This window comes from Trichoderma aggressivum (genome assembly GCF_033847375.1).
Source record: "Trichoderma aggressivum f. europaeum strain CBS 100526 chromosome Unknown scaffold_044, whole genome shotgun sequence".
NCBI lineage: Eukaryota > Fungi > Ascomycota > Sordariomycetes > Hypocreales > Hypocreaceae > Trichoderma > Trichoderma aggressivum.
Genome location: NW_026946410.1, coordinates 1 through 279,663, shown reverse-complemented (window position 1 = coordinate 279,663; position 279,663 = coordinate 1). Strand labels below are relative to the sequence as shown.

Genomic DNA, 279,663 nt, shown 5'->3' with positions numbered 1-279,663 from the left:
AATAGCTATTAAGGCTAAATAAAAGCTAGTTAGTAAACTTAAGCTAAATAATAGTAATATTACTTACTTTTAAGAAGTCTACTTAGGCTTTGCCCTTTAGACTTAAAATAATATTATTAAAGAATATATCCTTACTATAGAACAGGTATAAATAAATAAAAATTTAAAATTTAAAAAAGCTTATATATAAAAGATCTTCTTTATATATTAAGTAAAAAGATTTTATAAGGATAAAACAGGGACCCACCTAACTAATGTATTAATTACGGAGGAGGCGTAAACTAGCACCTATGTATTATAACCCCCAGTAGTATATTATAAAGCGCTATTTAAAAAAACCTAGGATATATACTATTACTTTATCTCCTTTAATAAAAATATTAAAAAGGGCTTTAGATTATTTAATAACTTAGCCTAAGCTAAGCTATAGATCTTAAAACCTAAAATTATATAATATTAAAGATATAAAAGCTTCTATAACTAGTGCAACTACACTAGGACTAAGAGGTGCGCTAAGTGTGGCAAACTATTAGCCTTATATAATAATAATAATATAGTTAACTACCTATTACCTCCCTAATATACTAACTACCATGGCCTATATAAGTTAGACTTAATAAAATATTACACCTGCCTAATTATTAAAAATAAGATAGTAAAATATAAAAACCGCGGATAGCTTAAGAAAATAAAAAACTTAGAATAAAAAAAGTATAATAAGCTATACCCCTAAAAATAACTAGCCTTAGCTAAAGACCCGCCACCGTCTAAAAGAATAAACCTAGCCCCAGCCCTAGCCTTAGACCCAGCCCCGCCCCCCCCAGCTTTAACTAAAAAAATTAAAAAGCCTAACTTAGATAGTAGTTATTTTAATAAAATCTTTTACCTAAACTGCTTTATTATTAATATTAATAAAGATAAGGAAAAAGAAGAGGACCCTAAGAAAATAAGTTATTCCCTAGCGCGCTTTATAATTAAGGCCTACGGCAGAGATAACCAGGACCTTAACATAGGCAATATAGAAGTCGCAGCAGAAAATACCCTAGACAGCCCGCTCTAATAACAAAGCAGCCCTATTAAAGCTACTAAAAACACAAAGGCCTTAAAATCTTCTAAGTAAACATAGGGCGCTTAGGCCTAATATAGGACGTTGCCCTATTACTTATATAGGAAAAAGGCTTTAATATAATACTAATCTAGAAGCCCTACGCCTAGTAAAATAATAACGCTAGCTGCAAACTAATAAAAACACACCCTAGTTTTAATATATATAACCCCCTTAATAACTAAAAAGCTAGCTGCCCCTTAATCCTTACCTTTACTAAAATATCCCCTAACCTCCCTAGTAAATAACTCTTACCCCTAGGCCTTAAAAATAAATACATCTACTAGGTAAAAGTCTACAGGTATACTATAGTTAATATATATAAGTAAGCAGCTAAAGACACAGTAACCCCCACCCTTATTAAATAAGGCAGTCCCCCCCCTTATATAATTATAGTAGGCGACTTTAATATAGTTTATTAAATATAGTAACTAGGCTATAATAGTAATATAGCAGAAAGGGCTATTACTATATAAGTAAAGGAGTTTAACCTCCTCCCTTCCTTTATAAACTCCTTAACTAAAAACTTAAGTAAGTATATTAACCTAGTATTTACTAACTACTTAGTAATATCTAAAGTAAAACACTCCTTAAACATAGGCTTAAACTACTTTACTATAGTTATAACTCTCCCGGAGCTAGTTAAAATAACACCTAGGGCTAGCAAAAAGTATATCTTATTAAACTACTAGGAAAACTTTAAATAACTTATATAGTCCTTTACATAAACCCTCCTAAATATTAATCTTAAAAACTTAATAAAAGAAAACCTAAATAAGTATACTAAAGCCCTCTAAAACCTTTTTAGTAAAGTTATTAAGGTAGTAGGAAAAAAAAAATACTAAAATAAATATAGTGCCCCTTAGTAAATAAATAAATATAAAATAGTATATAAAGATCTCTGTTAAACCCACCCAGGGTTAGCCAAGGAGAAAGTAGCTAAGAAGATATTATATAATATAATCTATAGGGCTAAGAAAGCTTACTAAGATAAAATAATTACAGGGGCTACTATAACTAGGAATATTTAAACAGTAGTAAAATAGCAGAAAACTATAAATCACTTTTAGCCCCCCTTACTTATAAACAGAGAGAAAAGTATCTTAGACCCTACTAAATAAGTAACCTACTTTAGGGATAAGCTTCTTTAACGTAAGTTAGCTATAGAAAATATCCCTAACCCCTAGAAAGAAAACTTCCCCCTAAACTTAAATATTAAATAAAATACCTTAGTTTTTAAAAAGAAAGTAAAAAAGGCTATAACTAGCTTAGGTAACACAGCCCCTAGCGCAAACGGAATCTTAGTAGCCCTACTATAACTAACTTAGCTAGCGGTAAAAGACTATATTATAAATCTCTTTAAAGACTGCTTAATAATAAAATACTATCTTACCCCCTTCCGCAGCGCTAAGATTACTATTATCCCTAAACTAGGAAAACCTAAGAAAGCTTATACTATAGTAAAATATTACGATCTAATGTCTTATACTACCTGGAAGAAGATATATACCCTTAGAAGAACCATAGACCAACTACTAATTAGATTATATAATATTAAAGAGTAACCTAAATATTAGGGCGCTTTTATATAAGACTAACCCTTAGTAATAGTTAACTTAGGTTGCTTATAAAGATATAACTAAATATATAATTTAGCTAAAATACTTACTAAATAGTTTAAATAACTAGTTATTAATATAGTAATAAAATTAATCTTAGTATTTAACCTACTAGTTATATAATAAAATTACCTAACTTATACTCTACTGCTTTTATTAATATAAACTATAATTAGTTTATTACCTTAAGAACTATACTATATTATTTAATATAAACTAGTTTATTATATATTAATAACTTTTATTTAAATTAGTATTATATACTATTTAAGTAATAGAAAGTACTATAGCTTCTTAAATCCCTAAACTTACTATTACTTTTAAAAGCCTTACTATAGCTTTAAAGGAACTTTAAGTATAAAATAACTAATTAAAAAATAACCTAAAGTTAGCCTAGAATACTAAAGCTACTAAAATAATTAAACTTAAGTAATTAAAACCTTTTACTAAAAAAACTAATACTTTATAAACTTTTCTTAATTAACTTAAGGTTTATTATACTATTAATAATAAATAATTCTTAATTATTAAAAATAAAATTTTTTATACTTTTAACTATATAAAAGAAGCTGCGCTTAATTAGTTTAAACCTATTATAAAAAACTATATTAAAATTATAAATATATTCTATAATAATAAAACTACTTATATTTTTTTAAATTATATAAACTTTAAAATTATACTTTAGTTAGTTTTTAGAATAATTAATAAAAAATAGGTTACTAAATAAAAACTTAGGGATTTTTACTAAAAAGGGGCTATATTTAAGTATATTTTTTAGTTTATATAAATCTCCTTAAAGCTTAAATAAGGATATAAACCCTTAATAAAATACTTTTATAAAAAATTAAAGAAAGAAGTAAAGGATAAATTATATAAACTTAACTATCCTAATACTCTTTAAGAATATATAAATAAAGTTATTAAAATTAATAATAAGTAGTATAAGTGCTAAAAAAAGTATAAGGGGAAATTATAATCTTTTTTACTATATTACTATAAAGCTAACTAAGGTAAGAAATAATATAAAGAAATTACTTACGCTTATAAAATAAACCCTAAATAAATAAACCTTAATACTATTACTAAAAAAAAGAAATTCCTTTATTATAATTATAGTAAAAAAGGCTATATAGCTTAAAACTATTAATTTAAAAAAATTAATAAATTATAAGAATAACCTAGATAAATTATTAATACTATTTATAAATTTAAGTAACTATTAAATTAAAAATATAGTAATAATAGGATCTTTAACTTAAATATAGCTTAAGTTATAAAGAAACTTAAACTTAATAAACTAATATAAGCCCTAGTAGAGAAACTTACCTTAAGAAAGGCTAATAACCCTAAGAATATAATACCTATATATAATACTATACTTTTATTAAAAACTGCTAATATTATTATAATTAATATTATACTTTTATTATAAAATATATCTAAGATATAGTAATATATATAAATTTATATAATATTACTTATAGACCTTAATTAAATTAATATCCTTAAGGTATTTAAATTTATAATTAAAATCCTTAGGAAGAATAACCTTAAAATATAATAATAATTTATAAATTAAGAAAAAATATAATATAATATTTACTTTACTAAGGAATATAATTATAAAAACCTAGAATTATATATTAAGTTTTACTATAGAACTTATATAATTTTTAAAGTCTAGGAATAGTATACTTAATAATATAAATCCTTAAATTTTAAAAAATATAACTTAGTAAAATAATATTAATATTACTATTAAAATTATTATTATAATATATAGATTAAAAAGAAGTTATATAACTATAGTTATAATTTTTAAATTTATAAAGGATAAAGAAGTATAAATAATATTAAGGCTTATTATAAGTATAACCCTATAAGTATACTTATTTATAATTACCACTAGTATAAAATATATAATAAAAATCCTTAAGTATTATAAATATTATTATATATTAATAATATTAACTTTAAAAAGAAATAGTTAAAATAGTTTATAATTATTAATCTTAAGAATACTTATTATAAAATTTAGCTTAAAAAGAATAAAAAAACCCTAAAGGATAATAATTTTAAAAAAAAAAATAACCTTCTTAAGGAATTTATTAATATTATTATATAATTAATATAATTATTAAAATTTTTAATAAAAGTAATTATTAAAGGGTATAAACTTATAATATTTTTTAATAATAAAGCCTAAAGTAATTATATCTTACTTATACTTATATTTAAGCTATAACTATTATATAAAAATAAAGGTAATAAAAGCTATAATATATTTACTATAAATAATTAGAAGTTTAAATATAATAAAGGGATTATTAATACTAAGATATTTTTCCTTAATATTAAAATTTAAGGTAAAATAAAGAAAATTAATTTTAATATACTAAATATTTTAAAATTTAAAGCCTTATTAAAATATATATAGCTAAGGGAGAGTAACCCTTAGGTTAATTAAGAGATAAGCTAAGTAAATTAAGTAAATAACTTTAGTTTACTAAGGATATTAGAACCTAAATTATAATTATTTTAGAAAAAGTAATAAAAAGGTAGTATATTATTAGAAAACCTAAAGCTCCCTAAATTAGAAAATAGAAAATTTAAAATAAAAAAAGTTAAATTTAAAGCCCCTTAAGAAATACTATAATAATATTAAAATAAATAAAATAAAGTAAAATAATAAAAAATTTATAAAATAATTACTTTAATATAAATAAAACTCTAAAATCTTAATTAAGCTTTTTTAAAAGCTAAAAAGAAAGCTAACCTTAATCCTAAGGAATAGTATATAATAAAAGTCCTATAGTAATATTATAAATATAAAAAATTATATTAAAAAACCCTAGAAATAAGGCTATTAATATATTTAGAATAGGATTATAAGATTATATTAAAAAAAGGGACTACCCTAAAGTTTTATAAGATTTATAACCTTAGTAAATTTAAGTTTAAAATACTTAAGGAATAGATTAAAAAATAACTCTAGAAGAAATATATTTATATTTTTAATTTACTTATTAAATACTTTATTATTTTTATATTAAAGAAAAATAAGAAACTTTAACTAATTATTAACTATTACTAGCTTAATAATATTATTATTAAAAATAAAACCTTATTATTACTAATTAATAAGATTAAAAAATATTTTACTAAAATAAATTACTTTACTATGCTTAACTTAACTAAAGTATATAAACTTACTTATATAAAGGTAGAAGATAAATAAAAAACTACTTTTTAAATATAATATAGTTTTTATAAATACTTAGTTATATTATAAAAACTTATTAATACCTTTGTGTTATTTTAAAAATAAATTAATTATATACTAAAGGTATACTTAAATAACTTTATTATTATATATATTAATAATATTTTTATTTTTTTAAGGACCCTTAAAAAACACTAGAAGTATATTTATTAAGTATTATAAACCCTTTAAAATACTAATTTATTAGTTAACCCTAAGAAATATTAATTTTATATATAAAAAGTAGAATTCTTTAAATATATTATTACCCCTGGAGAAATCTAAATAAACTTTAAGAAAATTAAAGTTATTAAAAATTAAAAACCCTTAAATAATATTAAGGAAGTATAAAGCTTTTTAAAACTTATTAATTATTATTAATAGTTTATAAAAAACTTTACTAAGATTACTATATTATTAATAAATCTTACTAAAAAAAATTAAAAATTCCTATAAAGCCTTAATATTAATACTGCCTTTAAGTAACTTAAAAACGCTATAACTTTAGAACTAGTACTTACTATATTTAATTTTAATAAACTAATTATAATTAAAATAAATACCTTAGATTATACTATTAGTAAATAAATTAGTTAGCTAAATAAAAATAGTAAACTAAAACTTATTATATTTTTCTTTAAGAAATTATATAAACTAGCTTTATAATACCTTATTTATAATAAAGAATTTATAATTATTATTATTATATTTAAATACTAAAGATACTATTACCTTAGAAATATATATAAAATTAAGGTTTATACTAATTATAAAAATATTATATTCTTTATAATAACTTAATAATTATTTAAAAAATAAGTTAAATACTTTAAGTTCTTAGCTATATTTAATTATAAAATAATTTACTATAAAGGATTTAAGAATAGCTATACTAATACTTTTAGCTAAAGGCTTAATTATTTCTAAGAAATACTAGATTTTATTATATAAGTCCTATAACCTAATAAGTAAAAAGCCCTAGAGTAATAATAAATTAACCTTATTTTTAAAGTTAAAGAAGATAATTTACTTTTAATAGAAATTATAAAATATATTAAACTTTAGAAATAAAAGTAATTCCCTAAAGGTATTATAATAAAATTAAAATATCTTATACTTAATAATAAAATATAAGTATTTAAAAAATTATATAAAAAAGTAATTACTTATATTTATAAATATAAATTATATAGTTATAAAGGAATTACTAAAATTATATAATAAGTTTAATAATACTATAAGTTTAAAAAAATTAAGTAATAAGTAAAAAAAGTAGTTTTATACTATATTATATATAGTAAAATAAAGAATAGCTAATATTTACCTTATAGTAAATTATAATTATTACTTATACTAAATCTACCCTAGGAATTAGTTATATTTAACTATATTATATATTTATTATTATCTAAAGATTTAATTATAGGATTTAAATATAATAATATTTTTATTATTATTAATAAACTCTTTAAAAAAACTTATTTTATTTTTAATAAAAAAACTAGCTTAGTTAAAAACTAAGCTTATATTTATATAAAATATATAAAAAGTAAATATAAAATACTAAAAGAAATAATCTTTAATTAAGAATTTACTTATATATTATACTTTTAGTAAATACTTATAACTTACCTTAGAATAAATTATAAGCTTAGTACTACTTATTACCTATAGATTAATAAATAAATAAAGTAATTAAATTAAATTATTAAAGTATACTTAAGAAGTTATATTAACCTAGCTTAGGATAACTAAGTTATAAATTTATTAATAGCTTAACTATATTATAATAGTATTAAGTTAAAGTTAATAAAAGTAATACCCTTTTATATAAACTATAGCTTTACTTTATAAGTATATTAACCCCTAAAATAAAAACTATATATTAAAAAAGTAAAAATATATATAAAAAATATAAAGAAACTTTATAAAAAATTATAAGGATAACTTAAACTTATTTATAAATATATAAGTAAATATATAAATTAAAAAAAAATTAAAAAATTAAACTTTTAGGAGGGAGATATAATTTACCTACTTTACTATATATAAGGTAAAAAACTCCTTAATATTAAAATAAATAAGCTAAGTAATAAACTTAACTACTATAAGCTTAGGCTTTATAAAATTTTAAAGAAAATTAAGGAAGTAAATTATAAACTTAAGCTACTTAAATTTATTAAGTTATACTTTATTTTTTATATTTTATTATTAAAAAAAATATTAGTAAATAAAAATACTAAAGAAATTATTTATAATAAAATTACTATAAAAGTAATTAAAAAAAAATATAAAGTTAAAATAATTATTACTACTAGGCCTAGCCTTAATAAATAATAAGAATAGTATAAATACTTTATAAAATAAAAAAGCTATAATAAAAATAAAAATATATAAAAACTTATTAATAACCTTAACTACTTAAAGGTAATATTAAATAATTTCTTTATAAAAATAGGATTTAGAATAAAATAAATAAACTAAGAATACTAAATAAAAATAAAGCTAGCTAAGAAAATAATAAAAAAATATCTCCTACTAGCCCTAGAGGATTTAAACCTAATAACCCTAAATCTATACTTAAGGAAAACTAGTTAACGTTATTAAGTATATTTAATAAATAAATATCTTAAATAAAAAACTATTTAAAGATAATCTCTTAAGTAGTAATTTTATCTTAAGCGTTTAGCGCTTTAATACTATAATTAAATATTATATTACCCTACTCTTTAGTCTCTTATTTTAATTTATAAATATATTATAGTCTAGCTAGCGCTTTAGTTACTACTGCCTTAGCCTTTTTTTCCTAAGTAGCTAATTTTTTATAATCCTTTTATAAATAAATTACTAATAAAAATAAGCTATAATCTAAGGTTATTAAAAAAAAATACTTATAAAAAGTTACTATAATACCCCTATTATAACTTTTCTTCTTTAAAATATATTATTAATAATAAATAAATTTACTACTAAATTTATATTTACTTTTTTTCCCTATAGTAATATAATAAAAATAAAGTATTTTAATAACTTTTATAATAAATATTTAGTTAAATAAACTTTTTTAATTATTATTTACTTACTTATATTTTTCCTTAATAGAATAAGGAGTAGTATATGCCTAAATTTAAGAATAATACCTTACTAGTATTTTATTAATATAATAATATAATAAAATAATAAAAGGGGTAAGTTATAATATACTTTATAATAAAAATAATATAGGTTATATATAAATAGAAATATAACTACGCTAATATATAGCTATTATAACTAGCCTTAAGGATAAAACTAATAAGAGGGGGATATTATATTATAATCTAATATTTTATATTACTTAGAAAAAAGTATATACCCTTAAAAGAACTATAGACTAACTATTAATTAGATTATATAATATTAAAGGGTAACTTAAATATTAAGATACTTTTATATAAGACTAACCCTTAGTAATAGTTAACTTAGGTTACTTATAAAAATATAACTAAATATATAATTTAGCTAAAATACTTACTAAATAATTTAAATAGCTAGTTATTAATATAGTAATAAGATTAATCTTAGTATTTAACCTACTAGCTATGTAATAAAATTGCCTAATTTATACCCTACTGCCTCTGTTAATATAAACTACAACTAGTTTATTACCTTAAGAACTACGCTATACTATTTAGTATAAACCGGTCTGTTACACAAAAGGGTATAAACCTATCTCCCTCTTATCCTATATAAGGAAAGGGCTTAAAAGACTAATAGTTTAAAGAGTCTCCCTTCTTACTATAGAATATAAAATACTCCTGGAATAATACTTTAGCGCTTTTCCCAGGAGGTTAGCTATAAACTTAGTTACTTATATAATATATAACACAGAGGTAGTATTTATAAAAGGCCTAGTTATATTACTTCTTACACTAAATATAGCAGAAGCCTTTAATATTATTATATATAATAAACTAATTTTTTACCTAAGAATCTAAGGGTAGCCCCTCCTCTTTATTAAATAGGTTAAGTCCTTTATAAGTAATAGGAAGGCCTAAGTATAAAACAGCTATAGGATCACCCTTCTAAAAACAGAGCTAAAATACAGTACCCCCTAGGGATTACCTATCTCCTTTATTATCTTAATACTATATTTCTCCCCTATCCTATAGATTAATAACCTAAATAACTACTTTGGATATGCTAATAATATAGCTATTATAGCTATAAGTAAGTTTATAGCTAAAACCACTAGGAAACTTTAGTAGGAACTTAATAATACCCTTAAATAAGGTAAAGAAAATACAATTTTTTTTAACCTTAAGAAAGCTAAACTTATTTACTTTTACTATACTAAAGAATAGGACTATAATAATATAATTAACTTTAAAGGTATAACTATAGCCCCTAAACTAGCAGTCCGCTAGCTAGGAGTCTACTTTAACTCCAGACTATCCTTCAAAACCTATATAAAAACAATAACTAGCAGAGCTATAAAAGTAGCTAGTTTCCTAAAATTACTTAATAAAGTCTAAAAAAGCTCCCCCCCAGATACTATATCCTTAGCTGCCAAGGTATATATAGTATTAGTTACACTATATAGTGTAAATATCTAGTGGCCTAGGGAAACTAAAGTAAACTTAGACTTAACTAGGTAAGTCTCTACTAAAGTATAATTATTAATAAATAAAATAAATAAGGCCCTGTATAAGGCAGCTAGGGCTATACTACTAGTATAAAAAACAATAAACACTATAGTTATATATAAAGAGTTAGGGGTACCTATAGTAACCCTAGCTTTAGTATAAACTAAGCTATACACCTCTACTAAATACGCCAGCCTTAATAAAAACTATCTACTTAGTAGATAAATAAATAAAAAAAACCCTCCTAGGATCCCCCTAATAAAACTATAATATACTATAGCATTAGTTAGGTAAATAGTTAAACCCTTCTTATTTATTAAAAATAATAGAGTAGTACTCCTAGGACTTAATTACTAAGGGCTTTTTAAAAAAAAGGCTGTAGAAAAATATCTTAAGCTACTAAATAAACTACCTAGGAATATACTCTTAATATACTTAAATAGTTTATAAAATAAAAATAAAAACACTAACTAAGGAGTAGTTATATATTATAACTGCCACTTTACCTTAGCTAAAGAATATATCCCTAATATAAAGGTTTATAATACTAAGGTAATAGAAGCCTTTAAAGTAATAAAACTTATATAAAAATAAGTTAAAGTTAATTTAAATATAAAGGAAATTATACTTTTCCTTAATAATATAGTAGTTATTAATAGTATTTTAGGAAAAACCCTAGACTCCTCCTAAAGGGCTTATATAAGATTTTATAAAATTACCTAAGATATTTCCCCTTAGATTACTATCTGCGTTATATAGGTTCTAGGATATAAAGATATACATAGTAATAAATAAGCTAATAAGCTTATAAAGGAAAGGTTAGAATTTCCTAAAATATATAGTAGTATATTTATAATTATATATATTAAAAGATAAGCCTACGTAAAAAGAAGAAGAAAATAGGAGGATTACTAATATAAAAGTTAACTACCTTATTATAAGCGCTAAAGACTTTATGCACTAGGCTTACTACTAAAGCTATATATACTATGCCTAATCTTTTACTAACTACTAGTAAAGAGGTTAAAATATAGGAACTTTATAAAATACTATAAAAGGTTTAAATATAAAGCCTGCTTATAATATAAATATAATAAACTAAGAAAATATAACTACTTTATTAAATATTAAATAGTCTGCCCCTTTCTCCCTAAGGTCCTAGAGAAAAAGTACTTAATAGGCATTAGATATTTAGATTATTTACTAAAACCTAAAGAATATAAAAAATTTTAGAAATTAGTAGAGAATACTAGCTTATATAGCCCCCCCCCTCTAACCCCCTAGAATAATACCCCCTAGAATAACACCCCCTATAGATTAATAAACCCTTTTCCTTTATAAAGAAGATATATAGTAAACGCAGGATCTAACGCCAGGCGGCTCCTACCGACCTAGTGCCTAAAAGAGGACTTTGTAACTATTTACATAGTGGTCGTTAATAATAAAACAAACAAACAAACAAACAACATGATTAGGTTGCCAATGAGACATATATTTATACTTGTCAAGTTTAACTTTCGAGGCTTGTAATGTGGTAAACGTTGTCTCCGAAGCTGTGAATTGCCTAGTATTAACCTCCTGGCTCCGACAACGCATCATAGCGGCGGCACTGAGACATCCGCCCAGCCAGTATTCCATATTATGGTGCTGACATGCATACCATTAGATCTGCTAGTCAGTAGCCTTGCCCATTTCAGTCTCTGAAGGCTTGGCCCAATTACGGTGATCGTCTATCGAATTTTTCTATTGAAATGACGGCATGTCTTTAATCTCCGTTGATGAACATGCTGAATGAGTTTTATAGAGCGCTGACCTAAAGCATGGTCCAATTTCGTGGGTTTGTACCTGCAGCAAGCTCAAAAGATGTTTGCCGCACTACTCGAAAATAGCTTCTGCTAGAACGAGTCGTGCGCTCCTTTTCTAGGTATTTTCTCCCGAGTTATACCATAGTGTTAGAGCAAATTGGGTGCCACGGTTCCATTTTGGGAATCATGCTGGAATCAATGGTGTTGATGGTGCAGCAAGTGATTTTCATTGGCGGCAGAGTTGTGCCAGTGGCAAAAGAGTGGCCAAGTTTGGACACAGTTAAGTTGCCATACATTAGCGGGTATCGACCCATTGATGCTTAAAATCAAGAATCCCTTCATCAACCGCCTTCCAATGCCGTCTTTCAGGTTCACGTTAATCAATAATGAATCGCATCATCAACGAATGCTTTCTCATACAGATTTAATAACACGGAGCCATTGGGAACGCCGACAATTCCGCTGTTCCGTACTTCACACACTACGAGCTGACTAGTCTCTCAACCGTATCACAACATCGCTTGGTTTTTCTCACCGCAGGTATGAAGTATATGAAGAGTTGAACTCAGGACTATACTCAAATAGAGGCAACTCAGGAGGTTACTCCCATTCATAGAGAGCGCGCACTCTTTTGCGTCGTTGTAAGCTGTTGTAGTATGATCATGACGATGATAAAATTGCTTGACAAGGGTCAGGGGCATGCCGCGTACGGGCACTTTTGCTTCACAATACGAACAACGCTGTCAAAGTATTAGATTTTCTCGGCCATAGCAGAGAAGGCCGTATTTCCACTTAGTTCGTCACCGCTCACACAGTTTCGAGTTGACGTCCCCTGTTCGCTTCCTGGTTTCTCGAGAGCTATCGTTCAAAGTTCATCCACGGAGCATGGAAATCCCATGGAGAATGTATCGCTACCAGCGGCGGAACAGAGCATCCGTTCTCCTACCTAGGACGAACTGCCACCAAAGCCGGGCGTAATTCAGAAGCTATCAAAAAGGGGATCATGCGTGAATTTTAGTATCTCACCTAGAGACTCGGCTACGACACCAATGTATTTCGCCATATGCAACGAAATGTAGCCAATGTAACAGAAAATTTGGGGATGGAGAAAAAAAACGCGTTTTCAATGATATTCTTTGGAATCTTTCATATCCGTTGCTGTTGCTTTTGATGTGTATCGCGATGGTTCGCGCCCAAGTTTCTGGCGAGTCATTACTCGCCACTGTGCGTGATTGCAGCAACGGTAAGAATCAGGTTACATGCTATCGAACACATTGATGATCTGGTAGGAGTGAGTCTATCAGAACGAGCTCCCCTTTTCATATAATCGGCATAATGGAAGACGATGAAGATTCTTCTGGTCCAGTAGACACAATGCGTGAGCCTATCAAATCTTGTCAAGATTCCTCAATAATGATGGGCTGGATTTTACTTTCTTCTACAACGAGGACTTTGACATTTCCCATTGGCTCTTGAAAGATAAACACGGGGCATTCGTAGGGCGCAGAAGAAAATTTTATCAATAGCTAGGATGTCTCACTGGCGCCAGCTACGAGTAGTGGCAAGCCCTCTCTTCCCCCTTTTCAAATGAGAACAAGGAAAAGAACGAACATGTAACAATAATAATCATATGGCATTATATAAGGTATGTATACTTGCTTTTCAGTCTTCCTGACGCTGTATCAATATTCTTGACCGTGACATACAACAACACGCGCCTTCAAGGACAATGGATCCAGAGACGGCCTGGAACAGTGACTGCGCTAATTTATTCAGTAAAGACAATACGATACCACGGAAATGTATCCCCTAATCTCTGGAACAGCAAACCCACAAGTTCGACACACCCCTCTACCTTGAGCGAGTGACGTGTAGCATTCATGAAGACGCCACACAGCTCACAACATGTTAGCCGACGCGTAATTAGGTGAAATGTCGTAGGGGACACGCGAACATCTTCGGCCTCTCTACATTAGTATTTAGGCCAATGGCCAAAAAAGTTCCTTGAGGGACATTGGTAGAGATACATGAAGATGTACAGCACACGGTGCCCCTGCTCTGTAAAGATGCATTATGGTACGCAAGCTTATACAGATTTTTTTATGAAAGTTCATCGCGTCTAGACATTGATTACCATTGAAACACCATCTAGCTTGGCTCAGGAAGCAAAAATTCATATACCAAGATGCGATAGTGTTTTGTAAAAACATCATTTTCCGATTTTCAATCATGTTACATTCTATTGAAGCCAAGTCTGAGATGAAATTGCATAAGTCGTCGTGCGTCAGGGGGGTGAACCACGTTGTATCTTTGTATTTACCACAGATTCAGTGAGAGCTAACATGATGATTGTAGAGTTTGATATGCAGCATGCCTCCACAACGCCTTTGAAGCCATTGACGATGACGTTGATCCGTGGCCCGGCAGTTTGTTTTTTCAAATCTTTTACATGACCCTGATTGAAAGAGGCTTTCGTGACTGGACGATTGATATGCACTATTATTATGCCTATGGTCGGCTAACTTTTCGGGCAACGACGGCAAGTGTGTGGTTGGCTGTAGGGCGCGAATAGTTCCTTGTCATGACAAATCTCACTCCGCCTTCCCAATGAGAATAGTTTTGAAAGCACAGGTGTGTCATAAAGTCGGGGAGATCATTATTCTTAGCCGACGCGAGGCGTTGTTAGGCGTTGTTCAGGCGGGTGTGCGTTGGATCGGGCGTTGAATCAGGATACAGAAGAGCTCACATGCTGGGTCAGAAAGCAAACGCCGCCGGAGTGAGTTTTGGCGGGAGACTTTGACAAAAGAGGTTAAGCATCGACGTTGGCCAACCCCAGCTTGTCTGCAAAGAATTCGGCTGCCTTGCGATCCTTGACCGTCAGACTCCCCCTGGTACGAGGGCCAACTGGGCACCATCCCAAATCAGACGCTAGACAGTACCCTGTTGGGATGATTGAAACACACATGCGATTTGCTAGCTCAGGTGTTTGTAGGACATAAACTGGGTGTCGGTTCGCTAACCCTAAGGAATCGCTGCCACTCGTCTTGATGCTAGCATTAGCGTTACATGGCGTTATTGGGAGTACAGCCGGGATGATACTTGTAATACCGCTGAGCCTCTCTTCCTTTCCAGGATGTGCACCAAAAACGTTCAAGTGTGTGATGGCGGAGATCGAAGGAGAGCGAGAGCCGCCGCCCTAGGAGGTCCGACCCCTAATTCCGCTACTCAAGAGCGAACACGTGGATGCACTCATCTTTGTCAAATTGCAGTGCCCGTCCGAATACAATCTGATGTAACACTCTATGATTCAGTCATGAATCTTCTCTCACGGACGTTTCAATTGCATTTTCCTGGCCTTGTTGGATGCTTAATTCTGGTGAGGACGGAGAAGGTGGACAAGGCACTTGTGGTGACGAAGCTCCACATCAGCACTTTTATTTCAACAACAAACGACGATTGCTCTTTTTCTGCCATTCTTCGTATTACCTCGTCGCACCATATGTACTAATTATGGAAATAAAAATCCCCACCGACGGCTAGACTGCCATCATCGGGGATCTTGAAAGGGTTTTCCGTTGCTGGATTCTCTGTATCCGCAAACTTATCCGTCAGATGCAGCCAATCGACTGGACCATCAGCTAGCTGGTCCAGCCAGTTCATATCCTGATTTTGCCCCTGTACCGTGTTCCGACACATCCTCAGATACTGGACTGGAGTCACGCCAACAAACTTCTTAAAGACTCTATGAAAGTACCATTTCGAAACGTTGGCCTGCTTCGCCATCTGACTCAGGCTCAACTGGCTAGGGCCAGTGTTACTGACTGCCGCTCTCTCCCATTCCTGTAATAGTTCCCGAATCTTCTGAACGGCGGGGTCTTCTGGCATACAGCCATCGAGTTGCGGTTTACAGCGTTTGCAGGGGCGGAAACCTGCAATCTGTGCTTGCTGTCCCGTTACGAAGAATACCACATTGCAGCGGCGAGGGTGTCTTGATTTGCAAACCGGTCGACAGTAGACTTTGGTGCTGCGCACGGCAGTAACAAACATTCCATCAGCACGAATATCACGCTCCTGCACAGCCTGCCAGCGGGAATCGTCGTCTTCGAAGCTGGTTGAAGTCGTAGGCTGGAGACAGTCTGGCGAGTAGAAGATGTTTTCCATGGCCCTTAGCGGAACATCCAAAAAATTGTTTGAGAGCAATGGAAGAAAAGTAGAATTGACAGTTAATAGCCCTTGGACTTAGCTGCAAGTTGTAGAACGACTACTGGCAGATGGACGCCGGTGGGAGGGAAGCTACTTAGTTATATGCCGACCCCTTCTTTGACCAAGTTGGCAGCCCTGCAGTAAATCCAAATACGGCAACATAGCCCAAAACCGGGTCAGCGGCTAAGAGACCAAGAGCTTACGGGGCGGCACACAAGCGGCGAGGAAGTTTAATTGACATTTAATGGTAATTTGTCCACAATTTTGACAGTCTCCCATGTGAGCCCTACTAAACTACGATGGACTAATAAGCCTATCCGTCTCAGATCTCGGTGGTCAAAGATAGAGAAGCTAGTGTAGTAAGTCCTCATAGTTTTCGACCTTTACTGCCTTTACTACCTTTAACAAAAGCCATCTCTGCTATATTTACTGTCTTCCTTGCTGCCTTTATTACCTCTGCTATGTCTGTTGCTATCAAGTTTTGTCGGCGTAAAGCTCAGTCCATCATGATCGGTAAGGCAGGGCGCAGTGAAAGACCCAGTCTTGTTCTGTGCCTAAAATAGGAATTGTCAATCAAGTTTCATATGCCCTTCATGTCGCGAGGTTTGATTCAAATAGCGGAGAGAAGACACCCACTTGCTCAGTCATGTCTTTACAGAGTTGTATGCAGACACTATCCTACCGACATAAAATGTGGAGTGATACCCGATTTTGCGACAGATCAAGACGAACGGATATATACTTTTAGGCTAGTTGAGTCTATATATAATCGCATAGATGCATCATATATTTAGACTGAAACTCGTATACGAAATCAAGGATCTTTGCCATAACTTTGGCATCGGGAGTGCCAAGAGGTCAGTCAGATTTTTCGACATGGCCCCCTACCTTGAGCGAGATTTCTTAGCAAAAGCCAATCTATATCCCGACTTATACCAGATGACTGCCTGTCTATGTCAGTCTGCCCACTTTGTTGGGAGTTTCTGTAACCATCATATGGTCATAAGCGATATACTCTCCTCTGGATTAGTGTCGGCATCAGTGTTTTTCTGCCTCTTCCACATGATCATTAGATTCATGACATTATGATCATATTCAGCGTCTCTATACAACTATATGAAGGCTTTGTTCATTGTTCAGGATGGTCAATAACAAAAATAAAGACACATTATATTAGATCTAACCAGGTGGCCACGGGCGCGGACGCCTCCCTAGTGTCGATGTTCGTGGCCCTACCTACATTGAGTTGTCTAAATAGCAACCTCGAGCCTCTTAAAACTTTCCAAGGCTGAAAGACTATTTTCAGGGTTAATTTTGGCTGGTTAGACGAAACAGGCGACTCGAGCCTTATCGGAAGAATCCACGGCATGTGGACGCACAGGGCACGGCGTTTCCTGGGAACGGACTTTTGCAGGACAGTTGCCTCTTGCTTTTCATGCAACACTACTTCAATGGTGCTGATACGATACGTGGACGCATCCTGACGCTTCAAACACGGACCGGTGGTCAGCATCGTCATCCCCGATTAGGAATTTGCAACATGGCACCACATCCGCAGACAGGGTGTTTTTCCTTGAATTACTGGTATGTTTAGTCCAGGTATCGGATAAGATCAAAAGACGACTCAGGTATGCTTTAAACAGTTGTGACAGCTCTATCTGCGTCAGGAGACCAGCTCATGTCTCAGCAGTTCTGATGCGCAGCTAGGTGCATAGCCCCGCCTCCGCAGAGCCGCTTTAATTTCCATCTCTGCTCCTCCGCAATCAGATTTGGTGAATTCGCAAGGCTTTCCCACTGGCGTCTGTGAGTCATCCATAAGCAGGAATAGCGCTGAGTGGCGAAGGGGAAGACATTGTGAAGACTGAAGCGTTATATAAGGACAAAGATGCCGGAGCCTGGCACGACTAGACAATTAAAAGAGAGGGAGAATAAAATACAACCGCCTTGGAGAGTAGAGTAACCTCTTTAGAGTAATTTTAGCTGGGATGATCTATTGTAGAGTAAAATGTATCGTGGAGACGAAAAACAGTGATACGCGATTCGGACGAAGGGATTCGGACGAAACTATTCGGACGAAACAATCAGACGGAAAAAATACTTCCGAAAATAACAGTCAGCCAGCAACAAGACGGAACAACCGAGCTAAAGCACTTCCGGAGTAGTTATCTAAACGGCAGCCTAATTTCACGAGGCGGAACGTGCTGAGAGACAAAAACTATGTCCGCGGAGTAGGCCAACAACACAGGCCAGCACAGGCCAGCACAGGGGGCTCTTCGTCTTCGACGTGTATTTCGATCTAATAGACAGAAGTAATAATAGCAGATAAGGATTAAGGACTAGTAGGAATCGTATCTGACTACCTGAATACCAAGACTATGAGATATTAGAGCTATGCGGAAAGTATATCTTTTCCCATCCCTACGTCGTCTTAGAATGAAAGGGTTAAGGTGCTGGATAGATCAACACTATCTGACTTCTATTTCTAGAACGTGGTACTCCCTCCGCCCCCTATGCTAGAGTACCAAGGCAACAGATATCGCCAAATTCGTCAAAGGCTGGTCCCATCTATTCTTTTCCGCCTACGGAAATACATATCATCTAACACCCTCGCTCGCTCCGCAAATCATCCATTCGTATTACCCGTCACATCTCTGAAGTCAGCTAAGCCAATCACGATTCCCCGCCGGTGTCTAAACCGGGAAGACGGACATGCAGAAATTCTCCGGGCGTTAGTTACATTTAGTTCGGCAGTGTGTTCCCATGGACACTGATCGCCGGTAGGGGTGTGAGAGTCAGAAAATGGCAGGAGAAATCAGCCTTGGAGAGGCTGACTTTTTATAGCTGAGCTCTTATATGCGGCAGTGATTGCCCTTGGTAGACCATTACAACTCATCATGGTGTTTTGCATAATGATTGGGTGAAAATGAACAGGTGATGTCTGCTGCGGCTAGCAACACATTGAGAAAATTTCGGGATGTTCAATGCAGTACAGAAGAGCTGTATGAATAGATCCATTGCACTTCAATCACATTTTTCTCGCTCCGTGATATTGATGTGGTAAGCACCGTTGAGCTCTGATCATCAATTGACGCGAGAGTTACTTTTTAACCTTGTTTCTTCTTTCTCGATCTAGTAATCCAGTCGCTGTACATTGCAGTGTCAGCAATCACATGCATCTGTCTTGGGGAGTTGCCACTTCTTGGCAAAATCGTTAATTCCAACAGACAAATTAATGTTGCAAGGCAAAGTATTCCTTTGCGATAGAAATTCTTCTTGACAGGACGGAGTATTTCATCATGGCTAATAGAATCAATTGTCCAACAGATAAATGCCCCAGACATCTCCAAAGAGGACGAAGGCAAAGAGGAGCCTAACACGAACTACTTCAAGTATACGGACGCGAGATGGCAAAATGCCCAACACTCCCTGCTCTTCAAAGATCCGCAGTATAGAGGCGTCAGTGTGAGCCAGTGCAAGCCGATACACCAGGCAGCACTCGACGATGCAGAAAAAGAAGGCCGGATAAGCAACTATGGCTGCATTGGCAACTTTCCAGTCGACAAAGACATTGTGTGGGGAAAGTATCCGGGAAGAAGCAATTGCTATGTTGCGCGACAACAGCCACAGCCAATTCATCGCCAATGGAGGCCAAGGAAGCACTCAGTCAAAATATGTCAGAGCATTCATCATGGACAATTACATTAGATCAGGCATGCCGCATTATGTACATGTGCTTTATAATCCCGCATCACGACTCGCATACATCAATCGTAAACCCGAATTCTCCCGATCAAATAAACTTGACATGACCAAAGAACTTTGTAATATGGAAGCTCGCCTGGTCTGGCGGCGACCATCCGCCAAGAGTCTGGTTAGGATAAATCTCGGGGCTGACGACGGTTCGGAAGAAGTTCATCCTCCAAGATGTGCCCTTGGCCTTGCCGACGTCGACGTTGAAGATGCCCAGAGGGACGGTGACGGTGCTCTTCCAGGTCTTTGCGGGCTTGTTGAGGACCGTCTTTGCGCTGAAGCCGTCCGTGGCGGGATCCGAGATGAAGAAGTGGTCGAAGGGCGCGCCGACCGCGCGGTTCTTTGAGGGGTTGTAAACGAACGCCTGGTATGTGACGTTGTTGGGGTTGACCTCGAGCTCGACGTATGTCTGGGGGTCTTCGGTGCCCTTGTAGATGAAGGCCTCCATGACTTCGTACTCCCAGATGTCGTCGTTTGTGCCCTGCGAGGCGTTGAAGAAGTAGTTGACCTCGTCGTAGGCAATGAATGAGAGCTCGAGGCTCTTGTCCGTGTAGCACAGGTTGACCTGCGTGGGCGGGAAGGGCGTCAGGTCGGGCACTGACTTGCTGTAGCTAATTGTGCCCACACGAGGACATGCGGGCACATTGACGCTGGGAAGCTTGGTAGCTGAGGCCGTCGCGAGGAGGCCAGCAGCAGCGGTGAGAGTGAGAAAGTGATGATGCATCTTGGAGGTTTTCCTTGCCCTGTTGTTCTTGTTCTTGCGTTCTCCTTCTTGTCCTATCCCTCTAGCGCGGAGCTCTCTCTCTCTCTCTCCCTGTTCTGGGGGATTGGGGAGCTTCGTACTTATATCTGGATCGCGTCCGCGTCGCACAACAGCTTGTGGCAGACCAGAGCTTGCCATTTGCAGGCTTCAGCTGTGCTACTCATATGCAATGGCGGAGTGGATGTGACGTTACAAGATGGCCTTTAACCCGGCTAGGCATCTCAAAAGGACCAACTGTAATCGTTCTCGGCCGTTGCTCGCCGCCATACCTCGAGCTAAAATCAGCCACTTGCATTTTCCAGCAGCTGCATCGCGTGCGAAAGGAATTAATCCTTAACCTTGCTGCGCGTCGGAGTGGTTACCTGTTGTCGAATGAATCCCTGGACATGCGCAATGTATCCAATCGGATGCGGACGTTTGCTATGCAGGGCAAGGGACTGGGGAGGAGGAGGCGGCCCATATGATTATGCTGTGGGGATGCGTCACTACATGTGCGAATCAGGGCCCGGTCTATTTTGTACTCACTATCCCATGCATTATTGCAATACGAGTGACTCCTTCGGGCTCATCCATCCTGCGTAGGAATGCCGGGGATAGGCAATTGGAGTACAGCTTGTAAACTAAAGCTGTATGGAGGACACAGTACGGAGTATGTACCATTTCATGTGCTATTACCCCAACAATTGGAGAAATAATGCGGAGGAGTGCAAAGGGTGTAGTAGCGCGATGTGCGACTCAATATCGACCAGGGCATCTGTAATTATTGGCCGAAGAGATGGGATGTGAGGTAGCATTGACGATAGGATAGCGGCCTGAGCCCAATGGCTTCTAGTGTGTCAATACGCCAATCGCTGTTACATTGCATCTACGAGAAACACGCACGACAAGGGACGGGAGTCATCTTGGACGGTTTCAATATCCACTTTGTGGGCGCCGTCTTCGGCTCACTCGAAATCACATGAAGGGCGTTGAATCAATGTCCTCGGTCAATCGACACTTTGCAACACTTTAGATGGTGAATCAGTTCAGCATTCTACAGAATTTCTAACAAACAAAAGAGCTCTTGACATTCTAGAACCAATAGGCCCCGCCTATAGACGACCCTTTCGTCCATCTTCTGCGATCTTCAAGACGGGCTTCAGGTTGGTAGCTCGCTCCCAGACGCCGGGCAAGCCCTGCTCCTTGCTCTTCTTCTCCTCTCGCACAAACCACTCTTCAACGGACTTGATGCGATTGGGGTGAATCTCGTCCAGCAGGGCAAAGTCACGCTTGATGACACCGCGGTTCCCCGTGCGTGTGTACTTCCACATGTTCCAGAACCCGGTAAAGTTGTCTCGAATGTTCATTGTGCTCGGGTCTGAGAGATCAGCGTTGTAGCCGGCAGCAGTCTGCCCGGAGCCGAAGGGCCCTGATGTCCAGTACGTATCCAAGTCGACGTCAACATACTTTGCAGGATGGCCGGTGACCCCTGTGAACGCCTTGGCCATTTCGTGGTAATCCACAAGCTCAATGGCGACTTCGAGATCCAGGCCGTTGGAGCGATATTGGTGGTCAAACAGCCAGCGAACATAGTACTCGCAGTCGTCGAGATCAACGTGAGCCACGGCGCCTTGCCCAAGAGGCACCTTCCAAGTAACCACTCCGTCTTCGACCACGGGAGACATTGGCGTGCCCCTGCCGAGCGCCATTTGGATGTAGGGGCCGGTGGTGAAGATTGCGGCGCCCATCCGCTTGGCAATCTCGGGCTCCTTGTTTTGCTGGAGGATCCATTCGGCGATGCGGCCCTTTCCATCATCTATTTCACAGGTTAACGTCTAATTCGTCATCGCAATTAAGCAGAAAAATTATTTCACTAACAATGGCCGGTTCTGAACTTGGGATCAAATCCGCTCTTCTTGTACACGTAATCCAGGTTGCCATACACGAAAAACTTGATGCCTTCTTCCAGCGCAAGCTCGTATGATCGAATAGCCCAGAACATCTCAGTCTTCTCGCCGCTGTTGAACCCATCAATGTTCACAAAGGCATACTGGGCACCGCGAAATCCCTTGCGGAGATCGGCCTCGCTCGCGAAGCTGCCCTCGAGAGCTTCAACGTTTCCCAGGGAGAGGAGCAGCTTCGATCTGGCCGAGTTTGCGTCTCTGGTCAAGAATCGCACCGAATAGGCGCCATCCTTGACGAGACCGCGGACGACGGGAATGCCCTGGGCTCCTGTTCCGCCAACGACAAACACGAGAGGTGCCATCTTGGAATGAGGTCGAGTTGTGATGAGAGTTTGGGGAGTAGATGAACTGCGGGTATGTTTCGCAGTTGATCGTGTTTCTGGCTTCTTTACCTGCTCAGTCGCCGGAGAGCTGGATATTTATATCGGCCATTGCTTCCTCATCACATCTTCCATGGCCTTCGTTCTTTGATGCCGAGGCGCCAACTGATATCATATTACTGATCACAGAGTCACCTCGTCAGAACGCGCCCTGGAAAGCCCTCAATTGTTAGTATAAAGCGATGGCTTCCCGTGGCTTTGAGTCTATCTCCAGCCGGTGGGATGGCTGTTCAACCGGCATTCCGAAGCGATTCACAAAGAACGGGCTCCGAGGAGACGGCGCGACTAGGCCGAATTCGGTGCTCGATGCCTCGTTTTCTGGTACGATAGAGACATCTGAGGCGGAGATCAGTAATCAGTAATTCGGACTTGTTCGATTACTGATCATGCAGGGTCACCAATTGCCGTTTTATTGTGCAGGCACCGAATCGGCAAGATCTGCCTCCCTATTTGTAACAGCAGAAGCTCTATCTAGCGGGAATCATGCAGTAATCACCCCGACCGTCCGTTTCGAAGCATCTTCTTCCCAAAAGTATATACGGTAGAAATCGCCACGACCTTTCAGGCTTTGTCAACTGATGGCAAAGATTTTAAATCCACTGCATTTTGCTAATGGTGATGACGATGGGGGGCCACCACTTGACGGTGCAACGTCAAGCAGCCGAAAATAGACGAATTACGAAAGAGATCCGCGCCAGTGAGACTTTTATCTCCCCAGGTGTGCAGCGGATAGAAGTAGATGTAGAAGAGGGTCGGGTATGATGGAAGTCGATAGTTGAGGTACCGACAGGGGAAGATCAAATTTTCTCCATTGCATACTGGACGTTGCTTTTATACATGAAGACTTGCACCAACGCTTATTTTATGCACGGCTTAGTTGTGTAGGGAAACATGACAATGTGCGGGTGACAGTGTGAGCGGATGCAAAGCTCTCGAATGGAAAAAGAAAAGAGTTATGGCTTTAAGCTCTGGTGATCAATGAATGGCGATCGCGCGAAGTGGTTGAGATGTCCATGTCTGTAGCCGCAAGACGACTTTGTGACACGTTCCTGGAGGATGTAATTGTCACTTGCGTTGATTGGGCTTGCAACTGAAGTGAGAGGCCATTCAATGTAAAGAGACATTCGATACGAATTGCAACAAGGGAGTCTGTTGACTTATCTAATGGTCGTTATGTCGAACAATGAAGGTCTGCCTTGGTGAGAATGACGATGTTGTGGAGAGAACAGAGGCGATGCGAAGGGATATACTCTAGAGGACAAAGGCGGCAGGTATAGATATAAGCAAACGTACTAAGATGGTTGAACTTGACACTGGCTGAAGGTCATACTGTCTGGTGTTTTGAGTAAAATGGTGACGAGGGGCCCAGACACGCTCGAGAATTATGCAGGTTGCAACAGTCTTCGTCTGCACAAGCACCGGAATAATTATGGTTGCTTGGGATACGGGAGTCTGCACAGAGACACCACTCCAGATTTCGACGCCAGAATCAATCAGCCTGGTAATCTCATCATGACAAAGTGGAATTCTCTGTCAATATTGTAAGACAAGTGCTCCAGAAGTCTGTCCTGTGCTTCCCACCCCCATTGGGAGGTTGACGAAGCCGCCGTATCCGTCCATGGTGTGGAACCTTGGTCGTCAAACAATTCCCCTTCAGGCTTTCTGTATGCCGAAGAAAAAGTACAGTCTGGGCTTGAAGATGTTTCCAGAGCAAAGAGCACGTGTTGCACGTTTGCCCTGGAGCATGAACCAAAATCTGGGTGCCGTATTTGGGGCATCGACACCCTTGGCTTGGTGATATTGAGGGAGACAATGATCTGGGCCTATCTCCCCCAATTGGCGAACCTTTGGTAACACGTGCAAGAACCGCAAATTTGTCGGACGCCATCGCTCATTAGCCGCAAGACTTCCGAACCCGAGCGAATAGGACTACAGGTTCTTCCCCAGCTGTCAAGGTTATCCATAGCTGTTCAAGCACCCCTCGATGCCTCTCGGTAGAGAGGGTGCAAACTACACTACGGAAGACCGTAAATGTACACATGTGATGACAAAGGGACCTAAATGGCACCTTTCACTTCGTTTACGAGGAGGACCAGCAAAGAGACTTCAAAGACAAGGGTCGGACAGCAGATAATGGACAGAAGGATGTCAGCGAGAAAAGATTTGTGGATAAGAGTGCTGAGGAAAAGCTGTTTCAGTCAGAGACAGGGAACGAGGGAGAGATGACAATGGAGGAGGGAATTGTTATTAAAGGGAAGGTATGGGAGAGTTAAAAAATAAAGAAGAAACGCGGAGCATCGCGCGAGAGATGGAGACGTTGAGCATATGCAGGTGGCCCAAGTCTGAGAGGTAGTTCGTAGGATGTCGAGAAAAATGATCTCGGGGTAAGAGTCGCATCAATTACCATTGAACTTAGGCGCGCGGCATCTTCGGTTGGATGATCGTGCGGACGTAGACGGGATGTGGAGCAAGCTGCCTTGCGTCCAAGGTTGCTCAGAATTGGAATAAGATGACCGCTGACATTCATTGAACAAGATATATCTCATTATGTGAACAGTAGAGTCTCATGTGTCTAAACTCATATGTTGCACTACCACATGACCACAGACAGATAACATGTTTCTTTAACAGATATTTCCTAGCTGTTTTGAACGAGCTTGTTGTAATCCAACGATGAGCATTCTTTTGGCAGGTTTTGTAGAAGTATATTACCCAGGGAACATATGGTACTCTGGTACCTCAAGAGGTAGGCGCCTCTTTATCAGAAGATATGCCGGATGGTAAATTCATATTGTCAAATTGTGGATGTGGGGTCAGTAGAGGCAATAGTAGCTCCTACAACGGGCACTCAACAACTCATCGAGCAGAGCCACACAGGATTATTGGATCTAACAACATGTGGTGATGATCTCGGTGGAAGGCAGTGTCGTGCGATTTCTGAAGAGAGGGAGACGCAAAAGCACTAGGTGCTAATCAGGTTGATGATTACGTTTTCATGAGCGCCCAGACAAACCGTACGACGAATTGAATATGCGAAAGCCGAGTTGCGAGTGATAGTATCTTCGTCATATGCCAGTAAGAGGTCTGTAGTATGCAAAACTGTCTCTCTTTTCTATCGTTCATATAATTACATCACAGACTCCTTCAGAACTACTGATTCTATCATGATTGTATTACTATCACAAGGCGTGTTTCACTGCAAATATACTCCCAACGGGCATCGAGAGTATATTGCATTAGTGACTCCAGCGCAATACCAGTTACGATGATGATAAAGCGGTTTGTAATTTGGAGCTTTTTGCAGAACTAGACAAGGTGTTAAAGAACAAGACCGAGATCTCACACCGAAACCCTTTTGGAAAGAAATAACTTGTCCGTTTCGGAGGTTGATGGGTGTTATTTGAGAATAGAGCAAAGCTCCTCACAATAGTTCATGATTATAATCAAATGGATCATTCTCACCGGAAGGAATTGTTAGTCGAGTGGAATGATATTTAATCGCCAACAACCTCACTAATACAACCCTCGCCTGGTAGTGAGAGGGGTTTCAATTCCCGTCCTCGTCGTGACGCATAACTGACTCATTGGGCATTTTTTGGATGCCTGGTTGTTTCCTTTTTTTTTTTCGCAGCTTAATCTGCCTAGATGAATAAATACTAAGCTACTCATATAGCACATTTGGATAATCGACAACGGGGTCTTCGGCGAAAAAGTAGCTGGGGAGACTACGTGGAGATCTGATGTGATATGGTGCTGAAGCTAAGGCTCAAATCAAAGGGTGGGCTCTAACGCCAATGTGCTGTGTATCGTCAGCTGTCGAAATCAACAAGATATCATCCTAGATGAGAAAAGGATGAAAATAGGGTTTATTGATGCTGGTGACGATGGACGCCTTATATGACGGTGGACACAACGCCGGGTCCGATGTCGGCAGCAACCAGCGACGTGTATTAGGTGTCATAGATGAAAGTTTTATCTGATGTCCATTTAGAAGTTTACACAAAGGGCTCTCCCACTGGGCTTTGTCAACGAACCTAAGTTCGGCGCTCCAGGCCCCCAATCCTCCCACATTGGTAAAATGTATCTGCAGGTGGTAGTATCCATCGCTTTTTGCCCTGCTGATGAGTCCTTCGAGACAACCGAGAGATCGAGAGATCCTGGTTCATTCGACCAGCGCTGAATGGGAGTATGGACAACATGGCAAATGCCTTGTCCCAAACGACGCCAGGCTCCCCTTTCAAGAGGTCTCACTTCGCAGCCGAAACAAGTTTCCAGCCAATCCTTTCCGACTGACTCTTGTCCTTCAACTCACTACTGTCGAGACTTACTCAGGCAATCAAATACTAGGAACATGAAGAATATGCTATTGGGGTGTATCGCGGCTTGCTGGCTGCTGTGTCGCGTCCCAGATGAATATCCACGAAATTCCACGAACGAGTCAAGGGTAGCTCACTTGCATGGAAGCCATCCATCAATATGGCTATTCTGCGTTATGCGCAGTACTCAGAGCAGCACACGTATTTTAGGGTGATGAGACGACCCTCATAATGTGCAGTCAAAATCAGTCTTGCCTGCCTTTGTTCCTTTCTTTTAAACAACAGACACGAAGACCAATAAACTTACATCTTACTCTCCGCCAGTCTATCGCATATCATCTGGGATATCTCTTCTACACATTTAATTCTCAGCCATGAGTCAATGTCTAAACGGTCTCGCAACTCGCGCTCCTCCGCTGATCGCGTCGCCCACTTCAGTCATCGCACATGACATCATCTGAGAGCATTCTCAGACGATTAGATGGTGTGATATACGAATCAATCGCAATCAAACTTTAAAAAAAGAAATGGATTTAGGCGGTCATTGTGTTGTGTTCAACTTTTCGCGAAATGGAGGTTTCGTAGTCAAGTCGTTGAAGACATATGGCAACTCAACAGGAAAGCCTGGATGTGGCACAGCTGCCTGTGGCAGTACTATTACAAAATTGACAAATGGGGGACTCATATATGAAAGTTTCAAGTATGAAGAAGGACTGACTAGCTGAGCAAACTTTGTTAATTGTTCATAATGTGGTGGACAGCAAGGGCAACGAAAAAGGTACACTAATAATCGATGCCAACAACGCTGTTGGTGGTCAAGATCTTCTTCAAGGCAATCCGAGTACTCAGATTATATCTAAATAAGTGAAGAAAAAAGGAAATAGATCAATTGGCTTGATACCGTCATTTGCAAACCGAGTTGTGACAATTACATGCGCCTTATTTCATGAGTTTCTTGATTCTCTATTTTTCTTTCTCTTGACGTGGCTATCCAACATCCGCGCTCGCGATGATACAGAGAAACAGACATACCGACCTCTTATTGTTCCGTTCAAGACCGCTAGGCCTCATAATACTCGTAATCTTGAGATCCGTGTGCAGGAATGCTTCTGAAGCTTCTATATTTTATCCTCTTGTTGCACCATTCTATTTTTGGTATGAGTAGTCCAACAATAGTTCTCGCTTGTCATTCAACTGGCTCAGCTTAAAATATCTCTCACAGTTGTAGCTATGTCTGCATGTCAGCGATCTTGGAATAACACAGTTTACATGTGAATGGCGAACTTACCTCCAGCATGCTGTGCCCGTCGCTAACCTTTGACATCCGCGTACATACTCGCGGAGATCCTCATTGAATTTCTCGTCAGTTTTGCTCCAAGGAAGCCTAGCTTCCGCAGCCACACAAAGCTCATAATGCTCTTTAAAAAGACCAACAACTTTGTCTATGGCCTCTTCAATCGACAGGTTATAGGTGTTCATGAAAAGGAAGCAAAGGTTCTCAAGTTGCGAATCGCGCTGGAGACCGTTAATCAGCATATGCCTGTTTAGGAATAGGTCAATGCTTAGATCGGAATGTGGACCCACAAATTCTTTCTGGGAGCTTTGGATCTCGTTGACAAGAATCGTCAGTTTGGTACAGCCCAAAACAATCTCCTCCATGGCTTCATGCCTGCGAACCCACTCCGGGAGTTCAAATTCCATGGCGAATTCGTTTTGTGTGATAGATGGAATAACTCCTACGTCATCTGCGCGCATCTGGAAGTGATCCCAAGGATTTGGGAGGCGATCTGCCTCTCGTACATGCTGCTGGCCCCGGACACCATTACAGTAGTCGTGCAGCTCCTTTCTGAGGCGTTCGGTGGCAACAGGTCCAAGACCCTTTCTGAGATCTCTGAGAATAGGATAAAACATTTCCACAGTACCTCGGGAACCTGGTGGAGGTGTGTAGTTGGGATTGGGGCCGAGGCAGTCGTCGATACACTTGTTTGTCTCAGCGCAACACTGTAGCGTGCCTTCTCTGTCGTGGGTGAGCTCACCCCCAGTATCAATCTCTATTGGACAAAATCAGCGTCAAAAGCTTAGATATTATTAGCTAAAAAGTTTTGTACCGTCGTCCCAAAAGAATATCTGCATCAATGTTAGCTTGGTGTTATGAAGGTGTGATGAAATGGGACTGTATATCAATGCATACCCAGTAGAGAAACTGTGAAAGCACCAGCATCTTGTCCTTCTTGCAGTGAGGGTAGTAAACACCCGTTAGGAGGGTATAGTTGCCGCGGGCTCGATGTTTGGCTTTCTTCTCCTCTGCAACATTGACGCTTTGAATGCAAATCAGTATAAGATTGCCAATATGAATAACCCGAGACTCACGTTTTCAACCATTCGTCAATTTCCAAGTTGATTTCATCAATATCTGGTTGAAATTCGCTGATCCAGCCAGGCATAAGTGCAAGAATATCTGGCACGAGAACTTTTTTGTTCAAGGCTCTCTTTATGACCTCTTTACGTTCATCAAACACCTCAGGACTATCATTTTTTGTATGGTTGGTGCCAAGTGTGTGCTTCAAAGCAACATCACGTATAAAAAGGACAAGGCTCCTGAGTTGATCCATAGTATCGGGTTAGTCCAAATAATGCCGTCTTGTTCCAGGCGATGGCCTCTTGGATCCAGCTGTATTAGTAGGATAATTTACATTCTTTAAATCGGCTCTACGGATGTACGGACATCTCTTGAGCCAAGATCTTATCAAGCCAGCCTCCCTGATACAAATGTTACATGAACCATTGCCAATAGCCCCTCAAAGAAACGCATTAACGTTACGAGGCCCGAAGCCGTTCAAAAAAGCAAGTACATGTGTAACGATGACTCCATCAATATCTTACGATTTACGAGAACTCCATAATCACCGTGGAACCTCAGATTCATACGCCCGACAAGGCTAAAACGAGACGAAGGATGCTGCGGTGGGAGTGCAGTGGATCTTTGTGTTATACAAATTACGTGATGTGCGTGCATGCAACATGGAAAGCAAGGAACGAAAGATCCCATTCACAGATCCTTGCAAATCCGAGCACCATAGCAGATTACTTTGCCAAGTGCTTCTTAACCAAAAATAACTCTCAGCGTCCGAGATATTGATTGGCATATGCCGTTCTGGGAATGTTACACTACTAATTCCTAGCTGGATTGATATGCAGCAAGCATCGTGGATCGTTTCGTGTTTGAAGACTCTGACCGGATACTCAATAGCTCCCGTCATCCCCGGCAGCTAGTTCTTTTCCGCAAGGCCAGCTCCTTTCAGATAATCCATTGCTCAGATAATCCTTCGCTTACAAAAGCTGCAGAGATAATCTAGATACTACTTCTCGTGTTCATTAGTACAGCTAGTTCGGACCGTCTGGTGGGTTCGTTGTCAATCCCCGCGTATTGACTAACCTCTAATAGCAGCTGTAACCCCAGCGCCTGTGGCAAAGGCGCGATCGGGAAGATTCTCACATCAGCACTACCGCCATTCATCGAGCGTGCCCGTGTTGACATCGAAATCTTGGATCACTTGACAGCGCCTGCATATCCGTTTCTCTATAACTAGATACTGCAGCGTAAGTGGGGTTTGTAATAGACGGATAACTATGGAATGGAATGCTTGTCAGGTAACGCAATGCACCGTATGAAACAGAACATTATTACAATAAAGAGGCTTGCATTGGTTGAGTCAAACGTTTCATTCAAGCACAACTATGGAGCATATAAGCAATCCTCTAATCCTTCTTCGGCTCTAAAACTCCGAGGTGGAGTATCTCTTCCTTCGTAATGTCAAACTCCAGTGGCTTCAACTTGCGTGTCTGATCGAAATGCACGCTTCCGTATCGCAGATAGGCTGCAAATGTTCCTTCTATGTTGTCCTTATCATGGTGCTCTTCAGAATCCCAAAGGTCTGCCAAAAACGAATCCAAAGCTCCCGGCGGGCCGTGAGAGAGTTTCATCGTAGAAGTGTTGGCTAGTGCATCCTTGACAAAATCCTCTGCAGCTTGCCAAGTTTCATCCTTGACAACACCTTCGCCCACTCGTTGTTTTGTAAGGAGCTCAAATTGGCGTGTGCCAGACCAGCCCGTCACTTGCTGAAAGTAAAATGTTTCCTGGAGGGCCGAAGCCAGAAACATGTGCTTAGCATAGTATTCAGGACCGTTGAACCCATCTGATGGATCTATGATCTTCCTTAGACGCTCAAAAGCCATAAAGTGAGAGAGGTAGTCGCTGAAACCTTCCATCATTACACCAAGATCTGGACAGTTCATCTTGTCCACAGGTGGGCAGAGGAGAGGCAGATGCCTGAGAAGAGGAGATTTGTGGAAGCCATGAGAGTTTGTCTTCCCTTCCCAAAGTGCTTTATAGATATCATGCCAGCGCTTAATGAATGGGTTATTGCGTTTGGCCGCAATGAATCCATTGAGCATAGTGAGGCATTCAGGGCGTATCTCGATAACGAAACCAGCCATCTCATAAGGCGAAGCAGGGTCCTCAATCTCCTTCCAGCAGATGTCATCTATATGTCGAAACAAGAATGAGCCGGCGTCCATCCAAACACCGCCATATTTCCACAGCAGGGGAAGCCTGATAAGGTCTCCTTGGTGAGGGCCGACGTGAGGTCCATCCATAGTATTGGTATTAAACGCATCGGGGAAGTATGATTCCTCGACAAAGTGGTAGATGTTGGTCTCGGAATTGGGCACCCGGTCGAGAAGGTGTACTGTCCATTCTGGACCAAGACGGCGAACCCAATTGATGACATTCCGCTGAACCCATGGAGCCATTTTGCTGTAGCCAGAGTGCCAGAATGCCCAGACATTCTTATCTGACGTGACCGGATGTCGAAGTTGAAGCCATGCTGCAATCTCTTCATCTGAACGAAGGTCCAGCTTTTCGGCTGGTATGGGCTTCAGACCATCAGGGACCTCGGGTTTGATCCTGATAGTCTGTTGGGATATTTCTTCAGTTTTGGAAGGGGCCATTTCTTTTCGTCTTCTTCACGTCCCAGACTCAAGATGGACACAATGAATATGCACAAGAGCCTTGTATGGCAATAGCAGATAAGCAAGGATTGAGAAAACTCGAATGATGACGCCCCATCTTAAAGAACATGAGGTCGGAAGGCTGATGAAGCATATCCGTGTCTCCCAGAGACGGAAGGTGGCGATTTCACGCCAATGCATCTCGCGCTCTACCGTCATGCCGTGGTACAAAGACTAACAGAATTTAATTGATGACGATCGGGAGCGGCCGATGTTGAATACGAGAAAGTTCATTTAGTAAAAGAGGTAGGATTCAACGAAAGAAACATAGGATTCACTTCGATCACTCTTTCATTCTTGACACTGTGGTGTTGATAAGATAATGGTTAACTGGCGATGTCACGTTGCAGTGCGTCTGTAAGACAGAACGGCGTTTTCGAGTATATGCAGTAATTTGTAGACTCCGCCTACCCTTGTCGATCTTTGTTGCGCTTGCAGATTGCTTGGCTTTGCTCTAATGCCAATATTACCCTGCTACTCCCGAAAATGTTTTGACGATAACATATTGGACTCGTGTATACGAGTAGGCAGTTAGCTTGTTGGCTTAGTCTAAAAGGGAAACACGATAATGAGGTTTATTTTTCCCTTTCCAACGCTAGCCAATCAACTCTCCGATTGTCTTTCCATTGGGCCGTTAACCAATCAATGCATCTTCAATGGCTGATTGAACCGGACAGATCAACTTACACAGCCTAAACATAGGTTACGTTCCTCCTGCTTATGCATGCACGTACTGTTTCCCCATTGACGAAGTCCCATATCTGTCTTTCAGGCCCCTGCGAGGAACTAGTAATCTCGTGGGGTTTCCACCGTTGCATATAAGACGACTGAAGCTTACAATATTGGTCTAGTGTGTACCACGACGAATTGCTTCCCTCTTCGTGCTGACAGCTTGGTTCAACTTTCTTCAAAAGTTCATTCTGAGAAGGTCAAGCTGTTAACATGGCACTCTCAGAGTTGCTGGCGGACATGGAGTCACTTCCTACGCTGGCGTGGGTATCGCCTGCCCTAACAGCTGTTGCCGTCATACTCGTAGCTCTGTTTTCCGGTTACCGGAAATCCCCAAAAGGCTTCAATGTTCCCACGCTTGGTGAAGATTCTCAGATGCGATATGTACAAGAAGCCGACGTCCTTCTTCGAGAAGGATACGAAAAGGTAAGCTTATGGCAACAATTCAGATTGCTTCACCACTCCTAACGACTGGTTCAACATAGTTCAAAAATACCATTTTCCAAGTCCTTACACCGGATGGCCCAAGGCTTTTTCTACCAAGGAAGTTTGCCAATGAGTTGAAGCCATTCAAGCGGCATGAAGCGAGCGGAATGAAGGCTCTAGCTGACGTATGTCACATGTCTACACTCATACGTAAAGTCCACATGTCTAAACTAACAATCTAGCGTCTTCTTGGCCATTACACTACAATTGATCATGAAAGCGACGTGATGCTTGGAGCCATCAAAATTGATTTAAACAGAAACTTGGGCTTGTTTGTAGGTGATGTTGAACAAGAAGTTTCCCACTCCTTCAAGACACACTTCCCCTCTTGCGAAGGTATGTTCTTCTCAGCGCCCAGTCCATAATCTTCTCAATCTCACACAGGTTGCAGAATGGACCCCAGTTGATCTCCACGAGACACTACTTCGCGTTGTGGGTCAAGCTTCTGCTCGAATCTTTGTCGGTTATCCAATGTGCCGAAATGACGAGTGGCTTGAATGTAGCGCCAAGTTCGCATTGGATGTCATGACTGGTGGTGAAAAGTTAAAGCTGTGGCACCCATGGCTTCGCCCATTGGCTCAATACTGGATACCTGAGATGAGGCAGATCAGGGGTGACCATCAGCGCGCGCTTGATCTGTTAATGCCGGAATTGAAGAAGAGGGCTGCAGAAGTTAGAAAACCTGACGAGCCACCGCGCCAAGATATGATACAGTGGATGCAGCAGCGAGCTCAAAAGCTTGGAGACAAATCATTTGACTATAAGGAGTTGGCAAATCTACAAATGCTTACAGCAACAGCCGCCATTCACACTACCAGATTAGCCATCATTCATGCCCTGTACGACATTGCAGCCCGCCCTGAATACATAGCACCTTTGAGAGAAGAAATCCGGGAGGTTACCCGAGATACCAATGGTATTTTACAAAAACAGCACCTGACACAGATGAGAAAGCTTGACAGCTTCATGAAGGAGTCGCAAAGACATAGTCCCCCGTCCGTTGGTGAGCTTCCGCATTCACGAACAATTAACCTTTTTGCCAATGCTAACATAGGTTACAGCTACTTACCAGCGAAAGGCCATGATCCCAATTGATCTCTCTAACGGCTTTCACATCCCTAAAGGAACAATTGTGCAGTGTAATACCAACATTCTCGATGAAACGCCCGCTGCATGGGGCGAGGCACATGCGTTTGACGGTTTCAGATTTTACCGTCTACGAGAGAACCCAGAAGACACCAACAGGTTTCAGTTTGCGAGTCCATCATACGATAGCATGCAGTTTGGTTTCGGCAATGACGCATGCCCTGGTCGGTTCTTTGCCAGCAACCAGATCAAGATTATCCTGTCCTACATCCTTTCAAATTATGACATCAAATTTGAAGACTCGGTAAAGGAACGGCCAAAGAACTTTATGTTTGAAGTGAACGTAATGGCCGACCCTACGGTAAAGGTTTTGTTTAAGAAGCTATAGATAGGTAACTTCAATAATCCATAGTTGCAAATAAAACATACACAAAAATCAGGGGATGGTCATTCAACAGCCTAACGGTTACGTGAAATCTAGATGTCAGAAGAGGATGCATAAGAAGCGCAATTTATCTATTAAACTACTTGCTCATCTGAGTGTCTGCTGCAATCATGACAGCCTCCTACCATCGTTCCTTTCGTCTAGTATTTTGTGCTACTATCAGACCGATCTTCTACTATGAATGTTTTTATCTGATACTTGTGAATATCACGGTGAGATTGGAGATCCGGATAATATTCCTAATTATAGAGGAAAGCTAAGAGAGGCAATGGCTTCTTATTCATAGAGTAGTATCATATACATGAGAACATCATCATGTTCGCCTCAATGGAGTACTAATTAGAAAGGGCCCAGAACAACATATTACACATGATAGCCATTACATAAAAAAAATCGGTGAAGGGGCAGAATAAACGTGTAGCTGAAATTCCTTCCCCTTGACATTCCAAGAAGATATCAAGAGACTATTACTTTGTGTGATGAGACTAGTAGTCTTGTAGAGGACAGCATCTCAAACTATTGACAATCGCCGTCCATAATCTGCAGTCCCACCCTATACGATCTAAAGTTATCATTATGGAGTGGCATGCTGTGCTGCGCCCCGATTCATAGGGCTTAGAGCTGGTTCGTAAAACCGGAACAGACCTCAGCGGGAAGATGATCCTAGTTTAAGCGAAGCCAATCATTTTTTCACGATCTACTCCGTATCGGCATACGAGATATCCCCAGCAGCTATACGTCATAGCAATACGAACTTTTATGTCTCTTCCATACTCCGAACATCTACTATCAGAGCCGCGAGAAACCAAGTTATTTATACAAACAAAAGTTAGGACAATATCAATCGGCCACCCGTAAGCCTTGCGAAATTGCTTTATAGGAAAAAATATGACGGTCAAAATGGCTCTGCATATGTATTTATTACCATATCTACCTATGTACCGTATACCAGACCACCGCGTCGCTGCCTCTCCATCGAAGCATTGAACTCGTAAAATGCCAATCGCTAATTTTGACCAACGCAAATGCAGTATAAGTAAAATATACAAATTCTAGTGTAGTATAAGTTTAGAGAATGTGCGTAAGATCGCAGGCGATTATGTGGCTCTATCGGCCTTCTTTGTTCAGTGTGTCGAGTTGAGACTCCTGAGCCTCCTGAGCAACGGGCAAATAACTTCCCTTTTTGCTATGCGCATAACGGTCTTTGGCCCAACCGTATAGGGCACTTCCGCTTAGAATGAGAGCCATGCTGCCTGCACGATTGGCAGTGATTGGCTCTCCAAGAGTCACAACGGCGATGGCGCTTTGGGCCACGCCTCGTGCGGCTGTCACAATCATGTGAGTGGTTGGACTGGTAACTTCGATTTGCATGAATGTTGCTATCGTGAGCAAGAATCCGGCCACGCCAGTAAGCACTGCTGTGCCCAGGAACTGGTGAGCAGTGGCAGACACTTCAGGCGTGGCTGTCGAGCTGAAAAGAGCTGCAGTGGTTCCCAGTTCGCCAGACAAGACAAGCAGCGGCATGTAAAACCCGACGGCCATGACGTTGGACATCCAGACCATCTGCCACATTCCTTCGCTGCTCTTGCCGAGAAAACGCTTGACGACAACGGACTCGACGGCTGTGGTAAAACTAGAGATAACTCCGAGCAATACACCCTTGCCGCTGGTGAGCATCTGGCTGTAGTCTGATGCCATTCCGGCGCCGAAACCAGCCATGACCATGGCGCATCCTCCAAGGGACAACGGCGGGTAGTAGGGGCGTGGTCGGAGCACAAGAAGCGACAGCATGAGGGTGAAGGGGAGCAGAAGTCCTCGAGCGATCTGGTAGACCGATGCGTTAACCGAAGCCAAGCAGTACGTCTTTGCGAGAATGCCGACAAGTCGGGCAGCAGTGAGCGGGAGAAGTGCAATCCAAGCCTATAACAAGTACCATTCCATATTAGTAGCTGTCACACGAATGCGCGGCGTCGTAGCATCGATATCGTCGGTTCCACGATGATCACGACCGGATCGTGGGACAGATAAGCCGCTGCAGTGCCACTTATCACGACAGGAACATACCGAAACGGGTCTTGACAGTGTGATCCATTTTGTAAAGTAGCCGATGGATGTGAGGAGCACAACTTGTACGGTTGTCTGGAAAGCCAGCAATGTCACGGGAGCGTCGATGCCGTTCAACGCTTTTTTGGAAAGGATTGTACTCAAGATGGCGCACGTCGAGTGGAAGAGCACAACCAAGGCGATTCGGCGCCTGGAGGGCGGATGGCCTTCTGGAGCTTCACTCATGCTGGAGCGATTCTATTTCGTAATAAAGGGTCTGAGCGAGTGACTGGAAAGGGAATAAACGAATGGCAGGAATATTATTCCGTAAACACACGGCGACGAAAGGAACATACAACACGACTACTTCGCACTTTGGTTACAGAGTCAAAATCTCTAGGCGTCTGTAGGCAACGGAAATGCAACAGGTTTCCAAATGCTAGCACTAGTAAGTAAAGGGGCAAGCTAGTGACTTGCCCAGGAAAGATTATTCCATGCGGCTCTCACACCACACTCGCACATTACAGGCCCTACGGAGTACAAGTACGGGGTTCAGTATTACCACCATGGGCTACGAAGATCCTCAACAAGGCTCAGCAGCATGGAGTGGCATATTCTGTAGTGGGGATCATCTTATCAGGCACGGCCCACAAGTCGTTGACGGAAAAAAAGCCCCATGGATACAGCACACGACGGTACTGTAATTTTACAAAGAGCTGTACTGTATGGAATCACATGGAGATGATAACTACGTTTGTCATGCTTGTACTGTACTCGTCTACTGTATGAGTCTCGCCCGATACGCAAGATACGCTCCTGGGCCTTGACAGTAGTATATATAATCAAACCTACTTTACCAGGCTTGCCGAGCGACTCCGTAATATTCGTCCAAGAACGCACCCGATTTTCCGTGGGTGCTTGCGTTTCCAGAACGGAGAAGTTTGCGAATGTCCGTTTCGGCGATCATCTACTTACGCGGCCGCCCCTTTTCTCTACATACTCCATACAGACAAGCTAAACGCACACGGAGCTACTATTAGTAGCAGCAAAGTCAAGCAAACAAGGCACATCCAAGGATGATAGAAATTTGCGGCTGATGATGCTCCTGCTCGGTCCAATAAGCAACAGTCTCCCATTGACTCGTACCACCAGTAGGCGCGCAACGGCGCTCAGGTGCAATCCCTGATTACGTCGCCTCCATCACGCTAAAGACTTGGCAGGCTCCGCTAATAATAACATGAGGGAGCTAGAGAACATCAGCCAGCCACTCATGGCCGCGTATATCGAAGAGCCGTCGAGATGGTATAGTTGCCAAGACTTGACAACTCTTGAGACGAATGCCGCCTATTCCGATACCACCTCAGTGACCTCTTTGTACCAAGTACTCAGGGCTGATTGTTGGCTTTATCCTTGCAATAATGACGAGGGTCTGCAGCAAATACAGAGGGAATAAAAACCAAAGAGAGACTATTCCTGCTCCCATAGGTAGTTTTGCGGAGCTAGAAGAAGTCGCTTCATATGAAGAAATACTAGTATGTATTGAAGAGAAAGAAGAAAAGAAAGAAGAAAAAAAAACCATAGAGGCCATCTCTCATAAATCTAATGCAAAAAAAAAAAAAGAAAAAAAAAATTGCTACGTAATCCGTACATGATAAGAAAACCCCACCCCCAGAGACCCAAATTATCGAAAATATAACGCTGTAGAAATTGATCGCTTGTAGGGCCGTCATCATGCCGAGCCAACGTCCGCCGGGACAATCCCACTCTTTCGGAAATCCTCATCCATCCACTTCCTCACGTTCAGCCGGTTCTGTTTCATGATTTTCTGGGCAGCCTCCCTGACTGCCTCTTTCTTCTCCAAAAAGGCTTTCCTATCGCCGACCACCCTTTCGACCGTTTCCATTTCCCTTTCGTCTGGCTCTGACATCCAGGCTGCCTCACGGGGCAAATATGAATAGGAGGCGAGAAGCTTTTCGTTCGCTACCAAAGGAACTCCCGCAATAAGCGAAGCGGGAACCGTAGAAGAGGCCTTGCGGTCGAGGTAGGTGTCAGATGCAAACGCGGGAATAACTGCGTATGATTGTGACAGTAGTCTGTAAAACTCGGGATACGAAAGATCCTCGTCAAATGCGACATTGCTCTTGATGTTTTTAGGCACCTTGACGTGCGGACCATGTCCAATCAAGTGTAGTTTGACCGTCTCGTCAATGTGGTCGCTGTTTGTAGCAGCGCTTCCGTTAATCTTCTTCACGACGTTGTCCAGGCTGCCAAAGATTCGGTTGTAGTCTCGGCGCTCGGGAGCGTAATCTCCTTGCAGGGCAAGTGAAATCTCCCGCAAAGTGTCGTTGTGTGTCTGGTTGACGGGGAAAATTGGGGGAAATGTTCGTGCCGTGACACTTGCCTGCAAGTTTTCCCACTGAGGCACTGATTTTTGCAGAAGATAATCAACCGTATGCTGGCTGAGGCCGATGAAGTCAACTCGTTCCCGGTCGACCCATTCTCTAACAACGTCGACATGTTTGCCCTTGTTCCAGTAGTCGGCATGGTGTACCAGGCAGAACAAATGTGTTGTCTCGTTAAACAAAAGGTGTCGCAGAGGAGCTACTACGGACTCTGGCTTCTCAAGGTCCAGTTCGCAAGTCGTGGAGACAACAAAGTGAGGCGGGGGAAGGTTCGCGACGTCCCTCTTGAAGTAGTTGGAGCTGTTGACCGACAAAATGGGCGTTTCCAGCTCTAGGGCGTTGACGATAACATCAGACTGGTAGCGCTGTTTGGCAAAGTAGAGTCTCAGCTCTGCGTTCGGGTGTCCACCAAATGCGTATACCAACGCTGCCGTCACTTCATCATGGACGCCGGCAGACTCGACAATAGCGATACGTATCGGCTCATGCTTCTCACATGGGAAACGGTCATTCCACCATAGCAGGTCGTCGTCCGTCGTGAAAAGGTTCTGCCAGTCCTTACCAAGCAGCATAGACCTGGTACTCTCACGGCTGCTGAGGAAAAGTAATGCAATAGCAAGAAGAATAAAGAATAGGTAGAATGAGCGTAATCGCCTATAGTAGGCGGTGAAAACCATCTTGAGCATGTTTAGAAAGAATACAGTCATAAAGATAACAGAAACAAAAACATCATGCCCTTCCACTATGGCACGTAAAAAGAAGAAGGCCAGAGACGGAAAAAGGTTACGGAAAGGTCAAGATTGCCACGAAGGAATTGCCCCGGACCATAGTTTAAAATCCGGGAGTCTTGTCTATGGATTCATGAGCCCCAGCATGCCCCGGCCGCCACTTTCCACATGTGTGCATAGCGGAGGCTGATCGATATTTACCGCTGTCCAGGCAGCTCGCTCACACTCCTTTAATGAGCCCAACTCTGGAGACGTTGTCATGCCAGCTTGGACACTAGTATCAAGAACCCTGCAGCAGGCTAGCCGGCCGCCTGGTGGGGATGATAAACCGGCAGATCCTGGTAGCTGACACTACGAGTACACTGTCCTGCTTGGAACCGGAATTAGGGGCAGCCTTGAGCATGCAGACATGGGTCAAGAATCCTGTAGAATGATCAAAGTACCGGATACTTGTTCAGCTTTGCTAAGGCGTATTGCCGCTAGGCTCGCTATTTGCGACGCTTTTAACACGTCCCACTGTGGTTTGATCTCAGGCGAATTTTGTCTTATGACAACCTTCATACCCGTGACACCTGTACAACCCAGAGCAGGTGTCACTGTCAGCATTGAAGAGCATAGTAGCTACGGTGCACGCTTCTCGCCATGCTGCTTGCGAATCGGTTTGGCCGGGCCACGATTATCGCTGGGGGCACCCTTCTGATATCGTTGCTCTTGGTGATACTGGCACAGAGCGCCGACCTGAGATCACATCTCCCTAGCTCCACGTCAATATGGCCGGCTAAGGAGTGCTCTGCGTCGTCTTTGGGCGAGAGCAGGAGAAACATTTCTTATGATCTAACGACGCCGCCTTCGGTCGGATGTGAGGATATTGTCAATGATCTCCAACAACGACTCATCCAATCATATACGCAGAGTCTAAAGGGTGTTCGATATGCAAACATCTGGGGCTATCTGGAAACAGAGAACAAGGGCGATGCCGCCATTTGGTCCGCCCAGCAGATTCTCATGAGCATGCTCGGTATTGAGATGATGGAGGCATGTCGGTAAGACTTGACGCCCGGAATCAAGCGTGAATCATTCGTCATCCTAATCCATTCCCTCCACAATACAGGTTCGTTGATCGAGACTGCGACATCGGAAAATTTCGCAAAGTCCTTGAAGAGCACCGCCCTCATTCGGCCATCATCATGGCAGGTGGCGGCAACTTCAACGACTACTACTGGGAGGACCAGCCTTCGCGTATGAAGATGATTGAGACCTTTACCAACGTTTCTATCCGAGCGTTCCCCCAGAGCGTTTACATGACGAACCCGGAGCGTATCAAGGCGACCGAAGAGGCTTTTGGGAAACACAAGGATCTGCAGCTTGCCGCACGCGATCAGCCCAGCTACGACTGGCTCGACAAGACGTTTGGCAAGAAGGAGGGAATCGACAGCCATCTCGTGCCAGACATTGCATTCATGTGGGGGAACCGATCCGACTTCCGAGTCAATGGGAAAAAGACGTGCGTATCTTGTCACCGTTGCACCGCAGGCGACCCCAAGTCTTGCTTTGACGTATTCTGACCATTGCTCTCTTGACCTTACAGACACGATATTCTCATCCTCGCTCGAAAAGATGCGGAGATTTCCGACGGTGACTCGTCCGATATCGAGTTTGGCGAAGGCGAAATGGACCTCGGCGGCAGCATCGGCAAGGTCACCTACCAGAAAGTCGACTGGAAATTCACCCACACGCCGGACATCGACCCGCCAAAGGCCCGTGATGAAGCCAACGGCACACCGGCACCCAAGCGAGAGAATGGCAAAAACCAGCGTGCCTGGGCCAAGGCCATTGCTGGATTCGAACTGCTGGGATCTGCTCGCTTCGTCATCACCGACCGTCTTCACGGCCACATTCTGTCCACACTTATCGGAGTCCCCCATGTTCTCATGGACAGCAAGCTGGGCAAGAACCTCAACTTCCACAACACTTGGACACGCGACTGCGAATGCACAAGGATTGCCTTTTCCATCCAAGAGGCACTAGACGTCGCACGCTTGTATTTCGAGAAGGAGAAGATTGAACAGCATTAGCCCGTCTTTTTTACGTCCGTCGATCAGAGTCATGCATGGGTAAACATAGAGCAGGGCACTAAAATCTTGTACCGTCACAAGTGGCTGGTTTTTCTTGTTTCTCTTTTCAACTTGTTCTTGTACCATAAATGCCGGAGAGACTTTGATTGGGGAATTAATGATTAATTGACGTACATCTTCATTACAATATAGTTGTTTCAGCATCTATAACCCGTATCCTGTGCCTGAGACAGTACTACCACTACTGCCACTACTGCTCCATACCACTGCTGTGAGGTCACATGACCTCCTAAGACCCAGATAGGTCGGTCTTCCCTCCGAAGGGACCTAGATAGAAGCAAGCTTCTTCCTACATCATACTCGGTCCCTTGCCTATGTGACCCTTGATGTGATAGCCCAGCCGGACGAGCCCTGACAACTGCAGTGTCCACAATCCTTGAGCACAATTGGTCGCGTGAACCTCTTCGGTTTCACCAGCACTACCTAAATTAACAAAATCTCCGGTAGCGAGGGGAATGGACTGTGGCGTCTTCGCGCTAGGATATTTGACCGGGTTACACCAGCGCAGTTGACATCGTTAGCCCTGTTTCTCAGAGATCCAAGACACTTTAGCCGGGTCAGGGTAGGGTAATGATCCAGTGGGCCAAATTGTGTTCCCAATATCGGAAACGTGGCTGCTAATAATCTCAGAGAAAGATGGAAATGTCGTGCCTGTACTCGTATTACTCGTCCAGCCTTATGCACTGGCCACTTAAAACTTAGATACGCTTTATTATCCGATACGAAGGGACACAGCGTGTCTTGGCTGATCGATACCGCAAAGTACTACGGAGTAGATAACAATGGTTCAAGTTGCTAGGTCCTTTTGGGGGCAAATAATATGCCTCAAAGAGCAGGAGACTACAAAGATTAGCAAGATTGCAACAAGACTTGCTTCCCCCTTTTTTTCTCTTGGCATAACAGACGCCATGGGCAGTTGTCCCCCGCTTCAAATGAGTCTTTAAGTACTCCATAAACCCCCATGATAACTAGTTATCAACGGGGTACAGACTACACTAGGCGCAAATGCGACTAGTATTAGCTTCCACTCGGGCCAGGGCAACAGGGCAAGTTATCGAAATCAGAGGTTGTTGAAGAATTGCTTTAACCGTCAGATACCAGGTTAAGTAACACTGGTTACTATCCATGTTGGATCTAAAACTTGAGATGGCCAAGCATGATTCCATGCGAGTGCAATATTAACAGCGGAATAAAATAAGTTCATCAAAGAAATTAGTATACAACTATGACGGTGCCTTTCTAACAGGGCTAACCAGCCGCCTGACGCTATTTCCTGTTAGTTCACATCAGGGCTTTGCCATTGTGAACAAAAAGTTTCCACTGTCTACACACGCTATCTTGCAACTCACACAGAGCGTCATGCAGTTCCAGGACGAAATTATCGTCCGCCCTCGTCTCCTGTCTCCGTGCTTTAATTGCGCCAGTGTCATATGCAGCACACATTCCAAATTTAGTCTTTTTTTTTTGGAGCGAGTAGTTGTATGGTATATCAGTCGCAAAACTCTGCGAGAGCATACGCTACTCTTATCCGACATGACTATTTTACATGCGAGGTTCTCAATTCAATTGTAATTTTGGTTGTCAATTAGGAAAAGAAGCGATCGTGGAAGAGAGTAGCGATCGTAGAAGAAGTAGCAACAAGAGAAGATGATTAATGAACGGGGTGTCTATGAACGTGTCTACCCAGACAGGTACTGTAGTGGTGGACAATAGGCAGCAACAGGTTCAAAAGGTTGGGAACATTTGTTTCATCTTGAAAAGGCGCAAGTTTTCAACGATATCTCTATGTCCACTAAAGAAGGCAGACTAAACAGCATCATCTACCCCCCTCAAAGCCAACTCTAATATCCCCAATCGCAGAAATATCAACTTTCATCCATATTCTTCCCCTAAGCGACCCAACAATGACTCTACTCCTGTTTCTGAGATAGAAACGGGGCTTGTTCCGTTTATACCATACCCATTCTCAATAGCTTGTTACCAAACTCCAGAAAATAATAGTCGGCGTATACCAAACCGTGATCACTGTATCTCACAAGCGCATATTCGTTATTATTCGCTGTGGCATGCTTCAGAATGCAATCAAACGTAACACCCTCAGCTCTAATGTTAGATTCTGCATCGGCGATCAGTCGCGCCGGTTCAATTGCTTGACACATGTCTATGGTCTCGCTTGCGATGCGTAACGCGTCGTCTAGGTATTTTGATCCATCTCCCAGGATCTGATGTAAGAGCAAAAGGCCATTGGCAGCTATCATGCCTGCAGAAGAGTCGCGCAACGGCTCATCACCAACCGGTGCATCAAAATCCCATAGGGGCACACAAGGATACTTGTGCGTTGCGCTTCGCAGGCGCTGGAGAAAATGCTCAGACAGGCGAATGGCGGTTTCTAGGAAAACTTGGTCCTTGGTCCAGATGTAAGTTTGTGCAAAGCCTAGAATTGTCCATGCTTGACCTCTATTGAAGGATCCGTTAGCATAATCCCAGCAGTCATATATGTGAACCCTACCTTGACCAGGTTGAATCGTCACTGTAGCCCTGATGAGTGTGCTTTGTTTTCAGAGATCCATCACGAGGATCGATGTTGACTACATGCCATGTCGAGTCATCGTTTCGGATCAAATTCTTTCGAACAAAATGGGCATGGTTTGTCGCAATGTCAATGAGACGCTGATCCGACGTTTGATGCCCTGCGTAGAATAAAAGATCCATGTCTTTTTCCAGTTAGACCTACAATGATTTGCCCATCTTATTGCGCTTGACTTACTGCACATGCTGTCCACAATCACAAGGAAATTGGTCTCCTTGTCAGTAATCGAGTACCTCTTGCTGATAGATTTGTCCCAACTTCTGACAGCTTTCATTCTCTCATCATAGCGAGATGCCAAGTTCTCAGCGGCCGTTAACACAGAAGCAAGGCTCTCATAGTTTCCCGTCAACTCCCAATCTTGCCGCAAAGCAGGCTGGGTGATGAAGCCAAGGTCGTGGGTATTAGTTCTCTTGGCCATCTGGTGGAGAGGAGCCGACCAAGCGCGACACAGCTTGAGCAACTCAGCATGGAAAGCAGAGCGGTCTACTCCCGGTAATGGCTGATACATGGGAAACTTGACACATCTCTCTAGGACGCAATACAGATTCCCAGGGAAGAAGCCGCATGTCCAGAAATTGACTTCTTTAGTGTTGTACTTCCCTGGTGTCTCGCCGTCTTCAGGCGCCCATTCAGGGTATTCAGCAGGCGCTTTCTACTCACAATGTTAGAGCTTCTTTTTCCAACTCATATTGAGACCACTAGGGAAATTATGCGAGTAGCTTACACCGTCTTCCAAGCGCTCTGATGCAACTTTCCACAATTTTGCACCGATGGCTTCAGAATACAGCCCAGAGAGTCGGTTTGCTAAATGACTAGGAGATAATTCCTTGCTAATGTGAGGTTTTGAATCCTCCATCGACAGTACAGAGGGTGATGTGGGTAGACTGTCTTGGCTATCGTGACGCGACAGCCCACCCCGCGGGCTTCCTCGTGAAGAGTCTGTCGATGAAGCCATGTTTGCAACCTATAATGTCGATTCTCAATTACGCCAAAGTACAAATTATGAGAACAAATTATGGGAAAGTCGGGAGTAGGTCTATCTACTCTAAAAGAAGTTTAAGTTCGGAATGCAGTCCCTCTCTGACATGTATGTATCTGAGTATGATTTGTGGTGGACACCTGGACCCATCATTTCCCACTTGGAACACCGCGTATCAAATGCAAAGGTCACGCTCGTTACGTTGATTGCCCATGTTGCTTGTTTGTTGTATCCTCGCTCTCGATTACTCCGGCTTTCCGCCCCGGATATGTTCTCCGACACTTGGCCCGACGCGCCGATGGTGGTGTCATTCAGCTAGCATGGATAGTGCCGGGGTAAATGGGCATCGGCTTCATGTTAGCGACTTACTGCAAGGTCCTCGATGAAATCATTCTCTAAATATCGCCATGAGTAAAAATGGCAGGCGTCTCTCTCTGGGTGGCCGATGAATTATTTCACAAGACACCCTCCAAACTACACTACCTCCAACCCTGCCTATTTTGGCAGCTATTTCATGTGACAACACTTGAACCAATCAGCACGCGTCATGGCAGCTCTCGGAAATGGAGATTCCAGATTCAATCCCCTTCATGGGAACCCTTTCAAGACGAGAGATGATGTTGCCAAAGCCGTTATTTCACTATTTGAACCTCTGCTGCCTGCTTTCTCTGAAGGAAACGCTCGTGTTCAAATCGATGCGTCCACATCTACATGGGACCGCGCGGCATGCGATTTAGAGGGCTACGCCAGACCGTTATTTGGGATTGCGCCTTTGGTTGCTGGCGGAGGAAAGTTTGATCATTGGGACAAGTACAGGGAGGGACTCAAGAATGGCACGGATCCGCAGCATCCAGAGTATTGGGGACCCGTGCCATCAATGGACCAAAGGCATGTGGAGGCGGCTGCACTCGCGTACGCCATCTTGCTCACTCCCGACCAGTATTGGAAGCCACTCGATGATACAGTGAAGAGCAATGTTAGTAAATGGCTGCTACAGAGTCGCAATGGAGAGCATGGATCAAATAACCACAAATACTTCCGAATAATGGTCGATCTTGCCCTGGAGAGTGTCGGTGTCAAGGTTGATACTGCTGGAACAAATGAGTACTTGGACGACATGGAAAGTCTTTACATATCAGATGGATGGTATCGCGATGGAGAAGACGAAGGCGATACGCGCCGTATCGACTACTATAATCCCTTTGCAATGCACTACTATGGATTATTTTATGCCGTCCATCGGCCGTCAGATAAGGCGCGTGGCGACCGGTTCAAGGAGAGAGCGCGAGAGTTTGCTCCTGTCTTCATGCATTGGTTTGCAGATTCAGGCTCAAACATTCCCTACGGACGGAGTTTGTCTTATAGACAATGTGTTGCCGCTTACTGGGGATACCTGGCAGTGGCTGGTGTCGAGGCATTGCCTTGGGGTGTCATCAAGGGCATATATCTACGCAATCTTCGATGGTGGGCAGCGCAGCCCGTCTCCCGGCGCGACGGTATCTTGACGCTTGGTTATGCGTATCCAAACCCATTTATGGCAGAGCGATATTTATCAACTGGTTCACCATATTGGGCCATGAAAGCTTTCAGTCCATTGAGCTTGTCGGCAGACCACCCATTCTGGGCGGCGGAAGAGCTTCCCATGCCTCAGCGTTCCTCAGTAGCTGCGTTTCCAGTGCCGGGTCTTACTTTCATGCATACGCCTGGTCATACCATTATGCTCAACTCTGGACCGGATTCAAATAAAGCTATGCGCTTTGTACCAGAGAAATATCTTAAGTTCGCCTATTCAACTCGGTACGGCTTCTCCGTGGAGAGCGATAGTCGAGGATTTGACGTCGGTGCCTTTGATAGCATGATTGCGCTGAGCGATGATGGCATACACTATAGGGTTCGAGAACATTGTGAAACTGCTAGAATGGCGGGAAGCAAGATTTACTCCTCATGGCGTCCGTGGTCCGACGTTGTAGTTGAGACTTGGCTTATTCCATACCCAGACTGGCACATCCGCATTCATCGCATTCAATCGCCACGGAGACTTGCCACTATCGAAGGTGGATTTGCAGCACCAAGAACTGATTTCAACGCGGACGAGACCCAAGAAAACGATGATGCTGCGTTTGTAATATCTACGACTGGCGACTTCAGTGGTATACTGGATGCCTCATCGTTGCCAAAGCGAGTCGCGAGAGTCACCAAGCCTCACGGTAATACCAGTCTTATGTTCCCACGAACACTGGTGCCCCAGCTCAAGGGAACAGTTGAGGCAAACGAGACTCGAGTTTTTGCCTGCGCGATTCTTGCTGGCCCATCGGCCAAGGAACGTTGGTCACATCCACCCGCAATTCCAGCACTTGATGAAGTTGAAAGAATGTTTCAAAACGAGGGAGTCGATATAGAGATTGTCAAGCATTATTCTCGCTCTAGAAACTAGCGTAGTGCTCGGAATATGGCGCTGTTTTATCAGTCTATCGATGTGTTGGACGCATTTCGAATAACACGCACCTGTGCTACCATACAAGCAGCCGTGTCTTCGTTCTATCCTTAATCCCAGAAAAGAAGAGATATTTTATCAGTCTAATGTAAATTATCGTCACCTAGAGGTACATTCATTATGTTCACACTCAGTACCTTGGTTGTGTAATTCCACCTGCTCTTTTATGGCGCGCACTACCCTGTAGATTAAAACATAGGTATCAATAGAACAATGTTGCCACTGCTTAGAGACGTCGGCCATAGATGATGTATTATGATTAATTCAGTAGATTACTTTCCATGCTCTATCTTTACTGTTAGTTCCTAAATGCCATTTGGATCGTGAACAATGCGTCTATCTACGATATTTACAAGTCGTCCATATCGTCCACCCCAGTAGACTACTAGACACCTGGCTGATAATGGTTGCCTTTGTTTTGCTTTGCGGCCTAGACGCCCGATCTCGAACCTACCGCCTCTAATTCACAATTGAATGATCCGAAACTATGAAGAACGTTACCTCTCAGTTCTCAAGATGCACGAGGAGTTCCCCGTCTCACAACCTGTGGCTACGCTAGAGGCCCCCTCTCCCGTAAATCGGGCCTCAGCTTCGGGTCTTCGGCATCGAATCCCTACCATCGGAAAGCCCCCCCGGAGCATCGGCCTCGAACTACTCCGCACGCCGGAGTGCTGGCACTACTGACCAGTCCACGAGGGATCTGGGCTATTCTATTCACAAGACATCATTAGTTCTTCTAGACAGTAACAGACAATGGCTTCAGTCACATGCCCCACTCCAACCCTTTTCCTTGATCAAACTTTTACCCCATGGGGAAGATAGACGCCTTTCCCAAAGTTCATCCCGCATTCCCCAGAAATCACTTGGCTTCTTTGCCGAGTGGCGGCAAGCGGGAGGAAGGCTTACCGGTCAGCGTTATAAGGGAAACTAGCCAGTGAGTTGGTTCGGCCCGTCTGAGAGCCTCGCCTGAGTCCCCATGTTGCGTTGCCGGGTGTTTGTCTGCCAGCCATTAATAGGTCACGACCTCCTTTGTGAATCCAGCAATGTTTTAACCCACATCTACTGTCTTCATTGATCTAGGGTTCTCATCTATTGAATAAGCTCAGGCGAGACTTTGGCATTCGCCGGCTTGTGCAATGTTTCAAGTTAACAAAGCTTCGGTCCGCGGTGTTGAGGGTCACACCCTCCGCGAGACTGATAAGCGCGACCGCTTTTGGTGGCATTATCCTGGTCTCCGCAGCCTCAATTTTCTTTTGCTTGGCTGTATTGTTTGTGATATGACCAATGGATATGATGGCTCTATGCTGAATGGTCTTCAATCACTCCCGTCATGGCAAGAGGCCTTGGATCATCCGACAGGTACGAGTGACATCTCCGATCATGCTCTGATAAACGTCCAATACTAATCAAAATTCCAGGTACTCGTCTCGGTACGATTTCTAACGGCACGAGATATGGACAACTTGCCGCTCTCCTCATCGCTGCTCCCTTGATTCAATGGCTTGGACCTCGACGTCCGATTACGATTGGCTCTCTTCTTCTGCTCATCGGAGTTGCGCTTCAAGCCAGCGCCCAAAATTACGCCATGTTCGTGTTTGCTAGGTGTCTGATTGGCTTCGGAAATACGATCCAGAATACAGCATGGTGAGTTGGTGGAAAAACTCAATAGTAATGGATAATTAGCTAACTAATTATGCAGCCCGATCTTGGCGAGCGAGCTGGCTCATCCATTTCAGAGGACACAGATCATTGGCATTCAGAACACAACTGGCTCTCTAGGCCAAATCATGGCCGCATGGATCACCTATGGCACTTCATTCATCGTTGGGTCTTGGTCATGGCGACTTCCTTCACTTCTTCAGGCATTATCATCCTGTTTCCAGTTGGTCATGTCTTTCTTCATTCCCGAGTCACCTAGATGGCTTGTCTATCAGAATCGCAGCAAAGAGGCATACGAGATTCTGGCCAAGTACCATGCTGAAGGTGACGAGTCTTCGCAACTACTGCAGTATGAAATGGCAGAAATCGAAGCGGCGATTGAGGCAGAGAAGGTGCAAGCATTGTCTTCATGGATGGGGTGGTTCCGAACCGCCGCTAATCGATACCGACTCTTCATCATTGTGACATCTGGTTTCATCATTCAATGGTGTGGAAATGCCTTGCTGTCATACTACATCCACCTTGTCTTCAACTCCATCGGTATAACCAACAGCAAGAAGCAACTTCTTCTCAACGGCGGCATCACCATCAATGGTTGGGTTTGGGGTAATACGTTCTCGCTCTTCATCGACAAAATAGGCCGCCGCCCGATGTGGCTGATTGGTATGAGTGGAATGTTTGTCGCATTCTTGTTGCTCACCGTATTCACTGGCGTCAACACAAGCATCAATTACGAAAACCATGCCCTCGGCCGGGCTACTATTTTTACCATTTTCCTCTTCGGCGTCTTTTACAAGATGCCTGGCTGTATGCTCAACTCGTACGTTGCTGAGGTGGCGCCCTTTGACCTGCGTGCGAAAGCTTTTGTCATTTCGAGCTTTGGCGATGCAGCAGCAAACATCTTCTCGGGGTACACCAATCCCATTGGATTGCAACACATAGGCTGGAAATATTATATTGTTTGGTGTTGTGTTCTCGTCAGCAACTTTTGCATCATATACTTCTTTTACCCTGAGACCAAGAACCTCTCACTGGAAGAAGTTGCACAACTATTCGACGGCCCCAACTCTGTCGAGGCAAAGCTTCACGAAGGCACCGAGGAAGTTGAAGAGAAAAGAGGCGAGATTAACGAGGCTACGACTGTGGTTCATGTTGGATGAGTTGGTGTTGATGTAATGTCATTATACGAGGACCTGAACTTTGGACCCACTCTCTTAACGAAGTGTACATGTAGTATTTCGTACATAGTTTTACGCGTAATATATGGAATTCCCTACCTCTAACACGCAAGTACTCGTATGTGTGTCAAACATTGTAAAATAAGTCAACTATCAGCAACCTCAGTGGTGGAATTTCCTCCAACGTCAGACCCGCCCAACAGCTGAGGCTTGCCGCTTTATCCTAAAGTGTGAGTGCTAGTGGTAATAGTGCTGTAAAGACTGACAATCGTTGGTTAGTATTGGAGGAGCCCCCGCAAACAGCTGACCAACCTAGAAAGCTGGTTAACTGGGGTGAGCAGACCCTGCGTCACCCTGTTTCTTGGGGCGGCTAGGAACACGCGACGTGCGTTCAGCGCAACGACATCTGCGTCGTCTCATGCCTTGTATGGACATATCTGCGCTTAAGCGTAATTAGGAATGCGATCCATCGAGACCACCTCCGTCGTCTTATAGTTGCTCGTGCTTGTAGCCTTTGAGAGACTGTAAGATGGACCAGGTTCCACGCAGTATGAGAAGCCCAGCACGTTCGGCGGGTGGGGAAGACGAAGGTTCACCACACCCTGATGAGTTGCCTGCGTGCCTGTCATGCAGGAGAAGGAAGTCTCGATGCTCTCGTGAGAGGCCGAGTTGCGCACAATGTATCAAGATAGGTAATCCAGCGCTCGCGTCCCTAACATTATCTTTACGGATAGGTGGTAACACAATGTGCCCCTAGGTGCCGAATGTCAGTATGTTGTGAAGCAAAAACCTGGTATCAAGGCCGGGGCTGTCGATAGTCTCAGTCGGCGACTCGGTAGGATAGCATTGATCTGCCTGCATTTTCTACAATCTACTAACCAGAGCAGAAACATTGGAGCAGATTCTTCTGGATACTTCTGGCAACACAAAAGCGAGACTAGCTGCTTTGTTGAATGGGGATCTTGAGAGACCTATGAGAAACGAATTCTCACCCACGAAATCTCCTTCGATGGAAAGGCAACAGAGACCGTATGATGCATCTCGACATGCAGGTCAAGATTCACTAGTCGAAATCGCCCCTCAATCAGACCATCACCGCAGCAAACGACAACGCATTGGCGATGAGCAGGACCGATACTGCGATACAAATGATGAATCTTGGATTACGCCATTGCCTCAATATCACTTGTTAGAAGCTGTAGTGGAAGCTCATTTTCAGACAGTGCATCACTGGATACCCATCCTCCATGAAACAAGATTTCGAGCCAAGTTTAAGGACCCTATTCAGAGGCAAAAGCTTACTGTGCTCCTTCATGCTTTGCTTTCCGCAGGAATTAAATATGTCGACTGCACGGCCTTTGGAATGAGTATTCAGGACGTCACAAGACAGATTCGCATCTCTCGAAGCACGGTGATGGAAAATGCTATGGAATCTCTTTCCATTGAGAATACCCAAGCTCTGGTGATAATTGCTTTCGACTATGTAGGCAATAGCTCCTCCTTAGTTCTGATGGATTACTAACAGTTCCATAGATGGGAAGTGGCCACGTTCAAAAAGCATGGCCTATAATTGCATCTTTAACGAGGGTTGTTGACTACCTGCAGCTAACGGTAGAGCCAGACGAAGACTCACCGAAGCAGCCTTTATTAAGATCTTTAACTGTCTTGGAAAAGCCACTTGACTGGACAGACTCCGAAGCACGCCGAAGACTTTTCTGGAGTATTTTCCTTCTAGACAGGTATATCAGATGTCCCGCATACGTGGCAATCAAGCAACTGATGAAATATATTTTAGAATCTGTTCTGTTACTACTGGGTAAGGGCTTGTGACCATGGATGTGGTAACTCTAGACTGATGTATTCAGGTGGCATACGAGCCTCACATCTGACGACGTTCATCGACGCCTCCCTTGCGGCGGGGCAATGTGGGCGAGAGCAGAGCCCGTTTCAACGCCCTATTTTGGAATATGGGATAAATCGACGGCGAAAATCGGCAACTCAATATCCAATGCACCTACGATCTATGTATCACCAAAGGCGGCGATTGACCATCCCAGCCCTGGGTCCAATGGGGATGTAGACGTCTCAAAACTTGGGGCCTTTGCGTATTGTATCGAAGCAACGGAAAATCTCAGCCAGGTCACCTCATTCTTCTTGCAGCAGAGTGTCAACTTTGGTAACCGGGATGAAGTCAAGAACTGGCTCACAAGGTTTAAGGAACTTGACCTTCGCCTAGTTCAGTATGGCCTCCCCCAATCTACTCTATTATTTCGCACTGACTCGTCTCTTCATCAGTTGGAAGATGTTCTTGCCGAAGCAATGGCAGGACTCGAACGTCTCTCGAGATGTTCTAATATTGAAACTTGATCCAAACCTAACATTGGCTCATGTATCTCACAATACCTCAATGATCCTACTCCATCAACATATTGCGTACCCGCCTGTGCGCTGGAAGAACGTTGTCAAGCTACCTAGCTCATGCAGTGCGGAGACATGCCACCTTGCAGCGGTTGAAACATCGTCAATTGTGCAAAAGTATCTGAGGTTTATGGGGGGTATCGTCAATGCCCAATTCGCATTTTGCGCTTTTGTCGCTGCTAGGATTTTGCTCATTCACTGGCACTCCAGTGAAACCCATACCTTAGAGACGGAGTTTTTCAGCCTCCTGCAGAGCTTGAAAGATATGTCGGACAAATGGCACGGATACTACACATATGGGAACACATTTGGTACTGGTCCAGATCGACAACGATCCCTAGACTTGGCTGGAAGATACGCAGAGCAGCTCGAAAGTCTGCACTCCCGCTGTCTGAACGATATGACATTCTCAACAACCGACCTCATAGAGACTCTGGGCGATGCGACTCTGTATGGCTTCATCGAGGCAACGGTACAACCCAGTTCAGTCATATCGCCTAGCGGCACTGATTACAGGAATCACAACGGCCAATCACACAGACGTTATTCATCAGGGTTTGAAGCATACCAAAGAGCTGGCGTCCCGTCTCCTACAAGAGGATCTGATATGCGTTCCAATTACCAGCCACACAGATCTCCCGCTCAAACAAGACCTTCGGCTGCGTATGGAGTCCGGGAAGTTCCACAGCCTCAAGATGACATGAGTTCCCAATCGGGAGTAGGGCAATCGCCATTGGCAACGTCATCGGCTAATGCAAATATGAGGAACATACATGGCCCTTCCATCGCTTTGATGAACGACATGAACGCCGCCAATAGCTTTCCCCATAACCAGTCAATGATGGCTGAGGAGGACGAACTAACAACTATGTCGAATATGTTATTGGGAAATCAGTTCTTGGAAATGGATCGTGTCATTTCACTCCAGGGCGCTGATTTCTTTGCATTCGATTCTACAAGAGGAGTTGGCCTCTCTGGCTAATGGGAACTCAGGATATAACAGAGTCTCGAATCTGGAATGAACTGGTAGCGCAATACTGTGCGTTTAAGAACATAATATGAAGGATGAGACGGCATAATAAAGGAAATCGAACATAATTGCTACCTAAAATATCACTATTTTATCGTCATAGATGCCTGTTGCTCTATGAGGCTTCATCTCGGAGAGCATCTCCCGATATTTGATGTGGCGAAGGACATACTAGTAGCATATCTGAAAGGTACATTCAAGTCCTAGGCCTATATGATCGCTATGTCGCATTTCACCTTTCTTCTCGCTTCTACTAGGAAGCATAATAGTACTGGACCGCAGAATTTCCATATGTACCGTTTCGAAGCAATAGTCAGATCATCGGTCAACGGCATATTGCGGACATGCCGGCGGAGAGGCTTTACGCCGATGGCCGTTGTGCCGAAAGGCCGATTAGCCACTGCGAACGCTTACAGCAGGAAGAGAGCCAATTAGATCCAGTCGAACCGCGACCAATTTAGCCCATTACCACCACAAGGAGGAGATACCCGGTGGATTAACAACGAAATGAAGGTGAGTGAAGGAATAAATTAGGGTAGTACGGAACTAATAAGTCAATATATCTTTGTGGGAAAACTCAAAGCAACAAGCAAAAGTTCCAGGTCAAATCAATGTGACAGCTCTGAACACAAGCATTGGATCTTACTATGGCGGCCCCTCAAACTACAGAACCCCCCAGCCTCAAGACTATTGTTCTTGACGGCGAGCAGCTCATAGAGGCTAGAATCCGGTTGCAGGTCGGCAATGATGCCGTTTTGCAAAAGACTTTCGAAGCATTGAAGGGCAAAGCGGACGAATGGCTTACCCAAGGTCCATGGTCTGTGATGGAGAAGAAGAAAGCTCCCCCAAGCGGGGATATGCACGATTACACCAGCCAGGCACCTTATTGGTGGCCATCACCTACACCAGATGGAAATCCATATGTGCAGCGAGATGGCGAGAGGAACCCCGAGGTTCTCAATTACAGCGATCGCGTGAACGTTGAAAAGGTCTTTGCTTCATCATCGGCTCTTGGCCTTGCATGGTTTTACACTGGCAATGAGGTCTATGCCAGACACGCCGCGAATATCATCAGGACGTGGTTCATAAACCCACAAACACGCATGAATCCGAATCTCAACCACGCACAGCTTATCCCGTTTGCAAACACAGGGCGCCATATTGGCATCATTGACTTTTCTCAATGGTACACTACGCTCCTCGACATCGCCGTCATTCTAAATAGCGGTAGTCCCTCTGGCGGGTCAGCGCCTGGGTGGCAAGTCGAAGATATGGACGGGTTCCGTCAGTGGAATCGAGAATTCCTACAATGGTTGACTGAGAGCGACTTTGGCAAGGCTGAGCGAGCAGAAAAAAACAATCACGGAAGTTTTACCAGTATGCTCGTGTCTGCTATTGCTTTTTTCGTTGACAATAGAGAGCTTGTCAAACAGGAAGCAGCAAACATTCAAGCGGACATTGATGAGACGATCAGGCCTGACGGAGCCCTACCCGAAGAACTTCGGCGAACTCGGAGTTGGCATTACTCCAACTTTACACTATTGGCGCTGACTCGACTCGCCATGGTGGCTAAGAAGGTTGACGTGGATCTTTGGAATTACAAGGGGCCACAAGGACAAGGAATCGCCAAGGCTATTGAGTATATAATACCTGCCGCAACTGGCGACGCGACATGGCCATATGAGGAGTATCAGTTTGAACGATACGCCGCTGCGGATGTTATTCGCGCCGCAGCTGACGCCGGCCACGAAAAAGCGAAGCAGGCGATTGGCAGGATTGAAACACCTCTGGTAGATTTGTGGCCTTTGAGACCTGCGCCTGAGCAACTTGAACCAGTGAAAGTAAATCCAAAACATCTCATAACATAGCTGTAGGCCCAGCATATCTGTATGGGTAACTACGAGAACAATATAAAATATTTATGCAATCACGATCAACGTAACCTCCACCTTCTCTAAGCGATTCTCAAGTAACTACGCACATCTCTATATGATGGCCTCACTAGTGTTTGTCGGTGATACCGTCTCAATATCACCTAGATTCCTTGCACATCACCTTTTATGGAGTACCTGAAAATATTTCAGATGTTTCTGTAGGATGGAGAATCTCAACTCACTCCAACTGATGTAACACAACTAATCCTGCTTGAATCTCATCATGGGCTGCCTTCTAGCTCTGGCGATATGGCTTTATTTACACGTTTATACTGAAATAATTTCCAACGCTATTAACATTTTTTGACTGCTTTGCTATGCTTGTCGTAGAACAGCTCGATTGCGTGAGGGTTGTTGATTCGATTTAGTTGGTGGCAGTGAGATAGTAGAGAACACTTTCACCAGGGCCCAGATTTGATGCAAGGACAGATCTTGCTACCCCAAGGTCACCATGATCAGGACCACCAGAGCCACCGCCTCCAAGAACCCTGCGTACGCTCCAACCAGGCGCTCCGTTGGGCTGACCTTCTGCTATTCCCAGGAGTGATAGTGAGATGTTCACCAGTTGAACTCCCTGGAGATTCTTATTAAAACCTCCCTGTCCGAGGTCTGGACCGTAATTTGCTAGAACGACGACAGCGTTCTTGTTGCCTGCATTTGGCCCAGCAATCCATGCCTGGAGCTGCTCGGATGCTTGAGATCCGGGATTGGAGGTTCCAAATGGATTCTTTGGCTGCATCGGAAATTGAGCTGTGAAGTCAGCAACTGTGAGAAATTCGGGGTCGAAAAGCAACTCCCGCCCAAGTGTGTCAAGTTGTGTTAAATCCGAGCCAGTAATCAGGTTTGCGCCTGCGCCGACCCAATGAATCGCAACCGTGTACCTCTGGACGTTTGAGAGGCCGGTAAGCGATTGAGCGTTACCCGTGTACACATTATCCATGTCAGGTCGGATCATTATTGGGGTACCTTGGCGCGCAGGGTCTTCTTCTTGTTGGTTAATAAAGCTTCGGTACTGCTCAATTGCTCGCTGGACCGTATTGAATCCCAAGAATTGGCTGGCGCCAGCATTGTTGATGTCCTGGTCTAGGCGCAAACCATCTGCGTTACCGCGCCAAAGGAAGAAGTCTGCTGCTGAGTTCCGATCCAGCTTCCACGAGAGATCTAATCTCATCGGGCGACTGGCTTGTTGGATTGCCTTGTGATACGCCACAGCAGCTAGAGAGTTATTGACGGGCAGATCTTCGTTGGCCTGGGGGCTCCCAGGAGTCATGAAATCAAGCTTGATGTAATCTACTCCCCTATTACATTATGTTAGCGGCATCTAAAGTAGAGACTAGTCATGGGGTCATACATTGCAGCCCAGTTGTTAACCACAGAGTTATGCCATTGCTGAACGCCGTTCTTGCTGAAATCAAACGTCTGCCTTAGATTGTAACTCGGCTGGCTCGTGTCAAACAAAGACCCCAGCTTGATGTTAGTTCCTTGAACAGTGACACCTGCGTCGGCTGATAATGCTCCCGGAAGTGCATATATGCCGAGAAGCTTGCCCTGCGAGTGCAGGCGATTGGCCAATGCTGTCAAGTTTGGGAATACAGAAGTGTCTGGCACAAGACGACCAAATTGGTCACCTCCATTTCCTGACCAACCAGAGTCCAGACTGCACAAGGTATATCCCGCAGTGACATTCAAAAGATCGCATTGGGTTTGCACGTTGGCTTGATTGAGAGTGAACGTTGAGCCTCCTCGGGCTTGCATGCCAAAAGAGTTCCATCCGCGGGGAGGCGCATTGAACCCGTTAGCACTGGTTCCATAGAAAGGAATGAAGAGTTGGTTCGTGGCTGTTGTTGCTGTCGCCACTATCAGCGGAACTGTGAGAAGCGAAGGGCTGTGCTTGTTCTTCATTTTGCTGGTTCTACTGCTTGCTGCGGAAACGTATAATGCCCGCATCAATAACGAGGGGTTACGGCCTTTATATATTGAATCACCGTTTCTTAGTAGACTAAAAGTGGCACATGATATCTCGAAACTCCGGTAAGTAGCAGAAGGGGTTATATTCGGTACAAGACAAAGAAAACTAGTGTAAGTCGGCTGAAATAGCATAGATCTGCCTTTGTATGATGGTTGCCTCGCAAACAGCTTCCTTTTGGAGATTAGGGTTAATGGTACCTACTGTTTCAATTACATAGACTTCTGACAGTTCAATGATTGACTCGTGTATGTGGGCTTTTCTGTTACCATCCTTTTCAAGTTGCCAAGCGTAAGCGTTCTGGGATGTGCTGATACGGAATATCGAGTTTGTCTAGATTACTCCGTACTAGCTCCTGTATTCTGCGGTCAGGTCTTTGATGAGTAAGACCAGACATTTTATTAGGCTGGAAACAAAATTTAACGAACAATACGCAATTGTTGTATCGCTTTTGGAAGGCTGGTTGTCCTTCAACCTATTCATTTCACTCACTGCACTTCAACTTGTCACTTGCCTACAAAGATCAAACTTTTTTGCACAGCACCCTTCCATAGATATCGAAGAAAGCTATATCGAATTGCCAATGAACCAAAATTGGAGTACATTTTGACGATCAACAGGCGCTATGCATCTCTTTCTATATCGCTGCGCTATGCGTTCTGCATGGTTCGTCACCTTGACTGGGGTTGGCCGATTTAAAGAGGTTTCAATCCTCTTCATTACGCCGCGTGATGGAGATACCAACAATACATTGTAACTTCAAGTGGGTATTTCAGTAACGAACCGAACCGAAGACCGTGACTTTTAATTGCGTACGATGGCAAGCTGGGGATAAAAACCCGAGACTAAGAAGATTGTAAACACCCACACGTTAAATTATACGCCTATTCTTCCACTATCTACTATTATATCTATATTTTCATAGTAACTGCTACTATATCTAAATTTATCTAATAACTGCTACTATGTATATATTTCTCTAGTAGCTGTTATTCTATTTATATATTTGTTTGCAACTGCGATTATAGTTCTATAGTAACATCAGGGTTTTAGCTGAATACTAGACATCCCCTGCAAATAGCACCACCTACTGAGCTAATTGGGTGCTTATATCGCTGAATATATGCACTGGTCCGTTTCACGGTCTCGCTTTTTCCGACCTCTACTTGGATGGATGGATTAATGCTAGGTGTGAAAGGTCTAAGCTCTCTTCTCATTTTTTTGATGCCACTCTCCCCTCGATTCCTAGCTATTTCGTTTTAACATACAGGTCTCCATCGCCATACTGGCCTATTGTTTCTCTGTTTCCAATAGTTCATCGCTTGCTTGTGGCGACTTGGCCACTCGATCCGCATCAGTTTCGTCAGGATTGTGACTACGAACGACAAGATAAGTGGGAACGACCGCCAATCCTGCATAAAAAGTGTCAAGTTAGATATTTGTTGTGCTTTTCTCAAGTCCACACATCATTAAGCTTGACTTACCAAGAAGAATAGTGTTTACAGCCAGCGGTACCCGTCCACCGTACCAGTTCCTTGTATTGAGACCATACGACACAGCCTGGGCAAAGCTCTCCTGGCCACGCAAAATGCCCGTCAAACGAGTTAGCTCCGACACGTTATCTGTCATGGTAGCTACAAGATAGTATAGCCAGCTCTGGGCCGCCTGCTGTGAAAAGCTCCACAGGAAGAGAACAAAGAAGCCTTTGACATAGCCAGGGGTACTCCAATCTAACAGGGGGGGATTGGACGTGAATTGTTCCGATACTACCCAGCCATAGACCCACGAGAGAATATGTGTAGCAACGACATAATAATACCCATATTCCAATCGCTTTTTAACGGGAAAACGAGTCCAGTCAAGCCACAGACTGAGAATCTGTGAAGAAAAGAGCGTCGCGAAGTTGCTGACAAACCCTATGAGCGCCCTTCCTCTCAAACTAAAATAATAGGCTTGAAAGTTGCCGGAGTACTGGTTGAAGTAGGCAGCCCAGAATATGGGGAGGAGGAGAAGGACATTGCGCTTTTTGGAGGTGTTATACAGAGCCTTAAACTCAGCAATCAACGACTTTTCTCCCATGACGATAACTCGCGACCCATCACTTCTCTGGACCTTCTCCGGTGGCGACAGAGCCAGGGCAAGGGGAGCCGCGAGGCACTGCAGGACGATGAAGATAAGGTAGGTAACATAGCCGACACTTCCTTTTTGTGAGGACTTTACATTCAGACCCAGAACAATTGCGCCGCCAACAATTGGACCAAGTGTTCTAAACCATACCCAGATATTCAAATATCTGGCACGCTTGGTAGGCTCTGGGTATCCAAGAGCGATGGCTCCCTCGCTCGCCCAAAAGAGACCGGCAGATATACCACAAGCAACGGCTCCCACGAGGACAAACCATTCATTTCCAAAACGGTTGTTAGTATAAAGTCCAGCCGAGTAAATAGGGTAGCCGATGGCGCCGAGTAAAAGCGTGTATGAGAGTCCGATTGTATTCGCGATTGGCCCTCCAAACAAACAGAAGAAACCCATTAATCCAAACACTAAACTATTAGCCGCATTAATGAGGTATGGTGATTCAGCTCCGCCGGCGCCTGTTGAGGTGAAGCATTAGAGAAGACTGGAATCACTCATATGTGACCCCAGGGGGGGGGGGGGGGGGGGGGTGTTGGTGTGGGGAACAAGAGTGGTGTAGATGTATACTTAGGTACATGTAGGTACGTACCTAGAGAATTCATGGCATTCCAAAGGCCTGGAGCTAGAAAGCCAACTCCTCCAATAATGAAAGCGTTGAATAGCGTGCTGCGGTACCATTGCGGCTTCTGGGTCGACAGAGTGGTAACGCGCTCCTCGGAGCCATTTTTGGCTATGTCAGCCTCGATATCAGCCATGGCGCTATGTTGTTTTACAGCAGCTTGGAATTTCTGTAGAGAAAAATGCACAACGGTTTGGATTTCGTTTGAGGGGGTTGATCCTCTATTTAAGTGCCGCGTTCTATCTACAATATGGGACCGTTTTAGCAGGACAAAGTACCATGTGCTTCAGATACAGGGAATATGATGGACATAATCAAGGAACGAATCGCCTCTTCTTAGGCTTTCAGCATATAAATTTGCAGAATGCTCATTCTTTCTGAAAATGGCGTGAGAAGACAATGTGGATCCGTCGTCCAATAAAGTACCGGCATCATGATTCGTGTAAACACAATAAATGGAGTCGTTCATCTAAAGAACAAGAACTGCCGCCCATCTTACCGCTTTTCGATGGCATTAGTACCGTTCAGTGAGAATTTCTATGACAAAGATGATGGATATTCACATGGGGCTCACAGCTGGCTGAAAGGCAACCGATAAAAACACAACTAGCCAATACGTCGCCCCATTACTGGAAGTGACTTTTATCGCTGGAGACCAAACGTTGAGTCGACGGAAGAGGCAATACGCCGAAAACGTTTTCTGAATGCTTCCTATTCGGTCTTGTGCAGCGTCGGGCCGCTTCATGGTACATAAACTCTAGGGCTCGATCCCGCCTCGCGCTGACTCTTTCCTTCAGCAACTCTTTGGTTGTGTCGTATGTAAATAACGATTTGCACTATGGCACTGGCGATTCCTATTGAGACCATAATAGTCATGATACGCAAGCCCTTTGAATAGCTGGGACGTGTTATGGTTAGCTTATCCCCTCATAGTATCGGCGCCAAAAAGGTCATTCCGTCTTTAGAATCATTCAACTCACAGCGGCTTATCATCTGCTTGAAAGTATTGTGCTCCAGCCATAAGGCCACTAATAGCAGACATGACCCACATGCTACGATATAACAACATCAACAAGTCTCTCATTGGAAGGGCACGACTTGAATAACTTACGCGATGCTAATGCTCCTCTCTCTGGGGTCGTTGCAGTTAAGTTGAACCCACGAATTGTGAACGGGATGGTAGCCAACGGCGAAGCTATTAACAGCCGTCCACAAACCCCATCGCGACCACTTGCCTACATGAGGCTGAAGTGAGCGAGCAACGATCAAGGTAATTAAATAGCTTGTCTGAGCTGCAATCACAGAAGCACCTCGCTGATTGGTGCGGTCGCTTATAAACGCAAACGTGAAAACGACGGCAAGGGCAAGAAATGCGCCCACTGCAGCCAAAGCATTTGCCCTTGTTCTGTCAAAGCCCAACGACCTGATCAGATGTACCGCGAGTTAGAACACTAATGAGAATTTTAACGCCCTTCAGTGACAAGAACTCACATGATGATTGATGGCGTATATGTAGTCAAAGGACTCCAAGTTGAGAAGACAACGAAAGTCGAGACAAAATGTGGCCACCGGCGGTAGTGAGATACTGTGCTCCACACAACCGAGAGAGGGATCTTTTTGAGACCCTGTCCGCTTCGATCCTCTTCGCCATCTTTTTCAAGACGCTTTAGCAATATCTTTGATTCAGACTCTGAGAATTTGACTAATCCCGAGCTCAGTAGAGGCTTTGGGTGAGAGGGCGACCCTGGAAGGAAAACCAAGAGGACTATAGAAACACAGATTGTAAAAAGACCCTCCACTAAACACTAGCATCAGTTATCAAGCACCGCATAGAATGGATGGAAGAGAAGTCAAGATCAGCAGAGATTCTGTTTGTCTTACGTAGAAAGAGCCATTGCCATCCTCGGAGGCCCCGGTGGCCATCCAGCAGCAAAATTCCTGAAGCTAGTAGAGGGCTGATTGCATTACCCCCAAACATGCCGAAGAAGAATATGGCGACTCTTTTCGCGAGCTCTCGCCTGTTGTACCAGGTCGATAAGGTATAACATGCTCCGGGAATATAGCCGGCTTCAGCAAATCCGAGAAGAAGGCGAGTAGCAAGGAATCCTCCTCGGTTCTTGATAAATACTTGCATTATGGCGATGAAGCCGAATGCAAATACCTGAGCAGATATCCATTTCCGTGGGCCAACGCGCTGGAGAGCCATATTGCATGGAATCTCAAACACGACGATACTCATGAACATAAGCTGATTACCCAAGTTAATCGTGGACTGAGTGACATGAATATCTGTGGCAAACCCTCCTGTCAGGGCGCTTGCAATGTTCATGCGATCAAGTTGGAAAACTAGCAAGCCGAGAAAAAGAAGTGGTAAAACCGTCATGTCTACTCTTGTACAACGTTAGAAGGTTCTTCAAACTACCCAAGGGAGGATATATTCGATGTACTTTGTACGAACTCTCAGCTCATCAGCCAAGTTCCATTCTGGCTGATCTTCTTCTCTCAGCGACACATCGGAATCTTCTTGTAGCGTATTGTTTGCAAAGTTGCCTTGCTGCTTCCCTTCTCGTTTTTCACTCATTTTGGCTGCCGCAGTATATTAACAACGGGATGAAGTTAATACAACATACAGTAGCTAAGCAGAGTGCTACCGTGGGGACAAACGTATTGCAAAAGTAGGTATATGCATGATGATCTCGGATCTATTTAAGAACATACATAAGTCAAAAAGAAGAACATGGCCCAGGGCCATGGCACTGGATATCCAATCGCCACCAGTAGCGGCGTAGCGTCTCTTTGCGTAATCTCCAATTATGGCGTGCTAGAAAAGATGCCCGATTCTCTCTAGATGGCCAAGGTGTGATGATGGAGATGTCACTGGTTACCTTTAGGATATTGGTGGGTTGGCAAAACATTCTTGGCATGGCACTGAAGGCTATCTGGGAGTTCTTTACTACAATTGTCAAAATGTAGTAAATGGTGAAGCCATCAAAATCTGGATATCTGAGTTCTCTCTTGCCAGACTCGTCTGTGCTACATGAAGGTTTCCCATCACTCCATGACAAAGAGGAGCAAATTCTTTGATAGTTCATTACTGGGCTGGCCGATGCATAAACCGTTCCTTGATTTGCCTAGATTCATCTAATCCTTCTGATTAGTAGAATTCTACTGGCTAGGCGTTCGTACGAGGCCTGTCTCGTGGGGGCATCTCTAGATCGTCGTATCTTAATGCTGAGCGCTACCAAGTAGTTAGCTCCAGCTAAGAGGCTATCAGATTGCGTGATGGAGCCCACCATTTGCGCAATGCCAGCAGATCGATCCGCGCAACAAGCAAAACAAGAAGATTTAAGGTCTAGAATCAGCTGCTTCAGTATTTTAGACTTATTGCGGCGCGTGCGGCATATGCGGCAGGTTGGAGATAGCCGAAAATGTTATTAACTTTATTACATGCCATAATCCACCATGGAGTCTAAATCATCAATTACCCCAGCTTCTTCGCTGTGTGGCAGTTGAAGACGTGTCATTTTTCGTTCTTTTCTAAACCGAGATCTAGAAGTGAAACCCTACTCTCTTCTACTCAGCAACTTACCTCCAGCCGAAATGACGGGCAGTGTTCCAGTGCGACGGGTAGCCGTCATTGGCGCTGGGCCAGCAGGTGCTATTGCTATTGATGCCCTTGCCCAGGAAAAGGCATTCGATATCATTCGTGTGTTTGAACGCCGAGAGCGTGCTGGAGGATGCTGGTACGTTGATAATATTTCACTCCCTCTCAGCAAGTACAGCTGTTTCCCTAAAGAAAGTACAGGCCCTCATGTGGCGAAGTTTCCCCAGGGTGGAATGATTATTATATGTTATTGTTAACATAACGTTAGGATAGATGATGCATCGCGGCCTCCTACGCTTTCCAACTTCACTGCGTTGGCAAGCCGTACGGCAGATAGTCCATTGGCTATTCCAAAGGCCCTCCCGGCCCAAACACAGATATCAAGCCAGCCTCGTTTTTCGGAGTCATCAGTCTATCCATATCTTGAAACTAATATTGACCATCTGCCCATGGAATTTAGTCAAGAGCCAATTCCAGAAGAGCGCAGTGAGCTCTCAATATCCAACCACGGGCCAGACACTCCGTTTAGAAAGTGGGATGTTATCCAAAGATATGTTCAAAGTCTTGTTGATAGAAGAGGCTATCGTGATTTCGTTTCCTACAACACCACCGTGGAGAAGGTAGAAAAGATTGGTACCGAGTGGAAAGTTGTATTGCGCAAAAGTGGACAGCGCAGCGATTACTGGTGGGTAGAATGGTTTGATGCCGTCCTTGTCGCGAGCGGGCATTTCTGGGTACCCTATATTCCTCCGATCGAAGGATTGGAGGCATTCGAGAAGGCTAGGCCGGGGAGTGTAATCCACAGTAAACACTTTCGCGGCCGAGAGCCATTTACAGGCAAGGTAAGTCATAGGCTATCATGGAGTAGAACTTTTGTCAGAAGAGAGTCTAAAGTTTTCTCTCTCCAGCGCGTCGTCGTCGTCGGAGCATCCGTCTCTGGAGCTGATATCGCCTTCGATCTTGTCAATACGGCACAAACCCCAGTACACGCCATCACAATTGGACACACCATCAATGGATATTTTGGAGGAGAGGCTTTTAACCATCCCAAAATAAGGAACCATCCATCCATTGCCCGAGTGGAAGGCAGAACTATCCATTTGGTAGATGGTAACTCGATTGCCAATGTCGATTACATCGTATTCAGCACAGGCTACAGCTGGTCTATGCCTTTCCTCCCCAATGTTCCGATCCGCAATAATCGGGTGCCAGATCTATACCAGCATGTTGTTTGGCAAAATGACCCAACCTTGCTTTTCGTCGGAGCCGTCGCAGCGGGTTTGACATTTAAAGTATTTGAATGGCAAGCGGTTCTGGCAGCACGACTTCTCGCAGGACGAGCTGCGCTGCCACCAGTTGAGGAGATGCGAAGATGGGAAACTGAGAGGATCAAAGTGCGCGGAGATGGTGTCAAATTCACACTGATATTTCCTGATTTCGAAGATTATTTCGAAACACTGAGAGAGTTGGCTGGAGAAGGAGAGGCGGGGAAAGGACGCAAACTTCCAAAGTTTCAGAGAGAATGGGTACGAGCCTTTCTCGATGGGCATGAACGACGAAAGGCCATGTGGAAACGACTAAATGAAAAGGCACAAAATGAATTGAGTGCTACCAAAGAAGTCAACTTCGAGAAAGCGCGGCTCTAAAGCTATTGATTACCCGGATCATTTACTTGGATTAGAGAAGTCAGCCCAACTATCGCTTGGTCTGAAGATCTACATAATCGTAGTTGCTCATGAGGAAGATGGATAGAAAAGTAGACAAAGAAATCGTATTGCGAAGTGGAATATCGACAATTGATACTTCGCATTTTCCCGGTCACACTGCTTGATTATACCTTGCCCAAGCGAATCCGAATATACCGCTTCTTCACAGCAGGTTCCTCGCCTCGATGTTTGAGACCGCTTTAGAGATGACTGTAGAATAAGACAATAATGTTTCGTGAAAGCTGTTGTGATGTGGCGCTTCATTTGGCCTCCTGTTTGTTGATCTCTATCCTCTGCCAGTAGATACTACATGGTGTTTACGTATCAGTAGTGGACATTTTGCGATTGCATTGAACATTATTCCGAAAATATTGTTCCCATAACATTATTCAGTACTTGATGACTTAATAGTCTGCTACGGTACTTTTGATGGTTTCTTCGAGATTGGTCCAACCATGTCCAGCAAACCGCTTAAGAAGGTCTTCTGCCCGCCCATTGGTCACGATGCTTAGATCGCGCGGCAGATTCGGAATATCGTCTATAAACTTCTTGCTTGGATAGAGCTTCCTCAAGGCGGCCAAAATGTCATTCCAGTTATATGGGTACGCGAACGTAAAGAGCCTCTCGTTGTTCACGTCTTTGTACAACAGCGCGGCAACATGAACAATGGCGTCGTCGACAATGTTGATGTAGTACTGCGGTGGCTGGCTTCGCACTCCTTCTTCACCTTCAAATCCATTCCAGAGGGCACGAATCCAACCCAGAGTGCTATGATATTTTTGGTGGTGTTTATCAACAACAGGACCAAAGTTCGCGTTCGGTAAGACGGTATTGAGAACAAAGTTTGGGTTGTTTTCGCGGACCCATTTCCATGCCTCTTTTTCTCCTTGAGTCTTACTAGCATAGTAGACGTCCAAGAGACGCTCGAATCCTTCATATGGTGGCGGCGCCCACGCTGCCTCTACGGCCTCTTCGTTCCAAGTATTAGAGTCGATTGTAAAGACTTTGCCTGGCTTTGGAGCCGTACAGGCGCCGGATGAGGAAGTCAGAATGAAGCGCTTCATTTTAGGTTCTTTAGCAGCAGACTGGAGTGCGCCTAAAGTCCCTTGAATTACAACGGGTATCGCAGCATTGGGATCTGCATTCTCCATCACTGGCGTGGCTGTGTGAATGAATCCGGAAGCGCCCTTGACAGCCTCGTCAAAACCACCGCTGGCTGACATATCCGGTACTTCAACCAGCTCAATTTTCCCGGGGCCGTAGATGTTGGAGAAGTGATCAATTAACCAGCTGTTCTTTTTCACATCGCGAACGGTACCACGAACTATGTAGCCCGCTTTGATAAGTTGGTCCACGATGTGGCTCGCTATGTTTCCGTTTGCCCCCGACACTACAACAGTAGAGCCAACGGGGATGGAAAATTCGACGTCCAGATGGGACATGATGAGATCTTCGACGAAAAGCCGGGTTTGGATTGGTTTATTGAATGCAAGGAAGTTGAATCAGGATGTGTATATCGATGCTTCATGGTAATGTCGAGGGAAAGGGCTACCATTATATACCCTTCAAGTGCCCAATATCTAGACAAAGCTACTCTCCCTTCACAGAGTTCCACCAAGTATTTGGTAAGTAAATAATCCAATAGGAAACTTCGGAACGATTGCAGCAGTATGAGCATGAGTGACGCAAGAACCTTCCTCAAACGCTCTCCTGACAGTTAACGTTGCGATTAAGCCTCTTCAAAAGATGAACATACGTCAATGATTGATTCTAGAAGAGTCTTGAATTATTAATACTTTTTTCTTTGCCCGGTTTATGTTGACAACCTTCCCTGAAAGACCACCTCAGGCGAATTGATCCTTGGCATTAACCAGATGTTCCGTAACAATGACAAAAGAGATATAGCCCTAGTCGCCCAACTGTCATTTTATGCGGGGTAGAAAACGCGGGCATAGTTGCCAATTGATATAGAGTTAATCTTGGAAACGGAAGCCTCATAGCCACTTATGCAGCTAATCAGCGTATTCTAGTCAGTTCTTATCTTAGTAGTATCAGCTGGCAGGCGGTTCGCAATTCCTTCGGGCATAATGATGGGTCTTGACAATTTCGTTGCGCGGAAAGAAGATAATCCTGGCCACGCCCGCCAAACTTCCGATGACGTTGATTTAGACATATTATCTGACAAATGCATTCTACGTGGTTTAATCACTTCTTGGAGCCTTCTTTACTGGATCTTTCATCGGGCTCTGCCGATAATACTTCACATAATAGACACGGTTGCCATACCTAAGTTATCTGATATCCGAAGGTTGGCTTCCAGCCAATTCTAAACTCGGTACTTCGGCTTCTATTGGTTTATAATCAAGGCTGAATGAAAGCTGTCGCACGTTACACGTAGATTTACGTGAATCATACAGGCACATAGACCAGCAATGGCGCGCTGCGTTTTTCGCCCTTGCTACGTGGCGAACAGAACTATAATACACAATCATCCGGCTTGCAATCATGTTAGATGTTATATGATAATAGAGACTTACTCCTCAGAGAGGAATTGAATGATACTCCTAACTATTCCGTGGGCAAACATACCTCTTGGTCTACCTATACTACGGCGTTGGAATCTTTTAAAATGGAGAGATAGAAGTTGGCGTATCAGCTGCTGACTCACGCCGTGTTGATTGGGTTGATTTTACTCCGTAAAGAGCATTGACTATACAGTTTGTATCTGGATGTTCTCTCACAGTACACGACCAAGAGGGATATCCGCTGAGGCTGCCTCGTAGGTACATATAGACCAAACCCATCACACTGTACGACATTATGGATACATACCGTGCTGGAAGACTACGACTAATAACGCAGAAAGCGGGGGTGGTCATGCATTAGCGGCCGGCATATTTGGACTGGATCTCGTCGTAGGCTGCCCTTTTTGTTGGAGAGAGGATTCTGGCCTCCACTTTCTAGATTACTCCAAGACAGTCTAACCGGAAAGATATGCCAAGGACGGAGTATTGTTGTCTAGATCCGTAGACGATGAGTCTGTGATGAACTTACATGCAGCTCGTAAGCCGTCTGGATTTACGACGAAGTTTGGAGCAGTATGAATTAGTATATAGTATTGAAAGGTACAGACCATTCTTAGTAGATGGTCTCCGCATTTTTCTCTATATAATAGACATGAGAATCCCGCCTTGGTTCCACTGAAAGACAAGAAATCCTTGTGCCCCTCAAGAACATTTCAAAATGGCCTCTTTTGACCTCACATCGTACAAAGCCCTTTCATTCGACATATATGCAACTCTAATTGACTGGGAATCTGGAATCTTTACGCAGTTTCTCCCATTGCTGGGGAAACTCCCCAAGCATCATCCACTATGGAACAAAAGCATGGTTGATCTCCGAGCCCATCTGCTCACGCAATATTCGATTCATGAGCATAAGCTAGAAGTTCAGTATCCAGACGAAAAATATTCAGCCTTGCTGAGCAAGGTTTATGAAAATGTCGCTGCAGAGATTGGAGTATCTGTTACCCGCGATGAAGCGGAAGCATTTGGTGGAGCCATCGGGCAATGGCCAGCTTTCGCAGACACCGTGGCAGCCATGCAGAAGCTGGGCAAATATTACAAATTAATTGCTCTAAGCAATGTTGATAAAGTGTCATTTGGAAACACTTTGAAGAATGGCTTGAATGGGGTCCAGTTTGATGCCATCTATGTCGCTGAGGATATTGGTACCTATAAGCCAAACCCAAACAACTTCAATTATCTCGTCGAACATGCGCGCCAAGATTTCGGCATTGAGAAAAGCGACATCTGCCATACGGCCCAGAGCCTCACATTTGATCACATCCCAGTCGCATCTATGGGCTTTCGCCCCGCGGTTTGGATCTCACGTGGAGGTGGTAGCATGGGCATGGGGGACCTGGAAGCCGTAAAGGACAAAGTTAACATTGGGGCAACGTATGAAACCTTGGGCGATATGGCAGAAGCTGTAGAGGCAGCTTTTAGTAAAATAAAGAATTAAATTAGGTTGCGTATTTGAATATGAAATGCTATACAACCGCTTCACCATGAATCTCTATTGACAAAAGAAGAAGAACTCCGATTTACAAAAGTAAAAGATCAAAACCTAATCTTCGTTGAACAGTTTTCCAGTCTTTAATCACTTGATCCGGATCCAAACCATTGGCAGCTGCTTCTTCAGATCGTTCGTGCCATATTTGATGAAGAAGTTTTCTAGCTATCAATCGATTTTGCATTCCAAGTTGGCTCGATATCGCTAGCCACTGTTCGACCATCAATTGATCTTCCTCTTCGGTGGCTTCGGTGGCAGCAATGAAGATTGGCCACATGGATATCGAGCCTCCTCGCATGTGGATGAACGTCATAGCATCTTCAAGGACGGATTTGACATATTTCCGAACACCTCGCGGGGGAACTTTGAGAATAGCTTGGTGTAGATATATGAGTGCGGCGGTGCGAAAAAGGCGAAGATGTAGGCAGTCTAGAAATTTGTGCTGCTGCGTTTCTGGTAGTGACTCCAAAACACTCGCGCGCTCTGGTATATCGAGATCCATATCGAAGTTGCTATAATTGAGCGGGGATAACTCAACAAGGCACGACTGAATTAGAATACCGAGGTTATCAGGAATATCGCCGAGTGCGATTTTCTCAGCAAAAAGTCTTATTGATGAAATGGTTCTTAAAACATCGCAGCTTGCACCTATGGTGTACCCGAAATTGTGGCGCGACGCGACGCTGTCTAACAGAACATCTGTGATTGGCGATCGACCGTAGGGCTTGACATTGACTGTCTGTGATATTTCGAATGACAGCGCAAGGCTTTGGGATATTACCCAAGAGTGCGTGGATCGGGTCCATGGCTTTTGTTGAACAAAGTGGGTGACGAAGCCTCCGACACCGTCAAAGTGACTCCTCCAAGCCACTGAGCCACGTGCATTGCCCTGATTATCAAAATCAGTTGACGTTTTTTTATATCTTTGTAGGAGACTCACTTCGGATATCATAAGTGTGTATAAAGTAGCAGCGCAGGCGTCGTACTCCGTTTCCTTCGTGGCATTCAAGCTCTTACTCAGCTCTCTCAATGAGGCTCCATAATGCTTCAAGGCGACAGATTCTCTTTGACGGCGGGATTCCGGGTTGCCTTTTTGTAGATTGGATATATTAAAAGCTGACTGAGCTAATATTGCATGATACAAAGCGCGTGAAGCCGGAGAAGCATCCTGAAGCGCTGTGGAGGGATACACTGATTTCCAAGGATTCTCGGTGCTGTCCACAGGAATCATCAGGGGTGCTATCCACGTCACGTAGTGATAAAACATCATGGCTTCATCTTTCGGCATCGATAAAAACCCGGTGATGGTAGGTGTCAGTGATGGCGATAGAGAGTTGTCACTTTCAGTAAAAGGTGATGAGAACCTGTTCGATGGAGAAAATGGCGATAGGGACTCGACAGATCGAAAGCTCAACGACGATATGTCTGTAGTAGGGCTGTCCGATCCTGGGCGTTTATTTGATTGGGAAATTCTGAATACTGTGAATGGACTTGAGGACGACTTGCGCTGGGAAAATGCCGGATCAATGCCGTCCTTTTCGTCGATCAAGCGCTGCAGTTGCCCTTCGTTTAGGATTGGCCTACCACGCCATGTTTGTTCGAAATCCATGCTCCGGCGACAATATGGCGGATACGTGCCTGTTTTGGGATCTACCCAAACCAGTTCGATTCCGTAGCCTTCGCACTGAATCTTGTGCTTTTTGCACGGGTTACATGGCGGGCCAATGCCATTACACTTGACACGCCGCCGGCGACATGTCCAACAGGCGGAGAATGATCTGGTGACTTGCTTCCGGGTTCGTGTCATCGTAGATGTGGCAGTAGCATACTCTCGAATTCGATGGAGTTCTCTATACAAGCTTGAGAGACTTGGTGACGCGATGCCGAGTAGGTATTGAGGGCTCCTGAAGATGCCGGCTGATGTATGAGAGCGTGACAAGGAAGAAAGGGTAGAAATCGTCTTGAGACTGGCGGATTGCAACCCCCGCAGAGTATGCCCGCTAGATAGATAGGCACTGATGGTTAAGTATGTACGCCGTGCACAGTGCATTCGGCCAGTTCCATCTGCAGGGTGTCTGTACCCACCCAGCAAATTTGCATCGCGTGGCCCGTCTTCTATGCTCGTACAGTGGCTTTTATAGTGGGTGGATATAAGCCAGATGAGTCCAGCGGCGTCTGGTAGATTAATAAACTAAGAATTGGGACGGTGTGCTCGCTAGGCAGAGGTTCGGAATGGCCTTGGGGGTTCAATAGGAGACAAATCATGCGTAAGAAAAAAGAGGGAAGAAGTAAAGGATTCTCAATCAATTGAAAGACATGTGATATCGAACAATGAATCTTTAAACTAGCTACACGGGCAGAGAAACTGTGGTTGCGGGGCACTTATGTACAGTGAGTGGGATGAAGCTTACGCGAGTGTGGTAAAGTTTAGCATTGCTTGTCACGCTAGATATCCAGAAACAACCCTTCCTGCAGGCTGCTATCCGCTTGGATTTTGGCTGTTAATGCACTGATGAAAAGCTGGAGAAAAAGCAGGCGTTCAGCCGGCAATATGAACAGCTGGTTGCACGGAGTTGTGAGACATGAATTCGCTAGATGCGTAGCGTAACATTCGAATCGGCAGGCGGCTTTAGGCTCTGTATGGAGTGACTGGAGACAAAGTAAAGGTTAGTGAGCGATCTTAGTAACTTCTTGATCGACATGGTGGACCAGCCTGCAAATTTCCAATCCAACTTATCGGCACCTTTTCAGAGTAAGCTATGATCAAGATTGACTAGGCACCTCTAAATACGCTCAATGGCTTTTGTCTCGGATACCTTGGTATCTAAACTTACTGTTTCACTTCCGAAACTCTTTTTTGTCTCCACCAACACGATTACAGGCCAGTCATCATCCAGAAGTTATTGTGATCGATATTTTTACGCTTGAATTTGTCAACACTCGTATTACGTCTCATCCTTAGGGTATTACTGTGCTGATGGTTTCAATGCATACAGAGTGCCCTTAATGTTGGCATGGTCAGGATGATACCATTGTGACCAAATCCGAAACCATACAATCGTCGACTACGATCATGAAATTTTGAGGTCTGAAGCATAGGCTTTTCCCTTCGATAGAGTTCGCAAGTACTGAACACGGGTTTCAAAGCCTGCGAACATCGTCGGCTCTATATGAGAAAGATTTCAAATATGACAAAACAAGAACTACCCAGAGGTAACTGTTGGCCCGAAAAACCTACCCTGTGGTTTATTTACTATGACACCAGTGACAACCGTTGAAATGGCTCAAGGGATCATGGGGAGGATTACTGACACTGATACGAAATTTACGAGCTGACTTTCTTGACCTTTAGGATCAAGGTGACGTATTAAGAGCAGTAAGAGCTGACGATTCTGACAGTCATTATCTTTATCCTGTGCGGCTACAATCCTAACAGGAATTTATGCTCATCTATATTTGTTTGACAGATCCTATACATTATGTAATGATCAATGGATGGATGTTCGGAAGCTATAAAACCCTTGTTCTTGGAAGGCTGACTTCCGCCGCTGCCGATCTCTTTGTATTAGATCTAGCGCTTATCCCGAGCAGGGCGTAGACAATGCAACTAAGATTTAAGTATTCTATGATTGTTATGACTTTATATAGAAGGACGGCTCATATTGTCGGGCGATCGGCCGTTACTTAGTTGACAGCTCAGAATACCTACCTGCATCTTTGGATCCAAATTGGTATGCTTAGTGTAGATCATCATTGGCATTACACAACGTCAAAATGGTTGTTGTAATCATGTTACTTCGTTATGGTTGAGCTAAGGAAATGTTATCATAGTCTCGCCCTTCTTAGCTGCGGTAAAAGAGGCTATTAAAACTATCAACGTGTTCAAAACATCTCTGGCACCATAATATCTTTGCGTAGAGATCTCGACTTGAAAATATGACTTTATTATGAGAATTAGGCTGTGGGCTATTTATTGGCAGTTACATAACTGAGAAGCCCGTATGTACATACAGCCTTTCCAGCCAGAGACGTTCTATTGGTTACGCATGATACAAGTTGAATAATCAGCACACCTTGGAGCAAAGACTTCGCCATTTAATACGTTGCAGTGATTATGCCAAGGAATCCTAATACGTAATGCATGAAAATGACTCGGTCATAATTGTCTTTTGTTACCTGTTGTGACAAGAGAGCTCTCGTAGTCTGACTCTCAATGCTCTATTATTGGCATGTGAGCCCATCCATTGGGCACAATGACCAACATAACGCGGGCATTGATCAAACCAGAATGGAAATGATGTACAAGTCTATGGCAAGGTAAAAAGTATAAAGAGGCCCTGAGATCCGGTTGAAATCATTGTCAATCTTGGAATAACAACAGTCCTTTCAATAAGCTCAATCACCACACTTAAACTTAAACTAAACAAACTCCCCAACATCAACATGAAGTTCTTCGCCCTGGGTCTTCTCTTTGCCAGCTCTGCTATGGCCGGTCAAATTCTCTTTTGCAACCAGCAAGATTGTGGTGGCAGCTGCAGCTTCCAAAGCCCTGCTGGCGACGGAGCTTGCCACCAGCTTGGCGGCATTTCCAGTGCCAAGGCAACCCAAGTCGATGGTGGATGTAGCTGTAAGTCCATATGCTGAGATTGCCCATCGATTGTGTCTCTTGTGTCTAATGTGTTTAGTCTCTGTCTACACGGACCCCAACTGCAGCGACTTCGCCACCACTGTTGGTCTTGACAGCTGTGTTGCTGCGCCAATCTTGGGCTCCTTCTCCTACGACTGCTAAGCTAGAGCCAGTATCAACGGCTCTACTAAGATTATGCACTGCTTCAAATATGAGAGTTTGAGGGAATAAAGAGGCAAAGGGGCGGGGCTATATAGAGTTTACAGGACATAAATAGCTGCCAATACATCACTGTGCTTCAATCATAAATAACTTACGTGCTGTCAACCGGAAAACGTCACCGATCACCTTCAATGAAACAAGCCTCAGTTAAAGTGTTTCATTCTATCTTCTTAGGTTAGTTTACACGCCTTCATGTCCATGCTGAGAGGGCGGTGCTCCACGTGGGAAGTCGAGGATCCCCAACTGTGTGAAGGAACTTAGTTATATCATTACTCTCCATTTTTCAACGCTCAACAATACATTTTACTTTAATTCTTGATGTAGCGGTAAAGAAGTTAGAGATTAGTGGCTGGCAATTCTCCTAGTGTGCTATATGGTAAGGATGAAACCCAAACCGTGGCTCCATTAAGAGGGGTGGCCGTCAAGGTGGTCAGCGCCATCTCACGAGTGGTTCTACTACTGTGCTGAGTGATCCTCAGAGACCAAATCACGCCTTGGACGTAGCTTAAACCGCGTGTTTGCTCCCGAGTGTTGCGGTTCATACGACCTGAACATCGTGAATTGCGAAATGTAGCGGCTGCCCAGTAGCACAATTGAATGACTAGGTTTAGATGCTTGTTCTGGATGCTCTCAGTTAATTCTTGATGGCATGGGAGTGTTTTTTCACCTTTGAGTTGCTACCGTCGGGCTTCCTACTAGAATTTCATTATTTTTATTCTGATGCCTAGGCATTAGTATATCCCTTCATACCAGAGAGTGCGACCAATACTCGTCCGTTTTGTCATGACAATCACAACTCTGTATGAAGGGGTATCATGTGAGCCATTTTTCTGGGCAGACACCCAAATAAAGCCATCCGTAGGGATGAATATTTTAGAATTTCCCATCTACTCTTCTAGAATATCATTACGATTATCTTAAACATATTTCGTCATATGCAATTTGTTAAACTTCGTTCACTTCGAATTGTAGCTTGCCTTTGTCAGCCTCCTCCACTAATTCGTGCAGCCTATCGGCTTTTGGCAGAGTATTAGACATCCAAGGCTTAACTCCAGCAGCAAAAAGTTCGTCAATGTCTAGAAATGCATATTGTTAGCGTTCTGCCATAATATTTTACCGAAAATCATCATTCTTCAAGGAAATTTTCGTGGGATATCTCTAACCTTCAAGACTTCTCCTTTTGGTCTCCGGGAAGAAAAAGAACGCGTGTAGACATGCGACCACATTGAAAGTGCCGAAAATGATGAATGTCTTCCACTGGATATTCTGAAATGCCGGGGGAGTGTAGTAATTGTTGGCGAAACCCAAGATCCAGTTGGCTGACGTCGCGATAGAAACAGCCTTGCCTCTCAAGCGTATGGGATAAATCTCGGACGGATAGCACCACGAAATAGGGGCCCAGGTGAAGCTATATGTTGCAACAAGAAGATAAGTAAATGCGATGACGGCGGCCTTGGCTGATTTCGCGTCATCATTCATCGTCCAAGTCACCGCGCTTGACCCATCGAAGCCGCCGGGGACATAGTGACCATACTGTGCCATAACGCCAGCAGTAGAGTACAACCATATCATCATGAAAAATGCCCCTCCAATCAGTGCAGGACGCCGGCCAATTCGGTCGAGAAATAAAATGGCTGGTAGAGTGAAGACGACGTTGATGATATACTGAACACTGGATGCAATGAGTTTAACATTTCCAGTAAGGCCAGCCATCTGGAAGATGTAGACAATGTAGTATAGCAAGGCATTATTGCCACTCAGTTGCGTCCAGATATGGACAAATATTCCATTCGAAATGCGATGGATGTTGTCACGATGGATCAACTCAGCCCACTTCACCTCGCCCTGTGATTCTGAAACTGCCATTGATTCTCGAATTTCAGCATATTGCGCCTGTACAATTGGGGCTTGATGATTGCCTTGTCCATGTACGCTAGCAAGTACATCAAGCGCCTCCTCCCATCTGTCTTGAGAAGCGAGCCAGCGGGGTGATTCGGGTATGAAGAATAAAGCAGTAAACAGGACGAGAGCAGGAAACATTTGTACAGCCCACGGAACGCGGAATACCGCCTCAGTCTTTGTGTACGAGGTGCCGAAAGTGATGTAATACATGATGAGAGCCTATAATAATGAGCTTCTGTTTCGACTATTAGATACTCAAGAATTTCGGCCGGTTCCCACTTACTCCCCAAGTGATACTCCATTGTTGGAAACTCAAGATGCGACCTCTAGTCTCAGGGCGGGACAATTCGGCTAGGAATAACGGCCCTGTGGATGTGAACATGCCTACACCAAAGTCAGCCTCATTAGCATTGTATGGCAAAAACCAATAAACTTACCCACTGCTCCACCACATAGAAGCCTGCCGACGATTAACATGGCAATATCAACGCTAGCCGTACATATTACGGCACCGATGACAAATATAATGCATCCTGCCATCAAAGTATATCTGCGACCGAATCTATCGACTACAAACATATTGACAAGGCATCCTAAGAATGATCCGCCGGAAATGCTAGCAGTAATACCGCCCTGTTGATCAGCCGTTGGGCTGTCAAACTCTTCTTTGAATGGCTTGGTACTCAGGATCGCTGAAAGAGAGGATATGTCAAAACCTTGCAGCAGCCCCCCAATGACAAGGAAGGCCGTGATGACATAGATGTTGCTGATCTTGTAAGTCATCTTGAGGAGATTTACCAGTTGCAACTGGAGAGGTTGCACGCAGAGGTATGAAGGCCGTTAGGGTAATATTGCATACATTTAATGACAATGGGGGGGAAATGACAATATAAGAGAAATCGCAACCGCCGATATCGCCGCAATAACGAGCATGTGATATCTTTTCACGTTCAAAAGAAAAGCCAGGAAAGGGAAACTACAGCTAAAAGTTTGCAAAGGAGTCGTCAGTCAGTTACTTCTCGCTACAAACAGCCTGAATATACCGCTCTGGATACCGAAAGCTTGAATGACGTTCACCGTATCCTGCATGCCTAGCTTAACACACAAGCTTATACATATCCCATAATGAGCATGGGGTATATTAAAGCGGCGAGGTGTGGGGTTTCTCACTGTTAACGATATCTTCGGCACCAGGATTCCGTGAACACCGGGGTTATTCCCGCTCCGAGCTTGCTGGGATTGTCGCGACATATATACCATTTATCACGACATCTGTCGCCGTCTCACTATCTGGAGATTTTCAAGGCTCATTAACCCAAAGCGGGATTCGACAGCGACATCCGACATTTTCTTTCGGCCGAGGAGCGAATGACACTTGCGAGATCGAGCCTACAAGTCTTGGCAGCGCCAACCTGGCAGTCGTTCTGCTGCTAGCTAGATGTTTTAGCCCAAAAAAAGCTTGTTGACTCCATCATAACTACGCTAATTATCTGAGAAGACGGAACATCGCAAAACAAAAATTCCTTGGCAGCGGCTTTTCGGCACCAGGCAATTGCCCTGACTGTCAGAATAACTACGGACGTGATGCGGTGTATAGATGATTAGAACTGCGTTAACGCTGATACACTGCCTTCAGACTGGGATAGTTAGCGCAATTGAAATGATGCAATTCACGCCATGGACTCCGTATAGCCTTGATATCAAGGGGGGGTTTTAGGTTTTGGAAGTAGATACCAGATATCGGACATGACACTAGAAATAGGTTTTCATGATACACCAAGTCACCGGCTAGGGCGCTTATCGAAAATGCGGTAATTTAAATATATTGATAGGCAAAGCTCATTATAGCTTAATTACTTTCTCAGCAAAGGGGATCAGCTTAACAGGTGCTGCAAGGCCATATGGTTGGCCGCCGTAGCTACTTGCGTACTGCGATTGCTCCCATGATTCTGTGACATTGACTTGAAGTAACCTGTTTCTGAGGGTAGATGAAACCTCGATTTTCACATCGTTAAGGCCCAATTTCAAGAATGGCGTGATATCGACAACTGCATCTGTGATATCAATAGGGCCAGTCCAGTGACTATTGACCCAAAGCCGGATAGTATTGAATACTGGCCCCAAGTCTAACAAAGCACCGTTGATTTTGCCATCAGGATTCCAGGTAAACCGAGTTTTATAAGTACCAATGCCAGATGTACTGCCGAGTCCTGAGATGTTGTACCAGGGAATAAGCTCATCCAACTGAAGATTATGATATTGGTATACAGACGTATAGTTGTTAAAGTTGTCTGGGTTAGGAAGCCAATCCTGGATAGTGACATTCCATGGACCAAGTGCTGCTGGATTAGATTGCTGATCGAGGCCGCTCAAAGTAAAAGCTCGGCCATCACTCAGCGATATCTTTTTGCTCCCCTTTGAGGTAGACCGAGCGATAATAGAGTGGCTACTAGCCGAATAGTTAAGATATTCAACATCTGTTTTAGTAACATGTATATCCGGAACTTGAACGTGAGAGAAGAATCCATGGGGAGCAAACGCCAAGATTGTAGATTGATTTGATCGAAGCTCGACCCAGATATTGAATCTATCCCCAGATGTCGTGTAATTGACAATGGGCGTGATGACACCTGTCCAAGCGTCTAGTGTATACGGAATACCGCTGCCTCTGATGGAAGCCTCGGTGGCATGATCTTCGTATATATCTGAGTTATACACCCAATAGTAATCAACACGATTATCCTCGTCGACTCTATGGACGTATAAGATGGGAGTCGGAGAGAGATTCTTTGCTGCAGGTTGTACACCGAGTGCTGCCAAAGCGCCCACAACTTCGCTCTCTAGCTGAAGGACTTTGACCGAGGGATATTTGGTCAGCTTTTGTATCTCCTGTTTAACATGCTGGTCGCATGAATCACAATAGTAGGGGGTTGTCTCGGGAACCCCGCCCACGAAAAGGATGGGAAACCCATGGCTGGCGTACTCCAAAAATCGATCGACAGCTTCAGACGTGATGTTGGTTGAATTGTCTACGATAAAGGCAGAGAAACCGGGGCCATTCTCCGCCAACAATCCGTTTGAAATCACTGCGTTATCCTTTTTGTCATTGTTAGATTTTTGTAGGTAAAAATGGACTCGGGGAAAACGTACCAGTTTCAGTAGTGAAGGGCTCACAGAAACGTAGGAGTACCCAGCATCCTGGAGCGATTGATCCCAGAATATGTTCTCTCCCATATTGTAATGTTTTATATCAACCGAGAGATACTTGTGGCGATATATGCCAATATCTATCCTCGGCACACCAGTTTGGAGAATAAGTTGAGTCCTAGCAATCCAATCTCCCATCTCCTTGACATATGACCAACTGGGCTGTCGTGGTCCCCACATCTCAGAGTATAACCATTCAAATGTTGTCAGTCCAGGCCACTCGACCTGTGGTCGAAGCCCAGAGTACGGGAAGCCATGAGAAACGATTCGGTTAACTCCACCAGCATAGTTGATCTTGCAATCATTAAGGATAATTGGCCATGTGACAGCGTATGAGAAGTAACGGTGCGCCCCAAGTTCGCTGGAAAAGATCTGTTTTTTGCCCATCATGGCTCCGCCGCCCATTGCACGAAAGGCATCGATAACTCCGTCAAAGTAATTGGACTCTGTTTCGGGAGCGTCAATGTGCGCAGCTGCCGAGTTCATATCCCAAGGCGGCGCCGCGTTCGGTGCAGTGGCATATGGCTGTAGGCTTCCTTGAAGACCCCATTTGCTTGTCCATTTCGAGAGACCATCAAGGTGATACTGCTCGTACATCTCTTGGAGACACTGATAGTAGTCATTCCGTAGCTTCCAGCTGATATCTGTTCCATTTTCGTGGCTATTAAAAGCATAGTAGAAATAACCGTTTGCCAATGTGCTTGGCGGAAGGCCATTCGTGCCGAACAGAGCCGGCAGGGCGGTTGTAATATCATATCCACGTGTTTTACGGAAGTATGACCTCAACTCATCTGTCCAAAACAATGTAGCACGGAACTCGGCTGAGTCTTCCCATGCATACAAACCGAGTTGTCTGAGGAGATCACCATTCTCACCATTCATGACGTACTGTTCTGTAAAGCTAGTCCAAATATCCGTCCCTTCTTGGCTGAAATGATCAACGACATAAGCAAACCAAGAAGCTGGATTTTTCGGGTCGGTGGCATTATTGAACGCTCCTTGTGCAGCTAAATAGCCAGTACGACGCTGATAGAATGCAAACAAGACGTATTCACTTCCATCAGTTGGCGCAGTGTAAGTCAATTTGCCATCTTCGATTAAGTGCGTGATATCATCAACACTATCAAAGTCAAGTTGAGTTACTCGTACATCATCAGAAGAGACTTTTATATAGGGAAAGAGCAATTAGCAAACAATTCTGAATATGAAAGGTCCAGTTGGTAAATGCCACACAAACCTTTGCTTTTACGTGCAACAACAGCTGCAACAAATTTGTTTGTATAGTTGGTGAAGGGCGCATCGAAATCCGGCTTGTTGGCATATCCCGCATTTGTGCGGCCGGGTGGTGGGAGATCTCCGCTGAAGGCTTGACCTGAATTCAAATTGACAGTGCCATATGCCAGCTCGGTATTCATTCCCGGAGAGTCAGGATCTAAAATTGGGATGGAAGCGCCCTGTGTTGGTCCTAAAGCAAAGTCCACGAGGAGATCCAAGTCTTTGGAAGCACGCAGCATGGTGTTGAACTTTTGTCGCCATTTATCCCCCCCATAGCCATAAACTGCTGGATCTACCACAGCCAATTCAATGCCATAGTTTTCTAAACAGATGACTTCAACTCCGCCCCATCCTGCTTGCTTGATCTGTTGTAGATCTGCGTACAGGACAGCATCTTCCACGTCTGCATCCGGAACCCAGTATCGAAAGGCTGGCCGAGCCAGCCCTTTGGGATTAGAAAAATATTGAGGGACATCGTATTTGATCCACGGGGCTGGCCGACTACCGAACCCCCCGCTCTTCTCGACAGCCGCAGAAGTGCTGAAAACAGTAATTCCGGATAATAACAATAATGACACCTTCATCGTAACCTTATCGCTCCTACAACAAGTAGGAGGTCAGGAAAGCTATTGTTTGGCACATGGGCATGGAACGAATGGGCAGGTGTTGGCTGGTATGTAAGTTAATTCGTGGTAACAACATCTACAACTACGACCCTACTCAAGGCAACATCACCACGTGGGTTGCCAGAAGCAGATGGGTCAATCCATCGGCGAACTTCATCGCATCATCGTAGCCCTGTATCATCTCTTCGTCGATAGTCCGGGAGTTTGGTAGTATTCACCGTCTCGCTGCCGGGTCAAAGTACGGGTTAAAGCATACCGAAGGCAGAAATGTGAGATCATCTCCACCCCGAACAAGGTTAAGCGGAGGCGACTTTGTCTTGCCGCTTTATGCTGACCTATAACCTCCCCTGCCGTAGATGGCGGCGATGATGAAATTGAGTGATAAAAGCCTTAGACAAGGGAAACCTGGGCTCATCATTATGACTTTGCACGTCGGTGAGAATGCATGGGGGCTCAATAGAAGGTTCCGATTTGCCAATCTCCAGAAGCTACACTCGTAGTCGCTTAACTTGGCCCAGTCTACTCCATTTTCTCATTGATGTAAACGTGATAGCGTCATTCATTGTTCAGTTTGCAAAAGTCTCGATGACCTTCCTTTTAGCCAAAAACATGGTCCTTTCAGAATTCTGAGAGAGAAACAATGCCGACGGGCCGATGAGAAGCTCCACCACCATCTCCGCTGTAGCGTGCATTCAGAAACGCCATCATTACGCTGATGGCGAAGGTAATGCAAGATGAAGCAATCTCCGATGATCGGTGAGCAAGTGGTAGAAGCTGGATGAATGCCTGAATCTCAGGGTGATGATTAGTCAAATACCAAGTTCCGTCCACATTAAATAACACGGGCAATTAGCAGTCGTCACTAACAGAGTAAGATCAACATATTCGTCAAGTTCCATTGTGACGGCCATCATGAAGCTTCTTCGCCCTGTCTTATGGGCATTTACGAGCGCATTTGTGGCCAATGCGCACAGTCTCCCATCACCGCAACATACTTGTGTAATTCCTGCCTCGAAGGATGGACGTGACGATGCTCCTGCGATCCGCGAGGCGTTTAGCAAATGTGGAAATAACGGAAAGGTTGTCTTTCAAAAGGACACCACGTACAGTATTCAGACGGCTCTTCAATTGCACAACTTGAAGAACGTCCAAGTTGACCTGTTTGGAACACTTGAGGTATGGAAACCTGCCATTTCTTGGTACTCCAGTGTTGTTGACAAACGCAGTATTCAACGGATGTGCGGTATTGGATTCTGCATGGATCGTATTACTACTTCCAAAATATTTCCATTGCAATGGAATTTTCAGGCGAATACATCACGATTGATGGGCATGGATCCGGTACGATTGACGGACAAGGACAAGTGTGGTATGATCTGGCACTGGGAGTTGGTGGATTATATGGGCGCCCCATTCCGTTTTGCTTGCGAAACGTCAAGAATGCGGTGGCCAAGAATTTCCAAATTGTTCAATCTGGCAAATGGCAAGTCTTTTGGTCGCATAACTCTCTTGAACAGTTTATACTAATCTCAGCATAGGAATTTTGTGATGTTGGAATCTCAAAACATTCTTGTGGACAATATCACACTATCATCCACTTCGGACGATTTTCAGGTACATTTGATACTGTTCAAGTTGCTCCAGTGAACAAATCTAATGGCGAAATAAAGGCAAATCCAGGTAATCTCGGCAACACGGATGGCTTCGACACCATCAACAGTAACAACATTACTATCCAGGTCGGAAACTAACATCCCCATCATTCTACTATGTAAATCACGACTAATAATTCCTATAGAATAGCTGGGCAAATGTTGGAGACGATTGTGTTAGCTTTAAACCCGGCTCGACAAACATTCATGTCAAGAATTTGACATGCTACAACAGCGCAGGCATCGCAATCGGCAGTCTTGGACAGTATGAGGGAGTGAGAGACGTAGTTGAGAATATCACGGCAGAAGATGTTTCTGTAATGCTTACCACACCACTATCATAAGCCCACGTTGCAAACTTGCTAACCATGTATCGCACAGTTATACGGAAGTCGCAATGGCGCTTACATCAAAACTTACGTTGGCAAGCGAACATATTGGCCTCCGCAAGGTGGCGGCGGCGGCAATGGCTATGTCCGCAATGTCGGTACGTTTATCTGCCCAATCTATTCGTGGATATAGATCTGATATGCTGATATATTCACCAGTTTTCAAGAACTTTCACATCGAAAACATTACCGCTTCGCCCGTTCTAATCCAGCAGTGTACCCATTGGGCAGGATATAATGTGCCAGCATGTGCTGATACACCTCCCACGGGTTTCTTTTCGAATATTTCTTGGTCCAATTTCACAGGATATATGAACGAAAAAGTAGGGACGAAGGCGATCAGCTGGACTTGTTCCCCTCTTGCAACATGTGAAGGCTTTTCTTTCAAGGATATTAATGTCAAGTCGTCAACCGGGGCAAATGGCACTCATTCTTGCACCAATGTGATAGGCTATGACTCAACTTGCCAGAAAACCAATTAGATATACCTAGATAGATATAGTTGGAGTATCTTGCCAAGTTCACCATATCCGTTTCCATCCATTTGGCTGCTTCTTAAGCCTTTGGGAGGACATAGCCCTCTTCCAGCTCCTCCCGCCTAATGCATTGTTAGAGTAGCAACACGACCAGGGATGAAGTAGGTTGACTTACAAAAACACACCAAACTCAGCCACATATGCCAACCAATACTTAATCAGTTCATCCAAAATTTCCGGCTCTTCCTCCGCTAAATCGTGAATTTCGCCCATGTCTTTGTCCATGTTGTACAATTGCCATTTCTCCGGGCCTTTCGGCTTTGGAATGAATACAGCCTTCCATTTACCCTTGCGGATGGCTTGATGAAAGAATAATTCCCAGCCAGTTACGTGATCTTCATCATGAACATGGGGAGATATCCTCAGCAGGTGTGGGATCCAGGATTTGCCCTTTACCGGTACAACTTGACGCCCTCGAAAGCTCGGGCCCGGCAGCTGAATCCCCGCAAGGTCCAATATCGTTGGCAGGATATCCATAACAGTAGTGAACGAATCAGTAATATGCCCGTTTGAGGTTTCTGCGAATCCTGGGTAATGGATAATAGCCGGACAGCGGATACCACCTTCTGTGACATACCCCTTATGCATCCTACTAGGCGCCGTAGAGGCTTGCGCCCATTGAGGACCATACCAAATGAATGAATCCCGGTTGCCAAGGTTCTCATAGTCGTTGTTGTAATGTTTATTAATCGACTTTTTGATCACATCTCCAGTCATGGGAATCGCCTCAACAATCGCTCCTTCGGCACCATTGTCGGACATGAAAATGACAAAAGTGTTGTCCCACTCACCGGTCTCCTTGATTTTGTTGATAACTTTGCCGATATTCTCATCCATTCTATCGACCATACCAGCGAATACCTCCATTGTTTTCGCCGACCACGCTTTCTCCTCCGCTGACATGTCATCCCAGTCTTTAGTTGAGGAAATGACCGGATGCGCCTCTACATCCGCAGGCAAGAGACCGAGTTCAATTTGTCGTTTTAGCCTTCTGTCTCGCAGAACATCTGGACCATCGTCATATTTTCCCTTGTACTTCTGAATGTTTGACTCCGGTGCTTGCAGAGGCCAATGCGGGGCCGTAAATGGCAGAAATGCGAAAAATGGCTTCTCCTTGACGGAAGCGTTGGTCTCTCTTTCACTCAAAAAGTCGACGAGCTTTTTTGAAAAGTGATCTGAGGAGTAAAAGTCTTTCGGAAAGTCTTTCGTTTCAACTCTTTGGTCATCTTCATAGTACAGACTGGCCCAATGCGCAAAAACAGGGGTTCCATCCGGTTTTTTGGGTTCGTACGCATAATGGCTCGAGCCTCCCGGCAAAAGAGCAAATGAGCGATCAAAGCCTCGAGCATGTGGTGTGCGCTCCTTTGTGAGGCCCAAATGCCACTTGCCACTCATACAAGTATAATATCCCGCGTCCTGGAGAATCTCTGGTAGAGCAGCCACGCGGGAATTCAGGTAGCCCTCATATCCAGGTCGTTCAGACCATGGAACTGGTGGGTCTCGTCCACGGCCCCAAAACTCCATCTGGCCGAGGCCGGCAATGTGATTATCAGTGCCCGAGAGAAGCATAGATCGTGTGGGTGAACACATGGAAGCCGTATGGAAGTTGGTCATGCGCACTCCTGAGGGTGCGTAAGCCAAATGATCGAGATTGGGTGTTTGAATCTCGCCGCCAAAGGCACCAACGTCTGAGAACCCAAGGTCATCGGCGACGATGAGAAGGAAATTGGGTCGCTTGGTTGTAGCCATGATCACGAGTTGTAGGTATTGATCGCGATGTCAATTATCGACCGTATGCAATATTGGACACACGAAGTGGTGAGCTGGGCGACGATGGGCGGCATCCTAATGGGAACGAATGAATTGACCATGTATATATATATATATTGGCACTTGCGCAATGATGCGATTATGTGGGCTGGATATGATATTAGTTGCGGCTTAAAGCAGCATGAGGATGCCGTGATACGCTAATTCAAAACTGGGAATGCCGGCTATTATAACCCTCTCGCTCTATCACGCGGAATTATTACTTCGATCTGATATCTACAGAATTATAGTGCGTAATGTTTCTCCACCGCGGAAAGAAGACCACCAAGAGGCAGCTCCCATATGTTCTTTCAAGCGCGATATTCCATTTATGCGCATCGGCCTTGCTATGTCATGAGGAATCAACGTAGGTTCAGAAACCCATATTTTCATGCCCCAGAAGGAAATAAGAAATAAAACATTAAAAGATGAAACCACTTAACAGAACTTGTGTTCCAATTCTCCTGATGGGATACATTGTGATCAACTGATTACTCGTATTATAACATCGTCTATCCTGTTGTACAAAGATCAGTCAGTGTATGATAGGATGGTTTTTGTTTTATATCACATTCTCAAATACTTATAGGTTCTTATTCAGCTGGCAGTCACCTCTAATTTTTATCTTCTTCGTAAAGTACAATATCGACTCTCAAACCCATCTCAATCCAATATTGATAATGGGTTCCGCTAAATCACCCGAAATAAAGCTCCAATCCTTCTAACTCTGCCGCTTCTCTCAACGATCCCCTTTTCCCCATCTTCTTGACTAAATTGATGAGGTGCGGGAAGGTCTCTTGCAGATTTGGAATTCCAATTCTCACTGACCAATACCAAAACATTAGAAGAATGAAGTCAATCACAGTCTCATTGACACCAACCGGATGCACGTTTCCGTCCAGATTCTGCTCAATTCTTCGCAGCCCTTTTAACACTGCTACTTTTCCCTTCGAACAAACTACTTCGTATTGAGATGAGTCCTCTGTGAATCGCTCAGGCCGAAAGTACATAGAAGCGCCCTGGGCATGAACAGTGCCAGAGAGCCAAGCCATCCATTCGATTACCTTGGCGCGCTCAATTTTGCCGTCACCAAGAAGGTTAGTTTTATCGGTTGATGATGATGCTATGTACGTCATTATCGCAGGAAGTTGTGTGATGATTGCGCCTTCAACTTGCAATGCTGGAACATATCCTTGGGGGTGGATATTGCGATAGCTGGCGTTATCGAGGTTGCCGTCAGCAGCTTTTACCCATAGGGTTCTGATTGTATAATCACTGAGGTAAAAGGAATCATCAATTGCTTTAAAATAACATGAGGAACAAAAGAGCTAACGCCATTGGCGCGATATAGAGTGAGGGTAGGCATCTCTTTCACTTTCTGCTTCAAAGGTGAGGTGTATGAAGAGGAAAAAGAGCGGTTGTTGTGTGAATCAACTATGCTTTCTCATTCAATCTAGAATCTGTGGTTTTACACAGCTGCAAAATTAATACTCGGATTCGATGGTCAAGCTTTATTAGTAACTACTTTTCGCGACCTTTTCCTTTCTTACTTGCAATATACCTAATATTTTTATATATAGAAGAAAAAAGAAAGAACAGTCACCAGATTCACATGTGTTCGCACGGCCAAGGAGGGAACAACCAAAACAAAAATGACTATATGATAAAAATAAGTATTGTCGCTCAAGCAGGTTTTGTCAACCTTATCTGAACAGATTTTAAGGAAAGTCAGAAACCGCCTATCTCAGCAGGCGTTCCGTGACGACGCGCGGAAAATCTCAAAGCACTCCAAGATCGTTTAAACTCCAGCTATAAGCCCCATAATGAGACATTCACCAGGCCAGAGGAGGAGAATTGAAATCTCCGAATGCAGCTTGGTGAAGTCCAAACGCAATTGTCTCGATTTGCTGTCAACACCCAACTACGCAATGCTTCGGCATCTCGTGCATTGAGTCCTAATTCATCCAGCTATGATGTTGCCACCAGAGACGTGCAATCTCATCTTAGAATCATCTTAGAGAGCCCTAGTGATGATAGTTATAATCTTTGATGAACCGTTAAACTTTTCTTTAGTTAGAAGCGCTATACCTTTTCACACGGAAGCGCTAGTCTTAGGTATTCATTAGTATCCTACAGAGCTTGCCAGAAACAACAATTCAGTAGCGGATGCGCTGCATGCGTCCCGAGAACTACCGACCGGCCTGTTCCCGTCACCAGGCGTAGAAAACTGCCAGTGCTGCGGTGCCTCGAATATTTGTCAATTCCTAAGCTGCATATTCCAAAAAACGTGGGCGAAATCAAACTCTACATTTTCAGGCCATTTGGAGGTACTTCATCAGTTTTTCAAGTCAAATTCTATATCAGAGAAAGTACACGTGGAACGGTAGGCTGGGAATGGAGAGCTTGCTCTTACTCTCAACTTGATTCTGTTGTACTTGGATTCTCAAACATGATCTTCTCTCATCCTCGCAGCACTTTAGGAGAATATTATGAATCAGCAGTTTTGACACACCAGAAAACGCATGCTCATACATGGCCGTTCAGTTTACATCCAATCTCAAGGAAGCATCCGAGCTTCGAATGTTATAACTACGTTAATTCTTAAGCAGACACAAAAGACAATACCTTCTACCCCAGCTGTCCAAGCTTCGTAATCATGCACAATCCCAGTCTCAGAACTCGACTAATGACATTTTACCGTGACAGCCGGTCAGCGGCATGAGACTAGCGCCCGATACGAGGTGATATTGGGGTAAATCGCCTATGATTCCCGAACTCCCCTTGCTCCCTAGTCTAAACACTATTGATACGCTGTCACTGTCTTCGGGTATGCAACAATCCCCGATCTTGCCGAGCTTCTCGTAATTTCTTGTCATTTTTATCGGATGATCTCTCGAGGAGGTTGCTAGTTGCTGTAACTGTAGAGATCAATCAGGCATGAATTACGCCCGCTTTTCCTGCAAGTTTCCTCCTTTACCTCACCCATCGCAATCAAAAGTGGATTTGCACACGCAGAGATGGATTTTAATGCCAAAAATAAGAGCCTCGTAAACGTGATGCTACCTCGTATTTCGATCGGCATCGTGTCACATATTCTGCCAAAATATCCGCTGCTTATATCACTAGACGCGTCCAGCTCCCACCTGCACCATATCATATATAAATGAGAGCGAACGGGGTTTGATTTTCTCTGGGGGCTTGTTTCTTAAGCCACAAGACATTAAGTTGTCTTGCTTGCAACTTAGTTTCACTTGATTGGATTTCCCTGAGCCTCCTATCGGCCTTGAACAATGAAGGTCAAGGCCGCCTTTAGCCTGCTGGCCGTAACTGGCAGCGCGGCATCGCTCTCGACTGTGCAACCGGCACAGAAGCCGAATATCACCATTGTTCCCAATGCATACATTATCGAGTTTGAGCCAGATTTCCACCCCTCTTTGCAACCTCAGCAACGCTTTGCCCAAACTCCTGTAGGCATCCAAGCGGGCTACCAACTTCGCCATGAGTTCAATTCCTTGGATATCTTCTCAGGAATTTCAGTCTCCTTTCACACAGACGTCGACCTTGAGTCTGTCAGGAAGGCCAATGGAGTAAAGAACGCCTGGCATGTGACGATTGTCCCTCCACCTGAGCCATATTATAGAAACGGCAGTCCAAAAGCCAAGTCGACCAGCGGCAGTAGCCAATCGACCACTGGCAACAGCAATACGACCTTGCCCAACCTACGAGGTGTTAGCGGCGTGAACCAGCCCCTACTTTCTGTCAACATTCAGAAGCTCCACGACGAAGGCATCAGAGGCAAAGGAGTCCAGATCGGCATCATTGACTCTGGCGTCGATTATCGTCACCCCGCACTTGGCGGAGGCTTCGGACCTGGCTACAAAATTGCTTTCGGTTATGATTTCGTAGGCGATGATTACGACGGCACTAATAGTCCCATGCCTAGCCCTGATCCGTTGGCAACATGTCCCAGCGGTGGGCATGGCACGCACACCCTTGGTAAGTATTGGAGACAAGTAATGGATTTCTGAACTATATCGGCATTAGCACTAACGCCAGGGCAGGAATTCTGGCTATGGAAGATCCCGACGATGTAGGCTTTGGCGTTGTTGGAGGGGCTCCTGATGCGACAATAGGAGCTTACAGAGTCTTGAGCTGTCCAGGCTTTGGCACACCCAACGACATTATCATAAGCGCAATGCTTCGAGCCGCTGAAGACGGCGCAGATGTGCTATCCATATCGCTTGGAATCATCGGCGAATTATGGGAAGCTCTCAACCCTTTCGACCCGGTGGTCACCCAGCTCGCACAGAAGGGAGTAGCGGTTGTGGCAGCCGCTGGCAACTTTGGCCCTTCGATCTATAGTGCGTCGATTCCTGGTATTTGCCAAGACGCGCTCAGCGTAGGGGCCGTGGAGAATGCGGTATATCCGACTCATTTCCAAGCTCGCGATGAGAAAGACAGATTGCTAGATTATATATCGGTACTCCCTTTTCCGGAACAGAGCAAGCAGGACATCTTCGTGCTTGGAACTGGGCTTGGAATACCGATCAATGATACTGTCGCCAGTGGCTGTTACCAGCCAGCTTGGGATGCAGCGGCTAATGCAACGGTAGATTGGAATACAACTATATTGTTGGTGTCCTTCACGGATACTTGTGGCAATGGCTGGTTCCAAGCTCAGGATTTGGGCGTTACAACTATTATGGCTTACCTCACAGGCGAAGATCAGCTCATCGAGCTAGATGAACCTGAAAACGACGGCTCCCCCGAAACACTATGGTTGACCTACAATAGCTCAAAAGCAATTGTGGAAAATATTAAAGGCCTATCACCTAACGAGACTTATAGTCTGGAATTCATTTCAACAGGTTCACAATCTCAACAGCTCATCGTTGATCCACTAGGAAACTTTGTCGACTCATTCTCGAGCCTTGGCCCTACCATCGAGATGACATTGCATCCCAAAGTCGCTTCACCCGGAGGCACAATTCTATCAACATGGCCGCTTGCCGCGGGTGGCTATGCCGTTGTATCGGGAACATCCATGGCAACGCCGCTCGCAGCTGCGAGTTATGCGCTTCTCAAGAGCCAATTCCCTCATCTAACTGTTGCACAACTCTTTGATCGTCTCAAGACTGCTGCGTCTCCGCTCCCAGAATACAACTCTACGATACCATTCACTTCCACGCTTCGCCAAGGCGCTGGATTGCTGGACGTTTATGCTGCTGTCAAAGCTGACTCAACAATAAGTCCTTCGGAATTCAGCTTGAGGGACTCTGCGAATCCGTCACCGCAGAATATAACCATAACAAACGATTCAAAGAAACCAAATCACTACACTTTTAGCCACGATCCGGCTGCATTTCTTCGAGCCCATGAAAATTACTTGGCTGGCGAACCAAACTTTGACACCATTAGCGCCTATACTCCGCATTCTGTTCCTGCGTCTGCTCAGTTCTCAACGACTAAGCTGACCCTTCAGCCCGGCGAGTCAACCACTATTACAGTGCATATCACACCACAACCGGACAAATATCCGTACTCAACGCCTGTCTATAGCGGATTCATTAAGATTTCTAGCGATAATAACGTCTACTCGATTCCCTATATGGGCTTGCCATACAGCAGGTACGCTGTTGGCCCGATAACTCAGAATGCCACGACGACAATACCTTACGCTAGTCCGCAAGTCTTGTCTATTCCGGGTGATCAGCAAAACGTCTTCTCAGCTCAGGCAACTACACCCAACATCGACACTTATTATTGGAAAGCAAATGCCTCGGACTCGATTATCCCATTGTTAAGAATTGATGTCGGCTTGCCGACGACACATATCCTCTACGAACTCGTCCCCGCTAACACCACTTTTGTCCCAACCATCTATGGTTTTGATCCTTCCGTCAAGATTGACTACCGGGACACGCCGCAGCCCATCTTGCCTGGCTTCCTTGGCGTATCAACGTATGGAACAATTCAAGAGTATAATCTGACTAACCTTGAAGGGTCTCCTGCAACCGGCTTCTTTTATATCTTTAACTCTCCGACGCTATCGAACAATGGCGTAACTTACAACATCACGTCTGGAGATTATCGACCTCTTGCCCGCGCGTTGAAGTGGAATGGCAATGAGACTAATCCTAACGACTACGAGTCGTATCTCGGACCAGTTATAAGGGCAAAAATTCCCGCGGATGTATTTCCTACTCGCTGAAGTTGAGTAATTGTGTCCTATGCTGGTCGTAACGGTTTATCGGACAAGAGGACGCAATCGAATGTATTTAAATAAGCCATATATATAGTGTCATGGGAAAATGCACTCATATTTATTGTTCAGTCCTCAGGGTACAGTTCTATTCATAAATAGTATGTCGCTACCGAAAAAGACTATGTTCTGCTAAGAGCAGCAGTGATCAAGATCTTGGTCACGCGAAACGGATCTACATTTGACGCTGGCCGTGTGTCCTCAAAGTAGCCAAAAACTCTGGTTGCTGTTTCTCTGGGGATCCGAATAGACCTACTTCGATCAGCGACTCCCCAGCCAAACACGTCGATGTGACCTGTCTCATGACGACCAGTAACGCGTTTGTCGTTATCGTCGCCATATTCTTTGATACACTGCGAGTAGTAAGGCCCCAGCCTATCCATTGCTTGTTCAATAAGTTTTATCCCCCCTGAAGCCCCCCCATAATCCGACCCGGCCGTTCGTCTCTTCTCAAGCCCCATGCCGCCTTTTCGATGCCAAACTCTACCAGATTAATTTCCCTAATTGCGACTATTCCGTTGAGTTTGGCATTTTCCATCTGATATCGGCAGTTTCCGTCTATCCGAAACCAGTTGCATCAATACGGACATTGAGATACGGTTCGCACTAATATCGCGTTCATTCATTCCGATTGGTGGACAATATTTGCTCAACAATAGTTACATATTGATTCTGTCTTCTTATGGTTGAAGGACCAGAAATGGCATTCTAGTAGCATTGAAAGGGTTGAAGTATGTATAGAATGAGCAGCCAGGATCGAATTTACGATGCAAACCGCGTCACAGTCGACAAAATTACTTCATCAAGACATTGCCGTACAGCACATAGCCAAGCGGCAACTTACCATTCAAGAGTATTTGTTAATTGCATCTCAATACTTTGAATGGTTAGTATGCTGCAATCTCACCAGATTCTTACTATGAAGGAGGCTCTCTTTGCCGAAAACACGATATCTTCTCAGTTTCTTGGGTACGCAAATGCGCTCTAGGGAGTATTCACAAACTAAGCGGTGATGAAGTGTGATTGCAGCAGAAAGGTAGTCTGACTGAGAGACTCTTGAAGAATGGGTGTGGTGTTCACATCTTCCTGTTGAGGGGTAAAATTCCCACAAGTCAGCGCTGAGCGGTGGGCAACTGTTCCTATGAAATCACTAATCTCCTTTCAAGAATGCAACCCACTCGCCACATATTCTTAGAAGAGAGCAACGCTAATGGGCAACTTGTTCACGCCTACCATCCTTCAGGCCACGGCTATATGTTGGGACACCAATCACTTCCACGTAATTATCTGCCGAGTAGGCAAACCCCACATGGTGGTGACTACCTATACATGTTCGTAAGCAGTGGGTATCACTCGTCAGGTCATCATCATATACCTCTGGTCTACTCCGTAGTTGGCTCATTTTTGTCAGCCGCGGGGTTGGCGATGGTTGGTTTGTCTGAGTTTACGTTTTGAAGATTATGACTCGAAGTCACCGTCTTGGACGTGCTGGGTCACATTATGTATTTCAAATGAATAAAACTCTCATATGGAGTGTTTATTTAATCAACTTAATACACATCGATGATTTTACACTTATTGTTTCGGATGCGTTGGATAGACGAAGTTCAAGAGATGGGGGTTGAAGTGGCTAATGTGTTCGTGTCAGTATAGTCTTGAACTAAGAGTATAATTAGCTCAAAGAAACCATCACTACTCAGCTGATACATATCAACTACTTCAGTGGGTATTAACCTAAGACATATGGTAGAAGCCATGAAATAGTCGGGCGAGAGGACTGTGTAGCAACGGAAGCCAAATTCCCCAGTAGAGTAGTTAAGGCAGCCTACTAGGCCTATATCCGAAACCACGGGACCCCATCAGACAACTTCATACAATCTGAACTCAATAGAGCACAATGATCCGTTGTACAAAGGCTATCGAAACAAGCAAATGAGACTGTATGTTTTATAGCTGGTACATGAAGTAACAAACTATACATCCTATCTTCCATAGTAAGCGTAATATATTTCGGCACATTATTCTCAATATGGTGTATAGGCCGATGCATAAGCTACATGAATCCAACCCAACCGCCCGACCCAACCGTAGAATCGTGGAGGGCGGCCGCAACACTGCAGAAGTTAAAGAGCGCCCCTCTTCGAGTACCGCTACCCAGTAATAAAGATTAATCACTCATATGTAATAATCGAAGAACTATTTGTATTGTTCAGTATATATATAACATCTGATCAGAGCAGCTTTCTCTGTTTTGGACCGTGCCATGTCGCTCTACCATAACACCACATAACTCTGTTTTCTCCCAATTAAGAACCGATATCACAGCTTCTCCTTTTTTGATCAATATTTAACATGATTGGATTTAGCTTAACCGATAAACAAAAGGCTCTACGAGAGGAAGCTGCCAAATTCGGCAAAGAGATTCTCTTACCTGCTCGAGAAATATACTCTCAATACAGCGACCAAGAATCCCGATTCCAAGCCACTCTGCCATTTTACCAAAAGCTTGTGAAAGCCGGCTTTGTAAAGGCTCAGGTTCCAACTGGACTCGGTGGGAGCAATGAGTCGTTTATAGATGGCGCAATTGTTGCAGAAGAGCTCTATGCAATCGATTCGAGCATTATGCTTCATGTGCTAGGCACTGGACTTGGGTTAATGCCCCTGATTCTAGGCGGCACGCCAGAGCAGCAAAAGAAATTCCTTGCTCCTTTTCTCACTTGCGAAGGCGAACCACTTGCTAGTTTGGCCCATTCCGAACCAGGTGGCACTGCCAACTGGCTTGAAAAGGGTGGCAAAGGATTGGAAACTACTGCGCGGAAAGAAGGCGACTACTACGTTGTAAATGGCGACAAAGTAAGAAACTCCAACCGCGTTCATCAAATTAAATAGTACATGCTTTCGTTAATGCTTTGCAACTACACGCAGTTATGGACTACTAATAGCGCTGGTTGGGATGGAAAGGGTGCTGCGCTCGCGTGTCTCTGTTGTCGGTTGTCCGAGGATGGTGGACCTCAAGACCCAAACGATGATCCCGCGTCAAACATCACTGTCTTGATAGTTACAAGAGATACGATAGCTCAGAATGAGCCCAAGGCGTATCAAAAGATTGCAGAACCGAATCTTATGGGCCATACCGCGGCCTCTGGGCCACTGACCAGGTACACTAACTTCAAAGTTCCGGTCGCAGACGTATTAGGAGCTCCAGGGAGCGGAGCATCCATCATCCAGCGGGCATTCAGCATGTCCGCTGCGTTAGCGGGTGCCATGGCAGTTGGCACGATGCGGGCAGCCTTTGAAGCAGCCCTGAAGTTTGCGAAAGAAGACAGCCGCAGAGGGACGGTGCTCGTCATAGAGAGGCAAAGCCCAGCCGACCTGTTGATCAACGCCAAGATCAAGATCGATACATCCCGTCTCCTCGCGTGGAAGGCTCTCGATGGCGTTGAAAAAGGAACTGGGGACGACAGCAGCCGATATGAAGCCTGTTTGCAGGCCAAAATTTATTGCAGCGATCAGGCCGTCAGTGCTGTCTGGGACACGATGCAGTTGGTGGGAATGTGAGTTATTCCCGGGGGAGGGAAGAAATCTAAATTTCTCCAACCCATTAACCCCTCCGATGAGTTGAGTAGGCTGACGCACATATACTTGTAGAACATCTTACCAAACTGATACAGTGTTCCCGAGACTATTGAATGATGCGACGGTGTTTTCACTGTTTGATGGTGGTAATATTGGAGTTCGGAGGAGGCAGCTTCAACAGCTGATGCAGGCTAAAGACTACCAACCATGGGCGAGTTTGTGGTGAAATGGAAGGTTGATGGTAGAGTTACACCTCAATAAGGTTTGGAGAACGATAACTTCTACAAAGATTTAATAGCTCTGGAGGATTAAATGAAATGCGTGCGAAAAGTGGTTGTCCTTGGCCGGTTTCGAGGAGTCGGTATTTGTTGAAATATAAACCTCAATAGCCTCTGGGCACTTAACTTTTTTGCTTTTCAACAGTATTTAACCTGTGGAAGTCACCGAATATGGACAAAACAAAAGAGTTACCACATCAAAGTCCATTCTATAAGCTATAAAAGTATCACAATCCCCCAACACGACTTCGCATCCCCATATCCTCTCAACTCTGCTACACTACAATAAAACCAGTCCGTAATTGGTGCCATATCAAGAACAAATATCTCTCTAGCCGATGTCTTGTTCTATCTATGATATCACATTTACTGATCCACTGCTGACTCTGAATCGGTACAAACCTCCAGAGGCAAGCATCTTCGAACGGGTGCCACTGGCTCCGAATCGGGACAAAACTCTAGAGGTCCACACCTTCGAACGGGTGCAGGTTCTTGCGCCGCTGACGGAGATGAGCAATTGATCAGCTGAATTCAACCATATGGTAACGATCGTCTCACCTGTCAGTTTTGAGTCAGAGCATACCTCAAGAGGTCCACATCGTCGAAAAACTGCGTGGCTTTCAGCCACTGGGGGAGCTGCGATTTGAAGCGTGTTGTGTTAGAAAAGTGATGCACTGCAAAAGTTGGAAACATACCTGGATACGCCACAGCGACACCCGCCAACGCGATGAGACAAGCAATCAGGCTCGAGGTAACCATTGTGATGTATATGTTAAGTGGGATATTGATTTATTGAAAGAGTTGCCAGTGAAAGCTTGTTCAGTGGTTTGAATCTGAAATTAACGATGGGTTGTGCTCATATTTATACCTGAGTCATCACAAACTATTCGCAATTGAGACTTGATCTTCTTACTCTTGAGTTTGAAGTCAGATATTTTCCAACATGGTCAGGTATCCTGACAGTGACCGTTAATCCATGCATTATTTTGGCCGGAACCCGGAACGAGGTTATCGTGGAGGAAGATGTTCGGAATCCGGAAGTCGTCTTCTTCGGAGCCCGGAAGTAGCTTATCTAGAATCCATTCACATTTAACTGCCATGTCTATAATCTTATCAAAACAGTTGATTCTCGTAGATACCAGAAGAACCAAATTCACAATCATTCATCATACAGGCGCGCGGTGAGTTTCGCTGTCCGGAAGTCTTCCGCGATCTCGCCAATGCAGTAAGACGGTGTCATCGTGTTACTCAGAATATCTTACGGGGTATAAATCACAAGATTAAATAAGGAATTATCTTGGTGTAATTGTTTTCCAAGTTTTAAACTTCAAATTGAATCAGTTCGTCTCACGTCGTGCATACATGCATTCTTGCTAGCTTTGATAGCAAGGCAGCTATATGACATGCGATGACCCGACGGGTAAGAGTCATTCTCATAGATCATGGAATACTTTATTACAATAGTGTTTCAGTTGGAAAATTATCTTCTCGCTTAGTGAATCGTTGAACTGTGGCTTCTCTGAATACCAAGTATTTAAATGGCCTGTTTCACTTCACACCGTTGTTCACCATATAGAGATAAGTTTGTGTAATGGATGGCAGCGATTGGCCATATTTGCAAAGTAGAATTGAAGAAAATAACAACAGAGCCGGAATTTGTAGCCTGATTATACTAACTGTGATTCTATTCGAACTAACTGAAAAATTTTGGTATCGTATATCGTAACTCTCCAGTACCTGAAAATGTCTTCCGCATGGATTGTTCACTATGCCATGATGCGAAATCGGTACCAGATGCACTAAAATCATTTTCTTGATATAACGCCGGGAGTTGTTTCTCAAATGTTGAGTCATTGTCGAAAGAGGAGAGGGTTGCCCCAGAGTTGCCAGCTTGCAAACTCACCAGTGCCTGCGGCTGCGGGAGAATAGCCACTGCAGCTGTCATCCCATGGCCCACATTCTGTCTTGCATGCTACTTCCTCCGATGGAACAGTTCCAGACTCAAAATAGTCAGCCACAATGCTTTTAGTGCAATCACTCGGGGCAGTGCCAATAACACAATGACCCATGGACTCTTGAACGACGACTGCCGCGCCAGGGTGGTTGGCAGCCATTGCGCGGGCCGAGTTCAGTGGCGTGACTGGGTCAAGACGGGGACTCAGAAACAACAGAGGAGCGGCCGGGTGGCCCGCAACTAGATTGGGAAACGCTTTGGGGGTTGTAAAGGGGCCCTTGAACGATAGGTTGGGGCGAAACGGCCAACTGGAGCAGCTGAAGCGAATATTGGACCAATAGCTTCCAAACAGCTTCGACTTGCTCACTTGACGCTGGACATACTTGAGCCACCAGCCAGCATCTTTGTCAGTGATATCATCACCGTCACCGCAGATGACAGCAGACTGAGACTCGGGGCGAATACCAGCTGGTTTGGTGCTGTTATTATCGGAGCAGACGGTGTCCAGATTCGGCATATGGCCAAACTTCATCAAGCTACTAACGAGCTCGGTCGTATTGCCCTTCATGGCCTCGTGAAGCGTCGTCGCCAGAAGCTTGAAGGTCCGAATAGGATTGTAGAAGGAAGAGCCAACAAGTTTACGGATATCGTCGCCAGTGATGACGACTATAGTGCCTGAAGAAGACAGCGCGGGTATCGGCATGTCGTCGAGATCGGCCACCCAAGACCAGAATCTCGTTTTGATATCAGAAGGTGAGGTGTCTGAATCAGAGGCGAGGGTGCAGACAGATGGACCAGCTTGGTGACAGCCTCGCCAGAATTCCTCCAAGATTTCATCAGTGTCGTGAAGATTCGTAAGCCAGCCCTGAATCGGTTAGTTTGATGTATGAGCTTGAGAGATGGCGGTTGATCGAATTCCGCAGCTCGGGAAATATATCGTGACGGACTTACAGCACCATTTGCATAATCATCGGCATGAACCACTCCATCGAGCACCATCCTCCCAACACGGCCTGGATATAAACTTGCAAAGTAATTGCCAAGGGCTGTACCATAGGAAAATCCAATATACTGCAGCCGCGGTACATCATCTTCCTCGGTCCGTTTCCTGAGCTCTTGACGGGCGTCATCTTGTGCTTTGCTGTCGCCCTCGCGTTTTCTCAACTCATCGATTTTATCCAGCATCTCGACCATATCTCGAGCCACGCTAGGAGTATTCACAAACGCCATTCCATCTCCCCACTGCTTCTCCGAATCCTTGCATCGCTGAGACAAGGCTTTTGACATTGCGAGGCCATATCTGATGGAGTCAAGGCCCTTGTCGAGCCCGCCATTTCCACGAGCCTCAAGCTGCCACGCACTGCGAGACACGACATCGGAGCGGAAGCAATCGGAGCTCGGAGTCGTGCGGCCGATACCACGGGGATCCCATGAGAAAATCTCGTAGTGGCGGCGACCAGGCTTATCGACGTACCGCTGCAAATCATGCCCATCTGAGAGAACAAAAGAAACACCCGAAGCTCCTGGCCCCCCCGGATTCACAAAGATGCTTCCGCCAAAACTAGGGTCATCGTCAGAGACTACAGCAGGCAGTTTGGCAATGGCAATGATGGCAGTGCGAGTGTCGGTGTTATTGGTCCAGTCAAGAGGCACTTCTAGGCGCGCACATTGATATCCATCGTAACAGTCGTGATATTTCAAGACACGACTGGATTCTATGGTGCTCCAATCCAGGTGAGGAGCTGAAGTTGCTGCGTCGGCCAAAGCAAAGGACAAGGAAATCAAGGCTGATTGAGATACAAGATGCATGCTTCCAGTGCAATCCTCTTCCTGCAAGAAGTGGCACAAATAAAACCAGAAGAGGAAACGAACTGGCGGACCGTATAACGAACGACGAGATCGCGACGGCTTGTGAGTCGTGAAGGTTGCGGGGTGAGATGGAAGGATCCAAAGGCTCATCAACCTCCAGGCTTCCATTGACAGCAGCTGATTCGAGTTACAGCGCAGATGGCCCGCTTTTGATAGCGCACTACAGGGGACGGCACACCCTGTACTTACCTATAGTAGTACTTGGGTCCACGCTTTATGATAGCACCCAGGGTACCTTAGACTTACTGGTAAGGTAGTGATGTTTTGCGCCGCCAAGTTGCTTCCACATGTCAATTGTATTATTCAATGACCATCAATCTTTACTCCGTACTCCGTAGATCAGGTACATTATGATTCCTTTTTTGACTAACCCCTTCCTCTCTTCTGCTTTCAGTTGGGTCCATCTCGTTGCACCTCGCTTCACAAAAGTACCCCGCTGCCACTTTTTCTAGTGCGGTACATATGCAGGTACCTGTGCACACGGTCAGGTACTTTTGTGTGGCGAATCATTGCATTCATCAATGTTCAATATATGACCTTTATACGCGCAATGCCTCTTGGATTATTCCAGACCGTGCCTAGGCAATAGACAAGAGCGTGCCAAATGCTCGTTTTCGTCCGAGTCAAGCTTGTGATAACCACCCGACGTTGCATTTCTGCGGTCCATATGGTGCCAAATGATTTGGCGGCCCTTGTCAACATTGAATCCAGTGCTTTCGGCCCGTGGCACAAACGCCAATGGCCTGAGCCGACTCTGCATTTGGCGCTTCCTTGACGCTGGGCCGCCATACATCCATACCTTGTCCGTATGCCCCTGTTGGAGCATGTCAGATCCGACCTGATTGATCCGATTGGCATCTCGAGCTTGAGATGTTGGTCAATTTCGAGTGGGGCACCAAGAATTTCGGACTCCGAAATCGATGCTGGCGCTTTCATCGACGAGTACGAGTACGAGTACTGCCAGGCCCATGGCTCCGTCGTGCGGGACAATGGAGTTTGCTCGTGGTGAGATTCGGTCTGTCGGCGGAGATTTTGTTAGATGCTCTTTATTATAAAAAGAGTTATTTGAACTGTTGGGGCTCGGATGATCAATCGTCGGTTGGTCGGGATTCTTTAGTCAGAAACAGGTGAATTGGTCTGACTGAGTACAGAGTATCGCGATAGCTTAGATAGGCAGAGGTAGACCTACTGGGCGTGGGCAGAATGAAAAGGATATCCCGAATTGAAGCTGCGCCAGGGGATTTAGAAAGTCTAAAGGGACGTTTTATTTTCCCTTTTCCGCGGCTTTTGATGCCGGTCCAGGATTCTAAACACATTCTGCTAGTAAGGGAATCTGCAGGTACAAGTACATGCCAACCACCGTATCCAACCTTGAATCTATCAGCCTACCAGATGTGCAAGTAGAGTCGAGTAATCTGTATTGGTAGGATACTGTGACATGTACAACGCCGATGCCATCTCCGTCTAGCTGGCGCAATTCCTCCTATTCTGTCATGCGTGGCATGTAGCTAGGCTTGCCCTTTTGTCTCATCTTGAACATCTTGCATGTGCCATATCTCTGTATCACCTGTGGCCTCCCTCCCTTCTCACAGCCCAGTTGCATCTCTATTGCGGGGAGAGGGTTCTTATCGCTAGCCAAACAGCAAGCCGGCCATGCCTCATACGAGGTGGCCTCAGCCATATCGGGGCCGATCCCGCTGTATGGCCATCATAGGAGCCACATAGGGACAGGTCGTCGTCGGAGAGAAGGGAAGGCACAAGCGTATTGCAATCTCAAGTGGCAAAGGCGTAGACGCTTTTCGGAGCTGCACGGGTTGATTCAAGTCATTAGCTACTAGGTAAAGGTGACCATTTACACGACATTTGGCTTCCTTTGCAGGTCCCTGTTCTCAATGACGCACGTTGATCGAGTGCACAGAGAAATGCCTGGAGGCGCAGCGTTCGGGAACTAATGAACTTTGAAGCTAGGGGTTCGTTCCACTTTACCTTACCAGCAACTCGGAGGAGAGTCTCCACTAGATGTGATTGGCTCAACCTAGTGAATGAGGCGTGCACGGCTTTAGGTGACGTACGAGTACAGAATTGATGGTAATTACCTTATGATTCTGAGAAACAAGGTTCTGTGAAGCAGGCTTACTTCTAGTCTCTGACGACACAACATGGCGAAACTGCCGACGTTTAGAAAAACTTATAAAACCAGAAACCGACACGTCATGTCAACTGCCTTGCTTTGGATGATCCGTAAACAATCCATAATCTCCCACATCAGTACATCTTAGAGCTGTCACGTCCAAAATAATTCCCATCGGCTCGATGGAGTGGGCTAAGAAGACATACAACGAGCAATATGAGTCGTGGGTGCCGTGGCTAGAGGATATCTATCTTCGATGGTTTACGAAAGACAATAAAGCCAGCTACACGACCAAGAGTGAGTTGGATTCTGCAAACCCTACATCTAACAGCACATGGATCCCACGCCAATGTTGATGTCTGCTCAGGCAACTTGGATCAGGCCAAAGTTACGAACATTGAGCAAGTTGATTCCCTACAAGACGGCGTTAACGACCTTGCGGCTTCCCAGATTGGCCAGGGTGGTCTCTTGCAATCGGCTGGAGACATGGTATCACAACATGGTCTGACTCGCGCTGAGCGTCAAGGAAAGGACGAACAGGGCGGGTACGTAAATTGATGTGTTCCTGGAGTCAAGTTGATTGCCAGGACTGCCGAAGGGTTAGCCTGGCCGCCACCAAAGGCAGTCAGCTACGTTGGTAACCTTCTAGGATTAAGAGAGTAAGAGGTGTGCTTGAAAAGGAGCAAATAAGGAATCTCGACAAGATTGAACAACATCCTTTCAAGGAGCACGGAATGAATGAAATTGGCCTATCTTAATGTTTCTTGATCTTTGCATTAATAGTTTGTTACGCTAGCTATGCCAAAGGCTATCCTGCCTCAGATGATATGTACATATTTTGCTACTGCTTTGCAGACCCAAACTATATTCTGCCAAAGGAATTAACCAACCCAGTATGTCCTACCTAGGTATGCACCAAATTGCTCAAGATATACAGATATACAAGAGAAAGCGATGAAGAAGGGTATCCCTCTTTACCATGAGGCATATTTGCGACTAGGAGAGGCAAAGGTACGGTGCCTTGTTGCGGGTAGTAGACAATGGTATGAAGACACATACCTACTAGGTATGTAACATCTCCTCAGAAGTAGACGTCCTTTGTGCATATCTCTGCCTGGATGCACCTTGGCAGTGTGTACCAACCGTTGAATATGATCCTCTTCACCCATAGAACACCATCGCAGCTAATCACGCCCGCGCGACAATCGTGATTTCGCCCTGTGGTGATGAATTCTTCAAGCTGGAGTCCCGGCTTGCCTTTAGCGCCCGAAGTAGTTGTCCGGGGGTCAATAACGACAGAGGAAAACGACCGACATGGCAGTCAAGGGTGGCTCGTTTTTAAGAGAGCGATAAACGAGAGGGACAGTGCCTCGTTCAGGCACAGGAGCATTATAGGGCGGGCAGGGCGAAGTAGCTGTAGGATCAGCTTCTTCGCTACTCCGCACAGAACACTAATACGTAGTGATGCTAAATGATGACGTCGGTTGTTAGGTCCATCGGCCTTGATTAAAGCTCTTACTCCATTGCGTACTCTCAACACGCGGTTCATCGAGGGAAAAGCCACCCCCGCTTTATTATCGTTGCATCCCGGTAGGAACCATTCCCCCATTCTCCCATACCCCAAGCACCTTTGCAAAGGAAAAGGAAAATAACCCCCATGGCAACCCACGTCATCCAAGGTCAGGGTTATAACTAGAAACTTACTCGCACACGTTAGACTGACTGTTAGTACTACAATAAGATGGAGGAAAAATACGGAGACCGCACGTTGTTACAGGATACAGACCAGGCAGCGCAGCCGCGAGCTGATAAAGCTGGAGAGAGGGGGGGGAGCGTTGGCAGAGAAGAGAGCGATCCTGGAGGCTCCAATCGCAATGTAGGATCCAAGGATTTGAGCCCTGATGAAGATGAGGAGAAGAATCAGGACGAGCCTGAGATCTCTGGCCAAGCTAAGTCAGCATTGCCTCAGACCACCAAGAGTCGGTCCACTGGGCTAGCGTGGGGGAAGAAACAGAGATCCCATGATAGCATCTTGACCGAAGAGGATAAACCTGGGGCAAAGATGGCCTTGAGCCAGCAAGAGATTCCGCCTCCACGGCGGCGGCGACGGCAGCAGTTACGGCAGCAGCATGACGAGCAGCCGGAGCCAAAGAAGGGCGATGACAACAGTGCACTAAGGTTGCGGCTGGACCTAAACCTCGATATAGAGATTGAACTCAAGGCGAAGATCCACGGAGATATCACTCTGACCCTACTGTAAGTATCTTCTTCTGTGAATAAGCTATCCAACTGTGCTAATATGTCATGAATATGGCTCAGAAATTAGGGATAATTTATATTTTTTCAGAATCCGGGTTGTACATATTATACATTTCAAGTGATTTAATACTCCGCCCTTGATTATTTACATGTATGCATTACCACATTCTCCTGTGAGGTCAGTACAAGTACGTAATGTTGCTCCCATATTTTGGGGACTTGGTAAAGTACTGCTGTGCAGCAAATTTAGCTTACTATTAGACCTTTATACGCAATGCCTCCCAGGTTATTCTAGGTTGTGCCTAAGAACTTGGAACTCCGAAATTGATATGGTGGCGAGATTCGGTCGAGTGTGACCGCCAAGGCTTGGATGATCGTTGGGTTAATGCGACTGAACGGAATGTCGCATCTTGGAACAGTCCCGACCTCAGCTGAAATGGCTACTCATTATGACAACGGACATCTCAGGGCTTTTGGAAGATCCGTAGGCTGCGAAGCACTAAGCGGGAGGTCACCGCGGTCTATCATTTCACCCTGTGTTGATACGTTGGAACTACCCGGTACCTGCCTGCATCTTACGTACAGCACACATGTGCAGCGCCGGTTATCATTAGATTCCTATGCGTAGAAAACGTAGTCAGCAGATTGATGACACTATAAACCGTAATAATATCGTACGATTCACTTCTACTAAATAGAGGCAAGTAATGATGCTGCAAAGGGAAGCGAGTTGGGGCGTTGAAGATATGAGGTATCTCGATACATTAAATCACAGAGGTCTTGGTCGATCTTAGCAGTAATCGCAATAATCAAGGCATAAAAACAACTTGATGAATGGATAAATATTGGTATGTTAGACACACACGACTCTACTACTCACTTGAAATAACTATTACTGGAAATAGTGCGTATGCCAGGTACCGATACAATTCCCTTATATTCCATCCGACTCCGGCGTCACAAAGAAATTGGCCACCATTGAAGTCTACGAGGTTAGTTCCGATATTCACGTCCTATGTGTCTTATTAGTACTTGGTATGGGCGCTGACTCCGCGCGCCGCGACAAAGGGTCGAGACAGCCCTAGCCAGGGTGTAGAGGAGATTGGGGATGATACGAAAAGAGGGAAGCGGTTGACATCACGCGCCACCACTATATATCAAGATGGGGTGACCCAGAGGGAAAGGGAACTCTACTGACTCAACGCGCATAAGCCAGAGATCTACATAGGGTTGCCAAGGGGTCACAGGTGAGGATGTGAAAGGTAAGAGAGAAAAATGGCATCACACACCACGACTTTATGTCGGGATAGTGTGAGCCAGGAGCCAGCGAAGATAGGAAGGGGGGCACAAGGGCAGAAGTAGGAAATAGATAATCAGGAGGGGGAGGATGAAGTGAAAGGGAGCGAGGGAGTGGGAATTAAATTTGGGTATTTCGAGACTAGACTATATGTCAGTCACCCGCCAAAGACGAAGAATGGCCGACTTACACAAGCTTCTAAATGCCCCCCAAATCCCATCTTCTTCCTGGTCGGAGGTCTCCTGGCTTTGGACTGTAAGCATCACTACACCTCAAGGGGGCGGGGGCAAACTTACTAGGTAAGAGCCAAATGGAATGAAGATTCGTTGCTATTGTCGCTATCTAGGCTGTCGTTGGCGGTGTGGAAAGATTGTTGGCTGGCGTTGTCGTCGTCGCCATTGTCGATGAAATCCAGGTCCATGTTGGCAATATGGCCGCATTAGAAGGCCTATAACAGACTACTTAGTCTTAAGCGGCCTTGAATCATGGACAGGTTGACAAGCAGAGAATAAAACAACCGAGACTGAGGAAATTATAAATAACTACGCGTTGAAACATACGTCTGTTCTTCAGGTATCTGCTACTATATTTATATCTCTGTTATATCTGCTACTACACCTATATTTCTCTAATATCTGCTCCTGTGTTTATACTTTTCTTGTATTTACTACTATATCTATATTTCTCCAATATTTGCTACAATATCCATTTCTCTAGTACCTGCTACAATATCTATATTTCGCTACTACCTGCTATCACATTAATATTTTTATAATAAATGCTACTATAAATAATGGGTAAAATTCAGGGTGCTGGCTGAATAGGCGCTCCCTTTCAAATTACCATCTACTTGATGAGCTAACCTTTTCTGACCTCCGCTTGGTTGGATACATACATCGCGAATGAGTTGGGCGAATACTTCCTGCTTCTTTACCACCCTGAGGCATCCATTGGGCCAGAACATGGAAATGCCGATTTTTAGGTCTGTATGGTCACCACCACTTGGTCTCCCCTCCCCCTCCCAGAAAAGGTCGTAAGGGTGTTTGTCTTTATCGTACCATAGGGTGTAGTTTCGAAGGCGGACTATCCAGTCCTCTGCTCCCATGGTGAGAGTGAAAGACCAATTGACAGATTTAGTCATTTTTTTTTACTATAGTGATAGTTAATTCTCTGCGGCATGTCAATTGGGGACGGGTAGCACTTGTTGAGATTATCCCCGATAGTAGGCGGCTCAAATATATACTTATTCTCCGAAACCACCACCATCTACCTCGTATCAAACAGGAGTGACATGCACAACATCAGCAAGGTATCACGCCTACGCACATAATGCATAAGTAGCAGAGAAGTACAGTCAAGGGTCGAGAGCGGCCAAGGGTATACGAGGGAAGCGGACAAACATTCTGCAATATTAATCGTGAAACACTATAGACATGATTGTTAATACGGCCGCGCCAAGCAAAAACCCCACCGCTTGTATAACCGGCCAAAGGGCCACAGCCACCTCTCGTCCGGTTCCTTCTTCCTCTTCCTCTTCTTCTTCTTCTTCTCCTTGGGCTGCTGCTTCTGTTGCTGCTGCTTCTGCCGCGGCCTCGGCCAGAATCTGAGCCTGTGCCTCTGCCTCTGCCTCTGCCTGTGCTTGTGTCTGAGGCTGCGGTTGTGGTTGTGGTTGCGCTTGTGCCTGGGCCTGGGCCTGGGCTTCTTCTCGGGCCCGGCGGATCTGCTTTCGCTAGCGCATATTAGGCTGCCATCTGTTAGTTGACATCCCAATCACCATCAGCTAAGACTGAAAGCTCTTACCCGATGTTTTCTGGCCGAAGCCACAGAAGACGGGGGGCGGGGGAGCAGAGATGGTGACGCTGGAGGGAGAGGCATCGTTGTATGATGGCGACTGTGTCCAATTAGTTGGAGTTGACGCGGCGATTGGAACAGCCAATGAACCTACAATCCTCACGAAGATGCTTGCTTGAAGATTCTTAACAGAGTAGAGGATGCCTAGGTACTTGCCCACTACTAAGGTAGATGTGAGGCGGTTCACACCTGAGGTAGCTAAAATCTAGAGGTATCTAGGTACCCATTACATGTCAATCGCTGTTATCAAGTAGCAGCCATCTAGGCGTGCACTTAGAATTCAGGTATCTCTATATCTAGGGTACTAAGACGCTATGCTGCGACCTGTATCAAGAACATCGTTCGGTGAAGAAATTCTGCCCCGTCGCAAATGTCAAGTCCCAAGTCCGCGCACAATTTTCGCAAAGGTTTTTTTTTCCCCTCTCCCAAGCCATCATCACATTTTGTGCGTACCTTTTGTTTCTTTATGCTTTGTTCAGTGTCGCTACTCGATGACAGCCAGACTCCAAATATCTACCTCTTCCGACAGCCCTTTCCCCCCTTCGAAAAGTCAATTCCACCATATGTACGTTTGACGCACCCCACATGCACATGGTCGGCCCATTCCTTCAAATCGCTCCCGATCCTTGTTCCTGGATTAGCGACAGCCCCTCCGATCTTGCACCTGTTTTTGTCCAATCAATGTCTGGTTCCTGGCTGATTTTTGTCTTAGCTCGTGCCGCTGCTGTTGCTCCCGCCCCTCGTCCCCGCCGCCTCCCTGCCGTATGTCGAATGCCATCCCACCTTGCCCACGTACCCAGCACTTGTACGCCACAAAAGCACACGCTGCCAATGGGTCGCCCTGACCCTGATGTTTGGGGGCTTCCTGGTCTTTTTGGCCTGACTCTGCCAGGCGTTTTTCGACTACCGCGTCCGGCTTCGTGCCGTTACTGGCGTTTCCATGCCCCCGGCCCCGGCCCCGGCCCCCGCCAATGTTGCCATCACCGATGGCGCTTTCGCGGAGCGCCTGTGTTGAGGCTAGTTTTCTGGGGGTTTTCTGGTTCCGGTGCTACCATACGTATACTCGTATGTGGAAGAGCTTATCTATTTTGGTATCTACCACTGTCTGACTGACTACCTACTACCTAGTGTGTGTGTGCCTTGCCTGCCCACGCGCAAATTTCTTCGTCTGTCCGTAGGCTTCTCGCCCAAGATACCGCCGCCGCTGCCAATGCCGAGAATGGACTCCCCGCGGCCATCAATGCTTTTGCCGGCGTGGGGCTCCCTCTGGCCCAGCACCAGATGAGGCTGGATGGCCTCGTCAATTTCATCTTCCCAGGGGCTAACCCCTTGGTGGTGTTTGGGGTATGTACTCACTGCATTTTCATTCGTATTAGGTTCCTTTGTATTTATAGTTACTATTTCATAGGCCCAAGCTTTTTATGCGTTGTTGTATAGGAGGGGCTAATGCCAAAGAGCATTGCTTGTCGGTGTGAGCTGGGTGGGAGTTTTTTTTTTTTTTTCGTGGTAATACGTTGCTCTGTCTGGCATGGTGAAGACGAATAGACCGGGAGCGATAATATCAGTATATGCGGTGCTATTAAGAGAGTGACGATAGTAGCATATACTACATTAAATCACCGCTAGTAGCGGGTACTGGGAGATTATATTAATACCTAAGTAGCAGACACTAGAATATACTACCAGCAGTAGCAGATACTAAAGTATAATACCAATAGTAGCGGATACTGGAACATAATAACAGTAGTAGCAGATGTTTAAATATAATATTAATTGTAAAAGAGTAATAGTAGCAGTATATAGGTACTAGGTACTTAAAAATCACCGGGTATCAACTACCTTAGTACCTAGTTATGTACTTACAAGATAGGTACTAAGTAGGTATTCAGGTAGTAAATAAGAGGCCTCCGTTTACGTTCTGTGCCGATTATCATCTGTAGGCTTCGGCGCTGGTTCCAGATGGCCGACTGATATCACTGGGTGGATGTGCCAGTGTCGTGGGATGTCCAGCTTGTATGCTGACCTTCCGATGCGTTCAAGTATCTGAAATGGGCCGGCGTGTCGGCGAGGCAAAAATGTCCGGCTCCTGCATCGCCAGTCTCCGGTCTGAGTATGGGTTTCCCAACTCGTAGAGGAGGCTCACGCCCGGAGGCAGGTTTGGGTAAAACCTCACGCAGTCGCCGGGTGCTGGATAGCCAACTTTAGATGCTGAATAGCATTCTCTCTCTCTCTCTCTTTACGTTGTTGTGTATCGCTTTATCTGTTCTGGTCTTGATCCGTCGAGTTTCTCCTTATATACTTGTATAACGTGACCAAAATCACATGTCGTGATCGCTGTAGTCCCTCCAGCTTGAATGGTAGCGCCGGTGGGCCAAAGTACAATTTCGGACTCCGAAATCAGGCGCCACCATAATATTTTTAGATGCGTTCATTCGCAATCTGTTCTGCGCCTTTTATCTTCTATACCTCATGTATCCGCAATTCGTGTGCGTAAACCGGTAGGCGAATATGCAATTAGATAATACGTTCAGATAGAATTTCGGACTCCGAACTTAAATACTACGGAAGTGCTGTCAAAGGCCTTAATTCAGGCTCTGTTCCGCACTCTTCTACGCCTTATATGACCGTCCTTCATTTGCAACATCAGATAGATAGACATGTAATTGATTTGGGGTCGACTCTTTGTAACACTTCGGCTGCATCAGTCGAGATATGGACCTAATAACAGCGACCTGTCCAAGAGGCGCCGACGCCTCTTTCGGTCCACGGGTGAACGCTGCCTGTCGCGGTTTCGACTTTACGATACAATTTGAAGATCTCTTACTAGCTTGCTTACCATCATCATTATTCTTGCTTCTACTTCCATTGCCTGCATGGCAGTTATGGAAGGCGCATCGTTGTGTCAAAAGATCTGCATTATTGTTCATCAAGCTCGTATGTTTATCTAGTAACTCTTAAATTTACATCCTCTGCTCTTGAAATTACGGTTCCGTTTCGCTGTGACTTATCAATTCATTTGTGCTCAGGTAACCATCGGATGTTTTTTAGCCTGCCAAATCGCCTTCCTCATCCTGAGGGCATCAGGTTCTCATCATGACCGAGCCCCTGCCTCACTCGCAGCAGATATTCTACAGATTCTTACTGTATTCAGCGCCCTTGTCTTGTCCTACATAAATCACTGCCGTTCAATCCGCCCTTCAACGATACTGGTTCTGTATTTATCGGCCCGCGCCATAGCAGACATAGTTCGTGTAAGAACATTATGGCTGATCCCGGAAGCGACAAAATCAAGCATCGTTCTCACGCTGAGCCTTGTTGTTACTCTGGCCGCATTAGTCTCAGAGTCAATAGAAAAAGACGATATACTTATAGGATCAGTCAAAAAGCCAGGCACTCCGGAGCCATTCAGCGGGTTCTGGAAACAAGCCACCTTTGCATGGCTTGCTACAACCTTTCGCCGCGGATATACTCAAGTCCTCTCCGTAGAAGACCTTCCAGACTTGGATCCAAAACTCGATAGTGGCGTTATCGGGAGGGAGTTGACAAAAACTTGGGTCAAAACCAGTATGTCGAAAGACTCCGTATTTGTTATGTCATGAAGGCATGATGAACATAATCGCTGACGCATATAATGTCTAGGAGACAAATCTGCGAAATATGCACTCTTTCGAGTGTGCTTAAATGCATACCTTGGCGCTTTCCTATCCGGAATGTTGCCACGCCTCTGTCTCACTGCTTTCACCTTCTGCCAGCCCTTTCTCATAAACTCAATTGTCACTTGGGTTGGCTCTACGGACGCCCCCATGGCCTTTGGTAAGGGCCTAATAGGAGCTACCGCTCTCACTTACATTGGCATGGCTGTAAGCTATCACAAGGAGGAATACGGAGTCATCGGGATTAAAACTGACCAGCCCTCAGGTATCGACAGCCTTGTATGAGTATCGAACGATCCGTTTTGTAATTCGTCTGCGTGGTGGGCTAATCTCTCTCATCCACGGCCAAACCGCCCGCGCCAGGAGCGTGGATCTTGGTAATATCACGGCAATCGCTTTAATGGGGACCGATGTAGAGCGTATCACAATTGCTTTCAGGTATATCCATGAAGTCTGGGCTTGCTGCATCGATATCGCCATAGCAGTCTATCTTCTAGAGAGGCAGGTCGGTGTGGCTTGCGTCATGCCCGTTGTTATCATCTTGGGTAAGTAGATACTGCGAAAGCTGTGAGAATTTCCAGAAGATGTAACTAATCTTGCGTTTCTGCATCATACAGTTTTCATCGGGGCCACTCTTCCCCTCTCTGCCTCTACTAGCACCGCGCAGCGACTATGGGTGGAAAAAGTGGAAGACCGGCTGCGCCTAACCTCGCATGTTTTGGAGAATATCAAGGCTGTCAAGATGCTGGGGCTTTCCGAAAAGTTATCGTCTATAATTCAAAGCCTCCGTCACGCCGAAATAGTGGCCTCTGCTGCTTTTCGCAAGCTGTTAATTTGGAGAATTGTGCTCTGTAAGCATTTGCCCATCATCCCCATCTAGTAAAGATGGTGAACCCCATCGTCACGTAAACGTGTAATAACTGACCGTAATTAGCCCAAGCGCCCACTGATCTTGCTCCAATAGCGACTTTCACTCTATATGTAGTCATCGCGTTGATCCGGAAAGACAATTCTCTACTCGCTGCCCAGGCTTTTACATCGTTGTCATTGGTGTCTCTGCTAACGACACCTGTTTTGACTCTTATCCAGTCAATACCCGCCGTAATACAGTGTATGGGATGCTTCGACAGGATGCAAGAATATTGCAGTGTCCCATACGCATCCGATATTTCTGATTCACAGGCAAATAGCACCGAGTCTTTCGGCGGACCCTCTGTGGAACTCGAGAAGGTATCTATAGGATCACACCCACATGGAAATCTTGTGGAGTTTGACAACCAAAGCTTTGGATGGAAAGAAGCTAAATATCCTGTTTTGCGCGATATCAATCTTGCTATCAAACAAGGAGCTTTTACTGCCATCGTCGGTCCTGTTGGCAGCGGAAAGTCAACTCTTTTGGAGAGTATTCTTGGAGAGTCTTTGGCTACCGAAGGTTCCACAAAGAGGAATTTTGCCACAATTGGCTACTGTTCGCAGGCACCATGGCTTCAGAGCCATACAGTCCGTGAGAATATTATTGGCAACATGGATTTTGACAAAGATTGGTACAAAACAGTGATCTGGGCATGCGGAATTGAAGAGGATCTATCACGGCTCGCCCAGGGTGATAAAACACCTGTCGGCAGCAACGGGTTAAAGTTGAGTGGTGGGCAGAAACAAAGGATTGTAAGTGAAGAACCGGTGTCTGACTATGTATTCTTGGATTCGGACACTAAATTGAAGCTGAACAGAGCTTGGCGCGGGCTTTATACTCACGATGCAGAGTCGTTATTCTTGACGACGTCTTCAGTGGGGTTGATGCTGTAGCCACGGAGAAGATCACTTCGCGTCTATTTGAAGCAAACGGACTCTTTCGAAATATGAGAACCACCGTTGTTTTTACAACACACTCAAGTAAGGAATACTTTATATACAAAATGCAGTACACGTGTTTAATCTCTAATGACTCGCTCTTTCTGCTAGGCCTTCTCCTTCCATACGCAGATCAAATCGTCGTCTTGGCTGACGGTCGGATTTCCGAGAAAGGTGCTCTGAAGGATCTAATAGCTAGCAGTTCTTACATCCAATCCATGAACGTTAAATCATCCTCTGCAAACACCGAAGAGATGGTGGCGCCGGACGAGAAAGCCTCGACCCGTGGCTTCTCTCATATTATTGGCGTCGAAGAAGAAGAAGAGAGTGTTCCGGACTCGGCTGAATCAACGCTGAATGAGGTATCAGAGGACGATACTACTCGTCAAAAGGGTGATTTTTCTGACTACGTGTACTATCTGAGGGCGACAGGCTTTCCTGTGGTTGCTGCCTTCTTAGCAACGGTTGCTTTCTGGGCCTTCTGTCGCCAGTTCCCAAGTACGTCTAGTAGTGACGCGGTTTCTGTTACTTGTGATTTGAGTCATGCTAACTTCACGCGTAGCTGTATGGGTAGATTGGTGGACAGCAGCAAATGAACGAAATCCCGAGGCTGGAGTCGGTATGTACCTCGGCATATACGCATTTCTCGGGGTTATTGGTGTAGTATTCATGACTTGTGCTTGCTGGTTCGTTATTCTCTTACTCAATTTTCACATCGCATGCATCAACCTGACTGATTACCAACATAGGCTCATGTTTATTAACATGGTATCAAAATCCTCACTACGGCTACATGAGGACGTTTTAAATGCGACATTGAAGTAGGCTGTCCTCTGCATACACTCACAACAATATGCTTCTTGCAGCTTATATCTAGCATGGCCAGCTAACATAAGACATAGAGCACCTTTTCAGTTTTTCCAACTCGTTGACATTGGCAATATTACCAATAGGTAAGGCAGTTTAACAATCCCATTTTTCTCCGTTAATAGTTACCCTATCCATAGAGCCTGAGCTGCTTCCATTTTATTGGTCTTTGCAAATTTCTGACGTTGGATCTTTGGATAATTCAGGTTTAGCCGTGATATGGACCTGGTTGATATGGATCTGCCCATGCAGGCATTAAATTTCATTGCTGGTACGTCTTCTTTTTCGGTAGTATATCTAATGTCAGGTCTAACTGTGCGGTGGGATAGCAACTGGTACCTGTACAGCTCAGATCGTCATCTTGGCTGTATATGCCAAATATTTGGCAATTACCATTCCTTTTGTCGCCGGCCTTGTCTACATAACGCAAAAGTTCTATCTTAGGACTTCACGACAATTGCGTCTTCTCGATATCGAAGCAAAAGCGCCTCTATATACTCACTTCTTAGAACTAGTGAGCGGGGCGGTGACAGTTCGAGCCTTCGGCTGGCAGGCCGCTTTCGACGATGCATGCGTATCACTGCTCAACTTCTCTCAGAGACCCGTCTATCTGCTTAACTGCATACAGCAATGCCTCCAATTCTTCCTAGACATGATGGTTGCAGTTGTGACTATTTCCCTAATGGCTATGGTTGTTTTTATGCGCGATTCATTCGATCCGGGGTCTGTCGGTGTTGCGTTGGTTATGGTCATGACGTTTAACAGCAACTTGATGCTTCTTATCCGGTTTTGGACTCTTATGGAGACTTCAATAGGTGCAATTTCGCGGATCAAGAGCTATGTGGCCACCACGAGGCCAGAAGAGATTGCTGCAGACATGCAACAATTGCCTGCCGAATGGCCTTCCACTGGATCGATTAAACTTTCCCACCTTGAAGCGGGCCACTCGTAAGTTCATTCAGTATATCTTATTCAGATGGGATGGTCTAGGAGGCGGCAGACCCAATGGTTTATTGGCCAGCATGCTAATCTATGTCGCACAGAATGACTTCGGCCCCCGTCCTGAAAAATCTCACAATGTCCATCAACCCCGGAGAAAAAATTGCTATATGTGGTCCATCAGGTAGTGGGAAAACAACATTAGCTCTTTCTCTTCTACGAATGGTCGAGACTCAGCAAGGGAGCATCGAGATTGACGGGGTCAACTTGTCAATGCATAGCCGCTCCGAGATCCGGCAGAGACTGAACGTTGTCACGCAGGAACCGTTCATTATGCCCCGAGACGTCCGTTTCAACATCGACCCGCTCCAAAACGCATCAGATGAGTCCATGATTGCAGCATTGCAAAGACTGGGGCTTTGGGACTCGATGAAAAGCGAAGGCGGCCTCGATATGCCATTGAAGACTACTTCCTGGTCTGCTGGCCAGAGGCAGCTTCTATGCTTGGCGCGTGCCATGGTGCGGAGGGGAAAAGTACTTATACTTGATGAAGCTACTAGCAGGTAAGGTCTTCTTCACCACATACGCGAAGGCAGCGTGCTCTTTCCAGGCATCGGGCGGCAGCCTACTCCATTGAACCCATTATTGAGAAACAATTTCTAACTGCTCTATACGGATTTACAGTGTTGATAACGCTACCGAAGAAACAATACAAGATATCATAGAGTCGGAGTTTGCAACTCATACAGTGTTGTCAGTTTTACATCGGCTACGATACATTCACCGCTATGATCGAGTGGCCGTGTTGGATGCCGGTGTCTTGGTTGAATTCGATACTCCAACAGCCTTATTATCTCGAAATTCGAGGTTCGCGGAACTGTATCATTCGGGAAATCACACATAGAGACTAGGTGGATAGCTAGTGGTATAGAAAATAGAGTCACTTGTCCCTTCGTTTTCGAGTCACGCGCAATTAGATTAGTACGATAATTCAGTATTAGGGCAGTCAAAGATGATGCGCGCCAGAGAATAGAGTGCATACATATATTAGTGTGTTAGAAATAGACAACCATTAACTTTCTTCGTATTTCCCCCTCCACTCATACTCCACAAATCACGGCTGGAATACTGCCAGGATAGGGATCAATAGCTCTTCTTATTTTTTTTTATATATATACCAACAAGATGCAGCCATACGCCTTCATTCAATTGCGCTCACCTTAGTGACTCGTTACTCTAACATCTTGTATGAGCCAAGATGGAGAATTTGCATTGCCTACCTAATAAAGACAGTGTTTCCCTTACGTCGCCTATAAATCTCAAGTAGTTTCTATCCCTCCTGTATGACTACTAGTAGGAGTCATATGTGGTGGTTTATTCTGGCGTTTGACAGAAAATCTTCTTGGCCAAAGACCTTTATGAGATTGGGTCTGGCGGCTAATTTGACAATCCCAGTGTAGCCATGGTTTTGTTTAAAAATTTGCCACCAGGCTGATGTTGGAACAATTACCTCTGACTGTGAAAGAATAGGTCAGGGCCTGTTATGTTTCTGCGCCACAGCTAATGCAGAACGTATTGCTCCCTCTCCCTCTCGAGCAATCGCTTGGTAAAAGTGGCTATCTTGCTGGCGTAGCAGGTCTTCCGGTGTGCCACTTTCAACAACCCGTCCAGCATCCACTGTGATGATGCGGTCCATCCATGCAAGTGTGGCAGCACGATGAGCAACGGATACCACAGTTGTCTCGGCAGGCAACGCTTCCAGCGCGTCCTGAAGGGCTGCCTCAGCCGTGAAATCAACGTTTGCCGAAGCTATTCCAAGAAATTTTATGTCAGCGTCGCATGTCTAGGGTCTATTCATCTCTGCTCACGGATGGAGAATGGACGGTAATAGAGGGGGCAGGAGATTTTGACGTAATTACTCACCTTCATCAACCAGCAAGATCCGAGGCTCCATTAAAAGCACACGAGCTGCGCAAAGAAGTTGGCGCTGTCCAGCTGAAATATCTGATGCCTCAGAGGTGAGCTCCTTTGATAAATCTTCTGTTGAGCCGATCAATGATGGACTCAGCTGGCATATCTTCAGTGTCTCGAGAAGTTTCTCGTCACTGTAGCGGCCAGCGGGGTCCAAGTTCTCGCGAAAAGTGCCCTTGAATAATAGAGGTTGCTGTGATAGGGTACACACAAGATCCGTTCTCAGCTTTTGGGGGTCCATTTCCGAGATGTTGGCACCGCCTATCAAAATACTACCGCTGGTTACGTCGACAAGCCGTGCCAATGTAGATATCAGCGTCGACTTTCCACTGCCTGTTCGGCCAATGATGCCCACCCTTTCGCCTCGAGACAGCACCAGGTTGACGCTATCTAGAGCAGGACTTTGTCGTCTTTTGTAAATAACAGAGACGTTTTTGTACTCAATCGAGTTGAAGTCGACTGGAGGCTTGGGGGCTGCATCATTGGAGTGGTTTGACTCGCGCGGAATAGCTTCATGATACGTCTTCAGCCGTTCGATGGAGTTCATTTCAATCTGCAGTTCAGTAATGGACCAGGTGAAGAGATAAATGCTTTGAGAAATGGCTGTAGCATTACTGAGAGCCAAGCCTGCCTGCGTACCAGAGAGGCCCACGTTACTGTCTTGGTCGGTGTAAACGACAAGCATAGCCGTAACCAAGAGAAGAAGTATTGTCGACAACTCGGCGCGAAAGGTTACCCACGTGTCAAGAGATTTTCGACAAATCACAGCCGACATGTAAGTATCAAGCGCTTTGTCATGTTTTTTGCTCATGAAGTCGCGTGCTCCAAAAGCCCGGACGGAGCTCATACCTCGAAGGGCTTCACTGACGATACTAAGCACTGGTGAATGTAAGATGGAAGCCGATCGTTGCACCTCTCTCGCAGCACTATTATATATCTGTTAGCAAGGAGGAAAGTAAAAACGCGAATTCATGGAGAGAATAGGTAAGGCAATAGACATACACAGCAAATTGTAGCTGATACCAGCCTGCGATCAACACAGACGGAATGGCGGCAGCCAGAGTGATCGGGGCAGCAGCTGCCACAAGGGCAATGGCTGCAATTAATGCACTTCCGGCGGCAATGATACCATCAACAGAGTTCATGATGAACACGTCCATCGACATAACGTCATGCGTAAACCTATTCAAGATTCTGCCAACAGGTTGACGAGAAAAATAGGCAATCGGAGCGCTGAGGACGTTGTCTACAATGGTGCTGTGGATGGTGTCGCTCGCACGAAGACTCGAAAAGACCAATACGATACCAAGAAGAGCTGAAGGCTCGTTAGCTTAAGTTGAGGGACCTGAAAACCTGGTAGTACTAGTAGTACAGTTACTTACCCGCAATGAAACCAGGAGAGACAGTCAACCCTATAAAAGCACCGAGATATTGGCTTCCTTGTAGATGGAATGCATCGTCGATCCACCAGACGAACCAATACGACGACATTGTCTTAGCACCCGTCAAGAGGCAGACCAATGCGCCAATTGCTATAATGTCGAGAAGACCACCAGCACAGGCAGCATAGAATTTGAGTGCAGCGAAACTCACTGTACCCTGGGCCCGATCTTCTTCGTCAAACACGTCCTCGTCTGTAGCAGATGATTCGCCGACGCTCGTTACTACTACCTCAGGCGGCGCCTTATCATCAGTGTCAACACTCTCCTCGCTTTGGTCACTGAAATCGGACGCGCTATCGGCTGTATCAGCGGACCGGAGATATTTCTCACAGAGCTCGGTAGTAGCTGCAAATTCGGTACTCGTGCCAGCCCAGGCGATCTTACTACCTTCAATAACAACAACATTGTCGCATCTGGGAATCAAGGAATGATGTAAGGTCACCAGGACCACAGTTTTTTCGAGGGCCCGGATAGTGTTGAATAGCAATGCCCGTGTTTTGGCATCGACAGCGGCAAAAGGATCATCAAGCAGCAAAATGTCAGATTCTGAATAGAGGGCCCTTGCTAATGCGATTCGCGCACGTTGACCACCGCTGAGGTTGTTTCCTGACTCGCCAATAGATGTATTGTCTCTTGGGAAATCCTGATACAAACCGCAGGCACTCATGACGGCGTGGTAGCGCGCAGCATCAAAGGGAGCCGAAAACACGATGTTTTCCCGCAGAGTACCGGAGAAAACCCAGGCATCTTGGGAAGAATACGACACAGATCCGTGAACGCTGCATGATCCCGACGTCGTGGTGACATCCCCAAGAATAGCCCGCAAAAACGTTGACTTTCCAGATCCAGTAGGCCCCACGACGATGGTCAGTTTGCGGGAAGGAAGATTGAGGTTTCCTACTTCGAGACCAGCGCTGGTTGATGAGGAGTTGGGATCAGAAACTGGGTGCGAGAAGGATGCCTCTTTAAAGCTAACCAGTGCTTCCTGTTCACTATTTGTGTCCTCAGTCAACTCCGATTCGTCTGCCTTGAGGAATACTTGTACCCTGTTAAAGCTTGGCCAAGTAGCGAACTGTCTTGTAAAAGCTAAAGAGGCGTTGGATATCGGTTGATACAACATTCCAAAGTACGTCAATGCAGGGAACACGACTGCTGCCGTCAGCTCGTGGCCCATGAGGTAGTAGGCTAGAAACGCCACGCCAGCAGCAAAGCCACTCACAGCTTGGTTAACAGCTGTGAAGTACCCGAAGCAAAGAACGAGATACTAAGAGTCGGACGAGTCAGTAAAGTCCGGCCTTTAATAACGGTCACCAAAGCGAAGAGAGAATCTTGAACTTACGTTCCGCAGCGCTCCAGCCTGTTTGGCCCGGAACTGGCTAATTCGCTTCCTGAATACCATTTCATAACCAAGGGCCTTGACGCTGCCGATGCCATAGAGAAGTTCTCGCAACGCACCAAGACGTCCGTCATTGGTCATAATATAAGCCCTTTGAGAATTTCTCATCCCTTTGTTTGCCCAAGACTGAGATATAAATACGACCAGCACAAGTGCAAATCCTAAGTTAAACAGGATTTAGTCAAGTACGCACAACAGGAAGCTCGTCAATGAGCGAGGAATGAATCATGACTTACCAAAAAGTGCAGTTGGTCCCATGATGGTCACAGTGAGGGCCCCAATACCAACGATTTGCAAGGGCGCACTCCATACGTCATGAACCTTTAGCATATAATTTGCCAAGTTGTCTGCATCAACGGAGCTCATATTAATGATGCGCTCAGGAGGATACTCAACGCGGGCTTCTGGGCATAACTTGATGCTCTTTTCGAATATAGCCGCACGGAGCATCAGTTCCATCCACGCGTAATGAACCCTGCACAATTGATCTTTTGCACGGCCAAATACCGTGGCAGCCAAGGTCACAAGTACTAGACCCCAGGCGAGCGGCGCATCATGAGGCTTCTCTAAGAGCTTGTGAAGCAGCAGAGGCGAGCCTATGGTAGCCGCTGCAGATAATGCCTGGATGTGATGACATTAGTGACTGGAATTCCTCAAGCGGGGTTTGGGGTTACCAAAATCAGGTGTGTACAAGACAAGACAAGACAAACCTCCAAAATTGCTCCGCAGAAGAGCATGCCACCTGTCTCTTTTTGCATCAAGAAGCTCAATGCTGCGCCTGGGCGCTTCGCATATAGCGGCGCAGCTACACCGCGTAGATGAGCCGAAGCGCAAGAGAAGACGGGAAGCCATCCATCCTCCAGGGTTTTTGCCTTGCACACTCGCGATACCAATCGACCGATCCACAGCTGGACAGGGGAGATGCTGTAAAGCAGCGGATCCGTAGCGACACTCTCGCCAGGTGCAGGACCTTGGACATCCAAGTCGTCTCTCTTAGGCGCTCGGCCTTGAGTCGCCATGATGAGAAACTTGTGCCAAAATCTGGTGTTTACAGAGCGTCAACGATGTGGACGGCACGAGAGAAGGCAAAAGGCGCTAACCAGCTGATGTTTCATGAAACTGGTTAAAAGGCTCGATCTTGAATATTACTTTGTTTGAGGGGAGAATGAATCCTACGGCTAAAAACAGGATCCAGAGGAAAGACACCCTGGGAGTACTTTGTGTTACAGCACTGGCACTCAAATCTATCTTGAACCAACCAACACGAACCGACGAACCAACACATCAACAAAGCTTCAAGGTTGTCCTCGGAGTGGGCCGCATCGGAATCCGTAAAATTGGGGCGAGTTTACTACAAAAGGACCTACCAGGATCACCCCTGAATAGGGAGACGCCACACTAAACACACGCCGACTACGAGTATGCTTATCCTGGGTCGCTCGCAGCAGAACGCCTAAGGACAGCTTACCCTGCATGTAGCTTTTGTTTTATACATGTGAACTTGTGAAGTATCTAGAATGTAGAAAACCTTCTATGGTTAGATTTTGTTATTTGTTTATCCATCAATTGATTTTCTTTCAATTTCAATTACAAGAAAGAACAAAGAAACCCTTTCAGAAGAAGGATATGATGTTGCCCGTAGTTTTCTAACACTACAGAATAGTAAGCACATTTTCTCTAAATGCACATTGTCATCCTAACCTCGGGCTACGGACTCCTTTCGCAACATGATACAGAATCCCACCACTCAAGGAGATGAAGATTTGGAAGGATCACCGGCAACCACTTTTATATAGCTACACTAGGAAGCCTTGCTTTGGAGCTGACAGAGTTCTTTATCCTTGCACCCTACGCTGCATGCTGTATGCGGTGTAAGCAGCGTTGGGCCATCCACAGTGTCCGTCAGTGGGTGAGCTGCCACACCTGTGATACTTGGGAATAGATCCGGATCGAATCTAGGGCTTCTTTTATGGAGTCGAATCTTATGTAGTATTGTTTATGGAGAGTATAAACAGGGATGCCATCGGAAGAAAAGAGTAGATTAATGCACCAACTTAAAGGTGGCGTGGGCACGACTCTTCCAAGCCGGACTCCGGAGCCCTGAACGCGGAGCCAAAGGAGTAGTAGTTGGTTAGCCGGTACCAAACAATGCTTGTACTAATGCGGACGACTATAAGCTCCGGAGCAGCCCATATATGTGTCCGGTGCTTTATCAGATATGATGGGCATTTCCTAGTTTTCAAACAGGCCCAACTACTAACCAAAGCTATTATGGAGCCCGGCATCCAGCATGGTAAATCCGTTCACTTTCTATTGCTCCATTCAAATAAGAAAAGGCGCGGACCGAACTCAGAAACGTTCCCGGGGCTCCGGAGGAGGTGTCTTTCGGGTGGATCGAAGCGTAGACAGCTCCGGTGTCCAATATTAGTAACTTTCCCATGAAGAATGCCTATACAGATCCTTCAGGATCAGGTCATTAGAACATTGATCACTTTTAAATGTAAAATAATCCCTGTGCCATCTCTTTAGATGACAACTTGTGTAGCCACGACCAAAGCATTGCGAAATTTCCCTCGCCGATCTTTGACCTGCACCAAAAGTTGACAAAAGCGCACATATCTGTGGTTTGAGAAAACGATTCAACCAGAATGTATTCAACAATAACAGACAAAAATGCGGCTTTGACGTCCGACCTCTGCATCAACAGTCTTTTCACTGTCGTTGCATCGCAATATGGCAACAGCCTTGCCATTAACTTCGAAAATGTGGATAGACTGACTTATAGACAGGTAAGTCAATATGTTAGCCTCCTTGCTGACGATCTCAAATATCATATTTCGCATGGACAACTCGTCGCCGTCCTTCTTCCGCGATCACCGGCCCAAGTAATTGCCATCCTGGCCATCCTCAAACTGGGTGCTGTTTATGTTCCAATCAATCCAGAGCTACCCACAGCCCGGGTTGGGAGCTTGATATCCTCGGTGCCTATTGAAATTTCCATTTGCCTTGCGGAAACTGAACATCAATTGCCGCACAAAGTACTGCCATTGACGCTCAGCGGCAAATATGGACACGAATCCAGGCTGAAGTTCCCCAGCAGCCACCGGGACACAAAGAATCGGCTGCGAATTACATCAGACGACCTTGCCACGGTTCTCTTTACTTCGGGCAGCACAGGGCAGCCCAAGGCCGTCAAGCTGACACACAAGAATTTGATTCCACAAGCTAAATTCTTGGCGAGAGAGTTGGGTTTGGATAGTTCAAGATCTGTATTTCAATTCTCATCTTGCTCTTTTGACGTTCATCTGCTTGACATTCTGTCGGCTCTCCTCTCAGGAGCGGAACTTCACCAAGCGTCTCAGAGCGCTATTTTAACAGATCTTGAAGGACAAATTATGAGCTTCAACTCAGACACTATTCAATTAACCCCGAGTGTTATCTCGACATTGCAGCCACACAACATTCCATCCCTCAGATACATGGTTACTTGTGGAGAGGCATGTACGGAAGAGATTGTCAACACCTGGGGTAACCGAACAGTACTCTTAAATATATACGGTATTTTCTTAGCTTAACTCCACCAATTTAGATGTATTTGACTCTTGAGCTAATACAGTGTTTTCTCAAAAGGCCCTTGTGAAGCTCCTACGACGAGCGTAAAAAGGCTACGGCCTGGAACATCGCCTAGTTGTGTTGGAAAACCTCCGTCATATGCAAATATTGCCGTGGTCAACGAGAGAGGACAATCTCTTCCCTCAGGCCATGTTGGTGAAGTCCTGGCATATGGCGAGACTGTCTCCCAAGGATACTTCAATGGCGAAGTGCAGGAGAAATTTATGCGCACAGTACAGTCTACTACGGGCGCGACACCATCAAGTGGATGGTATGCAACTGGGGATTTTGGGCTTATCGATGATATTGGAGAGCTGCACCTGCGTGGAAGAGCCGATGATCAAATTAAAATTAGTGGACAGGTAAGAAAAGTCATCACGGAACCTATCTCGCTATAGGTACATCTATCACTGGCTTCTGTCGCCTTCTTATAACCCTCTCTTTGGCCTCTCATGGGAGAAGCATAATGCTAACGAATAATTCATCAATCAAGCGTATCGAACTTGGAGACATTCATCAGGTCATCCAGGGAATCCCCGGCTGCGGACGTTGTGTGGTACTTGCTCATACTATTAACCAGCGTGCTGGTCTCTATGCAGTAGTATCCACCGATCCTGCATTTGGCCAGCCAGGAAACAAGATTGTGATAGCAGATGGACATGGCAGCCTCAGAAAGGAGATCTTCGCTTCTTGCAGAGCCAACTTACCTGCTTATATGGTCCCACAAGTCATAACTGTCAAGTCGCTCCCCCGAAATGTCAACGGTAAGGTCGACGTTAGCCAAATTCGGACCTTCTTGAGCTCTCGTCATACTTTGGATGAAATGAGGCTTGACAAGTCGGAGCAACTGTCAGAGTATGGCCACCAAGTCGCCAGTATCATCCGGAAGCGACTGCAACAGCTTGTTCCCTCAAAAGACGACCTCCTAGAATGGGGATTTAATTCTATGGACGCTGTCTGGGTTATCAAGGAGTTGCATGAAAAGACTGGCCACCGAGTCTCTATCACCGAGTTGCTGAGCCACCCCACGATTGAGTCAATTGCAAACCAGATGGAATCAGTTTCTGGGGTCTGCACCTCTCACGCCAGTGAGCCTATGCCAACAAATGTGTATGTTGCTTCACCGGGACAGCATAGTTTATTCCGAGCGACAAAGGTGTTCGGGAACAAGGTGTACACCTGCAAAGTTGCCCATGAGATTGTGGGAGGCTTAGACCCGAGCCGATTTTTGGATTGCCTTGCGGAAAAATATGCTCAACATGCGATATTCAACACGTCTTTTGTTGAAGACGAAACAGGGTTCAAAGAAGGAAATATCATTGCTCGAGTGAAGCAAGATACTTGCAACAAACCTCGTGTGTCATTCTTTCCCTTCGAGCAGTCGCGCCGTGCTCATTCTTCCGCCACATCGACTGGCGTTTCTTTGCTGGAGGCTGTATATGACTGGGAAATGAGCCAAGAAACAGACTTGGACATTGAAGAAGGACCCATTGCAAGCGCTGCTCTTTATCAGACTGATAGAGATGCCAATCAATGGCTTGTAATACTTACATTTCACCATATGGTGATTGATGAGTATTCGAGCAATACTTTCTGGTCTGAACTTATAGATCTGTACCAAGCAAAAGAACCGACAGCCATGGTAACTCCGACCAAACGATTGGACTATAGCCAATACGCCACTTTTTACCGAGCCATACTCGAGTCGCGTGGGACTTCCGACGGCGAGTGGTGGCGTGACGCGTTTCGAGGCTACAGGCCACAGCCGCTGTTTCAAGATGCCATTGGAAACCACAGCGAACGTTTATCCGGATACGATGTCGCAGCAGATATTTATTGGAAAACACTACCTAAAATGGAAGCAACTAGACTGGCAGCGCGAAGGGGGAACACCGCCAATACTTTTGGTGCCTGGCTGTCACTTGCGCAGCTATTTCTATCTCGGGTCACAGGAAAAACGGAATACTTGCTCGGTGTCCCAACATCAACTCGGTCCGTTGATCCTCGCTTTGTTAGTGTTATGGGCTATTGTATGACACTTGCGGTTCTCCCCGTCTCTCTCGATTTGGACCAAGAGAGTTTGACATTCGAGGCAGCCACGCTGGAAAAGTACCGCCAATGCGTCGCCCATGACCAGCGAGTTGAAGATATCTTGAGTTGGTTTGCCGAGGAGAATCAGACAGAAAATACAGCCAACATAGACGCACTGTTCGTTTATCACGACCCGTTGGATTCCTCTCTTGACTTGGGAAATTCAGGTCTTGACTACAAGAAACTTGCCGATGCAACCGGTGGGAGCCACTATCGTCTTATCCTGCATTTGGACAATTCAGGGCCCTCTATCAAGGTCGGCTTTGAATACCAAACAGAGGCATTCGGCGTAAAGTTTATTGAAGCTTTGGCACAGGCCTTTACAGAGTTGGTGGTTGAGTTGTCGTGCTGCGATGAGCGGCGCTCAGTCGGGGAAATCGTCTCAACAGCGCCGTCTCAGGCTCTTCAGTTTGCAGTGGAAGCTTCAACAAGACAAGCTGGGCTAGTGCTACAAAAGCTCAGGAGACGAGGCGAGAATCTCAACATCTTAGACCATATTTACATGACTGCGTCAGTAAACCAAAGTGCAATTGCAATTGCGACGGCTGAGCGGAATGTGACTTATCGGCAACTTCTTGAGTGGGTATCGGGAGTTGCAAATAAGCTGCGCAGAGAAGGAGTCAAGACTGGCGACATTGTTGTCTTATTTATGGATAAAAGTGTCGAATACTTGGTTTCCATACTCGCTCTTATTCATGTCGGTGCTTGCTTTGTACCCCTCGATATTACAAGCACACTGGCCGTGAATAACTCGAAGCTAGCTATTCTTACCCCTACACTGATACTTACTCGTCGACATGTAAATGGTGCTGTTTACGAAGACGAGGTTTATTATCGAAAACTCGACGCGTCATCAATTAGGCGCATCGCCATATCAGCGCCTCCTCAGGTTGACCAGCCTCATCGCCATGTCCACGAAGCAAAGACATCCACAGCAGAGCTGTCAGCTGATGCATACATTGCTTTTACTTCTGGCTCTACAGCTGAACCAAAATGCTTTCGCATATCACATCGTGCCCTGGTATCCTCTATATGTAGCCAGATTGAGGCTCTCAACATCTCAACCGGACATAGGGTGGCCATGCTCACCAGCCTTGCGTTCGATGTTTCTTTAATGGAGATATTCTGTACCTTTGTTGCAGGTTCGACACTGGTTGTGGCTCCTCACGATCAATTTATTACTTCACTCGCAGTTACTTTGAGGAATATGGCCGTAACTCACGCTATCGCTACGCCCACGATGATTACTGCTATTGATTTACCATCAGAGGTACCCTCGTTGCAGTCTATAATCCTTGGAGGAGAACCGATCCCAAGTGTTCTGTACGAACGATGGTGGGGGACTGTGGACATCCGAATCTCGTATGGACCGGCTGAAACAACGATTGCCACCCACGACTTCATCGTTACGACGAAACCGACGACCAATTCTTGCAATATCGGCAGGCCGTCCCCATCCGTGCGGGCCTTTGTTTTGGATGCGCAATACAACCCTGTTCTCCCTGGAATTCCAGGACGTTTATTTGTTGGGGCAGCGGAAGACGGTAAATATGATCAGCTAACGTCTGGTTATATCTCGCCGCCCTCTGCTAATAAGCGTCTGGTGAACCATCCAACTTTGGGCAGACTCTATGACACTGGCGACATTGTACGATACGACCTCCAAGGGATATTCACCCTAATCGGTCGTACTGATGACCAGGTTAAGATATCAGGAGTTCGATTCAATATCGGCGATGTTGAAAAGACCATCGATGTGTTCGTGGGTGCTCGACGGAGATGTGCAGTGGTCATCTCTGAGACTCAGCCTGGCAATAGAGCTCTAACATGTTTCATCGAGTTTTCTGACACAAATGATTCGATTACAATCCCATCGGAGCGCCACGCTACAATAACCTCTAATATCCTGTTTCTCAACAATACTCGATGCGAAGAATTGGCCGCGCTGCGTGATCGGGTGTCTGAAGCGCTCCCGGCTGCCATGATCCCCAAATACTGGATCCCAGTCAAGGAATTGCCCGTGTCTCGTACGGGAAAGATTGATAGGCGTCGATTAAATGAGGAAATGGCATCCGCTCATGGCCAGGACACAAACATCGAAGCATATAGCAGCCTCATAACCCAAATTTCTCATCTTCAAGAAGCTAGAGATGACGGGGAAGTCATTAAGAGCTCCCAAAGCCTGCAATGCTCAGCCAGCGGACCTGGTTCATCTTACAGAGAGAGACTGAACGATGAATTAATGCAATCTCTCATCATCGCCTGGACGGAGATTTTACCCATCGATGAGACACAAGTTGACATTCATAGGTCATTCTTCAAGACGGGCGGTGACAGCGTATCAGCTATTCGTTTCTGCGCCCGAGCGCGGAAATTAGGCATTCGAGGCTGTACTGTGGCGAAGATGCGATCCAATCCCAGCCTCTCACAACTTCACGATGTCCTTGCTTATGATAACTCTTCTCTGCTGTCAAATATGCCATCATCGGATGACGAACCGACGGATGAAGCTTCCGGTCTCACACCGCCCTCTTCGATGCCCTCTACTCCAGCAAGTTCAGGATACTCATTTGTGAAATTGCCTGGAGCTACAGATTTCACTGCTCTCAGTATATCCGGACAATCTACCCCCACTACTGGTGTTGACGATGAGGAATTTACTGGCATGTTTCGGCATGTCGAATCCTTTATGGATACTTCAGAGCTCGCACAACAAATTGCAGCAGCAGGTATCAACGAGAGCGAGGTGGACGTTGTATATCCGCCCACTGCCATGCAGTCGTCCATGGTTCAGCAGTCTTTATTAGACTCCAATTCAGGCGTTTATCATAGTCAACCTATCCTCCACCTCGAAGGATCACTACAAGAGAGCAAATTGAAAAAAGCGTGGAGTGCGGTATGCAATGCCAATCCTTCACTCCGCACCATTTTTGTGCCCTTGGAACGTGGCCATGTACCAGGAGTGGCATATTTGGCGGTGGAGTTTAAGCAAAACGCATGCACTCCTTTATTCGAAAGCCATCGGCTTCTCCTCCCGTCGCCGGAAATGCTTGAGGACCTATTGGATCATGATAGAGAGGTGGGAATCGGAGCCACTACCAACGTTCACAAAATGACCCTAGTTGAGAGAGGCCCCTCCGAGTATACGCTCATCTTTACATGCCATCACGCCGTTTTCGATGGTTGGAGCACAACTACCCTGTTGAAGCAACTTGGCAAGGCCTATTCGGGAACTTTGCCGCTGAAAACCAGCAAATCCAATGCTGAATACTTCACACAGCAACTGACGCGTGATAGGGGCGCGTTAGAGGGCCTATGGAGACAATACCTTGCAGGGGTTCAGTTGCCGCAACTTCTACCGCGAGAACATGTTATCGAAAGGCCATCACACAAACGAATAGAAGCAACTCTTCAAACTGCTCTTTTGAGCAGCGATTTTCAAGCACGCGCTGAAGCTTTTGGTGTGACCCCTTTTACTATCGTACAATTGGCTTTTGCGCTTGCTCTTGAAAGCTCTTGGATTGACCACAAGTCGCCTACCCGTGTCGGATTTTGGACCGTTACCAGCGGAAGGGCACATATGGTAGACGACATCAATGCGATTGGAAATTTCTTGAACACAATTCCATGCGTTGTGGCTCTTTCTTCGACTACTAGCCTTCACAAATGCCTCCAAAATACGTATAAGATGTTTACCAAAATGTCAGAGCACGACTGTGTTTCTACACCGGACATTTTGCGCTGTTTTGAGAAGCCCGGATGCGACATCGATGGGCTTCTGGTGTTTGAGAATCATCCGGATGCTAGCGAGCCACAACTCCATTTTGGCAGCAACATTCGGCTTAATTCAGTAGATGGACGAGAAGTATCAAGTCTTCCATTCGTTGTTGTTGTCGAGCCTGGACAGGCTGAAGTCAAGATTATTGCCAAGTTTGATGAGGCGCGGCATCACTCTGGCTCCGTTAGACGGGTTCTTGATCGATTCTCCACCATATTGAGCAACATTGTTTCACAGCCAACTCTCGATGAATGCAGCCTGTCTAGTATAAGCTGCGATTATCATCATTCAGAGAAACAAGCGGCCTTGCAACAAGCAGCGGATTTGAGCCAGCAGTCTACACCACAAGAGACTCTGGTGTCACTTTTTCGCCAGTGTGTCGCTAAACACGGGCAACGCAAAGCATTAGCAACTAACTCGTCGTGGTTGACTTTTGCCGAGTTGGATGTTCTTACTGACAAGCTGGCTATCTACCTCTCGGCTCAAGACAAAAGCAATTCCAAAGTTGTCCCGATTGTTCTTGAGAAGACCCCATGGATGGTCATTGCCATGCTTGCGGTCTTGAAGAGTGGGCGTGCCTACTGCCCGCTTGAGTTCGACGCACCAAGCCACAGGATATCTTTTGCGATCAAGAGGCTCGGCGCAGGCTTGATCATCACAAATGAGAACGGATTCCCAAAATTGGCGAGCCTAGCCACCTGGGGTCATCCACAAATTCTCGTGATTGACAACATCCAAACTCTGCTGGCTAACGCTGAGACTCGCACTTGTAGAGATGCGGTATCTTTGCTGCCTACATTACATCCCGATATGGCATGTTACGTAATGTTCACATCTGGAAGCACCAGTAGCCCAAAGGCGTGTACACTCACACACGGTGCTGTTGCTAGCGCAGTTCAAGCGGTTCAGCGGCTGTATAACTTTGAACCATCGTCTCGCATCTTGCTATTTGCAAACTATGTCTTTGATGCGAGCGCGATAGATATCTGGGGCTCTCTCTCTTCGGGTTCTTGCCTCTTTCTCCTCCACGACGATGAACTGAAATCCGACCTTGTTGGGCACATGGACCGTCTCCAGATTAATTGGATTCATCTCACCCCAACAGTCCTCCGAACTATATCGCCGGATCAAGTACCAAGCCTCAAGACTATCATTGTTGGAGGAGAAATGATGGTTCCAGATCTCCTCAACACCTGGGCGAAGCAAGTTGAGATTGTTGCTGCATACGGTCCAACAGAAGCGGCAATTCAAGTCCTTACTTTCCTCCCGAGTCGTTACCCTATCGACGAAATTTCTTATACAGCCCTCCCAGGGAATTTGGTGGTGGTTGTCAACGAACGCCGCGAAATCTGCCACATGAATGAGCCTGGTGAGATTGTGATTGCTGGGAAACAGCTTTTCGCCGGGTATGAAGGCAATGGCCTCGCCACCCAGGCGGCTCTTACGACGATCCATGGGTTTGGTGACTTTAAGTTCTACAAAACAGGAGATCGCGCGTATTATTCTCACATGGGAGAAGACGGGAAGCCACATATACGCATCCTTGGCCGCATAGACCATCAAATGAAGGTTTCGGGCATGAGAATAGCGCCTGAAGAAATTGAGGAAGTTCTGCACGCAGACCCGGATGTTGTATGTTCTGCTGTTGTCACAGGCCATGGAAGGTCTATAGACGCGCTGGTCGTTGGCCGGGACACCAATCTCAATATGAGCCGGCTCATGGCCTTGTGTCGAGAGAGACTTCCCGAGCGGTTGCGCCCGGTAATCCACCAAGTGAAAGAGATTCCTCTCCTAGCAAGCCGCAAAGTTGATCGAAAAGGACTGTCAACTCTTCTGAACAACATTATTGCATCGAAGCCTGGCGGCCATAACTCAAGCAATGTGTCTCAAAATGATTCAGCAACGATATCCGCGGTTAGTGCCATCATTGAAAATGTGCTTGGGACAAAGGTGCTCGATGTAAATGCGCCATTGGCAAATTTGGGATTGGATTCACTCGGTTTCATGCGACTTAAGCATTTACTATGCACCAAGTTTCATCTTCCTGATTTAACATATCGTCAGCTACGCAGCACCGCCACGGCAGCCGGAATTGCCAATCTAGTTGGCGTAGATTCACCGTTGGCCGTCTCATCTGACCACGAAGTTGTCAGTATGACCACAGACGAGGAAAACGTATCGCCGACCCGGGCCTTGAATGAAAAGTCTATGACAACGTTCAATAAGCGTACTGGCAGATTTTTAGCCCTTCCGAGTCAATTGGCTATGTGGGTAGCTCAGGAGCGCTTACAAGATACGACCTACAATGTTCAGCGGGTATGGCGATTCGAAGATGTCACTGCAGACTCCCTGTTATCTGGACTCCTGGATGTTGTAAACCGCCTTGAGATGTTCAGGACGACATTCGAGTTTGATCTCTCTGCAGGGAAGCTGTACCAGGCCGTTCGTGATGAGATTCTCGTTGCGGTACAAATTTCTCGGATTTCGCAGATCGACATGGATGACTTACGAGCAAGGTTTATACCACATAACTGTGCAACGATTGACCTAAGAAATGGTCCTCTGGCAGTATTCCATCTCATAGCGGATGGCAGGACAGTAGTCCTTCACTCAACAATACACCACATTATTGTGGATGAGTTTACTAGCATCCAGCTGTTTAATCTCATCAGACGCGCCAGTAGAGGCAGTTCCGACTCGTGCGCCTTTGAAGGAGCTTCTTCCATCGCTCTTTACGCTGCTGAACTCGCCAACCGTCACGACGAAAACCACCTTAACGAATGGAAGCAGCGAATGTCTGGAGCTGTAGGTATTGATACGGAACCTCGCTCTGAGGGCTCCTACGATCAGCTAAGGTATGCTCTGTCATTGCCGACGGCGGAAGGGCGGGAAGACAATGTGTCATTTGTACACCTTCTCAGCTGCTTTCACGCGATTCTCCACAGCTATACACAATCCGATGATGTTACCACCATAATCCCTATTTCAAGTCGTGGGATGTTGCCACCTCATCTCTGTCGGAACGTATTGAGCAATCTCACTCATACAGCATTCCTACGCAGTCGGCTAGGTAGTGAAGATTCCCTTGAGGACTTCACGAAGCAGATCCGCGAAGGAGTGGATTTTGCCTTGGAATCAGACATGGCTATCAACAGAGTGGCTTCTGCTTGTGGCCTGGACACAGCCAATTTCATGATTCAATTTATCATGCACGATGCTCAGTCATATGATGATATGTCATCTGATATGACTGATATGACTTTGGACCTCATCACTTCAGAAAAACCGATGTTTGACCTCATGTGGCATGTTTTTGCTCATAAAGATTGTTTGGATGTCTTGGTTGAATTCAATGAGCAGAAGTATGACAAAGACGATATTAAAGTTCTGGTACAGGCATGGGAGAAAGTCATCGACAAGCGTGATGGCACGGGTGGTCAATCTATATCTTCGATATTGTCCACCATAATCCCCGAGGACTCACTTTTCAAGAAAAATGTTTCCAACACAAAGTTGACAAAGCAATCATGCGAGCTTCAAGTTCCACCTGTTTCGGATCTTACGCCAAGCATCGAACACAGAACCACTTCAATGCCCGTCGACATCTCTGGTGGGCTCAATCAGCGCGCTATAGAGCTGCAGTCACTCGTCACGGATTCGCTATGTAGAGCTTTAGGCGTTGCAGTTGTCGACCGCGATCAAAACCTTCGCGAAATTGGCCTCGATTCATTCGCTGCAATGTCATTTATCGCCAATATACTTCGCGTCGAGCCAGAGTTGGAAATCAGCTTGCGCGACATCACCTCATGCCCATCGATTCGACTGCTAGTTGACACTCTCGCCCGAAAAGATGGCCTACAGTCAAAGTGTGATAAAGCCAAAGCGAGATTCGAGTCATTAATAAGAGAGTCTTTATGCAAATCTTTAGGCATCGCGTCGATTGACGACCAAAGCGGCTTGCGTGAGCTTGGCCTGGATTCTTTTTCATGTATGGCATTCATGGCCGATATGATAAGGCACGAGCCAGACATCAGTGTCAGCATGCGCGACGTTATGAGCTGCCCTACGATGGAATCACTTGTTGAGCATTTCGCTGATAGAGCTTTGTCAGAGACTTGCGACAATGAGTCTGACGACGGAAGCTATGTGGCATTGGGAAAAGAGATGCTCCAACGCCCACAACAAGGTTTGGCAAGCTCAATGCAAAAAAGATTCTATCTACTCCAAGAACAGCTCGGAGACTCAACTTACAGTCTGCCAAGTGCATATCGTGTTCATGGTGTCAGTCTATCTCGCGTTATTGCGGCTCTCCAAGATATTGTGACTGAGCACGACATTTTCAGAACACACTTTGACTTCACAGATGAAAGTGAGCTACTTCAAATTGTTGATGGATCAGAGCGCTTGGAATATACCATTCATGATCTTAGCAACCATAGCGATAAGACAGCCGCTGAAGAGGTTACCAGGATTAGTCGCGAAGAATGCATGCGGGAGTTCAATCTTGCCGAAGGTCATCTTGTGCGATGCACCGCTATTATTCTCCCCAACGGCGAACAGTATATAATCATCAATTTTCACCATTGCGTCGCTGATGAACAAACTATCACCGGCGTGTGGGAAGAGCTGTGTTCTGTTGTGACAGGCAAATCTTGTTCCAAGGAGACGGCCAACGTCGACGCTGGCTCGTACGTCGACTTTTCCACTCGACACCATGAGATGCTCAAATCCAACAAGCTTGCAGAAGCCCAAAAATTCTTTCAGAAATTGCTCGTTGATCCTGAGAAGTTGCATGGACTCTCTCTGAGACCAGGATCAGAATCAGAGAGCTATCCAGATGCTGTTACAATCAACCGAGGTGCGATTTTCGACTACGATCCAGTGCAGTGGGCTTACAAGTCCGGGTCGACTCCTTTTGCTGCTTATTTGTTTGCTTTCCAACTTCTTCTCAGTTTCAAGTCAGGCACCGAGGGGTCATCCGTTTTAATCCCCGCCACTTGCCGAGGACCTCGGGAGCAGAACTTGTACGGATGCTTCATCAACACGCTTCCAGTAAGATTCACAAAACTGGCGGGCACATGCTCCGTAGGCGAAACTCTGCAAGGCTTCCAGGATTGCCTTGCCAAGATTCTTGAATACTCCGATATCCCATTCGAAAGAGTTTTGGAGTCCATAGGCTGGGGAGCAAATGATTTCGATACGCTTTTCACGTATCATAATGTACCGGTCGGAGCACGAGAAAAGGCCAGAACAATTGAACCTTGCAAGGGAATTCTCCCGGAAGTACTACCTGGTATCTCTGCAAAATTCCCGTTGGCTTTCACTATCACAAGAGAAATGACAAAGAACGGGAGGTCAAAATTGGACATGAGCGTTGAGTTCAATCCAGCTCGCATTTCCGAAGTCGAAGTCTTGGAGATATGCAAGGAATACGAGTGTCTCTTGCGCCATATCCAAAAGCTCGGACCATATGCTTCCTTGAACGATATTGAAGGTACTTACACTGATCCAAATACCTTTACTCATCTGAGGGTTGCCACAGATGGGACGACTAGCGAGAGCGAATCCCACAAGGATACCAACGTGACTCAGAGAGACTCTCGGTCTGAACTGCAGTCTGTCTCAAAGGTCCCTTCTTGGTTCCATGGCACGCCTAATCCCATAGTGGAGACAACCCCGTTTGCCGACGTTCAGATCATTGACCAAGCTAGATCCCGGCCTTCCGCCACTGCTATGATTTTCGAGAACGAAACCTCGATAACATACAAGGAGATGGCAGATATGATATCGGGCTTGGCTAGCTTCCTATCGACGCGTATTGGCCCTCAGAACATGCTGAACCAGGCTATCTGTATTGTGGGCGATGCGTCTATTGAACGAATAATCACAATCTTGGCGATTATGACAGCTGGTGGTGCTTACGTACCCATCGAACTGAACAATCCAATTGACTGGAACCTCACCATCATAGCAGACTGTGAGCCAGCTGCTGTAGTATTTATCCCAGAAAAGGAACCCCTGGGTGTTGAACAAGCTTCTCAGCTGAGAGCTCAACTCAAGGCGAAGGGTATGCTCTGTGTTGATATCAGCACTCCGCTACCAATGGCGTCGAAGCCATTCAACTTGACCACAAAGCGGCTACCAGAACATTTAGCGTATGTTCTGTACACAAGCGGTTCCACAGGGAAACCAAAGGGAGTTGCCATTCAAAATCATGCACTTCGGAATGCTACAGTCTCGTTACGCCCATTATACCGTCTGGCTCCAAACAAGCGACTCTTACAGCTGGCACCTTGGACTTTTGATGTTTCAGTCATTGACATTTTCGGCACTCTCAGTGTTGGAGCCACTCTTTGTATTGGTCGCAAGTCATGGATGCTGGCAGACCTTCAGGACACTATGGCTATGCTGAGAATCACGCACATTGCTACTACCCCCACCATTGCGGGTGCTCTCGATGCAAATGAACTTCCAGACGTTGAGTGTCTAGATATTGGTGGAGAGCCCATGACGGAGCTGTGTCGAGATGTCTGGGCTTCCAAGGCCACGCTTTTCAATATATATGGCCCTACAGAAGCCACCGTCGATGTCCTTGGTCGACAATGCTTCCCCGATACAGATATATCAAACATTGGCCGGCCTTTGGAGAACGTTTTCGTCTACGTTCTCGACGACAAGCTCAAACAGGTCGGCGTAGGAGAGGTTGGCCAACTAGCCATAGGAGGCCATCAATTGGCACGCGGTTATCTCAAACCACCACCCGGTGCTGCGGCCTTTGTAGACACAAAGGATTATGGACGCATTTACCTAACTGGTGACTGTGCGCGTTTCGAATCGGACGGCAGCATAGTTTGTCTTGGCCGCATGGACACCATGGTCAATTTGCGAGGCCTGCGAGTGGAACTGGGAGCCATAGAGAGTGCCTTGAACAATGTGCTCGACCAGGGCAAAAGTGTTGTCATCATGATCAAGCGGCCATTAGGCGATTGCCTTGTAGCCATTTTTACAGATGCAAGTCTGCAAACGAAAGGCAGCTTGAAACCACTTTCGTTGGCTGGTCTCCACTCTCTTATTCTAAAGCTACAGGCATCAGTCAAGGCGAAATTGCCAGCATATTTCATGCCCTCTTTATGGGTTCCTGTGAACGACATCCCGATGAATAACAATGGCAAACTGGACAGGAAAATGATCAAGAGTCTGATCGGAGAACTACCAGAAGAAGCTCTCGATGGTTACCTTCCCCAAGCTGCAACGGATGAGAAGCTTGATAAAATTGATCACGCGGAAACGGTGGTAGACCGAAGTCCAGAATTGCCAAACTCATCACCTTTTCAACAATCGCGGATCGATGAGGGTGAACGCCCTCGAGACAACACGGTCGGGGTTCAAATTCAAGAAATTATAATGCAAACTCCGGAGAAAAGCGAGTGTGACCAGATCGGGATGGCTGTCCGCGCAGCGTTTCATACAGTTCTTGGCACCAAGTCCCTGGAAAATAACAGCAACTTCTTTTCTACGGGCGGTGACTCGATTTCTGTCATCAAGCTCCGTTCAGCCTTTACAAAAGCCGGGCTCAAGTGTAAGGTGAAAGATATCTACCAAAATCCAACGATTGGCGCCCTCACTCTATTCTTTGGCGGGACGATATTACATGAATCGCCTAATGGGATTGACGCTACAGCTACAGAGAGATCCGTTTCGAGTAGCACAGTAGCACAGATCCCTATAGAAGGGCCGCTTATTACAACACCAGCACCAACAGCCGGGACTCGGATACAAAGCGCTTTCAAGGAAATCCTCGGAGATCGGCAGTTCCCCAGGGATGCCAGTTTTTTCTCAATGGGCGGTGACTCTATATCTGTTATTAGGCTTCGATCAGTCCTCACAAAGGCTGGATTTACGCTTAAAGTAAAAGATATTTATCAGAACCCTACCATTATGACGCTCGCAGATTTTTTAGATCCAACTAGGTCTATCGGGAAGGATGCAGACAATGTCAATGTGTTGCAGAGCTCTGTACAGTCATTGCTGAAGACAGAGAGTCAGACGGTCAGCAATCTTGTCCCTCCCACGCCAATCATCGATTGGTTCTTTGCCTCCCAGAGAGCTAATGAAGATTGGTTTAATCAAGGTCACATCATTAAGCTGAACAAAAAGCACACATTCGAGGACTTCCAGAGGGCTTGGTCTAATATTGTCGAAGTCCACCCGATGTTACGTTTAGTGGTGTTGAAAAGTGCCACCCATGAGCATGGAAAACTCATCGGTATACCGAATGAGAACACCAATCATACCTACTTCTTGACAAGGCATTTATCGTCAGTGGAGGAGCTCCCCGAAGAGCTTTCAAAGCTACAGTCGTGCCTAAACATCTCCAGCGGGCGGATCTGCGCCGTTGGCGGGTTTCATATAGGTGACGAGCTCTACTGTGCGATATTTGCTCACCATTTGGCCGTTGACGTGGTTTCTTGGCAGGTCATCTGGAGCGATTTGGAGGATCTACTTCAGGGAGATTCCATTGAACCGGAGTTCTCATCCTTCCCTGAGTGGGCCGAATATTTGTCCAACAAGCGTCAAATCGCTGCGCATATTCCAGCTCGAATTTATGCTCGCGAATATAGCTCCTTTCTTACCATGGAACAGATGAAGCGTCTCCCAGAAAACACAGAGGAATCAGGCAACTTTATGAATGTCAAAGTAGATGTCTCTGCTCTGAACTTGAGACGTGAAGATACGGAGCCCGTTGACATGATGCTTGCCGGCCTAGTTCTAGCGCTCAGCACCTGGCAGAGACCGAGACCTCCCACGAATCAGATTGAGCTTCACTTTGAATCACATGGTCGCGACTTGGAACTGGAGGAGCTCGATCTAACCAGGACAGTTGGGTGGTTTACTCGCATCATTCCTATTGCATTCAATGTACCGTTACAAGGATCTGTGAACGACTTTACCACCATGGTCCAGCAGACCCGAAAACATGCAATGTCCAACGTCAATCTTGCCTCAGCAATTGAAACAGCTCCTGTAGATGCAATGATTACGTTCAATTATCTTGGACAGAGAGCGAGAACGTCGTCCTATACCTCCTTTGAGAATGTAGAGATGGATCTCGGCATGTACCAATCCCCCACAAATCAACGTTTTTCCATCTTGGACATTGAATGCAGTTTGACTCATGAGGGTCAGCTGGACATTGGCATCTTTTACAGCACCGCAATTCACACTGCCAACGAGATACGCCAGCTGCTAGATTCTTGGTCCTACTGCATACGCAGCATGGCTGCCGAGTCACAGCTTAATATTGCCGATATGAACAGAATCGCCATGGGCCGTGGCGCTTCCTGGTCGCCTACCGAGAGTCTTGGGACATCTATTGATCATAACTCCTACAGCATTCCCGAGTGCATGCAAGATCAAAAAGACGCTATCGAAGAAAGCATTGTAGCATGGAAGCTCAACATCCAAGACATTGAAAAAATGGCGCCTGCCACTGATGGACAGGCGGCGATGCTTCTGGCCAGTCTTGGATCTCGGTCATACATGCATTCGTATAACTACGAGGCGAGTGATACAGATACTAACATTCAATTATTGCAACATGCTTGGGGTGTCGTCTTGGGGCGACATTCCATCTTTCGTACAGTTTTTATGCCGCTCTCCCGACAGGCAACCCCCAATGAGAAAAGCCATCAAAGCGACATAGAGTTGGTGCAAGTCATTCTGAAGGAAAGCGCGCTGCCGAATCCTCTCGTCCAAATGGGCAAAAAATTGAAGTCAATGCAACCAGGCTTCGCAAAGCAGCTATGCAGACTTCACATTCACAAATCCCCAACCACACAGAAAGTTATCTGTACCTGGACTTGCCATCACGCTCTCATAGATGGCTTCTCTATGCGTCTGGTGTTAGCTGAGGTTCGCAGTGTCTACATTGGCCAGGCACTGGCGCCCCAGACTACTCAGTTCAGCGACATCGTCGTATCCAGGTATGAGAAAGGAGGCCAGTATACAAGGAGCAACGACTTCTGGCAATCGCAGATGCGTGATATTGAACCAAGCATTCTGGTTAATCCATTGAGAGCGAATCAGGCGCAAATGGAGATGCAAAAGGCGATCCATGAAACTCTCATTGGCCGCCACCAGCAATTCTGTTTCCCCGTAAGCCCCAAACACTTCAAGGATGCTGCCCACTACAATCATACGACGATTCCGATTTTATTTCACGCTGCCTGGGCTCTCACTCTATCCACTTATTTATCCACTCGAGACGTTGTGTTTGGTAGTGTCGTCTCTGGCCGTCGTGGAGAGGACATTGAGCGAATACAAAACGTCGTAGGGCCATGTCTCAACACCGTTCCGCTACGTGTTTGCGTTGACTGGGATCAAAACATGCGTCAATTTATCGAACTCGTTACGGATGCCTTCTTGGACATGGCCGAGCATGAAGATTTACTTTCGCTAAAGCAGATTCATGGCCTCTCTGGAAAGAAAACGCTCTTCAACTCAACATTGATTACTAACACCCCACTCCAGTCGGAAAACATGGTTCAGTCTGGATTTCATCTCACCCTCAAAGACATGGATGAGGTGACTGATGTTCCCTTGCTCCTGAATATGTCTTGTGAGGAGAGTACTATAATAGTCGATGCGCGTATGCACGGAGAAGACATTGATGAAGACCAGCTCTGTCGTATTATGGAAACGCTAGGCATTGTGCTCCAGCATGTTGCAGATGCCAGGCACGATACTATCCGGCCACTTCAAGCCATGAACCTGCTGGAAACCAATCATCACCGTACGATTGATGACCTAATCTCTGGTCCACGCTTTCCCATCCAATACGACGGTCTTACATGCTCGCAGCTACTTCAGAGCCGTGCGAGCAGATCTCCGGATCAATCGGCCATGGAGTTATATCGAAAGAAGGGACAGAAACCCATCGTCATGACTTACAAAACCTTGTCAACCATCGTTGAGCTAGGTGCTAAGAGACTCCAAGCTAGAGTTAATCTGGTGCCAAAGTCGCGAGTGGCAATCTTTCTGGATAAATCTACTGAACTCATTTGCGCTATCCATGCCATACACCGGGCCGACTGTGCCTACGTGGCACTGGACATAGACAACCCACCAGCTCGTACTAAACTGCTAGTTGAGCAGATTAGTCCATCTGCCATTATCTGCTCGAAGGAAACTCTAAAGTTGCTCCCCCAAATATTCTTGGAGAACGACAAATGCCCCTTCATAATAGCCGAACAACTCTTCAACCCAACCACGCAATCTTCAAACGACGGGTACTACTTGCCTCCATCCACGGCCACTTCAGATGATGTCGCAGCCATCCTTTTCACAAGTGGAACTACCGGGACCCCCAAGGCTGTGATAATGCCACACCGTCAAGTTGTTGGTTATGGTATAATGATGGCAGAAGCCATTGGATATGGCAGGGACGATCGAGTGTTCAATTTTGCGCGTCTCGTCTTTGATGTCTCGCAAAGTGACATATTCGGAGCCATCTATTCTGGTGCCACGCTGGTTCTCGCTCCCCAAGCAGAGACAGTATCTAGGCTTCCAGCGCTGCTACGAGAATCGGGTACCACAAGCCTAAACACAACACCTTCTATTGCTTCTCTCTTATACCCAGATAGCCTTCCTCACATTCGATCTCTCTGCCTAGCGGGCGAGATGGCTACAAAGGCTGTGTATGAGAGATGGACACCATTTGTCCGAGTTATCAACGCGTACGGTCCTACTGAGGCCGTTGTAATCTCGTGGAAACACGCCACCGCTTCGAGTGACCCACGATGCATAGGGCGCCCGAGTATTGGAACACAAATACACATCTTAGATGACCACATGCGCCGTGTTCCCATGGGCAGTATTGGGACAATTTGGTGCTCTGGACGACAACTATCAGATGGGTACTACGGTCGACCGGAAGAAACAACAAAGGCCTTCCAAGAGAACCCATATGGGTCTGGTCTCATATATAACACAGGTTAATACCACCAATTTGTTCCTCAATTTTATATCATTAACATTGGCTAATTCATAATGAGAGCATAGGAGATTTAGGAGCATACGACTCTAATGGGGAGATAGTGTACCATGCGCGAAAAGATCGCCAGATTAAGGTTAATGGTCGTCGTCTGGAGCTTTCAGAGATTGAGAAAACTCTTACAACTCGGAACCAAAGCGTGGTGGTGCTTCTACTTGATTCAAAACTTGTTGCTTTCTGCTGTAAACTGGAATCATCAAATAATGGGCTCACAGTCTCAGATGGTACAGCTGGACGCGGGCTCAATGACAACATGGCTCAGACACTCGCAAACCTGGAAGCCCAAGCCCACCAGATGCTACCAAATTTCATGATTCCAAAGTGTTTCATCCCTGTTTCGGCAATCCCATTGACGGGGAACAGCAAGGTAGATCAGCTCAAGCTGCATGAAATCTACACACAATGGAAAACACAACGCAACATTCTGTCTCATGATCCAACAGCTACGACATTACTACCCGCCGCCCAAGCACCAAAAAAATCAACATATGACCAACAGGTGCCGCCTCAACAACAGCGGTCACTAGATATTGATTGGTCACTGCGTGAGGATGATTGGAGCGACTACTTGCTTCCGTACTTCAACCCGAAGGCACCGGTAGGCACGAAGCCGCGGCGTCAACTCTTTGTGTTCTTCGCTATTACTGGCACGTCCAAGCAGCACAGCATCCTGGCGCCCTATTTGCCTGCATTCGACCTCATTGGAGTTGAGAACATCTTCTTTCACCAACCCGATCATTACAATTCATTGCAGGCCATGGCAGCGGAGCACTCTGCGCTCATACGGCGGCAACAGCCCACCGGGCCGTATTTGCTGGCCGGCTTCTCATTTGCAGGCCAGTTAGCGTATGAAGTGGCCAATGAGCTGCGCCAGTTAGGGGAGGACGATGTTCGCGTGGTCTTGATCGACTCGGCCGCAAGAGAGCGTGCCCCAACGAGGCCTGGTGGTGTGACCGATGCCGAATGCGAACAATTTTTCAAGGTTCCCACCACTCTCGAAGCGACAACGGCTGGGCCTGAAGTCATCGAGTATCGTAGTTGTCTCCTTAACCAAATCCGCCACAACATATCTCTGCACAACGAATATGTGCCACGCCCGTTCGACGGCGACGCACTCATTATTTCGCGCTTACCAAACCATGGCGAGGTCTGGGATGGTGACGAAACCAATGGTTACGGAGAATTCGTACCGCGGGCGCGTTTACAGGTACGGACCGTATCAGCAGCTGACCATTTCGCCGTCATGGAAGAAGAGCAGGCTTTGCGCAAGGTTGGACAATTTATTGAGGAGTTTATGACTGCTGTTTGATATTAGCGAGAAGATTGTGCACAATACGGTAGATAGAATGTGAAAGCTAGTAGATCTGAGGCTTGAAGATAACGTTTGATGGTATTCTTCGGTGATTAAGTCAAATTCATATTTTATGAACTATATAGACATCAAGTCATATTTTTTATCCTCAGTTTAATTCGAGGTGAAGAATTAATATTTCCCAAAGAGAGCGCATAATCTTTCCACAAAGTATTCTGATCAAGAGCAGAAATTACTTATAGACGTGTTCTACGTTATCCAACTAGATCGCTATAGTAGGAATCAGTAAGTATAAGGGCCCGGGTGCAAATATGAGCATAATGCATATTCATTTAATAGAGGCCATTTCCCTCAAACTATGGACACTTATTCAGTCTATAAGTAGCGAAAAACAGAGCATCGTTTTTGTCCTGAATTTTCTTTATACCCACAGGATGCCCTACTGGCACTACATTCATTGAGCGAAGCTATGTAATCCAAACAGTTAGATATTTTGAGCTTGCTAACTTAGTCGAACCACTCTCTTACCTTTACCACAGTCTGTTGTGAGGATCGACGACATTGGTCGATTCTTCACTGTCCTTCCAGAGCCTGTTGTGAGGATCGACGACATTGGTCGATTCTTCACTGTCTTTCCACAGTCTGTTGTGAGGATCCACAACGTTGACCGAGTCTTCACTGTCCTTCCACAGTCTGTTGTGGGGATCCACAACGTTGACCGAGTCTTCACTGTCTTTCCACAGTCTGTTGTGAGGATCCACAACGTTGACCGAGTCTTCGCTGTCCTTCCACAGTCTGTTGTGAGGATCAACAACGTTGACTGAGTCTTCGCTGTCCTTCCACAGTCTGTTGTGAGGATCGACGACATTGGTTGATTCTTCACTGTCCTTCCAGAGCCTGTTGTGGGGATCCACAACGTTGTTTGTCTGCTCTACTGGCGCGGCAGCAGCCAGAGCAGCAACGGCTAGGTACAAGGCGTTTCCAAATCTCATGTTGAGAGTATAAGTATAAGTAGTGCAATAATTGTGTTCTGAGTGGTTTATGAAGTGGTGCGTATATGAATAAAAGAAGGCGTGGTGTCACAGGGAGTTGAAACTGGAAGCCTGGGAGAACTTTATATATTTTGGAATACGGTATACTAGTCTATGTGAAAGCTTGCCTCGTTGATTGTCCCATGAAATCCCCATCTATCTATTTACTTAAACCACATTACGATTAGAAATACATCTAATGATGTTTTAAACAGAACCTTTATTATCCGCCCAGATAAGATATAATTTTATGAAACAAGTTTAATGTCCATTCCGTTTCTGTTATAGTCTTTAGGCATTATAGTAGACCATCTTATGAAGCATTTACCATGATCACATCGGAATTAGAACATGAACCTTGTGCAAAAGTTCCAAATGAAAAAACCGCTCGATCGTACTTATTGGGATCGTTGTCACGAACTTATGATAACCTAGGCTGTGATACGCCATGCGGAGCAACCATCACGCCAAAGACGTTTTTTCTTAGTTCGTAAAATAGATGGTCGTCTCTAGTCATCTTCGACCAAATAAATACGGATGTTGGTTTCTTATTAGTACAAAGTAGTAGCAACCCCTCACACCTTTTTCGGTTGTAAAAATGGGCCAGACCGGGCAAGTTGTCGCGATAGCACTGCAATCTCGCGGGGTAATTTTCACACACCTGCCGTTTGGAGTTACTGCTGACATAGAAATTCCGTAAAAGGGTCCATGGAGGTGGCTCTTTTAATTCGTTTTATCTCAGTCGTCCATTCTCAGTTACTGCTTATAGCGTATGAGTTCTAGTATGCTGCTTTGGAACCACTTTTGTGCTTTGCCTATCTTACACTAGAAATATCGTTCGTATACGAATAGCATTTCTCACTATACCCTTAAACTAGAGTGACACTTAGACGCATATGAACCACCTGCTCGACCACAGGAGGAAAGACTTTGCGAAGAGGGAGCCTTTTATATTTCCATATCGAATTCGGTAAGCTCAATTGGTTTGGATACTCAGTATCTACTGACGGTTCCCTTTTGTCGGACTCATCTTTTACATGTTGCTTCATTGCGTCTCATCGCCGGAATCTTCACCATGAATAAGCATTCATACGATCCTCTGTTGACCGGCGATGACGCAGAGGACACCATTATTGAAGATACTTCTCGTCATTCTCATGGGAGTACACGGCGCAACTTCCTATCGACATGTTTGATAACTGCTACCAAGATATTCCCCTGGATTCTGTCATTCATATTGGCGGCCATCATTATCTACGACAGAACTGATGGCTGGGATCGATTTCGCCAACATAAACTTTACGCTTCACAGCAAGCCTATTCTCCGGCTCAAACCGAGATTAGCTACAAATTGACAAAATACCATACTAATATTGTCGATGCCCCCAAAGAATTTCAAGGAGGCCCTTCTGAAACTTTGAACAGGGCATGGGATAATTTGTTTAATTGTCAGTCAACCATACATGATATCATATGCCAATATCACATGTTTGATGGCCTAACTTTAATACTTGATTAGTTGGTATCTCTACAATTCCTGAAGCTCAAGCAAGACTATTACCAAACTATACATCACCTGTACCGGGCCACGAAGACGAATACATCGTGGAGCTTGACGTATTTCACCAACTCCACTGCCTTGTACGTGCTCATATTATAGTTTGTGGATGAATTGCTGACACCTGACTTTTAGAATATCTTCCGCAAAGCTTTCACCCCTATTTACCTCTCAGATTGGGAATATGTTAAAGATGCAGAGGCCTCATTGAATTGGACAGTTCCCGAATCATATCCTTATGAGGCTTTTGAAGAAAATCGAGTCAAAAACAGTATCAACCCATGGCATATCGGTCACTGCCTCGAAAGTTTGCGCCAATCAATCATGTGTCACGCCGATATTACCCCAGCTGTTTGGCACTGGGACTATTCTATTCCCAACCCAATGAGAAACAAGCCTTGGCTCACTGTTCTACATACGTGTCGCGATTTCGACCGTATCCGTGAGTGGGCCAAGAAGCGCAAGATACGGTGGGATTTTAACGACGAGGTTGAAATACCGCAGCAGTTTGGTGTACCAACATATCCATGACATTCCAAAGTGTTACAAATATAGCGATTGTAACTTGATTTGTAATTCTAATAGAGGAATGAAGTGAACCTATAGCGTAAGGATCATAAAGTGGAACCCGAGAAAGGACATGGACCATTGGGAGTCTTCTACTAAGTTTAGAGATTCTTCTTGGGTGGATTACGCATTCAGGATTGAGGAGACGAACATTTATCACCAGTCTAGACTAACTGGCGGCATTGAAAAAGTGGTTTGTCGTTAAAAGGGTAGAGCCCGTGTCGACACTTCAGTACGATTTATATACAATCTCGGGGAGAAGGATACAGGTTCGTAATTTTGAGTCAGCTGCTAAGAGTATTGTGGAAATTTTATAAAATGAACAATATTAAGCTAGAATGAATTATATACTATTATCTTTTGTCCCAACCCTCGTATCATTTAGCCGCCAGATCGCTATATGAAGAGTTCTTTAAGATACTCAGCGCCAAACGCGAGATGGGCATTGGGCTGAGAATCTCGAATATGGACAAGCGGCTATCAAACTCCTTCAAGAACCAATTCCGCACCTCTGTAGCCTTCAGAGAATCAACTGTAAAATACCATTTAGTACATTTCATTGGCAGCATGGGTAACGAAACTATCTTCACTTACTTCCATAAGCTGTCACCGATTTATCCACGTCAATGTTGGATGCATCCGACGACATAGCGGCAGCGACATGCACACGAAGTGCATCTTCAATAATTAATCTTGCTTCTTCGGTTGTTTTAGCACTCTTGATGGCTTTTTCGTAGTTTACCTTTTGTTGTTTTTCGCCCGCAGTATCGGATTGTAGCTGTCGATCCAGTCGATGGACGAATTTAAGGTCAGTAGACCAGCTGCTGCCTCCATTGTCGTCAAGTTGGATAGAGCCCGAGATACCCACTACCACTTGGCTGGGTATTTGCAAACCGTTCAAGCCAATGCCGCGCATAGCAAGCTGCAACGCAGCCTTAACTTCTTTCTTGCTAACTAGAACGGATGCAAGATGCGGAAACTTCTTTACGAAGTCATCCACTGAACCGATGTTGCCCGTATCCATATTGACAAGTCCCAGATTCAGACTGGTGGCAGGGAAACCCTGATGGCGTCTGTGAGCAGCCAGTGCATCTTCAAACGTGTTGCCGGCACTGTAGTTAGCCTGGGCGCTGTTGCCGATGATTCCAGAAATAGATGAAAGCAGGATGAAGAAGTCGAGATCATTATGGCAGCCTAAAGCATGGTGCAAGTTCCAGGAACCCTGGACTTTCGGTGCTGTGGCTGTAGTCCATTGTTCTCCTGTCATAGACTCGAATGGAGAATCAGCAAGCACCATGGCAGCTTGTATGATACCACGAATACGCCAATTCTCCTTTTTGGCTTGAGATGCCACGTACTCTACATCAGTAGCCGAGATGATGTCGCAGCGTATCACATCACACCGACATCCCTGCTGAGAAAGACGACGGATTGCGGAGAGAGCTGAGTCGGTCGGTTTCCCAGAGCGTGATAGAAGAAGTATGTGGCGGGCCCCTTGTTCGCTTAGCCACTCTGCCATCTCAAGACCCAATGCACCCATGCCACCAGAAATGATGTATGTACCAGCGGGATCCAGCCTGCTCTGCAGAAGAGCAGAGTGCCCAGATACAAGCATTGGAACGAATGATTGAGGCCCTAGCGAAAAGATCATGGGTCTATGATCTTGTGCTTGATCTAAAAGTTGGCCAATCTCTGATATGGGCTTCTGGCTGGAGGGTGGTAGTGGCGGGAGAGTCAACGTCTTGCTGGAGAATAAAGCGAATACAGCTCTCATGGAAATCCGCATATTGGACATATCCATTGATGCAGTATCAAGACGCTCTAGCGTGACATCGAAACGAGGAGTAGCTGCTCTCAGGTTGTTCTCACGGTTAGTTGAAGGGTTGACTGCCACGAAGCGGCCGCCTGGCCCAAGACTAGCCATCAGATGTTTCACAGTTGCCGGATTCTGAAGCGATGACAACACAAGTCGTATACCCGAAACACCAGTTTTGTTTCGCATCATCCTGCTACATGAGCGGGTCATCTGATGCAGGATGGTACAACCATTGAGCTCCTCCTCATCGACCTGTTCACCCTCGGGTACTACGACAAACACATTTAGGCCAAGCCAATGTGCGGTTTGTCCCAGAGCAGCTCTCAAAGCCGAATCTTCCACATCTATCAGGACACCGCCGGTATCTGCATGTTGTCGCTCTGGGAGTTCTGGTGTTGAACTCCGGAGAGGCGAGTGGCCTGCACTGTCTGGAGGTGTAAGATTTGGCTGTAGTTTCTTGCTCAGATGAGAAGTCAGTTGACTCATCATCTTAGGATTGGACAGCAATCCGTAAGAAGCTGATGAAGTTGATTGCTGCTGGTTAATAAGGACTTGGTGCGCCACAATAAATGGCGTAATCCAGTATGCCAATTGTGTAGCCGAGATATTTTCGGGAACTTTGAAGAGATCGGAAGTGCTGGTAATGAAGCTAGTTTTCACATCAAGGTCCATGGAGACGTCGAGGGGTAGAACGAAGTCGCCCACGCGATAATCGGACACGCGGGCCCCTACCTTTCGGACGATGCCGACAACGGCCCACGGCATGGCGGCCGTTTCCAAAGTCGAGCCAGCAACATATCTGGTCTCTACCAAAACCTTGCCAGCGCCTACGGAGCTGTGTGGCTCGCACGGCGTCCATTGTACAGACCCTTCCATGGATAACCTCAAAGGTTGGGGGCACTCGTTCAACCGGATGTTAATCGACGTAGTGTTGGATGCCAACAATTCGATTTCAGCATCCATAGCTGCATTACGAACGAGGCGGGGAATGAAGATTTTGTTGTCCAGCTCAGCATACTCGGTCTCTACAAGGACCTCAGAGTCAATGCCAGGCAAGGTCATACTCAGAATCTTGGTCACAATAGACGCCATGTCTTCGCAAAGACTCGAGCTGTTTGGCGAAATGTCCAGATGCGGCAGCACCAGCTGGGGGTATTCCGCACGAACCGTACGCAACAACCCTTGAGTAAGGCTATACTTCAGGCCGTCTTCATTAGGAGTCATCAAACCGCCGGTGGTCAACCAAAGCACGTAGCGTGCGCTGGCCACCATGCTTTGGAACTGGATCAAATCCTCCCCGCTCCAATCGTACACAAGGCTTTGGCCATATTCCACCAGCGAGATGATGTACGAATTGGTGGTTTCAATAGGAGTTTGACCCTAGAAATCGAATATCACTATTAGTGAATATCCAAAATAACACATTTGTTGGGAATAAGAGGATAAGGATCAGAGGATCGGGTTGATCGGCGATAATATTCATGTCACGAAACAAGGCAGCAATAGGGAAAAGTTCAGCTTGACGAACTTCTATCGCCCACACAGAACAGAAGTCACTTACCATGCACTGAATAGTCACTTGGGCCCCATATTGCCCTAGAATGTCGGTCAAACTATCGCGTAGCCGCAGAGCTTCCGGATTCTGGTCGTTGACACTGCGCTCGAGTATGATCACACGCTCTGGCATTAACGTGCTCAACAACGTTGACGATGGCTGTTTCGAGTTCGCCATGCCAGAGTGGCTAATTTCGCTGCCATCTACAGTAATACTCACCTCATCCCCCTTCTGCATACATATGCGGCCGTTGTCATCGAGCCTCACTATTTGGCCGCCGGGGTTAAGGAGGCGTGAAATGGAATGCAAAAAGAGACTGTTTCCTCGGCCTCCGTGAGCAACTAGTATGATTGCATCATAAGGGCCATTTGCAAGAGACTTCTGCATGTATGTAGGGAGTGTACTGTGGTCCTCACTTGCGTCCGACTGCGGCAATGAGCAGGAAAACATCTTCCCCCGGCCGCCAGCCCTCTGATGTGATGCAACTGTGCAGCGGAGAGTTTCTAGAAGATCCATGTCCTGCTCAGCTCCTGCAAATAAGACATTTGCGTTGGCATATTTGTGTAAGTAGCATTCGAGCCATGAGGTAAGCAGCGATAGGCCATCTTGGATATTAGTATGGAAAGGCAATTCCATCATGGCAATGTCCTCTTTCCATACTATGTCAGCTGTCCGCAGATTGCTGGCGACTGAATTTGTCGCATTGTATCCAGCGTCTTGAGTTGATGCCTCTCCCACGTCGCTCAGTCCCATCGATTCAATGACAATCTGCGGACCACGAACCTCCGTATCGGCAAAGAGGATGTCGGCGACAAGCGACGCTTTTCCGATGCGTTTGGTTGAGGCCATGCCGAGAAACGTTGAACCAGGGCTGGAAGGCAAATCAGCTGAGATGAAAACACGCTCAATCGAAACTGGTACTGCTGGGCGCAGCATTTCCTCCTGGGTCTCGAGTGCAGCAAAGGCCAAATGGAACGCAGAATCCAGCGTCGCAGGATGCAAGAGATGTGGAAACTCGTATTCCATGGGCATAATGGCCTTGGTGTCAGGCACCTTGAGAGTGCCGCAGGCAGCACCACCAGACGAGGCTCCATTCTCCGAGGAAACAGTATCAATGCTTTCTAGAGCCTGGAAGGTCGGGCCATATTCCAGACCAACGGATGCTAGTTTGGCATAGAACTCCTTAACATCAACAGGTTGTATGGCCAGGTTTTGTGTCTTCAGTAACTTGACTCTGGTCGCCTCCCACTCCTGTTTTTGTACTTCCAATTCAAACCCGTGGTCTCCTTCTTGATGTTGGCCTTCATAAATAGCAGCAACAGAGCCAACCACAAGGCGGCGTACAGGCTGGTCAAAAGAGTCAGAGTAAATGCTGAAACTATACACTGCATCCATAGCCGCATGCGGTTTGAGGGTTATAGAAATATCGGTAGCCGAGCCATCGTCTGGAAGCGCAAGTCCAGTTTCAAATGTCACGTCTGTAAGTTCAATACCTCGGAGTACTCGATCTTTCTGTACATCCTTTGCTGCCAACTTCAACACGGCTTCAATAGCCATGACAAGATATCCAGCAGCAGGAAACAAACAAGCCGAGGCCACACGATGATGCGCAAGCCATGGATTCTCGGCCACGCTGAGAATGTTGCGCCATCTAGGCTCGAAAGGATTCTGACCATCAACCGGCATCCCTAAAAGATCCGTTCTGGGCTCCTTCCGAGTACGGACAGCGTGGCTGGCTAGGTGCTCGTGCCAGAAGCTATTTTCATGGTTCCAGGGGTAACTGGGGAGGCGGGGGAGCATGCACAAGTCCAACTCGGATGCTGCTGAGATTCCGTTGACTTTTCTCAGGTCAATTGAATGTCCCGTTGACCAAAGGAATCCCGCAGCCTCGAGTGATGTCTTGCGCGCGTGGCTCCCAGCCACCAGCATGGAGCGATATGGCAGCTTCTTTGCGACTCGAGGGCTGATAGCAGAGAGAATCTGCTTGATGGGACCCTGAAGCGTTTTAGAAGGCCCTATCTCGATGATCGCGCTGTATTCAGTGTCTAGCAGTTCGTCGTCGTGGATATTCGCACCAGTTACAAGGTTGCGCAATGCTCCAGCAAATCGGACGGGACTCAACATATTCTCCATCCAGTAATCCCCGCCGAGTCTGCTGCCCTCAATGCGCTCCTCTGTCACAGAAGAGAACATCGGCACTCGCATTTGTCCCAGCCTATCCTCTAAGCCGGCTAGCAGGCGCTTGCTATCATCGGAAACGACCGCCATGTAATGAGAGTGGTAAGCCACCCCCGTCCGCAGCTGGCGCGAGAACTTGCCATCCTTTACCAAAGCATCGTGTACCTCTGCAACCGCACTGCTCTCACCAGAGAGTGTTACACTAGATGGGCTATTGATGCAGGCTATTGAGACCGAATCGTTGCCATCGATGTATTTGGCGGCCTCAGATTCCGATATTCCCGCGGCCAGCATGCTGCCCTGAATTCCTGCTCGTGACGAGACGACGCTGGAAAGTGTGCCACGGTAGTATGCCACGTACATAGCATCTTCATGAGATAGAACACCTGAAGAATAGGCGGCAGCTGGTTGGGTGTGAAAGGTGAGTTAGCCATATTAACAATGTTTGGGGGGGGAGGAGGACAGAAGGGGAGATGCATACCTATTTCGCCAGATGAATGGCCAACAACAGCAGCTGGCTGTACGTTCCAGGTAGATAGCATATCCACCAAGCCAATCTGGATAGCTGTACAAAGAGGCTGTGAGTAAAGCGGGTTTCCTAGCTCTTGTGCCGACCCCGTCATGAGCATCTGTTTTATATCCCAATCACCACCGCAGGCCGTCACTACCTTCTGACTGCGCCGAATGCTCTCGCTAAACACTGGGTCAGAGAACAACTCACGAGCCATACCGGCTCGCTGAGCACCTTGGCCGGTGAAAACGAAGATGGCTTTGTCTTTGGGAGATGAGCGCTCGCGGGGCAGTTGGTTTGCTTCAAGAGAGGCACTGAGATCGGCCAAGCTATGCGCCACAACAAAACTTCGGAAATCCAGTTTAGTACGCTTTTCTGAAAGAATGTGACTCAATGACTGCATGGTGGCAATGTTGTCTTTCTGAGGCTCATCTTTGAGAAATCCTGCGTAACCTGAAGCAATCTTGTCCAAGCTACCTTGGTCTTGGGCGGAGAAAACAAATAGATGGTCTTGCTGTTCTACATCCGGGGTATCTTCGCTGGCGGTGTCATCTGCAATGCCAGTAGAATTACCCTCGCTGTCGGAACAAGACAAAGAATCTGAGGAAGACGTTGCGGACGATGACGATGATCCATGCTCCAGGTCGTGGTTGATGGGCGAGTGGCCCAGGAGAGGAATTGGATGTGTGATATGGCGCCCATGAATCCCACGTGAGGAGAGATAATGCAATGCATCATCAAGAACCACATGAGCATTTGCGCCACCAAAGCCAAATGAATTCACGCTGGCTCGTCGAACACCTTCCTGGGGCCACGATACGTTTTCCATCGGCGCAATCAGATTCCAGTCTTCCATGTGGAGTTTGGGATTCAGCTTTTTCAAGCGAGTCACAGCAGGTATAATGCCAGCTTCCAGACACAATACTGCTTTGATGAGGCCGGCCAGACCAGCTGCACCCTCTGTATGGCCGACATTGGGTTTCACACTGCCGACGTAGAGAGGACCATTATCCGCGGCTTTTCGCTCGGCACCAATAGTTTTGGCGATAGCTTGCATCTCAATTGGATCCTACACAAGGATGAACATGGTTAGTTATTTATAAGCAGGAGATGAAGATGACAGTGCGTTTCACGTACACCTAGTGGCGTTCCAGTGCCGTGTGCCTCGAAATAACAAGTGTCGTTCATGGAAATTCCAGCTTTCTTGTACGTCTCACGAATCAATTCAGCTTGGGCATCTCCGCTCGGAACGGTCATACCCGTCGTTTTGCCATCGAAGTTTGCGCCAGTGGCACGAATAACAGCCCGAACCACATCTCCATCTCTAATGGCATCCTTGAGGGGTTTAACCATCACCGCTGCCACTCCTTCACCCCTACCGTATCCATTAGCCGACTCATCAAATGTGTGGCTAATTCCATCAGGGGTGATCATGTGCATCGCAGTGAACTGAGCCATGAGATTAGGATGGAGGATGAGATTCGTGCCAGTTACTAGTGCCTGGTCACATTCTCCAGCTAGCACTGCCTGGCAAGCAAGATGAAGACTGTAGAGAGCAGAAGAGCAAGCCGTGTCCAATGACAGGCTGGGGCCGCGAAGATCAAAGAACCATGATATACGGTTGGCCAAGATCGATTTCGCCGTTCCACTTCCAGGATGATCTCCAAGGGAAAATAAGTCACCTTCGGCGATTTCCTGATAGTCAGCAGTCATGACACCGCTGTAAACCGCAGTCCTGCTCCCTGACAGGTTTTGCATTGTAATACCCGCTATATTGAGTTGAGTCAGCGATGTAAAATCACCCCATGGAAGAGGATTAATCGTTACCGTTTTCAAACGTCTCATATGCCACCTCGAGCCCCAGCCTCTGCATCGGATCCATTGCTGCCGCCTCGGAAGAAGTGATGGAAAAGAAGGGAGCATCAAAATGTGAGACATCGTCAAGAAAGAATCCAGATTTGGTGATGACCTAATAAGGATCAAAGTGTCAATTACTATAACATCATTGAAAAGGAACTCGCAACATTGATCAATGTAGCATATAAATGGCAACTATTTGTTCTTTTGCAGGTAAAAGACACTTACCGCTCCACGTCGACCTCTTGATGGGTGATACCAGGCGTCAGCATCAAAACACCGCTCAGGTATTCTACCATGGCCGCTCCGACCCTTCTCAATCATATCCCAAAACTGGGTTGGAGATGCTACGTTGGCAAAGCGGCATGCCATGCCCACGATCGCAATGGATCCATCGTCCATGTTTGTACAGGTGTCTGGCTTTGAGTTGGCCTTAGTTTGTTCCATCTTAATTAACTGATAAATAGATGATTATGTAACTTGGGACGTTTTTTCTAACGAGGATTGAAGTTGTTGCGAATCGCTTCCGGCTCCGTAATTGTTGTCTAGGGTTGAAATGCGCCATGGCCGTGTGAGCGCTTCCCTGCATCTTATATGCTGATTCTCTGATCACCATAGAGGCCCCGTTAGCATCACAAGCAAAGTCCAGTAGCCACTTGGCTAGTAGACCCTTGACGCTCCAGGTGTTAACGCAATGCCGAAGATTATTGTATCGTTACTCCTTACTACATTTACTGTACAATAGGAGTGTTAGTGCCCCTATGCTGAACACGAGCCACAGGTACATGTCTTTGTCATAAGTGTTGTTGAAAACATTAGTATCGTCCCTCAATCTCAAAGTAAGGCACAACACTCCAACATCTCTGTGCTAACACTACGATAACATCAGCACGGTACCCAGAAAGTCTCATTGTGCACGATGATTCACCTCCCTCCTTCTCCTGCTGAAAGATGGTCATCAGAAACCTAGCAAGCAGAAGACAGTGGAGTAACCGTGGAATTCGATTGCTGTTCTCTTCAGTAATTCGGAAACCGAAGCCGGAGATTTCCTGATATTGTTTTGATGACTGATAATCCTCCCCGGAGCAATATGACCCCATTCATAGAATGATCTTGGAAAATTGTAGCCCTCTGGCAAGGATGTGCGTTGCTGTGTCACAGAAAGACGCGTCCGAGATCCAGTCCAAGGCAGGCTTCAGACGAGAAACATTCTAGGACCCTTAGTTATTTCCGAGGCTGACCGCACAAAGCCTTCAAATCGGTCACCGAATAATATTGTAGTAGCCTTGGAGTGATAATTCAAAGGCGGCAAAAGTCTTGTACCTACTCGAATTAGCAGTAAGCTGTCCAGGTCGATAATCAAGGGCTCTCTATTTTCGAAATGTTTCGCAGTAATGGGTTCTCTATACAACTGTTTCAAACAAATGGTTTGCAAATACAAGTAGCAGGACAATGCCTAGTAGTCACCCACCCACAAGAAACACATCTAACCGTTTGATTGATTTTTTTTATATTAGTGTCGATCACACAAGGGCTCTCCTGACTACTACCGACCAATAGGCACCCACACACTCTCCCGGGGAGGTTACCGGACGCTGCTCAACTCAGACATCAAGACTACCTAGCTAGCTAGGCTGCTTCCTTCGGAGTTCAAATTCTTTAAGCGCACCCCCCCGGCGTAGGCACCGGAAGTTACCTGACCCACGGCAGATCCACATCGGAGAGCGAAATCACAGCTAAGACCACTCCCTTGACAGAGCTCGACAGGGGTCCAGCCATGGGCGATTTCCCAATAGTCTGCGATTCCCACTCCAAAATCCCCAGATCGACCCTCAGAATCTCCATTTTTCGCTAGCGATTTCCTCACGGATCGCAGTTGTGGGTACCCAAAGAGGACCGAGATCACCACAACAACGCTTACGTCATGAAGCTTTGCGACGAATTGATTCAACTTCGGTCGTATTCTACTATAATGTGACTCTCTTTTTCGCTGAGGCGTGATTTTTGCCGTGGTCAACTTGCCCCACGGCCCCGGTGTGATATATCGGACTAATACAACCCGTGCTCACTCAGGGGCTACGTTTCTAAGAACCATACATATAGTCAACAGCTTATCCCATCTGTTTAAATGCCATCCAAAGTGTGTACTCCATAAACCTAATTCCAATTCATTAGAAACAGTCATACAAAAAATTCGCCAAGCTATCGTTGAGCTAATATATCCGCCTAGTCCGTCCTGCAAATAGCCATGGTTCCGCTTTAATGAAGTCCGTAGACCACCAACACCACCCTCTTGTATTGACTCCCGTACTCCGGACCAACCCACGCACTCCGGAGATCCGTTATTGGTTAGATCACTCTGATGCTTGATGCAAGAAACTCTCCGCGTCTCCCAATGCGGCGAACAAGTGGTGCTCCAGATCTCTTTGTAGCTGGTCGAAACCGGACACCGGAATTCCCATGGCCCCTGCTGATCCGGGAGGCTCCCCAACCCGCGTCGTTGATTTTCCAATCAAAGGTATTATCCGACGTAGCTCGTCCAGAAGAATCTGCACAGAGCCAATGACATGATTGTTTCCCAGCTGACTCCCCCCCAAAGTCGCCCTTGCGGCAGCCACTGCCTTGCCGTACCTGTCAATCATGTGGAAGCAGATCAAGGACACCACGACGGAGATTTGATAATCTGCCGCTAGGCATGCACACTCCATGATTCTCGACAACTGGCCCGTAGCCCTTCGGTTTGCGAAGATAACATCGCCCACTATGGTCTTCGCATCGACGTTGGCGGCAGCCCAATTCATGTCGGACGACGAGCTGTCATTCCGGATATCGACGAGGATGGCAGCCGCTTGCGCCAGGCAGCTGTGGACGCCCTCTGACGCGTCGGAGGCACCGCTAGAGCTGTTTTTCGGGCTGTTGGTGTTCATGGAGCTGGCGCCGTGGCTACTCACAGCCACAAGCTGAGGTATGTCTTCCAGGTTCCACTCCTCATAGTATGCTGCTGCCGAGAAGGCGTCCATCTCGCAGTGTGACGACGCCGGTACCCAGGAGTTGAAGTCCCACGTCGCACTGTCGGATGCATAATCGTTCATGGTCATGTCGCATCCATCTACCTGCGGACTCCGTAATGATGTTGCTTTCTGATTGCATGTCGATGCTGGGGGCCTGCCGTATCTGTTCGACGGAGCATATGAACACTCGAGTCCTCGCTCGACACATCTGGCACATTCAGGCCTTTTCGTGCTGCATTTTACTTTTGCATTGGCACAGTTGGTGCAGCTGCTGCGAAACTTTTGGCGCGTCTTTGGTTGTTCAGACATTGTTGATTACCGTCTTTGTTCAAACAGCTTCGAATACCGAGACTCAACAAGGCCGAAAATAAGGGCAAAGGCAGAAAGGAACGTCGGGTAGCTATTTAATAAGCAATCTCGGCTTGCATGCGCGCTGGCTGTTGGATGCGCTATCCAAATCCTACGGCATGCATGAGTCCTTGCACACAGCCTGAAGGAGACAGGACCCTTGAATTTTTGGAGATACGGCTCCAGGGCCACTGCACTAATTCAGTATATGCACGGAGTACGATTCCAATTTCTCCAGTCCAATGAAGGCATCTCATCCATTGCTCCGAGGTATGGGGGGTACCATCCCAACTAAAATACAAAGGGCAGCTAAGTACCTTGACAAAACCCCCCTAGCAGGACCTAATCATTATATTTATTCCCGTACGGCGCCTAAGGTAGTTTAGTAGGTGCGCGATACCTAGGTAGTAATCCAAAACAAAATTCGTAGCAGCGATCAATGACTTGGGATAGTTACTAATTAGTTCTCCTTCATTTCTAGTGTTGATTACGGCCTCTAAATTATTCAATTAATATAGGTAATCCGCCATAGGTAACAGAGGGAATGAACCCTCAGTAATCATGTTGACTATTTGGGAAGTTACTCCCAAAAATGCGGTAAAGTAGAGCAGGGTAGGGATGCCACCACGTGTAGGTACTCGTAGGTACTCTGCGGAGTACTTGCGGTGTTATCGTCTTGGCAGGAAAATCGAAGTGCTGATTTTCCAGTTATCGCCACTCGTATTATGTCTTGTGCAATATCACTTGCTGCGTGGCATGTCTCATTGCCTGCTAGGCCTAGTACTCTACCAGTATAGCGCAGCTCCAATAATTTGAATACCCCTCCCTCATTTAGCTCTACGAGGAATTGCATCCTTCATCAACCCAGGGCGCTTGTGAGACAAAATAAGCAACCGTGTCTGTAGCGTTATTCACGGGGCTCGCCAACCGGCATCTGATGCGCAGCTAGCAGCACATCTGGCAAACGAGAAGCGGAGTCGGTTGGTTGCGATGATGGCATCAGATGGAAGCTAAACATAAACATTAGTACGGCATGTGAATTCAACTGCACAAAGTTGAATTGAGCCTTGACTTGTGTATGTACAGCGCGATCCGAGTTGTGCAATGAGTTCGGAGGAACTCTTGTAGAGTAATAGTCGCCACCGTCAAATTGCAACCTACACATTTGAACATGTGCACGACAGATACTAAAGTACCACGGATCATAAGCACCCCCAGCACCTCGGTTGATGACCTACATGCGCTTAGCAAACGCACTCCGAATGGAGAAGCACCGAATCAGGGTTCTTGTGAAGGCTGTTGACCACCTACAACAGAAAACTTTTACGCCCAAATGGCTGTAGGGGATTTCTCTGGCAACGGTGCCTCTAGGATATGTCTGAATGTCGCAATTCAAGGTTTCCTTCACGACCAAGATGTTGGAATTTTTATTCTATTTGATTTTTTCTCGCTTCCTGATAAGGTAGAAACGCACAGAATCTCGTGATGTGCGAGTAGTTGGTGTTTGTGGCGCTGCTCCTGCAGCCTACCCTAGGTACGCTAGCAAGATTGCATGCGCGCTCTGTGGCGACATCTCATCCTCCATTCCGTATATACTTCATGTCCATACGACACTTCAAACGCGCAAACTGTGGTAGAATCTCAAGTACTATCATAGATGCTATTCATTTGAAGGTTTCTTACTATCGTGATTATTACACTCAGTGTGGAGTTCGAGCAATCCCCATTAGAATGTATCGAACTTTTTTGAGTAGGATTTCTATGGCTCACGGATAGCCTTTGATTTGCCGACCGCTTACTTGAATACTGTACTTTGGCCTTGGATCAAGGACCTACAATTACTCCGTAGACGTTTCCTACGAAGCTAGCTAATCTATCGAATCAGGGCCGCATATGTTGTTCGTCTCGTATTGAGCTCCACTAACTACAACACTACGTCTCACATACAATTGTTGAAAAAATTGCGAATATGCAGCAACTTCTCCTCGAGAGCGTTACTGGAAGAGTGCTTACTGGGTAAAGCACATCACGAAAAGCCGCGCTCCGACGGAATGAAAGAAAGTATAGAAAATCCCATATACTATGTTGTTGAAATAGACCGCTATGGCAAAAGTGAAGTAACTGCTTCATTCTACCATAGGGTGTACTAATACTTATAGCCCCTAGTTCCACCAACACACCCCTTCAGCTTTATAACCCTTATAAAGCTAGCCTATATTTTTATCTACTATAGTCTCTTTATTATAGGTATTAATCCTTTAAATATTACCACTTTTACTATGTAATTATCTAATTTACCTGCCTTTATTTACTTATTTATAAAGGGGTTAGGCCTAAGATTATAAGTAGTGAGTGCTTTTAAACTGGAGACCTCCTGCGTAAATAGCGCGTCTCCGGGCTTATAACTGTTAAAATAGACCGCTATGGCAAAAGTGAGGTGACCGCTTCATTCTTCCATACGGTGTACTAATACTTATAGCCCCTATTTCCACCAACATATGTGGAATCGTGATGACACGATGCGGCTAAAATTACACAATATTGGAAAAGCAGGAGATAAGAAATAATAATATTATAGTATGCAGAATAAGGTCGATAAGTTCGGACGGGCTCCTATGACAGCCTAAGTCGGTAATTCGGAATAATATCGATATTCACGAGTTCAGGGACATAATTCACAATTCCTAGTAGCGTGGAGTTTTCAAAATCGGGAGGCATCACTAAAAAGCCAACCTAAAAAAGCCAGCCTTGCTTGATATGGCAGGTGACTTGCCGTGTGCGTGCTATGTGGAGATGGAGCACGAGGTGTTTACCAGGGAGTCAGCCTCGGCCGCAGATTAAACAATCGCCGCTTTGGACCTTGGATTGTAAGAAAGGATAAAACAGTCAAAACAGCCGATTCGTAACATCTTGAATGTTTGAGCTCTCGTCGGCCAGCCGACATTTGTAGAGGCAGCGAGCACATACTGTACTCGTATTTCCCGTTGGATTCGGTGTCCGACGATAGCAGCGGGGGTTGCTAGGCGACGGCTCAACACCCGGTCTGGTGGCTTGGGTAGCCTCTGACGTGGTTGGCCAACGACTGTGGTCTTTTGCTCGGAGGATTGGCAATTCTCCACCACTGCCGCAAGCCAACATCTCACATGGCCTAGCTCTTATCTCGGCCATCCCGCCGCGCGGCCTATCACTAACGTTTAACTCGCGGGAACCTTGAAGGTCCATCGAAATGTCCGGAGCCTACCTATGTTGATGCTGATCAAGGGATATGATGTCCTAGTCGCTGCTTATTCCGCCTCGGCTGAGTTAGAGCCGTTTATGGGCCTGAAGCATGATGCTGTTAGGCCCACACTTTCGGACTCCAGTGCTGCTTGATCTCCCTAGATCTCGGTCGTACTTGTAGTTTTCGCTGACGCTAACCGCTATTGAGGATGCCAGATCCGGATTCCGGTTGATCAACCCCAGCTTGCCGTTTCTTCCTAGCAATTGCAGGGGATGCAGAATCCTATTTCCTAATCTATGGCATGCGTGCTCGTACGGAGTACGGCCTCCTGGTTAGACTAGTGAGCGTTAGGAATCTGAGAATTCACTTGCCAGTCTCATTAAACTGCTTAGCCACCAGATATCTTCCGAAAGCTGGATGCGATGGGCAGCAGATATATATCCAGATATTGATCGCACGTATTGCAAACCCAGCAGTTGGGTATTTATTATTTAAAACTAGTGTAGTTTGCTACTTCTTAGCCAAATTACGATATTTCTCCATCGTTAGCAGTGTATTATCACGCACAGCCTCGATATATACCAACGTTTGCTTTTCACAGTGAACGTTGCAACCAAATTCACCAACCATCTCTTAACACTCCAACAACCATGAGTGAAAACTTTGACACTGTGGCCATAGGCCGAATTGAAGAGGCAACGCCTATCATCTCCGGTAGCCTTCAAGGAATGGAGGCAAAAAGCGGCCTAGTCTCTGTTTCATCTCACGACACCACAGAGACGGATACCATGTCAGAAGGTATCACATCAGCAGACTCAACTTCAGAAGACCTTGAGCTCGGAAGCACTGATGTCAAAAATGCATTCATTGTCAAGTTTCCTCAATACTGCCTCGACGATATTGAAGATGTCTATCCCTGCACACCTCTTCAAGAGGGCATTTTGACGAGTCAGATGCAAGGCACCGAGGACTACATTATTCGTGCCACAATGACATTGCATTCAGTAAATGGCGCCACTTTTGATTTGGAGCGTCTCCAAAAATCTTGGGACAGTATCGTCCGACAGTCTACGGCTCTACGAACAGTCTTTGTTCAATCAACATCGGGAGATGGGTCATTTCATCAGATTATTTTGAGAAATGTGCCTACGGGAATTCAACAAACCCAAGCCGAGACTCTCAACGATATCGCCATGAGGGAGCCATCATGGGAAGATGGTCGTATTGCCCCTCACTGCTTAATATTCTGCAGGCCGTCAAACGGGCCAGACGGTCTTAGGATTGAACTACACCATGGCGTTTCTGACGCCATTTCTAGCATGAAAATCCTTCATGAGCTTATGCGTCTCTACGATGATCCAACTCGCCAACTTATGGGGGTTCCTTTCCGTAGCTTTGTGCAACACCTCCAGAGCAACTCTGAGGAAGAAAAGCTGAAATATTGGCAAACGTTTCTGGAGGGCTCCCAGCCATCCATGTTTCCCAAACTTCGCGTCAATAGTACGGATGGAGGACTGCCACAGCGATGTCGCCGACAAGTGAAGCTTAACCGCGATGGTATTCTGGATATGGTGAAAAGTTCAAAAGTTAGCTATTCCATGCTCTTCCATGCTGCCTGGTCAGTACTACTACGGGCCTATCTGGGAAGAGACGATGTAGCTTTTGGCTACATCTCCTCAGGCCGTCATAATGTGCCGTTGCCAGAAATCCAGGAGGCACTTGGCACGTATATCAGCATGATGGTAGCCCGAGCTCGAATGGACGAATCTACTACTCTGGTAGACCTTGCAAGCCAGCTCCGAAAGAACATTGCCAATTCTTTGCCTCATGAGCAATGCTCACTGGCATCAATTCAGCGCAGAATGCAAATCAACGGCGGATTCTTCAACACGTTGGTTGACGTCCAAAGGCGACCAAAGCTTCGGCGCACATCCGATGAGATTAGCTTGAATCTTACCCATGTGCACACCGTTGCCGAATACGACATTGTTGTCAACATCGAGGATACTGGCGACGACTTGCTTTTCGGGCTTGACTACAAATCCAATCTCCTTGGAGAAGCCGATGCCGAAAACCTCATCAGTTGCTTCACATCGATAATTGATCAAATTTTGCAGAACCCCCATCGCAGGATAACGGAATTGGATTTATTCACAGAGGACCACCGCAACCAACTCTTACAGTGGAACCAGGATCAACTTCCAGTAAGCGATGCATGTGCCCATGACCTCTTTGAGGCCGAGGCTGCTCTTCACCCCGAGAAAATTGCCGTCTGCTCGCTCGACATCAACTTTACCTACGCGCAGTTAAGTACACTGAGCACACGATTAGCCACGCACTTGAGATCTTTAGGCGCAGGCCCAGGTGTTATAATCCCGCTGTGCATGGAAAAGTCGGTTTGGGCAATTGTCTCCATGTTGAGTGTCTTGAAAGCTGGCGCCGCCTTCGTTCCCCTGGATCCTGCTTCACCCGCCAGTCGCATCGAAGGCATTCTTGAGGATACAAAAGCCAAGATTGTCATAACCTCCACTTCTACTTCACAAAAGATGAGCCAGATACAGGGAAACCAACATGTCGTCGTCGTCAACGAGGCATTTGTCGCAGCTCTTGAAAAGAACGGGGATGTCGCCAGCACAAGTCTCAGAACTCATCCATCCGCGCAATCTCAAGATACAGCATATGTTCTCTTTACTTCAGGATCTACAGGCAAGCCGAAAGGTGTCGTAGTTCCTCACCAATCCCTCTGTTGCAGTATGTATGCCCACGGACCGGCGACAGGCATCGACGAAAATACCAGAGCACTTCAATTTGGTGCCTATACATTTGACTCCGTCATTGCCGAAATCTTCACTGTACTTGTACACGGTGGATGTGTTTGCGTTCCTTCCGATGAAGACCGTATGAACAACTTGGCAAGCTTCATTGAACGCGTTGGTGTCAATTGGGTTATGTTAACGCCGACATTCGTCCGAACGCTGGACCCCAATTCAATCCCTGGAGTTCACACTTTGGTGCTCATTGGCGAGGCGGTTGACAAAGACTGCGTGGATACGTGGCTTGGAAAAGTTAGACTATTCAACGGTTACGGACCTACAGAGACGACTGTCATTTGCGTCGCCTGCCAGTTTCCTCAGACTTATGAGCCCGACCCAACCGTCATTGGTAAACCAGTTGGGTGCAGAGCTTGGGTTGTAGATCCTGTCAACCACGATATTCTCTCACCAATTGGGGCTGTTGGAGAACTCGTTATAGAAGGGCCCAATATTACAAATGGGTATTTGGGGGATGCCGACAAGACATCAAAGTCCTTCATCTCCCAGCCGTCATGGGCGTCCCGCTTCGCAGGAGCTGCAAAAGAGACCTTTACATTCTATAAGACGGGAGATCTGGTACGACAACTCAGCGATGGCTCACTCAAATTTTGCGGCCGTGGAGACAGTCAGGCTAAAGTGAACGGACAAAGACTTGAACTCGGGGAAGTCGAAACTCACCTGTTGAGTGATGATTTCACCATCCATGCGCTCGCCGAAGTACCCAAATCTGGCCCTTTCCAGGGTCGTTTGGTTACTGTATTGTCTCTCAACGGCCTCACAGGACCAAATGACATCAAAAACGCTGTTGAGTTGCAACTCGTCAACAGAGGGTGCTGGAATGCGGCGGCCGATATTTGTATTCGCCTGACGGACAAGCTACACTCAGCGTTGCCAGCATACATGGTTCCAACGGTTTGGATGCCTGTTGAGAAGATGCCCCTCCTGCCTTCCGGTAAATTGGACAGACGGCAGATACGCACTTGGTTAACTGCTGTCGATGAAGACGTGCTGAAGGACACAATCGAGTTTCAGACTAGCGGTATGGAGAGACACACAGACGATGAGGCGTTCTTTCGAGAAAACGAAATAGCCCGGCAACTTCGGAAGATCTGGAGCGAAACCCTCAATATTTCGGAAACCAGTATCGGTGCCTCGAACGCCTTTCTCTCTGTTGGAGGAGACTCTATTTCGGCAATGAAAGTCGTTGCAAAGGCTAGAGCTCAAGACGTTTTTGTTACCGTTCAGGAAATTCTCCAGCACCGCACCATTTCCGCTTTAATTGATCATCTTCAAACAAAACAGTTGTCTGTTGAATCTCCGGCTGCTCAAAAACAAATTGAACAGTCGCATCAAGATATCACTTTTATGTCAGCTTATCACCGACATCATGCCGACTTTGACTACTGGAACATGACCGGTCGATCAAATTTACAGAGTGATGCCCTTTCGGCAGCCTTCGAGTTGGATGCGGAGACGACATCGGCTCTTCTTGGAACATCCAACGACGTTCTTCATACCGAGCCTGCAGAACTTCTGATGGGCATTTTACTGCATGCTTTTAAAGCTACCTTCACCGACCGTGATTTGCCAACTATATTTGTTCAAGAGGATAGGACAGCGAGACTCAACGACGATCGCTCTTCTAAAATAATCCCTGTAAGTGTTAGCCTTGACGATTATGCTGATATTTCGCAGACTATCAGAAAAATAAAAGATACTCGACGAATACTCCTCAAGAGTCTCGATTATGGCGCAGGCCTTGCTCATCACGATGGCGATAAGGAAGAGATGGAGATACTTTTTAAGTACCGTGGAATGCTTAGTGAGGACAAGCCAGAGGAGAACAAGAGATCTGCTACTTTCAGGCAATCGCTTGTTCATATCTCTGTTATCGTTGAGAGCGACAGGCTTGTATGCACGCTTGAATGGTCGCCTGACATGTCTCATCAAGAGAAAATCCGTACCTGGATCGCAGCATTCGAGTCTATGACTCGAGAGTGCACTCGGATTGGTACGATAACACCGCTGACATGCCTCAGCGATTATCCACTTCTGCCGTACGACTATGAGATTTTGGACAACATAATACAGAAAGTTGCACCTCAATGGAAACTTCTGGGCGTGGATGAGATCGAAGACATTTACCCTTGTTCACCATGCCAAGAGGGTATGATTATAAGTCAGATTCGACATCCCGACAGAAACCTTTACAACCACGAGACTACGTGGAAAGTTGCCTCATCCGATGGAAATTCTGTGGACCCAACCAGACTGGAGGCAGCCTGTCGTATTGTCATTCAGCGACACCAAATATTGCGAACAGTCTTTTGCGAAGCCGGGGGACAACATGTACCCTTTGTCCAGGTTGTCTTCAAAGATGCTGCTTCGCTCAAGATCCAGGTCTCCAGGTCAGATCTCCCGGCCTACGACACCGCGATCCCTGCACCCAAAGTCGTTGATTCTACTAGGTTTCCCTATCATTTGGCTGTTTGCGAGTCTCCTGATGGAGTTTCTTGCAAATTCGTCATCAACCATGCCTTGCTTGATGGCTCTTGCTTGAGAGTCTTGATACGCGAGTTGTCCCTTGTATACGACCAGATATCCCTACCAACGCCACCTCTATTCAGCAGCTTCATTAATTATCTATTAACAAACCCGGCCGACGATTCATACGCTTATTGGAAGTCTCGATTGGATGGAATAAGCTCATCCCATTTCCCAAGCCTGAATGACTGCGATGGATCCAGCTCTACGCCTGGTAGGCTTGACATTCCAATTCCTCACGACCAGGTTGCTTCGCTGCGGAGGTTCTGCAGAGAGCATGGCGTTACTATTGCCGCTGTTATGAACACCGTCTGGGCCCTGGTACTTCAGACCTACATTGGAAACGATACAGAGACAGTCTGCTTCGGTTACATGGCGTCTGGTCGAGATGTTCCAGTACCTCATGTCCATGAACTCATGGGACCTCTTCTCAACATGCTAGTCCAAAGAGTCGACATTCAGCCGTCTACGACAATCGCCTCTCTTGTTCGCAGTGTTTACGATGGCATTGTGGGTAACCTACCGCACCAGAATTGCTCGTTAGCAAAAATTCAGAGTAACCTGGGCCTTGGAGGACAAAGTCTCTTCAACACATTGGTAAATGTACAAAAGGTCTCTTCGGTATACGAGACCGACACATTGCCTGCTATTAACTGGGAACTTGTTGGAGAGGGAGGTCCGGCTGAGGTAAGATGAATCCTCCCACGATATTGCTAGAAGCGTTGCCTAACATAAACTGTAGTACGATGTTATTTTTGGTGTTGTGGACTCTGATGAGAGTATCGTGGCTGATCTCCTTTTCTGGTCGTCATGTATCTCCTCTCAGCAAGCCGTAGATCTCCGAGCTACTTTGTTACAGACTCTAAGCTCCCTTTTAGAGAGCTCTGGCAAATCAACGGTCAGCGAGATTCAGGTATTTGCGGAAAGCCACGGTCGTCAGCTCCATTCATGGAACGCACATAATCCCCACGTCGTGGAGTCGTGCTTACATCAACTATTCGAAGAGCAAGTTGCTATCTACCCAGATGCTGCAGCAATTAGCACGACAAGCGCAGAAGCAAACTGGACATATGCGCAGCTAAACGATATTTCGACAAGACTAGCTGTCTATCTCCAGACGTGTGGAATTGAAACCGGCATGGCTTTGCCGTTTTGCTTCGATAGGTCACCATGGACTGTTGCTAGCATGCTTGCCATTCTCAAATCTGGAGGGGCTTGTGTTGCTCTTGATCCGTCCTATCCAGTTCAACGACTGAAAGACATCATCAGAATAACGGGCGCCAGAATAATCGTTTGTGAGGATAAATATACTGAGCTATTTGAAGGTCTGCCGGACCTAATGATAGTTTCAGTCAGCCCAGACCTTTGGGATCGCATCCCACATGTCGACGGGTGCAGCTCATCAGTTACGCCGAGTGATCCCGCCTTTGTCAACTTCACTTCTGGAAGTACCGGAGTGCCAAAAGGAAATATTCTGGAGCATAAGTCTATTGCCTCTGCTCTTTGGCATCATCGTGCCATAGATCCGCTGGGTAGACAAGCACGGGGTCTGCATTTTGCGTCCTATACTTTCGACATGAGTTTCGCCGAGATTCTGTTAGTTCTTTGTTCCGGGGGCTGCCTCTGTATCCCTACCGAATATGAACGCCTCAACAGCTTAGCAGCTACGATCAACAAGCTCGAAGTCAATTGGGCTTATCTTACCCCCACCGTTGCGAGTCTTCTTAACCCATTGGAAGTTCCAACTTTGAAGACTATTTGCCTTGGCGGAGAACCGGTACTTGATACCCTCGTGACGAAGTGGATAAACAATGCCACATTGGTCGCGACATATGGTCCTTCTGAATGTTCAATCGCCATCTCTCGATCCGTAGTACGTGGCTTCGGAAACGGACAGCTCGGCCCTGCCTCGGGTGGCCTTCTATGGGTTGTCCATCCAGAGGATCATAATAAGCTGGTACCTCTCGGAGCTCCCGGAGAGCTGCTCATAGAAGGGCCGTTGGTAGGTAGAGATTACTTGGACGCAACCCTAGCGAAGTCTACTTTCATTGTGGACCCAGCTTGGACAAAGGGTTTCCCAGTGTCTGGCATCACACAAGCTGGACGACGCATGTACAAGACCGGAGACATTGTCCGTTTCAACAAAGATGGGTCAATGACAATGTTGGGCAGGAAATCTGAAGATGCCCAGGCTAAGATCCACGGACAACGAGTGGATTTAGGTGAAGTTAGCCACCATATAACTGCTAGTGATATGGTCAAACATGCAGCATGTTTCGTCGCGAAGAAAGGCCTGTTTGCCAACAGATTGACGGCAATCATCTCTTCTATGGATCTAGCAGACGCCGTGTTGGGGTCCAGTGACCAGCCCTTGAACCTCCAGGATGGTCCAGAGGCGCGGCAGAGAATCTCAGATCTTCGCCGTTGGCTCGAGGATCGCGTCCCGAGCTACATGATGCCGCGGTCGTGGGTTTTGCTGGAAAAAGTTCCTGTTACGCTGAATGGTAAATTGAATCGCCGTGTTCTCTTCCAATGGCTTGAATCTATCGATAACGAGACATACGAGAACATACTCATGCTGAACAATGATGACGAAACAAATATACAAGCTCTATTAGGCTCCCTTAGCCCTATGGAAGAGAGCCTGGCCAAAGCGTGGAGCCATGTTCTCAATGTTCCAGAGCGGCAGATTAGTGTCAACCAAAGTTTCTTCAGCCTTGGAGGAGATTCCATTTCCGCGATCAAGGTATCCTCCAGATTGCTCAACGAAGATATCCAAATATCGATGCATGACATTTTACATTATCGTACCCTGACCGAAATCGCCAAGAGAGCAACACGGGCCGGCTCAGCTCCCAGCGGCGTTCAAGCACAAGCTGGTGCAACCGATTCACCATTCTCACTGCTATCGCGGCGGTTATCTCCTCCACAGTTTGAGAAACTAATGGCCAAGGTTGCATCCAATCTCCAAGATGTTGGTACAAATTTGGACAGTGTCGAGGATATTTATCCCTGCTCACCTATGCAAGAAGGTATCTTGTTTAGCCGTGCTAGACAGGACGGCCTCTACGATTTGATCAATGATTTCAAAATCATCTCCTGCACAAGCACTGAACCTGTAAGCCTGGAGAGATTTCGCCGTGCTATTGACCTTGTCACGTCGCAGCATCAGTCGCTTCGTTCCTTTTTTGTTGAAGGAGACGATGTCACCCCGTATGTGCAAGTGGTTAAGAAAACGGTAGAGGCTCCCGTTGTTTACATCAGTTCCTCTAACTCACAGGAGCCTTTTAAGGACGTGGTCGTGGATTCCATTCCACTGCATCGGCTTGGCTACCGGTTCATCCTCTGTCAAGTCTTACCCACGGGAGACGTTTACGGCAGACTTGAGATTAACCATGCCTTGATCGATGGACAATCCATGAAAGTCCTCATCACAGACCTTCTCTTAGCATACGATGAACAGCTACCTCTCTCTCATAGTCCGCCACTTTACGGAGATTTCATCAAGTACCTTGAACAACTCTCGACGGAGAAGTCGCTGGAATACTGGACTTCCGTTATTCGAGGCCTTGAACCTTGCATCTTACCCTCTCTCAACAATTTGCAAGATGAAAATATGTGCAATGAAATTGATGAAATCTTGGATCCGCATCTTACAGAATTGATCTTTCAATTTTGTAGGAACTATGACACTACGATTGCCACTGTGATCAGTGCTGTTTGGGCACTCGTGTTGCGGGCATATGTTGGAATGGACACAGTTTGCTTCGGCTTGCTGACATCTGGAAGAGCAATCCCGGTGCCACAAGCAGAATCTATCATTGGACCTTTGATTACTATGATGGTCTCGCGTGTCGATCTGAATGCAGAGATGCCAATCCTTGAAATGATACGCAGCATACACAATGGCTTTCTAAATGGGCTAGAGCACCAGCATACTTCTCTCGCCGCAGTACAACAAGCTTTTGATGAGGGCAGGCAACGCGGAAAAATGTTCAATACTGTTGTGAACGTGCTTAAAGGTGACGTTGCAGCTGCTGAAGAATCGTCATCTAGCATCAGGCTGGAAGTTATGGACGCTAGCGGTCCAACTGAAGTAAGTCTTCCCCGTGTTTGCACAGTCGATTCTTATTTGCTCACCTCGGTTCTTTAAATCATAGTACGATGCTTCCTTAGATGTTGTACATACAGACACAAACATCTCTTTGAGTTTCAGCTATTGGGCAAGCTGTCTGTCGAACGAACAAGCCAAGCTCATGCAGCAAACCTTGTTACATGTTCTCGAAAGCCTTGTCCAGGGAGCCTCTCGCAGAGTGGGCGACCTCGATATGCTAAGCGAAGCTCATAGGTCTCATATTATGCAGTGGGCTAGTGAGATGCCTCCAACAAACGACTCTTGTGTCCATGAGCACGTGGAGAAAAGGGTTAAGATGCAACCTGAAGTAGACGCTATCGTCACATCAGATTTGAGCATCACATATGACGAATTGGAGAGACTCTCTTCTCTTCTTGCGGCCCATCTTGCTTTCTTAGGCGTCAAACCTGAGGTGATGGTGCCCTTCTTCTTCGACAAATCACCCTGGACTATTGTGGTGATGTACGCCATTTTGAAAGCAGGCGGTTCTTGCGTGGCCCTAAGTCCAGAGTTTCCTGATTCAAGATTAACCAACATGATCGAGGCTACCGAGGCAACGCTTGCTATTTGCGACTCAAAATACGTGGATAGGCTGCAAAAGTTAATACCAACTACGGTACCCATCGACACATCAGTTTCTACACCCAGTGCTATGATGAGTCGCTTCGAAGCTCTTTCTAGCAAAATTCCGTCTCAGGCAAAGCCATACCACCCAGCTATTATCGCATTCACCTCAGGCTCCACTGGAACACCCAAAGGTATCATCTTAACTCATGCTTCCATGAGCACCAGCATGTTTGCACATGGACCCCTAGTTCAGATGTCTGAATCTAGCCGTGTTCTCCAATTCTCTTCGTACACTTTTGACGCCAGCTTGGAAGAGATATTTACCACCCTTGCCTTTGGAGGTACAATTTGCGTTCCAACCGAGTACGAGAGGATGAATGAGTTACCTGCTTTCATCAAGACTCACCGTGTCAATTTCGCTGCTTTGACGCCCACTGTAGCGTCATTACTGAATCCAGAGGAGCTCCCACTAGAGACAGTTGACATTGCCGGTGAGGTGGTTCCTCAAACGTTGGCTAGCAAATGGGCGACCCATACAAACCTGGTTGTTACGTACGGACCTGCAGAGTGTTCCATCATCAGCTCCGGAATGCTTGTTGACCCGCATCACGTCCAGAATGGTACTCTTGGAAAGCCTGCCGGTACACTGATGTGGATAGTTGATGCCAATGACCATAACAGGCTGGTTCCCATTGGTTGCGCTGGAGAGATTCTTATAGAAGGACCTCTGCTGGCGCGTGGATACATCAACAAGGATCAGACAGAGAAGTCTTTCATATTTGATCCTTCCTGGACGCAAATGTGCCCTGTCACTGGTGCTAGTGATCGGCGTCGATTATACAAAACAGGTGACTTGGCCCGATATGAGCCTGACGGATCCATCATCTACCTTGGACGAATGGATTCCCAAGTCAAAATCCACGGACAACGAGTTGACTTGGGCGAGGTTGAGACAGCCCTATCGAGTTATGGAGTGAGCCAGTCAGCTGCAATGGTTCCCAAGAATGGGCAATTTACCAAAAAGTTGGTCGTGGTATTCTCATTGAGCAATGCCACCTCGGCTCCTGGACTCATTCTTGAGGTCATGACAGATGACGACGTTGCAACTCACGTGGCAGAACTGCGAAAAGGCCTACAAATCGCCCTACCCGGATACATGCTGCCTCGCGTATGGGTTCCTGTTGAGGCTCTCCCCCTCAATCCAAATGGAAAACTTGATCGTCGCGCGGTAGGGCAGTGGCTAGAGATATTGGACGAAGAAGCCTGTGAGCGCATTCTTGCGCTTGGTAACTCTCTCAAACCGGTTTCTGAACTTACAGACGTCGAGAAACTCTTAGTCTCCGTCTGGTCAGAAGCATTAGGCCTCCCCAAAAGCATGATTGATGTTGACCAGCCCTTCTTCAGCCTTGGAGGAGACAGCGTCTCTGCCATACGAGTGGCATCGCAGCTCAGATCACAGGGCATACATATAGCTGTTCACGACATTTTCCGTCATCGTACTGTGTCGGCACTTGCGAACATTATTAGCAGCGAAAATCCTGAGTTAGCAGGAGTCATTGGCAAGATCCAGCCCTTCCCTCTAACGCCGTCACAGCTCATGCAGCTCAGAAGCCACGCCGGAACGACCAACACTGTTGCTCAGAAATTAATCGCAAAACTCAAGAGGAGAGTACATTTCGATGAATTGAACGCTGCATTCAAGACGCTTAGTGAGCGGCATCCCATGCTAACTGCGCACTTTGAGCGTGATCTGAGCGGTACTTGGTCGCAAAGATTAGTGGATGCACCAGGAAATCTCATGGAGCTTGGCCATCTGCATGCGACATCGCTTGAAGAGGCACAGTCACTATTCTTGTCCATGCAACCTGAGTTGGATATTGAGAAAGGCCCCCTTGTGGCGGCAAGTCTGGTCGACGTCGAATCAGTCAACACCGAAAGCAATCAATTACTGATCTTGGCCATCCACCCTCTCATTGCTGATCATGCATCTTCACGAGTCATATTAAAAGATCTGGAAATTATGCTATTACATGCACCTGCTGGCGGTGACCAAGCCTCATTCCGAGACTGGGCTATTGCACAGTTCAATAACTCTCAGCGAAAGCTTTCAAACAATACTTTTGCTGGAACATTAGGAACAACTCAGACTAATTTTGTTGATTACTGGGGCATGCAACATCATCCCAATACTTACAGTGGTGTTAAAACGTCGAACGCATTGACTGATGCAGACACAACATCACTTCTCCTCGGAAACGCCAACGGAACGCTGAGAACAGAGGCTGTTGAAATATTACTGGCTGTACTCTGCCACTCCTTCACAAACTCGTTCACTGACCGCCCTACACCGAAGGTGTTCTGTGCTAGTAATGATCGAGATGGAGAAGCCGACGACAGTAACATTTCTAGCGCTGTTGGGTGTTTCACGACCATGTCGGCTGTATGCGCAGAGGAGAATCATAAGGCAGCGCCAGCCAGCAGCGATCTCGAATCACAAATGGTCCAAACCTTGAGATGCGTCAAAGATCAACGTCGCTTCGCCCATCACAATGTCACAGGTCTCGAAGAAATGGAGGTATTCTTGACCTATACTGAAAGGGCGTGTCTTGAAACCGCCTTGTTCCAGGAGATACCTTGTGCCGAAAGCAACAATAGTTCCGAGCAGCAGACAAGAAAAGCTTTGATCGAGGTATCTGCAGAAGTCATTGACGGACGAATAAATATCGGATTCCATTATCATGAGAACATGGCACGCCAAAGCGCGATTCTTTCCTGGATCCAAACATTCGAAGATCTGCTTCGATCTTATGTCTCGATTCTGGCTCAAGCTTACCCTGTGCCTACACTATCAGATTTCCCTCTTTTAGACGTCAAAGACTATGTGTCCCTCAACAACTTAGTAGAGCACTGCAAATCTCAGGCACAGATCTCTGATATGTCCTTGATAGAATCTATCCATCCCTGCTCACCAATGCAAGAAGGAATTTTGCTGAGCACTTTACGATCATCTAATATTTACGATGGGCAAGAATATTGGAAGGTTCTCCCGAAATCTCCCAGCGCAGACTTGGACCTACTCAAGCTCAAAGCAGCCTGCGAAAGCGTCATTGCCCGCCACGATATACTTAGGACCCATTTCGTTGAGGCTCACCACGGACGTTCAGCTTTCATTCAAGTTGTTCTTCGAGCGGTGAATCCTCCGGTTCAATTGGCAACGTTTGACGATTTTGATGACTTGACGCATCAACCACTGCCACAACTGCATGAAACAGGCATCCTTCCATATCTCTTTACGCTATGCGAGTTGGCGACTGGTGACATTTATTTGCGTCTCGACATTAGTCACGCGCTTTCTGATGGCGTTTCAACCGGAATTCTGATGCGAGATCTTCTGTTGGCCTACGATGGTAAACTCTTGCCAGCAGGACCATCCTACAGAAACTACATATCTCACCTTGAGTCTCAGTCTGGAGAACTGACACTTCAGTTTTGGCAAGACAATCTCAAAGACGCAACACCATGCCATTTCCCTCTGCTGAACGAATCCGGGGTTGGCGATTCACCTATTCACCGGAGCACTGATGTGCCTCTTTCTATTCAGCAAAAGGACCAAGTGCGAGAATTCTGCAAGTTGCATAGCACGACGTTGGCAAACTTTATGTCCGCAATCTGGGCAATGGTTCTGCCCTGTTTTTCTGATGCGTCTTCTGATACGGCTACTTTTGGTTACCTGGCATCGGGCCGCGATATCGCACTTCCTGGAGTTGAAGACATCCTGGGTCCGATGATAACCATGCTAATTCGCAGCGTCAATGTTAGCCCCGAAACCACAGTCTTAGGCCTCATTGAAGAAATGCAGCAGGATTTCATTAAAAGTTGGCCGTATCAACACTGCTCCCTCGGTGAGATCCACCATGCTTTGGGACTTAGTGGAACACCCTTATTCAACACCATTGTCAACCTCGGCCATGCTGGTGGCTTTAAAAAGCCCCAGGATGTGCCAGGTGATATTCTGTTTGTGCCTGAAAATGTTCAGAGCCGCAGCGAGGTTAGTTTACTGGTTTTAATGCTCGTGATAAAGATATCACTCAACTTCTCGCGCTGTCTTGCAAGAGATAGAAACTTGTTTGCTAACTGAACTTTTGTAGTACGATATCGCTTTCAACATCTTGGACTCTGACGAAGGCTTCTGGCTGACACTTAGTTACTGGGATCGCTGCCTTTCTCAGGCACAGGCCACCGTCCTTTCGCACACTATCCAGGCAGCGATTGCATCTGTCCTCGAAAAGCCAGAACAATGTGTTTCTTCTGTGGATTTGGTGGACGATTTCCACACTCAAATGATGCAGTCTTGGAATGCTGATATCCCTGAGCCAGTCTTTGACTGTATCCACCTTGCCTTCGAGAGGCAGGTCAGATTGCAACCAGAAGCTCCTGCCATCTGCTCTAGTGATCCGAAGATATCGATCTCGTATAAGCAGCTGGATTCTATGACCGATAGACTGGCGTCCTCCCTGCGAGAGATTGGAGTGGGGCCAGAATCGCTTGTACCTTTCTGCATGGATAAATCCCCATTCACACCAGTGGCCATGATCGGGATTCTTAAGGCTGGCGGCGCTTGCGTTGCCCTTGACCCGAATCAGCCAATTCAAAGGCTTCGGGGCATCATTGAAGCTTCAGGAGCCAAGGTGATATTGGTAGCGCCGCAGCACAAAGATCTGCTTGCCGGTATCGTTCCACATCTCGTGCTCGTTGGGGAACAATCTCTGAACAACCTTGAGATTTCTGCTCAGACCCTTCAACCTCTGGCAGCAGCTTCCACAGCAAATCACACCAACCCAGCTTTTGTTATCTTCACTTCTGGGAGCACAGGAACTCCCAAAGGAATTGTAGTTGAACATGGTGCGTTTTGTTCAAGTGCTCGATCTCACGCCCCAATTTTGGGCCTACACAGTGGTACTAGAGTCCTGCAATTCGCATCTTACACGTACGATCTGAGCATCGCTGAGACTTTCACAACACTGATGGTGGGCGGGTGCATCTGCGTACCTTCTGAGTATGATAGATTGAATCGCCTGGCCGCATCTATCAACTCCATGGAAGTTGAGTGGATGTTCCTTACCCCGACTGTGGCAGCTTTGCTCCAACCCGAACATGTTCCTACGGTGAGGACTCTTGTTCTTGGAGGAGAGCATGCGACCCACAACAACTTCTCAACCTGGGGTGGTAGGCCGGGCATATGTCTCATCAACAGTTACGGCCCAGCAGAGTGTTCAATCTGGACAAACGCCAATATTGGTGTCAAGCCGACGTCAGATGTTTCCAACCTGGGACGCCGAATGGGCTGCTCATTATGGGTAGTTGACCCCCGCAATCATCATCGCCTTTTCCCAATGTACGCCCGAGGCGAACTGGTCATTGGTGGGCCAACTCTGGCAAGAGGCTATCTTCACGACCCAGTCAAGACAGACGCAGCTTTTATTCAACCGCCAGCCTGGTACACCGATGACAGCGGCACAGAGCAACGACTTTACAAGTCGGGTGATCTTGTATATTATAATCTGGATGGATCTCTGTCTATCCAAGGCCGCAAGGATACCCAGGTCAAAGTTCACGGACACCGAATTGAACTTGACGATATCAATCATAATATGGCTCGTATCCCGCTAATTGAACATGCAGTGGCTCAACTGCCGCGTTCAGGGCCACTGGAAGGTCGTCTGGTTGCAGTGGCATCATTGAAAGAAGACAGACCTCTGGCCAGCTCCCCTCAGCAAATCCTCAAGATTATCAGCGACTCTGGCCACATGCCGCATGTAGCCACCAAGCTTGGACAGATCAGATCCGAGTTAGAAAAGCAGCTGCCTAAGCATATGTTGCCGACCGTGTGGGTTATTGTTCAGAAGATGCCTTTGCTCTCCTCTGGCAAGCTGGACAAGCGCACCGTCAAGTCCTGGTTGGATTCGATGGACGAAGAGGGTTTCAGCCAAATAAAAGCAATGTCAACTTCGGATGCAGTGTCACAATTATCACCACCCGAAAATGACGTCGAATTTCTTTTGCAAAAGGTCTGGTCCGAGGTATTGAAGTGCGAACCTTCAACTATTGGTATGACTGTCAGTTTCCTCAGCTTGGGAGGCGATTCTATTTCCGCAATGCAGGCGGTTTCCAAGGCTCGCGCCGCTGGCATGAACATTTTTGTTCAGGATATCTTCAGACTAAAGACAATCCGAAAACTGGCCGAACGAGCTAGTATGGCAGGAATAGTTGACGAACCCATCGCTACGCCTGGCCGTTTTGGACTCTTGCCAGCCAAGGGACAACAACAACTTACCCGACTTGTGAATGAATGCGTATCAACTTTACATCTCGATAAAACGGGCGCTAGTATCGAAGATATCTTTCCCTGTTCTCCTATGCAAGAAGGTATCTTGATTAGCCAGGCTAGGTCACCAGATCGCTACCATGTTAGAGCTTTGTTCGAGGTCCTTGTCCAGTCTACGGAATCAGTCGACGTGGACAGACTTGAACAAGCCTGGATTAAGGTGGCTCAGAGGCATCAGGCATTGCGATCTGTATTTTTAGAGGAGGCTCTTGGTGGAGAGAACATGCTTCAAGTTGTGTTGGACCGAGTTACCGTCCCAGTACTGAAGCTGGAATGCGAAAAGCTCGAAGATTTCACCGAATCCACCGAGGTGAACCAATATGCCAAGGATGGACCTCCCTACCGCTTTTCCATCTGCAGACTACCATCCGGAGTGGTATATTGCCACTTATCCATGACTCACGCTTTGGATGATGGTTCTTCAATGAGAGCTCTGCTGAGGGATGTTTGTCTCGCTTACGACGACTTGCTCCCATCGAGTGATCCACCACTTTACAGCAATTTTATTTCATATATTCAGCGGCAGTCTAAAGATGCCGGCCTCAAGTTTTGGCAATCGTATCTTAGTGGGGTTGCAACCTCTCACTTTCCGGCATTGACGACGCGTGCCTCAGCTGATCCAACTGAGGATGGCATCGTCGAGCGATGGATCGAAGGAGACAAGGCAAGCTCTCTCCTTCGATTATGCGAAGAGCACGACATTACGATTGCAGATGTTTTCAAGACCGTTTGGGCCGTCGTTTTGCGCTCTTTTGTCGGCGCCGATTCTGTTTGCTTCGGATACCTTGCTTCAGGCCGCGATGCCCCCATTAAAGACGTTCACAACATTATGGGACCTCTTATTAATATGCTGGTATTCTATGCCCATGTTGATAAATCGAAATCTCTCATTGAACTTTGTAAAGAAGCAAATGACTCGTATCTCCAGGCACTACCACATCAGCATTGCTCGCTCAAGGAGATTTTACATACTGTTCGGGGACCTGGACAATCTGCTGCTCTTTTCAATACGGTTGTCAACGTGCAGAAGGGAGTAACTGCATTCTTTGCCGATGAGCAAGACTCAACAGCTCATCGGACTATCGATCTTCGGAGTCGAATTTTCCATGACCCTACCGAGGTACGTCTTCCCGAATTGTCATCTGCTGCCATTTACCGGTTTTACTGCAAGGTGTATAGTGCTAACATAAATTTTGTGAATGTAGTATGAATTAAGCATTGACGTTCAAAACTTTGAGAGTTCAATTGCTATCCTCATGAACTACTGGACGTCCTTGCTGTCGACAGACCAAGCCAATCGGCTGGTCGATCTTGTTCTTGACGTTGTTGAAAGTCTTCTAGCCAACCCAATGCAGACTGTCGGACAACTTGAGCTATGCACCAGTAGTGATGCATCTCTTTTGCATAGCTGGAACAATGCTCCACTGGTTGGAGAGGAGCGTTGTCTTCATGAAGTTATCGAAGAGCAAGTTGCTTCTAAACCCGAGGCCGTTGCTGTGGTCTCTGATTCAGGCTCGCTTACGTTTCAGGAACTGGATGGCATGGCTAACAAGCTTGCGCATCACCTTAAACAGCTAGGAGCAGGCCCCGAAATTATTATCCCTTGCTGCTTTGAGAAGTCTATCTGGGCAATTGTTGCCATGTTGGGTGTGTTGAAGGCGGGTGCTGCATGCGCCGCTCTCGATCCAGCTCATCCCCTAGAGCGACTACAAACAATTTTGAAGGATACTGAGGCGCCATTTGTCCTCTCATCTTCATCTCAAACTGCTCTCGTGGCACAAACTGGTCTACAAGCGGTTGTCGTCACAGAGGAGACACTCAACAAGCTCCCTCCTTGTACCTCCGCTCCCAGCACTGGTGTCAAACCTGATAACAAAGCATTTATTGTCTACACTTCCGGAAGTACCGGAACTCCCAAGGGTGCTATACTTGAACATCGTAACCTATACGCATCCTCTAGAGGATTTGGTACGTTTGGAATGAACAGCGAATCCCGAGTCGCCCATTTCTCTTCCTATGCTTTCGATGTTAGCATCGGAGAGACGATGCTCGCTCTTACACACGGCGCATGTGTGTGCATTATATCAGAGGAGGATCGTCTTGGAGATCTCACAGCAGCATTGAACAGACTCCAAGCGACATTTACACAGCTGACCCCAACTGTGGTGCGCACCTTGGAGCCGAGCGAACTGCCGTATATACAAACGGTTGTGACAGCTGGTGAGCTTCTGACAGACGACATTATCAACAAATGGACCAACAAAGTTCGACTATTCAACTCATATGGCCCCTGTGAGTGCGCGATCAATTCGACCGGGAGCGATTTGCTCAAGGCTGGTGCTCGGGGCGCTGTAATCGGAAAGCCTCTACAGTCGAGACTCTGGATTGTCGATCCCGAAAACGACCAACAGCTGGTTCCCCCCGGAGCCGTTGGTGAACTGGTGGTCAATGGACCAATTGTGGGACGTGGTTATCTAAACAATCCCGATAGGACGAAAGCCGCTTTCATGGAAATGCCACGATGGGCTACCGCCCCCTCGAACGCTGGCAGATTCTATAAGACGGGAGACCTGGCTCGTTGGACTTCTGACGGTAACATACACTATTTGGGACGCAAGGATGTCCAGGTCAAGATTCATGGACAGAGGATTGAGTTGGGCGAAGTGGAATATCGCATCGCAGAGAAAGCAGGAGCCACTTTCAAAGCTGTTGTGGCGGCCGTCCCCAGTGGCGGCAGACTGAAGCAGCGACTGGTAGCCCTTATGTCTCTTGGCGATCAGAAGTTGCATCAAGGAGGTGGAGTTTCTGTTGTTGACGATGTTGACCTTAAAGCGAGATCATTGGCAGAAATTGCTGATATTATTGAATCGGTGAAGAAGAGTTTGCCACGGCACATGGTTCCCAATATTTGGGTACCAGTACATGATGTGCCCAAACTACCTTCTGGCAAGACCAATCGTCGCTTCATCAACCAATGGCTGGATGAGATGGACGAACAGCTGTACGCAGACTTGACTATGTCGTTCCAGACCAGAGTTGTTCCGCCAAAGTCTGACATGGAAGCAATGCTTCAACGAATTTGGGGAGATATCCTTCATCTCGATGCGGCGAGCATCAGTACCGACCAGAGTTTCTTCTCGCTCGCTGGCGACTCTGTGCTGGCTATGCAGCTCATGGCTCGCTGTCGTGCTGAAGGTGTGACAGTGAAAGTGCGAGATATCTTCCAGTACACAACAATTGCATCCCTGGCACCTCGTTGTACTCGTGATGTGGGCGGAATAAACCCCATATTAGATGATTATATGCCACAAACAACTCTCATCGAAGCTGAGCATGGAGACCTCGACTTTGATGACATGTCAAACATCGAAGCTGTCTACCCTTCCTCACCTATGCAGAGCAGCATTCTCACAATCCAAGAAACACAAAAGAATGCATGGTTTGCAAGCTTCATAGTAGAGGCCATACTGCCATCTGAATATAAATCGACTCAAATGGAAGACCTCGCGATGGGGTGGCAAATGGTGGTTGATCGTCACGCCGTACTTCGCACCGCTTTCAGAGCTGGAAAGCAGACCGGTCGGCAATATCAAATCGTGCTGAAAGAGTTCACAGCCCCCGTTTCCTATGTTACGGATGCTTTGTCAATTGATCCTGCATCTATTTTCAATGTTTCACCCGATATCCCTGACTACGGACTGCCACCACATCGCATGGTTCTTGCGGAGACCATGGCGGAGAAACGTGTCTTCATTCAGCTCCAGATCAGCCACGCATTGTATGACGCTGTGGGTATATCAGTACTATGGCACGATTTCCAGATGGCATACTCAAGTCTTCGAGGAGACGGCGTTGCTTTGGACAGCATGCCTGCTTCTCCTTATCGCGCCTTCATTTCCTACATTGAAGGTCTGCCCAAGCCAAGCGCTCTCGGATTCTGGAAGAATCACTTGGACGGTACTTCACCCTGCTTTTTCCCATCCCTGCCCAATGCACGATCAAATAATGGCATCGATATGACAAGCGCATCATCTGCCTCGAATCCTCCTCTTCATGGGTCATTTAACAGCATCGCTGTCCCAATCAACCGGACCAGTAAGATTCGCGCATTTTGCAAAGAGCAGGCCGCTACAACTGCCAATCTATTCCAAGCTGCTTGGTCTATTGTACTCCGCCATTTTACCAAGTCTGACGACGTGAATTTTGGATTCATGCTCTCCGGACGCGATGCACCGCTGCCTGAAGTCGATACAATCCTGGGCCCCCTAATCAATCTTCTACCGTGTACGGTCAAAGCTAGCGGCCACCAGACACTGCAATCTATGTTACGGGCTTTGCAGTCTAACTATGCTGAAACCTTGATGGTAAGTGGCTAACCAATCTCCTCGGTGCAAATAGAAGGACCGATTTTTTTTTTCTTAAAAAAGACTTATGGCATACTAACTTATGCAAAGAGCCAAAATTGCTCTCTAGAAGAAATCCGCGCAGCCGTTGGGATTGACGGGCCATTATATAACACATTTCTGAATATGCAACGTGTGACCAAACAATCGCCTTGCTCTCAGAGTAGTGTCCAATTCAATGAAGTTGATGCGTTTATGACAGACGAGGTAGGCCATTGTCTAAATCCGAGAACTCCCATCAAAGCTAACCAATTGTAGTATGCAATCTCCGTTTACGTTTCGGATGTCGGTGATGACATTTTCATGGAATTGTCATATTGGACATCGGTTCTCACGGATGAAGATGCCCAGATGATAGGCCAAGCTATACTTCGCGCACTAGATCTGTTATTCGCTGCCGATTCAACGGATATTCCGTTGGATCTTAACTTGTGATAAAGTAGGCGCTGTTGGAATTTAGGTTCAGGGTTGTTTAGAGAAAATAGGATAGTTATTATGACATTAACTCACTGAGTTGTATGTCCCAGGAGAATAGTACATTTGCTGTCTAATTATACATTATCAAGACATAACGTGGCTAGCCAAGGCCAATACCCATCTTCTCCTTCTCATGGTGAGAATACAGTCATTAGGACATTTATTCGGCGTTGGATAGCCAGGTTAAAGATGATTTCTGCCCATTCTGTTGATTCATCCTCAGCGATGCCAGCGATAAATTGGTTCTCTCTCCATCGCAGCTTTACTATGCTGACACAGCTGTCGGGCGCATCGATGTACAACCGTTCATTCCTCTCAAAATGTTTGCTTCTTATAATATTTCACCACTCCTAATTATAAGTCATTAAGATGCCTTACATCTCTGTCTAAGACTTAGCTGGTAACTCGTAAAGTAGAATCATTCTGTATCTGGTCCAACTGCTCATAACTAGGCTGTTCCTCCTTTACAACCATAAATGCTGCCGATGTTGTATCCTTAAAAGATGTGTTGGCATCCTGAACAGCGGCATGATACTGAAAGCTGAGGTTTGACTTGGCTAAATGGTTTGATAACGGCTCCGCGCCACTTGTCTCTCCACGGGGCACCAACATGTCTAGCTCTTCATTTCGGGTTGTTCGGAGTATGGTTGAAAATGATGACCTATACGACGTAGATGATGCCCCTATGCATGCCAGTCCAACTATCACAACTACCAAAGTAGCGAATATACCTGTCCCGTATGCTGCGTAAAGATTGCGTGGGTTGTAGGAATATTCATTCAAGGAAGTCCATTCCGTGACATTTCCGGTTGTACTGTTATCAAGGCTACGCCTATTTATTGTGAGTGACTTTTTGCACGACATTGTTCGGCTCTTGTATGATGGGATTTACAGTAGATCTGGGTTGCTGAAGAGACTCAAGGTGATGTTGGATACAAGTTGTTCCAGAGTCTCTGCCATGGTGAGATTGGTGCCGTTTCCGGATTTCTCACCCAGGATGCCTGTCTGGCCGAAACCATTTTGCAAATGTTGCATATCGTGAGCCTGGGTGAGCACGGTGGAGAGCACTTGAGTTCGTACTGGTTGAAGGGAGCCATAACGCGTTGCGATAATCTTCCCCATTAGGATGCCGCCCAATGAATCCATAATAGATACATACGCAACCTCAGGCATTGTATGGTCACCTTGACCAGTTACGGTTGCAACACTAACAGGATTGAGCCTTGTCAAGTTGCGGATGTCGATGGTCTGTTTGCCGTTCTCGAATCTTAAATCGACATTGTAAGACGAATTATAGAGCCCGCATTCTATAGTCCTATTTGCGAATGAGCCGTATGTTGGAAATCCAACGAAAAATCGGCAACGTGCTTGGTGGTCTGCGGAACTCGCCGTGTCGTCAATAGTGGCCAAATTCCCACTTAAGTCGAGAATGGTTTCGGGGTCGAAAATTGCCCGCAAACCACTCAATGTTCTATTCTCCCAGTTGATGATGGTATCTCCTGTTTTGTTATCCCGTGCCGTCTGAGGAACAAAGCTGAAATATGTAACGACTTGATTAGCCATTCCCCATACTGATCCATATGCTTCTTGAAAAGTTTTATCATAAGCGGCATGGAATTCAGAATTGCCCCCCAATGGTCCGCATGATAAAGAAGGGCCGTAGAAATCTAGAGAGTATGAACTGTTGAGATACATTGCCTGTATGGGAAGAATGGACCCTTGAGATGCTACAGACGATACCAGTCGGGCGACGGCAACGGAAGGGGCAACATATCCGCCGCCACCTTCGTTGCCCCATTGCGCAAATGGATACGGGCTAGTCGAGTTTATTGTGGGCAAGGGTTTAATATGTTTCGACTCATTGAGTTGCTTGGATGGTTGAACTGTCAGCGCCGCGGGGGTGAAAACGGCAACAATAGGTAGCGCCCTACTCGGTACAAAGATACGGACATATTAGCCAACACAAAGACATTGGGAATATCGGAATATTGATCACCGGGGGTAAATGACTCACCATAATATGCCAGCAATTAGCACTAACCCAAATCCCTTTCGCCAGAGCTCTAGGGTTAAAAATTCCCACGCATTAGTAGTGATGCTGAACATGGCGTCTACTCCTTTCAAGGTTGCATGACGGGATCGTAACGTCGTCCACAGTAGTTGTGTATAGGCAAATCCAGCAGCTGCTGTCAGGCAAGTTTTGACTAGAAAAGCCATGCCAGTTCCGATGCGAATGTTCCATTCTTGTTCGATGTTGCTTTGCACAATTTTTGAATTCAGAGATGCGTAGAAGAAATGGTGGCCGAGCGCAAAAGCTATACCGCACAAAAGACAGCTGACCATTAAGCTCGGCACGGCCCAGTGTGCCTTAAATAGCGCCATCTTTGGAGAAGCTTGCGGCGAATTCGTCCGAACAGTTCATATAAATCGCACAGAGAGCGGCACAGTGCAGTATAACCCTGCTGAGGTAGTGTAAATTTACAAATCGAAGGGTACCTTATTCTAAGAAAACAATTGCATAATCGACTAGATAACGGAAAGCCGTTCTTCCCCATAGTATAGTTAAAGTAGCCTTTAATTTTGAAGCGCCTTCAGCGGTGCTACAAGAAGCGGGGGCCAATCAGGGCGCTTGCGCCTGTAGAAGGATGCCTCAGGAGGATTCAAGCTTGTTTCATGTGAAACACGGGAAATCCTTTGCGTATCTTACATATTAGGTGGCGATAGAATGGATGATTAGGTATTCGAGCTAGTGATTTTTGCCGTAGCATTTCCTATGAGTTATGCCAACTCCAGCAAGTCCAACTATTCAAATCACCCTTTCTCATTACATGGGGCGACAGCGGCTGCCCTGTGCCAAGAGACCTTGCTGGTGGGAATTGGCAATACCAGACGATCCCGATCCAATCAGATCTTCCAGTATCCATTCCGATTTTTGGAAGAAGCTCTTTCAAAGACATAGTATTCTACAGATTTGATCCATCCGCCGATGATGCCATGGCCTACTTCAGTAGAGACGAGACGATATTATCCAACAAAGGAAGCGCCGATGCAATGCAGTAAGCGCCGCGCTTCGGCATTATTAGGTAACCAGTATCAGCCTTGTCCGAAATCTCTCGAGCAACCAGGTCACTTGCGCGCAATTAAGCAAAGGAACGGTATGAGGGGGCCAAGACAAGCGGTGTATGTATAGCCGATCTTTGGTGATTAAATCTAGACTGGACGTTGGCGAGAGAGATCGACGCAATCTGGTTCCGTGAGCACCTTGAAGATTTTGAACGAGGTATTCTTTAGGTCGCTGCAGTGTCTAATCTCGGCTGATATCCACTGCACCAGACCTTGTGTGAGAGGGATTGTGGTATTACCCCCTCTATGCTACTCTCGTTCGTTTTATGTGCGACTTGCGACTTGCTGTTGTAAATATATATCGGCGTGACGTATGGAGTGAAAAGATGTAAATATTTAGGAGCGGTTTATTGGGTGTCACTCTAATTATTGAGTATCCCCATAACCCGGGTTTGATGGCTTCCTATGGCCTACCGGCCGCCACGTATTAATGTCTATTTAGTAAAGGGAATGGTAATTCAACCAAAAGAACTCTATTATAGACTACCTACATATGGTCAGAGGTTAAATATTAACCCTATAAGCATATATAAAATCCGACTCTAACACCCATGCACATTCGTAATTCCCCTAGGTTGTGAACAAGCCTGTACTCAAGTTCAATTTAATTTGTCCTCGTAGGTTTGTCTGTTATATGAGAGTAGGATGCGGCAGGATGTTTAAAAGACCAACCAGGAGGATGCCTGCTAAGATATCTGAGTGTGGTACATTTCCCTTCCCTGCGCGTGCCTAAAAGGCGAAGCCAGCATCCCTTGAGTAAAGGATATAGGCAGAGTCGTTGATTTGAAAGCTAGCTTACCAATGACAATGCTTTAGGAATTGAGCATTGTTCCCCAATTTTCCACAGTACTTTCTTAGTCCAATTTTGTTGCTGATCTGCTAGATCTGGAGCTGTCAAAGCGCAAGATAGTGGCCAGATCAAAGTCAAAGCCTTTGCTGTGTTTATCACCGACATTTCAAAGCAATCTGGCATTACCTGAGGATATAATCCGATATAATAAGCAGCGATAGAGCAAATCTTGCTGACAGCCTCTGGTGTCATATTTGATATCACCGTAAATTCTTTAATTACGCGTGGCGCTGCAGTCGAGAGATCGCACTAGTGTTTTCGCAAAGCTACTGATGTCTTAGTTGATTCGCAGCTTCGAAGGAATATTAGCTCATTGTATTCCGTAGCTGTTTCAGAGCCTGCATTCGCTTACCTGCGACCCATATAACGAGATACCACATATGGCCCATTGTTGGCAGCCTAAACGCAGTTTATGTGATTTCAAAGCTAGAGTTCTCGCAAGCCATTGTACGGAACACTTTTACCAAGATGCTCGGCTCCTTTATTTGATTAAGACCATTAATTACATGGGGCACCATCTCAGACAGGCTTCGTGGTTCGTCACCGCTCGCTCACGATATTAAGAGTTTGGAACTGCAAACGCTGGCGTGACGACTATAAAAACCCAGTTACAGCCCAGTCTCCAGTCACAGCACTTCTTGCCAGGCCATCACTACACATCCTTTGAGGCACACTATTCTCAATCACCTTCATACTCCCCTGATTGTATCCATCATGGTTTTCCAATCCATAGAGATTTGGGGCCACTGGGGCGTACCGAATCCATGGTATGTGTTAATGCTTGCTGGAATAGTTATAAAGAGCAAAACTTATGACATGAAGCAGGAAGGTTTGCATGATTCTGGAAGAACTCGCATTGCCATATATAATCCATCAGCTGGAATTTTCGGAGGTGAAAGCAGAATCTTATGTTAAACTCAATCCAAATGGGCGCTTGCCTACAATCAAGGACCCCAATACTGGCATTACACTATGGGAGGTGAGCTCTGGTTCTTGTCATTGCGACATTGCTTTGTGGCTTTCGGGCTAAGAAATTGTCCAAAGTCGGGTGCTATTCTTTTGTACCTGATAGAACAGTATGACAATGACTGTAAAATCTCATTCAAAAGCCTATCCAAAAAGCACTTAACGCAACAATGGCTAGGATTTCAGATTTCTGGTGGGTTAGTTCCATATATATGTTCTCCAACCTTTCTCATTAACTAATTTCTCTTTTTACCCTCAAATGCCAGGGTCCCTATTTTGACTAGGCCACTTGGTTCGCTCGATTCCATAGCGAGAAGCCTACATCAGCTATCGATCGCTACGTCGATGAGATATTTCGAGTAACGGACGTTTTGAACAGGGCCTTGGAAATAAACGGCACGGGATGGCTCGTAGGAGATAATATCACATATGCAGATCTGTCTTTTGTAACATGGGCCTCAGTCGGCAGAGGGCTGCTTAAAGAGCTAAACAAACATGTGGGCTTGGAGAAGTTTCCCAAATACATGGCATGGATGAAAGCAATGGAAAGCAGAGACGCGGTCGGAAAAATTCAGAGCAGTATTACAAAGGGGAGAACTGCCCACAGCTTATAATAACGAGCTGAGAGATTGAAGGGTCAGTTCAATTAATGGCGTGGTGTAGAAGTATGCAAAGAGCTACTGTGAAAGGAAGTTCTAAAGAAAAACATATTTATAGGTACACAGGTATTCAAATTTCCAAGCAATCTCAACGATTGCAGATAAATACACTTCCCTTCAACCTCCTTTCAAATCCCCTCTCCATCATTCTTTGCCGCTCTCTCCCCTCACCCTTGCAGCTGTCTCCAAGCAAAACTGCGCCATGGGGACGTCGCGTATCATATCCAATACTCCCAGTTCCAGCCCCGTCTCCCTTCGCAGCCAGTTCCGTAGCTCCACCGCAACTAAACTATCAACGCCGTACGCTGTCAGAGGCTTCTGTGTATCAATATCCTCTAGGGGCATTGCCATTAGCCGTGCTATCCACTCGAGCAGGCGCGTAGTCGTGATGCGTCCAGCAGCTCGCACGTCATCAGCCTCGACGATCTCGTCCTTCAACGGCGGATGGCTATCGATTTGGCCGTTCTGGACGGCTGCAGGGCCAGTGCTCCTGCTAGGTACACAGAGGGCCGAGAATCGAGGCGTGTTCATCCAGTAGTAAGGTTCACCACCGGGGTAGCTGGCGGGAAGTGCCAGCGTGATGTTCGCTGGATGAGGCGGTGCATTAGGTCCGAAGCTGGCGGCAATCAGAGCACCGAGGTGAGCTGGGTTAGACGGTACGCTACCAGCAAGCTGCAAATTTTGCATTGAGACGTCAACAAACTCGCCGGCCATCCAGCCAACACCCAGGACTGGACCCATATCAATAGTCAAAGCAGCCTGTCCCTGAGCACGTCGGTGGTGGGCTAGGGCGTCTTGATACACATTACCAACGTGATAATTGGCCTGACCACGGTATCCAATGATACCTCCTCCTGAAGAAAGCATGACGAAAAAGTCAAGATTCTTCGGTAAGAGCTCGTGCAGGTTTTGCGAAGCATGCACCTGCGAGAGTTAGAAATAGATTCCTCAGCTGAGACGCACCCAGATCTGCTTACCTTTGATTGGACAGCGACAGTCCAGTCTCCCAGGCTCATTCGTTCAAAATGAGAATCCTGCAGCTTTCTGTTAGTTCCGGCCTCATTGATAAACTACCTGTAGATCGAAAGGACAGAAAAGGCTTACCCGCAAGACCATGGAAGCCACAATCGTTCCCTTAATCGGAGGCATGGTCGATTGAACATCGGAAAGCGCCTTCTTCAGTCCGTCCTTGTTACTGGCATCACAATCCCACGCCTTGGCGTTGATTCCTTCCTCATTCCTGAGGTTTTCCAGGTACTTTTGGTTGTCCAAATTTGTTGCAGCGGACCTGGAGATGAATGCCATGTTCTTTACTCCAACCGATATGAGCCAGTTGGCCAACACTCTGCCGACACCTCCCATACCACCAACTAGCAGATAAGTAGCCGTGGGGTCGATGGGCATGCGTGGCAATGACAACTTGTACTATTGTTTTGTTAGTTTGTGGACCTCAGAAGATACCCATCACCCCAAGCTAACTCACCTGTACATGGCTATCCGGTGACATACGAAGCACGGTTTTACCCATGCTCTTACCTCTCTGCATATGACGAAACGCCTGTTCCGCGTCCCTGTTTCACAAATGGTGTTATTATTTGCGATGCCTTCAATTTTATTGATGCCATGGAATATTTTACTTACCCAATATCGACGATGTTAATAGGCTTCACAGGCTTGACAATACCTTTGTCAAGCAAATCCCGAAGCCCATCCATAGTCGCACGAGCCGAAGCAACTGGCCAGCGCATGAAGTCACGGAGATTGACTCCAATGAAAGACCGGTTCCGCGCAAAAGGCCTCATTTCCAGTGCATTATTGGCTTGGATGTCCGTTATACCTGCCACCATCATGTAAGACTCTGCACACTCTCTATCTGAGGGAGAAAAGAAGCAACTTACCAATCTCTAGGAAACGGCCAAACTCTCCAAGGCATTGCCAAGAAAGCCTGAGTGACTCTCCGGCAAGAGAGTTAAGAACCACATCTAATCGGCATTGTCAGTAAATTATACGATTCATATACATGCGCGCCAACATACCAACACCCTTGTCTTTCGTCATCCGCATCACTCCCTTAGCGAAGGCATCTTGTTGAGTGCTGAAGATATGGTCCGCCGGGATGCCGTATGATTTGGTGAGCATTGCCTTCTTCTCATTAAAGTCCACTGTGCAATATATGACCGCTCCAATATGCTGTGCCAGGATAATAGCAACCTGTCCAATGGCGTCTGCGGCCGAGTGTATGAGCACTGACTCGCCTGCCTGCAACCTGCCAGCCTGGAAGAAGCTGTAGTACGTAGTTACGTAGACTGCCATCAAACTAGCGGCATTCTCAAAGCCCATTGAAGCTGGCATTTTGAGCGCCGTCCACCACGGAAAGCGAGCGGACGTGCCGAGACAGTTCTCAGCCCAAGCCCAAACACGATCGCCAGGCTGTAGTCCCACGGCCTTGCTGCCGACTCGGGTGACTTGGCCACTGCATTCGAAACCGAAGATGCTCGAGTCTTTTAGCTTGCCCAACGCAGTGAGCAAATCCTCAGGATTCAATCCTACAGCTTTTACATCAATCTCAACCCACTCATCTGGGACGGGGAGAAGGGCTTCCTTGTCAACTTCAAAGCACATTCTGTCAAGCAGTCCTGTCTGCTGGACAACAAGCTTGACAGGCTCCTTGATTTGGCCGTAGGGCACAAGCTGCACCGCGGTATCTCCTTTCTGTCTACGCAACAAATCTTCAAACTCTCCGTGTCTCAGCAAACGAGGTATCTGCGGGATTCGGTTGCGTATAGTGATTTCGCGCTCTTTCATATTTCCAGCCATATGAGAAAGAACAATTGTACTAGCAATGCTTAAAGACTCTTGTTCAATTACTCCGTTGTTCTTATCCAAGTCGACTAACATGATGTTAACGTCGCTCTCACTAATGAGTGTCCTGGCGAGACCTGTCATGAGGCTTAATTCAGGGTTTGGCGAGTCAATGCTAGCTCCGCTCGTCATCCAACAAACTGCAGCGGATCCATATAGAAGCTCTTTCAGCTTCTTGAAGTCTTTCTCTTCAATATCCCGAATGAATGGCTTATCCAGCTCGAGGAGACTTAGGAAATATGCGTTCGCTATGTCAGTGGTCGACAGTGATTCCCAGGTAACCACTGACACATTTTGAACCGAACGCGACAGAAGGTCCTGCAAGGCAAGGGCCGGTGAATCGGAAGCGGGCGGGCTATCGACAATGATACGCAAGGGAGCATCATTCTTAAGCAAAAGATCCAGCGAGGCCCTGAGCTTCACGGTGTTTGGCTGGCCTCCAAGCTTCGTCGACACAAGGAGAGACATTGGAGCTGGCGGTGACTGGAACTCCACGTCCACGCCGCTGAAGCCTGTTCTGCGTAGAGCATCGTCCCATCTCGGCGTGCTAAGCAAAGGTCCGCCCTTGCGGCCATCGTCTTCACCAAGCCACCATCCAGGCAATGTGCCCATGATGAAACTCACGTAGAGTGTGTTCTCCGTAGGCTCGGCTAGTACAAGTTTTCCTCCCGGCTTGAGAAGACTTCGGCAGTGGTTAAGGGTAGTCGCAATACTCTTCGTTGCGTGAAGGACACCCGATGCCACGATAATATCGAAGCTATCAGGTTCGAAACCTTGGTCTAGGGGATTTTGTTCAATATCGAGCGTTTTGAATTCCATGACTGAAGCATCTTGCGAGAACCTGGTGGCAGCATTGCCCAGAAAGCCAGCAGATACGTCTGTAAAGACGTAACGACGGATCATAGAGCTACCATCTGTATTACGGAGCCGATCTAGGATCCTTGCGGTTGTACCACCAGTTCCTGCGCCAACTTCGAGGACTGTAGCTTTGCCGGCCATCTTGTGGGCAAGCAGTCCCATGTATTCCGACACGGCAGTGTTGTACGTCGTACCAATTGCGTTGCTAAATAACTTGGTCAGTGACGCCTTTCAGTTCATCTAGCATTAGGAAACTTACTAGAACTCATGAAGAAGCTTCCCCTCCAGCATCACTTCTAGGGGTTGGGTGGTATTCTGGAAAATGCCATGCTGGTGAACCCCGATCCGACTCACCATCTCCAGTACTACTGCCCCAGGCCCATTGCTCTTATTCGCTTCCGCAAATGGTTCCGCCTCGTTCACGAATGGATGCGTAAGGAGGTCTTTTCGCCGCTCAACGACATCGAGCATCCACTCATGGTAGTACTTAAGCGTGCCAGTCTTGGGCACAAAGTCCTTGCCTTCTCCAGATAGCCACGCCAGCGTCTTTCTAACGTGGGCGAAGGTGATGAGCTCCAGCGAGTCACTCCACTCACCCTTCAACGGTTCGGGAGGTACTCGCGATGCGATGATTTCTCGCGCCCCGACTGGAGCGAGGAGATCGACGTCTGCTTCCCATACGGTCTGCCAGCAAAGTCCATCATTCGGTGACTCTGACGTAGACTCAGATTTGCCAAGATATGCGATCTCAACACCTTTAGCAATTAGAGATGGTGCATTGGTCTCGGAGTCTAGCACAGCAATTGTGAATTTAGCACCGTGGTTGCTCTGCACATCCCTAGTCGCCGAAGCCTTGAAAACATGGCCGGGAGACTTTGCAATCTGTGCGTCAATGTACAGGCTTTCGAGTCCGGCTGCGACCACCGAAGTTGCCAGGCCCTCTCCGTTGTCCGAGAGGGTATTGAGTGCTGTTTGCGCGAGGGCGTCGAGAGTGGCGGGATGAATGATGTGAGGGTGTTCAAACTGTCCTGGCATGACAGACTTCGTGTCTGGAATAATAATCGTGGCACGACTCCTGTCGGAGCCTCGGTGTATATTTTTCAAGTTCTGGAAAATGGGTCCGAAACCCATACCAACCTGGGCTGCTTTTTCGTAGAAGTCTGGAACTGGACGCAGACACTGCTTTTCTGCATCCTTGTATGCGTCGAGATACCGCTGTCGCTCAAGCTCGATTTCTTGCGCCATCTCAGAGCCCGCCGTCGGCTTGTAGTGAAGACGAATCTTGCCCTTGCAGTGCGTCTGGAAGGAAAATTCATCTCTTCCACCACCGCGAGAAGCAACGGTAAAGCTTGACCACGAACTTCCTATAGATTCCTTAGCAGAACCGATCTGGGTCACTGTTTCAATGCCCTGATCGTCATCGTCTGGTATTTGTAGGGGAGCGTCAAAGACGATATCTTGAAGCTCGAATCCCACCACCTCCGCTCCAGGGTCAGCTAGTTGGCTCATAGCCTCGATAACTTCCGTGAGGGTTAGTACTTGCACCAAAATAGAAATGAGGGAGGGGGGACTTACCCATAGCTACATAACCAGCTCCAGGATAAAGTGTTCCAGATTGTACCTAGCACAACGACTTCAGCTTTAGCCCATATACGTTTCACTTCCCATCAACACGTCCAACTCACTTTATGGTCAATCATCCAAGGGTCATCGCGTATCCGTAGGAATTTTCGCCACTGAGGAATCATAGATCCCAAGACCGGGGCACCCAAGAGTCCCGTGTGAGGATATCCTTTCGAACGGAACTCGCGCGATGCCGTGGTCTCGGCCGAGTATGATATAGAATGGTTGAAAGGGTATGGCGGGAGATCCACCAAAATCGTAGCGTCAGAAGTCATCCCATTGATTACTGACAGATTAACGGGACTTCCTAGACACCAGAGATCACCAGCTGCGGAGAGCATCGTATCATAGGCGCTGTGGCCACGGCGGAGAGAGCCAACATAGGGGATGGTTGCTGGATTATCTCCACCACGACATATCTCGAGACAATAGGAACGGAGAGCTGAGTGAGGGCCAATCTCGACAATACCGTCGACGTACAAACCATGCTCTGCACCGGAATCGCCTCCGGAGTGGTGAAGAAGAGCATATAGTGCACCAGTGAAGTTAACTGGACTTTTGAGGTTTTCAGCCCAGTATTGAGGGCCGAGAACGCTCAAGTCAAGGAGTTCGCCGCGCACAGAAGAAAAGAAAGGGACAGCGTCTAAATGATGAGAAGAGTCCTTCTCAGCTGAAAAGGTCGTCATGTCTGCGAGATAAGCTGCCGCAGCCGAGGCCATATGCGGCGAGTGATAGGCCACCCTAACATTCAGCCAGGTGAATCCAATATCGGCATTCTCCAAAATAGGTTGAAGCTCTTCTAAAGCGGCCCTGTCTCCAGATACGGTACAATTCGAGGGGCTGTTGTAACAAGCAACGATAGCGACCCCGTTCTTCAGGTCACGTAAGATGGGTGTAATCTTGTCGCCACCAGCCCTGACAGCGGCCATGCCGCCAATCAAGTTTGGGTTCAGCTCAATGCTTGAAGCAGATATACCACGGTAGTAGGCCATTGCCATAGCGGCCCGATGAGACAGACCTCCGGCAGCGTAGGCAGCAGCAATCTCTCCGCTAGAGTGCCCAACGACCGCAGCAGGCTGAATCCCCCAGGCGCGGAACAAGTCCACAAGTCCTATTTGGAGGGCCGTACACACTGCCTGACTCAATTCCGTGGTATCCAGCCGGGAGTCTGTCTCATTGCGTTGGAGTTCTTCCAGCAAACTCCACGAGCACCCGAGAGACTTCAGAGTGCTGTCGCATGAGGTAATCGAGACTCGGAACTCTGGGTAAGCAAACAGTTCCCGTCCCATTGCGTACCATTGAGCACCTTGGCCAGTGAAAACAAATCCAAGACGAGGTGCGCGGGATGATCTCACTGGGGCCTTGATCCCGGCCAACGATTTACGAATAGCCTCAACATCCGAGCCTAATCCATAGGCCTTCCACGGGAGGACACTGCGCCTTTTAGCAAGGGTGAAGGCAAGATTTTGTAGAATTTCTGTGCCCTTGTCTTTCTGCTGCTTGTTATCAAGGTATGTTTCAAGTTGCTGGGCTATTCTACCCGTGCCTTGCTTGTCTTGGGCCGATACAGCGATCAAAATGGGCCTGCTCGAGTCAGCTTTCGCGCTGCATTTAACACCATTAATGGGGCTGTCGTCAGTTGTCGCCTCTGAGTCATGGCGTCCCTGAAGATATGAACTGGTATCTTGCACGATGCAATGGGCATTTGCACCGCCGATCCCAAAAGAGTTGATACTCGCAATTCGTGGGCCGGGATTCGCCCATGGAGTGAGTTCGGAAGCAACCTGCCATGAACGGGAGAGGTCAGTGTCTTGGTTTGAGCCCTGGTGGTATAAAAGGGAGAATCAGGTGGCGAGTACACCGTCTATTATCTCATCCTGAAGATAGTAGAGTCTTAATGGCATGGTACACTGGCGAACACAGCGCAATGCCAAAGATATCAAACCGAATAAAAAGTTCGAGACATACCTTGATAGTCGGAGGAAGATCAATTCGCGGACTCAATTTCTCAAACCTGTATTTCCCAATAGTCAGTCACTTGCTCTGATCAGCCATGTCTATATGATAGCGTACCAGATATTGGGCGGAATCAATCCGCGCTCTACAATCAGGATTGCTTTCATCACTCCAGCAATACCTGCTGTACCCTCAGTATGGCCGATATTTGTCTTGACAGATCCGATAAACAAATCCGAGGCACGTCCGGGGCCGAAAACTTGGTTAATTGCATTTGTTTCCAACGCATCTCCCACTGAGGTTCCGGTACCGTGAGCCTCGAAGTATCCCGTCTCCAGAGGTGACAGACCAGCCGTCTCATATGCGGCCCGAATGAGGGCAGCCTGTCCCGTTGAACTTGGGTGTCCGACAGCAGGGGTCCTGCCGTCATGATTGCATGCGGTTCCTCGAATGATAGCTCGAATAGGGTCTCCATCGCGAATGGCATCGTCGAGGTTCTTCAGAATCAAGGCCCCGAATCCCTCACCACGAGCGTAACCGTTCGCCTTGTGATCAAAAGCTTGGGACTTGGAGTCTGGTGAAAGCATGCCTCCGGCGCTTAGAAACATCGCCGTATCGGGTCCTAGGAGGAGATTTGACCCGGCTGCAATGCCCTGTTGTATCATATGTTAGATGATGTCCTTCCTTATGAGATAATAATGAGGGAAAGCTATAGCTACCATCTTCGATTCGCCTCGGAGAATGCTCTGGCAAGCAAGGTGCAAAGCTATCAGACTAGAGGAGCATGCACTATCCAGAGTCATGCTAGGGCCCTTAAGGTCGAAGAACCACGAGACGCGGTTGGCGGCAAGGGCACACCAAAGTCCTGATACGGCGTATTGGCCCAAGTCATCATTATCACGGATCAAGAGATCTCGGTAATCTCCTCCAAAGGCCCCAACATAACAACATGTCTTTGATCCCTTGATGCTGTCAACGGGCAGACCGGCTATATTGTCCTCGTTAAACATGGCTACCGCGTGTATGCTAAGCAAAAAAACTCACCATTCTCTAGAGCCTGGTACGAAACTTCAAGAAGATTCCGTTGTTGAGGGTCCATTTCTTTGGCCTCCTTTGGCTTAATGGAGAAGAATGGAGCATCAAAAGTCAATGGATCCTCAGTTAAAAAGTGTGCCTTGCGAGCGGATATCTAATAAATGTACAGTCAACAAGAGCTCCGAGCTAGCTGGAAGAACAGCATACGGCACTGGTTCTACCCGGGTGAGGGTGGTAGAAGGCATTGGAATCGAATCTGGATTTGGGCACATCGGACTGCGCTGAGCGTGCTGCCACGAGCATGTCCCAGAAGCCCTCTGGAGTTGAGGCATCCCCTGGGAGCCTGGCACCCATGCCAATCACTGCGACGGCCATTGCAGCTAGGTTTAAATAAAGAGAAATGAAACTCAATGAAGATAGGAAAGAATAATAGAGACTAGCTTGTGCTCTGCACAATGAACACCTGAGTGCTGGATATTAGTCTTCAGACTCTCTTCTCGTCTAGAGAACAGAGAAAAGCTTGGAGAAAGAGAAGATGGGTTACATCACTGAATTATTGCACTCAGCCATCCCTCTTATATCCAATGATCAAATCAATGACCCGTTTAACATAATTCTATTGCCTATTCCCCAGTTCTCTCATCGTCACAAAGTTTGTCTGTGGTGATAGCAGGACGTCATAAATTCTCGCTTTGCTGCAGTATCGCTGCAGATAAGCATAAGCACTAATTATTGTAACATACTATATCCTTAGTGATACATTTGTAACATACCATATCTTTAGTGATACATTTGTAATACTACAGAATAATCGCAGAGTGGGCGGTAAGAGACACATATGAAATACTTTACCTTCCTCAATTATTAATTATCCTATATTGCTCCCATATTCATAATAACATAGCACGGCAGATAAGGATAAGAATTAACATATTTGGCAAATACTATCTTTAGAGATATGTGAATAATACTATAGAATGATCGCAGAGTTGGCGATAAGAGAGACAAATGAAATGCTTCACCTTCCCAATTTATTAATGTCCTATGTTGCTCCTATAACTGTTATACTGATATATCACTGCTTCCTTTATACATAGGGTCTTTGCTGTAATACTCGATGGGGATTCCAGATTAAGACTAACCTACCCAATTATATAAATTTAGGGAAAGTCTATTGGGTATTCCATTAATGCTAATCTGTAGTGTTAAAAAAAATTGTGCTTTGTGGTTTAGTAGCCATAAGCATGCAGAGTCATTCATATTGGTTATTTTTATGTATTTATATATAAAGAAAATATTATAAAATATCTCTTATACAGCAGTGTGGCGGCGGAACAAATCAGATTTATTATATATATGTTTCATTTTCCTCCTCTTACGTAGGATTCCTTACGACCCATTAGGATTCAAACCCCGTTCATTCAGCCGGTCAAAGTCGCATATATATCTGCCTTCTTTGTCTTTGCTCCGTAGTGAGAGCGCAAGTGCATTGGGGCCCCCAACCTCCGCACCTTAGCTATCTTCTTCTTGCTCAATACTCTTGGTCTCTCGGTATAGCCAAGGGCGTTTGTTGAAAGCAATGATTCTTCTTACTGTTGTGGTCTTAGGTGTAACTTACCTTGCCTACCGATGTCTCTATCCAAAGCCAATCCCGGGAATTCCTCATAATACTGCAGCAGCTCGCTCATGCCTTGGCGATATACCTGACCTAGCACGAGAGATAGCGTCGACCCCAGATTCTGATTTTCAAACATGGTGTGTCAAGCAGACTGAGAAATTAAAATCGCCGCTATGTCAAGTCTTCTTGAGCCCCTTTTCCAAGCCCCTCCTTCTGCTGGCGGATTTTGACGAGGCACGAGACCTCGCGTTACGTCGCACAGAAGATTTCGACCGTGGGGCTTTTGTCTCTGACAGCTTCGGGGCGTTCGGAGAATTCCACGCCCGTTTCGATACCGGCCGGCAGTTCAAAGCAAACCGACGCTGGCTACAGGACTTGATGACTCCGAGCTTCCTGAATGGTTTCCTAGCGCCATCTACATATGCCTTGGTTTTACAATTGGTGGAATTGTGGCGAAACAAGACCCGCCTCGCCGGGGACAGGCCATTTAGCGCTAGTGCCGATCTTGATCGTGCCAACTTTGACATTATGATGCGTCTGTTCTTTGGTGAGCATTTCGGGTCCTCGTCATTAGACTCTCAGATCGGCCTTCTATCCATTGAAAACTCTCCGGATACTGGATTGCATGGAGAAGCAGTTTTTTCCGAGGCTGCCATCCATCAGATTTTCTATGCGCTTCATGATGCAGGACGCACTGTGACCCAGATAATGACATCGTTGTGGCCAAAATTGACCCTTCGTTGGATTCCCTGGACTGCTGGATATAGAAGAATACAGTCAGCAAAGAAACGTTTAGTCTGCGAGCAGGTCCCCAAGGCCATAGAGCGAGTGCGTTCGGGCGAGAAATCAGCTGGGATTGATTATATACTATCGCGAGAACAAGCTGCCGCAGAGCAGGAAGGTCGGAAACCTGATTTTGACAATGAAATGATTATCAACGAGGTGAGATAAAGCAATTGACCGGTACTGAAGGAATCGTTCTCCTAACGAGATTCTAGTTCTTTGGCATTGCCTATGCCGGGATGGATACCACAGAAGCCAACATCTCCTGGGCTCTGAAGTTTATAACAAAAGATTCCAACGTCCAGGAAAATCTTCGCCACGCGCTTCACTCTGCTTATCCCTCGGCTGTCCAGGAGAATCGACTTCCGACCGTCGCGGAGTTTTCCCGCACTGCTAGTGTGCCGTATCTCGATGCTTTATTGGAAGAAACGCTCCGCCTCCACCCCGTTCTTAGCGCCCGCGATGCAACCCGTGATACGGAGATCCTTGGCCACCGCGTCCCCAAGGGAAGCACGGTTCTCCTTCTCCCCAATGGACCTAGTTTCCTGTCCCCACCCTTTGCTATAGACGCGAGTCAGAGAAGCGCTACCACCCGCGTACTAAAGCCCTCACCGAAATGGAATCAAACAGACATGAGATCGTTCAACCCTGAACGCTGGCTGGTTTGTAATCCGCAGGGTGACATCGGGTTTGACGCAACTGCAGGGCCACAGTCAGCGTTTGGTCATGGAGTCAGGGCATGTTGGGGTAGACGAGAGGCGTATATTAGGATGAAAATCGCTCTGACTTTGCTAGTATGGAGTTTTGACTTTTTGGAAGTGCCTGAATCATTAAGTAGCATGTCGGCACTACCTGTGTTTGTTCACAAGCCGAAGGAGATCTTTATTCGGCTGAGACCTCGACTGTGATATGGTTTTATTTAAAATGCTAGAGTAAAGATAGTTAAGAAAAGGGTTCATTAAAGGTAACTTTGTGAAACTGGTAATCTAATACCTACAAGAGAGTCTTCCTATTTTCACCGTAGCATTTTGCCATTGTCACCGTAATAGCCTGTGTCCATATTAAATGTAATACACACACGCCACTGTTCCCAATCAACCACACCTAATTACAGTGCAACGCCGAGGCGCATTGTGTAGTTTACAACATTAAACAAAACGATAGTATCGCAATTTCTTTATATCATCAATGAGAACTATCAGAGGATGATCGCAAAGATCTACAGAAGCCTCTTCTACGATAAGGCTAACTACGATAGTTGCTGCCGCGTTGGAGGCCGACCCCGAGACTAACCCTAAGACTGACCCCATGGCCGGGTTTAAGGCGGAGAAATTTGAGGCTATTGAAGTTATTCCGCTCTCCCAACCTAGCACTAATAAGCTGCATGATGAATCAACTGGCTTGTGAGAAGTGTTAATATTGAATTGCAAGTGCTAGGATTATATCTTTTGGAGGAATTAGCATGGATTGATAATTCTTATATAATATTTTTCCCCACTGTGCTACCCTGTATTTTGGTAATCAAGTATGGTAATTGTGATTAAGGAGGTAAATGCAGCTTGTGATATGCAGCACTATGGCGAAAATAGCAAAATGCTGCGGTGAAAATAGGAAGACTCATGTAGAAATTCAATTAAAGTATAATAACCCTGCGCATAGGGCTGTGTGAGACATTGTAGTAATACACTCACTATCTATGTTACTCTCGTTGGCTTTATGTGTCACTTGTGAGCTAAACTCTTCGCAGTGCTTATGCCTGTAAGGACGATATTATTCCAGCAACTTTGTATTATATGTATTATAGTGTTGAAAATACATATAGTAACGCCGAGGTATGAAAGAAAATGTGTAAAGATTTATTATCAAAAGAAGACTCAAAGACATGTATATTTATAGGTCCCCATGTCTTTAAACTCTGGAAATACGCAAATATCTGCTGACTTCAGACATAATCGCGGTCGCTTTAAGTTTAGATCAACGAAACAGCGATATTTGACTCTGCATTGCCATTCTACTACTTTTCTTTGGAAATACTAGCATGCACAGCGCCAGGTTCCAGTGCCAAAACAAGATGCGAAAAGAAGTCATCTATTCAATTGTTTGCCCAGTACATAGTACCTGCCTCAAGCATTTGTTACTGTCACTACTTTCTGCTACTATCACTACATGTTTATAACATCTACTACTATAGCCGTATCCATTTATTGTCTGGCACTGTCACTCACTGCCTAAGTCGGTAGTTGTTTTGTCTAAGATATAGGATGCGGAATACCATAGGTAGTTTGGGTATTGGCTAGCATTTCCCCTTAAGCCCCACCCCTTGGAATTGGGTAGGTGTCACTTATTATTTAGACGTGATCTTCGCAACAATGCCTGGAGTCAATTTCACTGTATTGAGGACAATTTTGGCGATAGAAGCAGATGAGCTTGAAAATACTGATGATCCGGTGGGGATAATACGTACAAAAAACCTCTCGTATACCGGTATCTATATGGTCTCTCTCAACAATGCCAACTTCTTGAATGCATCGGCCTCCAGAACAATAACGTGTAGGGGGAGAATTAGGCCGCCAGTACCACAACCTACCAGAGATACGAGGTGTCTTTTGGCTTGCTACTGCAACGTGAAGGCCAATATTACAGAGGTTGCGAGCACGATGATCTGGAAGATGGCATGGTCGAAAGCCTTGCAACCTCAATGAGGCTCATTTTTGACCCCTGTATCTACTCTCCCTTTGATGATCTCACATGGTCAGACTCCAAGGTAGAAAGGTTGTCAGTATTTTTCTGGGCTACCAAACATGATTACACGCAATGAAAGCGATAATGCATCAAATCTCAACATGCTGGTAGAAACCCAGGCTAACCGAATGTTCCTCACAGACTCTCACACCAGTCCAGTAATATGTCTTGGCTATTATGTGTAAGATGGGTGGATTATTGACTCTGTAGTCTCCAAATACATTAAGATCCCGTCGGATCGCGTTATCAAGGTCCAGCATATCAGGCGAAGTAACCTCATAGTTGCTAGTGAGCAGAAGCATGTGTAGGTAGCATCATAACGGCCACACGAATGAAGATCTGTCATCAAGTAATATTCTCTTTGATGAAAAAGAATCTGCCAGCCTCATTAATCTTGATTCTTGTCGGCGCAATAAAGGGAGGTTAAAGTTTCAAAACACCAGGTACTGGTTCATGTACTCAGAAAGGCGCGGATTAACTCGACTCAAACGTGTCTAATAATACTGGCCAGCCGGCTATACAAGTAGTGTTTCATTTAGTATGAGTATAATACCTAAGTGGCCATATGAGACTAGGTGGAGAGTAGGATGGAACAGGCCGCTGCATCACATAGTCACTACTTAGTGTGCTATTTATACATCGAGAAATAAGAGAAGTGGAGGAGGTATGGGCGGAAGAGGTATGATTTTACACATAGGTAGTTAATGTTCAATACATAGCACTCACAAGTCTAGATTCTAATGCTTTGATATCAAAATTCCCTGATATCAAAATTCCCTAGGTGTGCTGACAATTTTATTCGTCGTTGCTCCAAAGTATGTCTTAGCCTGGTTACTACACAGTTATTAAACTGCGCCGATGTTACTATACGGGAGGATGATATTAAAGGTGTTTCCCCCTGTTTACTCCAATGGAGTGCTTGATTCACGTCAGATGACCATCAATATTCAATGCTCGGTCTAATCTTATTGTACAGCCGGTAAGGGTACCCGGTAGTCTGAGTGATAATTGTATCTTGACCTTGTAGAAACAACTTATTGTGCTGGTGCCCCACGTATTCCGCTCATTTGGCCCATGACCCTCAACATATAGAAAGATTTGATAATCTCACGGTAGTGTCTATGTAGTTGCGGGAAGGGATCTACACTTCTTCAGGCTTTACACAGGGTAGGATGTCCAAGGTCAATTAATTTGTTGAGGCTTCAATGAGGCTATTATAGAATGTGATCAATTTTGCCATTTCAATCCGGGTATTCAAAATACCTAGTATTTATGGTTAATAAATCTCCGAGTTACGCATGCTGTGTGGTTTATTGATATGCCAAGCTATGTAACCCCGCAGGGATGATTAATAAAAACAAAAAGTACGACGGTGTAACCCTAGCGAATCGTATGTTTAAAAGATATTCTTGGCACTACGGTTAATTCAGTTGTCCTGTATTGACTTCTTTACGCGGTTGATTACGGCAGAATATTTCCCTGGGGGTTCATAGGCGGAAAGGTTGAACAAGCATTTAGAGTCGTTGCTGGGGCTAATCTTGGACCCTTTTACTTCTGCCAAGGTAAGGTTAAACTGCTGCTATTATAAAGCGAACACTTCAGTCTCTGCTCCATTTCTCAATAGGAGAGTTACAGTAACATTTTATCTTTACCCGGGGCGGCTATAGAAGAGGTTCACATATCCGAAGATGATGAAATATCCGCAAGCTCCTCATATTACATACAATGGTAAAGATTTGTATCAAAATTGCCGATGTACTTGCGGCTATAAATTGTTGCGACCCCCGCTGTTGAGATAGGTCATACTATAGTATTCCATTCCAACAAATCCAGAGAGTAACATATAGCGAAAGACGGCCAGTGAGGTACCATTGTTCTACGAAACCAGGTATATTGCGTGGTAATTACAATGTTGAAGCTCTTTATTTTTCTACTGACTCTATGGGATAGAACCAGCAGATATCAGGAAATATGAAAGCAAATGTAATGTTTTGCCTTCTGGCGCCTCTGGTAGCCGCTCTCCCGACCGAATTCATCCAATTGGAACCTGAACTTGCCGCACGCCGCGTTAATATCACTGAGAGAATTGCTGATTTAGAGGATCGACAAGCCTCCGTGAGCATTGATCAACTCTTCAAAAGGAAGGGCAAAGTTTATTTCGGCACTGCGACTGACCGTGGCCTACTCCAACGAGAACGAAACGCAGCCATTATCCAGGCTAATCTTGGTCAAGTGACGCCAGAGAATAGCATGAAATGGCAGTCTCTTGAGTCTAACCAAGGCCAGTATAACTGGGGAGATGCGGATTACCTCGTTAACTTCGCCCAACAAAACGGGAAGACGATCCGTGGACATACTCTCATATGGCACTCACAACTACCTAACTGGGTCAATAATATCAATAATGCAGATACCTTGCGCCAAGCTATCCGTACTCATGTTCTCACTGTTGTTGGGAGATATAAAGGAAAGATTCGCGCTTGGGTAAGTTATGAAATCTCAATTCGTTCCTTTTAGTGGGTGGCTGCTAAATTTGTGTAACTTTATCCTATCAATAGGATGTAGTAAACGAGATTTTCAACGAGGATGGAACACTACGCTCTTCTGTGTTTTCTAGACTGCTTGGCGAAGAGTTCGTTTCGATTGCCTTTCGTGCTGCTCGAGAAGCTGATCCGTCTTGTCGTCTCTACATCAACGATTACAATCTCGACGTTGCCGGGTCTAGTAAAGTCAACTTAATGAGATACTACGTGGATAAATGGATCTCTCAGGGAGTACCAATTGACGGCATCGGTTAGCCAGCAATGCCCAACCCCCTTTGACCTCATTCCCGCGGTTAAGAGCTCAGAATATTTGGAACTAACATACGGGACTTTGTACAGGAACTCAAACCCACATCGGTGCTGGAGGAGGTGCCTCTGTACAAGCTGCACTTCAGCAGCTAGCTACAGCGCCCGTCACCGAACTGGCCATTACTGAACTTGACATCGTGGGAGCACCATCAAACGATTACAGCGCAGTTGTTCGAGGATGTTTGAACGTTGCTAAGTGCTTGGGGATCACTGTGTGGGGTATTAGCGACAAGGTGAGTACATCGCACTTTTACCATTTTAAATAGAAAACCTCCTTGACGTATTCATAGGATTCGTGGCGTTCAGGCTCCAGTCCCCTTCTGTTCGACAGCAACTTCAATCCTAAAGCAGCGTACAACAGTATTGTAAGCATTTTACAATAGACTATCTGCATACGGTAAAGGGACGGAGAAGCGTGCGTCAGAAGCTCGGCATATAAAAAAGATTACCACATGTGAAATCCAAGTTGCATTGTAAATGCATAGAAATATACATCAGCTACAGGTCTACACTTATCCCTTCGATATGAGATACTCTTATATTGCTTCCGCTTTCTCAGTTCTCTTCAGCCATTTCCTTGTTGATTATGGTTTGTTCTTCTGTACACACTATGCGAACCTTTCAGTTGTCTCCGTGGGGCATCCTCTAATTGCTAAACGTTCCAAAGCGCAAACTACGTAGCCAAGGTCAAACGGTGGTTACTCTCTGCCACAGATGAACGTCTCTCGAATTTTGCTTCCTCTGCATTTGCCTTGAATTCAACCGCCAGGGGGCAGAATATGAGAAATAACGCCTTCATTCGTGATTCGTTAAATACCATTACGCTCGTAGATCCTCATTGAAGTACATCAAGACATCATCCATTACGACAGTGCGAGCTGCCAGCCCCGTTGTCGAACGATATCCCTCCAATCGACCCTTTCTGTCTCACTGGATTCATCCCTCTTCTTCCAAACATCTTCCAAGACCTCCCTACAAGCATTAACATTCCTAAATTGCCTCCATTTGTTCATGGTGCAAAGTCTGCTCCTAATGCACTCGATATGCCTTACATCCTCTGCCTCCCCACCAGCAATAAAAAGAGGGAAAAGCAACGAACACTCGGCCAGAGATCCCTCTGGTACTTTTTGCGCAATGTCGCATACCGACTCAACATATACCGAGATGCCTTCTGGTAGTATCTCAGCTGCACGCTGTGGGAAGTATTGGCGTACGACACGATCGAGGTATATAAGGCTTGCACTTCGATATGTTTCGCTAAGGAAAGCAAGCGGCGTGTTGGCGGAAAAGGCTGGACATTTCCATTCTCGAAGTCCAATAGCGATATTGTGAGCTCGTTGAAGTGGTGCATGGTAGTTGCAATCCAAGCGTAGTTTTTCGAAGATGAGGGCAAACTCGACTTCTTTTAAAGTCAAGTCACCGCCAACGGACGCCTTGTATTCCGCGCAATCAGCGTTCAAAACACTAATTTCAGATATCAATAGCATAATCTTGGACGCAAAAGCAAAGTAGGGATCCGCCATGGCATCGTCTGCAGACATCCAATAATCGCCCGTAATCAGTGGCCTCCTGTCCAGTGAAACGCTCATCAGGATGTCATGATAGGCAAAGTTCCTCACGAGCCACCTTCTTTCAACCGACTTTAGCCAGTAGTCGCTCAAAACAGACCGCGACGATTGTAGCGGGCCTACTTGCATATCGGAACCCTTGGACTGCAAAGCCGCTGCGGCACCTGCCAGATGGTGTGCCCAACTACTGCTGGTTGCGTCTGAAATAGTCTCCATTGAGCACATGGCCATAGCTACAGCTAGACACATTTCCCCATTAAGACTACCTTCATGAAGGGCAGCGCTAAGGTTGGATAGCACCCGCCCACGATACTGCAGAGATGCATCGTGAAAATTGGGGTCTCGAAGGGCAAGGTGGGCCGATGACCATGCAGCCATTGCATCAAGGAGGGCAGGACAATCGAATGCCATTGGCAATAAGACTAGGTCCACTATTAGAAAGTAATGTCTAGAAAATGAAAACAACGACTGAAATGAACTAACCGGATAAGAAACAGTTGTTTTCTGCGGTTGCGGATAGCATGATAGCGAGAGTGGAAGTGTAATACCGCATCATGGCTCTTCGACTGGAGCTCCAATCATAACCAACCGGGCTGTCAAGACGCACAAGATCCAGAGGCTCAGAAATCTTGGTCAGCCTCAACACTTCGGAGATGTGATCGCTCTGTAAAATAATAGAGCGTTGAGAGGCCCAGTCCGGTTGTGCCTGGGAATCCCCAGAATCCTCCCCCGCAGCATCCTCACTCCAGGCACTTGACAGCTGCCGGGGCTTCTCATGCTTGCAAACAAGGTTAAGTCGTGAGCAGTGCCCGCATATGGGCAAACCCTGGTCGCACTTCTTCTTGCGCTGGCGACAGGTCAAGCAGCCGCGGCGCTGTCGCGTGTAGCCGCCCTTTTTCGTCGATTTGCGTTGCGTGACCTGCGGTTGTGGAGTGGGCTCTAGCGGAACGGCCAAAGTTGACATGGTGACGAGTCGTATGTCGGCGTGATGGGCGCTACAGGCGGCAAGAGATTCCAATGTGGGACGTTGTGCAATACAATATACTCGTACACTGCGAGTAGATGGGATGAGAAGCTCAAAAGGAAGTGAAGTAGTAAGAGAGCGGAGATCCTGAGTCTCGAAAAGAGTTCATGCACGGCGTTAATGGCGGCACGAGATTGCTATCTTACTAGCGGACGATTTGAAGATAGCGATTGGGCGTCTATTGGCTGGAAAGAGGTTGGAGCGAGTCATGGGCAAATGTGGGCCAAGAGCGCGGGGAATCACAAACTTGGGGACGTTTAGAGGTTGTTGGAAATATCCATACTTTGTGAGAGGCACACTACTAAGCACTCGCAGAGGAGAGATGGGTAACCACAAGGGAAATTTAGAATGCATTATCTAACCGAAAACGTATAGAAGGAAATGTTTGTTCTAGTCCAAACGTCAATGGACGGACTCGCCTTCGTAGTTGTCCAACCTAGGCCCAGTAAAGGTTTTCCGCAGGTTGGCAACCCATGCAAGGGTTGTCACTGCCAGTCCAACAGCCATAACTACAATCAGATAGTTCATGGAGCTAGCTGTGACAGGATAACCCACGGGAAAGCAGAAACAGACTGAGAAGAAAATGACAAACAGGGTGGCAACTGCGTTGGTAATATAGCCAAACTTGCCCAGAGAAAAGGCTCGCTCGGGAAGAATGCCGCGGCCTCGGAACAAGAGAGCAGCCTGAGGTAATGCAACAGTGATGTTGAGCGCAAATAGGGTGAGGTTGATGAAACTGCTGTAGGCCGTAGATGATGCAACATAGAGGACCCCGATAATGATCTGCAAGACCAGCATGACCGCGGTGGCGCGAACAGGACTTGCCCAGCTGAGGCGAGAGATGAAGCTGGAGTAGGGCACCCCGCCGTCGCGGGAAAGAGACCAAATTGTTCGCCCCGCGAAAATGAAGAGGTTGAGGACGATATCGTAGAACATGACCATATAATACACGGCCCAGATGGTTGTAGCCACTTTTGAGTTCAGCGCTTGGTTGTATACCTCCAAAATCGGAACCCCGGATTCGATCAGGGCCTGAAGATCCGTAATAACAAACATGAGCGCAACGTTCCATGCAAGGACTGTGACGACACCCAAAACCATGGTGGTAATGATGGCAATAGGGACATTTCGGCTCGGGTTAGGTACTTCTTCAGAGACGTGGGTAGCGGCGTCAACTCCAGAATATGCCCATAAGCAGCCTGTAATGCCAATGAAGATGGCCCATCCATCTGGCCATCCGCTGACATTCTGATAGTCTCTAAAAACGAAATCCGCGCTTTGTTTGACATCCTTGACAGCGAGCAATGTTACCAGGGAGGCGACGAACCCAGCAAGAGAAAGTACTAGAATGGTCACGCCCAGCTTGCCTATAGCGTCGGGGAATCGAGACGTCACAACAAAGGCAATGATACAGAGAAAAATATGCAATAGATATGTATGCCAAGCCTGTATTTCGTAGGCCTCGTTCCAAAGACTAACGACGTCGAGGATAGAGCCGGCGACAAAGAGATTGCACGACACCGTCGCCGCCATGATATAAATCACAGAAGTCCATCCCGTAAAGAACGCGGCGACTCGACGTGTAGACGGCGGAAAAGTCATGTAGACAATATGATATTGGCCACCAGCAGATGGGAATGCAGAAGCAAGCTCTGCGAAGCCAATGTTGATGACGACCATAACCACTGCGGCAGCAATGAGGCCGTAGATGAGGCCTGGGCCACCACCGCATGAAAGCGGGACGGCGACACCAGAGGCGAATGCTACCCATGAGTTCATGGTAGTGAAGCCGAATGCGATGACCGAAAGGAGGGAGAACCGCTTCTTGAGGTGTTCGTCGGGATGCATGTATGGCGACTTGTCTTCCACGTGTGACTGGGAAATGGACGCGGTGTCCGGGATGTGAGATTTATCTGGAGCCATATCGGAGAATGGTTTGTACTCTTTGGCTTCTATTAGAATAATGAATTTTGTAGAAGAGTAAAGATGATGAAAAAGGATTGGTGAGAAAGGGAGAAAGAGAACGGAAAGTTGGAGACGTTATGACCAACAACTGGTCTGACTTAGGTATGTCAAGATACAGTCTGCGAGAGCCATCCTATATAACATCGCGCTGCGGAGGTGCATTGGAGGTGTTAATCTGGGAAACACTCATCGCGGTGAGAGTCGATATTCTGAGTACGACGCACTGATAACGACACAACCTGGAGGTGGGTCGGGCTAGACGGCTCTTCTTGGCCGATCTCGGGCTTTGTTGAAACGCATCTCACTTAGACAACATCCCCGCCATTAACGCCGGGTGCGGGGATTGTGGGGGAGGCGAACCCGGAAACTCAGATAGAGCGGCCTTATATAATAGAGATGTTAAAGGCCAAATTCGCAGGATATGGTGTTTCTTATCACACCTTTCTTTACGAGCATCCTTGAGCAAGTCTTATCTAAGAATGAAGTTTGTGTCGTTGTTACATCTCCTATCCTTTATCAGTTCAGGTTATGCCTGCGGCGATCATCACGATGAGAAGGAATGGAGTAACGAAGAATTAGCAGAGTTGGAGGCGAAATGGGGGCACGAGGTATGTACTGAGTCAAACTGGATGTTAAGAACTTTTAATCACACGGGATAGTGGTCGTTCAATGGCATCGGGTCATTTGCTCACCTGGACTATGTCAAATGTCTCACAAACCCTCAAGAGAAATATGATATTGCCATCATCGGAGCGCCCTTTGATAACGCCGTTTCTTTCAGACCAGGTGAGAGTTTTCACATTGTTTGTGCGATGAATCTTACTCATTCTTTATCAGGCGCCCGATTTGGCCCTAGAGCTATTAGACAAGCGTCTTCGCGCCAGACTTCGTTACGCGCATTCAACCCTCGTGCCAACATCAACCCGTATCAAAATTGGGCAAAGATTGTCGATTGCGGAGATATTCCCATAACACCCTTTGATAATAATATTGCAATAGAGCAAATGACACAGGCATTCAAGAATCTTGGCAGAGGTCGGCCTATAAGCTCCTTGAGTCAAGGTAAACCGAAGCTCATCACTCTTGGTGGTGATCACAGTTTAGCGCTTCCCGCTTTAAGGTCCTTGAATGAGATTTATGGCAAGCCTGTTCGTGTGCTTCACTTTGACGGTATGTGTATCCCCCATAATCTCCAAAATAATGAGCAAACGCTAAAAAAAAACACGACAGCTCATCTGGACACTTGGGATCCTGCTGCATACCCATCCGCCTGGGGCTCAACGCACTTCACACATGGTTCAATGTTCTGGATGGCTAACCAAGAAGGTCTGCTATCTAATTCCTCAACCGGCCAATCTGTTCATGCTGGCCTACGCACCCGTCTCAGCGGAACGGATTGGGCAGATCACGAGTCCGATACCGCCCAGAACTGGGTTCGCTTTGCCGCTGACGAAATTGATGATATTGGCACCAAAGGTATCATTGATGGTATCATGTCGGTGTTAGGAACTGAAGACCCTGTCTATCTGTCGGTTGACATCGACGTATTGGATGTTGCTTTCGCACCTGGTACTGGAACCCCAGAGCCCGGTGGTTGGACTACCCGAGAGCTTATCAGGATTTTGAGAGGCATCGAGGGCTTGAATATTGTTGGTGCTGACATAGTCGAAGTTAGTCCGGCATACCAGGGAAGAGGTGAAGAGACCGCATTAGCAGCAGCACAAGTCGTCTATGAGATCTTAAGCTCCATTGTTAAGAAAGGATTGGAGAATGGGGTTAATAAAAAAGGGGAGAATGGAAGAGATGAGTTGTAGCAAAAGACTAAATAACAATGTACCTTACTGTTACAAACAGGCTTTTATAATATGCTATTGCCACAAAAGAAACATTGCCTTGCCAAGTATAACCATGAAACAAAATAAACTGCAAGTTGATCTCCATAGGAGAGTATAAATGCAGATAAATCCACATGTTTACTCCACACGTAAAGATCATGAGAGGGATGCTATATAATTAGATCATCTATCGGATACTGATATTTGCTGGCATCCAGAAAGTAGCGGCTCTTTTCTTCATGAAATTGGCCATAGAGTCTCCGAACAAATAGGTTGAGAATCGAGTCATACAAACTCTGAATGGTACGGTCCTTTTCCCACCAGTGGTGACGGACAAACACACCGCGGCATTTGTCGTTCCCGATGTATGGCGCTCCATTCCCTTGATCGCAGGGAATGGTGCGTAATTCTTCCGGTCCGTTGTAATCATAACGAAGGTGATATCCGAATGCCGCTTGCTCATGTGCCCATTCTTTTAACCAACGATCGCACCCGGGGTAGCGATCGCCAGTCGGGCAGTTTTCCCAGGCATCGAACATTTTTTGTGTACGATTGCTCTGTTGTGCAATAATGAACCCGGTATTCCAAAGCAGTCGGCCCTTGTCATCTTTGTTGTAGTTCTCGTCAGGATCCTCAGCCATGGCGACAAGCGTCCGTGGCGTTATGTTCCAAAAACTCATCAACCATTCAAGTGGGAGATGAGGGTGAACAAACTCAGCATCTGCGTCGAGAAAAACTACAACATGGTGGGATTTGAGAGCTTCTTTTATCATAGGGACTTTCACCCAGGTACCGTGACGATCGTTGTAATTAGGGGCTCGCACGAGTCGGTAGTCGTATCCATGGATCATTGCTGCGGCGGAATCTCTTTGTTAATATGGACTGAAGAATGAAAAACAAATAGATAAGGTATACCATACAATAGAGATAATGATTCATAAATCCCGCAGTCCGACCTGTTATCTTGGACAGGTCTGGCTTCTCCTCATTCAAAATCTCGCCAGTGTTTGTATTCGGCCGACTATCGACGTCAAGGATAATGAGTTTCTTGCCGAATGTCTCTGTCCATCGATAGGAATGGCTTGGAATCTTGTAATACTCGCCATTGTCGGCAATAAATGATTTGGAAGCAATGTTGTGCAAGTATGGTCTCCATAGGTGTTTCGCTAGGTATGACATATCTGTCCAATTTGCAGGCGTTCCGTCTCCGAAGCATAATCTAATTGACCATAGTAAATCAGTTGCATTCTCATTTGGCATCATAATACTATCAGTGATGTTAAGAACTAAAAAGAGATGACTTACGGCGATGGCAAAGTCACGTCGGCTGTGTAGAGCGTGGCTGTATAGACGATAATTCCGTACACAAGTAAGAAGCTTACTACCGCCAGCGGTATTTTAAGCTGTCGCCATCTGTAGTGCCACTTTTCTCGGTCTGGAAACTTGAAAAGGGTGACCCCTCGAGCGACATGCCCTTCTATAATAGCTACTCTCCATCCGGCACGCATGTTAAGATGTAAATGTTGCCTGAATTCTCTTTTCCTTCTTGAGACGTACTGGCTGCTAGCGTGCAAATGTCTTACAGTATAACGTTTCGACAACTTCTACGAGATATTATATATAAGCCAAAGTGGCTTGCTTTTCTAGAGGCAGCGGCAAAGCCAATACGAGATACAACCTTACCATTCGAGTTGGTGGAGCAATTAACTGCAGTAAGGAATGTCGGTAAGAAGAGACTTGCAACCCTCCCATAGTCTTTCTTTCCAGTTTGATCCTTCACAACCAACACATAAGGTGTGATAACTTCAACATGAAAGATATGGACCAACAATATCCACCAATGAGTCTGCGCCTCTTTTGCACACGTAACTATGAACGTAATCCCCGTGGTCTTTGCTCCCTCACGCTAGGGATACATTGATATTAGCGCTTGGTTAAGTGAAACAGTAACCCGATAAACTTGTCAATACTATGCCGTAGTTGTAAATATTACTCAAAAAACGAGCTGGAACCTTTTTGGATATGCAGTGGAGTATCGAAATTCTCGTATTCATCTGGTATGCAATGCAGTTATGGAGTGGACGGCGACGACTTTTGTATTAGGGCTGCCTACAGGCGCCAGAATTGTTGACAAGCGGCGTTGTTATGCTTAACAAAGGTTGGTAAACAAATTATATTAGAGCACTTTGCCACAGCCGACATCACATTAGCAAATCAATAAGAAGCCGGCGAAATAATGATGAAAGAATAATGTACTAACCAAATGCTATTCGATGGTCACCTTTTAAGTTGCGTCCAAATTTACGGCGTGTGAGAGAACATGGACCAATTCCAGATATTCGTGAGCAGCAGCACCTAATGGGACCATCCCGTTGTCGTCTATCGTATCAATCTTAGTGCCATACCGCCTAAAACCATTGACAGTACAGAGTACCCACCAACATTTCCTGAGAGGAACAGTATTATATCCTTTGAACCCCCCCTTGTCATAAACGGTAATGCTGATCATGGAACCAATGGGTAGCCGTGATACCACCTGGAGATATCACTGGCCATATCGAGGACCTGCAGAGTGACATCATGTAGGCTGATTTAAGTTTTTTAACCGCTCATGGAGGTAATTTAGTTAACCATACAGTGTATTTAGATAGCCATGATCAGCCTTTAAATTCGGTACCGTTTCTACTTTGTAATCGTGAAGAGTGGCATCTGCTTTGTTCTCTGCTAGTAGGTAGTGATTAGTGATCTCACATAACCCTGCTTGGCTTCATGCGGTATCGCTCCCGTTTCTTTAGCTATTCTAGCCGGTAACATCAACTCTGTTTTCAAGCAATCCCTACTCGACAGTTTTACGACCCACGTAGGAGTTTTTTCACAATGTAGTGATGGGTCAACAACGAGAGGTTGTTACACCAAAACCCCTTTCTGGAAGCAACTATAATTTCCACTTTCGTAATTCGGCACCGTCCGGACAGCGAGAATTCCTGTAACCGAGAGACCCGCCTATCTCTACTATGTCAGCTAACCATTGATACGAAAATCACTACGGAGTACGCCGCTGGCTAATCCATTGGCTAACCCGCTTAGGGTTCTGGTTCCCGTCTCCAAATTTACAGCTTATTTACTCGGTGGCGTGCAGTGGCCTCTCTTTATCTGGCCGCCTCTTGGTTGTTTTACGCCGCTGTGTACAGAGTACATGCTTATTATACAGGTGTGCTCTCCTAAGCATGGGTCACCGCCTTCACAGATGCACCCGTAAGATGCCCAGTACACTATAACCAAGGACCCCAGGAGGTGCTGCAATTGCTCGTCATTTGCTATCTAAGTTATTATTATAACATCATGCCGTCTTTCTGTATCCTTACCCCCTGGTATCATGAATAAAAACCACCAGCGCCCCCGGCAACCGGCGAACCTTTCCACTTTACAACGGTGATTTATTTGAGTCAGTCATAGAATTAGCTTCACCAATGAGAGTTGCACGGGAAAGCAAGTAAAGGAGGCTGATGTCGTAATTGAGGGTACTGCTCCCGGGTATGACAGGGGGATATATACTACATGCCGACGTGTTCAACCCTCTCTTACCAGAGCCACTTCAACATTTCGCATTTCGGCTAAGAAGCACGGGAAAAACTTTTATAGAAGCTTATTTTTAGACTCCCTGATATATCATTCCACGTACTTATCGTATCCACTGTTTGTAATCTTTGGCGGTGTATGAACCCTACCCGCTCATGCTAGAAGCGTTCTATATGAAGCTTGAGACCACCTAAGCGCACCACCAAGATTTGCATGGCAGTTACAATACCTCCTTTCCTTCCGTTACATTTGGTGTTACCAAATTGGACAGTAGTCATAGTACTTCCATACTTTGTGCGTCTTCTCTCCCTCCGACCTAATCATTGATCTACTTGGTGTTTGGTCACTCGTCGCTTGATCACCTTTTATAGTGGCCATTGTTCAGTTCCCAGTCACTGGTTAATAATAGTATGCTTTTTTCCGCTTCTTGAAGACGACATACAAGCTGTTGTGGGCTTTGCTGTTAAGCGCTGACAGCTGTGACCTCAATATTCGACTTTGTGCTATTGGGAACACGCTAGCAAGTCCGGTCTATTAAGGTGTTATTTCATAACAACCTACCTACACCATTTTCGGCGTCTAGATAACAGAGGTGAAGTAGGCTTGCAAAAAGAAAGTGGCCCATCGTCGTTATTGAATGTGGGGGAAAAGAGGGAACGAAGCCGCTGCAGCCGAGTTATGATCAGCATTTGCTGGGTGATCTATTTAACAAAAACGAACATCCAAGAATGGCAGATTGAGGTAATATTTTTGATACATAGTACACGCTATCAAGATATAAGTCAGATGTTATAACACTACGTGATAGACTGCTAGCATCTGCAGCAATTATTATACATCAACTACTTTGCTAATCAATAATGAGGGAAGGGGGGTAAAGATCGTGGGAGGCAGGCGCATTACCTTGTAATGAGGTTGAAATTGATGAGATTAACTGTCCAGCTGCCAAATCAAGTGACGGATATCGCTAGAGGGAAAAGAGGGTAAAGAGGAGACAGAGGGTAGGATCAACGAGGAATGCATTAAAAACTGTAATGGGAATCTAGTTACGCAATTTTAATCGACAATCAAGAAGAATATAAGCAATTTCACAAACGGTGATTCCGTTTGCGCCTGCTTTAACATCAAATTCTCGAACAGATGCCAGCGGAAGTTTTTTGGAGACCATGGAGCAAAATTATTATTATTCAACGTTGAGAGAGAAAGAGAACAACCCCGCCATAGCGTGAGTCTAAGAAATTAGTATTGTTGACCACATACTCTAGACAGCGCGATCAGTCTATGAATCTCAGTGTATCCTTCCTATAACGATCAGAAAGGCCTTAACTGGTAATCATTATTCAAAGTGTGCCAACAGTGTAGAGTAAGAGGAGCTTGAGATATCACACAGTCCACGGAGAATTATACACACAGGGCTAGAACTGTACGTATGGACTTGGCTCCAGTCCATTCTACTTACTCTCCTATTATTGACGTGCGAAACTAGGTCGGCCAAGTTGCCGTGCGATGGTAAGTTTGACGGTGTCAAAGAGAATCGGTTCCAAGAAACTTGTTACAATAATGAAGACGATGTTTGAGTAATGTTCAATTCCTTCGTATCTAATAAACTACACAGTCTCCGATCACTGACACGAACAACAGCCATCCAGAGGTCGTATTTCTAAAACCTATAATCTAAGATGGAGGTCTAAAAGTCTAGGATGCAACCGCAGATACAGATTATGTGAAATGTTACATGCTTTGAGCATGCTGTTTGATCGACTGATTGCTAAAAAGGCTAAAAAGAGATAAGGGGAGTAACTAATTCTGGGAGATGAAGCCTTATTGTCTATTATCCATTTTTTTGAACGGGAATTTGCAATGAGAAAAGTCGAATGCTACGATGTCACTGTCACCAGGTGGAAATATGCCTGAGCCGCCAGCATCGAAACATGCCGCCTGAGCCAATATATTAGCACATTATTAAGGATAGGTTAAAGAGGAGAAGATGGAATATGATAGTAGATGTGGCAGTCACTGCATGCAGTGAAATGTCTTGGATGTTGAGACCAAACTTTTGTAGCTGACCAAAGACCAGGGCTTGCGGAAGATGCTTGCCGGTGCCGACATTGAGACATACAGGGACATTCCTCTAATATCATCCGCAGATTAGACCACGACATTTTCACTTTTTTCAGAAGAAAACAACGGGATGAGAAAAATAACTTACACCATTGACATTGCCCATGAATCTAATCTCGCTGCAGCCATTAGTAGCACAGTTGCCACCGCCTGCAGTACCTTCCGATCGATCGCAGAACACCTACCGTAATCGTTAGTGGCGACTATAATTCACAATTACATCTGAACCCATGCTAGTTTAAACTTATTAGCTCACTGATGATGATTCCAACATCTTGGCCCATCCACAAGCCGGCAAGAAGACGTGCATTCTGGTGGTAGCAGATCAGTAAACTAAGGAGGCTTGCGACTGCGCACGCAGCCTTTGTTGACCATTGGTGTGTTTGGAATCTACTGTTTGCTTGAAGATGTCAGTGGCAGCGGTTGAAATCATCTCTTCATTGCTCGATAGAGGCTCGAGGAAGGAACCCTGTTGGAAAAAAGCCACCGGGGGTGACGCGGTTCAATGTTGAGTCGTCAACGCCCCGGTCGTTCCAGCTAAAGAGCACCGCCTTCAGAGAGTTCTGGACATCTCGCAAACTATTCACAACGGGGCTAGCGTCTGTGAGAATATCGAGGTTCGCATCAATTGCTGGCTGGATGGCGGAATCGATGGCTGCCTGTATCCAAGGGTTAACCTTTCTCCTCCAGCTCACCTCTCTCTACTTATGGTCCGAAGGAAGCTAAGATATCCTTGCTTACCTCGATTCCTTCTTTAATTGCTGTCCTAATGGGCTTTAGCAACACCTTCGGGATACCGCTAATGAGGTCTACGTCGAAGAGGAAGCCATCGAGGAAAGCACTGAAACTGAACCCTCTCGTGTTGGGGAATGACATATCCCTTAGGAGAGCCCTGATACCCGCTTTGTTGCTATTGTCTAAGTTAGCATGCTAACGTAGAGTGTACCAACCAAGCTAACTAGCAGGAAGGGAGACCGCCAAGAGGCCACTGACCCAGCTTCGAGTTGAGCAATGACGCAATCATAAGCATTGATTTGCGCCGATAAAGACCGGTGGACTTTCTCAATCGATATTGCAGCTAACTAGAATGGAACGCTCTTATAGTCGGCACAAGTCTTCCTGACGGTACAGAAAGTATCGGTGCGACGGCGGTCCACTGCTGGGTCTGGTACGCCCGAAGCGCTCTCCTGGAGGAAAGCGCGTGTCCAGCCACCCTATTGCTATTATCCTCTGGCTGACGGCTGGTATTTTGTACAATGCGGATGACCTCAATAAGCTAGAGCACTACGACATGCTGTCCTACGTCTGCACACGCACCAGCGACGACACTCTTACACGCACTGTAGGCAGCTTTTCTGCCATGTGTATACAGATGCGTTATTCTTGGTAGGCAGTGATTGTCTTTGGTGTCCTGGAGCTGACGGCACTCGGAACCGTCGCCTGGGCTATTTGCACTCCTAAGGAAAGGGGTGTGTACACTGGGGTTTAGTGTTACAAATTGACATTTTGTTCCATTCCGAGATACAAACATGGAAAGTTACCCAGACGAACAATCAATGAATGCTGAGGAAGAGGGAATCAAGGACTCGCTGCCGACACCAAAAGGCTGGTCGGGTATCAACTGTTCCGTCCAATAGGGAACTCAGACAGGCGAGATCTGCATTGAAGGATATTCCTTCTTACCATCCCATTTAACTTTAGGAATCTTCTTAGGAAGAAGGATATCACAACCCACGAAAAGAGATATATGGGAATATAAAAACAGCAGATTTGATGCCTATTTTGCCAAATACCTAAGCACACGTGCCAACTCTCATCGCCTTGACAACGCTGGTTCAGGGTAGACACTCTCATAGAAAACCCATATGTTCCGGGCCATAGAACTTGGTTCGAGTTCGGTCGACTTATTTCATTTCAATTACCCGGAATACAGCCAAATTAACTTCACCCAATTTCTTCTAAAGCAACTAAGTCTAAGTTCCTTTTAATCACTCGTTTACTCAGCTGAGATAGCTGGCTGATAACACTGACGATCACATTAGAATTCAGAAACCAATCTGCCAGCTATGTGATACCCACTCTCTCTCTGCCAACCTAACAGTGACGCTGACATAAACCTAGGTATGAAGATTTGTCCCCTGAGAAAACTAAGCTATAATCTAGAGAAATTCGGTCCTTTACAGATGCCCGACCATGCCGTCGGTGTGTCAAGGGAGCTTGGTTTATGTAAGGGGTTCACATTGTAACGAAATAGCAAGTAAATTGGCAAATAAGGGGTTGGTACTCCGTATATAAAGGAAAACCCCGATTCCGGCGGCCCAAACATTTTATTCCGATTCCGGCTCTCCCACTAACCCCCCCTAGACTTTCTTATGGTATGGAGTACACTAGCCTATGGAACTTTTCCCCTGAGTCTTTGGTGCCGAAAGCAAAACGCCTGTAGTCCTAAATGCTTCAGCCTTTTCCAAAATATTGTTCATATAATAGAGATAGGTTTTATGTTGCATAAAAGAAGTTGATGAAAGAGGATACATGAGGCGGTAGATAGTATATGTCTACACACATAATCCAGTGAGGACTGGATGAAGACGGAAATACGCCTGTTTGTTAGTCATCCTCGTTTAAGGAGAGAAATTCTTTCTCTATCTTTGGGCATTCATCTCACCAAACAGATCGTGGCCGACGTTGAGGGTTCCCGAGGAGTCTCCTTGTCCGGTTCCGCTTGAGCCCATGGAAATCTGCACCCGGCCGTCCCGGTGCACTTGGTACCCACAAATGCCGACCTTGCAAATACCGAGGAGCGTATAAGTGGGCAACCGAGGAACGCAGAGATAGGGATTGGTGAGAACACAATACTAGAGAACTGGAAACGTTAGGATTTCGGCACACAATCTATCCGACGTTGTGGATTGGTCAGTCATAGCTGGTTGAGAGGAAGGCTACGCCTCAGCCTTTGGGTATTTTACTATATGTTCATGATTTGTCTTGTTTCATTAGTTTGATTGTCGTGAATGATCCAAATGCTTGTAATTTGCAAGTGTACTACTTGAGTTCATGAAGAGTACATTGGAGCTGCATTAACTTCACAAATGTAAGAAGAATGGGGATACCGAAAGAGCACGATTTTACTAATGATCACCAACTTCGATAGGGGGCTTAGAAGATGGTCTAGAGCTTTTATTGCGTCATCCGATAACAATTGAATCCCCCCTGACCATGTATGACTGTCAATGGATGGATACAATTGCATGACGTGTACGAGAGATTAAGATAAAAATAAAACTTCCTATCCACCACTATCTCGCTCCACTTGTGATACTTGACTCAATGAAAGATCCAGATGAACGCATACCTGATATCACATACCGGATATTCCGGCCCCGTCTAGGATCAAGATATAATATGCTTGGTCTCCCCTATCCAATTAGGTCACATTCATTGGACATAAAAGTCGTTTGTTTACATCTTCTAAGTCAGTGAAGATACAGCCGCCATGGAATATAACGATTTTACCGACGACTCTGAACCTGGTTTACCAGAAGAAAAAGGATATGGAACCGCACCTGTTCCTCTTCGCAAAATGCGGGAAGCCTCCAGTGCGGAAACTCTCGCTTTTCGCCATGTGGGGATCACATATCCTCCAAGCAAGGGCGCCGAATGGAGTATGACACCCCAGCTGATTCAACAACAAGAGCGTGAAACTGCAGCAGGCTTCAAGAAACGCGAGCTCGGTGTCACTTGGGAGAACCTTACAGTGGAAGTCCCCGCTGCTTCGGCGTCCGTCAAGGAGAATCAGTTCTCTCAATATAACATACCTCAACTCATCAAAGACTGGCGCCAGAAGCCACCAATGAAATGTATTTTGAAGGACAGTCATGGCTGTGTGAAGCCAGGAGAAATGCTATTGGTCCTAGGCCGCCCTGGATCCGGATGTACCACCCTCCTCAAAATGCTTTCCAACCGTCGTGAAGGATACCACAACATTACAGGCGATGTGCGGTTCGGAAACATGACTGAGCAAGAAGCTGCTCAGTATCGAGCCCAGATTGTGATGAATACAGAAGAGGAGCTCTTCTATCCACGATTGACGGTCGGACAGACAATGGATTTTGCTACTCAGCTCAAAGTTCCTTCTCATCTCCCAGACGGTACCGAGTCAAATCAAAGTTATGTGGCCGAGACGAAACAATTTCTTCTCGAGTCCATGGGAATTGCGCATACATTTGAGACGAAAGTCGGAAATGAGTACGTGCGCGGTGTGTCCGGTGGCGAGCGGAAACGTGTATCAATTATCGAATGTCTGGCTACCCGAGGATCGATATTCTGCTGGGATAACAGCACGCGTGGCCTTGATGCAAGCACGGCGTTGGAGTGGGCCAAGGCTCTTCGAGCCATGACCAATATCCAGGGTCTCTCGACTGTCGTCACCCTATACCAGGCGGGAAACGGCATCTATAATCTTTTTGATAAAGTTTTGGTTCTGGACGAGGGAAAACAGATATTCTATGGACCTTCTGCCGCAGCAAAGCCGTTTATGGAAGACCTTGGGTTTGTGTATACTGAAGGCGCTAACATTGGTATCCAACTTCCTATCCCTATCGATGTTCACAGTAAGGGTAATGCTGACAAAATCAAGGCGATTTCCTGACTGGCGTAACGGTGCCCACCGAGCGAAAAATCCGACCTAGCTTCGAAAAAAAGTTTCCAAGAAATGCCGATGCCATTTTGGTGGAGTACAACCAGTCCTCAATCCATGGCTCCATGGTGTCAGAATACAACTACCCCAACACCGATGTTGCCCGCGACCGAACTCAATCATTCAAGGAATCCGTCGCCTTTGAGAAAAATAAGCATTTACCGAAAAAATCTGTCCTCACGACGAGCTTTATGACGCAACTCAAGGCTTGTACCATCCGTCAATATCAGATTCTATGGGGTGAAAAGTCGACATTTTTGATCAAACAAGTTCTGTCGCTCGCTATGTCTTTGATCGCTGGTGCCTGCTTCTATAACTCTCCTGCTACCTCTGCCGGTCTTTTTACTAAGGGTGGCGCCGTCTTCTTCTCTCTCTTATATAATTGCATTGTTGCCATGTCTGAAGTCACAGAGTCATTCAAGGGACGACCTGTCTTGGTGAAACAGAAGTCCTTCGGATTCTATCATCCTGCGGCTTTTTGCCTGGCGCAGATCACTGCGGATTTTCCAGTTTTATTGTTACAGTGCACGATTTTCACTGTTGTGATATACTGGATGGCCGGACTCAAGGCCACCGCCGCAGCGTTCTTTACCTTCTGGGCCATTCTGTTCATAACTACACTGGTGAGTGAAACCTATTGCGAGCGGCTTATCGTAACTTTAACTGATAAATCAAAGTGTGTCACGACCTTATTTAGATGCATTGGTGCCGCATTCAGTACTTTTGAGGCCGCTTCTAAGATCTCGGGTACAGCTATCAAGGGAATCGTCATGTACGCTGGATATATGATCCCGAAACCCAAGATGAAAAACTGGTTCCTGGAGCTATACTACGTCAACCCATTTGCCTATGCATTCCAAGCGGCACTATCAAACGAATTCCACGACCAGCATATTCCCTGTGTGGGCAACAACCTTGTTCCGAGTGGACCAGGGTACGAAAATGTTGATTCTGCCAACAGAGCCTGTACCGGAGTCGGCGGTGCTTTGCCAAGCGCGGATTTTGTGACAGGTGACCAGTATCTTTCCTCACTGCATTACAAGCATTCTCAGCTCTGGAGGAACTACGGTGTTGTATGGGGTTGGTGGGGATTTTTCGCCGTCATTACTATCGTTTGCACGTGCTTTTGGAAAGCTGGCGGTGGCGGCGCTTCGCTGCTGATTCCTCGCGAAAAGCTCCAGAAACGACATACTTCTTTCGACGAGGAGTCACAGAATCAAATGACGGAACGAGCTAAAGACGCTGCCTCTGAGAATGTAATGGAGCAGGCGGATGACAATTTGGTCCGCAACACATCCATCTTTACCTGGAAGAACCTCACGTACACCGTCAAAACACCATCAGGCGATCGTGTGCTCTTGGATAACATCCACGGATGGGTTAAACCAGGTATGCTTGGAGCACTCATGGGTTCCTCTGGCGCAGGTAAGACTACCTTGCTCGATGTCCTCGCTCAGCGGAAAACGGACGGCACTATTAAAGGTAGCATTTTGGTCGACGGCCGCCCTCTGCCCGTTTCTTTTCAAAGAATGGCTGGATATTGTGAGCAACTGGATGTCCATGAACCTTTTGCCACAGTTCGCGAAGCTCTTGAATTTTCCGCCCTATTACGGCAGCCCCGAACTGTTCCGAGGGAGGAAAAGCTCAAATATGTCGAAACGATCATTAATCTTCTGGAACTACACGATTTAGCCGATACGCTCATTGGCACAATTGGAAATGGACTCAGTGTGGAGCAGAGAAAGCGTGTTACGATTGGTGTTGAACTTGTGTCTAAGCCAAGTATCTTAATTTTCCTTGACGAACCCACGTCTGGCCTGGACGGACAGTCAGCATACAATACTGTTCGTTTCCTACGCAAATTAGCCGATGTTGGTCAAGCTGTGCTGGTAACAATTCATCAGCCGTCGGCTCAATTATTTGCACAGTTTGATACTCTTCTGCTTCTAGCACGCGGAGGCAAAACAGTCTATTTTGGGGACATCGGGGACAACGCAAAGACTATTAAGAGTTATTTTAGACAGTACGGTGCTGTATGTCCTATCGAGGCCAATCCTGCCGAGTTCATGATAGACGTCGTCACTGGGGGCATTGAAAGCGTCAAAGACACAGACTGGCATCAAACTTGGCTCGAATCTTCCGAATATGGACAAATGATGGCTAAACTTGACAACATGATCTTTGAAGCTGCCGCCAACCCACCTGGGGCTGTTGATGATGGCTATGAATTCTCAATGCCGTTGTGGGAACAAATCAGGATTGTGACACAGAGAATGAATATTGCCCTATTCCGAAACACCAATTACGTCAATAATAAATTCTCATTGCACGTTATTTCTGCATTGTTAAATGGATTCTCATTCTGGAGAGTTGGCCACGGCGTTTCCGACCTAGAGCTTAAGATGTTCACAACTTTCAACTTCGTTTTCGTTGCTCCTGGAGTGATCAATCAGCTTCAACCGCTTTTCATCCAAAGACGCGACATCTATGACGCACGTGAGAAAAAGTCAAAGATGTACTCCTGGGTTTCTTTCGTTGTTGGTCTAATTGTGTCTGAGTTTCCCTATCTCTGCGTGTGCGCAGTTCTCTATTTCGCTTGCTGGTACTACAGCGCACGCCTGAATGATAACTCGAACCGTTCAGGTGCAATCTTCTTCATTATGCTGATATATGAATTCATCTACACGGGAATTGGTCAATTCGTCGCCGCCTATGCACCCAATCCAACTTTCGCGGCTCTAGTTAATCCCCTCATTATCAGTATACTGACCCTGTTTTGCGGAATCTTTGTGCCTTATAGACAGTTGAACGTCTTCTGGAAGTACTGGCTTTACTGGATGAACCCTTTTAACTACGTTGTCTCCGGCATGCTAACCTTTGGCATCTGGGGTTCCAAAGTTACCTGTAAGGAAGAAGAATTTGCCCTCTTTGACCCGGCTAATGGAACATGTGCCGAATATCTCCGGGACTACATTGCCGGGGACGGTTGGCGGATCAACCTGACAAACCCAGATGCCACCTCAGGCTGCCGAGTTTGCGAGTTTAAAAATGGCAGCGACTTTCTGACGACGCTTAATATTAACCACTACTTCTACGGCTGGAGAGATATCGGAATTTCGGTGATTTTCGCTATTTCCGGGTACGCACTAGTATTTGGAATGATGAAGCTTCGAACTAAGGCATCTAAGAAAGCTGAGTAGCTGAGTGAATAATGCAGTGTTGTGTGAGAGGTCACTCTTGTACGAAGTTTGTTACGCAATGAATGAGGTCAGATTACGACGTTGGCACTTTAGTGTTCGAGCATAGAATAATATAGACTGGCAGCAAGATAATTTCTCAAAGAGCCTTCCATCTTTTCCGTCATCGCGTAAGATGCACCTAGTTTGTATAAAAAGAGGCCCGTATTCTTCCAAAGGGCAGCTAACCAAGGCCATGGCCGAAAGAACTATTTTCGGGAGAGTTCTAATGCGAAGCGAGTATTACCACACTCTGCCAGGGGATGGCCCAGACCATACTGTAGAGATGGGCATTGTGGACTACACTAGCGGTGGAGTCCTTCGGTATAGATTGTGGCAATGGTTTCACATATTGATGCATACATATAAGTCAATATGAAGCTAAATCATCGGCTGTAACTCGTATGAGTACAAGCCAGATACATGAAGTTATCTATATTGTAGCAGAGCAGCGTTAAGTTGGTTACAGCACCCTCTTGCGAGATACAAGGGCCGAAAGCCATGACTAGAGTGCCAAAAATTCCAATAAACCCGGAACGTCGCCACTAGAAGGGCAAGGTGGATATCCATATCGGGAAGCTAATCCACCCCAGTCCTCAATGCGAGCCAATTACAGAACACCGTTTCTTATCACTCATCTACGTACACTGGAATGGACGGAAAAGACGGCATATGGATTTTTTACGTCTGGAAACTGACTGATGATAAGATGATGTAAAGGAGATAAGAAGAAGAAAAAGGAAATAATCCTTCTAAAGGTATGTTGCGCACGACTTTATTCCCCTTTCCCCCCTTGTCCACATGTCGGCGTTGCTGTCGTGTGATGTGAAACCATATCGGTATTGGTTGCTTTGTCCTTCCTTCAAGTCGCTCAAGCCATCAATTTCATCGCCATGTCGATAGAGAAGCGCGATCTCGAATCGGGGCCTCCTACTCCCGAAGGCATCGTTCAATCCGACGTCGAAACAGGTCAAACCATCGTTCTCTCGGCGGATCGCGTACATAAATTGCAGGCACACTGGGCCATCTTGCGGTACTTGAACGCTTTCGAATCATGGCTCGATCGTAAACTAGGCGTCGAGACACAGGGCGTGGATCGGATTCCAGAGGAGGAGAAGCGTTCACCGTCGGTATGGAACATCTTTCTCATGTGGTGGTCGCTCAACATTCATGTTGGTGTTTTGCCCTTGGGGTTGCTGGGACCAGAGTTTGGCCTCTCCCTGAAGCAGTCAATTGCGGCCTCGATTATTGGCATTATACTGGGTGCGTTGATGACGGCGACGACGGGCACACTAGGACCAAAGGTAAGACAACATCGATCCGGATCATGTCCTCCAAATATAGTTCTAATAAAGGCAGCTTGGCATGAGGCAAATCGCCACATCACGATACTCTTTTGGTTTCTGGGGCGCCAAACTGTGTAGCGTCCTCAACATCGTCGTGGGTGGCGGCTTTGCGGTCGTCAATTATGTCGTTGTTGGCCAGATACTCAGCGCTGTCTCAGGCTATACCATGAGTATCACTGTTGGCATCGTCATTATTGCCATCATATCTTATGTGGTATCCATCTTTGGCTTCAGACTGATTCATACTTTCGAAAAATACTCGTGGATCTACACGTTTATCCTCATCTGCGTTCTCATTGGACAGGCGACACCTCATGTGAAAACCGATTTTCCGGGAGAGGATGGCAACTCAGGCTTAGTATACTCCGGAACATTTCTCACCATTGTCGCGATCAACTTTTGTAAGTTATTGAGCCCATCCCCTCCTTATGCATAGCCTAACTCAGCATTGCTAGCCAATGCATCGGGCTGGTGTTCCATCGCTGCGGATTATTATTGCAACTTTCCCGCTAGTACTCCAGCTTGGAAGACTTTCTTCCTCACCTTCTGGGGCATCGTTATCCCCACCACCTTTTCCGTCACTATCGGTTGCTGCCTTGGAAACGCCGCTGTTACGGTCGCCTACCCCCCATACGCCGATGCCTACACGAACCACGGCCTGGGAGGCCTCATTAGCGAAATCTACCACCCACAAGCTTGGTCCCGTTTCTGCCTCGTGCTGCTTACCTTTTCGGTCCTCGGCAACAACATTGCCATCAACTACTCGTCTGGCCTAAGTATGCAGCTTCTAGGTGATTACTTTCACGCCGTGCCTCGCTTCGTCTGGTCTCTGGCTTTTGCCATTGTAGTGGCGGTGCTAGCAATTGCGGGACAGCAGAATCTATCCAATGTCGTCAACAATTTCGTATCACTGCTGGGGTATTGGACTGTGAGTTTCACCATGGTACTGCTACTTGAGGATCGCGTCTTTCGCCGCAAGGATGGCTATGATCTTGAGGCCTGGGACCAACCGCATCTACTCCCTTGGGGAGTTGCGGCTATAACAGCTTTACTGGCAGGGTACCTGGCAGGAGGCGTGCCAGGAATGAGCCAGACGTGGTACGTGGGACCCATTGCAGCCAAGTTTGGTGGCGACGGAGGTGATGTGGGTATATATATGAGCGCAGCTATTACGGTTCTCGTATATACCATAGGTAGGTTTGTGGAGAAGAAATACACGGGTCGGTAATTATACTTTTTTTTTTTAATTTAAAGCATTAATAAGTGTAATAAATTGGATATACTTGAAAATATTTTTTGATGAAATAAAGTCATTACAAATTCTTTTCATATTGGCGTTCAAAGGTGGTGGTAAGATCATAGTAGAGTTATCGCTGGAGTCAGAAATGCAATTGTTCAATTGATCCAAGTAAACCTGTCAAAGTTTATTGCTAATCTAGAAGATAGTTGTAATATCTGGGAATGGCCTTATGCAGCCTGTAGAGTCTTCTAATCCCAGTCTTTACTAAGCCATTGTAGCTGATTGGGGTCGAGATCCATGAAAGAATACGTGTATACATCGTCGAAACCCATATCTTGCATCTTCATAGGAAGATTCTCCGCCGTGGGGTTGTTCGAGTTGGTAAAATTGGCGATTGGTATGGATATGTTATGGAGAGATTTCAGATTCTCTATCTGATATAAGCTGGTGTTGCTTTTAAGATACGACACTATGCCTGGTGTTGTCACAAGCTGAACTTGGTCGTTTGGTTTCGCTTGTCGAGCATCCCAGGACTGAAGTATCATTTGAGATACCATTTGGTAGAAAGGGCTCTTTGTATTTTCTTGAAAGAAAAGGCGAGCTGTATAATTCTCGTCGATTTTGGACCAAGCTTGTGCCGCAATGCTGCTTGCAGGCCGTCGTTTCAGGTCTTGCAAAAGCTGTATATATGCAGTAAATGGGAAATGATACATTTGAATCAGCCAGAGAAAGCTTTGAACAATAGGCGACGTCATGATTTTACTATCGCAAGCAATCATGTCCACTGCCATGAGGCTTAGAGCGTCACGCTGGGCGTCTCCAATTGGACCATCCAGCGTTGAAAGCCGCTCTATGATGCGATATTTGGCGAGAAAACCCCGTGCAGTCCAAATGGTCATAAACTGTAGCGGGATCTCCGGGTCGCATAGCTGGAGATATTTTTCCTCCAGCTCTTTTTCGAAGACGTCAACCTCACTGCCTTCCCCGCCAGACTTGGTGCTAGGGGTCTTCGTTGCAGCGTTCATGGCCGGGTTGGTAAAGTTAAGATAGAAAGAAGAGTGTCTAATGAAATCTGCAATCACACCACGCACGACGACAAAAATTGAGTCGCTGACCCTTGTTTGAGTTCTGGGTCCATCTCTCAGTCCGGTTCGGAGTTCAGACTCGTTGACATTGAGAGGAATGCGGCAATCCCACGTGGGAGTCAGCGCAGTCTTCTTAGTGTCAATCAATTCGCAAATGCGGGTGTCGAATAGAACTAAAGCCCACCAGAGACGTCGACGCATCTCGGCTTCAACAACATCGCACTTGGCTAAGTCCGATTCATTATCAAGACCTATGCGCTGTGCTGTGCGTAGTGCAATTCCAAGCATGGACGAGACAGAGCGAGGATCCATTTTTGGTCTTATTGAGAGCTGAAATTGGTCAGCATTTGTACATTGACGGGCGAGAAGATCCTACTAGATGGAGAAACAGAGCGGTTAAACAATTCCGATTATCTGTTCTTAGAAAGCGAGCGTTGAGAAGGGCTTCTTGAGAGCCACGATGATATTGCTGGAGAAGAATGCTCCTTGCTGTGCCAAACAGGTTAATACAGTCTTCATCCGTCAAACTCGCCACAGCCATGCTGTAGATGCCAAACATGAGAGCTTCGAAGTTTGGTTCAATGTTCAGCACATTGTCCGCCGCTTCTATGATGCAACTCTGGAGACTAGGAGCATGTACGACTTGCAAAAGAGGATTGACGTTTTCAATAAACAAATGGCAAAGCCTGAAAATTTGGACGGTATTTGGATGCAGTGAGGACAGATCAGCAGGTTCCTGGCGGGCGCCAAAAAGAAGTTGATCATTTTCGTGGTATATCAAATCCCATGTAGTTTTGATGGGGTTATCACGCACATCATCGTATGATGTATCACTGTCATTATCTCGGTACTATTGCTATAAGCAAACATTTAGGATTGATTGGTTGAAGGGGCAACGTACGCTTCGGTTCACGGTATACCAATAGTTTCTGACGATACATCAAATAGTCGTTAGCATATCTGCGATACGGCCAATATAAGCAAAGCATACTTGGCCTCGTAAACTGTTTCCGAATCTGCTCCTGCTGCAGGGTTCGCATCGTTCAGACGCTCTTTCTCTTGATTTAAGTAATCTGCATCCTCTACAACTGGGGAATCATTCGTTGAAATTTTATATTTGCGCAGGTGATCGAATTTGATATTATTCGCCCGAAGCAGGCTCTCGTAGACGCGAAGCTGATCCACCAACTCTGGCGGCGGGATTTTGCGGCGCCTTCGGCGCGGGGCCAACATGGCTGGCTCGCAACGCGCTTGAGTTTTGGTGCAGTTATTGCAAGGGAACTTTCGATTGCATTTGATCTTGCGCTGATGGCAAAGTACACATGCGAGGATGCGTTGCGACTTCACGAGCTGCTGGGAGAATGGAGCGTCATTAAGTGGCGCACCTGGACCCGCGTCTGTGAACGGTGTCTCTCCATCCAGCTTCGGCTCGGCTTCCTCCATGTCTTCAGCCCGTTTATCCATCGGTAGCCCGTCGAAGAATGGAAAACAAAAGCTTCAAATGTCCGATTTCATCTAAATGGACCTGCGATTTGCCCATAAGAGGCCGCAAACTTCACAACCGGACGAGATGAAGAGTCCGCAAGTCTGAGAGGATTCCCGTGCGCTAATCGCAGGAGCAGTCATGTGATTTCCGGACATTCTATAACATCCGAAATGATATCGGTCCCGACGGTTCGTCACAGCAACCGAGAGCTTGTAGGTTATCGTCAAAAATAGACATGATACCCAAGAGTATAAGTATGATGGAGGGCTTCGATTCTAAACACATCGAGGCATTTCCAACGTCAAAGACACTCGGAATCGTTTTATTTTCGTTCCCCTTGGATCAACTTAAACATCTTTGAACTTTAGTTCTATACATACGCCACAGAGACACAATCCCTAGCTTATAAAATAAAATGGCCTCTCGTCCTCTTGCATCTTGTTGCTTTAAGGGTGTCAAGCATGAGTAAGTGTATTGCATTGTCCATCACAGCGGCTACAACAACAGATACAATTGAAGTAGACTCTTTTCAACTTTCTCTTTCACAAGCAAGATGATCAAGAACCAAGTTAAATACACAACTCAGCCCACCTGCAACTTATGTGGACTCTACAACTCCTTCAGTTCAGTGTAGAGAGTTATACTATTCCGATTTAGTTCAATGCCTTATCAACAGCGGAGGGCTCGCCGATCACTTCCTATATGAGGACTCTAAAGCTTACTATGCTAACTATTTGGTCTTTCTTAGAGGTGAGGCTACTGGAAAGTCTGTCAAGATTGGCAACTACGATGCTTATCTTGCAACCCCTAAAGACACCAATAACCATCAAGGCACCGGTATTTTATATCTTGGTGATGTATTCGGCATCTGGACCAATTCGCAACTGATGGCTGATCAATATGCGGCAAATGGCTACACGACTTTAATTATCGACATTCTCAACGGAGATGGATTGACAGAGATCCCGGGTCATAATTTTGACTGGATGAAATGGTTGATGGGTGGCTTCCGAAAGGAATCCACTCCTCATACTAATGAATACGTTGATCCCGCTGTCGAAGAAGCCATAAAGTTCATGAGGAATGAGCTAAACATTACTGCAATTGGCGCAGTTGGATATTGCTTTGGGGCAAAGGTAACCTGAGAGCTTGTTTTATGATATCTTATTCCTGATCCCCAGACTGGCAGATGTCCTCCGGGTTATTTAAAGCATCTCCTACGCATAAAACTTCCTTCTGACAGATGTTAAAAGCGCCACGCTAACATATTTGTATAGTATGTCGCTCGTCACTCTGGCGCGGAAAAAATCAACGTTGGCTACATGGCTCACCCTTCCAACGTTGATGAAGATGAGATCAAAGCGTTTCAAGGTCCTCTATCTATAGCGGCTGCTGAGTATGACGACCTTTTCCCGCAAGAGCTACGCTACAAGACAGAAAACCTTCTCAAGACGAAAACTTTTCCTTACCAAATCAATTTATTCTCCGGCGTCTCGCATGGCTTTGGTCTTCGTGGTGACTTGAGTAATCCGGTTTTCAAGTGGTCTAAGGAGCAAGCGTTTTCCCAGGCTATTGCTTGGTTTAACCAGTACCTTATCAAAGGTCCTCTTGTTTAAGTATATAAAGATTTCTTATAAAAGGCAGTAATAATCCTACGTCAAGTACCAAAACGTGCAGCTGCGGTTGGGAGTGGGTGCTCTACGACACAGCTAAATTTAGATGAAAATGGGTGAGAAAAAACCTAGATGTGGATGACTAGTAGCTCTATTTTCTTACTGACAGCTGAACTAGGTATGAGCGTAATGGCAATTTTGGGCCACAACTAAGGTAGTGTATGAAGACTGTTGTGAACGAGGTTCACTATGTCCGTAGCGTCAATGTACCACGTGAGGCAACATCATAATGCCCTGCGCGTTAATATTATTCTTTTATTTCTTGTTTGAGCCATAGATTGAAGATGATGTTTCGTTTTATTGCTCATTTTCATTCTTGAGCGGTATCATACAGAAACCGTTTAGCGTTTCATAAACCACCCTCGATTTCTCGCCACTGTGGCTGAAAGTTCCTCTTATAGAGACATGTAGAATTATCACCATAGAGCGAGGGGAAGCGAGAAGCCTTCTCTTGAATAAAACGAGACTGCATTCATAGCAGAATGGACAAAGATTAGCACTATTTGAAGAAGGCCAGCAGTCAGATAACCTTCGTCCATCTCATTTCGAAGTTGGCACTGGGCGTGAAGTATCATCTCCAAATTCCGGTCCTGTCCCGGGGCATTTCCGAATAATGTGATCGGGAATTTGTTGTTTCCGACTACATAGATAAATATAAATGGGGCCGCTAATTCTCTGTTAAATGTCAAACTTTCATATATCAACACAAACCACCTCTACTACAAACGTTTCATCTTACGTTGTTGCGCCGCCTTACATTTTGCATATAAATACGATTCTCTCCCTTTCCTTTCGTTATCCCGGCCATTTCAGTTGCCGCTATTCCGGCTGTTGAGCATCAGCAGCAGAAGGTAGCATCTGACCGTGTACCCTCTGGTTGTCCTCCTTGAATTAGAATAGCAGGCTTCGCATTCAACTATAGGCTAGCCATGAAGTATTCTAGCCAGGACCCTAGCTGTAGCAATGACTATGCCGTTTGTCCATGCAACAATACGAAGTCTTCCTGTTGCTATTATTGGAGATACATAGCTCTCAATATAAATACGATGATTCTACAAATACCGGGAGCATAGAGGAAAGCAAAAGGGCGTAGCAATCCTGGCGCTTAGTTTAGGCTAGTAAAGAGTCCAGAGTGCGTGGTTACTCTTGTTTAACAGTGTAATATCAGTAAGATGTTTGCATAGAAAACTTATTTCCCAAAGCTTGGAACATGTGTCGGTAGATGAATATATATATATATATATATATCTCTATATTCCTATATTACTTCCATCATGACCAGACCGAGATGGAATAGGTCCCACATATCAATCCTAGCCTCTTGTTTATATAGACTATATTTACCTGAATAAAATAATTAGCTTATTTAATTTAGTTAAGTTATTAAATTATACGTTATAAGCTTAAAGCTTATATTATACTTAAACTTTATTATTTAGGCCTTTTTATATATATATTTTAAGTTTAGTGTTAAACCTTAATTAGTAATTATACTTTATAACCTAAATTTTTAAAATTTAACTTAGTTAGTTATAATTAATTAAGTTAAGCTATAGATTAATTCTGGATTTTAAACTAAAGGCTAGGGCATAGTTTTTTTTAACTTAGCTATTATAGCTTTACTAAACTTTTTAATAATAAATATAACTTTTATAAATTAATTTTAGATTTTTTTATTTTAATTTTTATAAATAATTAATTTTTATATAAAATAATTTTAGGTTTTTATTTATAATTAAAGTAAAAAAGTATTTATAATTTATATAATAAAGCTTAAGGTTTAATAATTAGCCTTTTTTATAAATTAAATAATAAAAAAATAAATAAATCCTTTTATTTTAATTATTATTTTATTAATAATTAAGAAATATATTTTTAAACTAAGTTATTAATACTTAAATACTTTTATAAATAACTTAGCTTATTTAATTATTATAAAAATTATAATATAAAAATAAAATTATATTATTATTTAATTTAGTTATTATAACTTTTTTTTAATAAAAAATAAAGCTACTATTTTAGCTAAAGTTATTTTTATTATAATAATATATTTTTATTTTTCTATTCAACTAAAGGAAATATTCCTTATTTTATATTACTAAGCTAGCTAAAGCCTAGTTTAGTTATTTATCCCAGCTAACACTAACCATCAGTCACAGACTTAATTAAAAATCCCCATTAAAGTATGTGATTATTATGTTGGCTTGTTTGCGAAGAGCATGCAACCGCGAGGCCGATCAATATACGGTTTCCACCATTCCCTATTTATTCTTTCGAATTCAGCCTCTGTTGGCAATATCTACAGTTGTCAGATATTTTCTTTCTTAATTACAACTAGTCAGTTGTATACTCACTATTCGCAGGCGTTAGTCAAAATTATCAAGTAATGGTTGAAGAATATATAAGATAAGGCTACGTACCAACATCCCAAGACAGACACGTGAATCCTGCAGCTGCAACAGCTTTTTCGTATTCCGACACATACAAAACGTATGAATCAAACTCGACACAAGGTGAAGCATTTACTATCATATGGACCTTGAAGCCATATTCATAAGTTTCGGTGACTTGCCACCTGTCGCCAATTCGGCCTTCTTCTATCGTCATTTCCGGTCCATGCTCTTGAAGTAAAAATGGATTTGGTGTTAAAGCGATAAGTTTTCCTCCTGGCTTCAGCGCATCGAATATGTTGTTCAGCATCCTCGTTAAATGCTGCCAATCAGCAGCATAGTTAAGTAGCCACGCAGCAAACACCATGTCAAAAGTCCCTCTCAATCTATCCAAGCCAAGGTTTTGGAAAAGATCTGCCTGCTCGAAATCTCCGACGAAGTATCTGATGGGGCCATCTTCCAACTGAATAGGAAGTTCTTTCTTTGCATTTTCAATCATACCAGGCGAGACGTCGATTCCGATAACTTCAGCAGCTCCTTGACGGGCCATCATTTGAGAGTAGAAGCCTGTCCCACAAGCTGCATCTAGAACCCTTAACCCGCTAAGATCATTCATAGCTGTGCTAGCATACCTGTTCTGCATGATTGGAATCGGCCTATTCTTCAGTTTTGTGTATAATGCTCCATAATCGTCGTATTGTGCCATTGCGGTTCCGGTCAATTGCGTGAGACCGTTAAAGAAAACCTTGAACTCAGGAAGCACTTCCTGTAGCCGCCTATTATCGCGGGTTATTGATATCAGCTCGAACAAGTTTCTTTGAAGTAAGAATAATACTAATGACCATCTGATACTGAGGCAAGACTCTTAAGTTGGGGGTTTAAGGCAGCTTTGCAGAAGGTGCCACGTAAGTGCGCCACCTCCCAGAGGAATTACGCACCAGTTTCGTTAGATTGATACGAATGTTGAGTCTATTGGACGCAAGGAAACAAATGAAAACAGCGGTGAAAGGCACCGTAGACCTGAGTGGTTGGAGATAACGAAGGGTTACACAGCATATATTGAACATCTTTTGAAGGGTGTCGGGTGACCAAGCCCCAACGAATATCTCCCGAGAACTTCGGCCTTCGGCCTGAGCCCACCCCAATCATAAAGGCAAAAAATTATCCAGTTTCTACGCACAGTTTTGAAGTTTATCTTAAAGCAGAATTTTCTATCCTACACCGTCGAAGTACAAGTACTATCTCTATCATTTCCCTCAACTACGACGCAGAATGGAGCAACCACAACGCGGAAAGAACAGCATAACCGATCAGCGAATTATCTTCGGCGCTGATGATGACCGTGTCCAGCCATGGCGCGAACACTGGAAACCGGGGCCAAAAGGCGATCACTCAGACAAACTCAAAGGTTTCAACAAGGGCCAGAGAATCGCTCTAGGTGGAACCAGTGGCAATGACGGCGAGAGCGAGCACATCTTGTACGATTCAAACTCAGAGCTGAGCCAAAATGCTTAAATCGGTTTGAGAAACTGCGAACTTCCTACTTCGCGGCCGTTGTCGTCAACTTTTGGGAGCAGTGCAGAAAGTGGAGACGGAGGCAGATATTAAGATTCATGGACCAACATGGAAGTGAAAAGAGATGGCTAGTAGGGGTATACATACCTATTCACCTTAACAAGTTCCTATTAGTACTTGATCTCCACAAACAAATCCCCTGTTCATGTGCCTCCATAATGAATACTACCTCTGTTTAAACATATAAGTAACTTATTCATACTCAAGCGATATAGTAAGTACCTATTTATTGAGTAAGGCGTTTGCTAGTAGGGATTACAAAGTGGCAAATCTATATGTAATTGGAACAACATGTCTATGGAAACGTTCCCTCGTCTAATTAAGAGTTAATATACTAGATGTGGAATAGCAGCGCGTATTATGACAATAATTAAATACTTAGCACCTAGTAAAGCTCGTACATATACAGTTTTCCAATCATTGTAGTACGTAATAGCAACATCAACATAGTCGGTCTCGCGAAAGATATTTCTGAGCGCGATTTCAAAAAAAAAAAAAAATCAGTATTCAGACAGCTTGCGTTTTTGTAGGTAGATATTTGTTTGGAGTATGAGACAATTTGTATTGACGTCTATCCTTATCCAAACTCGCAATTGTTGCACAAGCAATTAATTGTAGAATGCGAAACCACGGCACTCGATGCTCTCACGAAGAGGGTCGTCCTTTGATCTCTTAGGGTAGTCAAACGATGTATGTGGAACTCCTAATACAATCAGCGTAAGCTACACCTCGCCAGGGATGGTGTTTATCTTGCCAGGTGGAGGATTATCGCCTGATGTGGCTTGTATAAATAACCAGGCCTCATCAGGCATCTGATCTTTAACATAGTACCAACGGTGGTTACTATTGCTAAATATTTGGTACGTTTCGTGCACCACATCGCTTTTGACTGTATCTTGATGAGCGAGGTCTGTGTTACGATCTACTGTGTTAATGTCAAGTAATGCCAAAGGATAATCGCGTACTGGGCCCTTTAATGGTACCCAAATGCTATAACACTGCTTAGCTGCCTGCATGTGATCAAGCGCCAGTAAAAGGACCATACTTGAACCATTGGTATTTTGTTTTGCTCAGCTCAGCAGCCTCGCGTGGATTTAACTTGAACATTATGCCTTCCGCATCAACTTCGGTTGTGTCTGTAAAGTTTAAGACTAAATCCATACAGATTCTGGCGATGCCTTACCAATATGGGCGATAGAGGTCGGTTGTAGGTGAGCATAACTTCCCCCTACGTGAATAGGGAATTCGGGATGTCGTCTTCGAACCTTGGTACAGAGTGAGTTATAGGGTTAAGAAAGAAACTGCTGACATACCGTGGTATCAAAAAATTGAATTCGATGTGCACCGAGTGCTTCTTTTACGGCAGCAGCCGCTCGTGGGAGGAAAATAGCTGCAACCTTTTGGGTGTCGTCAAACTCCTCGGACTTCAAAAGTCCCGTATCAATTTTGATCAGCGTAAACCCGTGCTTTTCGATTGTGGGTGGAGTGTCAAGCTCTCGAACGTCGTTCACTATAATGTTGCTCACTTGCTGTAGATTTAGGTTGCTCTTTTCCAATCCTTCTGGGGGATTGAACAGGACGTGATAAGGCTTTTCTTTATCCCACTTCACATCATGCTGAAGGAAGAAGAAAGACGCGGATATTGCTGTGGTCATGGCGCTCGGCGTATGATTGTTGGTTTGAGGGAGATTGAATAAAGGTGCGACATTTTAAATAGCATCCTCGAGCAAGAGCTGCATCATTCCGTTACACGGATGCGTTGGGCACCATCTGGGCACGCTGTGAATTGTGCACGAGCCTCTACTGCACCCTCCCGTAACTCATTCTCGCCGTTGAGAGGCATGCGGCGTTCAACGTGGTTCTATCTTATTGGCCAACTCTATGCCCAATTTAGCGAGAAATTCTCATTGGAAGACCATGGACCAATGATTCGCTAGTTGTAGACAAGGAGGTCACGTCTGAACAGCTGGCCAGGCTCGGGGAAATTAGAAGTCTCTGTACGATAATGGCCAGTGCATCTGTTCTCGCCTGCCTACATGTACATGTACCGACTTTACAAAATCCACGACCCCGCAACCTTGAACAGTTCATTTTGGCATCAAATTTACCTCGTCTTGTTTTCTTTCGCCGTTTACTCAACTTTGTGGTTCAAGATGGCTGCAAGACTATCAACCACTGAGCTGCTAAGTTTAGACTCTGCAGGATTGCAGAAAAAGCTTGAGGCTGGTCTTCTCACCAGTGTCGAGTTAGTTCAAGCATGCCTTGCACAAATCAGCAAACATGATAACCAGGGCGCAAAACTGAATGCTATGATTTCAATCGTTCCAAATCGCATCCTAATGGAGCACTCAGCACACCTTGACCGCGAGCGAGCGGCAGGTCGTGTCAGAAGCCCCCTCCACGGTATACCAATACTCATCAAAGTCTGTCATTTTGGGGCGTTATACTACAGTCTGAAATTATTAACATTGCACAGGATGCCATTGCCACAAGACCTTCTCTCGAACTCCCAACAACATTGGGTAGTCTTGCCTTGAAGGATTCTATTATGCCCAAAAATGCCAACATAGTTGACAAGGTCAGCGATTGAGATGTCACATGCAGTAGCCTGGAAACTCTGACATGATATCCAGCTAGAGGAAATGGGCGCCATCGTGTTAGGCAAAACAAATTTGAACGTAAGAGAAGGAATACCACTGCGCAAGCGTTATTTTTGGCTAACAGGCGACATTTAGCAATTTTGCAACTTCAAGTGCGCTACAATACTCCAGCTATTCTTGCAAGTCTAACATGAAATACACGCAGGGCCGATGCAAATTCGAATGGATGGTCGGCAATTGGAGGACAAACACAATCTGCTTATATTGCTCGTAAGCCAGACGAATCCGGCCTTGGGCAAAGTGTACGATCTCTCATCCTACTTTGGTGCTCCAAGCTGACTACCTACTCTGTCAGGACCCATGTGGTTCTTCAACAGGTTCCGCAGTCGGCGTTTCAGCAGGCTATGCGCCATTAGCCTTGGGCACTGAATCGATTGGATCTATAGTCATGCCGGGTTCTAGAGCTGGTTTGTATGCCTTCAAGCCCGCTCTTAATACTGTGAATATGGATGGAGTTTTCAAAAGCTCTGTGGAGCTGGATGTTGTCGGTGGCCTTGCCAGATCGACGGCAGACTTAGCCGTTCTGAGTGAGGCTGCTTTAACAGGGGAGAAGCGCAAGCTTTTACCGGAAGAGGGCTATCAGAAATACCTGACCAAAACTTTCGACTCACTCCGGGTAGGCTTTCTTGATCCTACGAAATGGTCTCTTCATCCCAGCATTGTACAATTAGACAACGCTACGTTGAAGCAAATGGTGAGTTGTCCCATTCCGTTATATATAATTCCAACTGAGGTTTGTGAAGAACGACATCTACTTCGCCGCTATTGAACGTGTCAAAGAGCACGCTGTCAAAGCATCCGTGACCTATCCAGTCGATATACCACCTGCGACGGACCTGTGGTATGAAGGGCGAAATCCAATTGACGTGATTATATGTTGGTATGTCGATACAATACAATCACGAGTGAATGCTGACTATCAAAAGCATACGAAGGCAAACAGGCACTCGAGGCCTGGCTTAGCGAAGCTAAAGTTCCGGGACTGAATACAATAGAAGACGTCATAAAATTCAACTTTGACCATCGACACGAAGAATTGCCTATGGGTATGTACTGTCTTTTGTTTTTGAATGGCATTATGCTGACGGACAATCCCAAACTGAAGACCACCCGGATCAGAATCAGCTACTGAAGGCTTCCCGAGATCCTCCCACGCGAAAAATGTATGAAGTCGTCAAGGGGCGGATGAAGACAGTCGCAAAAGAAAATGGGATCGACAAATTATTTCGCGAGCAGAATTTGAATCTACTCGCATTTCCATTGGACAGCCTTATGGTGTTCATGTCTGCTGCATCGGGTAGGTTTCAGCGAGGCAACGAGTGAGACTCTTCTAATTGATTCATAGGGTACCCAATTGCGACGATGCCCGCAGGAGTCATCCAAGCAGATGGGAGACCATATGGGCTGGGTATAATGGCTCAGACTGGTAGAGAAGACTTGATGTTCCAGTTCATGAGCGCTTTTGAAGCCTGTTCTCCCCCACGTGCTGTTCCCTCTCGCGTTTACAATAATGATGCATAAGCCAAAAAGCGCATGAGAGGCACGGCTTTTGATGTGACGGCCGGAGCGGTGCTGTGTGTTCAATCTTATCACTATGCAGCTAGTACAATAAATGCAAGTAGCTTATGCCTGTTTTTACTAAGCTACTTACCTAGAAACGAGCGATGGAGTGGAGATCGGTGGCTTATCCTTCAATGATACATTGCCTCATAATGTATCACAACATGATAAACAAAGGAGGGGCTACCTGCATGGCTTGTAATCAACATGAAGCTAGTTTCTACTCATTAATTGGCACATCGGTCCGTGCTTGTTCCGTATATGCATGTCTTTTTATAGGCCTATGTGGTGTAAAGTGTATATACCCCATACTATATAAGACTGTAGTACATCCCCTGCCCAGTATTCTAATCCAGTCCTTCTTTCCAACGTTGACTCCTTACTTATGGTAAGCCAAGGTATGGCATTAAAACTTCTTCACCCAACAGTTGTATCCGCCGAAATCAACGCAACATTAAAGTAAGTTCTTGATATACTACCACTTATTCTCACTAATCAATCCGTGTAGTGTTGTCATCGTCCCTGGCATTGGTCTTCTTCGACCGGCAGAATGGAGAAACTCGTCAGGAGAATGGCTCAGAATGATACAGAAACCCCATGGCGAGAGAGTCCGTATCTGGCATTTCGACTACGAGGCTATAAAAGGCCAGTCGATTTTACAATCACTGCTCCAGCAAAGCCATGTGCTTCCGACATCACTTCACCAACTTAACCCAAGAGATGTAAGTCCAGTACTCCCCGATGTGTAATGCAAGGCGTCACTAAAATGAACAGCTGCCCTGTACGGCGATGCTGATCGTGTGCCAAAGTCTTGGCGGACTCATATGGAAACAAGTAATATTCTCTTCACCCAAGGTATATAACCTGTTAACAAGCTCAAGGCTTATGCAAACATGACGGAAAAGAGACATGAGAATAATAATGTTCTGGACCACATTTTTGGGGTCGTATTTCTTGGAACACCGCACATAGAGGACACGAGTCAGCTCGATATCAACATCCTTGAAACTATAGTGAGAGCAAGCGCAGCTCCGTTTAACTTCTTGTCATTCACACAAGAGGACAATCAAATGGTTTCGCTGATCTCAAGAGGTTTCTCGGACTTTAGTGGTCATATCATTTCAACTTTTGAGACCATTCAAAGTAAATATCGAGGCGTGAAGTGGAGGGTCCAATTTTCAAGGACCCGTTTTGTAAGACTGCTCATGCTCCCTCTTATCAGCCGTTGCTAATCAATGAACAGGTAGTGGCAAAAGAACATGTTGTCTTACCTTCAACCCTTGGAGCAGAAATATACGGGATTCCAAGCAGCCATGGAAATCTCTGCAAAGTAGAGATCGATGGGCAATTGTATAAAGCTATAGCTCGCTTGATAGATACGGCAGTGCTCAAACATGAAGTATTTTCTATTCCCCAAGTTGTTACAGGTAAGTCATCTTCCTATTAATGTGGCGAGTTCTGACAGTCTCGTAGAACGTTATGAGCTTCAAATCGACGGTAGTTGTCCAGATGAATGGGATATGCAAAGTTTACGAAGCCATAGGAGTAGGATGGCAAAACCAGCGGCAGAGGTATCGAGCTCGTCGGTTCTAGAAAGTCACAAGGAGATAACCCAAGATCATGTCTCAGCACTTCTCAGCATCGAGCCCAAGCAGGAGACTCTTTCAGCTAGCGCCGGCTACTCTTCTACCTTCTCTTACGAAGTCGTACCATCCACCAATCACTTTGAGCCGGAGCAACCCAAACTACGCATCCCTTGTTTCTCGGTAGGATCTCAAACTCGCAGAACTCCATTCTTTGGACGTGATGACGTTCTTCGATCCATCGATAAAAGCCTGCTTCCTGACAGCATCCAGTCGCCTATTGATGAAGCATCAATCCGGCCGTCAGGAAATCTCAAGACTTTTGCACTGTGTGGTGCTGGAGGGATCGGGAAAACAGAACTTGCATCTGAGTACATCTTCACCAGGAGGGAAAAATATCTTGCCATCTTCTGGGTTACTGCAGACAGCCGCAACGTCTTACTTGAAGATTTTGCACGCATAGCAGTTGACATTGGCCTCCAAGAGAAGAGTGAAGCAGGAGATTTGGCAGAGGCGTGCGAATTGGTCAAAGGGTGGCTGTGCAATCCTGTCAAAGACGCCGAATTACCTCTAAGTAGCCCTGGCAATGAAATCCCGTGGCTGTTGGTCCTTGACAATGTCGACGACTGGGGCATCATTGAAGACTTCTGGCCCACGACCGGCATAGGGTCCATCTTGATCACAAGCCGTGATCCACTTTCGCGGTCGCATGTTTTCACTGCCCAGCATGGCTTGGACCTTGAACCATTTTCCTCATCAGATTCTCTTGAGTTCCTCCACGTCGTCTCTCAAAATCCTTTCAAGGGCTCACCTGGATCTGCTAAGGCTATCGCTCGGTGGGCTGGCGGACTTCCTCTTGTCATCAATGCAATAGCAAGTACGATGTCAGCCCAAAACCTTACTTACGATATGATGCTGAACTTGCTGGAGAAAAATGGCTTTGCAGCCGTTTCAGTTGATGGTATACCGCAGATGCACTTGTTACCAGACGTATCTGCGTCCATTGCCTCAATGATTGGCCTTGCATGCTTAGATGAGGGCACACAAAGCCTAATTCATGTACTGGCATTCTTAAACCCCGAGGGCATTCATCAAAAACTCATCGTCGATACTACCGATAGAGTACAACTTTCTGCATTCCCAAAAAATCATGGTGAGCTCAACTATGCTCTGAATAAGCTGCAAAAGGCCTCTTTGATCACTTTCAACGAGTCTACCCATACCATTCGTATGCATCGCATTTATCAAGACATTGTACGAGAGTCTCTGACTCCCGAAGCACGAGTGAGGGCACTTCTAACTGCTCTTGAGATGGTTTCAGATGCCTGGGTATATCAGCCGCTTGAGATCCGCTTCAATACTGCCCGATATGAAACATGTTCTGTGATTTTCCCCCATGTGGACCGAGTATATCAGCATTACGAGAAATTGTTTATATCTCGAAAGATCGAGGCGTCGGAACAAGCAGCATCGCTCTTCAACGACGCTGGATGGTACGTCTTAGATGATAACAATCTTACCATACTAATTTCTGAACAGGTATTGTTTCGAGAGAGGTCTCCCACACGAATCTAAACCGTTTTACAGACTCACACAAAGCATATGTGAGGCCGTTCAGCAGAGGATTCCTAGCCGCAATGTGGCCAAATTACTACGTGAAACCCATAACAACCAGGGTTCGGCTGCCAACGAGACTAATAATCCCCAAGAAAGTCTGCATCACAATCTTACATGGATGAGCTTGATGCGCAAACGAATATCATCAGATGGCCAACAAAAAATTGACTATGAACTCGGCTGTGCATATAACGAAGTCGGTGTGGCCTATGCGATGAACAACATGTATTCTCTAGCACTTGACTGCTTCGAAAAGAGCATTTCTATATACAAGTCCCTCCCCGACTACGACGAAAAGTGGCTTGGATGGCCGCTACCAAATATTGGAATGGTGTATTGGATCCAGGGAAACCACAAATCGGCTTTGGAGGTACTGCATCGTATGCGCGAAATATATGAAACTGCGTATGGCCGTGATGATAGACAATCATTCAAGTATGTCTCTTGCTTTATAAATAAACGGGAAGCTAATCTCTTCTTAGAACGGGAAAAATTCTGTACGGAATTGGTAATGTCTATCTGTCTGTTGGAGATCTGGAACATGCTCTGGAATACCACTTACGAGCTCTCAGCCAGTGGTCAGAAACTCTTGGCACGGGACATCATCGAATTGGCGATGTAAGCCATAAAATAGCTCAAGACTTGATGGGACAAGGACGATTTGAGAAAGCACAGTAAGACTTTTGAGCATAACACATTGACAGTCACTGATATCTTGATGATAGAGAATACCTTACGCAAGCACTCAGAATCTTCGCTCGCCGTCCACACCATAGGCAAGAACATGCTAGGACGACCTTCAGACAGGGTCAACTATATCTGGCAAGCGGCAATATCGATCAAGCTGAGCAGTCATTCAAAGCAGCCCATAAACAACGTCAAAGTTTAATGCCGCAAGACATTCGTTCATGGGATGAGCTTTCAGAGAAAGATTACGATGAACTTGTGATCTTTATGTCACGATAATCTAGACGATGCAATTGAGTTGAGGCTTTGGAGCCCGATATCCATATGATAGGTCGCAAGTAAGGCTTAGAGGTTTGTATGTAGATTTCAGTGTACAGCAAACAAGACGCATTCATTTATAAAATCGTGTCCGACCGTAACAATGAATATCTCTATGCTTAGTGGTATTAGGTACTCAGTACATGGCCGATCAAGCAAAGCTGCGAAGCGGCTTCGTGAAGGTGATAACTTGAGTGAAGTGTAGCTTCCAGATATGCTTCTTTAATGTGAGGGGAGAAGAAACAGAAATCGCCATAAATGAAGTACTCAATGGTAATTGACTACAGTTGCTGGTTTGTTCCATATTTGACGTATCACGATGTTGCCATTAAAAAGAGTTTGCCAAGAACGCCGCAGGTAAAGCCAGGCTCAGGCGATCCCGAAAGGTAATAACGGACACTAATCAATCTAGCTAACCTTGGTTAAATGGAATGCCCTTGATCCATTTAGCTTCCCGGGATATATATAAGTAGCCTCGTTCTCTCGAAATAGCTTCAATCAGTTCAGCTAGCTTAAAACTATCCGATTAAATTTGCTCAACATAACAGCTTCGCGCTCCAATTTATTTATTTTTTCTTTTCCATTTTATTATCTCCAAATATAGAAGCTACAAAATTAGGATATAAAGGTTAAATCTTATATTTATAATTTTAAGAATGCATTATACTTTTTATAAACGCCTTTGGTGGATATCATACTAGCTGCCCGCAATAGAACAATATTACATTGATTGAACGAGATGGCCGTGTTTGAGTAGGGTGGCTTTCATTGACGCAGCATTTCTGCCTGCGCTTAGGGGCGCTTTTGACGGGCTCGTAATATTCTGTACCGACGCAGATGGTAATACCATTACATACTACTAGGTAGATATTTACACAACAGCTGTTACTTGAGTACATTACATATACAGCCAATAATATGACGTACATAGGTAGCCGATAGTATAATGTACGTAGCCGATAACATGATGCACGTAGCCGATAATATAATGTACGTAGCCGATAACATGATGCACGTAGCCGATAATATGATTTGTGAGGCTAAATTTGCATGCATGTGGTGAAATTACTTGCAAGACATTTAATTTCCACAAATGTCTAGCCAGTCTAAAGAGAGTACCAGTACCATGTGCCACACATATAAAAAAACCTGCCTCCATTTCACTTCCGACAGATCTCTTTACTGCCGTTACTTCACTTCGTACGTCTACCGGCGATACCAATTGGAACTTTGCCTGTCTGCTTGCAGGCTCAAAATATTATGGATCCAGATTCACTCTCCCCAATGAATCCTTCAGTGGTCAGAAATAAATCTACAAACGAGGCGCATCAAGGTAATGAGCCAGTTGTATTTGCGCCGGTGACTCTCATCACTAAATACTCCATTTAGTCGCTGCTGTGAAGTATGCAAAGCGAGTAAGCGAATTTGCGAACCTACCCGACGGTCGAGGGGCGAACCATGAGATACTCCGGCGATTTCTTGAGAGGTTGCTATCACATGCATCATCTTCATTAAATCTTTCTCGTCACGATGAGCGCTTTGCGCTTGCATACACGTTTGGTAAGTTATGTGCATCTATAGGATATATGTATAGCTTGTTGACAGACCGCACCCAGACAAAGATGACGATGAGAAGCTCCAGAAGACGTGGACTCTCAGCTGTGCCATAGAATATGAATCATGCTTTGACTTCGCAAACAAGACGGGCTCAGAGACCTCTAAATCGTTAGGCAGGCTACTCTTTCTTCGTGGTTTTCCTTCTGCGGAGTGGCTGAGCCTTATTGGCGCTAAATACAAAGTTGATTCGGAATTCTTTATGCGTTTTCTGCATTTCAAGCCCGCCAAAGAAAATGCCGTCAACTATTCTCTCCCAGCTCTACCAGCAGCAACATGGAACATTCTTGAGCTTCCGATAATCACAATAGGGGAAAGAAAAGTTTTCCCAGGATTCATACACCAGGTTGAAATAGATAAAATGCGCATGGAAGCGAGATTGAAACTTCAAGAGCACCATGAGCTTCTACGCGGACACGAGATCATAGTAGCCTCTTCTGTAGTCAGAGACGTTGCCATAATTGATCACAATAGCTTTGCTCTGGAACAATGCATCTGGATCTGTCTCCAACCTCTCACAAGAAAAACCGCTGAAGACTCCCAATGGACACGTAAGTTACTTCTCATTATACTTTAGCAGTTTCTGACCTGGAGATAGTTCTTGTGTGGACAGATGCAGGCCGTACACCAAGCATCAAGTCTATCTTAGACCTTCGTGTCCTTCCAGAAGCTTTCCAGAATAATGCATCGTCTCTAGCACCCGTCATTGACTATAAGCCCGGTACAGGTCTTGCAGCTCATCAATATAATTCCCATGGACATTTACACTCTATTGGGGGGGCAGAAGCAGCATCACAACTTTGTGTTGGATATGGTCGAACTTTGTATACGGATATCATGGCAAAAGACCCACTCTACGCTCTAACCGAAGTATTCAACCTCACTACAGCCTCCGTAAATCAGTATCTAAATCTCGTCGAGCACAAGTTGGCTGGATTCACCGACGATGAGCACTACGATAATTTCGACATGTTATCCAACCTAAGATACATTAAAGACATACTGTATCGACAGCAACGACAGCTTGATCAGGTCAACGCTTGGCTGAAGCTTTACCAACTACATGGTGGAACTGGCTGGCGCACTACTAGGCAGGAAGATCCCAAAGCAGCTCAGGCGCTAACATCAGTCGTTCAGCGATACGAGTATCTCCAGATACGTGTCAAAACATTGCAAGCTCAATGTCAGGATGCTATCTCTAGTCTTATGAACAGCATCAACTTAAAGGAGATAAAGAATTCATACGAACAATCTAAACGTATTGGCAAACTCACCTTCCTGGCTTTCGCGTTTGCACCACTATCGTTTACGACATCTTTCTTCGCCATGAACATAGGTTTGGAAAATCTCTCGCTAAAAACCTGGTTTGCAGCAACCATTGTTCTAGTGAGCGTAACTTTTTTCCCTATGATATTTGACGTTGTGGGTTGGGTTAAGAATTTACAGAGGAGATTGTCTGATATGTGGAGGAAGGCGCGATATATTTGATACTAATGAGCCTTACTAATGCAATTGTTATATAATCATTTATTTTTTGTTTTCCATTTCATTATCTCCAAATATAGCAACTACAAAATTAGGATATAAAGGTTAAATCTTATATTTATAATTTTAAGAATGCATTATACTTTTTGGCCTAAATCTCTTAAGTTTTTACTTGGTCAGCTGTGGCTAGTTAGATTGAGCTGCGGATGGATTCTGAGTTTGCACCAAAGGCTGGGGCATAAGTTGATTCTGGATTAGCGAGTACGGTATTACTGATTCTGTTAATCGTAAATATAATCCCATAATCCCTATCCATAAATATTGTAGTGGACGTAATATTTATAGTTAAGAGCGCTAGTAAAGCTATAATAACTAGGTAGTTCGAAAAATGGCTATACTCTAGACCCCTTTACGCCACATCTGGCGCAAGGGGCCGCTTAAGCCATAGAGGACGCTGCGGCCCTGGGCGTAATGTTGTCTTTCCTAGACTCCAAGGAGGCCATACTACAACGACTTTAATTGTTTAATACAGCTTGATATACAAGGGCAACTCTGATCTAGGATATGAGTTGCGTAACAGACAATGAGCCCACACGGTCAAATTCAAGCTCAGAAATGGAGGAATAGAAAGGTAGGGTTAAGCTATCTCTCCATTTCACACACGCTATGATAGTGATATGATGCTGATACGAGCACCTTTGCAGTTCATGATTATCTCACATACGGCTTCAGTCACGACGAAGTGCATAACTCAACTCAAATTCTCCGAGAATACATGTGGGGTAAGGTACCAAGGCTCTATTGGCGGCAGCCACTTGGATTTGGGCCAATGGATACTCCGTAGTCCCCGACAAGATGCCCTGTCTTGTCCTCGCCCCGATGGACTATCTGACGCAGTGTCTACAACTGCCACCGTTCGATTTCGCACAAGCGCGACTCTACTGCGAAATATGTCTCCTTCTACTGCGTACAGCTTCACCAAGACTGACACAGTTGCTGAAGCAAGCTTTACGTTTCAGTCCATCCAAAACTTGAGCTGGCTGGGAGGCAGGGGCTACGAGCTAGTCATGTTCCAAGTTCACGGGGTGCAGCACCGTAGTAAAGACGGCGTCATTCGCCATGGCACTTACATTCCCATTGTTCTGGAAAATCTGACGGATCCAATCATCTCTGGTCGGGAAGACCTTGGTTGGCCAAAGTTGTATTCCGAAATCAAGTTCAAGAACGACACCGATCTTGGGGGAAACTTGGATGTTGAGCTTTCCTGGGGTGGTGTGAAATGGGCCTTTTTCTCCTGGGGTCGGTTGAACGCAAATGACGCGCCACGATCCAGCCATACTGCTGGCATCAATGGCGTCAACAGTGGCAATCTCGCAAATGGATCTGGGGCCGGCGAAGAGCCTGTACTGAGCTTTTGTTCCTCCAGCGATGATGCGTTGTTCGTACACAAGTACATCCCATCGACCACTGATCCCCTTGCAGGGGAGCGGCTGACGCAGATTATGACGTGTTGATTCATTCGACCAAGCCGAAAGTTTTGATGAGCCAACAGGCGTCAGCTGCCGGCTTGCAAATTCTAGAGCGGACAAAGAAGCAGCTCCCTACTTTACATCATGTGGTCAACCGATTATCGGAGCTACCGATATTAAGCATCGTCGACGCATCAGTGAAGGAAATGCTCGGGCAGGACCAGTTTATGGGAGCAAAAAGAATTGAATAAGGGTTGTAGTTTGTCAGCAGTACTGCTTTTGAACATTTGGGTCGAGATTCATAATTGACATATTTTTACATATTTCTGCTGTAAATATAAGTCTCCATGAGCTTTCAGTATCGACTAGATGCATCCTAATATCCCTTTGATTTCAGCCCTCTTCGGAGGGACTGTCGACAGCACCGTACCTCACAAAGCTACCTAATTAATACTACGGAAGTCTGAGCCGCATGTCCCTGCCACGATTAAACTCAGTGCAGGCCACCACCATAACGTATCCTGAAAGATATCTACTATACAATAGAAATCAGAAGCCTCACTCTAGGGAGAAGCAGCTTATCATTAACAGTACAAAGTAGTAGTCTTATAGAGAGTTACCTATGCAGAGTAGGTTGTTATTCTTATACTATCAGTAACTAAGATACTTACAAATGGAAATGTATATGTGTGTCTGTACACCTAGAATTTCTGAGGTATGATGGGTAGTTCAATGTAATTCGATTTCCCTCCGCCAAAATGAATGTTGTTCCATCCACCAAACCGCGCTGGATCCCTGTCTATTTTACTTTCATGTCTAAACAAGCCGCTGCCTAGCGTGTCGCCAGATGCAATCTCTAGAACCAAGGTGTCGCCCTCGTCCATCACGACGTTAGTGGGCCAGATCTCGACATCGACCGCGTAGACAATACTGGTTGTAAGAAGCTCTTCGTCAGTAGAGAAGTATTGGCGATAGGGCAAATAGCTGTGATGTTGAGGATGTTTGTCGTCGACTTTCCGCAAGCTACAGCGTAGCCAGCCCTTGGTGAGAGATACGGGATCACCAACTGCACCTGTGTACAAGATTTCCTGTCCTTGGGAGTCTAGATGCCGTAGAGTCAAGAACAGATCCAGGTCTGCCTCCGCCACTGGGCCGGACTGCTGTTGCTCTGCCGTGTGGTCCACGGAGACGTTCAGATGCGCCACAATGTGCCCAGTGATTTCTGTTTCCTTGGTAAATACAGCAGAGAACGTTACAAATTGCGGTTCATCAAGTGATCCCAGTGCCTTGTAAGTGATCTTCGATTCCGGAAGCTTCGTTACGTTTTCGTCATTCGTGAGCTCATGTTGAGGGTTCAGATAGTATCGCACATACTCCGTACGGGCAATCGGCCATTCCTGTTCATCCCGACGCTGGAAACACTTCTCGCCATCCGGGCTGTTATACCCAGCATTTCCTTTACGCAGAAGAACACTGACAGGTGCTACTTTTCCAGGAACAGTCCAGCCAACCCGGTCTTGGTCCTTAAGCCACGCATCCAGGAAGCTCAGCTGAAGCTTCACCTCGTCTTTATAATAGAATGGCAAATCATGTCTCCCGGCTAAAAATCGTAGATGCTTGAACTTCGAGCTGGAGAACATGTATCCCAGAACGTTTCCACGTAGGTGCAGGCCGGTATTGCCCAAATTGGCCACCGATAGTAAGGGGACCCGGATGTCTTCCAATTTGAAGTCGCGACTTCTGTAATAATCTTGGTCTCGGAAACGATGCACTTCGTTGTCGAAGTTCTGGTCCCGTCGATTTCTCTGACGGTCTTCCTCTGACAGATCCCCCTCGATTGTATCATCCCCTCGCCCAGCTGCTGCCCGACCTGGCCGCCCATACTGGTTTGTGATGACTTGACGATCCCACCAAAATCTGATGAATGCGTCGGAAAGGATCCCACCATGGCGGCAGCGATCTCTATAGTAGTCGGACATACCCTCCCAGGGAAGGATGCAAGAGAGTCCGCGCGGTTGCGCAGCCGCGGCACGCCATTGAGTACCAGCAAAGTAACTGACTCCAAGGAGGCCAACCCTACCGTTGGACCACGGCTGCTGGGCTGCCCACTCAATAGCATGGCAAAAAGCGGCGGCCGTATCCTTGGACATGGAATCAAGAAAACCAGGAGACTGTCCGAATCCCCGTTCGTCGCAACGCACAACTGCAAAGCCGTGTGAGGTCCAGAAGACGGGATCGGGCGTTTCCCATGCGGAATATTTGGATCTCTGTTCTGGATCTATCTCTGAGAACGATTGGGGATGAAATTTGCTATATTCGATATCTTTTCCATACGGTCCGTAGGTCATAATCACCGGGAGGGCGGGCTTTGCCGTGGCCAAGGAATTCAACGGTCGATAGATGTTGCATCGGACAGGATACTCGGAATCAGGAATGGGAATGCTGACATTCTTCTCAAAAAGAAGGTTGTTTTCTTCATCGTGGAAGGTTGTTTGGATATCTCTGATTTGTTTGGCGGCCATGCTGGATATTGTGGGAAACGTCTAGAAATGCGTGGAGAAAAGTTGCTTGATTATACAATTCAAGTGGAATCTGGAGAATAGGAACACAAGATCTGAAGTCTGTTTCTCGTGTCATTACCAGGCTCATATAAGCTTTCATTGGCAATATGCAGAAGAAACGCGGGCCTCTTCGGTCTGGAGACATCGGGATGGATGCTCCGATGTCTGAGAGCGCCGGCCGGATCACCCCATACAGCAACATGAAAGTTTCCCCACATCAGATGGGGTCGTCTGCCGAAGAGCCCTGGCTCGGGAAGGGCCCAGCAGGGTATGGCTCCTACAGAAGGCGAATGGCCCATTCAGAAAATCCTCCTCCTTGATTTTTTTTTTCAGCTGTCATCGGAGCGTCAACCCATTCGTCTGTTTCTCATTCCAAGCAGTTACCAACCGTATGCCCCACTTGTTGCGTTCCTAACCTTACCTACCTTAGGTAGGGAGTGTTAAGGTGTGGCGGTCGGACTTGACTTTGAATCACTCGATGCACGTGAGCCTTGTTCTCGCTGAAGACTTCCAAAAAAAAAATTGGGTGGACAGCTAGCGTCTTGGGCATTTTCGTTTTTTGACTTTGTGATTAGTTTTCGTGTCAAAATACGAGCTCTACCTTGATTCATCTTCCTCATTCAATCTGTAAAGATCAAGATTGACCTTCCGCTCAGCCCAAATCTCGTCATTGTTCCGGCAGTCCTTTAGCTGTAAGACTCAATGGCCAACGAGGAGCAAAATAACAATTTGTCAGAGTCTGTCCTGTTGTCTCTAGGCCAACCAACCAAGTGGGTAACGTCAGAAGCAAACAGGATTCCCGACAAGCATTTTCTTGATGATTTCAAGCAAAGGTTGCTTTGCAATGAAGAAGCGAGGGGGGTCGTTGACCACTCTCAACAAAGATTCAATCTGCGAGGTATCGGAGGCATCTGGCCGCTCAAACCCGGCAGCGATGAATCATTTCTTGTAAGATCCGCTGGATCGGAATGCTTCAACTTGATCCATATCGGAAACTTATAAACAATTGCATAGTCACAATTGGAGAGCCCATCTACAACTCCATACCCGCAGTCAGTGCTCAGCAGCTCAGATGCCTGCACTCTCAATCTGGAAGCTGAGCTAGACCAGTTACGCCCAACGTTTCCTTCTACACTTCAAAGCTACATCTATCTGGATCGACTTGACGTACACACGCTCTGGGGTTCTAATACCGCTACACCACCATACCTCGACGTCGCTCTCGCGAGCCTGACTTGTCTCATGTCCGAGGACAAAAATGACACTCGAGGCCACTCTTTATTTATGACTGCGGTCAGGTTATTCATCGTGACGCTCGAATTGGACAACCGGGAGGCACGCAGAGTCGAGGGAGCACTGGCCGTTAGTCCACTAAGTAGAGAAGCAAACATCAGTTACGTCCCAGCTAACTATCCATTGTAAAGGCGCTGCTGCTAGCGGTTTATGGTTTGTTGACTCACCCTCCGTCTCAGTGGAGGGTTACTACGAACATGTTGGCCTTCTTCACGGCGGTAGTTCCTCCCCTTGCCTCACGAATTCTTCACGCCTCCTGACATGAGTCCAAGGTTACGAGACGATTGGCTCCTGCGGTTCCTGTTACTTCGAGCAGCTTCCCCAATATTGCCACAAGGTATGGCTCATCGAGTCGCCCCCGGAACCTACTGACCCCTTTCGTCCACAGTCACTACTCCCTACTTCTCCGTTTTGGATTTCTGGTCGACACTGTAACGGCACTTCATTTTGACCTACTACCGGGTCTTTCAAGTAATGACCTAAAAGTCCCCATGCTCTCATCAAATTACGGTTTTAGAGCAGTCTATGACGGGCTATTTACCAGTGCAGCTCTCCTAGAAGATGTACATAGCCCAGAAGACGGGCTTCTCTTGCTAACGGCCATACTCTCGGACACCTTATTTCTACAGAGAAACTTGGCCTCTATCACTGTTTCTGAAAACTCCAGCAGCCATAGACATGCTGAAATGCCGCGGAAATCCAACCCATATGCCACTCTCTCGCCCGACGGTGAATACCATCGTCAAAAATCGGCATTGTTATATGCTCTGGATCGATGGCAGGAACATTTCGGTGAGCTGATGTCGTCCAACATCTTGGCCTACTATTTCTTCTGCAGGATTTGCCTATTTTACCCGCACTTGGGGCGTCTTGCCGAATATGCCGGGTATACTCCACAGGTCGAAGGGGTCATGCGCCTTCGAACGGAAGATGATATGAAGAGACTTGAAGATAAGGATTTACCTATTACGGAAGAAGCTCTCGATGCAGCTTGGAGAGTGCTTGACCACGTGAATGTGCGCACGCAGAAAGACAAATGCTCAATCTGGCTCCCCGTCGTCGTTTTCTATTCTGCTCTGATAGTATGGCACAGCATGGTACATTCAGGGGTGGAAGCAGTGGGTCGCCGGTACACTTCACTAAAAATCTTGTCGTCGTTTTGTAGAGAGCTGGACGAAATGCCATGGCCTTGTTGCAGAGAGATGTCGGCCGCGTTAGCGCGCATAATGCAAGAAAACAAACAACAAAAAGTATCATTTGTTTTGAATGCGAGGAAATGGTTTATTTGAGTTGGATGCTTAACAACATTATTGATTGCCTCACTCGTCTGCTACGATCTTGTTCGTCACACTGCCTATTCCGTCAATTTCCAGTCGTACAACATCTCCAACCTTCAATTTGAAGCTCGCATGCTCAATTCCAGCACCCAGAGGAAACGTCCCTGTGCCGAAAAACTCTCCAGGGTATAGTCGGGTGCTCTTTGATACATGAGCAATAGCCTCAGCTACGGTAAATTGCCATCGATCAGTATTGCACCCTTGGACAACTTGCCCGTTGATAATGACGCGGCCAGTGAGTCTCTCGATTCTAGGCATGATCTCGTCTGCAGAGACGACGGTAGACTATATGCTGTTTGCGAAGAATTTCGAGTGCTGTGGTCCGAAGCCACTGTTGTGTTTTCTTGCAGTCAGCAATCGACTTAAGAGGATACCTTGGCAAGTTGGAGGGCTACCTGTTCATCTCCGCAACCTATATGTTACGCACAGAGAAGTCATTGAAGATGCAAAAGCCTGCTATCGCAGACTTGGCTTCCTCAGCTGTGGCGTTGAACAGGTGGCCACCGAGCAACACACCCAGCTCTAGCTCTAAATCCAGATATGTGCAATATTTCGGAAATTTTATCGGAGCCTCATCGGCATAGAAGGCCATATGGTTGGATTGGTAAAAGATTGGCTGTTGCTCCATAATGTGCCTAGCTTGAAGCCAGGATACCGACAGCCAGTGATGCCCGTGTAGGCCGCTGCAATCCAACTAATTACCGGACGGTGAATCTGAGTGAAGCCTGCGAGTGATGCAGAGTGATGGTTCTTGAAAAGCATGAAGTCACGATATGAGCGTGGCTGGAATGGCAACCCTCCTTTCAAGGGATCCGAGTCAACAGGGGGATTATCCTGCAACATGCCCAACAACGGAGTCCGTACCACGGGTACGATGCCATGGGCATCACCATCTATCACCTCCACAATTTGCCCTTCGAGTCGACGATACTTCATGCTGGCGTTGTTTGAGGGCTGGAAAAGCTGATGAAAAAAATCTTCACCGGCACCTGACGAATATGAAGATTCTTGTAAACATCTTCGCCTCGACGTCTAAGTTTCCCATCTCAATGTTACCATTCCTAGGTCATGTTTGAATGCGGAATGGTTTGTGTTTGCTGCGCGAGTGGGGTGCTCCGATGAATTCCGATCTCATGCGTTGGCCTGGGTGGGGGTTTCCGATGAAATCGGGGACGTCTGGCTTCTCCAGCCGGAACCCCATCTCTGTCCCACGCAGCTTATAGCATTACCTGCAGGTGCATATATGACTGCTCACCATCGAGACATAGTCAGAATGCGCATGAGCAGCTCGGACTCCATAGAGACTAGACAAGCGTCGATGATCAGATCGGACCGCCCGGATGTATAGGCACTACCCCAGACTGAATGGGCTTGCAGAGGTCGGGTGATGGTGTAGTTAGCCTAGTTATGGAAGTACAAAAGACCTTCATGATTTTGAAGTATGTCGGCAACACTCGTAGGGCTTCCCAAATAGCATCCACCAGACTGACTACCATCGAATTGTCCCTACCTGTGCTTTTGATTCTCTCAATTAATTACTCAATTGTGTATCTTTATCCATTTAGGGTACGTTGAATTTTTTTTTCCCCTAGAGACATCATGGCAATTGGGTCAAAGATTTTACTTCAGCGACTCTCGTATGTCATCTACGAGCACCCTGATGTTACAAAATTCTTTACCTTTGCGGAAGACTTTGGGTTCGAACTTGCAGCAAAGTCAGAGAACGGAGAGATCTTCTTCCATGGTTACGGGCTTGATCCTTTTCTCTATGTGGCCCGTCCCGCTTCTGGGGGCGCCCCAAAGTTTCACGGAGCTGGGTTTGTCGCACGTTCAGCGATCGATTTTCAAAAAGCCTGCAACTTCCCAGGTGCCCAATTGGTAGACGTCTCTCGGCGCCCCGGCGGTGGCGAGATGGTCCGCATAACAGATCCTAGTGGATACATTATCGAGGTTGTGCACGGCCAAGAAGAGCGATTTGTTCCACAACAAGGCATCTCTGTTGTGGCTGGCGGAAGGCCACAGGTAAACGGGGCGGTTCAGAAGACGCGCAAAGGTCAGTATACTAATGAATGAGCTTCCAAGATTCCTTTCCTCCTTGATACCACTGCCCTGCACGATGGATGGACGCATTCGCTGACCAAGAGCCTGCACAACGGGAAGGTGTTTTCAACCGCATGACTAGCGGCCCTTCAAAGGTTCACAAACTCGGCCATTTCGGATACACGACAGACAATTACGCGAAAACATGCTCCTGGTACAGCGGCAACTTCAATTTCAAAGCTTCCGATATTGTCCACAAGTTAGGTGACCCTTCAACAGAGTTCATGTCCTTCTTTCACGTGGACCTAGGTGAGGAGTATACAGACCACCATTGTCTTCTCATAGCAGCCCATCATAGCAGCGGCAGCGGCACCAGTATTCACCACTCGTCTTTCGAGGTGGAAGATCTGGATACCGAGATGATGGGTCATTCATGGCTGGCGTCCAAGGGGTATAAACCGATGTGGGGAATTGGCAGGCATGTCATGGGATCGCAACTCTTTGACTATTGGTATGATACTACGGGCTTCATAGTGGAGCACTACTCAGATGGCGACGTAGTCAATGAGGAATGCCCTACCATTCGATCTGCCGGAACTCCTGCAGCGATTTGGGGGCCGCCACTGCCTACCAAATGGGATTAAGAACATCTATAATAGCCACAGATTGAATATTGAGTTTTAGGAATCTGTCATGGGAAAGATGCCTGTGATATGAATGTGATGGCTACTATCGGCACTCGACTATAAATACTGCATGTAGAATCCCCGTATACAATATTAACAACGTGAACAGAATCTTAGCTAATCTTCACCCAAAAGAAGAGAATAGAAAGCAAGAATCGGAAACGGAAACAAGGTTGAGATACAAGTACTGTAGGGTGGCGAGCTACATCATCCATCCCGGCTTACCCCATGAAGCATTCTAGCTAGGCCTGGTGCGGCAACCTAAGAATCTGCCTGCATATCTATAATGCGGCAAGGTGTGAAATAGTAGGTACCACTTTTGGGGTAAAAAGCTGGGGATGCGCGCTCAGTGCATCTCATTTACCCTGGTCCCATCAAGATATGCTATACTACTCAGGTCCTAGATTTCGTCGAGCCTGGGTTTTCATTTAAATCGGGGTTGACTTTCAACCCTACAACACCTTCCCATTTTTATCTCGTGATACAATTATAACTTTATAGTACTATTTAAGGTATATGGTACTTGAAATCGGATTTCACAACAGCCTACATCGGCTTGATTTGACTTCCGAAAAGCTCAGCTCATCATTTGACACTATGGCCATTCAAACCTACAAGCTTTATCATTATCAGTACTCTATCTGTTCCATAATGGTAAGATACTGTATAGCGATTCGTGGAAAACCCAAAGACGACACCTTGGTGATCGAGTTTTCAGAGCACGAGATGGACATTATATCCAAATTGGAACAGCTGTCCGAGGAATATCTATGCTATGTCAACCCCAAAGGACAGGTACTTGAGCCTATTCAGACAAGATTCCCTACGCTCCACCAATAGTCTGACAATAATTAGGTTCCGGCACTTACGAGTCCATCTCTTCCAGAGCCAATCTACGACAGCGTGAAGATTACGTATTATCTTGCCCGCTTGTTTCCAAGCCTTATGCCCCCGTCACACGCGGGCATTATATCCTCTTTACTCGAAAGTCTTCATAGCATTAATTTTTTCACATTGACTTTTACGGGAAGATCAAGCGTCGCCAATACCATCGAGGAAAAGATACTGTGCCTTATAGACAGTGACGTATCACCGCAGTATCAGAAGGCTCTACAATATAAACTTGAAATGTTTGTAAACTATTTTTTATCATATATTTATTCCATGAATGCAACTAACACATGCTGTAGTCAACGCAACGAGAAAATAAACTGTGTTGGGCTTGATGATTTGGAAGAAATGACTAAGCGTACAGCCAGTGTGTTGGAGATGTGTAGGGAGCATCTCGTAGCAGGGGAAAAGTGGCTATTTGGTTTGGAGACGCCCCCCGTCTCGACGCGCACTTGGTTACGTTTATTGCCCGATTGAAAGACATAAATAAAGGTGACCTGGTTCCCCAGTCTCTCTTGACGTATGCTGCTGCCGCGCAAAACATGAGAGAGTGGGAAAACGCAGTGCAGGGAGGGACGAACCCAGAGATGGGTACATAAAACGTTCATTACCATAGCAATTGAAACAAGCATACAGAGGCCAGGCCGGGTGGACAGCTCCGCCGGGCCCGGCTGGAAAGAGACGGATCTCTCTAATGAAGTCCGTTGCTACTGGTATTTTACTACTAGTAATAATATTCTTTGGGTAAAATAATTTTCAATCTTATTGTATTCCAAACAATCTGACCGAGACAGAACGTTACGATACGGTTTTTCTTTTTTGAGTTTTTTTTTCTTAAATGGCTGACTCACTTTGTATTTTTTATATTACTGACTTCGTACATAATTGGGGGTTGAATCCCCCACCAGAGCTACATATCTAACACCTATCAATCCTCTATTGCTCTATATCTTCTAGCTTAGAAGACCATGCCCTTTACTTGCGCCACCTTTGCAAGATTAATGTTTCTGATCATAAGCATCCAAATTATCGCAAGGCCCATGACACCAGTTCCGGCAGCAAGCATGCGGGTTTGTGAGTAGGCATATGCTTTTTGGATGGCCAGCCTAACGGCGCTTCCGACAGGGTAACTGAGCTGTGTATCCAAATCCTCATAAATGCTGTCCAAATCTGGAAGTGCTGATTCCGGAAGATATCGCTCGAGCGCCTTCTGAAACGTGTTTGTCCAGATGGCTCCGGATATCGTTGCGCCCATGGCGTCTCCAACTGTACCCACTACATTTAGCAATGCAAGGGCTGCAGCAATATGTTGATGATCAACAGCAGCTAAAATAGCTAGTTGTTCGATAATAATGAAGATGCTACCTCCAATCGATATGAAGACTTGGCACATGACAAGATAGCCCACGTTTTGGTTCGGTCGGCGGAAATAGATCATCAACCCCTGCGCAAAGATGTAAAGCGGGACGGCTATGTATAGAAGCCACTTGAATCGACCAGTCCTACGGATCAGGAAGCCAACAATCAATAGGAGTACTCCTGAAACCACGTTGAAGGTATTGTTCACATATCCGGCTTCTGCTAAGCTTAGATCATTCACCACTTGTAAGAAAGAGGTGAAGTAGTTCGCCCAGCAGTAATACGAGATCTGATATGTGGCATCGAGAAGGCAGGCGCCGATGACAGTCCGATCAATCAAGAGGTTCCAGTCGAGCAGAGGAATTGGCGCCAGGAAGGTCTCGTATAAGGTAAAGATAATAAGCATAACAAAGCCGACCACTATCATGGCAATTATGTATCCTGTTGACCATCCATTGGGCGCAGAGTCGGCAATGTTGAACGGAAGAAGAAACACCGTGAGACCGGCGGAGAACAAAAACACTCCCATTGCTATTGCGAGATTAGTAACTGTTATCTTTGTCTTAAGCGTTAAACATCACCTACCATCGAACTCTACGCTGTAATACCAGATGCTTTGCAATATTGTCCGGTTACTTGGCTCCTTGGTCAATAGACCTTGCCTCTCGGCCTTGCGAAGGTTGATCTTCAAGATAAAGTATAGTGGAGCAGCCACAATAGGAAAGACGATGGCAAAGACGCCAAAGCCCCATCGCCAGCTGATGTCGTTGTAGAAACCCTCTGATGCTTTGGCTCCAGCAAAAGCCGTGATGATGTATGGAGAAGACGTGAAAGCGTATGCTAGCCCTCGATTCTTCAGCTGGGATGCATCGGCCGTAATAACGTCTACGGCGTATGTCATACCACCGAATCCAATGCTATAAAACACCTGTTGCATGTCGGTTGTTAGAACTCATTCACAAAGACATGTGTTATAGGTCGGTAACTTTTAAGAGTTGCGGGTTCGGTTCGTCTTACATATGCTGCGCAGAAGGTGGCAATGCCATTGCTTGCAGCCATGAGAATCAGGCCCAGGGTAGCAAAGACGGTCATGATGAGAAAGCCTTCAGCTCTTCCCCAGACATCCATAATCTTTGATAGGGGCATATAAGTGGCTGCAGACATAGAACCGGCCACGACATAAATAACATTCAATAACGAATGAGATTCGAAAGCGCTCGTGGCGTAGGGAAGCAGATTGGAGAGAATTGTAGACTGAAACGCATTGACAAAGTAGAGCAACCAGATACTTCATCAGCCGTGAATGTTAGCTATGTTTTGATAGAACCCGTATGAAGGGATTCAAGAAGGCTTACTTGAGGAAGATACCGATGAGTGTCAATCTCGACCAAGTGAGAGCCATGGCCTCGACACCTTGAACGCCTCGTTGCGCTTCTTCATTCGGCAATTCTTGTTGAGGATCGCCATTGTCGTGGTTTGCAGCCGCAGAGTCAGTCGCAAGGACTGCGACGTTCTTGTCATCCATCTTGGTGGCAGGTCAGATGTCTGTGTTGTCAGTCGTACCTTATGGGACAGAGAGTATGGATAAGATCTTTGGAACAATGTTTTTGAAGTTGGCCCAGGTGAGGGAGAATCGACCAGAAATCACAAAACGGAGAAAATAGCGCATACAAGTCATTAACCTTATACAGCATAGGATATGCCCAGAAGATAGTATAGCACATAGAGTGCTTGTGATAAATTACTAGTTGAACTTTTTGCGGACCTTGCAGGATTCCATTCCTAATTATACGCTATACAAAGTTTTGTCAATCTTCGGCCATCCCCTCCGAGGCCTGGCCAGCCATAAGACGCAACCCTCCAAGCACCGATCGTCGGAATGTTCTTAACGATATAGCCTCCGAATGACAAACGGTGTAACAAGTCAGACTACATACTGGTTGCAAATATTGACATCTTGCGCGGTGTAATTTAAAACCTACCGTTTCATCAGCAATTGGGTTATCCAGCTTAGAATTGCGGACAAATACCTATTGTGGCTATTACGAACTCTCTGCTGTGATCCATCTGCTGTTTCATTCTTTAAGTCCGGACTGAGTCACATTACTTAATGCTGTTAGTCACAACTTAGAGGCGGAGAAGAAAAAAACTTCCTTTGTGCGGACCACGCTGCACCGTCTATTGCCGCCGCTTGAGTTCCGGTAATGATCTGATCAGTCGATGTCTTCGAACTAGTAAAACACGAACAAGCGAGTTTGGTTCGACCAAGTGATGGTCTAAATTGAGTGAAATTAAATGGCAAGGATACCTTACGTGGGCCTCAAGGGAAGGTTGTTGTCTTGGCTACATACTCATGCTCCGTAAAAGGTCCGGACCTGCTAGTAAGGGCAAAAGAATTATCAGATCCGCTGTCGTGGAGATCAAAATGGAACCTAAATTAACAGCAAGGATTACTGTGTGAGAGACTGTGCGGGCCACTCGCATAGTAAAAAAAGTCTTCCTACCTACTGTGCAAAATTTTGAACGAAAAAATGTGGACTTACATGTAACGCAGCCAGTGCCGTCTCAGTGTACTAAGCTAAAATAAAGCTAGCAACTTGCGCCTTTTCAATAGTTTTGGAACTGGCGCAGACGAGCTTCTGCTAACATGTCCACTGAGGCGGGGCAACGGGGCATCTGATAAGATATACCGCTTTGCTCCATCTTATCAGATCTAAATCATCCCAATACAGAGCGGAAATACAAGGATGCATTTTCCACAAGTACAAGTAAAACGTCCCAAGGGAAAAATCAAGGAATACTAGTATGAAACGATAGCTCCTCACAGCTTTGACGCCACCCACTTTGGCTTGCGCTTCTCTACAAACGCCCGGATTCCCTCGGCAAAGTTAGGACCATTGACCAAACGAGGATACCACTCGTTGGCCAGCATCGATACAGCCTCCTCTACGCTGCCCACTTCCCAGCTTAGCCGAACCCCCAGACGTCCAACAACCAGAGAATCCGGGCTGTTCTTGCACATTTCTTGCGCAAGTCGGGCCGCGGCATGAGCGACATCTTCCGATGTGTCCACCAGCTGAGAGACAAGACCCCATTCATGCAGCGTCTGAGCGCTCACACTTCTGCCGGTCAGGACAAGATCCATGGTGCGCTGCAGGCCGAGAGTCCGGGTTAGTCGCGGCAGACATCCAGCAACCGGAACGATTCCTCGCTTTACTTCGGGCAGCGAGAATATTGCTGAAGACGAAGCGAGCACCATATCGCAGTTTGCCACCATCTCAAACCCACCTCCCATGCATATGCCATTCACAGCCGCTATGATGGGTTTTTTCCCATCCCGGCGTGGAAGGCCGGCAAGACCGGGGGCAGCCATATCGTTGACTACCCCGTTCTTGTTCATCTCGTTCCATTCTGACCAACAATCAACATCAGTTTCCCTTCACGTTTTGAGCAAGTTATGAAGGGAGGCCTACCCTGTAAATCGGCTCCTGTACAAAAGGCTCGTCCATTTCCTGTGATGATACCGACCCATAACATCTCGTCTTGGTCAAATTGCTGCCATATATCCGCAATCTCTTGACTGGTAGACTTGTTGATGCAATTCAGTTTATCCGGCCTGTTTATTGTGACTTGAATGATGTGGTCATCAGGAAAAGAGACCTCAAAATGTTCAAATTGCAGATGCCTGGATTTGAGAGACATTGCGGGGAACTTTCCCCAAACAGACGAGAAAGATGCCATATATGGCGAATTTACAGCTTTTGTAGACATACAGCTGTTCTCGAACTTTATATGTTCTTTCGTGTTCAAGTGCCTATATTTCCAAATAACCCGAAGCCCCTTAGTGCCTTTGTTGGTGTCGCCGGCTAGTGTCAAGCCATCGTATTGAATGGAAGACTATCGAAAATACGACCGGCATTCTACAAAATACTGCCTGTAATTAGTTGGTTGGGTCGTCAATGGAGTCACTGTTATCTGATTGCTGCTTCTGCCGTTAGCATTGTCTACCGTACTAACCTGGCTTTTGGTCACTACTACCTTAGGTACTTATATACATCTTGCCTGGCCATTGCCGTTGAACTTTCCCAAACCAAAACAGTACCAAGCTCTCATAAAAGCTCTTCAATAACCATGGCGCCCTCTGCTGTTGAGAAGACCAATTATCCTCCCATAAAGCTCCCACATCCGTTCTTAACAACATACCGGGTACGCTCAGTTGGCGATACAGCACCAACCAGGCTTGCCTTGATACTGGATAATGAGCCCACAAATGGCCAACTGCTGTCTCAACCGCTGCATCTCGCTACTCTCTCGTGGGTAGACTTGACAAGAGTACCCGACGATCAGTGCCCACCTACGTCCGACAACAGCCCATGGGCCAGAGCACGTCGAAGTCCGGCGACTACCTTCCAGTGGGAAGATGATACAGTTCCCACTCTGGGCCAGATTTGGAACGTGATCCACGCAATATTTCTGGCCTATCCAACATTTGAATGCTTCAGGCTCACCTTGTTGGGGGAGGGGAAAGAAGTGGTGTCGAGGGAGTTGGCTTACACCGGCCTTGGAATAAAACACCCGAAGCCACGGACTGGCGTAGAAGGAGACAATACATCTTTGACCGAGCTGGTGATTCTTCGAAGTGCATTTTGGCAAGGCGCAGGCTCTCCGACAGGCCCTCGGCCAATCTGGGTTGTAGGAGACCGTACTGGTGATTCCCTGAGAATAAATTTGGCCCAGTACCCGCCAATGCCTGAGCACTACCAAATCACGAATAAGTTTCCAAGCCAGCCCGTTTATACTCGCCATCCGACGCGTCGACCAAAGCCGTGTCCGGGCTCAATAGTCTATAGTCGGTACATACCAGAAATCGATGCCCATTTCTCTCTTGAAGCTGTCGATTGGCAGGACGATGAACATTTGAAGCTCTTCAACACCTGGCAGAATGACCCCCGAGTTGCCATGGGATGGAACGAAACGGGGACACTGGAGAAGCACCGAGAGTACCTACGCAAATTGCACTTTGACCCTCACGTCCTTTGCTTATTCGGCCGCTTTGACGAGTCTCGTTTCGCTTACTACGAGTTGTATTGGGCAAAAGTAAGAACCCTGTTTGACACTTTCGTTATTTGAATCATCTTGGACCCTGATTCACCCTGGTAATCTTTCTCTTGATCGTTTCTCATATGTCTCTAGGAGGATCACTACGGCGCCCATTACGATGCAGGGGCCTATGATCGAGGACGACACTCCCTTGTTGGCGATGCTTCATTCCGCGGCGCCCAGCGTGTCAACGCTTGGTATTCCAGTTGCATTCATTACTGCTTTTTAGACGATTCACGAACAGAAAACGTCGTTGGAGAACCCAAAGCGACTGGTTCGACAATCTTATCTTACGAAAATTCTCAGGGTCTCACTATTGGTAAATATGTTGATCTGGGCCATAAACGTTCGGTGCACTCTATATGCAGTAGGGAGAAGTGGTTCCAGCTATGTCCTCTCTTTTGGGACGGACGTGAGCGGCCACTTGAATCCGCTGATCGTGCCGCGTGGAATGCCAAGCTCTGAGTGAAGGTTTACGCTGCGGAGAGTACGTAGCACGGTGGCTGATGGCCATTCTTACTCGACACACATACCTACTCCGTAGATGTTTTGTCTGAGATGAAATTATTACTTTTTTGTTGATCGAATAGCGTAGCAACATGGTGATACTTTACAAGTGATATGACTCCATTTCATGAGCTGTCGTAGTCTTAAGCTTGAAGAAAGAGGAGAAAAAAAACTGTACTATAATATTGCTAGGTACTGAATAGCACTGTCACCAATTGTTAACTGAACCTTGTTCTGCTCTCCTCCTCCCCCGTTCCCAGGTCACCATAGTTACCGTTGTATCATACAATTGCTCTGCAACCCAAGTCTCGCCTCCGCCAACTAACTCGCGCGCTAGAAGAAAACCTGATGCGCCTCGCCCCCCCTGTCGCGCGCTGCGTGGATCAACTATATTTTGGCTAATGCGGCAAGCATTGCGCGTGTTGCCGTAATTTTAACGCAAGCTGTGGGCCTGTACGAAGTTGCTTGGCGGCACTATCCAGCATTTGCGATTTACGTACAAGTAAACTCCGTCGGAAGTACCGAGCTTCTTCACGCTTTCTAGCGGCTTGACTTGTTGAGCTGCTATATCTGATTATGGGTTTTGAAAAGCCGATATCGGTTGATGATTGAAAAATTGCCAATTTCATTCGAATGCCTTGACATCCTTAGCCTGGAGTCGCCTTTCACAACCAACTCAGAATCCAGGAGTGCCATTGAGGCGATGCCATCACTCTCGAAGCGCAACGCATAGTGGACTCGAATCAAAAGGTATAGGGGACGAAACTCTTCCAGAAATAATTGAGTTGAATTTGATCACTGACCATCATATCACTTTCTCAGTGGTGATATTGTTTGGTCACACTCAATGCGAATGGTGGCAGAGTCTCTGTTTTAAGGGACAATTGTTCGCTTCTAGGAGCCATGGGGCTGATCCACAAGCTTAGAGGCTATCCTCGCCTCATACTGGCTGGAAATCCTACACGACTTGATGTTGGAATGCTCTTCTGTGGAACAGTGTGCGCAATAGCATCCGGTGTTCCGTTCCCATTGATTGGGGTTATCTTCGGTCAACTCCTCAACGACTTTAATGCAGCGACGTGTGCCGAAACTGAAGAGTCTGGGTCTGCCTCAGGTCTCCAGGGTGGGATCAATAGCAAGATACTTACAATATTCTATCTGGCAATTGCGCAATTTGTCCTAATAGGTGCCCATCTCTTCTGTTGGAGTACGTACGGCGCTCGGTTGGCGCAAAGACTCAGGGAACGATATCTTCAAAACCTCCTTCGACAGGAGCCTTCGTATTTCGACAATTTACCTCCAGGAGAAGTCGCCTCCCGAATAAGCGCGGATATCCAGACAATACGCTCAGGCACATCTGAGAAGGTGGGAATATGTCTCGCGAGTGTATCCTTCTTTGTAACGGCATACATCGTTGCTTTTGTCAAAGACCATGACCTGGCTGCCATGTTGATCTCACTAGTCCCGGCGTACTTCTTGATGTCCTTTGTTGGAAGCCACTTCATCGAGAAATACGCCGGGCTGATGTCCGATTACGCCGCCACAGCTGCTTCGATTGCCTCGGAGGCTCTTTCCAATATCACTGTTGTGCAAGCTTTTGGTGCCAACGCCCGCCTGGAAGAGAAGTTCTCTGATGCTCTTAAATCGTCAAAACGAGAAGGCTTGAAGAAGGCCCTGGCTATCGGAATTCAATCTGGAGTGCTGTATTTTGTCGCTTATTCTGCAAATGCCTTGGCCTTTTGGCAGGGAAGCAAAAGTATCGCGGATTTGGTCAGCCATAAGTCTGGCGGTGTCACAGTCGGTTCCACATTCACAGTGATTTTCATTCTGGTCGAAGGTTCGTCATCAACATCAACGGAGCGCTGCGGAAGGAAAATTTTGACACGCGTTCATAGCTACATTACTCTTGAGTCAGGTTGCGCCGTTTGTTCACCTCTTCATGGCGGCTGTTGCTTCCTTCGAGAAGCTTCGCGAGGATATGGATCGTGAACCGTTGATCGATGGCACTTCAACTGCCGGTCTTACACCATCCAAAGTGGCGGGGCATTTTGAACTAAATAATGTATCGTTCACTTATCCTTCCAGGCCTGAAATTACCGTCCTCGACCAGGTAAACATCTCTGTTCCTGCCCTAAAGCATACAGCCATTGTCGGTCTTTCAGGTAGTGGCAAGTCTACGGTTGCGAGTCTCGTGACAAGATTGTTCGACCCAGCCAAAGGAGAGATCTTACTTGACAACTACAACATTAAAGATCTCAATACCCGCACTATGAGAAGCTTCATAAGCCTGGTCCAGCAGGAACCATCTCTGCTTGATCGTTCGATCTTAGAAAACATTGCGCATGGCTTGGTTAATTCCAGTAAATCCGACCATTCAGATTTGAAGTCGACACTTCTTGGCTCCAGCCTTGCAGATCTTGCAAATGAAGTGAGAGAGGGCAAAGATTTATTAGCTGCAGCGGAGGAACGTGGCCCTCAAGTTGTCAAAATTGTTGCCTTGGTTCGAAACGCGGCAGTCCTCGCAGATGCGGATTCATTCATCGAAAAGCTACAATGTGGATATGCTACACTTGTGGGATCGAGTGGTCGACTCATTAGTGGTGGTCAAAAACAGAGAGTAGCTCTAGCAAGAGCTCTTGTCAAGGATCCTGCTGTTCTGATCCTGGACGAGGCTACCGCGGCTTTAGATTCACGAAGCGAACAGAGAATCCAACATGCTATTTCCAAGATTGCGGGCGGCAGGACCATACTCACCATTGCACATCGCTTGTCAACTATAAAAAGTGCAGACAACATCATAGTCATGCACAAGGGACGAGTTGTGGAGGAGGGAAGCCATTCGGTCTTGATGGAGAAAAGTGGCGCTTATGCCGACCTGGTCAAGCTGCAAACACTGGCAACTACGAACGATGGGAGTGAAGTCGCCAGCCCCAGAGGCGATGCTGCCAAACTAGATGGCACATCAGTCACTGATATTGATATCGTCTCTGAAAAGGGTAGTGCAACTGTATCAAACGACGATCTTGACGAGGCGGGTGACTTTCGGCTCTCGAGTAATCTGGATGCAGAAACCTCTTCCCCTCTGACAGAAGATGAACCCGAAACCCCATCCATATCCTTCTGGGCGCTACTCACAGGATACGCGCCGGCATTGAGGCCACACATTCTTATGGTGGCAGCTGCACTTGTCGGTTCTACTATCGTTGGCGGTGCATTCTCCGGCGAGGCCGTTATATTTGGAAACACCGTAGGTAGCTTGGACATTTGCAAAAGCCCGTCGAGTATTCGATCAAGCGGCAGCTTTTATGCGCTCATGTTCTTTGTTCTCGCCATCATCGAGCTATTTGCCAACATCGTAAGTTGGACTGGGTTCGGATGGGTCTCGGAGCAAATTGTCTACTCAGCGCGAGTTTTGTCGTTCCGGTCGCTATTCGAGCAAGATCTCCAGTGGCACCAATCTAACGGGCGAACACCTACTTTACTTCTCTCCTATATTACCAGGGATGGCAGTGCATTAGCTGGACTTAGTGGCTCCGTCATTGGCACCCTATTTTCGATTACAATTAACCTCGTCGCGGCAATCGTCTTGACGCATATTATTGCATGGAAAATTGCGCTTGTTTGCCTAGCATTGGTGCCTCTTCTTCTTGGGGCCGGCCTGATGGAGCTCCGCGTTCTTGGTAACTTTGAGGAGCGCCACGAGAATGCGTACAGCAAATCTGTTGATATTGGCACAGAAGCAATCGCATCCATTAAGACAATCTCGTCGCTGTCTCTTGAACACGAGACGCTCAATGTTTATCGGCGATCACTCAAAGGCCCGCGTCAAGAGACTTTCAAAGTCACTCTGCAAGCAAGCTTTTGGCAAGCCCTTACCTACTTCCTTGGAAACTGCGTGAATGCATTGGCTTATTGGTGGGGATCAAAACAGATTCTCGCCGGTACCTATACGCAAACCCAATTCCTCATTGTCGTCTTCTCCCTTCTTGTCAGCGCAATGCTATGGAGTCAAATGTTTGCCCTTGCTCCGGAACTTTCTAGTGGCCGGGCTGCAATGGCAAGGATTTTGAGCCTCGTCAATATGGGATCGGCAAAGATGCAAGGGGGTCTTCAACTTATGCAGTCAAGCACGGCGCCCTCGGCAGAGAAAGACCTCGAGGCAACAACTGAGGCGAATAGCTTCCAATCAAGCTCCAACATCGCCTCGACCGTACAATTTCGCAATGTACATTTCTCATATCCTGCTCGTCCAAATGTCGAAGTGCTGAGAGGATTGAGTATGGAAATTCCTGCTGGTAGTTTTTGCGCCCTCGTGGGCCCAAGCGGAGCGGGCAAGTCTACAATAATTTCACTGGTCGAACGTTTGTACACGCCACAATCCGGATCAGTTGTCATAGATGGCTTCGATGTGACAAAGAGCCGTGGTGTATCTTTCCGCGATACAATCGCTTTGGTGCCACAAGAAAATGTGCTCTTTGAAGGAACTATCGAGTTCAACATCGCTCTTGGCGCCAGACCAGGACAAGAGGTCTCGGCAAAGGAGATTGAAGAGGCGTGCAAACTCGCCAACATCCATGATGTTATTCAAGATCTACCCAATGGTTACCAGACTCTTTGTGGACCTAATGGTAACCAATTTTCGGGTGGTCAGAAACAAAGGCTTTCGATTGCACGGGCTCTCGTTCGTAAACCTAAGCTTCTAATTCTAGACGAGCCGACGAGTGCGCTTGATGCTGAATCAGAAAAGTTATTGCAGGATGGTCTCGAGAAGGCAACGAAAGGAATCACCGTTATCGCAATAGCGCATCGCCTACACACGATAAGAAAAGCAGATCGTATTTTCCTCATTGAATCAGGTCAATGTGTCGACTACGGGCTACATGACGAACTGTTCAAGAGATCGCCAACTTATAGGTTAAATGTGATGCACCAATCTGTTGCCGAGTAATATAGAGCTTGTTTTCTAGAGAGATGTGTATTTCACGTTGTATGTCGTATGGGTAGCTATTTGAGTATAAACAATAACATTATGCTGACTGTTAATTCCCTCTATCTTCAGTTCAGTGTCTTCAAATACCCAAGTACCTTTCCAACGAGGAACTTTCGTGGTTCTGCTTGGTCATCATTGCTCAATGCGTGTGATGCTCCAGGTATCAATCCACTATGCTCTTCGTCCCATATTTCCACCGAGTTGTTCAAATTAGTGGCTTTCTTCCATCTAGCTAGCAGTTCCTCCTTGTTAATCCAATCCGGCACTGACTGATCAGCCCCAGACATTAAGACCATCAACTTATGCTTCAACAGCCCTCGTTGCTTGATCATTCCGAATGTCTTCCCCAGTTGCTCATCGGTCAAATCTGAACTAAACAAATCATCATCGCTAGGTGACTTGGGGCTTTCCGGGCTGACAAGACTCAGGAATCTCCTGCTGCTAAGGGGAGTGTTGGCCGGATATCCAATCTGTGAAGTCATCGAGATGGGTAGCATGGTATCGGAAGATGGGTCGCTGAGGGCAGCTTCCTTAGCCATCGCTTCTAGTTTCTCATAGACAAGTTTAACTTGGCTTCGCGACTTGCCGCCAATTCCATGATGCAAAACCCATTGAATCGCTTCTCTGTCAGACACTGCTGCCTGCATAATCGCTCCATCAAGGGCTAGGCGCTCGACATGCTGAAGTTCGGGATCAAAGGGTGGTTCAAAGGTGTGAGGATTTGGCCTGGTGAGGTAGTGGATTACACATTGACTACCAGTTGAATGACCCATAAGGATAAGTTTGCTATGCCCATATTTGGCATTTTTATAAGATTTGATATATCTTATGCATTGAGCAATCTCATCGGTGTCTCTGTCAAGATGCCCAAGACCCCATGCTTGGTAGGACGATGTGAGATTGAGTGTGAAGAAGGACCATTCAGTTGGCTGTAGCGCCCGCACAATGTCTGCGGTGTAGGACGTTGTAGCAAGGCCATCTCCAAGGCCACCGACAAACAAAATGCTATGAGGCTGGCGCGTAGTACTGGATGTATATTCAAATGTGACGAGTGTTTCTGTCTGTTCATCACTTCCATTAGACTGTAGAGCTACTTGATCAGGCCCAAATACCTACATAATGGTGTAAAATCCCAGAATGCCCCCCTTTGGGCCAGAATTTTGAGTACATGTACATATTGAAATAGACAGTATGTCGAATGCGGAAGTGCTACTGTCTGGGCGTTTTCGTTTGCAATGTCCGCCATTCCAATGCCAAAGAAATGTGAGAGGTTAATTTGTACAGTCTTGTTGCCGATACGTTACGAGGTTCATTGCAACTTTCCGACATCGCATCATGCATTTGCATATGTTCCGTGAACGGGATCCTCTAGAGAAAATTTTTCACCAAACCAGTTAATAAATGGCTAGATGAAACTAACAACTACCTACTACTGCTGGCGTGATTATCCTGGCAACCTGGGAACTATTGCCGGCCTACTGCGTCTGATAAGATGTAAACGTTAGTAGCTTCATGAACACGAGACTCGGCGGATCTGATTAGATTATCTCGTGTCCCGCTAAGCCGCGAACACACGAATTGCCGGCAAGAATCGGGTAAAGCCAGTGCTAGAGTTTGGTTCTCTGGCCCAACGGCAAATATATCCATAGTACTCGTGATGCAGGGGGGGTTCCGCATACTGTATTTTAGTGAATATTGTGGATACCACAGTTCAGTATCAACTGTGTGGCGACATGCATGGGGTGTCGTTGCATGCGTGCTCCGTTCTTATGAGAACAAGCTCCTAATGCGAGCTTAGGCGTTGAGAATATGTCGATGTCCATGTTATGTGTCAATAGCGTACAGTACTGTGGAATTTTATGACTTAGAAAGTTAAAGGCAAAGTAGATATGAGAATCATTTGGTAACGATATAACTCATTCCAGGCATTTCCTGGAAAGTGTGTGCAATTTACCCTATATTGCTGCGGCATTTTTAATGGTTATGAGGGAATCGTTGGCACTTCTACGCTTTGCTCTTTGATTGCTCGCGTAGAACCAACTCGCAGCCATATACTAAGAGACCCAGCTGTTTGCATCTGAACTGTTCGTTTACTTTGGTAAGCCGCGAGACGCGCCCAAAGCCAAAACTGTATTGAGCGCAAACTGGGCTACTTCAATTTTTTATAACGTTGCATATCGAAAGCTCTAAAAGGTTTCTTCCCATTTATGTTAGTTTGTTCTCATCTGACTGCCGCGCAACTTAATAACCAGCTACAGACCCGACATACATGCACATTATGCCATCCAGTTTAGACAATGTCTATATACCGAGGACCTTTGAGCTTCCTAATCTTTCCGCGAAAGAGTCATCAACTCCATCAGGAATGAAAGATGAAATCCTTCTCCTATCATGGCTTATTGTCCTTTTGAGGATGAAGGAAGATAGGCAAGCTAGCTATAGCTGGACATATCAAACACGAGAACCGGAGATTGAGAGCGAACTGGTCAAAGGGGAACTCTCAACGAATGAAATATCGGGGAGCTTGAAAAGCACTGTCGGCCAAGCCACCGCTGCCATCTCCAAGTATATGGCCAGCGCCGTATCGCAATCTCTGGAGAGACATTCAACTCCCGTTTCTCTCTTGTTGGGTACAGAACGCTGGCTTAATGCGAACAACAAGGCTGAAGATGAGGTAAGACTATCAATAGCGTCTATTTGAAAGGGGTCTCATAGCTAACACAAGCGAGAACAGAGTACCCTATACCTCGAAACATATTATATGAACGACCATCTACGAATACGCCCCGCACGGATCCCCAAAAGTGTTTCTCAATATGCAGTAACGCAGTACATCGAAGCATTAAGCCATACCGTCAGAGCGTGCATCTCAAACCATGATGCGGTCATTGAGGACTTTCTTCATCCATTCCCGCACGACATGGATCAAATATGGCAGTGGAATCATTTTCTTCCCCAGACTTACGACTGCTGCATGCATGATGTAGTTTCCGGACGAGCTCAAGAATCCCCAGATAAGGTGGCAATTCTATCTTGGGATGGCAGCTTGACTTATGCCGAAGTTGATCGATATTCGTCTCTTTTGGCCTTTTTACTTAGAGAACGTGGTGTTGAAGCACAAGAATTCCTTCCACTGTGCTTCGAAAAGTCAAGATGGACCGTTGTTGCTGTGCTGGCTGTGATGAAAGCCGGAGGAACAATGGTGCTTATGGACCCAGCACTTCCGATGGCCCGCTTGCGAAACATGGCGGAACAAGTTAATGCAAAGACAATGGTTGTCTCCCGAAACCAGTATAACCTAGCTATGGACATCCTCCCACATGGGGATTTTCTTATTTTGGAGGCAGATACGTTTGCTCGTTTTGAAGACCCGGTAGCCTTTCCCGATCTACCGGCGGTGCAACCATCCACGCTTATGTACATCATCTTCACATCTGGAAGCACGGGCACTCCCAAGGGAGTACAAGTATCCCACCGCAGCTATTCCAGCAGTGCGTTCCCCCGGGCTAAAGCAGTTGGCTACAACGCAAATTCCAGGGTTCTCGATTTCGCGTCCTACGCCTTCGACGTTAGTATTGACAGTATGATACTGACATTGGCAAATGGCGGCTGTCTCTGCATTCCATCGGATGAAGACAGGCTCAACGACATAAATACAGCCATGCGAAGTATGAAGGTGAATTACGCGGGTCTCACCCCTTCGGTTGCTCGAATACTGGACTTGGACATCATTGCGTCGCTCGAAGGACTGGGTCTGGGGGGTGAAGCGGCTTCCGTCAGTGATGTTGCACTTTGGGGCCAGTATGCCAGGATTATCATAGGATATGGCCCCTGTGAATGCACCATTGGCTGTACCGTGAATAGCAATGCAGCTGCGAATCGGGACTTCATCACTATTGGGCCAGGCAATGGCGCCGCTATTTGGATCGTGGACCCGGATGACCACGAGTCACTAATGCCAGTAGGCGCAGTGGGAGAGCTGCTTGTGGAAGGCCCGATTGTCGGGCAAGGCTATCTTAATGATCCTGAAAAGACTGCCGCCGCTTTCATTCAAGATCCGTCGTGGCTTGTATCAGGCCACGATCAACATAGCGGCCGCCAAGGTCGTCTGTACAAGACTGGAGATCTTGGAAAGTATGCTCCTGACAGTTCTGGTGAGATCATCTTCATGGGCAGAAAAGACACTCAGGTCAAGCTGCGTGGCCAGCGGGTTGAGTTGGGAGAAATAGAGAGCCAATTGAAAGCCAGGCTACCTTCGGAGACCAGCGTTATATCTGAGGTAATTACACCAGCTGGATCTGCGGCCCAACCTACTTTAGTGGTATTCATTGCACAACTCGTCGGAAAGGCAAGCGTTAATCGCCAGTTGGAACTGGCACGCCTCTCTGGAGATTTGAGCGAAACAATGTTGAAAGCTAATACCGAGGTGGCGAAAGTATTGCCTCGGTATATGATCCCAACGGCATACATACCGATCAACTTTATTCCGACGTTGATATCAGGCAAAATTGACCGAAAGCGACTGAGAGAATTTGGTTCCACAGTGGATTTGAAGCAGCTTGATAAAAACGCGAAGAACACGGCAACTCGAGCGCTCAGTAACCTCGAGCAACGCCTACGACATGCTTGGGCTTTCATCCTAAACTTGGACCCGGACGAAATCACCCAGGAAGACAATTTCTTTGCGTTAGGTGGCAATTCTTTGGCAGCTATGAGATTGGTGTCTGCATGTAGAGATCGAGGGTTGGATCTTAGCGTGACTGGAACATTTGCCAATCCAACCCTCTCGGAAATGGCAAATGCTGTCTTCATATGCGATTATGACGCGAAGATCACAGTTCCGGAATTTTCCATGATATCTCAGCTTGCCGATAGTGCCCGGCTCGAAGCATCACGCGTTTGTGGGACAAATGAGGCCGCTATTGAGGATATTTACCCTTGTACTCCAACTCAGGAGTCTTTGTTTACGTTTTCTCTCAAATCGACGAAGCCTTATATTGCCCAGCGTGTTGCTTGCATCCCGAGTGATGTAAATTTGGAACAGTGGAAACAAGCATGGGAGTCAGTTGTTGGTGTAAGCCCCATCTTACGCACACGCTTAGCCCAACTCCAAGACCCCGGTCTTCAGCAAGTTGTTCTCAAGGAGAAGATATCGTGGAAACATTCCACGGATCTTGATCGGTATCTTCAAGACGATAAAGCCATTGCGATGGATCTCGGGGAAAGCCTAGCTCGATACGCTATTGTCACTAACAATGAAGACGGCAAACAATATATGGTTTGGACTGTCCATCACGTACTTTACGATGGATGGTCAGAGCCGATCATACTTGAAAAGGTTCGCGAAGCATTGCAACACGGAAGTGTTCTGCCTCACCAGCCCGCACTCACTACTATGCGAGATTTTGTCAAGTATGTTCGCGACACAGATCAGATTGCGATGCAAGAGTTTTGGAGGAGAGAGCTTGATGGTGCAATAGGCGCTCAATTCCCTCGCTTACCCTCGAGAGATTTCTTACCAAATCCGGATACCGTTTTCGAGTACCAGGTAACCATAAAATCAACTATCGGATTTCCATTTACTCTAGCGACCGTTATCCGTGGTGCATGGGCCTTGGTCGCTTCACAGTATACTCATGGCGATGACGTCGTCTTCGGAGAGACTCTCACGGGTCGAGACATTACACTGCTAGGTGTGGAGGGCATTATTGGTCCAGTGATTGCTACTGTACCTATCCGAATACGCATCGACAGGACAAAATCCGTCAATGATTATTTGAAGGCCGTTCAACAAGTTATTCTCGCTCGTACTCCATATCAACATATGGGCATGCAAAACATCAGAAAGGTTCACCCAGATGCCCAACATGCTTGTGAAGCAGGAACAGGTCTGGTGATACAACCAGAATTGGAGTACGACGGCACCGACCTTGGTTTTACCCACGGAGATGTTGTTCGAGAAGCGTTATATTTCAATCCTTATCCCATTATGCTAGCATGTGGTATGAACTCTGATGGATTCAGGATCTGTGCAAGCTTTGATGGCAGTCTGATAGATATCAGCCAGATGAAACGAATGCTAGCACAACTAGAGACAGCTTGTTCACACCTTATCAGCGATCTCGGGAGAAAAGTCCACCAGATATCTTGCCTTCCAGAAGCCGAACTGAATCAAATTTGGCGCTTCAATCAACTCCCACCGGTATTGTTCGATCAGAACTCAGGGAAGTTTAAGGCAAGCGCGGAAATACAGCCAGGATCTACATATCCTCCATTTCTAGTTCCCTGGGTGTGCATTCCACGAAACCCGTCCCTTTTATCGCCCATAGGCTGCCCTGGTGAACTTTGGCTTGAAGGACCACGTCTGTTTACTTCTGAAGCAATCGAGTCTCCTGCCTGGCTTTCAGCTGGGAGCCCTCAGTTCTCCGGCCGATCAGGTCAAGTTCGAGCAACAGGAGACATAGTACAGCTACGAGAAGATGGCAAATTGGTGTTTGTGGGTCGAACTGAAAATATTGTACCTGTCAATGGTCATTCGGTGGACATCACAGATTTTGAGGCGCATTTCACACAGTTACTGTCGCCATCCGTCATCGCTGCTGCGGCTTTATATCACCCGTCAACTGTGGAGGAAAAGCAACCTCTAGATAAAGAGCTGATTGTGTTTATTGAACAACAGGACTTGGATAAGGACAGTGTTGAGTTGCTACCAAAAGAGTGCAAAGTGAGTTGTGCAGTGTCTGGCTCACCACCCTTTGAAACTGCTATCTGTGCAACTATATCTGCCAACTTTGCTGGGTTACTGAAGAGGTTTGACAAACACATTCGAAACTCTTTGCCGTCGCATATGGTACCTTATGCGTACGTCGTTGTAGAGAAAATGCCCGTCACACGGGGGAAAATCGATCGCAGTTTAGTCAATCAGTTTGCGTCCAACATCTCTCAGGATATAGCTTCTCAGCTACGCCAAAGTCTCACAAGAGAATGGTCGAAAATTGTGAGCCCGGCAAATCTCACGGTGTCGCAAGATATCCTGCGATCCGCGTGGGCAGAGGTGCTTAATGTCAATATGGATCAAGTTGACCTTGACGATAATTTCTTCCGTCTAGGCGGCGATTCAGTATCAGCTATGAAACTGACGTCAAATCTTCGGAAGCATGGTCACGGAATGAGTGTAGCAGATGTATTTCGACACATGCGCCTTCGCGACGCTGCCACAGTTTTAAAGGTTGACGAATTGCTCAAGGAGAACGTATGGTCTTACAGACCATTTTCAATGTTGAGATCTATCGACATAGATCTCTTTCTATCTGAACATATTCGCCCAAAGCTTGCTAATCCAAACTGGATCATCAAAGATGTATTCAACGTGACGGATTCGCAGGCATTGGACATTAAAGCAACCATTCAGAGGCCACGCACATCAATACAGTACACAATGTTGTACTTCGACCGGGACTCGATAGAGCAAACTAAACTGGTGTGTGCTTGTGCTAATCTTGTCAAAACTCATGACATTTTGCGCACAGTATTTGTCGAGCACAACTCAACCCTATTTCAGGTTGTCTTAGACGACATTAACGTTCAAGTGGCGGTGAAGACAACAGACGCAAGCCTTGATGAGTTTGTCACGAATCTTTGCACCGATGATATCGAGTCCGATTTTTTCCTTGGGTCGCCCTTCATCAGGATGTTTTATATCCAAACCCGAGATGGCCAAGGGTGCCTTGTCTTAGTCTTATCTCATGCCCAGTACGACGGAGTATCACTACCTCGATTGCTTCAAGATTTGAAAACATTCTACGCTGGAGAAGAGGTTGTAAACTTTGAACCATTCAGCTCTTATGTGGCAAGAAGTCAGAACGAGAGGTTGCAAAACAGTGCGTTGGACTACTGGAGTAACCTTCTTAGTGGTTCGATGCTTTCAATGCTTCCTGGCAAGTCGACAACAAATACAGACAGGGCCGTATTCTTGTCAAGGCAAACTAGTGTCTCCATGGCACCTGAAGGCATTACCACAGCCAGCGTGCTTACTGCAGCATTTGCTCTGGCGATAGCTCGTAGACTTCACAAATCAGATGTCTCTTTCGGAGGGGTAACATCTGGTCGAAACATTGACCAATTGGACACAGAGAATGTGATGGGTCCATGCTATCAGTTCGCACCCATCAGAGTCATATTTAGACCTGGATGGTCCGCAATGGACCTCTTACGATTCGTTCAGAATCAAACCGCCGAATCTGCTGCTCATGACTTTGTTGGCTTTCGAAGAATCGCTAAACAGTGCGCAGAGTGGTCCTCGGGGGCAACCTTTTTTGACTCCATTGTTCACCATCAAGATTTTGAGGATTTTGATTATATGCCTTTTGCCAATGGAAGTTGCAGAGTTGATATTTTCAACCCACACGGTGACGCGGCTTATCCCCTTAAGGCGGTTTCTTTCCTTAAACAGGAGAGATTAAATGCTGGACTAGTTGGAAACCAGGCAGATATAGCTTTCCTTGAATCTTTACTAATAGAATTAGTTAGTACTATTGAGGAGCTTGTTAATACTGCTTTAGTAGGAAAAGCTATTAATTATGGATTTAGTATTAAAGAATAATAGTAATTAAAATTACTTTACTTTATTATTATAAGTTAAGCTCCTATAGGGTTAATATAAAAGAAATTCCTAAGGGATAAACTTTATATTAGATTTATATTAGTAAATAAGTTAAGCTAAATTAGTAAGTAATTAATAAGGAATAATAAATAAAGTATTTATATAATTAGTTAATAATACTTTATTATAATAAACTAGTTTATACTAAATAATATAAGGTAAATTCTTAAGGTAATAAATTAATTATAGTTTATATAGTAAACTTTAGTTATAATAATATAAGTTAGTATAATTTATAGTATTATCATAATTAAGTAATTATTGAAACTAAGTTTTATAAGGGTTAAGTATTTATTAATAAAAATATTAGTAATTTATATTTATAATATTAGTAAATATTAATTTATAATAAGCTAAGTGTAATAAACTAGTTTATACTAAATAATATAGGATAATTTCTTAAGGTAATAGACTATTTATAGTTTATATTAAAAAAGGCAGTAAGGTATAATTAAGTAATTTTATTATATAACTAATAACTTAAAATAATAATTAATTTTATTATTATATTAATAACTAACTATTTAAGCTATTTAATAAGTATAAATATTTTATTTTTATATAGTAAGTTATTCTTTTATAAAGTAATATAACTTATTACTTTATTATTTAAAAAAGTAATTATATAAAGTACTTTAGTAATTAAGTTTAGCACTTTAGTTTTTTATTAATTAAAGTAAAATAACCTTATTTTAAGTATATACTTATCTTAAATTATATAAGAGGTTAAATTAAGTTATAATATAATATCCCCCTTTTATTAACTTTATTCTTAAGGCTAAATAAAAAAACTTATACTTAATTAACTTTTAGTATATAATCTTAGTAAATTTATTTATTTTTTTTATTATAGTATTATAGTTAATATTATAATAGCTTTTTAAACAAAGTATAAGAATTTTTTTTTTACTAAATAAGTATTAATTTTTAGTATAGTAATAAATATATTTTATTTTAATTATTATTATTTAAAATATTAATATATTATATTAAAAATATTAAGTTATTATTTTAGTTATATAAAAGTAAAAAAGCCTTATAATAAAATATTAATTATTAATATTTATAAATTTTTTTTTTATTATTAAAATAATTACTAATTTTATAATTAAGTATATATTAGTATTATAGGCTATAAACTTATCTCTAATATTAAGGTTTAGGTTATATAAAAAAAAAAAACTAATTAAACTACTAACTAAAACTCTTCCCTTAGGGGAAGCTAATTACTAAACCTTTTTCCCTAGGGAAAGTAGCTTATTAATTATTTTTAAAAAGCTAATAAACCTCTTTCCCTAGGGAAAGTAGCTTATTAATTATTTTTAAAAACTAGCTTAAGCTTTTCCCCTAGGGGAAGTAGCTTATTAATTATTTTTAAAAAGCTAATAAAGCTTTTCCCCTAAGGGAAAAAATTACTTAATTATTTTTAAAAAGCTAATAAAGCTTTTTCCCTAGGGAAAATAACTTATTAATTATTATAGGCTGTAAACTCGTCTCTGACGTTAGGGTTCGGGTCATATAAAAAAAAAAAACTAACTAAACTACTAA

General features: G+C 45.7%; 66 protein-coding genes across 66 annotated transcripts; 31 read left to right on the top strand and 35 right to left on the bottom strand.

Moving 5' to 3' along the window:
* Positions 1-15,923: 15,923 nt before the first annotated feature.
* On the bottom strand, positions 15,924-16,580 carry Triagg1_8730 (transcriptional regulator family: Helix-turn-helix; the record flags this gene model as incomplete). Its single annotated transcript, XM_062903609.1, has 1 exon — positions 15,924-16,580. The coding sequence occupies one exon, from the start codon at positions 16,578-16,580 to the stop codon at positions 15,924-15,926; it is 657 nt and encodes a 218-aa protein (XP_062752366.1).
* Positions 16,581-20,412: 3,832 nt separating this feature from the next.
* Triagg1_8729 (uncharacterized protein) lies at positions 20,413-21,273 on the bottom strand (the record flags this gene model as incomplete). The annotated part of the gene is made up of 1 exon (XM_062903608.1): positions 20,413-21,273. The coding sequence occupies one exon, from the start codon at positions 21,271-21,273 to the stop codon at positions 20,413-20,415; it is 861 nt and encodes a 286-aa protein (XP_062752365.1).
* Positions 21,274-22,226: 953 nt separating this feature from the next.
* On the bottom strand, positions 22,227-23,380 carry Triagg1_8728 (uncharacterized protein; the record flags this gene model as incomplete). Its single annotated transcript, XM_062903607.1, has 2 exons — positions 22,227-22,930; positions 22,993-23,380. The coding sequence occupies 2 exons, from the start codon at positions 23,378-23,380 to the stop codon at positions 22,227-22,229; spliced, it is 1,092 nt and encodes a 363-aa protein (XP_062752364.1).
* Positions 23,381-28,920: 5,540 nt separating this feature from the next.
* On the bottom strand, positions 28,921-30,218 carry Triagg1_8727 (uncharacterized protein; the record flags this gene model as incomplete). Its single annotated transcript, XM_062903606.1, has 6 exons — positions 28,921-29,002; positions 29,063-29,289; positions 29,359-29,825; positions 29,883-29,901; positions 29,966-30,092; positions 30,145-30,218. The coding sequence occupies 6 exons, from the start codon at positions 30,216-30,218 to the stop codon at positions 28,921-28,923; spliced, it is 996 nt and encodes a 331-aa protein (XP_062752363.1).
* A 1,315-nt stretch (positions 30,219-31,533) lies between these two features.
* Positions 31,534-32,784, bottom strand: Triagg1_8726 (uncharacterized protein; the record flags this gene model as incomplete). The annotated part of the gene is made up of 1 exon (XM_062903604.1): positions 31,534-32,784. The coding sequence occupies one exon, from the start codon at positions 32,782-32,784 to the stop codon at positions 31,534-31,536; it is 1,251 nt and encodes a 416-aa protein (XP_062752362.1).
* A 1,002-nt stretch (positions 32,785-33,786) lies between these two features.
* On the top strand, positions 33,787-35,533 carry Triagg1_8725 (uncharacterized protein; the record flags this gene model as incomplete). Its single annotated transcript, XM_062903603.1, has 5 exons — positions 33,787-33,999; positions 34,059-34,184; positions 34,242-34,395; positions 34,451-35,062; positions 35,121-35,533. 5 exons carry the CDS (start codon positions 33,787-33,789, stop codon positions 35,531-35,533), a joined length of 1,518 nt encoding a protein of 505 aa, XP_062752361.1.
* A 1,164-nt stretch (positions 35,534-36,697) lies between these two features.
* Positions 36,698-37,879, bottom strand: Triagg1_8724 (uncharacterized protein; the record flags this gene model as incomplete). The annotated part of the gene is made up of 2 exons (XM_062903602.1): positions 36,698-37,510; positions 37,655-37,879. The coding sequence occupies 2 exons, from the start codon at positions 37,877-37,879 to the stop codon at positions 36,698-36,700; spliced, it is 1,038 nt and encodes a 345-aa protein (XP_062752360.1).
* A 1,483-nt stretch (positions 37,880-39,362) lies between these two features.
* On the bottom strand, positions 39,363-40,721 carry Triagg1_8723 (uncharacterized protein; the record flags this gene model as incomplete). The annotated part of the gene is made up of 1 exon (XM_062903601.1): positions 39,363-40,721. The coding sequence occupies one exon, from the start codon at positions 40,719-40,721 to the stop codon at positions 39,363-39,365; it is 1,359 nt and encodes a 452-aa protein (XP_062752359.1).
* Positions 40,722-41,405: 684 nt separating this feature from the next.
* Positions 41,406-42,838, top strand: Triagg1_8722 (uncharacterized protein; the record flags this gene model as incomplete). The annotated part of the gene is made up of 3 exons (XM_062903600.1): positions 41,406-41,806; positions 41,875-42,267; positions 42,352-42,838. The coding sequence occupies 3 exons, from the start codon at positions 41,406-41,408 to the stop codon at positions 42,836-42,838; spliced, it is 1,281 nt and encodes a 426-aa protein (XP_062752358.1).
* A 2,009-nt stretch (positions 42,839-44,847) lies between these two features.
* Positions 44,848-46,344, bottom strand: Triagg1_8721 (CAZyme family GH88; the record flags this gene model as incomplete). The annotated part of the gene is made up of 4 exons (XM_062903599.1): positions 44,848-45,355; positions 45,408-45,612; positions 45,666-46,140; positions 46,213-46,344. 4 exons carry the CDS (start codon positions 46,342-46,344, stop codon positions 44,848-44,850), a joined length of 1,320 nt encoding a protein of 439 aa, XP_062752357.1.
* Positions 46,345-47,014: 670 nt separating this feature from the next.
* Triagg1_8720 (CAZyme family GH154) lies at positions 47,015-48,901 on the top strand (the record flags this gene model as incomplete). The annotated part of the gene is made up of 1 exon (XM_062903598.1): positions 47,015-48,901. The coding sequence occupies one exon, from the start codon at positions 47,015-47,017 to the stop codon at positions 48,899-48,901; it is 1,887 nt and encodes a 628-aa protein (XP_062752356.1).
* A 1,196-nt stretch (positions 48,902-50,097) lies between these two features.
* Triagg1_8719 (transcriptional regulator family: Fungal Specific TF) lies at positions 50,098-55,198 on the top strand (the record flags this gene model as incomplete). The annotated part of the gene is made up of 11 exons (XM_062903597.1): positions 50,098-50,320; positions 50,380-50,605; positions 50,661-51,765; positions 51,965-52,028; positions 52,078-52,131; positions 52,556-52,633; positions 52,686-53,281; positions 53,332-53,537; positions 53,594-53,614; positions 53,664-54,038; positions 54,094-55,198. 11 exons carry the CDS (start codon positions 50,098-50,100, stop codon positions 55,196-55,198), a joined length of 4,053 nt encoding a protein of 1,350 aa, XP_062752355.1.
* A 695-nt stretch (positions 55,199-55,893) lies between these two features.
* Triagg1_8718 (CAZyme family PL38) lies at positions 55,894-57,114 on the top strand (the record flags this gene model as incomplete). Its single annotated transcript, XM_062903596.1, has 1 exon — positions 55,894-57,114. One exon carries the CDS (start codon positions 55,894-55,896, stop codon positions 57,112-57,114), a length of 1,221 nt encoding a protein of 406 aa, XP_062752354.1.
* Positions 57,115-57,544: 430 nt separating this feature from the next.
* On the bottom strand, positions 57,545-59,082 carry Triagg1_8717 (uncharacterized protein; the record flags this gene model as incomplete). The annotated part of the gene is made up of 2 exons (XM_062903595.1): positions 57,545-58,478; positions 58,532-59,082. The coding sequence occupies 2 exons, from the start codon at positions 59,080-59,082 to the stop codon at positions 57,545-57,547; spliced, it is 1,485 nt and encodes a 494-aa protein (XP_062752353.1).
* A 1,354-nt stretch (positions 59,083-60,436) lies between these two features.
* On the bottom strand, positions 60,437-64,230 carry Triagg1_8716 (uncharacterized protein; the record flags this gene model as incomplete). Its single annotated transcript, XM_062903593.1, has 7 exons — positions 60,437-60,558; positions 60,631-61,740; positions 61,872-62,041; positions 62,882-62,953; positions 63,013-63,324; positions 63,393-63,699; positions 63,783-64,230. The coding sequence occupies 7 exons, from the start codon at positions 64,228-64,230 to the stop codon at positions 60,437-60,439; spliced, it is 2,541 nt and encodes an 846-aa protein (XP_062752352.1).
* Positions 64,231-65,501: 1,271 nt separating this feature from the next.
* Triagg1_8715 (uncharacterized protein) lies at positions 65,502-67,151 on the top strand (the record flags this gene model as incomplete). Its single annotated transcript, XM_062903592.1, has 3 exons — positions 65,502-65,644; positions 65,774-66,347; positions 66,414-67,151. 3 exons carry the CDS (start codon positions 65,502-65,504, stop codon positions 67,149-67,151), a joined length of 1,455 nt encoding a protein of 484 aa, XP_062752351.1.
* Positions 67,152-67,615: 464 nt separating this feature from the next.
* Triagg1_8714 (uncharacterized protein) lies at positions 67,616-68,653 on the bottom strand (the record flags this gene model as incomplete). The annotated part of the gene is made up of 1 exon (XM_062903591.1): positions 67,616-68,653. One exon carries the CDS (start codon positions 68,651-68,653, stop codon positions 67,616-67,618), a length of 1,038 nt encoding a protein of 345 aa, XP_062752350.1.
* A 1,801-nt stretch (positions 68,654-70,454) lies between these two features.
* Triagg1_8713 (uncharacterized protein) lies at positions 70,455-71,234 on the top strand (the record flags this gene model as incomplete). The annotated part of the gene is made up of 1 exon (XM_062903590.1): positions 70,455-71,234. The coding sequence occupies one exon, from the start codon at positions 70,455-70,457 to the stop codon at positions 71,232-71,234; it is 780 nt and encodes a 259-aa protein (XP_062752349.1).
* A 4,494-nt stretch (positions 71,235-75,728) lies between these two features.
* Positions 75,729-76,074, top strand: Triagg1_8712 (uncharacterized protein; the record flags this gene model as incomplete). Its single annotated transcript, XM_062903589.1, has 2 exons — positions 75,729-75,912; positions 75,971-76,074. 2 exons carry the CDS (start codon positions 75,729-75,731, stop codon positions 76,072-76,074), a joined length of 288 nt encoding a protein of 95 aa, XP_062752348.1.
* A 1,218-nt stretch (positions 76,075-77,292) lies between these two features.
* Positions 77,293-78,819, bottom strand: Triagg1_8711 (uncharacterized protein; the record flags this gene model as incomplete). Its single annotated transcript, XM_062903588.1, has 3 exons — positions 77,293-78,255; positions 78,320-78,420; positions 78,474-78,819. 3 exons carry the CDS (start codon positions 78,817-78,819, stop codon positions 77,293-77,295), a joined length of 1,410 nt encoding a protein of 469 aa, XP_062752347.1.
* A 1,059-nt stretch (positions 78,820-79,878) lies between these two features.
* Positions 79,879-83,102, bottom strand: Triagg1_8710 (CAZyme family GH106; the record flags this gene model as incomplete). The annotated part of the gene is made up of 3 exons (XM_062903587.1): positions 79,879-81,132; positions 81,187-82,406; positions 82,481-83,102. The coding sequence occupies 3 exons, from the start codon at positions 83,100-83,102 to the stop codon at positions 79,879-79,881; spliced, it is 3,096 nt and encodes a 1,031-aa protein (XP_062752346.1).
* A 954-nt stretch (positions 83,103-84,056) lies between these two features.
* Positions 84,057-85,392, top strand: Triagg1_8709 (CAZyme family GH28; the record flags this gene model as incomplete). The annotated part of the gene is made up of 7 exons (XM_062903586.1): positions 84,057-84,320; positions 84,371-84,513; positions 84,683-84,758; positions 84,815-84,883; positions 84,943-85,061; positions 85,178-85,283; positions 85,345-85,392. The coding sequence occupies 7 exons, from the start codon at positions 84,057-84,059 to the stop codon at positions 85,390-85,392; spliced, it is 825 nt and encodes a 274-aa protein (XP_062752345.1).
* Positions 85,393-85,740: 348 nt separating this feature from the next.
* On the bottom strand, positions 85,741-87,470 carry Triagg1_8708 (uncharacterized protein; the record flags this gene model as incomplete). Its single annotated transcript, XM_062903585.1, has 2 exons — positions 85,741-85,783; positions 85,837-87,470. The coding sequence occupies 2 exons, from the start codon at positions 87,468-87,470 to the stop codon at positions 85,741-85,743; spliced, it is 1,677 nt and encodes a 558-aa protein (XP_062752344.1).
* A 3,350-nt stretch (positions 87,471-90,820) lies between these two features.
* Triagg1_8707 (uncharacterized protein) lies at positions 90,821-93,741 on the top strand (the record flags this gene model as incomplete). The annotated part of the gene is made up of 2 exons (XM_062903584.1): positions 90,821-91,526; positions 91,592-93,741. The coding sequence occupies 2 exons, from the start codon at positions 90,821-90,823 to the stop codon at positions 93,739-93,741; spliced, it is 2,856 nt and encodes a 951-aa protein (XP_062752343.1).
* A 2,403-nt stretch (positions 93,742-96,144) lies between these two features.
* On the top strand, positions 96,145-97,350 carry Triagg1_8706 (uncharacterized protein; the record flags this gene model as incomplete). Its single annotated transcript, XM_062903582.1, has 2 exons — positions 96,145-96,645; positions 96,718-97,350. 2 exons carry the CDS (start codon positions 96,145-96,147, stop codon positions 97,348-97,350), a joined length of 1,134 nt encoding a protein of 377 aa, XP_062752342.1.
* Positions 97,351-99,496: 2,146 nt separating this feature from the next.
* On the bottom strand, positions 99,497-101,758 carry Triagg1_8705 (uncharacterized protein; the record flags this gene model as incomplete). Its single annotated transcript, XM_062903581.1, has 4 exons — positions 99,497-100,465; positions 100,552-101,255; positions 101,473-101,586; positions 101,716-101,758. The coding sequence occupies 4 exons, from the start codon at positions 101,756-101,758 to the stop codon at positions 99,497-99,499; spliced, it is 1,830 nt and encodes a 609-aa protein (XP_062752341.1).
* A 2,024-nt stretch (positions 101,759-103,782) lies between these two features.
* Triagg1_8704 (uncharacterized protein) lies at positions 103,783-104,358 on the top strand (the record flags this gene model as incomplete). Its single annotated transcript, XM_062903580.1, has 3 exons — positions 103,783-103,897; positions 103,968-104,145; positions 104,250-104,358. The coding sequence occupies 3 exons, from the start codon at positions 103,783-103,785 to the stop codon at positions 104,356-104,358; spliced, it is 402 nt and encodes a 133-aa protein (XP_062752340.1).
* Positions 104,359-105,341: 983 nt separating this feature from the next.
* On the top strand, positions 105,342-105,860 carry Triagg1_8703 (uncharacterized protein; the record flags this gene model as incomplete). The annotated part of the gene is made up of 1 exon (XM_062903579.1): positions 105,342-105,860. One exon carries the CDS (start codon positions 105,342-105,344, stop codon positions 105,858-105,860), a length of 519 nt encoding a protein of 172 aa, XP_062752339.1.
* A 1,372-nt stretch (positions 105,861-107,232) lies between these two features.
* On the bottom strand, positions 107,233-107,577 carry Triagg1_8702 (uncharacterized protein; the record flags this gene model as incomplete). Its single annotated transcript, XM_062903578.1, has 3 exons — positions 107,233-107,297; positions 107,347-107,402; positions 107,453-107,577. 3 exons carry the CDS (start codon positions 107,575-107,577, stop codon positions 107,233-107,235), a joined length of 246 nt encoding a protein of 81 aa, XP_062752338.1.
* A 990-nt stretch (positions 107,578-108,567) lies between these two features.
* On the bottom strand, positions 108,568-109,031 carry Triagg1_8701 (uncharacterized protein; the record flags this gene model as incomplete). The annotated part of the gene is made up of 2 exons (XM_062903577.1): positions 108,568-108,885; positions 108,957-109,031. 2 exons carry the CDS (start codon positions 109,029-109,031, stop codon positions 108,568-108,570), a joined length of 393 nt encoding a protein of 130 aa, XP_062752337.1.
* A 3,686-nt stretch (positions 109,032-112,717) lies between these two features.
* On the top strand, positions 112,718-117,221 carry Triagg1_8700 (uncharacterized protein; the record flags this gene model as incomplete). Its single annotated transcript, XM_062903576.1, has 13 exons — positions 112,718-112,867; positions 112,926-113,205; positions 113,278-113,511; positions 113,595-114,325; positions 114,391-114,553; positions 114,623-115,009; positions 115,074-115,197; positions 115,261-115,332; positions 115,414-115,464; positions 115,591-115,649; positions 115,708-116,326; positions 116,422-116,880; positions 117,002-117,221. 13 exons carry the CDS (start codon positions 112,718-112,720, stop codon positions 117,219-117,221), a joined length of 3,549 nt encoding a protein of 1,182 aa, XP_062752336.1.
* Positions 117,222-117,848: 627 nt separating this feature from the next.
* Positions 117,849-122,145, bottom strand: Triagg1_8699 (uncharacterized protein; the record flags this gene model as incomplete). Its single annotated transcript, XM_062903575.1, has 7 exons — positions 117,849-118,126; positions 118,241-119,214; positions 119,291-119,603; positions 119,671-120,994; positions 121,070-121,287; positions 121,363-121,747; positions 121,837-122,145. 7 exons carry the CDS (start codon positions 122,143-122,145, stop codon positions 117,849-117,851), a joined length of 3,801 nt encoding a protein of 1,266 aa, XP_062752335.1.
* A 1,629-nt stretch (positions 122,146-123,774) lies between these two features.
* On the top strand, positions 123,775-143,968 carry Triagg1_8698 (uncharacterized protein; the record flags this gene model as incomplete). The annotated part of the gene is made up of 5 exons (XM_062903574.1): positions 123,775-124,654; positions 124,757-125,100; positions 125,232-133,462; positions 133,553-142,599; positions 142,668-143,968. 5 exons carry the CDS (start codon positions 123,775-123,777, stop codon positions 143,966-143,968), a joined length of 19,803 nt encoding a protein of 6,600 aa, XP_062752334.1.
* A 533-nt stretch (positions 143,969-144,501) lies between these two features.
* On the bottom strand, positions 144,502-144,963 carry Triagg1_8697 (uncharacterized protein; the record flags this gene model as incomplete). The annotated part of the gene is made up of 1 exon (XM_062903573.1): positions 144,502-144,963. The coding sequence occupies one exon, from the start codon at positions 144,961-144,963 to the stop codon at positions 144,502-144,504; it is 462 nt and encodes a 153-aa protein (XP_062752333.1).
* A 1,114-nt stretch (positions 144,964-146,077) lies between these two features.
* Positions 146,078-147,091, top strand: Triagg1_8696 (uncharacterized protein; the record flags this gene model as incomplete). Its single annotated transcript, XM_062903570.1, has 3 exons — positions 146,078-146,450; positions 146,522-146,643; positions 146,696-147,091. 3 exons carry the CDS (start codon positions 146,078-146,080, stop codon positions 147,089-147,091), a joined length of 891 nt encoding a protein of 296 aa, XP_062752332.1.
* A 413-nt stretch (positions 147,092-147,504) lies between these two features.
* Positions 147,505-155,446, bottom strand: Triagg1_8695 (uncharacterized protein; the record flags this gene model as incomplete). Its single annotated transcript, XM_062903569.1, has 7 exons — positions 147,505-147,659; positions 147,722-150,323; positions 150,505-153,080; positions 153,158-154,256; positions 154,325-154,956; positions 155,015-155,156; positions 155,273-155,446. 7 exons carry the CDS (start codon positions 155,444-155,446, stop codon positions 147,505-147,507), a joined length of 7,380 nt encoding a protein of 2,459 aa, XP_062752331.1.
* A 1,952-nt stretch (positions 155,447-157,398) lies between these two features.
* On the bottom strand, positions 157,399-158,142 carry Triagg1_8694 (uncharacterized protein; the record flags this gene model as incomplete). The annotated part of the gene is made up of 1 exon (XM_062903568.1): positions 157,399-158,142. One exon carries the CDS (start codon positions 158,140-158,142, stop codon positions 157,399-157,401), a length of 744 nt encoding a protein of 247 aa, XP_062752330.1.
* Positions 158,143-162,273: 4,131 nt separating this feature from the next.
* Positions 162,274-182,905, top strand: Triagg1_8693 (uncharacterized protein; the record flags this gene model as incomplete). Its single annotated transcript, XM_062903567.1, has 7 exons — positions 162,274-167,667; positions 167,723-171,076; positions 171,141-175,730; positions 175,831-179,187; positions 179,273-182,431; positions 182,522-182,677; positions 182,729-182,905. 7 exons carry the CDS (start codon positions 162,274-162,276, stop codon positions 182,903-182,905), a joined length of 20,187 nt encoding a protein of 6,728 aa, XP_062752329.1.
* Positions 182,906-183,835: 930 nt separating this feature from the next.
* Triagg1_8692 (uncharacterized protein) lies at positions 183,836-185,329 on the bottom strand (the record flags this gene model as incomplete). The annotated part of the gene is made up of 2 exons (XM_062903566.1): positions 183,836-184,874; positions 184,989-185,329. 2 exons carry the CDS (start codon positions 185,327-185,329, stop codon positions 183,836-183,838), a joined length of 1,380 nt encoding a protein of 459 aa, XP_062752328.1.
* Positions 185,330-188,689: 3,360 nt separating this feature from the next.
* On the bottom strand, positions 188,690-197,254 carry Triagg1_8691 (uncharacterized protein; the record flags this gene model as incomplete). The annotated part of the gene is made up of 15 exons (XM_062903565.1): positions 188,690-189,469; positions 189,523-189,579; positions 189,650-189,970; positions 190,029-190,116; positions 190,187-190,382; positions 190,444-190,527; positions 190,582-192,470; positions 192,525-193,785; positions 193,841-193,886; positions 193,951-195,672; positions 195,857-195,902; positions 195,962-196,497; positions 196,564-196,832; positions 196,889-197,033; positions 197,087-197,254. 15 exons carry the CDS (start codon positions 197,252-197,254, stop codon positions 188,690-188,692), a joined length of 7,608 nt encoding a protein of 2,535 aa, XP_062752327.1.
* A 1,377-nt stretch (positions 197,255-198,631) lies between these two features.
* On the top strand, positions 198,632-200,687 carry Triagg1_8690 (uncharacterized protein; the record flags this gene model as incomplete). Its single annotated transcript, XM_062903564.1, has 4 exons — positions 198,632-198,634; positions 198,702-199,439; positions 199,496-200,027; positions 200,539-200,687. The coding sequence occupies 4 exons, from the start codon at positions 198,632-198,634 to the stop codon at positions 200,685-200,687; spliced, it is 1,422 nt and encodes a 473-aa protein (XP_062752326.1).
* Positions 200,688-203,993: 3,306 nt separating this feature from the next.
* On the top strand, positions 203,994-205,257 carry Triagg1_8689 (CAZyme family GH10; the record flags this gene model as incomplete). Its single annotated transcript, XM_062903563.1, has 4 exons — positions 203,994-204,506; positions 204,581-204,815; positions 204,905-205,107; positions 205,165-205,257. 4 exons carry the CDS (start codon positions 203,994-203,996, stop codon positions 205,255-205,257), a joined length of 1,044 nt encoding a protein of 347 aa, XP_062752325.1.
* A 480-nt stretch (positions 205,258-205,737) lies between these two features.
* Positions 205,738-207,406, bottom strand: Triagg1_8688 (transcriptional regulator family: Fungal Specific TF; the record flags this gene model as incomplete). The annotated part of the gene is made up of 2 exons (XM_062903562.1): positions 205,738-206,873; positions 206,926-207,406. The coding sequence occupies 2 exons, from the start codon at positions 207,404-207,406 to the stop codon at positions 205,738-205,740; spliced, it is 1,617 nt and encodes a 538-aa protein (XP_062752324.1).
* A 462-nt stretch (positions 207,407-207,868) lies between these two features.
* On the bottom strand, positions 207,869-209,389 carry Triagg1_8687 (uncharacterized protein; the record flags this gene model as incomplete). Its single annotated transcript, XM_062903561.1, has 1 exon — positions 207,869-209,389. The coding sequence occupies one exon, from the start codon at positions 209,387-209,389 to the stop codon at positions 207,869-207,871; it is 1,521 nt and encodes a 506-aa protein (XP_062752323.1).
* Positions 209,390-209,910: 521 nt separating this feature from the next.
* On the top strand, positions 209,911-211,245 carry Triagg1_8686 (uncharacterized protein; the record flags this gene model as incomplete). The annotated part of the gene is made up of 3 exons (XM_062903559.1): positions 209,911-210,039; positions 210,091-210,217; positions 210,269-211,245. The coding sequence occupies 3 exons, from the start codon at positions 209,911-209,913 to the stop codon at positions 211,243-211,245; spliced, it is 1,233 nt and encodes a 410-aa protein (XP_062752322.1).
* A 191-nt stretch (positions 211,246-211,436) lies between these two features.
* On the bottom strand, positions 211,437-212,117 carry Triagg1_8685 (uncharacterized protein; the record flags this gene model as incomplete). Its single annotated transcript, XM_062903558.1, has 1 exon — positions 211,437-212,117. One exon carries the CDS (start codon positions 212,115-212,117, stop codon positions 211,437-211,439), a length of 681 nt encoding a protein of 226 aa, XP_062752321.1.
* Positions 212,118-217,403: 5,286 nt separating this feature from the next.
* On the bottom strand, positions 217,404-217,996 carry Triagg1_8684 (uncharacterized protein; the record flags this gene model as incomplete). Its single annotated transcript, XM_062903557.1, has 3 exons — positions 217,404-217,625; positions 217,708-217,876; positions 217,926-217,996. The coding sequence occupies 3 exons, from the start codon at positions 217,994-217,996 to the stop codon at positions 217,404-217,406; spliced, it is 462 nt and encodes a 153-aa protein (XP_062752320.1).
* A 2,463-nt stretch (positions 217,997-220,459) lies between these two features.
* On the top strand, positions 220,460-224,862 carry Triagg1_8683 (uncharacterized protein; the record flags this gene model as incomplete). Its single annotated transcript, XM_062903556.1, has 3 exons — positions 220,460-221,543; positions 221,603-222,285; positions 222,340-224,862. The coding sequence occupies 3 exons, from the start codon at positions 220,460-220,462 to the stop codon at positions 224,860-224,862; spliced, it is 4,290 nt and encodes a 1,429-aa protein (XP_062752319.1).
* Positions 224,863-225,791: 929 nt separating this feature from the next.
* Positions 225,792-227,472, top strand: Triagg1_8682 (uncharacterized protein; the record flags this gene model as incomplete). The annotated part of the gene is made up of 3 exons (XM_062903555.1): positions 225,792-226,202; positions 226,258-226,645; positions 226,700-227,472. 3 exons carry the CDS (start codon positions 225,792-225,794, stop codon positions 227,470-227,472), a joined length of 1,572 nt encoding a protein of 523 aa, XP_062752318.1.
* A 260-nt stretch (positions 227,473-227,732) lies between these two features.
* Triagg1_8681 (transcriptional regulator family: Fungal Specific TF) lies at positions 227,733-230,033 on the bottom strand (the record flags this gene model as incomplete). Its single annotated transcript, XM_062903554.1, has 4 exons — positions 227,733-228,899; positions 228,946-229,419; positions 229,471-229,498; positions 229,561-230,033. The coding sequence occupies 4 exons, from the start codon at positions 230,031-230,033 to the stop codon at positions 227,733-227,735; spliced, it is 2,142 nt and encodes a 713-aa protein (XP_062752317.1).
* Positions 230,034-230,470: 437 nt separating this feature from the next.
* Triagg1_8680 (uncharacterized protein) lies at positions 230,471-231,671 on the top strand (the record flags this gene model as incomplete). The annotated part of the gene is made up of 3 exons (XM_062903553.1): positions 230,471-230,520; positions 230,804-231,191; positions 231,333-231,671. The coding sequence occupies 3 exons, from the start codon at positions 230,471-230,473 to the stop codon at positions 231,669-231,671; spliced, it is 777 nt and encodes a 258-aa protein (XP_062752316.1).
* Positions 231,672-234,143: 2,472 nt separating this feature from the next.
* Triagg1_8679 (uncharacterized protein) lies at positions 234,144-234,827 on the bottom strand (the record flags this gene model as incomplete). The annotated part of the gene is made up of 1 exon (XM_062903552.1): positions 234,144-234,827. One exon carries the CDS (start codon positions 234,825-234,827, stop codon positions 234,144-234,146), a length of 684 nt encoding a protein of 227 aa, XP_062752315.1.
* Positions 234,828-235,393: 566 nt separating this feature from the next.
* On the top strand, positions 235,394-235,636 carry Triagg1_8678 (uncharacterized protein; the record flags this gene model as incomplete). Its single annotated transcript, XM_062903551.1, has 1 exon — positions 235,394-235,636. One exon carries the CDS (start codon positions 235,394-235,396, stop codon positions 235,634-235,636), a length of 243 nt encoding a protein of 80 aa, XP_062752314.1.
* Positions 235,637-236,418: 782 nt separating this feature from the next.
* Triagg1_8677 (uncharacterized protein) lies at positions 236,419-237,351 on the bottom strand (the record flags this gene model as incomplete). The annotated part of the gene is made up of 4 exons (XM_062903550.1): positions 236,419-236,686; positions 236,742-236,832; positions 236,880-236,961; positions 237,010-237,351. 4 exons carry the CDS (start codon positions 237,349-237,351, stop codon positions 236,419-236,421), a joined length of 783 nt encoding a protein of 260 aa, XP_062752313.1.
* Positions 237,352-237,849: 498 nt separating this feature from the next.
* Positions 237,850-244,005, top strand: Triagg1_8676 (uncharacterized protein; the record flags this gene model as incomplete). The annotated part of the gene is made up of 18 exons (XM_062903548.1): positions 237,850-238,119; positions 238,173-238,274; positions 238,330-238,374; positions 238,432-238,448; positions 238,502-238,598; positions 238,652-239,050; positions 239,100-239,232; positions 239,283-239,402; positions 239,462-239,653; positions 239,702-239,764; positions 240,345-240,375; positions 240,425-240,638; positions 240,798-241,109; positions 241,160-241,343; positions 241,390-242,992; positions 243,039-243,551; positions 243,599-243,734; positions 243,772-244,005. The coding sequence occupies 18 exons, from the start codon at positions 237,850-237,852 to the stop codon at positions 244,003-244,005; spliced, it is 4,665 nt and encodes a 1,554-aa protein (XP_062752312.1).
* Positions 244,006-245,405: 1,400 nt separating this feature from the next.
* Triagg1_8675 (uncharacterized protein) lies at positions 245,406-248,940 on the top strand (the record flags this gene model as incomplete). Its single annotated transcript, XM_062903547.1, has 6 exons — positions 245,406-245,454; positions 245,511-245,681; positions 245,738-246,286; positions 246,334-247,121; positions 247,925-248,658; positions 248,703-248,940. 6 exons carry the CDS (start codon positions 245,406-245,408, stop codon positions 248,938-248,940), a joined length of 2,529 nt encoding a protein of 842 aa, XP_062752311.1.
* A 450-nt stretch (positions 248,941-249,390) lies between these two features.
* Triagg1_8674 (uncharacterized protein) lies at positions 249,391-251,211 on the bottom strand (the record flags this gene model as incomplete). Its single annotated transcript, XM_062903546.1, has 1 exon — positions 249,391-251,211. One exon carries the CDS (start codon positions 251,209-251,211, stop codon positions 249,391-249,393), a length of 1,821 nt encoding a protein of 606 aa, XP_062752310.1.
* Positions 251,212-251,952: 741 nt separating this feature from the next.
* Positions 251,953-252,803, top strand: Triagg1_8673 (uncharacterized protein; the record flags this gene model as incomplete). The annotated part of the gene is made up of 3 exons (XM_062903545.1): positions 251,953-252,198; positions 252,265-252,612; positions 252,675-252,803. The coding sequence occupies 3 exons, from the start codon at positions 251,953-251,955 to the stop codon at positions 252,801-252,803; spliced, it is 723 nt and encodes a 240-aa protein (XP_062752309.1).
* A 1,059-nt stretch (positions 252,804-253,862) lies between these two features.
* Positions 253,863-254,472, bottom strand: Triagg1_8672 (uncharacterized protein; the record flags this gene model as incomplete). Its single annotated transcript, XM_062903544.1, has 2 exons — positions 253,863-254,165; positions 254,308-254,472. The coding sequence occupies 2 exons, from the start codon at positions 254,470-254,472 to the stop codon at positions 253,863-253,865; spliced, it is 468 nt and encodes a 155-aa protein (XP_062752308.1).
* A 1,007-nt stretch (positions 254,473-255,479) lies between these two features.
* Triagg1_8671 (uncharacterized protein) lies at positions 255,480-256,564 on the top strand (the record flags this gene model as incomplete). Its single annotated transcript, XM_062903543.1, has 2 exons — positions 255,480-255,933; positions 256,023-256,564. 2 exons carry the CDS (start codon positions 255,480-255,482, stop codon positions 256,562-256,564), a joined length of 996 nt encoding a protein of 331 aa, XP_062752307.1.
* A 1,891-nt stretch (positions 256,565-258,455) lies between these two features.
* On the bottom strand, positions 258,456-260,381 carry Triagg1_8670 (uncharacterized protein; the record flags this gene model as incomplete). Its single annotated transcript, XM_062903542.1, has 4 exons — positions 258,456-259,387; positions 259,442-259,784; positions 259,874-260,144; positions 260,212-260,381. The coding sequence occupies 4 exons, from the start codon at positions 260,379-260,381 to the stop codon at positions 258,456-258,458; spliced, it is 1,716 nt and encodes a 571-aa protein (XP_062752306.1).
* A 1,296-nt stretch (positions 260,382-261,677) lies between these two features.
* On the bottom strand, positions 261,678-262,597 carry Triagg1_8669 (uncharacterized protein; the record flags this gene model as incomplete). Its single annotated transcript, XM_062903541.1, has 2 exons — positions 261,678-262,267; positions 262,330-262,597. 2 exons carry the CDS (start codon positions 262,595-262,597, stop codon positions 261,678-261,680), a joined length of 858 nt encoding a protein of 285 aa, XP_062752305.1.
* Positions 262,598-262,987: 390 nt separating this feature from the next.
* On the top strand, positions 262,988-264,425 carry Triagg1_8668 (uncharacterized protein; the record flags this gene model as incomplete). The annotated part of the gene is made up of 3 exons (XM_062903540.1): positions 262,988-263,953; positions 264,050-264,275; positions 264,328-264,425. 3 exons carry the CDS (start codon positions 262,988-262,990, stop codon positions 264,423-264,425), a joined length of 1,290 nt encoding a protein of 429 aa, XP_062752304.1.
* Positions 264,426-265,366: 941 nt separating this feature from the next.
* On the top strand, positions 265,367-269,411 carry Triagg1_8667 (uncharacterized protein; the record flags this gene model as incomplete). The annotated part of the gene is made up of 2 exons (XM_062903539.1): positions 265,367-266,300; positions 266,359-269,411. The coding sequence occupies 2 exons, from the start codon at positions 265,367-265,369 to the stop codon at positions 269,409-269,411; spliced, it is 3,987 nt and encodes a 1,328-aa protein (XP_062752303.1).
* A 107-nt stretch (positions 269,412-269,518) lies between these two features.
* Triagg1_8666 (uncharacterized protein) lies at positions 269,519-270,629 on the bottom strand (the record flags this gene model as incomplete). Its single annotated transcript, XM_062903537.1, has 2 exons — positions 269,519-270,514; positions 270,570-270,629. The coding sequence occupies 2 exons, from the start codon at positions 270,627-270,629 to the stop codon at positions 269,519-269,521; spliced, it is 1,056 nt and encodes a 351-aa protein (XP_062752302.1).
* A 1,102-nt stretch (positions 270,630-271,731) lies between these two features.
* Triagg1_8665 (uncharacterized protein) lies at positions 271,732-277,442 on the top strand (the record flags this gene model as incomplete). Its single annotated transcript, XM_062903536.1, has 3 exons — positions 271,732-272,127; positions 272,188-277,333; positions 277,396-277,442. 3 exons carry the CDS (start codon positions 271,732-271,734, stop codon positions 277,440-277,442), a joined length of 5,589 nt encoding a protein of 1,862 aa, XP_062752301.1.
* Positions 277,443-279,663: the final 2,221 nt, after the last annotated feature.